Below are 288,358 nucleotides of genomic sequence, written 5' to 3'. Positions count from 1 at the left end.
TGAGTACTGGTTGGTTAGAGGACACTGGATTATTGTCAGAGGACTAGTTTGTTCAAGACTTGTTGTAAGTCTAGTGGTAAATTTTGTAATGTGATTGTGAATGGTGCTAGTACTGATAACCTTGTTGTTGAAGAGATGGTTTAGAAACTTGGTTCGAAGAGAGTGAGACATCCTTATCCTTATTGGATTGGCTGGTTGCAAGGTAAGCATTCTTTGGAAGTGACAGAGCAATGCCTTGTTGATTTCTAGATTGGGTAGTATAAGGATCAAGTGTTGTGTGATATTGTGGACATGAACAATTGTCATGTGTTGCTCGGTAGACCTTGGCAATATGATTGTAGGGCTTTGCATGATTATGTCAAGAATGTGTTTACAATTGCGAAAGGTGGTAGGAAGCATTCGTTGATTCCTTTGCAAAATGAAGAGGTCGGTAGAAGGAACCTGAGTATTGGTAGTTGAGTTAAGATGGTAGATTCTGAAAGGGTTAGAGATCAACATGAAAAGCATACTTGTGGAACATCAAGGATGGATGTGAAGAAGCATAAGTGGAACAAGGGAAAGAATGTAAAAGTTGAGGACTTGGACGAATTGTATGTGAAGAATCAATTTGGGATTTATGTGTTGAATCTCGAAAGATGTTCTTCTAGCTATTGAGAATATCTTTTTGAACTTGGGGTGTCTAATGTAGGAGCATCCTAGGCTTGCTTGCAATCCTGCATGATTGGAGGTATTTTGGCTTGGAGTTGTGGACTTGGTCAAAGAAGGAAGTGTAACTCGGTCATTGAAGGGAGCTTGACAGATACTGGGAGCTCAACATTATCTGTGGTGCTCGACATTCACTAGGAGCTCGGCATACACTTGGAGCTTGACATTCACTAGGATCTCGATGCACACTGTGGTGCTCAACATGCATTGGGAGCTCGACAATGCTTGGGAATTTACTCATTCTCGGCTTGGTCTTTTTGACACTCAGCTTGGTCTTGGTTCTTGTTGATGCTGAGTTATCTATGAGCCAAATTTGGGTATTTAATTTGTGTTCTACCCAACTTGTGGCTCAACATATATTTAATGTAAGCGATTTAATTTAATTTGTGATGAACTGGGCTGAATTGTGGCTTAGTTGGGTATAAGTAGGGGGGGTTTTGTGGAGTCCTTAGGCATTATTATCCAACTTGGAGAAGAGGATGAAGGCTAGATGCAAACTTTGAAGAGCTAGTAGATGTGTCTTGAGAACTAGAGGATTGCTTGGTGGACCTAAGGGTATAAGTGTGGATTCTTCTTGGTGTTCTTATCCAATTGTGGTTCTAGACTAGTTGGGATTGGGTTTGTAAGTTGGATGTTGGATCTTGCAAAACTGTTATTGTAATTGCTGTCGTATTTGGCCCTAACATGGAAGGCCTTATAGCCGGGCATATTGCATGTAAACAGTTATAGCTATGAATAAAGAGTTGTGATTTGGTAACAAATCTTGCATTTGTGTTGCATTGTTGTTGTGTTTCCACTGTGTGGTTATTTACTGGGGGCTAGGACATCTCCACTGGGGATTTTTTTGCCTTGCACTACATCATATTATGAATTTATTTATTGAATTAATATATTAGCATATATTATTTATGTACTATACTAGTGTATTGAGTGAATGTATTATGTATTATAATGAAATATATTTTATACTAATATTTTATTTAAATATATTTATTAAAGAAGATAAATGAATTAAATTGAATATATCTATTATTAAATGACCTTATAGTCATTATCTATTATCTTTGATTTGGGCTCATAACATTCAGGCTTAGCTCTAGCTTGACTATTCTTGTGACAACGACGTGCATGTTGGTTAGAAATGGTTTTGTGAGATAAACTAGAAGGATTAGGATCAATTACCATAGGTTTCAAAGAAGGAACAACAACATGGTCATGTATAGTATCTCAAGGAATAGATGAAGAAGGTAAAATAGGTTCATAAGTGGAAGGGACAGACAAAGTAGGCAAGATAGGCATAGAAGCATGACCCTTAGGAAGGCTAATCTCAAGAATATTGTCTACCTTATAACACAAATAGTTGCGATAAAGATGACTAAGATGAGTAGGTGGTTTTTTAGGAACAGATGGCCAATAGAAACCAATCTTAGCACAATCTCGAGGACGTGAAGGATTATAAAGGGAATGATTAATTGTGATAATTTCTCCATTATAGGGAAATTTAATGCGCTAATGAATAGGAGAATGTACAAGTTGCATGAAAGATATCCATGGAATACCAAGCTTGACTTAAAATTGATCGAAAGTAGGAATAACAACAAAGGTAGGATAAACAACTTTTTCTACAAGAATGATAGGGAGAGTGATAAAACCTTGAGGATGATAAAGAAAACCATTACAAGTTTGAATCCATATAGGAGTTGCATCATAAGTATCTTTATGTAGTCATTTGTTACAAATGTGCTCTTTAGTGATTACATTCACAATAGAAGAGGATCAATCAAAACACCAGAAGAAGAAATAAGAGAAACTCTAGAAGTAATTTAAAGAGGACCATATATGCCTTAATTATGTCACATTGATTAAAGGTGTTTGTTTAGGTTCAAGTGGGGAAAAAATCAGAGGTTGAGGTTAACAATCAACATGATTAACCACATGATTAGATTCTTCACTTTTAGATCATCATAACTAATGTTAGATGAAGAAGGTTTATTAATTAAATTTGTTGAATGTGAAGGAAAAGGATTAGTATAAATTTACAAATTTGGATTAGGAGGTGAAATGGGTTTCTTCATACTATTAACTTGAGCATCAATAAATATAGCATTAGAATTAATAAGGTCCTAAATAACATTCTTCAAAGCATAACATCTTTGAGTATCATGACTAGGTTGACCATGGTATTGACAAAAAACATTTAAGTCAAATGACTTAGGCATTGGTTTGCTAGTGTCAATAAGATAGAAAGGAGGAATTTTAATAATTTCACCATGAATCAATTTAGTCATCACCTTAGGTAAAGGTTCAAATAATTGACTGTACATGCAATTAGGATGATACACATAAGAAAAAGTTGCCATACCTTTAGATGTGGTAGTCACTTGATCAACAACTGTGTTTGTTGACTTGATTTTGATGAAATTTTTAGGTTTAGAGATCTTGTTTAAATTACTAGTGGCATCACTCTTATCATTAGAAACAAGAGCCATCAGAGTAGATCTCTCTAGTTGAATCACTTGTAAATGGTATTGGTGAAGGACTACACACAGATGAGAAAAGGAGGTATACTTAGTAAAGAGAACCTTATCTCTAATGTCTTCCTATAAATTAAAAATAAAGATACATTGAATATCATGATTAGGTACATGATAAGACATCTAAGCATACAAATATTTAAATCTATCAATAAAATTAGTTACTTTTTCTGGAAAAAATTGTTTACAATGCATCAAATTAGTTAAAGAGACTTGTGCACCAATATTATTATGAAATTGTTGAATGAAAGAATTAGAAAGAGTTTGAAAAGAATCAATATAATAAGGAGCTAGAGAGTAATTCAATTGCAAGGCTTTATCCCTAAAGGTACATGAAAACAACTTAACCATAAGCCTATAGCCATGAGAAAAATCACTACATATCGTCTGGAAAGTTTTAACATGAATTATGAGATCTCCCTTACCATTATTAGTCTCAAGACGAGGTACCTCAACATGTTGGAAGGTATAACAACACAAAGGATATATAAGGAAAGGGGATTGATAATGTCACATGTAGGAATGATATACTTAGATTGAGTGAATTGAGCTAGTTATTATTGCAGTGCAATGATGGTTTGAACCAAGCTACTAATAGTAGGATCAGAAGACATGATAATAGGAATACATATATTAGATGTGTTAGGGAGATTATAAGAAGTGGAAGGAAAATGCAAAGATTTCAGCAGAGAATTAGAAGGGATTGAAGTAAAACGAACTGCATTATTTGAAGGTAAAGAAGAAGGTGTGGAAGTAGGAGGAACATTCACAAGAAGTCAAAAGTTAGAAGACCAACACTTAAAGGAGTGGACACTTGTGTGTAGAAGTTGTCATAAGAGGTGGAGCATATGTAGGAATCCTAAAAAGAGTGGTGGAATCAGAATAGAAGGTTCAACTTTCGTGGGAGGAGGAGGGTATCCTAACTCTCAAGCACACTCCATCAAAGACTTAACATGAGTATTAATAAGGTGAGATATACCACACAAGATAGAAATATTGTTATCATTATTAATAATTTTCTTAATAGCCTCAACAACAACACTATGAAGATTTTGATGTTATTGCACAAGCCAATTTTCTAATTTATCAAATTCACAAGTAAGATTATCTACTGTGAAGAATGAACTCTTAGGGCTTCATCTTCATTATGAGAAGAGTGAGAAGAGTTATGCTTCATTATAGGATTAAGATCGTGAGACAAGATGTTAGTGTCATCATGAGTCCTAAGGAGAAAAGAGGAATCATGATCAAAGGAGCCCACGAGTCTACACCTTTGCCTAATGGGAATGCTATAGGTTGGACTTAGTGTAATTAACTCATAAAAGGGGATATCAAAAAATAAAAAAACAAATGATATCTAGCCACACAAAAGTAACAAAGAGCAAAAAAAGAGAGATCTAACCACACTCTAAATATAGTTAAATCCAACTCCAAAATCAAAAAGAAGAAAAGGGTTTACCAAAAGAAGAGAAAATCTAACTCTGAAAAGGAAGGGGCACAAGTCAAGTTCACCAAAATGTTTAGTGAAGTTGACGCCAAATAAGATAGATTGCAAGAAAGAAAGATTTAATTCCAAGAAAGAGAGTAAGAGGCCAATTTCACCAAAATGTTTAGGGGAAAAAGGGGATGCTTTAATAGGACATAGACCTTCGCTTTTCGCCACTAAGCCATTCAACAGATATGTGGAGGCAAAGAGATAAACCCCAAATATGATTCCTCTTTATAACCCCTAAAGGAAAGGTATGCCAATAATCAATTTGGATTGTAAAGGGGTATGCAATATAAGGAAATACACTCTTTGGCCCCTATGTGATAATGCGTATGTAGAACTGAACTAATTGATTAAATAATGTAGATCTAGGTGCAAAGTGTATACAATCAACCCAACTAATATATTGATCTAAGCTCAAATTATGAAGAAAAATAAGATATGATAAACTCACCTTGAAATGCGTAGTGGAAGACATATTTTAGCTTTGAAAAGTGTGGATCTAGATTTGTAAATAAATTTGATTGCAGATCTTTGAATAGAATGAAAAACCTAGAAACTAATTTTCTGAAGAAGCAACAAAGAACATAACAAACTGGTTGTAGCTATGTGAAACAATTCTCATGACATCATCATGTTCTAGGGGCCTTGCAATGAAGTTAGACTAAGATCCCCAGAAAGCTATTAGAATGTTATCTATAGATATATGATCACAATTTTTCTATCTTGCTCTTGCACACAAAATAAAAATAAAAATAAATTGTTGTTTGATGGATGAGGGCTTGCCTTGGTCAAGCCCTAGATTGAATAAGCAACCTTGAAATGTAAATGTAAATGCATACAAAGGAAACAAGATAAATGTAAATATTCACCTTACTTGTGAAAAGCCTTGTAAGGGTTTTGCCTTATTGTATGTTGTAGATGTTGATTTTGATATGTAAATGTAGACTATCTCCACAAGTTGCTATGGATCTACCATAACCACATAATGGAGCAATGGATGCAACTGTGCATCAATAAAGAAGATTATGAATGTCTCAATGTAGATCTCCTCCTCTGATGGAAAATAATATGGTAGATCTTGAAGAGAAATTGCTCACAAAGAATCTTTGATACTTATGAAATCTCCCTTGCTTGAATGCTTGAACTTCTTGAACGCAAAGTTTGGGTATAGATATCATGGAACTATTAGGTGTAAAATGAAGCCTCCAAGTATCCTTATATACTAGTTTTTTCAGGACAAAACAATACAAGTTGATTGGAGAGGAGTTAAAAATTTAAAACCTCGAGGCTTTTTGGGCTTCGAACCCCACATTCCCTAGGGAACAGGTCAACCAAGCATTGATCCTGATGCAACCAAAATTCTTCAAATAATTAATAGAAACATAAGAGAGAAAGAAAACAAAAATAAATATTAGAACTCCAAATTATTCTTTATTCATCTTCCCAATTCTCTCCCCGCTATAATGAGAGGAAATACAAATATGAAATTACCCTTTTTGGTAGTTTTTTTGTAAAACTATTTTTTGCCATTTTTGGTAATTTTTAAAAACAACTAAAAAAAGATGGATTTTTACACGAAGCTTCCTAAAACTAAGATAAGATGAACTACCGACTAACATTCGAAATTGGAAGTAATATTTTGACGTTATTAATAAAAATCAACTTTTTGAAAACTAAGAAAAACATTAAAAGCTTTAAAAATCTACTAAATGATCATGCATCAAAATGCCACTAAAAGCTCTTGCATCATTCTCCTCTGGTTGAAAGAACACAACTCTTGCAAGTTTTTTTTTGAATGTGTATAGTTTCTTTTCTAGAACTTTTACTTCCATTATATCAAACATTGATTTTATTGACTCAAAGGAATGCAAGTTTATTCCTTCTTCCTGGTCTTCCAATTTTTTTACATTATATCATTCATCTTTGCATCTGTCACTAGATCCCTCTTCCTCTTATTTTGGATTAACTCAAAATCTGCTTAGCCTTTAAAATCCAAAATTCTATTTCTTCTGTATAAACGTTTGTACCATAATCATTTATGTCTTCAACATATAATATATCAGCATATCCACCATTGCCACAATTAATATAATACCTTTGGGAACATTCATATAGCTCATTATAAAAATCTGAAACATCTTCATTATAAATCTCATTATAAACAACCATTTTTGTTTGCTCATTCTGAACATAAGGCTGAAAATGACAAAAAGACTCTTCCGTGGCTATGTTAATCTTGGCTTCTTCAATTCTTGATATCAAAACAGTCATTGGTATACTCAACATTTAATTTTTTGGATCTTCCTTTATTTTTTGTGTCTCTTCTTTCCTTTTCTTCTTTTGAATAGGCCATGTGATCTTCTTCTTGACAGGTAGGTACCATTTTTATATTTCTAATTCCATCAGCTTTCTTAATTGTTGAAAACTTTGTTGTGATTCTCTTAAAATTTCTTTCAACTCTAATCATCTCATCTCTTCCTCCTTCCTCTTCCTCTCTTTCTCTTTTATTTTATTTTCTTCTTTCCTCTTCTGCAAATACTTCATCAATAAATCCAACTCTTCAAACAAGTTCATCCTTTGCCACAACTGAATCTTTCTCTTTTCTACCTTGATTTTTGGAAACTAGTTCCTCTTCTCAACCTACATAAACATAAACTCATAACCACATAAATATAAAAATATTATTTTCCCAGACCTTTTGAGCTATAATACCAGATGATGCAACCAAAATTCCTCAAATAATTAATAGAAACATAAGAGAGAGAACAAAAAAGTAAATATTAGAACTCCGAATTATTCTTTATTCATCTTCCCAAATTCTCTTCCCCCTACAATGAGAGGAAATACAAATTTAAATACAAATCCTAAATTACCCTTTTTGGCAATTTTTTTATAAAACTATTTTTTCCATTTTTGGTAATTTTTAAAAACAACTCAAAAAAAGATGAATGTTTTCAAGAAGCTTCCTAAAACTGAGATAAGATCAATTGCCAACTAACATTCAAAATTGGAAGTAATATTTAGAGGTTATTAATAAAAATCAACTTTCTAAAAACTAAGAAAAACATTAAAAGCTTTAAAAAAAACTACTAAAAGATCATGCATCAGATCCATCTGTGGTCTAGGAAGTCACTATGAGATGCGTGCTAAAAGCTCTTAAAAGAGAAGTGCGTCCATTTTAAGATGGTGTAAAATCTGCAAGTAAAAGATGGCAAGAATCAATTACAAAATGCAGGAGGGTTGTACCAAAGCATGAAATAAAAATTGGACTAATTAAGTTAAACTTGCCTCCAAAACACAAAGTAACAATGACTTGTTGACAAAATCATGGTTAATAGGGAGGGTCACACATACAATTTTATTGAGGTTGCTAGATGTATGAGCCATGCTCTAGTATATAGGAAACCCACTAATGATTTTGTAGTGAATGTTCCTAGTACCCAAGGTGTCGACGATTGGAGAAAACATGAGAGACAAAAGAGTGAAGATGAGTTTGATCAACGAGAATACAAATGAAATTAATGTGTTTGTGCTAAAAAATTGGGAGACTTGAGAGGAAAGTAAGGTAAATTGAGGCATAGTTAATGCAATTACAAGGAAGAGTGAAGGGAGACAACAACTCAAAAATATGGGCAAGTTGGTTTGAATGGTGGTCACATGATTGAATGTCACACAACCGCCATTGCAATTTTTCATGCTATTGCATCAAATTCACAAGGTGGGCTAGTACACATCTTGATCAATGCACCAAAATGCCCAAATTTGGACACCTTCAATGTCAACGTGTCATACATGTGGAAAACATTTTCCAAATTTCAAATTTTTATGTTTTTATTGAACAATGTGATGGTCTACATGTACGAGGCAATGTTTTTATTTTTAGGTTCACATGGCACTACAAAGTTAGGGTATGCATGTGCAACTTAAGTTGGCACAATGGTGGAGAACTTGTATCCTTGAAAGAAAGGTCACAAGTTCATATCCTACTGGGGAGTAGGGTATGTATGCCTCATTTCTAGTAAAGTTACATGCCTCCCACACAGAGTTTAAGGCAGTCCCATATTGTTGTCACCATATATAAACCCAAAGACACGTGACTGATATCATAGACTATATAATTACTTTTACTTTCAAGAGTATCTAGTTAGCAATGAAGAAATAAATAAGTTTGTATGGGAGAACTTATGGAGTATCATATGATCAAAGAAAAATGAAAGGAAACAATATACTATCTCAAATAATTTAACCCCATGGCTCATCATGGAGAAAATACATATATAAGAGCAAATATTAAATGGAAAGCAACCATGCTTATAACCCATCATAGAACCAATTCTCACCATTTGAGGTTGGATATGGTTAGATGGTTGATGCCAAAAGAAGAGTGAGAAAACATGGCATGCCTATTCTACAGTATGGAGATCGTCAAGACTGAACACCATTTTATCGTGGAATGCCCAACTTACAATGACATCAAATTTGATTATGTAGATATATTAGAGACATATGACTTAAACTACTTTTTTGAAGAAAATTAGTTAGGCAAATGTGCAAACCTAATGATCAAAATCTACTGCCGAAGAGAAAATTTACATAAATGGTTACAACTGGCTTTAGTGATGTAGTACAAGATAGGAGAATCCCCAACAAATAACCACATAGTAAAATATACACAATAACATAGAGATTTAGATCCAAATAATGCCAATTCTCATAATAGAATCATCATATTTTCATGCAACATGCCCAACTGTAAGGCCTTTCGAGTTACGACCAAATACATAAGTAATTACAATAGTAATTCTGCAAGACCTCACAAGATCCAACTACTAGCTAGTCCAAATCCACACTTTGGTAGAGAACTACAAGAAGAATCTAAACTTGTGTTCACAAGCCACCAATCAACCTCCTTGTTTTCCAAGTTGTAGCTACTAGCTCTGCTCAAACTTCACTCTCTCAAATACTCCTTGCTTCCTCTATATTAGATGATGATTATGATTCCTAATCCACAAGACCCTCTACTTATACCCAACTAAGCCACAAGTCAGCCTAGCAACCCTTACATTAAATAAATACTCATATTAAATACACCCTCAAGCCACAAGTCGGCTTGGCTACAAACATTAAATACATAACATAAATTAAATAATTAGGAATGACCCCAAGTTTAAAATGCATAACTAGCTCATATGACAACATAAGAGTACACACACTTAGACATAGGTTTAGGTGCCAACCAATGATCCAAATCCAAGAGTGCACATGCCAACTCCCATGGATCGAAGCTCACAAATATAATCTCTAAAGTTTGCCAATAAATTAGGACCAATAGTCACCAAAATAGCTTTAACTCTAAGATGATAACTCCAAACTCTATGTGCACTTAGGACAAGGTTGCCCAATATGCCTTGAACACATCACAAATCATGCAAACCATAAGGTCCAAAAAAATCCAAGCTCAATGCTCCTGCACCAAACTCCCTAGGTAGGTAGATACTCCTCAGGAAGCTAGAAAAGTATGTCCCATACTTTGATGTCCAAAGAAATATCCACAACCAACTTCATCTTCACCAGAGGTTTTCAATCCATCAAGGATAAGAGAACAAATCTAAAACTCAACCATTTATGCTTCATCCACTCAAACACCATAATTGAATGAATCTCAACAACCCAATCAACACACTCACTCCCAAGAACAAACTAAACATAATGCTTCACCGACAATCTTTGTAATTGATCACAAGCAACAATAGAAATATCCTCAAACGTGAAATTCATGTCATCATGAAACTCCAAAACCAAGTTAGCAATATGTAAATCCTCAGCCATGTCAACCAAAGGGAAATCAAGAACATACAAATCCATAGTATCATGTAGATCCTTGGCCACAACAACAACATCTAACTCCACATCAATAGCAACATCTATATCAAACATATCCATAAAAATTGGTACATCCTTAATCATTTCAGCAACAACATATGAATGCAAGTCCTCATCCATATGTAAATCCTCATAACCAACATTCTCATCATCCACAATAAGATGCTCTACAATTTTCATGTCAAATCCATCTAACTTATCATGAAAACAAATATCATTTCCAACATCAGCAAGATTAGGAACCTCTTCAACAACAACCACAAGTTGCTTTGCAGGTTTTGCATCACACTCCTCAAACTGATCAACAAAACCATCTTCTACCTCAACCTTGTCATGCCCTCTTTTCTCTTGAAAAAGTCTTCTAACTAGCCAAACAACTCGCTTCCAAATCGATAGACTCCAACTACATAAATTCTATGAAACTCAACTATCCCTTCCTTCACTTGATCAACCAAACTAACTTCCAACTGAGCAACCATCTCTAAAATCTTCTTTTCCACCACATCACAAAGATTTGCAATCATCCCAAGGTCCAATCTTCTCGAAGGTATCTTCTGAGGTCTTTGTAAACCCAAAGCAACGAATCAACTAAATCCAAGCTTCACTCAAAAAGATCAACCATTCATCTTCACAACCATCTCTCCATATCAAGATCCATCTATGAGTCCTTTGTAATTATAAGTCAGAACAACGATCTGCCACCTCACAACAAAGACATCTAGGACTTCAAAAGGAACAATCCACCACAAGATCGATCAGATCCAATCACAATCCAATAATCTTCACCCTAGGTCCTACTGCAAATTGCCTCAACTTTGGCGACTTGTCTACACGCTCAAGAAAACCTTTGCTCTAATACCACCTAACACAATACAAGGCAGGAGAATCTCCAAAGGAGATGTCCTAACCCCCAAAAAATAACCATACAGTGGAATATACACAATAACATAGAGATTTAGATCCAAATAATGCCAATTCTCATAATAGAATCATCAAATTATCATACAACATGCCCGATTGTAAGGCCTTCCAGGTTACAACCAAATACATAAGTAATTATAATAGTAATTCTGCAAGACCTCACAAGATCCAACTCCTAGCTAGTCTAGATCCACACTTTAGTAGAGAACTCCAAGAAGAATCTAAACTTATGCTTGCAAGCCACCAAGTAACCTCCTTGTTTCCCAAGCCGCAGCTACTAGCTCTGCTCAAACTTTGCTCTCTCAGCTATTCCTTGCTTCCTCTATGTTGGATGATGTTAATGATTCCTAATCCACAACACCCTCTACTTATACCCAACTAAGCCACAAGTCGGCCTAGCAACCCTTACATTAAATAAACATTCATATTAAATACATCCTTAAGCCACAAGTTGATTTGGCTACAAAAAATAAATACATGACATAAATTAAATACTTAGGACATGCCCCAAGTTTACAATGCATGACTAACTCATATGACAACATTAGAGTACACACACTTAAACATAGGTCCAAGTGCCAACCAATGATCCAAATCCAAGAGCACACATGCCAACTCCCAGCTCATGAATACAATCTCCAAAGTCCACCAGTAAATCAGGATTCATCAAAATAGCTCTAACTCCAAGATGATAACTCCAAACTCTACGCACACTTAGGAAAAGGTTGCCCAATATGCCTCAAACACATCCCAAATCATGCAAACCATAAGGTCCACAATAATCCAAGCTCGATGCTCTTGCATCATTTAGATTCTTAACATCCTATTCAGAAGTGTGTACTAGTTTACAAGTCCCATAGGGAGACGAATCAATAGACTGTTGACAAATAATCAGGGCTAGGCTTCCAAGCTTGCCCCTAGCCCTCCCTATCTCCCATCATAGGAGTTGCTCGGTAAACCTATAGACTTGGTTTCCAATTGCTAGGTCTTGATCTCTAGAACAAGTATTATTGCACGAGAATGAACTTTTTATCTAAACAACTTTGTTTAAATTCTAGAATCTATAGATCCAATAATATTCTCATATAACCAAAATATTGATCTTTTACAAATAGAAGTGAGGGGCTAAGTCCATTCTAGGGCTTTAATTCTATAGGACCTAATAGACATTATTAAAATCTTTCCTTTGGGTTTTTACCCTATTCCCTTCCCAATTAAAAAATTATAATCCCACGAAGACTAAACAAACGAAGCGTGTCATTCACGCCATTTCCCAAAGGCGGCTGCCCTCTTTAGTAGAACTATTATTTAAGTAGCCCCGCATTCCATCTGCAGTCCTCCGTGAAAGCCTCGACGCAGAGAAAGAAATCAGATTTCTTCTTCACTTTATTAGCAGAGCTGCTTGTTTTCGTTCATACAGGATGTTGGAAGTGGTGTTGAATGACCGGCTGGGGAAGAAGGTGAGGGTGAAATGCAATGAGGATGACACCATCGGCGATCTGAAGAAGCTCGTGGCCGCTCAGACTGGAACCCGCCCTGACAAGATTCGCATCCAGAAATGGTACAACGTTTACAAAGACCACATCACCCTCAGGGATTATGAAATTCACGATGGGATGGGCCTCGAGCTCTATTACAATTGATCTTGCATTTCTTTCTGTTGCCCTAAAATAGTTGGGTATGTATTACCTTCGTGTGTGCTGAAACCCTGATTTCGTATTTTCTTGTATAATTATGCAAGGTGTGCTTAAATCCCTAATTTCATATGTATTTATGCTTGTTCCATTTCATGTCATGTAATCTGTGCATTTAATAAACCCTACTTTTATATTTGTCACGCTTCGTGATGTGGATGTTGTACTTGAAGGAACCCTAATATTAGATTTGCTTGTTTCGTTTTGCAGTACGTGATTTCTGCTTTTGAATAAAGCCCTGATTTTGTTTTGATTGGCTTCGCAATATATATTTTGTGCCTGAAGATATCGTAAATTTTTTCCTCAGTTTTTTTTGGTTTCGTTTTATGCAACAAAGAAGTCCCAATGTCACATTTTTTTGGTTTCATGATGTGCGTTTAGTGCTTTAAATCCTAAGATATTATCTTTTTTAAGAAGATATTATCTACAACAGTCAGATACTTCTCTGTTTCAGAAGATATTATGTACACCATATGAACTTCACAACCTGGTTGCACCAAAATATCACTTGCTCTTTTATCACAGTCAGCAATTCTGTTCAACGTTCTATCCAACTAGGCTCTGATACCAATCTGATGGAAGGGCAGAGGCACAGGAAAATACAAAACACCAAACACAACAAAACACCAAACACAATGTGCTGCGGCACAATAAAAATATATTATATTTCATTCATCGTGATTTCAAATGAATACACAGTGACTTTTTATAGGTAAGTGTACAATATTCTAGAGAAATCTAGCATTAGCCGACAAGACAAAATATCTACATTTTTCTGGAAAATACTACAGCCAACTCAAACTTCTCGAAAATACCTCAGCCGACACAACCTAAACCTAAACCTAATAATCTAGAAACATCTAATGACGGACGATTAATTCTTAGTAGAAATTACTATTTCTAACAGTCCCAGTGTCACATTTTTTTGGTTTCATGATGTGTGTTTAGTGCTTTAAATCTTAATTTCGTATTTGTGTGTTTGTAAAATATGTAATATGATATCTGGGAGTGTTAAATTGTATCTGGTACCGTCAAGGTGTATGTATGGGCAGGAGAGAAAAAGTTGGTTTGAAAGTATTGGACAACTCTATGTAATTTCGTTTTTCTAGCAATGTGTATGTAAGTTGTGCTCAAAACCTTTCATATTTCTTCAATATGTATTTTGTGATGAAATTCCTAGTGTAATTATTTCTCATTTAGTTTGCCGAAAACACTAGTTCCGCTTTTGCTTGACTTAACATGTATGAATTTTGCAATTTGGTTGGAGTATATGGTTTTGGTTGTTTGAAACTGGATTATTTGCAGCTTATTTTAATTTCTTTTGTATATTTTTAATTATGATATTGCTATCAGGATTTTAACTGTGTGATTTTGAGTCAAACTCATTGATCCATGTTTCATGAGTAGTGATTCAACATGAATCCATCTCTCATGAGAATAAATGGAACACTTAGCACTCATTGGATCTAGGTGATGCTCACAGGGGTGAAGCACCGGGAAGTCCCAGGAGGTCACCCATCCCAGTACTACTCCAACCTGAGCGCCCTTAACTACGGAGTTTCCTCCATAGTTAAACCCAAAGCTTGCAAACCCCATTTGCAAAACCTTCACCAATTGTTGTGCCTTATGAACTATTCATTTGACTTGCTGTGGAAATTATTGCCTACTTATCTATTTTTTATTAGTTTTTTTCCTGGATAGGTAATAAGTTTTATATTATTAATAATAAATTTAACCAAGAGACACTTGGCCTGCCCAAAGTGTAGTGACAACTGGAGTATTACAATCGCTGAAAGAAACAGTGAAATTTATAAGAAAAAACAAAAACATCCACCCACAAAATGGGGAAAAATGCTTGGCCATGTCTTGCGCTTTAGCATGGGATGGAAGTATCCTATTAGAAGCCACATCGTTTGTCTTCCTCATCTTTTTCCTTTGAACTGTTTGCCACCCATCTTCGATCCAATTAGCACAGATGTCCCAGTCACCAGATTTATTTTCTAAAGAACGCTCCATCTCTTCTACCTCTATTACCCTATGTTGGCTCTGATTCTCCATCAGACATGCAGGGAAGCCTGTGCTCCCACTGGCTTTCGTTTTTCTTTTCCTTCAGGAGTACCAACACTTGTGCTTGGTTGCAACTCATTAACTCCACCTTCCAACATAGATGGCTTACTGTGTGTATCTCGCCACACCTCCTGCATAGCTCCCCTGCCGGCTGTACCTGCTCCCCCATCACAATCTCAGAGAAACTCTTTTGTTTCTTCCTTCTCAACAGTATAATGCGGCTCCTCAACATTTTTCCACCGGAAAGCTTCCATTTGTGTTTTCACTTTATCATATTTTGAAGCCAAATGACCAGTTTGGATGCAATTTGTACATTTAAAGGAGTTTCCTTCATATTTTAATGACTGTATCCAACAGCCTTTAGAGTTTTTGATTTTGATATCTGCTTGAAGACCATCTGCTGTAATCCATTTCCACTAAATCCTGAGTGAAAGTATAATGTTATAGGTTTGAAGATTTCTCATCAACCATTAAAAAATAATCTCCAATAGGAAAGTTTCTGAGCCTTACCCATATGGGAATTTGGTCAAACACTTTGGAAACAGGATTGAAATAAGGGTGCCAAGGCTTAAGCATTAACACAAAATTCTCTTTCCAACACCAAATATGGTCACTCAGAATCATATTCCTATCTTGGATCTTTTCAAAGATGAGTAAAAAACCCTTTTACTGCACGATAAATCTGAACCCTACCAGAAAGAATTGACTCCCAGTTGACAGAAATCCAAGAATGTAATTGCTGCAAGCTTGGCCAAAAGCCTCTAAAATGACCTATTAATCCCATTTTCGGAAAACACTTCAAGATAATGAGCAATCTGTTCATCCGTCACATCGTTCGGATCCACTGAAAACTCCTTCAAGGATATAGGCAAAGGCATTTTGTCTGATGAAACCAGCTGTTGTTGAAATCCCAAATGTTTATTTGTTGGTCGGGGTGGGGACCTAGCCGTAGACGCTTACATCTGCATCCTGTTGCTGCTGGACTGGGGAACTCAACTCTCATTTTGCACAGTTTCAGTGCCCTTGTTGCTGATAGCTGTCCAAGAGTTCCCAACCGCTGCATCATCCACCTGGGGAGACACCTCCAACCCAACATACAGGCTCAGTGTGTTGCCGAGCCCTCTCTCTGTCTGTACGTCCAAGGGAGGACCCATCACACACTCCAACAAGCCACTCACAGGCAAGGAAACTGCGTGGCCCCGCTGCACATAATGCTCCACCATCATCACTCCCTCCTTTGCAACAACATTTTGACCAGACAAGAGTCCCCCTTTTAATAAATGACGGTATTCTGCTTCAGCTGATGCTTATACAGCTCTCATCCAGAGCTGTATCACTGCCTCTAAATGGAATCACAGGCATTTCCAAACGACCAAGACAAGAGAAACGGACATTTCTGGGCTGGGGAAGGGAAATCCTAGCCCCTGGACGCACCATCCTTCTGCAGCTCGAAAGCTGGAAACTCACCATTTAATTATTAAAGGGTTTGGGGTAACCAGCACGAAGGATGAAGTTCTTTTTGATTGGGTTTTTAATCCGGAAAGATTTGATAATTTGTTTTGATCATGATTTTCTGTCGTTTTAAAAACTAGTATTTCTGCGGCCTGTTTAAGTTTCTTAAATTTGTGAGGATTTTTCAAATTTTCTTCGGAACTTACGGTTTTAGGTTTTTCAAGCTGAACTTTGTCACTTGTTTAAGATTCTTGTATCTGTTTCATTAGTTATGTAATATGTAAGGATTATGTAATTAATATGCTCTCAACATAAGCTTTTGAGTGTTTCACACTAGGTCTTTTCTCAGATTCTTAGATCTGTAATTTGGATAGCTTGAAGCAAATCAATGATTTTCCAATTTTAAGATTCTTGGATTTGTAACTTGGGTGCCCTCAAGCAATTCAAAATTTGAGTTGATTTCCTTGGTTATAGGGATTATATTCTTACAATCCTGGAACTCAGAGATGCTACTCTGAGTGTGTGTTTGCAGTTAAGGTTTCATATGTTCTTGGGATTGTGGTGGATGTGTAATTTTCACAACTGAAACTGTATAAGCCTTCAATATATATTGTCACAGGAAAATATTGGTATTCGGAATTAGGGTTTGACATGGTCATAGGATTGTGGATTTGTGATTTTGAGGAATTGATGAACGTGAAAGTAAGATTGGAATATAGATTACTAGTTGAGAATTTTGTGATTCACTGGCTAGCTGAATTCTTCTGCTTTACTGTTTTCATTGCACGTTTGAATGATGAAGGTTATAAGCCTTCAATATATATTGTCACAGGAAAATATTGGTATTCGGAATTAGGGTTTGAGATGGTCATAGGATTGTGGATTTGTGATTTTGAGGAATTGATGAACTTGAAAGTAAGATTGGAATATAGATTACTAGTTGAGAATTTTGTGATTCACTCACTAGCTGTATTCTTCTGCTTTACTGTTTTCATCGCACGTTTGAATGATGAAGGTCTGGGTTGATGACTTGATTGTCTATTGGGAATCTGGGTTTCATAAAATATTTTCAGTTTTAATTAAACATTATGGCTCTTTAATTTATTTTCCTGCGTTAATGAGTGTAAGGATCGTGGGCAACATTCATAATATTTGTAAATCTGTGCCCCACCTGTATCAATCAGTTAGATTAATCAGTTATTTCTCCACTGCAGCTTTTTATTGGAAATAATACATTGGCTCTATTGAAATATTAAATTGATAGTATTTTTATGGACAGTTTTCGAGTCAGTTTTCCATGTTCACAGCAAGGGGACTTTGTAAAACATAATAATTCTGAACCTGTTAGGTTAGTTTTGCCTGATGTCTCTCTCTAAATAAACTGACTTTATGGATTTGCACTTCTATTATACTTATACAATTTTGCAATCGCATTTTCTGCTCAATGTTTCCCTAGATTTGCTTTTAAAAACACTTTTGAACGAGTTTGAAAAGGTATGTTATTTTTTTGTTAGAGAAATTGAGAGTCACGATGTCTGTTAATTATTTTGTGAGAGAAATTTATAGTCATGGTCTCTGTTATGTTTTTTGGCGAGAGAAATGCGTACGGTCACGGTCCCACTGTAGTATTTTTCAATGTTATGGAAATGCTTCGCCCATTACATTGGGCATATCCTTGCATTTGTCGGCAGTTCTAAAATCTTGAGAACAATTGACTGCCTCTAAACTGGTTTTTAGGATCTTTAGAGCAGCTTCTAATTTTATAGTTAATAGTTTTTAGGAAAGTTATGTTTGGATAGGTTTTCAAATCTTCAAAGATATTTCTCTAATGAGCAATTTTTTACTGTTTTAAAACACTTTAGTTTGTGATCTTTGAACCTTTGTTGTCTGATAGATGATCCTACCATTGTGCCTTATCACTGCCTGTTGGGGGATGTTTCCGGGCTTTTCGGACATCCACCTGTTTTAGATTGGGTTTGTGTCTTGCGGTTTGGCTCTAGGTTTAGGCTACATTATGCTATCTAGTCCTATGTTCTTAGTAAGAATATTAATTAAGAATACCAATTAAGATGACAAGTTTTTCTCTAGTGGATTCACAGATTTGAGCTTTGTTACTTCTTTTATGTATATCTCTATAGAAATGAGTTCAAGTTCTAGTAGTTCATCGCTCGCAATAAATGTTACTAAAAGTAATCCTAGAAACGAGATTTTCAGTGACATATATTAGATAACCTTGGCAATCGATTTGTATTTAGTACTTGGAATTTTTAACTAATATGAAGGAGCTCATCATTTTCTGAAAGTTTGTGGCGAATTATTCTCAAGCCAGTTAAACATCACGGCAGCATTAGTCTCTAAACAAATTAGTTGCTAAACACATTAATCAGAGGACAATCCACAGATTTTATAGTTTTCTGATTTGGCTTCACCGAATGTCTGCAACCCAAGCAGACGTGTTGAACTCTACCCATGGGGCTTTGCCTGTCGACTCTGACAGAAGTTTATGAAACTGTTTTAAATTACCTATGCTAAAAGTGATGGCGAAGAGTAAAAAGAAAGGATGGTCCGGTGCTTGTATCGACTACTGATTTGAGGCAGATACTATCTAAAAGCCCTACATCCTCTCATCTATCTGTGCTAAATAAGCGTGCAGCATATCCACGGACGTAGGGTTTTCCAAATGAGCCCACCCGACAATCTGAACATTTTTTATATTGCTTATGGTAAAAGTGATATTACGAACATTGTGAATTTGCCTTGTTGAAAGTGTTAAATTTTTTATATCTCTGATACTATGTTAATTTTTCATAGCTTTGATAACATGTTAATTTTTCCAGATACCATGGTAATTTCTCATAACTCAGTGTCAGATTAATTGCACAATAAATTCACAAAAAGAAACACTTATCTCATTTATAACAATTAATACTGTAGGTTATCTAATTGAAATTCAATAGCAAAGCAAAATTATAGAAAAGCCAAAAAAACAGATAGATAACAATACAGATATACTCTGGAAATCCTAGTTTGAAGAAAAACCTGCAACTGTTGGATCTAACAGCAAACTTTCTCTTCCATTTTACAATAGAATCTAATTGCAAGTTTGTTACCGTAATTTTACATATATAGAGCCCAGCACTTAGCTTGCAAGAATTTTTTTTTTTCTTGCTCTCTTTGGCTTTAAATCACATAAAATCACTTAATTTTTTTCCCCAAATTTAGCAATATTCTTTTAAAGAATAAAAAATAAAGTTGCAAAAAATTCAACTCAAGTTGCCTTATAACAACTTCTCTCCACCTTTTGAGCTAAATAACAAAAAACTAACACTCAACTTCTCTTTGAAGAATACAAATTTATCCTCCACCAAAGCCTTGTCAGTATATCTGCTATTTGTTTGTTAATAGGAAAGTATTGGAGTTCCACTATTTAATTCTCCACTCAATCTTTGATGAAGAAAATTGCAACACCTTCTATCCAGTGTCAAGAGCAAGAACAAACTATAAGATTGTCACAATAGTTATATAGAAATAACTTCAGCTCCACGATCCCCTCTTTGCTAAGAAAATCACTCTCACTAAATGTGCACACTAAAACTTGTGCTAATAACTGTCTTTAGAAGAATCTAAAACATCACAACAAAAAATATAGCAATTTCCATCTATAAGAATAATTGCCTTTGCTTCCCTTGATGAGATTTTCTCTCTTCTTCTTCCCCAATTTCTCTTGTAAATCTCTTCCATCGAATATATCTAGGAAATCTCTTCCTCATAATATGTTGATGTAATCTCTTCCTCTCAACATACGTACTTGGAAAATCTCATTCCAATCTCTTCCACTCCATATATCTAGGAAATCTCTTAGGGCCCGTTTGGTTGCAAGCGTAGGAATTGAGAATTAGAATAGAAAATTTGAATGAGAATGGAGAATGAAGAATAGGAATGGAAAAATGCAATCCAATCTTGTTTATCCCTTGTTTGGTTATGCAAGCTTAAATTGGAATAGGGTTAACTTGCAATCGGTGCCATTTGAAAATATTTCTGAAAATGCAATCGGCGCCATTGGAAAATCGCTAAAATATTTGAAAATATTGAAAACAAAGTTCCAGTGCTCACCCCAGGTTAAAGCGGATTTGAAAATATTTCTGAAAATGCAATCGGCGCCATTGGAAAATCGCTAAAATATTTGAAAATATTTCTGAAAATGCAATTGACGACATTGGAAAATTGCTAAAATATTTGAAAATATTGAAAACAAAGTTCCAGTGCTCACCCCAGGTTAAAGCGGATTTGAAAATTTAATCAAATTTGAAAAAGTTAAAACGAATGCAAGAATAGCAATTCCAATTACAAGTATTTTTTGGAATGGACAAAAGCTCATTTTGGGGCTAAAATGAGAATACGTATTCCTATTCCCTATTCCTATTCCACGCACCAAACAAAGAATACGAATCATATTCTAATTTCCTATTCCTATTCCGGTTGTATTCCAGCAACCAAACGGGCCCTTACCGCCTCATTATATATGTGGGAAATCTCTTTATTTCAATACCTAGGGAGCTCTCTCTTCCCTTAACATTGGTTCTCCACTACCAATATACCACCCATGATTGAGAACTGAACCTAAGAGAAGTAATGCATGAAAACTCATTTTCAAATTATGTTGCAAACTTGGCCACTTTTGCAATAGCGACAACTTGGGTATTGCCCTTGTTCTTCGTACTCGAGCAATGGCTAGTATATTAATTCAACTGATCATAGCGAAAACACTTTACTTTTTTCAGATCTTTTTTTGTCTCACTTTGAGAAGAAGGCCCTTCACTTAGCCCTTTCTTGGCCTTTTGCTTTCCTTTGCTTACAAGAGTCTTCAACCTTCTTGGTATGATTTCCTTATTGAGAAACTTCACAAATCTCCTCTTGGACAAAATCATCCCAAAGCCTTACCCAATTAGGTAGTCGATCTTTGTTGACAACACATTCAACGAAACTTCCCAAAGCTTTGAAAAACCATTGAAGGCTATATGCACTAACTCATCTTCAATAATTATATTTAACAACTAACTCATCCTTGACCTGAGACAACTTGGATAAGTAAGATGTCACTTGCTCTCCCTCATACATCTTGGTACTATGCAATTTGTAGCATCATTTAACGACTCTGATAGTTGCTCTAATAGTGTTTTGTATGCATATCCAACATCTCCTTGGCAATGTCTTTCTCGGATAGATGAGGAATTAAATGATCTCTTATTCTATCAAGAATGATTCTTTGAGCTTTAGCCTTATTGACTTAATGCAAATCCAAAGCAATAGGATCATTTGCGGGTAGTGTCGTTGTACTAACATAGATCCACAACTTGTTCTCCTTGAGAACATATGTAATTCAAACCATCCACTTCAAGAAGATAGACACACCCTTAGGCATGTCCTTGTATTGAACACTGGTTGCCATAGCACAAGAAAACTTGGAGGCAAAAATTTGATTTTTTTCTTCTAAAATCTCTGTCAGAAATCTTGGCTCTGTATTCAGAGTTTATAGCTCAAAGTCTTTAGGTAAATTGGACAATAAATTCACAGAAAGAAATTCTTATTGAAATTAAATAGTGGAAGCAAAATAACAGAAGCCAAAAAACACATGAAAACATGAAAATACTAACATAGATTTTTTTTTTTTTTTTTTCCAAATCCTCTAGTGACAAAACAATTTGCCACTATAAGTTTTTAAATAATGTTTTTAGGAAATAAAACCCAAGTGGTACAAGTCCTTAAGTCTCTTTTCTACAAGTACATCCTTATGTATATATAATATAAAAATCTCTCTTCATGTATATATAATATAAACACATTAAAGCACCACAATGGCCTAAAAGGCAATAAACTAAAATTTCCACTCCATGGCATCCAAATAATCTACAATAGAACCTTGTGATACACAAGACTATCAACAACCCAAGGATCCCCACATGTTTTACACAGAAGTATGTAGATATATGAGATCCACAAAATATGACATCCAAAAGTGATAGAGCATGATTAGTTATTCCACTAAACCAACATTATATATGAAAAACCTCCATCCAAAACATCAATGTGGAATACCTGAACTTAATACCTCAACATAAACTATAATGATTTTGCATTGAGAAAGATACAACCAACCTTTTCTATGATGCATGTAACAACTATCTCCATTTAGAAAACCCCTTGGGAATTATAATTATGAATATAATCCTCCCATAGATTTATAGAGCTGCAGATTTATTTAAATGTAAAACCTATAAATATGCATCCAAATTTGAATTTGTTAATACATATAATAAATTGGAAATATGACAACATTTCTTATGCTAATAATATGAGTACAAACATACAATATATTAATTATTCAACAATTTCTATTGTATATTGTAGACACTTGAATTTGGCTATTGCATTGTTATCATGTCATTCATAACATTATCCCTTTTATTATAGTTTATTTGTTCAACCTCACAAGCACATAAAAGTACTTCTCACAAATGAAGATCACACAATATATTTTCTCAACAACATGAGCATTGTATTGACAAATAAAAGATTAATAATATAAGTAGATATAACATATCCTTATAGAAAGGATGATGAAGCCCTAGATACAAACCTTACAAAAATATTAAAAGAGAGATTGTCAAGCCTCTACATGATAATGGATGAAACAACATATGTTAAATAAAATTCAATATAATAAAAGGAAAATATGCTAAGTTTAGTTTTGGTGAATAAAAATATAATTGGTTTAAGAATATAATTAATTAGATAATATTTTTGATTAAGTGATAAATACGATTTGAAGGTACCCAAAACCCTTTACAAGGTAGGATTTGGAAGGGCCTTAAACTCAAATTAAAAGATATTCAATACTACTCTCAAGGTGAAACAAAGAAAAAAAAAGACAAGATAGGGAAGAATAAAAAAAAAAATTCGACACCAAAGACAAGGAAAAAAAATCATAAACATCTAGCCAACAACTCTATCTAATCAGGATTAATGATGATTTTCCTCACTCTTTCCCTTATGGTAACAAATAGTTATATCAAAACAGAATTGGGGAAAGTTAATCTTTTTTGCCTTTGACTGTGATCCAAGCCTCTTCTACCCTAGCAACTACATTCTGCCAAGAGATTGAATCAAGCACATAAGATCCCCCACCCTCATAAGGAAGACCAACAAAAGGAACCAAAGGAGAGTCAACAAAATCATGAAGATATTGTTAGCATGAATGTTGATGGTATTCATTTGAGGGAGTATCCTAAGCATTGGAGACTATTGACATGTTGCATTCATGATTGTGTTTGTCATTGATGTCAACATAGCAGTAAGTCTGTGAAGACTGATAGAGTAGTAGACAAAGATCATATTTGTATGGACACAATTTTGATGTACAAGTGAAGTGCATTTAAGGACATGTTGTACTTTGTGTCCTGATGACGAGGTTAAATGTGCAGAGTCTAAGTCGAAGATGTATGGAAGCTACAAGTGATTTGTAGAGAGCCGTGTAGAGACACAATGCATAGAAATTAGTTTATGATGATCCTATTATATCTTCTAGTAGAGATATAATCTGGTGATGTACAGTCAGCCAGTGATAGAGGACAGTCTGATGGTGACATCAGTGAGTGTACAAGGCCTAGTATCGCACATGTGAAGTTTTGTATAGACTGTGAGCCGACGATGCTATTGTAATTACGAATTAATTAATTATCTTATTATAATTAATTAGGAAAGCCTCAAGGTCAACTGAAGGAATTATTTTGAAGATACAATATAAAGGAAAGATGTTTTCCATTTTTTGTAAAATGTGATAGAGTATACATTTGATGCGAACTACGAAAAGGAGCAAAGTGTTTGCTGAATGCGAGTAAGCAATCCAAGAGATTATTGGATGCGAGATTTATGATCTGGTTACAAGATCAGAAGGAGCAGAAGTCCGATTGACAAGACAAAGCAAGAGGAAGGAAGTACAATTCAATTCTATTATTCTACAAGGAATAATACAAATATGATTTGGACAGTGGGTTCATTGGTCTTGCCCTTGACGCTATTTGGATAGTGGGTTCATTTGCCTTCCACAGCTCCTAACAGGGTTGAAATCTCCTAATAGGGACTTATACCTAATGAATGTTGTTATAGACTCCTAATAGGGTCCATCCTCTAATAAGGAATAATTAATATTAGTACATCATCTTGTGGGTATCATCTCCACTGGAGTTTTCCCTCCGATCAAGGGTTTCCCTAGTTAACATATATGGTGTTATTGTGCATGAGTATGTTTTTGTGGTTTCTGATTATATTGCTCACATGGTTAAGTTTGATTAAGGTTGATAATTGTGATAATAGTTGGATAATTGATTCGGTTATATTGGTGGACCATAAATTCTAACATATATGGAGCAATAGAGACCTGAGTATGAGAAGTACCCTTGATAGGTCCAACATAATCCTAAGGAGTAGAACCAAAAACATTGAAAGCGAGGCAACCCCCAACTAGCAATGAACATAAGAAGCATGTTCAATCCAGAAGATGTGGGAGAGGAAGCCAAATAAATGTCACCAACACAACCATCAACCCAAGCCTCATTGGATGTAGAAGAATGAACAACAACAATATTGACACTGACATAATCCTACATAACTACTAAAGAAAAAGTTTTCTTCCAAACATAGTAATGTTTAGAAGAAGCACCCTTCTACCAAGTAATGAGTCTTTTTGTTTTCTCTAATTCACACTAAGAAGAAACATAACCAGTTTTAAGACATATTCATCATATGAAGGGGATGCCTTCATAGTCAAATTGTTGAATCTAGGAATATGTGGAAGAGTCAATCTTGATTAGAGTAGGGACCCCACTAGAAACATCCATGTCAAGCAAACTCTGGCCAAAAGTAGAAATAAAAATATCAAATGAACCATTATCTATTATAAAAAAATTCCTCTAAAGCCTTACCCACTTCCTCTAAGGAGTTAGTCCATTGATGAAAGGGTGAGGTTGGAGAGCTTAACCCAAATATGGATTTTGTCAAACTTCTCAGAAGAGGAGTTGAAATTTGGATGTAGAGGTTTAACCATCAACTAAAGAAATCATTACATAAAATATTAGTTATATTCTTAGCATTATCGAATTTAGAAATGAAATAAACCTTATCCATGAGATAAATTCAAATGAAACTTGTAAGGATAGGTTCTCAATATTGTGAGAGCCAAACATGCAGTTGAGGAAGGCTTGTCCAAAAACCAAAAACCAATAAATCAACAATTCAAACCATGAGACAAGAAAAAAAAGGTCTTGTGAACAATCTCCTCCTTTATATCTAAATAAAATCCAAAAGCAATTGGTTTACACACAGGAACAAGGGCCTTGTGATGTAAATCCAAAACCCTAGATGCACACGCAGTTAGAGTTGAACACTTAATAGCCGTCTATAAGACTAATATTGAACCCAAAGTGCATTGATATATTTTTCAAGACTTGATTTCTCAAATTTTGAACAAGAACTTAATAGATCTAATGCTTTGATAACACATTGGAGCTTATAAGTTTAGCACCACAAGCTCATGAATCACATGTAGGAAAAATGGTCGACAGAAATGAAAACCAAATACTAAACGACCTGAGGATTCTATTGATGCCCAAAAAAATAATAATGCATATGGATACAATGAGTCCTTATAAAAAGGATAAATAAAGTTTTGGTACAAACTCTAAAGGAAGATAGAAAGAGATTTTGACAAGTGCCCACATCATAATAATTGAAACCACATTTGCTAAATAAAGCTCAATCTAAAAAGAAAAGATAAAACCACCTAAGTTTATTGTAACACAATAAATGACCTAGTTGTATTATTACTTATATAATATCTATAACCATTGCATAACTTGTATCATTTGTAATTTACATAATTTATAATTATTTGGTTAATATTTTCCCTACTAATTAAATAATTTTATATCCAATTATTTCATTGTCCTTTTCCTCTATTAATTAATTAAGTATAAATTAGTTTACTATTTCACTAGCCTCTTCTATCCATATTATTTAATATTTTTTATTTGATTAATTTAACCATTTTTATCTCATTATTAATTAAATAATTTTATTATTTAACTAATTTTCATCCTATAATTAACCGATTTTTGAATCCATTCAATAAGTTAACACTTTCTCAAATTGAATAAATTCAAAAATAATTTCTCATCTTAAATAAATAAAATTAATAATTTTACATTTCTTTATCCACTTACACCTTACCTGATCAATTGATGTGCATTATATAACATTTTCACTCTATTTTTTTCTTTCTAAATCGATCTTTATAATTAATCTCCACCATTGATCAAATATAACGTGAGACATAAATAAGACCCTTAGTTGGTCATTTTCCTCTAAGCACCTTGAATCACACTGTAATCACTTATCACATTTATGAATAGTCTCAATTTAGAGAAAGCAACTATCAAGCATTTATCAAGTATCAAACCTCCATTATCATATCATTGTGCTATCATTGTTGTGTTATTTTGAAGAGAAACCTACATACAAATCATTCAAGCAATTCTCTAGTAACAATGAAGTCTCCTAAGGTCTTTGTGTTGGTATTAGTGTTTATCTTTTATTTTGTGCATAAAAATTATGCTTCATTTTGTGACTCCATAAATTGTGAGTTTGGAAGATGTCTTGCATTGTTCCTTATTTAGGATCATGTTTTCATACATTTGCATTTTTAACATTCTTGGTGGGATTTACATTCTCAAGTTATATAAAAATTTGTAAGAAGTGTGGCAACTCCAAAGTTGTAAATCAAATCCATGCATTTGAATATACATATTGTGTATTTGCATTGGTATGTTAGACATTTGGTATGCATACATTGCAACTATTTTTCTTTACACCTAATTTTATTATGTGTATAGGTCAAAATTATGCTTTTAGTGATTATTTTGTATACCCACATATCTTGTTATACTTCTACGGTTCTAGGAATACTTCTACTAAGGATCTAATAGTCATTTTAGCATTTGGTTGTACTTTTATGCATGTATTTAAAATTTTGTGTTATTTATTATTTTTTTTCTATTTTAGCATTTGGTTTCACAAGTGTGGTGAGTTTTGTCTATCTTTTGGTGAAATATACCATAATTTTATCAATTCTAGTACACTTTTTGTTAATACTTTCATGCATTTAGCCTTTCCTTGGGTCATTTATTCAAGAATTGGATTGACTAATTTTGAGACTATTAGTTAAAATTAGTGATCACAATTTTTCTTTTCAAGGGGCCTACCTAGATAAGTGATCACATAGAGAATGATCTTTATTGGGATTGCTCAAATTTGCTAGGTTTTTTCCCTAGTTAATTCAATGTCTAGATATGGCTTCTGGGAAAACATAAATTTCTTAGTCCTAAGTCTAAAACCTCAAATCCTAGGTTATAAGCCTTGCTTCTTTCTTCTTTTTGAGCTTCATGTTCTATTTCTCTCTTGATTTATTTCAATTGGTTTTCAATCACTCAAGTCAATTCTTAATCCCTTTTTAATGTTTCATTGTTTGAGCCCTTAGTTCTTATTATCTCGATATGCTTAATCACCCTTGATTTAATCAAAATCTCTTTATCCTTAAGCTCTTATATTCAGGATATACACCTTGAGCTCAAGTTCAACCATTTACCTACTATTCCTAGTTGGTGATGCTTTAAGTTACATCATGTCATATCGTATGTCTATTGACCCCTTGTCTTAGTCTCCTTTTTTCCTTGGTAAGCATGGTCATGTTATCATTTGTTATCACACTTTTATCTCTTCTGAGTTGAGTGGTCAACATTTGTTATGACCACAAGTGAAAGATATGCAAACTTACACATACCTTCGATATTGACATATTTTCTTGCAAATCATTCATGATTGAGGGTGAAGATGCACTACATAATAGTGCATATTCAAGATCATCATCAAAGTTGATTTGTGTGTAAGTCTACAAATTGACATGTCAAAGGCTTGCTAAATAATAAGTCCTTGAGATATCCACATTAACATGTGGATATCTCAAATACATTGTGTTCTTGTGCTCTCTATCTCTCTTTCACTGTGTGAGAATGTATATATCTATATACATGTATATATCCATATACATGTATATATAACACACACACATATTGTAGTCTGATATGGTTAGGGACTTATTGTCTATTCCTTTTTAACCATGGGGTTTCAGGTGCCCAGTCAAAACCTATTTTTGTGGCTGTAGTGTACCGTGTTATCTGTGATGCCACCCTGGTCACCTTGTCTTGGTTGGTGACATGTTTCACTTTTGGGCTGTAGTTTTATTTGGTTTGGGCTTCATTGAAAATTTTATGATTTGTAAAGGGTTTTAGGAACCCTTCAAAACTTGTTTTCCTTAATAAAACACACACACACACACACACACACACACACATATTACACATACATACATACAGACACACACACACATACACATACGCATACGCATACACATACACATACACATACATATACATATACATATACATATGCTTACGTACATACATATAAAGAAAAGAGTGCAAGCTCACATATCAAGTTGTGAAGACCTTAACCATCAACATCTTTAGGGCAGTTTGATGATCAATGACTTTTTGCGTAATTGTCCAAGACATAGCTACTTTGAAAATTGCAAACTATGCAAGTGCATAGTTGAAAAAGTCAATAGATGTTAGGGGAGACGAACCAGTAGTCATGTAGGATAACTTCATCAACATGTAGCCTTTGCATAGAATATCATAACACCTCCATTAATTTTATTAATATAAATTGGATACTTAACTACCTAAAACTAAGGTTTGAAGGGGTGACTCAATATGCAACTCAATAAAATAACATGTCTAGTATGAAATGTTCTAAAAACGTTTTTAAAGATTCAACCAGAGCTTAATCTAAGAACCCCTAGTAGTTGAGTCAAAACACACACACACACACACATGCACATATGCAACTTAAATGGACCAAATACCAATTATTAATCATAAATATTTATTATTTGTAACATTTAATATCCAACAAAAAATGGTCGATAGGTGAACACAAAAATATATTTGTTGTTATAAAAACATCACATTATATTAGAAAAAAACTTATATTACTACACAAATGGACCAATAGTTGAACACTAAGACCAAATATTATTATGAAATTCTCCAATAGATATGCATTGCTACCCCAACAGTTGTACACATAAGAATAGTAATTTTAAGTAAGATAAACATATTTGTTTAAATATAATGTCGTGATCAGATTCTTGATCTCTTGAAAATAATGTCATGGGTTTTGGATTCCCCCTTTGCAAGTTCTATTGAGGCATGCACTGCAAGTTCAAATTGTTAAAAAGTGAAGTCCACCCACACAATTGAGAGGGTGGGGGTGAATTAGTTGTGTGCCAATCACACTTGAATTAAACTTATTAAATCCAATTTCAAATACCAAAATAGTGAGAAATTCCAAGAGATAAAATATGTACATTGACACAGTGATCTGTCAACAAGGGGAACCCTTGATTAAAGGAAAAACTCCACTACTGATGGTGCCCAAAAGATGATGTACTAATATACTAATACACAATTTTTTTGTGAAAGGATGTGATCCTAAAAAGAGCCAAATACAATACAATCAGTACAACAATCCTTGTTAGAGGAAAAATCATTGTTAGGAGACCATGAACCCTTGTTAGATGGTTCTAGCCTTGTTAGGATTTTGAGGGAAGTCAAATGAACCTTCTATTAAAATTACTTCAACAAATCTATACAACAGATCTTCAGGATAACAAATCCAAAAGAGTGAACTGACAAAAACTGCAACTCAATTGCCAATATAGTTCCTTTGGACTTCTATACCATCAACCAACTCTAACTTTGGTCTGTTCTGTTATGATGATTTTGCCTTTAAGTTTGCATCAATTGATCACATACATAACACACATAACAATGACATTTTACCCAACCAAAACATTTGTTGGCAATTTGTCTAGGATAGATATTTTGATGTTGTCATTTAGCAACTAGATCGAGCAATCCCTTCTTATAGGCCCTACAATTTTATGGGGCCCATGACAACATATCAGTCATGTAAAGTCAACAGATTACATAGATGAAGTTTTGGAATGCATACTTAGAAAATTGTCTAAGTATTATGTAGTTCACCTATCAAAACAGTTAGAGCCTTGATCAACATGGTTCACAAAAGTCATATTGGCACATACGAAACTTGAGGATGTATAGTATAGAGTATGAGGACTCTACATCTGACACCGTAGACTTGTACGATCATAATGGAAAAGTTATGATACATTTTACTAGTTATAATAACGTATAGGCATCCTAGATGTTAACCCTAAGTCAACAATAGTTAATATTGTATTTTGATAAATGTATAAAGGCATAAAGATAGATATTTATTAACTAACAAGGTATAAAGGAAGATTTCTAAATGCGAAGTTGTGAGTGAGTGAATGTGATATTGATGTAAAGTTTTTATGATGCAAATTCTAATGTATGATCAGAGGAATGTGAATTGTGATAAAATTTTGTGAAGAGCAGCAAGGCAATATAAGATATTGAAGATATTAACAATTCTACAGAGGTTTTTGTATCTATCTCTTTGTATTGAAGAAATTTATTGTATATTGCATGTTTGGGTAGTGGGTTCATCTTGCATACATTTGTAATTGTATTTAACAACTCCTAAGAGGTTTGAGGCTTCTAACAAGGCCTAAGTCCTCTAACAAGGATCGAGACACTATACGATGTAACATACTCCTAATAGGATCAATATCTTTAACCAGATACTTTTGATTAGTTGATCATTTTGTGGGTACCATCCCTACCAGGGTTTTCTCTTAGACTGAGTTTCCCTAGTTAAACAAATATGATGTTATGAGTTGTCTTATTGCATGATAATGTTTATTGCTCAACACAATTAGTTTGCTTTCTTATGCAAGTTATAAATTTATTAAAGATATCCAGTTTTGGGAAAAGTTTGTGAAATACAGATTCACTCCCACCACCCCTCTCAGTATTTCCCATTTCTAACAATTGGTATCAAAGCACAGTTACCCAGAGAAGGCTTAACAACTTGAGTAAGATCCATATGGATATGAAACCGTTATAGAAGAACCTAGAAGAAGTTCTTGAGCAGATTGATATTCTTATTGAAGAAAGAGATACTATGAAGGAAAGATATGAAGATGCTAAAGATTACATTAGAAAATTAAAAGATAAGCTAGATCATATTAAGTCCAAGAAAGAGCCTTAAGATCAGATCAAGGACAATGATGAAGTTTCAAAAGAAAATGAGATCCTGAAACATGAGCTAAAGATTAGAGATCTAAAATTGAGGTTGAAGGATGATACCAGTAAAATTGAGTCAAATTTGAAGTTCGAGAATGCAGATCTGAGATCCAACCATACCAAAGTGACATTAGAGCTTGAGTCTACCAAGTTGCAGTATGTGGAACTTTAACAATACAACACCATTTTGAAAGGAGAGTTAACATAGTTTAAGAAACAACTTGGTAAATTCTATTCTAGCAATGAGAAGATTGATGAGAAGATCTTTATTTAGAGACCTTCTTATGCTAAGATTGGTCTTGGATATTTTATTGAAGAAAATTCAGCCAAGAAGTCTAAAGCAAGAAAGGAACCAAATTATGATAATCATCAGCCTATGCAAGAAAAAGTAGATTTGAATAAGATTGAGTCAAATCAATCTGATAATGTATCTAAGGAGGTTGAGAAAGCTAAACAACTTGAGCAAGTCGATGAACCTAAACAACCTGAGCAAACTCAATCACCTAAAGAAGTGAGATATGAATTTAAACATGTTAGTGATTTTTATTGTTATTATTGTCATGGTTTTGGTCATAGAGCAATTAACTGTAAGAAGCCTAAATTTGATAATAGTAATAGCAATAGTAGAATGTATAGAGGTACTAACCCTGCAGGAAGAATATTTCATGAAGGAATCAATCGAATGAGATGCAACATTGTGTGTTATACGTGAAATAACTTTGGACATGTTTCTAGAGATTGCAAAGCACCTATTAACTAGCCTAGACCTAGATTTGGAAATAATGCACTAGTATGCTAGTTATGTAGAAATTTTGGTCACATAGAAAGATTATATAGAATGGACATGAAGAACAACATGAGGAATCCAAATTATTAATTCAGAAGGAACACGAACAAGAATGCCAAAAGGAATGATAATAACAGTTATAGTCAGAAAGATAACATGAAAGAACTTGGAGAAGAATTTAAATAATTATTCATCAAAGCCAAAGATCCATCAAGTTCACATGTGGTGTTGGAAGAACAATCAAGTGAAGCACCTAAAGGCAGATTGAAGTTAGTTATAGTGATTGATTCATCCTACTTGAATTGAGCACTTTTATAAATAAAATAGCATAAAAAAGGTAAAGGAAATGTCAGAGGAAGAATTAAGGTATGCACAGTTAATATGAGGTAGGACATGGTGATTTGAAGCTATGGTTAAGTGCATATAAAATTTGAAGTTCACATGTAAGTGCACAAAATAAAAGAAGTCTTTTAGTAATCAGAAATGACTTTTGTTGATTGCGTACTTGCACAATTAATGCAAAATTGAATTGTATGTGACTTGAGGGTCCAAATTGAGTTACTAAATGCCCTTTGATTGTGCAAGAGTTGAAGGAGAGTTTTGGAGTGAATTTAAGGTGAATTCAAAGTGTTTGGAAAGGCAAAATTGAAGCAAGCCCTAGTTTCACAAAATCAAGGTATTTATTGTTTGCACAATCAAAATTTGAGGTTTTACTTTGAAGAAATATAAAATCGTACAATATTTGATGTGAGTGAGAGGCCTAGGTATAAGTTTAAGAAGCACCCATATATTTCTATGGAGGATGATCCCCTAGGAGCATTTTCATGAGTTCACCATAACATTTTACACGCCGAGGATGTTAGGGCGTACATTCACTATAAATTTGAAAGAATCGGTGATAATGATATTCATAAAAACTTATATTTAGTATGAAATAATGAACTGTCACTAAAGAAGGGGTTTGAGAACTTGAATGAGTTAAATATTATTAGGCACATGTTTTGCACTAAGTTTGATAACCATGAATGGACCAAAATTATACTGCAAAGAATTCACGAAGACATGTTTTGTGTTGGTGATATACATGTTATGATAGATAATGAATTGATCCACAAGCTTAATAGACTAATTAATGAGGGTAGCAATCTAGTAAATGAGAAAAATGTGAAGAAACTAGTTGAGACAAACCTGAAAATGAAGTCTAATGGGAGAAATGTGAGATTGGACATGATAGCTGAGATTGAAGTGAAATTGATAAGTAAGATCATTGGTTAAAAAATGAACTATAGTTCTAGGTTGAACTTATAACCTACTAGATTTATCCATGCAACCTACCTGCTCACTTACCATTACAGAAAGAAATTAAAGGATAGAACAAAAAAGGACATTTCTAGAATGACGAAGAGTTTCCAAGAAGCAATAAAGAAAAGATATAGAATCCCTCCATCTTTGGCAGAGAAGTATAAATATGACATCTATTTCATGGTTAAAACTAATGTAACATGCATGGAAGAAGTGGAACCAAGGGTAAAATTCATTGATCCTATGGGATATGAGATGACTGAAGAGTTAATAGAGGGTTATGGAAAGATAATACTTGGGTCAAAAAGAGATACAGAGTGTCCAAGATGGGGCACATATGAGGAAAAAATACAAGAAGTTCACAGTGATCTTTATAGAAAAGACATTAAGAAGAGAGTAGAAAAGAATATTGAGACCATATTGAAAGAAAGAGATAAGAAGAGAAGAGAATAAGGAAGTTATGGAAATTTTTCTAGCAATGAGAGTAAGCAAACAATTTGAAATCTTAATAGAAAAACCTTTGTAAATGAATATTGGATCAATAGGAGTAACATTAGCTGGACCCTCAGTAAGTGCACCTTATTCAATAGTTTCACAAGTTTAGCCACAAGTTGTGCTACCAATTTAGAGGCAAAGGGAGGAAGAATATGCAAGCATTGTCAGAGAACAAAAAGTTACCCCTCCCAGCACCAAAAGGCCTATGAGGTTAACTAAATTAAAAAAAGAGAAAATGGGATCTCCTACATACAAGAGAACTAGGAAAATGGCAAGTGGGTCTGGAAAGAAGAGAAAAACCATCCATGACACATAGAGAAGAACGGTTAAGATAATTGAGTCTGAATCTGAAGAATAAAATGAGGAGGAGATAGAGGTAAAACATGCAGAAGAAGTGAAGATAGAAGTGAAGGCACCTACTGGAAGGAAGCCCTAGAAGCCTAAAATAGAGACACTCACTACAACATTTGGTGTCAAATTGTGACAAAAAATTGCGATGGCGGTGTAATTTGTGGTCATTTTCATGTTTTTTTTGCAATTATCTTTAGCAATGTTGCAATACCAATGTTGGTGTCATAATTGCAATGCTCTCGCGAGGATAAAACAAAAAAGGAAACACAACAATCATTTTTCATTTGTTTTGATTTTGGAGAGAGCTACACGCGAAAGAGGTGGAGAGGTATGAACATTGTCCTGGCACCCTTGTGATCGATGCATTTGGTTGTTGTGCCCTCATGATCTTTGCATTTCATTGCCATGCCCTTGCTCTATGATTTCATTGTTGTGTCATGCCCTTGCTTTGCAATTTCATTGTTGTGTTGTGCCCTTGCTCTATGATTTCATTATTGTGCCATGCCCTTGTGATCTATGTGCCCTAGCTTTGTGATTTTCTTCAAGGGTGAGAAGGGGTACGTATGTAAACTTTTTTCTTTTCCTTGTAAACATGCATGCCTTTATATTTCCTTGTAAACATGTATCTCTTTATATATTCAGAGAGATCTTTATCAAGGTGCTTATTACATATATGATCCAACTGCATAAATATTCCAGAATCCAAATAATAAAACAATAAAACTCACTCAACTTGTGCTAAGTGACTTACCTCAAGATCCTACACAAAAATAATGTAGACCATGAAAAATGGGCCGAAACAAGCCATAACTAGTTAAATGGGTCTAGTTGTTGATTAGTTGGGCTAATATATACATATATTTAATTGGGTTATGGAATCTACAAGGGAATGAGCCTCATGATTATGCATATGTGTTTGATGCATTTATTTCCTGTGATATATCTCTGCATTTGTGCCCTTACTTTGCGATTTGGTTTCCATGCCCTTATTATCTCTGCATTTTTTTGTCGTGCCCTTGCTTTGTGATTTCAATGCCATGCCCTTGCTCAACGATTTAGTTGCTATATCGTGCCCTTTCTCTGTGATTTTGTTGTCGTGTTGTGCCCTTGATCTACAATTTTATTTCCATGCTCTAGCTCTGCAATTTTCTTCAAGGGTATGTAAATGTTGGTTTCTTTTCTTTCTAAATAGGTATCTCTTTATATCTCCTTTTGAACATGTATATCTAGAGATTCTTTTTAAGGTGCTTATTACATATTAGCTACACAATAGAAAATTGATCCAGCTACATACATATTCCAGAATCCAAATAATAAAACAATAAACCTCACTCAACTCGTGCTAAGTGACTTACCTCAAGATCCTCCACAAAAATAATGCAGACCAGGAAAAATGGGCAGAGTCCACAAGAAATTTTACAACAACATATCATAGTAGATATTTTTAGAAAGAAACTAGCATAACCAGTTAAATTGATCCAGTTGCTGATTTGCTAGGTTGATTACAAATTCTTGTATAGCTGTCATCAGATTAGGTACAATAAAATGAACAATCAACTATTCCTAGCTAGGAGGATCAAATATAGTTTTCCAAGGTGATAAAATTGCATATGCAAGGAATTGAAGAATAATTTCAATGAAGAGTTGAGTGTGAGGAGTTGAAGAAGCAAGTTCTGTTTCTATATAAATTCCATAATCACGAGGCTCATTCCCTTGCAAAAGCCTTTGGCACAATGACATTACCTCTAAACCATGCAAAGGATGTTGAAGTGGTTCCCAACCTTGAAACACTCTTATAAGTATTTGATATTTGGACTGTAAATTCTCAAAGACACTTGCAAGTGATTCCAATGTCATAGTACCTACCACAACACTTTCCTGGATTCTATCCAATGGCTCCCATAATATCCTCTATGTTGTCTACCTATTTTCTACCATGCAGTCTCTTTCTAAAGCCGCTCCTTCTCCTTCTCTTTCTAAAGCTACTTCTTCTCCTTCGCTCCCATGCCTTAAATTTTGATTATCAAACTTCTAAACATTTGCCTCTACCTTATCTAAAATTAACTTTACATTGTGTTGTAACTCTAGCATATGTGTTTGATCATTGATAGAGCTTTCATTTCAGGATTCAAGTTTTCAAGATTGGTCAACACCCTCACTTGCAGACCTCTCATGTCAAGCACTTTCTGTACTATTTCAACACCATGCTCTTTCTTCTGAGCTAACAGTTCTTCAGGTGCATTTTCTTGTAAAATATTAATTTTGTTGAACAATTCTAAAATCTTAGAAAGTGCATTATTGTTTTCATGTATGTATGTATGCATATATAATAATGAATAATAATAATGTTTTCATGTATGTCAAAATAATAACTAACATTACCGTTGGATCATCTAATAATGAAGCAATCAATCCAGTTAATCAACAAATATACCAATTTAACTGTTGTTTCAAATGTCATAGTACCTTTAGATGCATTTTCTTGTAGAACATTAATTTTGTTGAACAATTGTAAACTCTTAGAAAGTGCATTGTTGTTTTCATGTATGTATGTATGTATGTATATATATGTATGTATGTATGTATGTATGTATGTATATAGAAAGATCTTGTGGATTGTGGATTATGGATTATAAACAAAAAAGAAAACAAAACATGACATTAATCATTCCCCATTTGTTTTGATTGATTGTGGAGAGTTGTGAAAAGAGGGTGGAAAGCTCCGAACAAGGGTGGAGAGCTCTGAACATTGGTGGAGATCAGTGGAGATCTAGGATTTTGTTGCAGTTCCCTTGTGATCTTTATGCCCTTGCTCTATGATTTTATTCAAGGGGAGAAGAGGTACCTATGTAAATGTTCTTTTCTTTTCCTTCTAAACATGTATCTCTTCTTCATATTTAATAGCTTTGGTTAGATTCAAGGATAATTGATTATAATGATTGTATGCATATGTGCATGTACGTATATAAACTAGTTCACTATGTGAACTGCTTTACATGCGCACACGCACACACACACACACACACACACTTGCATAGTACTTATGATAAATTAAATTAATCATTCATGTTTTCAATTTACACAAGCAGTTATCCTTGCATTCAATCAAATTTATTCATACCAAATTAAGTATGCAAAAATCTATACTTACAGATTATATTGTCTCTTGGTGATTGAGTAGAGATCTCGTGCATAATATCGTCCAGGTAAAGATTGAATGCATTCACATTAAGTCATAATAGGATTAAGAAAATGATCTATTTATGTTACTTCATACTTGTTTTATTGAACATTTTGTTTAACATACTCAGTAATACTAGAATTATATAGCTACATCTAGTGCTCTTGTTTATTTTATTTTATCATATACATTTAAGACTATTATTTTTCTTAAAATTAGACTTTATATTTGTTATCACTAAAACACAAATATAGATCTTTGATAGTTATCCTTTTTAATTTCAAGATCTTCATATTTAACATGAAGAGTTTCTACTACTGGACAGTGGAATAGCCATAATGAGTAGCCACATAGCTCATGGATTTTTCCACCAAATTATATTTTTATTCTATTTTAGTCCTTCAAAAATATTATCAATGAATGTTCTTATAATTTTCCATATATTTAATAATTTGTTGCTTGTCATTTGAGGTAATTTTCTATTATGAGATAGAGACATCTATCATAATGATGGACATGCCAATTTTGATCATCCCACTTTGAAATCCGATTCCCTTCTCAAATTAATGAAATTACTTGCAATTGACACACTGATTTTCTACAACTTGCCCGATCATCCATTCACACAACCATCTTCCTCCTACCCCACCATCTAATCTTCTGTAAGTCTCTCTCCTCTAAAGACCCAATACATGAAGCCATTATCATCATGAGTAGACTCACTCTCCTTAGACGAATTTTCAATCAAAACTATTCATACCAAACTAAGTATGCAAAAATCTATAAATACACATTATATTATCTCATGGTGAATGAATAAAGATCAAATATAGTTTTCCAAGATGATAAAATTGCATATGCAGATGTATGTATGTATGTGTATAAGTATGTATGCCTGGTTGTATCTATGTATGTATCTCTGCATCTTGTTGCCATGCCCTTGTGATCAACTGTTGGGGTAAATATAAAGAGATACATGTTTAGAGGGAAAAGAAAAGAACATTTACATAAGTTCCTCTTCTCCCCTTGAAGAAAATCACAAAGAAAGCACTACTACATTTGGGCCCGAACACCACAAATTACACAGCCATCTCAAATCATCGTCACAATTTGACCCCAAACGTTGTAGTCAGCTGCAAAGGGAACAAAGATCACAAGAGCACGACACAACACCGAAATCATAGAGCAAGGGCAAGGAGATCACAAGAGCATGACAACGAAATGCAAAAGATCACAAGAGCATGCCAACGAAATCCTAGATCTCCATTGATCTCCACCAAGGGCACGAAAATGAAATGCATAGATCATAAGTGCACAAAAACCAAATGCAGCGATCACAAGGGCACACCGATGAAATATCCACCAACATTCAGAGCTTTCCACCCTCTTTTGCACACAACTCTCCATAATCAAGACAAATGGGGAATGATTTATGTCGTGTTTTATTTATTTTTGTTTATATCTAAAATCAACTTTACATTGTGTTGTAACTCTGCCATAGGTGTTTGATCCTTGATAGCTTTCATTTCAACATTTCAACATTCAAGTTTTCAAGTTTCCTCTTCATTATATAGTCCTTTCCACCCTGAAAACCACTTTGTTACTTCATTAAAATCAGGACTTGAACAAAGCAAATGATAAAACAAAGCTCATATTCCAAAATCAAAATAATAAAACAATAAAACTCACTCAACCCGTGCTAAGTGACTTGGCTCAAGATCCTACGCAAGAATAATGTAGACTAGGAAAAATGGGCAGAGTTCGCAAGAAATTTTAGAAAAAGATATCATAGTAGATATTTTTAGAAAGAAACAAGCCATAACCTAGTTAAATTGGTCTAGTTGCTGATTAGCTGGGTTGATTAAAAATTCCTATAAACTATCATCCGATTAGGTACAATAAAAAGAACAATCAGCCATTAGGATCAAATATAGTTTTCCAAGGTGATAAAATTGCATATGTAGATGTATGTATGTATGTGTATATGATGTAACCCTTAACTCTTCAAAGAATAAATTAGAAAATCACAACATAGAAGTTTCAGAATGGCATAATCTTTCATTAAACTTTCACAACTTTGCTTTGCCTATCTATGAAATAAAACACCTACTTATTACAATTCTGAAAATTACCATATTTGGCAGTTTTTTGGGAACAACAAATTTTTTCCATTTTTGGTAATTTTTAAAACCCGTCCTATGAATCCCTTTTTTCCCAAGAAAATCCCCCAACTAAGGCAAGATGAATTGCCAACTAATGAATGAAATCAAAAAAATTGATTTCAAATTCATTACAAATACAACTTTCTAAAAAAATTGGAAAAAATAGGAAAAACCAATTTCGGAGGTCAAGACGATATTTTAGGCTCCCAAAAAAATGTCAAAATGGCCACCTATCAAGTTGAGCTCATCGACAATCCAAATAACTCCTTCTCACACAACTACCTGTAAAATTTTAGCCAAAACCCACATTCAAGTCAAAAGTTATGACCCCCAAAAGTAAATTTTGACCAAAACTCACATCTGAGTCAACAACCTTGACCCTTGGATGCCCCTGCATCAATATATATATGTATATATGTATGTATGTATATATGTATTTATGTATGTATGTATATGTATGTATGTATATATATAGAGAGATCTTGTGTATTCTGGAGATTAGTGGAGATCTAAGATTTTGTTGACGTGCCCTTGTGATTGCTTCATTTCATTGTCATGCCCTTGTGATCTCTACATCTCATTGCCGTGCCCTTATGATCATGTGTATGTATGTATGCAAGTATGTATATACACACATATAAATATTTATATGTATATATATGTGTATATGTATGTACATATGTATATAAATAGAGAGATCTTGGCACAATAGAAAAACAATAAAACTCACTTGATAGGTAGCATAGCCACGAGTATTGTCACCAATGGTTTGAGTAAAGTCCCTTAGCTCCCAGGAATTTGTAGCATAGGTTCAATGTAGTAACTCCTTACACTCAACTCTTCATTGAATTTATTATCACTGCCACAATGACATTACACTCTAAACCATACAAATTACCTCTAAACCACAATGAAATTATCTCTAAACATGAAAAATTACCTCTAAACCACAATGATATTACCTAGTGTACCTGGCTATTGAAAATAGAAGGCTACACTTTGCGTTTCAGCATTAACTTGACTGGTCTATTTAGACCCATTGATTATTCTCACAAGCTTTTAAACATAACTATATAAGGAGTGAGTTAGGACGTATTCATTAACTATAAACTACAACACAAAGGTTGCACTAGGGTATTACAATATTTTAATTATAGAAAACTGCCTGATTCGCTCGAGTGGGTGTATGATGGCAAAGAGCTATATTAGGTGAGTAAAGTTCACTAGTGGTTATATGAATACAACCACATCAAAACAATTAGAAACTAGAACTACATATTTGTTAGAGTGAGCAGTTCAAGGGTCTTAATCCTGTGGCTACGGTTATGTAGGTAGCCTAGTAGGCGGAGTATGCCTCCAGTATGTAGATGCCTTGGACATAGTTAGGTAGTTGAGCTTGCATCTTCTGTAATACTTCATTCGACATGTAACTAATCTTGATAATAGACCAAATTCTTAGATTGACCACTTTGAAAAAGGTATATATGAAAGAGATTAATAGGATATTCTTCGATGTTTGAGGGGATTATTTTTGATTTCGTTATTATACATATATGATTATTCATGAATCATGTGTGATTTTGATTATAATTTTTTGTAATTAATGACATCTATTTTTATTCAATACTCTTTTCATTCATTTTGTTCACTGATGTTTGTATATCCTCACTAATTGGCTAAGTAGATATAGTTTTACTGATAGGAATTCATTATTTGGTGACTACATTCTCTTTGTATCAGATTGGCTTTAAAAATCAAGTTCACTATATATAAAATTCCAATGGCCGTGTGTCCCAATCCCTAGGAGTCTATTCCCTATTTTCTCTTACGAATAAATTTTGAGATGTCTTCAATACTCTATGCTCTTCTTTTTATTGTTTTCAACTCTCCTAATATCTTCCTTGTAGATGTCTCATTTTAGTTGAGATTTAACCTTCACTTGTTAATTCTTACAAACTCTTTGACTGGAGACTTTGTGTGTGGTGAGTTGGAATTGATATGTCTTTTATTTAATATTTGAATTTAATTATAATACTTATTTATTATTATTGTTATTTATTAAATTCAATCTTAGAAATAGATATTATTATTTATTTAACAATTGCTTGTCCTCAAGCAATTCAATACTATCTCATTATGAATTGGTCGACAATCCTGCAACAACAATTTTAGTTTGGGATTAGATAGTTGAAAAATATAAATTTAGATATCACAAGATTAGATTTTAAATTACTAAGATACATTTTAAAAGAGGAACTTATCTTTATATACTTTCCAATCCCTCCTTTGCCTTTCTTTGACCCATGACAAGTCTTGATTAGTAATCCTCATAAGTATTGGTATAGACTTTATCTCGAATCACCTTCGGTCTTTTGACAATGTCCAGCTCCAACATATTTTTCAAGAGGGTAACTGGGTTGCTAACTTCCTAGCAAATGTGAGGTTTGATTGAAATGATGAGATGTATTTGATGAGTGGAGATCGGATTCCACAGAGTTTGCTAGATATTCTATCAGAAGATATGCGGGCGTTTGTTAGTAAAGACATTGGTTAAAATCTGAAAGAATCCCCTTGTATATAATCAATGGTGTTCTCGTGAATTTTTGGTGCTATTGTTTCCATCCTTAGATTTGAAGAATCTTTCTCTTAGATCTTCTATAGTATTCTATCAATACTGCTCAAACTGACAGGAGATTGTCATGGTTTTTTCTATTTATTTGGGCCTCTATTTTTTTAATATCTCAAATCAAATGGCATTCTTGGGAATTTAGTGTAGGTGCACATAGGTTGCGGTGGTGGAGGAGGCGCTAGAAGCTCAAGTGGCCAAGATCTTCAAGAAAGCTAATGAGTAGGAGAAGGATACAATCATTATGTTGCTAGGAGTAGATTATTGGTCTGATGGTCATGCTCACGACGATAGAGTGGTCTTTGACTTATTCCAGCCTATAATAAAAATTTTGGGCCATCCTATTTCTACATATGGTGTGGCTAGGAGGGTGAATTTTGAAAATCTCTATTTGGAAGTAATGAATGCTCTAGATCTGATAGATACAAACTTGGCTAGAGGGGTTCTTATGAGTGTTTTCTTTCTTGAAGTTGAGGGAAAGAAGAAAAAGATGAAGAAAGCTTGGTCACTTTTCAAATCTGGGGTTGCAAAAGAATACAATTTGAGTAAGTTTGAAACAGTTTTCCAAGAAAATGATGATCTTTTCCCTGCTTAAGTCTCTGGTAGGTTGATTTCAATTGGCAATGGGATTGGATACCTAGTTCATTAATTCGACATGTTTGGTTTGTTGGGATGATATGTAATGGAGTGTTAGCTCCTTGATATTATGTATTTTCTTTCTTAAGCAATTAATCATTATTTTTCTTATGATATTATTGTACAAGTGATTAATGTGGAAAGAAATGATGGCATTTGGGTTAAAAAACTACGGCTTCAAACTAGATACTTCAAGTTCACATACATTCTTAAGTAGACATTTGTGAGCACTAGGTTTGTGAAGGCTCCATGCAAAAACATGTAGACGAAAAAAAGGTCATGATGAACCTTTTCAATGACATGTTTGCCAAGAGCATACACAAGTTCCTCAAGGTGACTTGGTATTACTAAATTTTCATGTTTTCCAACACCACTGCTCTTCCTCCATATCCTACACAAATAAAAAATGTTGCCTCCAACATTGCAACCATATGATAAATAGGAATAACACATGCCTGAGCCATAACGTAGTTAAATTGGTCTAGTTGCTGATTAACTAGGTTGATTACAAATTTTTGTAGAACTATCATCAGATTAGGTACAATAAAATGAACAATCAACTGTTTTCAACTAGTAGGATCAAATACAATTTTCCAAGGGGATAAAATTGCATATGCAAATGCATCACTTGAATGCCAGGCATGAAGCACATTCCCCAATTTATAATGAATGGTTGGATATAAAGGCTCCATATGTTGGCCCAACAATGGAAGCCAAGGATGTAACCATGCATGTATTGGTAGACCTAATGTCATTGTTAATGGGCATTATATTTCCCCTATATATATATATTGCCTATTAACTCTACATTATTTTTGTGTAGGATCTTGAGCTAAGTCACTTAGCATGGGTTGAGTGAGTTTTATTGTTTCATTATTTGGATTATGGAATATGTATGCAACTTGATCAATTTTTTTGTTGTGCTAAGATTTAGTAAGCAGCTTAAAAAAGATCTCTCTGTAGACATACACACATACATACATGTATATGTATGTATGTATGTATGTATAGATATGTATGTATGTATGTATGTATGTATGTATAGATATGTATGTATGTATGTATGTAGGATGTGAAGATCTAGGATTTCATTGCCGTGCCCTTGTGATCACTGCATTTCATTTTCGTGCCCTTATGATCTTTGCATCTCATTTTTTTTATTGTACCTAATATGATGAGAGTTCTATAGAAATTTGTTGTTGTTCCCTTGTGATCTTTGCATCTCAAGTATCTACTACTGCTATTAATTTGGGCATCACTATATGATCTAGAATGTTATGAAGTATTGAAGCTGGTATTAACTTCTCCCATGTCTCCAAAAAATGTAGCATCGGTTTAGGGTCCCTTGGCTCCCAAGAATTTGTAGTAGCTATTCTCATTGTTGGAATGACTTGTTTCTTTCTAAAAATATTTGCTATGATATGTTTTTATAATATTTCTTGCGAACTCTGCCCATTTTTCCTAGTCTACATTATTTTTGTGGAGGATCTTGAGGTAAGTCATCACTTAGCACCTTAAAAAAGATCTCTTTGTATATACATGTATGTATGTATGTATTTATATGTATGTATATATGTATCATGTGGAGATCTAGGATTTCATTTCCGTGCCCTTGTGATCACTGCATTTCATTGTCGTGCCCTTGTGATCTCTACATCTCATTCATTCTCGTGCCCTTGTGATCTATTTATATGTATGTATGTATGTGTGTGTGTATATGTATGTATGTATGTATGTATGTAAACAAAGAGATCTTGGCACAACAAGAAAACAATAAAACTCACTCAATAGGTAGCATGGCCATAGATGCGGTGGCAACACCTATTGGTAAGTAGATTCCTCTTTTTCTCTCTCATTTTTCATGTTTTTATTTCACTTGAACTATTATTTTTTAGGGGGCATTTTCTAATATTGGATTCATTTTATGCAAGAGGTGATGAGGACATTCCTAGATGTACCCATGTGATGAATTTCTCATGAGCAATGAAGAGGTTCAAATGCATGGACAACAGGTGGAGTTGAAAAACACAACAGGTTTTTATTTTTGTTTGAGGTCTTTAATTAGGTATTAAATAAATGTAAATGTGTTATATTTTATTAGCTCCGGTTGTTGTCCATGTATTTGAATACAACATGCATTCTCGATTTAGAGCGGCAAAATCTTATTTTGGATGCAATGGAAAAATGACATGCACGTGAAGATGGGAAAATGATGTCACTTTTGCAAGTATGGAATCTTTTTTTGTACTTTAAACATTGATCCTTTCTTAAATATTTTTGATGTTAACGAGGAATTTAGATGTTGTCGAGGGGGGGGGGGGGGGGGTGGCGGGGTGGGGCCAAATGAGCTTCCACCTTCATGTGGTTGGCCTTGATTAGTACAGAATATTAAACTATTCTCGAAACGAAGTGAAGCTCAATATTAACTTATTTTACAATTGTGATAGAAAAAAAATATGGAATGTGTGATGTCGGATAGAGTTCTTTTCTAACAAATCTATTTCTAAAATTCAACTGGTTATGAACATTATCAGGAGATTGCAACACTCTTACCCTATAGCTGGTTTTCCTTTATTTTTATCTTTTGGGAGAGACTGGATGATTCTTGTGACAAGAATCATCCAGTCTCTACCAAAAGATAAAAATAATAGGAAAACCAGTGACAAGAATCATCCGGTCTCTCCCAAAAGATAAAAATAACAGGAAAACCAGTTATAGGGGTAAGAGCGTTGCAGTCTCCTGATAATATTCATAATCAAAGTTGAATTTTAGAAATAGATTTTTTAGGAAAGCGCACTCTCCAATGTCACACATTTTATATTTTTTCCTAAAATGTAGTCATCACAACTTCGATGGCTAACCGTTGGTTCCACAACATTGTTGCCACATATCCATCACTATTGCGATAGATAGGTACGATGACTAGTCGTTAGATCCACAATATTTTCGTTGCCTAGACATCACACATGAGATAGGGCCTCCAACGGTGTATTACCCCTTGTGGATTCAATTTATGATTGCTTGGGGCATCATAATTGTGACGAGAGACCTTTCTATTGCAACTCCTGATAGAAAAAGTCCGATGGGAGCCAATTCCTATCAGAGTCACTTGGGTGACGAGTGGCCGTCGCCATTGTGACGTCCTACTGTTGCAATTCAGGCCTAAATGTAGTAGTGACTGTACAACACAATCATCAATGATAGTAATTTTTTATAGTTAAATAAATTTTATGATTGATATGGTAATATGGACATATTATAGTTAGAAAATTTTGTAGTGAGACAATTTGCCAAATAAAAGATTTGAAGACATACAAAAGAAAATACCCAAAAATCTGTATGATAGACTGATAATTATAAAAAGGAGAGTAGTTGACGAGGATAAGAAAATACGAGAAAATCAAATAAGGAAACTACGTAAAACTAGGAATGATGAACAACTTGAGAACATCATTAAGGGTATTTTCCCCTTATTGAAGCTTCAAAGAAGAATAATTTTAATAATGGGAGGAAACTATGAAGAGATTAATGAGGAAACCAAAGAGGCAATTATGAAATACATGACCTTAGTACCCAACCAAGAAGAAGAAATAAAAGACTTAGGGGGAGAAATCCTTATATTCACAACATAAACAGAGAAAAAAGTTGAAATGACACCATCTGCAACATTGGTATCAGCACCAGCATAAGTGGAAAAAGTTGCTAAAGACATAGTTATGACAGAGGCTATTCTACAGGTAACTATTGTTACTAATACCATGCAAGTTGATAGTACAAGAATTGTCTTAGATATAGTAGAGGATCCATTCAAGGATTACAAACCATCATTGTTGACAATTTGGTAGGTTATACTAGTTCTGAGGATGAGGAAGATGAAAATAGGAAGGAAGAAGAGGAAGAAAGAAAGAAAGAAATAGAGAAGAAGAAGAGGTTAAAAGAAAGAAAAATAGAGAAGAAGAAAAGAAAAGAAAAGAAGAAGAGAAGAGGAGAATAGGAGAAAAAAAGTGAAGAGTAGAAGAAGAAAATAGAAGAGAGGAAGAAGAAAAGAGGAAGGAAGAAGAGATGAAGAAGAAAGAAGAACAAGAAAAGGAAGAAGAGGAGAAAGAAGAAGAGGAGGGAACATAGGAGAAAAGACAAGAAAAGAGGATTATAAATAACTGGATAATAGTGATGCAAGAATCAACATTCTTTCCACAACTGAAGCATATTGAAACAAAGTTTGACAAAGTTAAATTCCAACATGAAGCAGATGTTCTATTATAGACCCCTGAAAAGGCCAAATCTCCATTGGAATCAACATTTGAGAATTTTTTTGGAAATGACGATGATCAGTTAGGTTTGGTATCATCTTTGAGTAAATTGTTTGAAAGAAACAAAAAGGTGAAAAGTCTAGAAAAAACTTTGGAGGAAATTTCAAAGAAATTGCAAGATATCATATCAGTCAAGGCGACATAGGTTGATCCCCAACTAAAAGATAAGGAATTGGTAAAAGATTTTCATAATGAGTTTACTCATTTATCAGAGGTGGTAGTGACACAAGCACATATCAAACATGATGCACAATTATTTGCTACAGTATGCACCAATATTAGAAATGACTTGTTAACACTTGATGCTTGCATCAAGGAACTAAGAAGATGCTTGAAAGAAGGAAGGAAATTGTATGGATAGCGCACTATGTCATACAATTATGTTAATGATATGAATGATGAGCTAAATGGAAAGGTGAGTGAGCTGCAAAATCTAGTGAACAAGCTTTAGCAACTAGATGCAAAGATTGAGGAACTAGAAGCAATCATTACACAAGTTCATGATGACATAAGGATCATTGAGCTAAAGGAGAGAATTATAAAGAGGTTCTCATTATTAAGAGAACACCTTACCTTGAAAATTAATAATGTATAGAAGCGGTTGGATGAATGTCTTACAACCAAGACATCATATGAGAATTTTTTTTTTTTTTTGACTTAATGCAGTAGAAGTAGCATCCTATGGACTGTGCATTCTAATCAGTGTATCAGAAGAAGTCAATGACACATGGCAGACAAAGTTTAAAATCTGGAAGTCAAATGTTACAGATTCTATCTCAAGGATAACAAACTCAACGTGAAGAAAGAGGCAATATAATTTTGACATGTAAATAAGTTTTGATACCTTTGTCGTTGATGTCAAAGGGGGGGAGATAAGGAAAATTATATGTATATATATGTAAGGGGAAGTAGTGTAGAAATTGTAATTAAAGGGAGAAATATAATTAGGAGATATAAGGAAAATATGGTATATGTGATGATCCACAATTTTGAAGTTTTGAAATTTTCTAAAGGCCACAGTTTTGTAAATTTTGAAGTTGGACTTAGCCAATTTTCTCATATGTTGCCATCAATGCCAAAGGGGGAGATTTTTGGAAATTTTGCTAGGTTAGATATTTTGATGTTGTCATTTATGGAAACATACAAGTCATGTAAAGTCAATAGATTACAAGGATGAGGTTTTGGAATGCAACTTAGAAAATCATATAAGTGTTATGTAGTTCACCCATTAGAATAGTTAGAGTCTTGATCAACACAGTTCACATAAGTCATTGGAATGTGCACAGTTGAGGATGGATAATACATATTTTGAGGAATCTACATTTGAGAGCAGAAACTTGTATGGTCAGAACAAATAGAGTTATGATGAATTTACCAGTTGCATCAATGTACATGCAGAACAAAGCATGATAAGGAAATGGGTATTTTGAGTTAAAGAATTATTTTGTTTATGAAATAATCACTTAACTAATTAGGGACAATATCCTAGATGTTAACCCTAAGCCAACACAATTTAATATTATATTTTGATAAATGTATAAAGACATGAAGGCCGACAAAAAATATATTTATTAATTAGCAAGGTATAAAGGAAGATTGCTAAATGCAAAGTTGTGATTGAGTGAATGCGATATTGATCTAAATTTTTTGTGATGCAAATTCTGATGTATGATCAGAGGAATGTGAATTGTGATAAATTTTTATGAAGAGCAACAAGGCAATATCAAATATTGAAGATATCAACAACAATACATAGGTTTTTGTATCTATCTCTTTGTATTGAAAAACTTTATTGTATATTGCATGTTTGGGCAATGAGCTCATCTTGCATACATTTGTAATTGTATATAAAAAATCCTAATAGGGTTGAGGCTTCTAACAAGGCTTAAGTCCTCTAACAAGGACTTAGATAATATACATATATAATAAACTCCTAACAGGTTCAAAATCTTTAACTAGATACTTTTGATTAATGGATCATTTTGTGGGTACCATCCCCACCAAGGTTTCCCTTGGTCAAGTTTTCCCTAGTTAAAAAAATATGGTGTTATGAGTTGTCTTATTGCATGGTTATGTTTACTATTCACCATAATTAGTTTACTTTCTGATGCAAGTTATAAATTTATTAATGATATTCAGTTTTGGGCAAAAGTTTGTGAAATACTGATTCACCCCCCTCTCAATATTTCCTATTTCTAACAACATCTTTATAAATACCCTACTCAAAAGATTAATTAAGTCACTTTTTTGAGCTTCTCGAATGTATAATTAGTTACACATGATCTTATTAAGATATTATATTAAGGTTCCCACATGTTACAATGCAATTTACAACTTCCAAAATAATTCCCAAAATAAAGTCGGGTGCCAGTGAACATATCACATGTTACAATTCAACAACCTTTCTAGAATGACTTTTAAGATGTGTTAACATTATATCAAAATCATGTCTTCAAAAATGACCCAATCTCACTAACCTTCATTCTATGATCCCTGATAAGATACACCCAAATATTTACCACATGTTTTCCTACACACTGGCCTACTACAAGTCTTCACAAAATGATATGTAACTTATGCAATACTAAATCAAAACATACATGAACATAGATGTAGTATATGAACACAATCTTAAACATGATTCTAAGCTCGCATAACTTAACACATTGAATCCCAACTTAGTTGACAATTCCAACCTTTGTGATGTACAAAATCCCTATCTGACATGAAATCACACACACACACACATATTGACATCAATGAAAACCTATCATCAATACAACACATAACCAAAATATCCAAGTGCCAACCATCCCAGTAATTGTAAAAATATTCCCCTTTCGAATTGATGGCAACATATGATGAAAAACCATTAGTGCAAAAACATTTTTTTAGCATCTATGCCTTCCTAAATAATATCCCCAAGTGTAAATAATTTCAATATAATTTTCTAAATGTACTCAACAATATACAACCTATACATGCTCTAATATATCTAGTATTTTCCCTATAACATACTCTCCTCCATGAACATACATTCTTTGCTTTGAGTTTTTCATGTATTACTCTGCCCCATTGACATAAATGACAAAGGTGTACAAATCTCATTATTGTACCTACTTGATCCAATCTGAAAATGATACCAAGTGCCAACATATATTGGTATAACAAAAAATTTACAAGAGTTCTTGAATTAACTCTGCCCAAATTGACCACTCCCCTAGAGGAGTAACATCAAGCATCTAGTCCAGATGTATAAGGAGAGCTCTGATTGCCCTGGATTGATGCAATTATGTATCAATTACTTTGAATTAGGTGGGGGCACCACCCCAAGCATACATCTAAGGTACTTATATTTATTCTTAGCCAATAGTTTAGTAAAGATATATGCTATTTGTTCTTTCGTACTGACATATTCCAATCTAATCTCATTTTTTGCAACCTTTTTCTCTCAAAAAATGACACTTTATAGAAATAATTTTTTTCTTTGAGTGTAAAACTTGATCCTTTGACATGCTTATTGTACTTGTGTTATCACAATGTATACTAATAGGTTTTGAAAAATCAACACACACACACACACACACACACACACACACACACACACACACACATCCTTCAACATTTGTTTCATCCATATGATCTAATTACAATTGATTTTGACCACATATTTTACTTTTGTTGTAGATTGTAAAATGCAATCTTGTTTCTTGCATAGCCAAGAAACCAATCTTCCTCCTAGAAAGAATACACCACCACTTTTTCTCTTCATATTAACAACATTAATGTATGCACATAAAGTAAAATCATTTGATCTATCAAAGCATAGCCCAAAATTTGAAGTCCTTTCAAATATCTAAGTATCATTTTAAGACTACTAAATGTGTCTCTTTAGGGTTTTCCTAAAATCTCACAACAATTCCAATTACATTTTCTATGTATCACCTTGTGTGTGTTAGATATTGCAATCCTCCTATCATTGATCTGTACCTTGCTTGCATAGCACTTGGAGATTTATTCTTTCTTGATAATTTACATCCTATAACCATAGGTGTCCAGCTAGCTTATGATTCTCCAATCCAAATCTTGTTAAAAGATTCTTGAGATACTTAGTATGAGATATAAAAATTTCATCCTTACTCTTAGTTATTTGAAATCCCAAGAAGTATTTTATTTCACCATTCATAGACATTTCAAACTCATTCTTCATTTCTTTAGAAATTTTTTCACTAGCATCATCATTGCCTCCAAAAATAATATCATCAACAAATACAAAAATGATGAGTAATTCATATGAATTTGTCTTTACGCACATGTTACTATCTGCATTAACTTTCTTGAATCCCAAGCTTAGTATATTTTTTTCTAACCTCGCTTACCAAGCTCTAAGTGCTTGCTTTGTCCCATTTAATGCATTCTTCAATTTGCAAACCATGCCTTTGCCATCTGTGAGTGGAAAACTATCATTTTTTTCAATGTAAACCTCTTCCTCAAGTTTTCCATTCAAGAATGTTGACTTTACATCCATTTGATATACCTTGAAATTTTTGTTAGATGCATATGCTAAGAATATTCCTAGTGCTTCCAATATTGCAATAGGAGCAAATATTTCTTCAAGTTCAATTCCTTCTTGTTGTGAGTATCCTTTGCATACCAATATTTCTTTGTTTCATACTACTTCACCTTTCTCATTCATCTTATTTTTAACGAATCATTTAGTACCAGTAACATTCTTATCTTTAGTCATAGGGACTAATTTCCAAGTCATGTTCTTCTCTATTTGATCAAGTTCTTCTCTCATATATTTTATCCAATATTCATCTTCACATTCTTCATCTGTATTCTTTGTTTCAACTTGTGATATCAAACATATTTCCTCTCTTACCTTATTTCTTGTTAATACTCCTTCATTTGCACTGCCAATTATCTATTCCTTGAGATCATTCCTTGCAACATATTTAGGCGTTCTTTGTTGTTCTCTGCATTCTTGTCTAGGTTCCACTCTAGGTTCCTCAATTTGTACTTGTATATCATTATCCATCTCAAAGAATTATTCCTATTTTGTGTTCAGATTATTTGGTCTTTGATTTATGCTATTTTGTGATAGCAAAAAATCCTATCTCATCTTCATTATCACTATCTAAGAAGTTTATATCTTTAAAATCAAATTCATCACCACTAGCATAAAAACAATCTTTTAGAATTTTTGGCTTGTAAGGATTTCCAGGTTTCACTTTTCTTTCTCTCTTAAGACATTGATACGAAAAAAGACTAAATTATTTACAAATCAACAAGCTCATCAATCTTCTTTCTTCTTCCTACATTTCTATCCATTCTCTAGCATAATCACCACTACTGCTCACACTTTTGGTTAGTACTATTTTATCCTTATGCACACTAACTTTAAAATAAGTCTTAGAGCTAGGTAGATTAGGCTTCAATCTAGATTCAAACGCTTGCAACTTTTTAATGTAATTCCCCTCTCCAAGAAGCAAATTTATAAAATAAATAATAATAATAATAGTAAAATAAAATAAAATAAATAGATTAATAATAATTTCTATTATTAATATAAGAATACGATATATAATTATAATAATATATAATATTAACGATAAAAAATATACTAGTGATAAGATAATAGAATAGTAACATTATATTTATATTAATAAATAACCATCGATAATGAATTTTAATATAATTTATTATTAAAATAATTATTATATAATTATATATATAAAATAAATAATAATCATAAATAAATAAATGAATTTATGACACAATATTGCATATTATATATATATATATATATATATGTTTCATTTCATTTGAGGACGAGAGAGCACAAAGGAATGACCCCACTAAATCAAATACTAGCAACAATGAAGCCGTGAACAAATTTAAGGGTCTGTTTGGCAATGGGAATACGAGTGGAATAGGTATATGTAAATTCTTAAAATTTTGAATTCTCCATTTGGGTGCACCAAATCAGAATTGCGAATTGGAATAAAATAGGAATACATATTCCAACTTTGGCCCAAAAATGAGCATTTGCAATTCCACCTAAATAGGTGAAATTGGAATACATATTCCTATTCTAGTTTTATTTATTTTAGAAAACATAAATTTTTGGGTTTGTAAATTTCCATCAAATTTTGGCTGAACCAAATAGAGAATAGGAATATTTATCCCTATTTTCTATTCCAGAATAACAATTACTATTCCCATATTTGTATTCCTGCAGCCAAATGGCCCTAAGAGTCGTGACTTCCATATTTCCATCCTGAGCAGATACGTATGAATGTATTACTGTTATTAATTATTGAGAGGAATTAGTGATTATAGGAATGTTCAAACAACAATAGATTGATTCCATCATTCCAGGCGATGATTTTTTGACACAAAAAGAAATCTTACTCCAACTTATTTGCTCATGGAAGTAGCTAGTTCATATATATCTCTCACAACAATATGAAATCACAACAATGCATTTTACTATACACCATTAATCACTAAATATATTGATAGAAAATCTATGCCTACTATTTATCCATTTTGGGGACTGCAGAAATAAGCATTTTCCATTTGATAGAAAAGGCACCATAGTTCCAGGATAAACAATTTAGATTGGAAATGTCATACATATGTATTATCACTTCATATCTGAAACAACACCAAATCAAACATTCAAATAAAAAATCTAATAAGAAATAAATACATAATTTGAGCACCATCTAAAACATAGAATAACTATTTTCTATGAGCACATATCAAAAGAATAACGACAATCATTACTAACAAAGGAAAATTATCTCGAAGGAAAAGAATATGAGAATGGAATCCAGGGGAAGATGGTGGTTGTAAACATAAAAGTTGACTACCACATTCTTATTGTTATCTTTTGTTAATATTAATAATAGTCATATCCAAATGTTCATAAATAAGTAATTAGATATGTCATAACACAGATATGATCTTTAATTTCATAAGAAGTCAATGAGAAAATTATTAGGAAGAAATTAGAAAGCATACATGTACAATACATATAAGGGGAACTACTAAAGGGAGAAAAAGGAAGAGGATCTAAATTTCATAAAGATTGTCATTGATCAGTTGAAAGGTTCATCATCAATAATAGTTAATAAATGGACGAATATATATATACACTTGGTAAATAAATGGAGAATGGATCACAAAGACAACAATCTCTAATTATTGGACTCTCAGACTACAACTTGACATTTAATATATATCTTTTAGCACAACAATCTCTTCATTAATAGCCATAGCCAAATCCACGAGGCTATTACCGTCACACTTTTCTTCCTTTGTTACCTTGATAAGTCTATGAGGCACAACACAAATTCAAAATCATCACGAGTAAAGATAATTTGAGGATGTCCCTAGTAGGGGACATTACAACCAATTAAAGTTTCTCTATTAAAAATTGGCACAATTGGAATGACTTCTTCTATTGCAATCACCTTAATATCATAAGAAGGGGTATAATCTCACAATTTTGTAACATACCTCATCTTTTGATATAGTTCCTCTACAACCTTTTATGCCTGCAACAATATCAATAATCCTTTGAACTTATGACCTAACTAATTCATCTTCTTGAGTTCTTGCATTTTCAAGCCTAGTTTTCCAATTTTGTAGCCTAGACTTCTTTCCATATTTATCTCCTTCATAAAGTGCTTCTAACCTTGTCCAAATATCAAAGGAAAGTTTTAGACCTTTTGCCTCAACAATTTATGTTTCTGGAAGTTCAATGATCAGGTGCTTCTAATAGCATACATGTTGTACATAAAGATCTCCTTCAAGTAGGTAGATACTTTTCTTCCTTGACATCCTTTCAAGTTTTTGTAATCATATAGTAATCAATCTCCATGAAGATCAAGTGCTTTTTCACCTTATCCTTTTTATTGTCATAGTTTTCTCCATCAAAATTCAAACTTTTTTTCCTGAATGTAATAAATCTCCTCAAGCTACTAAGCTTCCTTATAAATAAGGACTTGATGCTCTGATACCAATTGTTAGAAAGTGAAGTCATGTACCCATATTTATAAGATTTAATAATAAAATTAAAGTAAATTAATAATAGAATAAATAATAATATATTATTATTTTCTATTATAAATATAATATTTAAATAACAATTAGAAGAATAAGATATTTGAATACATAAATAATTTACGCTAAGAAATAATGAACCTATTAAGAATCAATATAATCGTTTATATAAATTAAAATAATTAATGATAATAATAATTAATGATCATTGTAATTGTAATATAGTTGTATATATAAATTAAAATAATGGTAAATTAATATATATATTTAAACATATATTATTAAATATATATAACATTAAACTTTATAAAATTAAGTCGATACTGATGACCTCTACATGACAAATATAATCAACCTCATATTATTAAACGACGCCATTCAAATCTTGACTGATTAGGTTTTGGGTAAGTCGTATCTCTTCACAACATATAACTATGAACACTTATCGAAGACAGAGGGACACATAAGGAACAGTGATGAAATACCCAACTAATCTAGGGAAAAGTCACCAAAGAACTGTTTGATAGTAAGGAGATCAAGCATTTCTAGTATTGTTATATTGAATACAACACAAGATTGCACAAGTGCAAAGAATTCTTTAGAGACATCAACATCCCAAGAATATCACATATGCATGAAGATTGATCATTAAAGAGTGATGATTGATATCTAAATATAAATCAACCTTCATATCAAATTATCAATTAATTCAAAATTTTCATTACTATTTGATTTGAATGCTGCAACCATATGTTTGTTTAAGACAAGACAGATTTATTTGCAACATTCACATATAGTGCTGAGCAAGAAATTGAGGCAGAGTCTATTGAGGACATTACACCTACATAAAGTTAGAGATCAGACCAAAGATAACTATTCATATCAGTGTAGTTATTTTCCTACCTAAGTTTTCAAATATCATCGATTGAAGTATTTAGACAACAAGCACTTCTTATTTCAACTTCTCATCTATACTCCAAGCACTCTAGTAGAGTTGCATTTCTCTTAGCATTAAAATGTATACATTCAAAGATAATAATTCAGGAAACTATATCTACTTAACAAACCGTCTTCAAACTTAGAAATTTATCAATTAAAGAAGTCACGCTTATTCTTAAAATAAAATCAGGAAAATAGACTTGTCAACTCATTGGATCTTAGCCACAACTGGACACATAATTATCCATCAAAAAAATAACATCATCAGTTATATTGGCAAGGATGGATTATTATTTTGAATGATACTAAGTGCAGATCTACATCTCAGATCACTAGACATATATCAAATTACCAAATCAAATTGTGACTCATTGGAACACTAAAAAAGTCAAGGGAGGAACTCTAATAACATTAGTTTAAAGGGAAATCATCGTATGTTCTCAAGTCTTTGTAGCAAGGGCTATTATAGTGGTATCAGAGCATAATCTTGTCATCTTGTGAGTGAAGGCTTATGGAAACTTATGAGAGAAGGACCAATAAAACTACAATGAATGACTTGGCTAATGAAGTGAGAACATATATGGAGCAAACCCACTAGATCAACCAAACTATATTGAATCAAATGGAGAAGTCAAATCAAGCCCTCCTGCAAGCATTACAGAACATGGGAAACTTGATCAATAATTTGAGAAGTCAACGTAACATAGAAAGAGAAACTAATTTAGTCCATTTTGAAAATAACAATGTAACTTCAAACTCTAGCCTGCCCCAACCTACATTCCTACCTAGAAGAGTAAATCTAAGAGAGGAGGAAGAGGTCGAGCAACCCTTGACTAGTACAAAAGATATTGCAAGGGCATATGCTTCTCTAGAGCCTAACATTAGAGAAGTGATATCATTCAGAGAATTTTGTGAAGATAAACGAAGGGAGATGTCTAGAAGGATGGTAAATGAACAACTCAAACATAAAATTAACAAAATTAAGCTTCCACACTTTGATGGTTCAGAAAAGATTACACTACGTCAATGGTTAGAAAAATTAAACACATTTTTTATTCTAAATCCCATGACGAAAGAAGATGCCTTCCAATTTTCTATAGTGCATCTAGAGGAGCAACACATGATTGGTGGACCCATGGGTGTATCTCATTGGGACATAAAGATATAAAATCTTATGAAGAATTCTCCCAAAAGCTCATGAATAGATTTGATGATAAGGACATTGAATGGTATTTCCAAGAACTAACTCAACTCAAACAAACTAGAATAGTGGAAGACTATGCTCACAAATTTCAAGAGTTGTTAGTTATGTTTCTAGACCTTTCCCAAAAGAGACGTACTCATATATTTATAGAAGGATTAAAAGACTCAACCAAGCACTCTGTTAAACTGCATGAACCTAAAAAATTGGAAGAAGCCATGAGAAAAGAGAAAATGGTAGAATCAAATTCATCAAAAGAAAGATCTAAGAATTTCTTGACAAAAACAAAGCAAAAAAATGAAGACTTGCACAAAGACCAAAGAGAGAAAGAATGTTATTTCTGCAAAGCGAAATGGAGCAGAGGACACCAATGCTTGAGTAAGGAAGCCCAAAAGAAAAAAGATGATAGGTTGAAGAAAGACATATGTTTCAGAAGAAAAGGCCCTTGGGAACCTGCACATAAGCGTGACAAGAAAAGTCAACTCCATAGAATTGAAGCAACACATGAAATAGTTAATGAAGAGACTTTAAACAAAAGTGTGAACAGTGATCAAGAGAGGATATGGGAATACAGAATCATTGAAGCTTTGAAGAAGTTCGACTTAAGAAATCTAAATATCAAACAATACATATATGTACATTTTTTCATGATTATTAATAGAACTTTAATATTTAATTTAAGGAAAGAGTGGCAATTAAGGGAGAACTGCTCATGGCACCCTATTGTTAGTACCTTCCTAAGAGGGCAATTAAGGGAGACTAGCTAGGGCACCCTATTGCAACAGTATGTAGGGAGAACTACGATAAGGACACTCTATTGCTCTATAATTAAGGGAGAACTGCTAGAGCACCCTATTGCAGAATTAATTAAGGGAGAATAGCTAGGGCACCCTATTGTAGCCGTATGTTGGGAGAACCATGGTCAGGACACCCTATTGCTATGCAATTAAGGGAGAATCGCTAGAGCACCCTATTATAGGAATAGTTGAGGGAGAACCGCTGAGGGCACCCTATCATAGTGATAGTAAAGGGAGAATTGCTAGTGAGGCACCCTACTACACAATGGAGAACTGCTAAGGCACCCCACTATAGAGAAAATATTATAGATCTTGGGATGAGATAAAGTCTCTCCCAAGGATTATAAGATGGATACATCCTAAAGGGTGTGTTCATAGAGGGCAAGGAAGAAATAAAGTCTCTCCTATGGATTCAAGAGATAAATGAGACCTTAAAGAGCATCCATAAGGTCTTGGACAAGATAAGGTCACCCCGTGGAGTTATAGGGTGTATTGATTAGGACTCATCATGGGAGGAGACAATGCATAACAAGGAGCATAGAAGTACTATAATATATCAAGATAAGTTCTACCCTTTGAATCATTTATAAAATTTTACGTTTAATATTATATTTTAGATTTGACATTTCTGAACTCAAATTAAATTGTTGTTGTAGGATATAAGAGTAATTCATATTGCTTGAGGACAAACAATTTGAGGAAGGGTGGATTGTCATGTACCCATATTTATAAGATTTAATAATAAAATTAAAGTAAATTTAGAATAAATAATAATAATATATTATTTTCTATTATAAATATAATATTTAAATAACAATTAGAAGAATAAGATATTTGAATACATAAATAATTTACACTAAGAAATAATGAACCTATTAAGAATCAATATAATCGTATATATAAATTAAAATAATTAATGATCATTGTAATTATAATATAGTTGTATATATAAATTAAAATAATGGTAAATTAATATATATATTTAAACATATATTATTAAATATATATAACATTAGATTTTATAAAATTAAGTCGATACTAATTACCTCTACATGAAAAATATAATCAACCTCATATTATTAAACAACGCCATTCAAATCTTGACTGATCAAGTTTTGGGTAAGTCTTATCTCTTCACGACATATAACTGTAAAGACTTATCGAAGACAGAGGGACACATAAGGAACAATGATGAGATACCCGACTAATCTAGGGATTAGTCACCAAAGAACTGTTTCATAATAAGGAGATCAAGCATTTCTAGTATTGTTATATTGAATACAACACAAGATTGCACAAGCGCAAAGAATTCTTCAAAGACATCAACATCCCAAGAATATCACATACGCATGAAGATTGATCATTATAGAGTGATGACTGATATCTAAATATAAATCAACCTTCATATCAAATTATCAATTAAATCAAAAATTTCCATTACTACTTGATTTGAACACTGCAACCATATGTTTGTTTAAGACAAGACACAGATTTATTTGCAACATTCACATACAGTGCTGAGTAAGAAATTGAGGTAGAGTCTGTTGAGGACATTACACCTACATAAAGTTAGAGATCAAATCCAAGATAACTACTCATATCAGTGTAGTTATTTTTCCTACCTAAGTTTTCAGATATCATCGATTGAAGTATTCAGCAACAAGCACTTATTTCAACTTCTCACCTATACTCCAAGCACTCTAATAGAGCTTCATTTCCCTTAGCATTAAAATGTATACATTCAAAGATAATAATTTAGGAAACTATATCTGCTTAATAGACCATCTACAAACTCAAAAATTTATCAATTAAAGAAGTCATTCTTAACATAAAATCAGGAGGAAGTTATTTTTCTTTGTTATTATTTTGTCTGGGATTGGATAGTAACAAACTTTGAGAGATGGGTGGGATGGGAGCGAATGTTCAAAATTCAAATCTAGAGACAGGCGGGAAGTCACAAGGAAGCGGATTTCAGACACCAGGCATGTAGGAGGGGATCCAGGCGGGCAACGGAGAGGAGTCAGGTGATGGGGACCCACGTGAGGACATACCAGGGAATCTCCCAATGAAATGGGCTTCACTCTTTGGTGTCAAGCCATCTGGTAAGTCCTCTTTCCCTCCGGTTAAGGTTGTGTCAGGTCTGGAAAAGGGTTCTTGCATGATTGCTATTTCAGACAAGATTGTTGACCATAGTATTGCCTCCATGGCCTCTACGCTCGTTGGGAAGTTTATTGGCTCGAGACCAAATATTGATGTGGTTCAGGCCTACACTTTGAAAAAATGGAGCTTAAAAGGTCAGGTCAGTGTCACTGTAATGGCTAAGGGTTTTCTCTCTTTTGAGTTCACCTGTCAAGAGGACATGGCTGACATTCTGTGTGAAGGCCCCTGGAGCTTTGGGAGGGCCACCCTGGTGCTACAAAAGTGGTCATCTAAACTAGACTTAAACAAATCCTTCTTACAACAAGCTCCAGTCTGGGTCAGACTCCTTGAGCTGCCATTGGAGTTCTGGAATGAGGATGTCTTTAAGGGTGTGGCTTGCTCTTTCGGAGAGCTCCTCTCCATCGACCCTATTACAACTTCTAAGAGTAGGCTGACCTATGCAAGGATTTGCGTAGTTGTTAGGGAAGGGGATGATATGCCTGAAGTGGTTTGTTTTCAGTCAAAACTTGGCATTCATATCTAGCAGCTAGACTATGAGAGTGTCCCTTTTGGGTGTTTTCATTGTCTTAAGATAGGTCATAAGGCTTATCAGTGCCTGAAAGCTAAGACTGCTAAGAAGAAGAATCCTCCTTCTTCTCAATCGAGGGTGAAGAAAGTTTGGAAAAAGAAGCCCACTAATCAGGGCTAGAAGGGCCCTTCTTCAGTGTCCCTAAAGGCAACAGATGCCCCAAAGATGATCAACCAAGAGTCTCAGGGCATGGCAAGAATAGAAGGGGCGTTAGTCAAGTCAGGACCGAGTTCCTCTTTACCTTTAGATGCCTCCCAATAGGTTGACAAGGGCCAGGTTGAGGAAAGACTCCTCATGCCTGGAGAAGCGGAAGGTAAGGCTGCCTTGCAGATAGGTTTGCAAGAGTCTGGGATGGACAATTTCCCCAGTGAGGAAGAGCCAGTTCTGGGTTCCATAGAGGAGGAAAAGGAAACAAAAAATATGGATATTATCATCTTTCAGGATCCAAAGGAAAACCTGGTCTCCACCAGAGAAGGAGTGATCAGAACAGGTAATAATGAGGACTTGGTGAAAGATCTGGACCAAAGAGTGGTCACGAGGTGTCTAGATCCTTGAAGTTTGAAAAGATGGGAAGGACACCCAGCAAGAAACAAAACAAAGTTCCATCTAAGGCTTCTCTTGCGGTGACCAGGAGTAGCTGCAAACTTGATGTGGGCTCTACTACCAAAGTAGGCAGAAAATCAAAGAGTGAGTCCAGAGAGGAGGAGACCAGAAGAAGCTTGGCGAATGGGCACCAAAGTACTTTGAAGGATTTTCCTAAGAATAAATAATGAAGATCATCTCTTGGAACATAAGGGGCCTAAATGGTGCCCATAAACATGGAATTATTAGGAATCTGATTAGAGGCCAGAGACCTGAAATTTTGATGATCCAAGAAACAAAAATGAAAAAGGATTCTTTGAGAAATGTTAAGTTCAGTACCTTGATGAGTGGGGAGGCATCAGACTCTGATGGAGCCTCTGGGGGTCTACTAACATTATTCAAGACAAAAATGTTCAGGGTGGAATCAATCTTCAATTAAGGTAACATTCTTTTTTGTAAAGTGTTCCATATTCATTCCAATGAATTTTGGTTTTTGCTCAATATTTATGCTCCCAATAACAAGAGAGATAGAAAGTCCTACTGGTCTAGAGCAAAAGGGCTGGTACAGAATAGTAACATGAAGAAAGGAATCATTATGGGAGACTTCAATATCCCTCTTCTGGACAAAGAGAAGAAGGGTGGTCTGCCTCAGGACTGGGATAGCAAGCATGACCTTTCTAACTTCATCAATGGATTGGCTTTTTTGGATCTGGATCTAATGGGAGGTGACTTCACTTGGTCCAATAAACACATAGGCAAGGATTGTATTCAGGTTAGATTGGATAGAGCTCTCACTTCTCCTGATTGACTGCAGACTTCCTCTTGCAAATTAGCTCTTTTGCCTAGAGTTGGGTCTGACCACTCCCCCATATCCCTCTTGATAGTTCCTTTTGATCCCTTTAGACCTCCTCCCTTCCGTTTTGAGAAAATGTGGACTTCCCACCCTAACCTTTTAGAAAGAATTAAGGTCTGGTAGAGCATAGATATGGAAGGCACTGCAATGTTTAGGGTGGCTAGAAAATTCAACAATGTTAAAAGGATGTTAAAGCTTGGAATAAGTCAGATTTCGGTCATTTATTCTCTCTTAAAGAGGATATCTCTGCAAATCTCTCTTCTATCCAAGCCTCCATTCAGGAAAATGGGTATGATGCCTTGAATAGGGAAGAAGAGCTGTCCATCCTGTCTGATTTACATGACATCATTAGCAAAGAGGAAAAGTTCTGGAGGCAAAGATCTAGAATCAACTAGCTCAAGGAAGGAGACCAGAACACAAAGTTCTTCCAATTATCCACTCTTAAACATAGAGCTAATAACAAGATTTCAGGCTTGAAGAAAGACCAGAGTGTGCTGACAAAGGAAGAAGATATATCAAATGAAGTTGTTTCTTTTTTCTCCTCCCTGCTGTCTTGGGATCCTTTGCTCTCTAAAGTGGACCAGGATGACATTGTTTCTTGTATCCCTCAGATCCTCCAACCGCACCATAATTATCTGCTTCGAGCCATTCCTTCTGATTCTGAAGTTAGAGAAGCTCTTTTTTCTCTTCCTGTGGATAAATCTCCTAGACCCGATGGTTTTCCCACCTTCTTTTTCCAAATGTACTGGCTCGTCATTATGAAGGATGTTGTAAAAGTGGTTCAGGAATTCTCTGGAGCCAGAAGCATTCTGAAGGAAATTAACTCTACATTCTTAGTTCTTATTCCCAAAGTGCCAGGAGCTAACACTCTGGATAAGTTCAAACCCATCAGTTTATGCAACTCATTTTATAAGATCATCTCAAAGGTGCTCACTTCAAGGTTTCTCAAGCTTCTCCCCTTGATTATCTCTTAGCAACAATCTAGTTTTGTCCTAGGCAGACAAATTTTAGATTCGATTATTATGGTGCATGAAGTGATTCACTCTATGGAAGTTGGAAAGAGAGAAGGGATGTTACTCAAACTAGACATGTCCAAAGCTTACGATCGGGTGGATTGGTATTTTTTGGAGTTGGTGTTGAAGGCTTTTGATTTTGATGTCAAATCGTGTAAGCTAATCTCCCAGCTGGTTACCACCCCCTCTCTAGCTATTTTAGTGAATGGAACCCCCTCTGATTTCTTCAAACCTACCAGAGGCCTACATAAGGGGGATCCTCTTTCACCTATTCTTTTTATTATCCTGGCAGAATGCATTGGCAGACTCATGGAGAAGAAAAAGAAAGAAGGGAGGATCAAAGGTTTTAAACCTTCTTCCAAATGCACTCCCTTTACACATCAGCAATTTGTTGATGACACTATTATGGGTGGAGAGGCCTCGGTCAAGGAGGCAAAGGCTATGAAAGACACTTTGGACACCTATTCTAGAGGGTTAGGGCAGTTCATCAATTGGGACAAAAGCTCTGTTTTCTTTATCAATACCCCAAAGGAAAGACAAAAGAGAATCTCCAAAATCCTGGGATTTCAGGTGGGGAAGCTTCCTTCTACCTACCTTGGACTCCCCTTGGGAACGTCCCCATCTGACTCCTTCTGGAATGGCATCATGGAAAGGTTCAATAAGAAGTTGGCAAGCTGGAAAGGAGCCATTCTTAGCCAAGCTGGAAAATGTCAACTAGTTAAATCCATCCTCCAAAACTTGTCGATATATGCTCTGAGCCTTTTTACTATACCGGTGAAATATGCCGAGAGGATGGAGAAAATCCAGAGGGATTTTTTATGGACAGGAGCTGAAAGGAATAAAAGGTACCCCCTTGTTGCATGGGACAAAGTTTGCCTCCCTAAGAAGAAAGGAGGTTTGGGAATTAGGAAGCTCATTCACCTCAATAAGGCCCTCTTGGCAAAACAAATTTGGCGCATCTTTAGTAGCACGAGGGAATGGAGAGACACTGTGGTAAATAAGTATATAAAAAGGCCCTCTATTTAGTTCACCCTATTCAATGAGGATATCCCAAGAGGCTCTGTTGTTTGGAATGGTTTCTTAAAAGCCAGGGACTTGGCTAACTCAAAAGTCTCCTAGAAGCTGGGTAATGGGGAGAACATTCTGTTCTGGTCTGACTATTGGCTTTCTCAGGGGCCCCTTATGAACAACCCCAAGTATGGTTTATGGGCTAATGATTGCATCAACCTTTATGGGCACAAAGTCAGCAATTACATGACCGAACTGGGGTGGAGGGACCTTTTCATTATCTCAAAGGACGTCAAACCAATCATGATCATGCTCAATTCCTTATCCCTTAGCAATAATAAGGATGAACTGGTTTGGAGGGATAATGCCAATGGGCTCTATTCGGTTGCCTCTAGGTACTCTACTTTATGGAGCTTAAAAGAGTCTTCCCCTTGGTCGAGGGCTTGGTTCCGTGGCCTCACGCCAAAAGTCAACATGTTTTTTTGGTTGGCTCTTCAGGATAAAACTCTCACCCAGGAAAGTCTCATCAAAAGAGGTCACATCATGCCCAACAGATGTGTTTTGTGTAAAGAAGAGTCGGAGACAGGTAACCATATGTTCATTCACTGTTCTTACTCTAGGAAGTTTGGGGCTTCCTCACCCAGGACTTAGGCCATAGCTGGTGCTTTTCTTCTAACCTTCTGGACTTTTTCTGTCAATGGCATGGCATGTTCAATGGTTCTGCCTTGCAAGAAATTAGCTCCTGGTGTAGAACCAGAATCAGTATGCAAAGAACATTAACAAATGAAGTAAACATTCACAAACCAAAAACTAAATTCACAAATATGCTTAGACTAAGAAAGAAAATAAGAAGTGCAAACCTCACAAGAGAAAACACTCCATGCTTTCTTGGTTCTGTAGATGTGTCCTTTTGTTGTGGATGTATGCTCAAGATGCTCAAAAGCTGCTTCAATGGAGATGGGTAATGGCAAATTGGTAGCTTTGTGAGCTCTCAATTTGGCATTATAAGGGTATGGTTGATGGCTTTGGTTCTCAAAATAGCATGGTAACTTTAGCTCAAAGATTGTTGATGAAATGGCTTGGGATGGGATTCAATTTATAGGCTAAGGGGTAGAGGGATGGAGGGCTTAGATGCAAGGATGGATGAAGGCTTAAGGAGGGCTAAGATGCACTCAAAGGGGAGCACATGGATTGTGCTTGTTTAGCACCAATGGGAAGGTGACACTTGTCACAAGGAGGAGGAGTGTGAGAGGGTAGGGTTAAGGGTTGGTTAAAGTCATGATGAGTGGGGTTGAGTATGTAAGAGGGATGTAAGAGGAATGAGTGTGGAAGAGGGAAGAGTGTGTAAGATGGATGTAAGAGTCATGAGTGGGCTTGTAAGAGTATTTATGTTTTGTAAGAGCACTCATGACTTAGTGGTTGGGTTTTTTTGAGGGGAGACTTTGGTTTGGATTAGGAAAGTCTTAAACTTGTTTAAGGAATGTGACAACATTAGGGGGTGGATTAGGCTTGGGTTTAGGATTAGATTAGGGATGTTAGAGATGTGCAAGTGGATGGCATTAATGAGGGTGGGTGAGTTAGTGGCTAAGCTTGGTTAGTATGGGTGGATGGGGTGGATTAGGCTAAATGGAGGATTAGAAATAGGTTAGGGGTTTTTGAATTTGAGGATTTCATTTATCAAATAGATTTATTTAATAAATGGGGATTTTTGGAATTAGATAGAAGAATAGGATTTAATTGATAAATAATAGATTATTTGATTTATCAATTAGGACTATAGATGATTAATTAAATTAATCAACTAGGGGATGACAAAGGATTAATTAAATAGAAATTTAATTAATAATGCCTTTTTAGATAACTAAATAGGATTACCAAAATAGTGTAATCAAATTTAGGTGTCTACACCTGGATCCTGCCCCATTTTTGTTGGAGCATATGGAAGGAGAGAAACAATCAGATTTTCAGAGATAGGGAGGAGCTGACTTTAGTTGTTGGGAGAAAGATCTTCAGTAACTTAAAGGAAAAAATTTCTGTGAGGAAGGGGGGTGATTTTGAGATTGGAGGTAGGAAAAAGGAGAAGGTAAAAGACAGAGCGAGGAAAAGATAGGAAGCCAAGTGGCTCCTCCCCCCTGAAGGCTGGCATAAAGCCAACTTCGATGGAGCCTCCAAGGGCAACCCTGGATCCTCGGGTAGTGGAGGTGTGATAAGGAATGAAAATGGAGATTATATTGTGGCTTTTTCTCTCTCGCTTGGATTCCAAACAAATCATTTTGCAGAAGCCAACGCCGCGTGCAATGTAGTTGATTTGGCTTTTGAAATTGGGGTTACCAATTTATGGCTCGAAGGGGGCTCGAATAACATTATGAAGTGCATCAATGGAAACTCACATCCATCATGGACGATTGCAAATCTTATTGATGAGACTCGTGTGACCTTCACCAAATTTAATAGAATCCACGTCACTCATACTTTTCGAGAAGCAAACCTAGTTGCTGACAGATTTGCAAATATAGGGGTCGACATAGACCAAAAAATGACTTGGCTTCTCGAAACTTGTTTGCCGGCGGACGTTAAAAGTCTGATAGACTTGGATAAAATCCAAGGAAGTACGAAGAAAATCAACCTATAATTATGAATATGAAGGTTGTAAGAAATAAGGGTACTTTTCAAGATGGAAGCATGGGAAATCGTAAATGCAGTTTTTCGTTATTGATTAATTGGCACACTTTGTGGGTTATTTTTTGCAATCGCTTTTGGGGCAATAGCAGGGTTATTTTTCTCTGTTCATTGCTAACTCTCAGAGGTCCATTTTAGACACACAGTGAAGAGCACATGAGTAAAGAGGGTGTGCAGTGTGCGAAAATGGTAGGCAAGAGATGCAGAAAGGAGCCGGTGGGAGATTTTGAGAAATGGAGAAGTAGGTCGAAAGTGTGGAAAAAGCTTGAAGAGGGTGGGGTTACCAATTATATTATGAAGCTACATGGATTCGATTAGGAGGTGACCAAAAGTATGATGGGGTCCTGGAAGGATGGCAGGGTGAAGGTGAATGGTGTCTACTTCCGGATTACGAAGGAGGTGATTGTGACTGTCATTGAAATTCCTATCGAGGGTTTTAAATTCTTCAGGGATAAGAAGCTCTCAGCCAATGCGGTTAAGGACTTTGTAAAGAATGAGAATGAATTGAAGGCGCTGAAAAAGATTGACACCTACTATATCTCCGACTCCATGAAGAAGTGGTGGAGGTATGTTCTGAAAGCTGTTATCGAGTACATTACTTTGGACCCTAGGTTCGATAGAGTTTGTACCCACCACTTTGTTATATTGAATCATTTTCAGAAAAATATCAAAATCTCCTTTCCTTATTATCTATTAACCTCTATGAGCAAGGCGGTGGACAGCTTCAAAAAGAAGCCCACTGCAAACCCGGCTTTGCACGAGGGGCTGGTACTGCTTATTCATGAGCACTTCAAGGCTCAGACTATAAGTATCACTCCCTCTCAGGTAGAGAATGTGGAGTCTGGTAGTTCTAGTTACTCCTCTGACTCGGATGAAATACAGAGCCTCAGCTCTGAGAAAGGTGGGATCTCTTCTTCAGGGAAAGTAACAACTTACCAAGCTAAAAAATTGCCCTCCCCGATTACCCCTAGCATAAAAATCCCTAGGGATCTCGGGTAGAAGCCTCCTGAGAAGGATGAGGGAGATAGTGATGATGAGGAGGAGCCAGAGTCTGAGGAGGTGGTCAAGGAGACGCAGGAGGAAATTAAGGAGGAAAGTGGAAGGAAGAAACGCAAGAGGGAGAGTTTGGAGGATGTGCGATCTCAGTTTGAGGAAGCGTCCGTACTGCCCCTACCTGGGTATGCGGAAGGGGAAGTGCAGACCAATGATAGGAGGAAAGCTTGGATAAACTTCAATGTCAAGACTTCGAAGATGGGCATCTTCAGGGAGGCCATGAATCCCCAAATCCTCGTGGAAAATCAAGAAGAATAGCGGCTGGAAGAACTCATTGACCCGACGATTGTGTCTATTTTGGATAGAGCTAAGGAGACAGGGATGAACCTCCTGAATAATGCTCGTAATAGTATGATTGACAATTTTAGATCAATCAAATGGCTTTTCCACGAGCTGGAGGAGGTCAAAGATCAGGTGAAACATTTTGAGGCTATAAGGAAAGGGATGGATGCTAACAAGAGGACGGATTCGACTGACAGGCTCAGTCTGGCAGAAAAAAGGATACATAACCTGGAGAACTACAATCACAACCTAGCGAATCAGATGTTCTCTTTGTTATGCTCCACTAACAACAACATCATCTCTCTTATGGGCTGGATCAAAGACAGAGAAATGCAGGATGATGAGGAAGGAAAAGACAGGGATGAAGCCAGAACGAAGGATGACTTTGCAAAGGATAACTTGATTCCTGATCAGGACCAGGAGAACCAAAGGGCACAACAGCTGGAAGCGGAGGAGAATCAACTGGCCTTCGAGGCTGCTTAGGTTATGCAAGAGTTGGAGCGAAAGAACGAGGAATAAATCTCGCCTATTCTTTTGTTTCTCATTGTCTTTTGGCTTTTTGTTCTAGCTTTAGGCCGTGGTTTAGCTTGTTTTTTTTTCCTCGTCTTTTCTCAGAACTCTACTTTTTGGCTGGGCTTTATGCTTATTATCAACCTTTGAACTTATCCTTTTTTGGCTGGGCTTTCATGCTTATTATCAGCCTTTTATGTTCTAACTTATGGGTTTCAGGATCCCTGTAAAACCTGTTTATCTAATCAAAAACATAAAATCAGGAAAATAGACTTATCAACTCATTGGATCTCAACCTCAACTAGAAACATAATTATCCATCAAAAAAATAACATCATCAGTTACACTGGCAAGGATGGATTATCATTATGAATGATACTAAGTGCAGATCTACATCTTAGATCACTAGACATATATCAAATTGCCGAATCAAATTGTGACTCATTGGAATACTAAAAAAATCAAGGAACTCTAATATCATTAGTTTAAAGGGAAATCATTGTATGTTCTCAAATCTTTGTAGCAAGGGACATTACAGTGCGTCGTATGAAGGAGCAATTAAAAAAAAAAAAAATGAAGCGGCCATATGAAGATATTTCGTACGATCGTACGACTCATGGAAAGAAAAAATCAAGCATCGTACATTATCAACATACATAAAAGTGAAAAGTGCAAAAGTCGTACAACCAAGAAAGAGAAGTTTGGATCGTACACCTAGGAGTTGAAAGAAGAGGTGGTTGTACAACCCTTACAGGATTAGTGGGAGAATGGAGGCATTGCCATACGATCAATCAAAGGGTTGCAAAAGATAGAATGCCCATTATTAAAACGGGGGTAGAGGTGACTAATAAAAGAAAGAAAGAAAAAGATGACTAATAAAAAATGTTCAGAATGAATAACACATAATGCCCAAGGGAAGGGAAAGACATAAACAGGTAGTAAAACATAAGCAGTGGCTAGAAAGAGTGTGGGATCGGAAGAAAATCACAAAAATGGTGTATTCCATGGAATGTTGTGTGGCTTTGAGAGTGCTAATTTGGTCTTGGCGGTAGGGGTGCTACCCCTCGACCCCACCCTGTATCACGACATGGAGCATGACCCCGTGGGGGCATTACTCCTCGACCCCGCTGGGGGTGTTGCCTCCTAGACCCCTAGTAGCTTCAGTTATCAGTCATGGGAAGTATGACCAATTGATGAGACTTGGAGTTGCTGTAGGCATGGAGTGTCTGTGTACCAAAGGTGGAGGGAACAATAGAGCAAGTCTTTTGAGAGGGGTGATACGCTTTGAGGCACTCAGAGTAGGTGTTGGACTTGAGGCTATTTTGGTGGATGCATAGAGAGCTCGGAAGGAGTTGATCATCCAGTTGAAGACAGTACAATGACACTTGGCTCAGTGTACCGAAGAGTTGGAAGTAGAGAAAGTGGCACATGTAGATATTTTGTAATTATCGTCTGGAGACGACTTTTCTTTTTGAGGGGGATGATGTTGTCGGTAAAGTTATAAAATAGTCGACGGGTAGATTAGCATTTGAAAGGACGCATGACGGTTGAGCCACCCCTTCGGAATGGTATATGTACATCGTCCAAAATGGACTTTAGAGCATTGTTGTAATCATCATTGGAAGCACTATGTAATCTCTTCGGCATATATGTGAATAATAAAAGGAGTACTGCTATGTTACATGTTCTTGTCTATTGTTTGTATGCATTAAAATAATTACCCCATATAGTAAATAGATTCTTAGAGACAACTGATACAATATGTGTCCAATGTCAATAACCAAGATGCAAATCAATACACTGGATAAAGACATGATTGAAACTTCAAAGAGAAGCATCCATAGATAAAAATACTTGGTGGAAAGATGGAAAAAGCAAGGAGCAAATAAAGACTATAAATATGGAAAATACAAAACTTGGAAATTCTTGAAGATGGTTATGACTGTATAGAAAGAAAAAGATGTCTATTAAATGCAAGTGGCATACACTTCCTTGAAAGTCAAACTTGGTGATGGAAGGGTAACCCATGGGTCGAGAAAATACAAATAGGTCATCTCAATCACTAACACCTTGGTTTTGTTTTGAAACTATGAGATTATTAATTGCCTCCTAAAAAAAATGACTTATGTCACTTAATTGTAACTAGAATTTGGGATAAATGTTTGTAAAAGTTAGGTAAATCCTAACTTGGTTGTAAAAAGGTAGTTACTCTAAGTGATTACTTGGGTAGTTATCCTAAGTGATTATTTGGGTAGTTATCCTAAGTGGTTACTCTCGGTAGTTATCCTAAGTAGTTAAGAAAGTGGGTAGGAAGTTATCATAAGTAGTTTCTAATAGAGTCTGTAAATGCAATCTAATTTACAATGTAAAAGAGGGGCGGCGGGGGACTTTTTGCAAAAAGGGATATTATGGAGAAATTACAAAATAAATTTGTGGTTTTCTATCATGTATAAAGTTGTCTTTGGATTAGGAAAGAGTCTACTGTACAACAGTAAGTTGTGAGCCTCTCATGTGAGAGGTCTTGGGTTTGAGTCTACTCAAGCTTAACGCATAAAAATAATTAATTACAACAAATAACAATAACTAATCTAGGCTTCGACCCATTACCAATCGAAAAAAAGAAGTTGTCTTTGAATTTGTATATCTTCAAAGAAATAATCAAGAGTGCATACTATTTGTATGGCTCAAATGTGTTCATGAGTTATTACTAGTTTCTTATATGTCAAATTGGTGATCTCTTTACGTATTGATGGAATTCAATAGTCTCTAATTGACAAAATGCATTCATTTCCTGGTATCTTGATGTGGATGTATTTGAATAACTTACCTTTTCATATGTCAATGTTAAAATTGTTCTTATTTTTCCATTGTTGCATTCATAATGAAACCTCTTTGTAATCATCACCATTTGTAAATCTGAACTAGTATTCTTATGTCTACAGTTGGGGTTTACAATCTCTCTTTCTTTAGTTTTGCCTTGTCTCCTTATGTAATTTTCGTAAAGTACACAAAACTACAAATACTCCTAACATACGAGGGAGCTGCCCCTCTCAAACATAGAGAAAGGTTGAAGTTTGATAGTGATCGGGCTCCAATCTATCCAACTATTGGCACAATTTTCACTACTTCATGGGTGAATAGGGTCATTTTTGAAGAAGCATTCATAATGACAAATCTGTTTACCAAAAAAATTAAAAATACATCGAGTTTCAAAATTATGAAGTATTCAAAGTTCTACAATATTAATTGGAAGACAACAAGGCTTTTACCGAGACCCACTACTAACTTTGGCTAATCAAATATTTTATTTTTATGTCAAATCCTAACTATTGTATCATTTGATGCATACATTCAAACTGAAAGATTTGTAAAGTTCAAAATATACTAATTTTATTTCCAAACTAGAAATATATCTCTTTATTTCCTAAAAAAATTTGAAATCTCATTGGCCTCAAGGAGGGCACCATGTTTTTGAAATTAAAGGAGCTAAAAACCATGGGGTTGACCCTTATTACAAAACAAAGTTTAATCCATTCACGACAAAAAAAACTTGCTCAAGACCTAAGAGAACATGGAAAGGGCTAGGCTTTTCCAACACATCCATTCTTCTAGGATTACAACATCATATCAAATTGAGGAGGGTTCCTTTTATGACGCTATCCAATAACAGGGGTCCATCCCTCCTCCACCATAAAGGCCTTTTTCTGCCAAACTTGGGAGCCCAAGTCTTGAGATCCCAAGGTAACAGAAGAAGAACCAACGAACATGACAAAGACATTAAAGAACCACCAACAACATCCAAACTAATAATAGAGTCAGCAACATCAACTGCATGGTAAGTAGTAGGAACAACAATTTCCACAGAGGCGTTAGTAACCACAAAACTAGTAGGACTACTAACAAAAAGATCCTCCTAAATGGGGCTAACAACATCACCATCACGCTGGTCAAGAACATCACTCTTAGATTTATCCACCTCTACTTCCTTATGCACTGGGCCAACATGAATAACAGAGCTAACTACCCTCATCTCTGAACCAACAATAACCTCTATCTTGTTCAAGATAGAAACACCAGTAGGCAGAATAACCCCATTTTGGATAGCCTGACTTTGAGCCAATCCAGAATAAACCTCTAACACTTTAGTGGTATTTACATCCTCTCTAGAGGACTTTTTGTAGATTGTATAGTGCTCTAACAAAGATCCCTTCCACCAAGAAGAGGATCCCTTAGATTTAACTATGACAGTATCATAGCTAGCTACCACATGACACATTTTGAAACATTTTCTACATCTAAAAGGAAAGCCTTCATAATCTAAAGCCTAGGTCCAGGGTCCCTTTGCAAAAAAAGTTTCATCTCTATAGGTAAACTCTTGGAAGCATCAATTTCTACTAGAATCCGAGCATAGGCAGACTGCAAAATATTTGAAGATGCAAAATCTAAAATTAATTAATCTCCTAAAGCTTCCCCCAAAACTTCAAGAATAGAATCCAACCTAAGATGTACAGAAAGGTTTGGAAGATGAACCCATATAGGAATCTTACAAAACAATTCAAAGTAAGGATCAAAGCCATGGTGCCAAGGTTTAATCATCAAGGGGAAACACTCTTCCCAAGTAAAGAAATGGTCATAAAGAATGACCCTTCTATCCTCAGGATTATTAAATCTAGCAATAAAAAAACCATTTTCTAGAGGGAAAATCTATACTGCATTTGAAATATGAGGTTCCCAATTCTTATAAATCTAGGCATGGAGCCGTGGGAGAATAGGCCAAAATCCCATAAATCGACAGATAGCAACATCCTCAATAAGAGCCTTTGTTAGTTGATCTATCTCCAAAAAAAATTTGTCATCCAGGTTCACCAAAATAGAGTTGCGGATAGGGAAAGGCTTAGAAACAACCCTGACAATAGCTTTCAAGCCCCCATCAACAACCCCAACAATGATTTGGGCATAAGAAGGACCCAAGGAAACAATTGCAAGGTCCTTTTCAATAGTAGAACCCTTCAAAACATAAGCCACTTGAAAAATGGAGACCATAGAATCAACAGGGGGAACCAAAGAAGGGCCCAACTTAGCACAAGCAAGCATAGAGCACACAGGGCCTTTCATGTCCATCCAATACCTATGACACTCCAACCAAAGATGAGCTATTTATGCCAGTAGGGGGCATGGAGCTATTAACATCATTGACCAGGCCAACTGTAGAGATACTCACTAGATGTGAAGCCTTTTCAACAGAAACCCACATGCACATGGTCAACATTTTAAAATCTCTAGAGAGATGACACCATGTGAAGGATCTCATTGTATGTATATTTTAAATTATTGCGTAACTTGTATTAACACTTATTTGATTTTTGTGTGTTTTAAGTTACTCCCACAAGTTACTCTCAATGAGTATATATGATATAAATAGACACGTCTCTTATTAATTTCTTAACTTATATTGGTTATTGGTTCAACATATATTACAAATAATATTTGCACAATGTATTATCATGATTTTTATAATAACTCTATATATATCAATAATAATGCTCCATGATAATAATAGTGAAGGATAGATATCAAAATTTTAAGGCCAATAATCAATTCAAACATTTGATTTAATCGACTGAAATCATCCGACCAAAGCTACAATCATTAACAGGTGGATCATTTGTTGTTTGGCTAAGGGTGCAGGCTTGGGGCCTATAGTTGTTGTGCCTTTACTTGTATGTCATCATCATTGTCAAATTGGACAAGAAGATGATTGTTGAGATTGACCAATGTACTTCTGATCTCTCTTCTAATGCAATGATTTCCAAGTTTAGGGGGTTTGGGCCTAGTATTCTTCAACTCCATGCTTTGATTTCTAAGCATTGGGACCCTATTAAGGTCGATAATCAATTCAAACATTTTATTTCATTGATTGGAATTACCCAATCAAAGCTACAATCATTGACAGGTGCATCATTTGCAGTTTTAATGTACCCACTATTAGAATTAGTTTGGGACGAGTAATTTTTGCAAAATAATGCTTAGAATCACAACAATAACAAAACTAACTATATTATTCTACCCTCTAAGTTAACCCCAATCTTAAGGACGTCTCCAATTTGGGCTTCCTGGCTCATAGCTACCTCGCCGTCTTCCCGAGAGTGCACCTGTTAAGATTTTTCTTGGATGAGCATCCTCTATTCAAGGCTACTCACATATGCATATGTTGACAACATCAGAATATTCTAGCACATCAATTATCGACCATGGCGGACAATGGAGATTTTAATATCTCCATGCTCCATGCTCCATGTTCCATGCTTCAATATCAATTCTTGGTCATGGCAAACAATATAGATATTAATATCTCAAATGCTGCATCCTTCGAGTTCACATTGATTCTCGGTTATGACATACAATGGAGATCTTACTATCTCACATACTCCATGCTTCGAGTGTCATTACCATGGTGTTAAACCCATGAGCTAACACAATATTATCCACAAGTATGGTTCATTAATATAAATAAATTCATAAACATAATTAAACAAATATAATTCATAAACATACCTTTCTTACATTCTTCTTTTGCAAGAGTCATACCCTTTCATAATACAAATCTTTTGAAAAGCCACAACACTTCATAGTTATAATCCTTTCGAAAAGTCACAACATTTCATAATTAAAATTCTTTGGAAAAGTCCCACTACTTTATAATCACAATATTTTTGAAGAGTCGCAACTATTCATAATTATGACCCTTTCAAAGGTTCACATCCTTTCAATATCATTGACACCTTTTCAAAAAATCACTTCCTTACTTGATATTACTTTCTTCTTCCATTTTTCCTTTTTGAACTCCTTTATCCTCCTCTTTTTCTCCTCCCTTTTAAATCTTAATTTTAAGGAGTCATGTCTATTTGTTAAACATCTCTTGACTTTTCATTAGATTTAGTTAATTTATATTATTCTGTGTTATATTATTTATTTACTTATTTTTTTTTTAAATTAGACTATAGGAATTGGGTGCAACACAGTCCCCCCTATAAACTACAGTGCGCTGGGTAAACTTTTTAATGTGACCGGTAGTGCTAGTGCGACATGCCCACCGGTACCACGGGGATGGGGGAGACTAGAACCCGTGACCAACCCCCTGCAACATGAAAGATTTAGCCAACCGAGCTAGGGCCCCCGCCCATATTTATTTACTTATTTGTGTTTATTATTATTAAATTTTATTTAGAAAGTTAACATACCTTCTACATATTGTCTCTTGTATTTAATTTTATTTCTTGGAAAAGTCCCACTACTTTATAATCACAATATTTTTGAAGAGTCGCAACTATTCATAATTATGACCCTTTCAAAGGTTCACATCCTTTCAATATCATTGACACCTTTTCAAAAAATCACTTCCTTACTTGATATTACTTTCTTCTTCCATTTTCCCTTTTTGAACTCCTTTATCCTCCTCTTTTTCTCCTCCCTTTTAAATCTTAATTTTAAGGAGTCATGTCTATTTGTTAAACATCTCTTGACTTTTCATTAGATTTAGTTAATTTATATTATTCTGTGTTATATTATTTATTTACTTATTTTTTTTTAAAATTAGACTATAGGAATTGGGTGCAGCACAGTCCCCGCTATAAACTGCAGTGCGCTGGGTAAACTTTTTAATGTGATCGGTAGTGCTGGTGCGACATGCCCACCGGTACCACGGGGATGGGGGAGACTAGAACCCGTGACCAACCCCCTGCAACATGAAAGATTTAGCCAACCGAGCTAGGGCCCCCGCCCATATTTATTTACTTATTTGTGTTTATTATTATTAAATTTTATTTAGAAAGTTAACATACCTTCTACATATTGTCTCTTGTATTTAATTTTATTTTTTTATTTACTCATTGAAATTTTATTATTTTTTAATTATTTAAAATATCATACTAAATATTATTTCATTAATAATATAGATTAAATAATTATTATTTCTTAATTTTATATTTTAGTATTAGTTTTAATTTAACTTTATTATCATTATTTATTTGATAACATTGTATTATCTAATTTATTATTAAAATTCTATTTTAAAATGGGGATATGACAATCTGCCCTTCCTCAAATTGTTTATCCTCAAGCAATTAGATAATTTCTTTTGTTGAGTTGAAATATATATTTCTTTTAGTCCAAATTATTAGGTTGCTATCATGGATATATTTGAATCATTTCTAATAGTCATTAACTTTCTACATTAGTCTTTCATTAAATTATTTTTCTAGATCCTCTTTAACTCTATAAGATGGCAAGATCATGCTCTGATACCACTTTAATGTCCCAAACTAACCCTATTAGTGGGGACATTACAATAGTCTTAGGGGTTTTTCGTGACTCCTATGTTGACCATCTGGCTAATGTGTGAGCTTGGGGCTTGAGGTTGTTGTGACTTTACCTGTATATCATTATCATTGTCAATCTAGACAAGGAGATGATTGTTGAGATTGACCAATGTACTTTTGATTTTTCTTCTAATACAATGATTTGCAAGTTTAGGGGTTTTCGGCCCATGTTAAAGTTTGATTAGATTTCTAAATTTAGATTTTTGTATGAACTAAAACCTTACACTTAGAACCCCACTTTGTAATAGCACTTTGATATTATGTGTATTTCAAAGGCGAGTTCTTACTCCTATAAATATATTTGAAGGGGGATATGAACATAGCCTTTACCAAGGGGCACATCTCATTAAATACAACCTATCAACATGAAACCAATAATTAATACTACCCATTAACAATAGTTTACATCTGAACATAAACATATCTTGATATGTTAAGATGACTACTTAAGAAGGATGAAGGCATAGACGTAGGCCTGACAAGATCACATGCAATGAAATTATGTAAGCTAACAATGGTCATCCTTAACATGATAATGACGAAGACTTTAGTTTAAATGCATTGAAGGATCTTGCTAAAGTAAGGATGGGGTTAACATGCCCAATAACATTAAACTATCAATACATAGTAAGGAGGAGTCCATGAAGAGAACTTGTCACAGTCATGTGGAATAAGACTTGCACACATGCCAATAGTGGTTAGTGAATTTTAGAGAGATGATAAGGACATCCGCCAAATCAAAGGGAAGGGCCCACACAATGATAAACCAACATAGAAGTCATATATTTGTTTGTGCTTACATATCAATATATTTAATATATGTATCTATGCAATCTATATATATTAATATATATTTCATAGATCTATACTGTTATATCTGTGAAAACATTTAATCAAGGAGATGTCCTTTAGGTTAACACTATAACTTTTATCTGACAGATGCTATAAAACATTAACACTCCCTCTTACCTAGGGAGGATGAACACAATTCATACACAATATGAATAACATATGACCTTAATGTCAAAATGGTTTCTGGGATGTCAACTCATTTGACTTCCTAGTTTATTGAATGCCAACTCATTTGACATTTTAAAATCAACTCATTTGACTTCGAATATCAACTCATTTGATATTTAAATGTTGACTCATTCGACATTTGAATGTCAACTCATTTGACATTCACTAGGTGTCTTTGAGTAATGGCCTCCTGAATGTCAATTTTGACATTCACCAAGTACTATGAGTAATGGCCTCCTAAACATCAATTTGCATAACATTCGCCAAGTACTAAAAAATGTTTATAAGGTATGTGCATACACATTTTCATAATGCGTACCATATAAACATTCACCATAATCTATCATGATCTGCATAGACATCGTAAGACATCCATCATAATAGAAAATTAAGTTATTGTAAGATCGTCACCTTTCAATAACTCCTACAAACACAAGTGATAATCATTTGAAGTCATCACTTCCTCATGATGTACATAGGGCCCATACGAAATAACTTTTATTAATAAGTTATTCAATAATACAATAATTATACTAAGACTCTTCTCATTAATTTCAGCATACCAAGTTTACTTCAGACACAATCCAATTTTATTTTGCTAGAGGCTTGGTGTAGATAATAAAGAACTCCCCTCTTAATCTACAATTTTACAAAATTTTTGAAGTTCTTTTAGAATGCAAGATTCTCTGAAATCCAAGTTTGACTTTCCGATTTTAGCGAAAGAAGCTTGTGTTTGATTTTGTCAAGACATCTTGCTGCAGTGTGACCATATTTGTCGCATCTAAAACATTGTACATGAGAAAAATCTTTTTATTTCTTGAATGGTTGTTTATCATTCTTTCCCTTTTTACTTTTTAAGTTTGTGGTGAGAGCCTGAATGTCTTCATTTGTGGACTTTGTGTCAATTCCTCTAGTTTTTCAATTACACTTTTCTTGAATGCAATTAGCTTTTAGTCGATCAAATTTTGGGGGTTCAGGACGCGCACCTATTCCTTGTCTAAAGTTTTCCCATGAAAAAGGCAGCCCATTTAATGATACCATAATTAACTCTTTGCTATCATAGTTGTGACCAATTGTTAATAGTTGGTTTCTTAACTCTGTTATCCTCATAAAGTATGATGTGATGGACTCTCCTTTCTTCATTTTTATATTATTGAGTTGATTTTTCAAAGTGAGAATCTTGCTAGTGTTGTTGATCTCGAACATGTCTTCTAGAGCTTTGAACATATCATATGAAGAGTCTAATTTTGTGATAATAGGTAGTAGATGATCTTTTACTCCATCTACTAATAATTCCATTGCTTTGGTGTTGTTAGTTTCCCATTCATCAATCTTCTTATTTTTCAAAGGATTTTCCACAATCATTGTTAACTTTTTTCTTAATATCATCATTATACGCAATTTCCATGCTTCAAAATTTGAAGCACCTTCGAGTCTATCTTCAATCCTCATTCAGCTTATCATTTTGATAAGTAGGGTTTAATAATGTTTGAGTGCATTGATTAAATAAATCTAATCTGAATCGTCTCTTAGACCGGCTCTGATACCATGTTAAAGTTTGATTAGATTTATAAACTTAGATTTTTGTATGAACTAAAACCTTACACTTAGAACCCCACTTTGTAATAGCACTTTGATATTATGTGTGTTTCAAAGGCAAGTTCTTACTCCTATAAATATATTTGAAGGGGGATATGAACATAACCTTTACCAAGGGGCACATCTCATTAAATACAACCTATCGGCATGAAACCCATAGTTAATATTGCCCATTAACAATAGTTTACATCCAAACATAAAAATATCTTGATATGTTAAGATGACTACTTAAGAAGGATAAAGGCATAGATGTAGGCTTGACAAGATCACATGCAATGCAATTATGTAATTCGACAATGTTCAACCTTAACATGATAATGACAAAGACTTTAGTTTAAATGCATTGAAGGATCTCGCTAAAGTAAGGACGGGTTTAACATGTCCAATAACATTAAACTATCAATACATAGTAAGGAGGAGCCTGTGAAGACAACTTGTCACAATCACGTGGAATAAGACTTGCACACATGCCAATGGTGGTTAGTGAATTTTAGAGAGATGATAAGGACATCCGCCAAATCAAGGGAAGGGTCCACACAATGATAAACCAACATAGAAGTCATATATTTGTTTGTGATTACATATCAATATATTTAATATATGTATCTATGCAATCTATATATATTAATATATATTTCTTAGATCTATATTGTTATATCTATGATAACATTTAATCAAGGAGATGTCCTTTAGGTTAACACTATATCTTTTATCCGACTGATGCTATAAAACATTAACAACCCAGTCTCCTTCGACTCCATGCTTGGGATTTCTAATCATTGGGACCCTATTATTTCAGACTCAGTTCATATTTTCCCCATGGCCAAGGGTTTCTTCATTGTTAAATTTAAGAGTGAAGATGATAGAAAGGTCATCCTTTGTGGGCATTGTTTACTTGGGAAAATTATTTTCCCTTGATGATTAAACCCTGGCATAAGGATTTTGACCTTGGTTTTGGATCATTCTATAAACTGCCTATTTGCGTTAGATTCCCCTACTCGCCACTTCATCTTTGGCTATGCTTGATCCTTGAGGTAATGGGTGATGTGCTTGAAGACTTACTTATGGTGGATGTTGAGTCTTCTGATATTCTCCACTCCACCTGTGCTCACATTTTGGGTACATATAAATGGTTCCAAGGGGTTACTGAGGCAATTAAGCTCATGACACCTAAGGGTTGTTGGATCCAACCTTTGAGCTATGAAGGGATCCCTTTTAGATTTAGAAAATGCTTCGAAAGTGGCTATGTTCTGGCGAAGTCGGAGCTATAGAAAGTGAAATCAAAGAAGCCCTTATCATAGTGGTTACACAATTGTTAAGGTATCTTACCAGATTTAGATTATGCTAGTTTAGATCCTATGGATCCTAGGGTGGATTCTCAAGTAGATGTAGCATCTACAGCTTCCTCTGCTATTGGTCTTGATGTTTTTTTTCTCTTAGGTTTGTTGCAGTTCTACTCTAACTTCTGGGGATCTTGCTAGATATGTTCCTCTAGCTCCTTTAAAGGGTGTTAGGATTGTTGTTGGTATGTTTGCTGACACAACTTTGGTATCCACAAATTCAATTGATCTTGATGCTGCTATTCCTCATTTGGAAGATGTTTTCCCCCCTGCTGATTTGTCAATTGAGTTTGTTTAGAATCTACTCTCTCTAGGCCTCATTTTGGTCCTAGTTCAGTTGGGACTTCTCAAAGTGTCAGTCTCTTGAGGATTGTTGGGCTCTCGATGGGGGATTCACTAGCTTAGCAAGAGGTGGTTGCGAAGGTGGAAGATAACTAGATTGCAGTCAAAGGAAGACATTCAAATCATATTTTGCCTTCTTTTTAATATGACAATTTTTTTTATTAGAAGGGTGCCAAAGGGAATCTTTATGTTTCCCTTTGATCGTTGTTTTTTAGATTGCATGAGCTTGCTTTCAAAACCCACAAGGACAATTTGGGATTTTTTTGTCTTATTTCTTACTTGTCACTTGTAGTTGTTTGATGTAGATGGAGCTCTATTATTGCATCCCCTCATTGCTATTCTTTGTAAATTGGTTTTGGGTTTCTAGACAATAAGAGCTTATTCTATGGTGGGATTTTGTTTTTGTGGGGATTGTTCTTCCCCTCCTTCAATGTTAAGGGTTTCAAGGCCCTTTCAAAACTTTCTTTTGCCTAATTTAAAATATTTGTTTAAGTGAGCATCCTATTTTATTAAATGAACATATTTTTTTCAATGACACATTTAAAGTGGATTTATACAATGTCTATTTTAAACAAACAAAGAGGAAATTGGTAGAGGATATAATTACACAAATACCTAGCTCCACTTATACGAAAAAAATAATAATAGGGTAATAATACATTTCAATATTTCCTTGAAGAGTATGTGTCAAATTTTTTACCTAGTCTTTCTACTATTTGTTATCACAATTTGCGGAAGCATGTTCCAAATGTATTTGTATTTGTGGAAATTATTAGGTCATTGAATAGAATTTTAACCTAGAAAAAGATCAATATTGAGTATATATATATATTATAATTCAAATATAATAATAACTTATAAGACATAAATTTTATTACTAATATGGATATAATATGATAGTAAATATGGAAACTATTTTTCTATATGAAATATATTTTTTACATTTCCCAACCATATTTGAAATATATTCATTTAGATAAGGCTACAAAGTTTGGCCACATTGAGAGAAAAAAAAACTGAAAGCTCACCAATCCAATGAGTGAAAATAAAGGTTGCTATTTCATAAATGAATAGGTCCATCTTTGAGCAGTAATTATTCAACCATCTGGAAATTATTTCTCTACACCATCGATCAACCTCATGAATTCAGAGGATATATATCAAAGCACTTCCGGACTATACATAACATTAATACAATATGGTGGGAATTGAAGTACTATAAGATTAGACTATACAGATATTGCCAAGCAAGCTATATTATGAGAGGAGTGATACAACATCATATATGGTTGATTGAATTGGCGTCTCATGATTGAGTATGTGGCAATATTTTTACAAACCGTCTTACATATAAGAAATTCTATCCAAAGAATTATACATCGATGATTGGTTTAGACATAAATTTCCAGAAGGTTGGCATGAACTGCCAAACAATCATTATCGTGTCGGGTGAAAGCAAATATGGAGCCAACAAATATTATCAAGTATGTCGGTAGTTCAAGTATCTATGGTAGCTGTATTATTAAATTAATAATAAAGATTATCATAATGATCATAAAATGGTAGTTATCTTATGGGGGTTGAATCTGCTAGCACCGCAGAGGGATGTAGAAGGCAACAATATGTTAATAGTGCAATGTTGAATATAGTCAAACTGATAATACTATTTGGTTTTGATGAAAAACAAAACACAATAATCAAGATTTAATATGAATCAATTATCAACCCAAGTAGAAGTAAGTGATTAGGATATATAGCAAATCAATTAGTTGGTAAATGAAGTGGTACAATTCATTATGAAGAGATATAATTATTAAAAGACACTCTGTATGTCTTTCCCAATACATCCTCTCGTACTTCTCATAAGATATAAGGAAATAATACCATCTCCATTCGGTGGGGGAGGAAAAATCATCAATCAAAATATAAGTTTCATCCACCAATCAGGAACTAATGAGCAATACAGATAAAATGCAAAACAAACAAGAGCTCCAAATACATATCGAAAAGGAGTAAGATACAAGAACACATTTGCGACAAAGAAGTGAGATACAAGAACACATTTGCCAGAATCAACATGGAAGACAATTGAGCAGGTTAAAGGCAGGACCGAATTTAATCCAAACAAAATTACAATTCCTTAAAGTTGCAGATTCAATAAGCCACTACAGACAAATCAAAGGATACATGAGCCATGTCAAATCCATTTCACACTAAAGGCAAGCAAAAAGGAAGATGGAAATATAATACCACAGCATGCACCATTGACTGAAGTCAGAAGGAGATAATAACGATTCTAGAAAACAAGAGATAAAGCATGAGCCCGATAGGAGAAGATAAATTTATATCAACAGACAAGAGGAATATACATAAATAAACAACGATAAGGGTAAACTACAAGAGACACTACAAATCACAGGGATAATAATAATACCAATATGAGTGGGACTTAATAAAAAGATATTAAATTGATAAACTAAGAGATAAAGCATCCAACAGGAGGATAATTACAGAGTAGATGTACGAACACTGGATGTCAGAATTAAGTGAATTCTTATAAAATTGAGGGAAAAATGGTTGCTTCAGAGATAACATCATTTGGTATATTGTGACTTCGTAGTATAGAGACCAAGTTAATCTTGATAGAGGATATCCATTTATGGGTATCTAGTTCTTAGAGAACTCAAAGATACACAACAATACATGCGTAAAATAGAATTACAATAAGAGCAATCATTGATTACAACAATAGATGACTAACAATATTGTTCACCCCAAACTTTGCTTGAATTTGAATAAGCTCAAATTTTGAAGAAATTGGAATCGTAATCATTGAATTGTGAAATCTAAATTCTATATGAAAAATTAGCTATTGTAGAATTCCAACCAATCCATGCCAACAATATCGATGATGACATTGATGGTGATGATCATAGACTCTTTGGGGACTGCAATGGTGACATTGACGTGATTAAGTGACTTTGAGAGACTTGCGACACTTCTAGAGTATATCTCTTCATCAAATAGCTAAATGTCCACATCTAATTTTTTGTAACTTTATGTTTAGTTTGCAAACTGAATTTGTACAAGTAGATTGTAACTCAGAATTTGATGTTTGTAACCAACAATAAGAACATAAATAAGAAAAATGTACTTCGCACAAATTCATAGGTTAAAGTCCCGTTTTCATTTGTTTTCTATATCTATAATTATTGAAATGCCTCTAGATTTGAAAGGATTTTCTTGTTTAAGTTTTTACATTTTATTTTCCCAATATCATTTTTAAAGAGAAAAAATATCTTTTGGTCGGCCAATGTTTTCCCCTAAATTTTTTTTTTGGGGTTATGCATATTACTCTCGTTAAAATGCTCCAACAGTCTTCTAAAAAAATACTTTGGAAGTGATGCCGCAACAAAAGAAACGAACTTTCATATACTTCAACAACAGGAATTATTTTCAGTTCCTACATTCAAGTGTGGTAGCAAATGCCTAAAATATTTTAGACGGTGAAGGAATAAAAAGAAAACAAATATACTTAAACGAATAAGGCACTGCTTAGGTTTCACACTGGCTTCTTCCATGTGAAGTACAAAACCTTCACCTTCCGACGATTACAAAATTCATTTTGCAGTACAAAAAATTAGCTATTAACTTAAGGAAAGATTCTTGTGATATTACAAAGGTCGCACTTCTGCTGGCAGGAAATAAGAGAAGTGGAGAATTAAGAAAGAAAAAAAGTAGTGATTTGCTTTGGTTTGGATACTTGGCTATCAGGCTCTCATACTCAGAAAATAATCTCCGACAGAAAGATACAAATGTTCATGAAGAATGACCTCAACAGGTGGTTCGCCTTCAATGCACGCTACTTGGATCTGCAAATTTCAATAGAGTATCAGATCCAGCTATGTTGAATGTGTGTATGAAAAACTAATGCCTGCAATCTGAAACCTGCAAAGAATTCTAAAAACTCTTTTGACTGATTGTTGGTAAATCTGTGCCAGTAACCACATTTACATCCCTTAACAACATTTCCTATCAAAACATTTAGGAACATAGCCCTATGTTATGATGTTCAATATTATAAAATTTAAATGGTTTCCTCTTGCACCCTGAGAAGGATAATCCGATATAACTTTACAGGGTTGTTCCATTTTTCATGGTACTCGTAAGCGTGACAAATCCTTTTTAAAATTCCAGAAGGTTTAAGCAGATATATTTCCCAATATCAATTAAAACTAGCAAATAAGTATGTCACAGCAAAAGAAAATAACATTTCTGAAGAAATAGCAGCAAGGATAAGGGAAAACAAGACCTAGTCTGTTATATTTCGCTCCTGTTTAAAAAGTGTAAAACAGATTGGAGCATAAGTAAGTAACATTTCTGAAGAGATAGCAGCAACGATAAGGAAAACCAACTCCCAATTTGTTATGTTTGCTCCTGTTCAAAAAGATGTAAATAGTTGGCAAGGACCTTGGATGAATTCTGTGAAGGATTTCTTTGTTTGCTGGCCTAGGCCTACTTCAAAATCTATCTTCTGAAACATTTGGATGGTTACACCTTCAATTGTGGTCTGGGAAATCTGGAAGGAAAGGAATAGGTGAATTTTTCATAAGTCTCTTGAGCATTTGTTTTGGAGGATTAATCATTCGGTGGAAGAGGTCATAAGTGCAACCACCTTTAGATGTAATCAGACAAAAACGATGTTTACTAAGGCCGACAGTTTGATTCAGAGACTGTGGCCAGGAATAAAGATTAGTAAGGAAGGATGTTTCAAGCAGAAAAATCAGAAAGAAGCTCAAGATGAGGTGAAATTGGAGGCCCCTGAGGAGGGATGGATGAATGTAAATTTTGACGGAGCAGCTAGTGGGAATCCAGGCCCTTCGGGGGCAGTGGTTATTGTTAGTGACTGGAAGGGCGAAGCTATTGCATTGGCAGCAAAAAACTTGAACAAGGAACTAATAATCTGGTAGAGATAAAGGCAGCTTTGCTGGCTGTTCAATGTGCGAGAGTCCTTGGGGTAAGGATGTAATGTCCCCATTTTAGCAGTTGACCAAATGTGTGTGCGTTAGCCTTGTTCTACATGGTCCCGAGGGCTAACGAAGGGTTTAATGGGATCTTGGAGTGTTTTGGCCTAGTCATTTCCAATTTGGGCCAAAACGAAGTTGATTTACTCAGTTTCAGGCATACTTACTATTTTTAGTAAGTCGGCAGGACACAGTGCAGGTCAATTTTGGTGATTGGATTCAATACTCCTCGGTAAGAGCTTTCCGATGAGCTATCACTCGCATTATTTGGAGTCCGATTGCTAATACATTTTAATGCCTGAAGTTTTATTAAAGTAACGTCTAATTTAATTATAAAATATTAAAGTGTTACTTTAATATTTATTTTATGGTGATGTGTACCCAAGGGAGACATAAGGGGTATTTTAATATATGTTTTATATTACACATCTTTATCCCACATTGCCCATATGAGTTGAGCGGACCCGTGGGAATAGAATAAAAAGGAAGCATTTGTAGCTTCATTAGACAGGTTGAATATGAGAAGAAATTGGTGTGTGAGTTGCAGCTTTGTTCTTGGCATTTGAGGACGTCTATCCTCTCTTGTAACATTCTAGACGTCATTCCCTTGGGGTTTGGCCTTTGGAATTCTTTCTTATTGGCTTCATTATCAGGCAGTTTAGTTGCATTTCCGGCTACAGGCAGATTTGATATTTTGCTCATATCTTCTTCACTACCTGTCCGACGCTTATGCCGCTTGGAGGGAATGGTATTATGAAGGTAGTGGACTGATTGGAGGACAAAGTATTGTAGCAGCAAGTTCGTAAGCATGGGCTGGAGTATTATGACAATATTGCTGAAGTAATTAGTGAGTTGATAAATCTGCCATGTATTTGGTTTTATGAATTCTGAAAATAACATTTTATTAGCAGCAGTTCATTTCCACTTTGCATATTATTGTAGTTTCTTTCTTGTTTATGTTGTATGATACCAATTCCATGCACGAAACACAACAAACAAATAAATGTTTGATTTCCAAAGTTATAAGGGGTTTTAAGAAGTTGAATGCAAACTGTTTGACATAATTCCTTTCAGCAATCTGGTTTAGTTTTTGGGACATTCAGGGGTGCCCATTACAAAGGAAGCTCGACTTGGAAGGGAACTCTATGATAGTGATTGAAGCAATACGACTAAATCAGATACATGCTTGACATATTTGTCTAATTTATTGCAGAGGATCAAAGATTTTTTAGATAGTTTTGAAGATTTTAAAATAAGCCACATTAGAAGGGAAGTAATAAGGAGATGGATGTTTTGTCTAAATGGGCGACAAAATTTGGAACTGTAGGCAGAGGGGAATTTGAAAGATTTGACCTTTGGGAGAATGGTGTGGTGGGTATGTTTCTATAAGGTTTTTTGCATTTAATAATGTTCTCTATTAACATGGACGTGTTAAGAAGTTAAATTTTTTAAAAGAATTATTTAAAAGCAAAGGTGCATATGTAGTTTTAATTAAGGGATGAGTGACGGCGATCTTTCTTTTTGAAAAGAGATATGCATTAAATGCAGCCTGGACGGACAGCTTGAAGTGTGTGAGCTGTCATTATAATGAGGGAATGGAATAAAGATTGCAAGTTGTCTTTTCTACTTTTTGTTGGGTAGATTCAAGCTGCAAGTTTCGGCTAGATAGGGAAGCAATTCATGGAGCCAACGTTTACTTTCCATGCCAAGAAGCAACAGAAGGCTTTGTTCGGACCGGTGACAGATCACCGTTTGAAGCTCCTATTGAAATGTCCGTCATTTGGTGTCATTCAGGTGGTTAAGGCGACTTTGGGGTTGTTTTTCTAGGATTCCAAACATCACTAGAAAGTAAATGCGGACATTGCAGCGATGATCATGGCCTGGGGATTCAAATCAAATGAAAAGGAGGAGATCATGAATTGGGTGTTGGAGTTGCTCTTCCCTAGTGATTTGATTGTGGGATTGGAATCTCTTTTGGAATGGGTTGCGCCTAGGTTCAAGTTCGGGTTCGGGTTCAATTATAGTGAATGTTTTGCAGATTGGAATGAAGGGTTGGAGGTGGGACACTACTCCTTTCTATGGTGGCCAGAGTGCTATGACCAGAGAGCTTATAAAGCTTGAATTGCTGTGGAGTGGGAGAATTTAAAAAAGGAAATTCAGAGTTTTCAAAAAGCAAAGGGCAGACATGTGCTTGGGTTTCCTATGGCTCACCCTCATCGTCGTTGGTCAGTGACCCCCCGACGTCAAAGAGTGATGGTGAGGGTGGTTTTCCAAAAAGAGTGATGGTGAGGGAAAGGAGTGAATCTTGTTTTTAGGGTGGTGCCGATGGTGTTAAAATGCTGGAGTTAGACAGGTTTTTCGTGCGAATTAAGAAAGATAAAGCAGAAGATTAATTTTTTTCTTATAAGAATGAGAAGTTTGAATCTTTTGAAGGAAATGAGCAGGGCATTTTGAAAACCTTACCTGCAACAGTGATGCTGGAGAAATTGTAAGGGGGTTTTGAGCCTGTCAAGCGCCTAGCGTGATGAAGCCGTGGCTAATGGAGGAACTTGATGTTTGAATTGTAGTGGTTTATGATGGCCAGCGGTTTCGAACCTTGGTGTGGTGCCAAAGGGTAGTGACATCAGAGTCCTGGGTGGCTTGTCAAGAAAGCCAATTCTAATGGTTTTTTGATGCCCGTGATGTAATGGCTGTTTAGTCTAATGTAAATTTGCTGATGTGGCTTATTAGGGGTGGGTTTAGAATGGATATTATAGTGTTAATGGTTTAGGAAGGTGGCTGTTATAAGCATGTAATGGGTGTAAGGATGTTTAGCTCTCTTATGTAATTATTTAAATGCTCTATTATATTAATCAAATCATAAATTACCGAACGAAAAAAAATGTAAATAGAAAACTCCGAGAAAAACAGATTGGTCATCCAACTTGAAACAATTAGCATTTATTTTCAGATTTCTTATGCCATTGCCAATCAGATATGACCAGGGTACTTTTCCGTTTAAAAGGCGATTGATCACATTCAAATATGTGTAGCCATTTTCATTACAACTTTTTTGAAAGGCTAGCATATATAGCAATCATATAAACTATAGAAGACTTGAAAGATAATTTGTGGTCACATTTCCTTAAAGAGAAGCTGAAAGCAAGCACATTTCAAACCTTAACGGGGACCTTGTTCACTTCTTTGACTCTCAATACTGTTAGAAAAAAATACCTAGTACTATCAGTACAAAAATGGCATGTCAGGAGTTTATAGGGTAGATCTATTGGCATTTAGGCCATATAAATTGAGCAGGTAAGAGGGGCAATTTGCACCTGCATGCTGCCCTCCTATCATGAAAAGTTGTTTGAAATATGTTTAAGATTGTAGCTGCAATAGAGATCTTTATCTCTGATTTTGCTATATGTTGAAATTGGGACAATGCTTCTATATTGCAACAACAGCTAGAGAAGATATTTATGATGATATTTCTGTCATATTAAGTGAGCACAGCGTGGCATTCAATGTGTGCTAGGTGTCTCATTATATGAAGAGACATTGACATACAAAGAGTTGTGCGTTTGGAAATATGAAGAGACATGCTTTTGAAAATTAAGAGACCTTTGGTTGTAATATGCAGAATCTCTCAATTCAATATATATATGTGTGTGTGTGTGTGTGTGTGATTGCTTTGTGTGATAGTGTACTGTATCAAGTGGAAAGTGGATTAAAAACTACAAAAAAAAACGTGTTGAGATTTTGTTGTCTTAAGCACCACAGTTTGCTATGCAATGCAAAAGCAAATTGGAAAATGATCTAAAGACTATAAGGATAATAGAATCACCTAGTAACCGAAAACAAAGAGAAACGGATATATATCCTTAATTAATTATATAGCTGTTCTTTAAGAAATCCTCTATGAGCTGCACAAACTTTGGAGATTTGAATGCCACAGTGATTTTATGAGACAAAATCTGTAAAAAACTACGACAACTCTAATACACCTTGTGAAAGGTGGATGGACAAAATAAACTAAAAACTGAAAGATACTCAATGTGTTGTGGCATTAACCATTTTGTCCATATCAATAACATTACAAGACACATCTATTTATAGAGGTCTTTGACTATTTCTAGAAACATCTAAATTAGCCGACATAAGACAAATAGACTTTTTAGAATTATCTAAACACAAATGACTTCTAGAATTTTATCTAACCCTATTCGTCAATCCAGGAATTTCTAGAATCCTCTATTATGATTGTACAATTCATTTGAGGGGGAAATTACACATTCCAACAAAATCTTGCCCCCAATTTCATGAGCTAGACTTAAACAGCAGCATGAGGTGGGAAGGGAGTGGAAAATACAACCAGATGAGTGGAGGGAATGCTCACAAGTAGTAATATTCCATTAAACCAAGTTTATACAATTCAGCACAAAACATAACATATGCATCACTTAAATAATGTTCAAATGGAAAACAGAAACAAAGGAGGGCAATGGCTCTGATAGCAAATTGAAAAATAAAGTAAAAACTTAACAACAAACTATTTGATCGATTTATTCATCAATAGAATACAAATTTATAATTGCTGAAAACTCAAAGAGCTTCCAATAAAATAGCTAATTCATTTCACAACACACTAAAACAATTGACAACAAACCGAAAACTAGTTACATCTAACTAGAGTTACTGACAGCTAACTAAAGATGTCAACAACAAACAGGATTATGACAGCTGTTTATGGAGCATATACTCCACCAAAAATAAATCTTTTGAGGGCCCATTTGGTTGCAAGAATTGCCGAATGCAGCATTCATCTATGCTGGCATAAGCTCTCTTCTGGTATTCACGCATTCTTAAAATAAGTTCTAGAATATTATTTGGACCTGTTTGGTTGACATGGAAGAGGAGTCCGAAGATGCATATTTTGTGTTTGGTTGCAACAATTGAAATAGAAATAGAAATAAGTTTTTTTTAACTTTAATAAAAAAAAAAAATTATAGTTTGGTAATGTTTTAAATAAACAAATTTTATAATTCATTTATAAAAAATGGCTTTTTATTAAAAGTCAAATTATTTTAAGTAGCCTGTATTTTATTTTTTAAATTGACTTTATCAATGAAAGGTATACCACAACCTTTGAAATTCAAAGGACATATTATATAGTAAAATATATTTTTAATTCTAAATTAAATCAAATTATTTTAAAATCATATTCAATATTGTTTATAGCTACTTAAATCCTAAGTGAGATTTTTAAATATTTAGGTTAGTTATTAAAAAAATCAAAAGTTAATATTTTAAATTATAAATATTTGATAGCATTTTCTAAAAATTTAAACGTTAAATATAAGTATAAATTTGAGCATAAGATCAAAACTAAAAGCACTTTATTTTTAAATATATTAAAGAAAATAAAAAATACAAACAAGTCGGGATTATTAATATGATATTTAAATGATCTTTCAATATAGTTTTAATTATAAGACTAAACACAAAATTTATTTGTAAATATAATTTTATGAAAGTTTATAAAAGATATCAAATTTGATATTAGTCTTTTTTGTCATATAAAAAGAATTCACATATTAGACTTTAAATAAGATTGACCTAGTTTATATCTTATGGTGACTAGAGGAAATAGTCCAAAAATGCATTTGAGCGGCAAAGTCACAGACTTGACAACCCATCAAATTGGGTCTATTAAAAAAAGGTATAAGAATAAGCTATTCTTATTCCACCTTTTTATAGGAATACCACTATGCTCATTTTGGGGTAAAATTATGATAGACAAATTCTAATTCTTATTTTGTATTTTGCAAACAAACGTCAAATTGGCAAATGTGGGTATTTAGATTTTCTTATTCCAGCCCAATTCCTGCAACCAAACAGGCCTGAAGATTGATATCTAAGGTACAACTGTATTCTCATGATGGGCTCTTCTTATTAAATGCCTTTCGACTATTGTGGGATTGATCTTTTGATCATGTGTGCAAGTTTGAATTATTTTGATATTTTGCTGCCATCTGTAGGTCATGGACCACAGACCCAGCAGGTCATGGCATGAGCTGCTGACACAGCGAGTCACGTGGGTCATGGACCATGACTCACCGGGTTAACATAACCGGCCCAAGTCAGCTTGACTCACTGAATCAGCTACCCGCATGACCCAAGGCAAGTCTTGGGACACTGATAATAATCCATTCTAAATGTACAAGCAATAGTTTTTTCAATGAGGCTAAAAATCTTAGCACTAATAGCAATAAAACTGTAATATAGAAAAACATGCATTTATAAATATCTATTTTCTCAATGAACTAACCTTGGCTTTTCACAAAATACTAGAAAATATCTACAACCATGTACACATACAGAGAAAAATTAATGCAGCATGAATAAAGGAAGTACATACCTTTCCATTTGCTGAATGAAGCTCGGCCTTTAGATTTGAGTAATCTCTAGATAGCAAATATATTTGGACATCTTCTGCATGCTTCTCATTCGCTGGATTTAAATCATAAAAAGAAGACAAAAAAACAACAACAGTTAGTAACCAATGAAATCTTGCTCTCTGCTTCGTATCATAGAATGGGTTTGAATGCATACCTGAGCACAATGCTTCATTTATGAATCTCAAAGCTGGCCTTGATAGATTGATTGTAAATGACATCCCACTAATACCAGTAAATTTCTCTGATGCTAGGATTACCTGCAATTGGATTAACAAATGAATTTAACAACTCGATTTTGAAAATAAACATTGGCCATGTAAATATATTGCATGGAAATGAACAATAAGCACCAGCTACAAATGAGAAATAAACTCCCACTAGAGGACTAGTGCTTACCACTAGAGAATGAAAATTAGATACAACCTGGAGTTTATTAGCGATGCTAGGGCTAATTAGTTCATCAACACTACAAGGAAAAGTTTAATACCACAAATGTTTGAGGTTCCACTTTGGTGCATTTTTACTAAAGCAGGCCAATAACAAAAGATTGATTTAAATCTTTTAATTCTTAGGGTTCATTTTTACTCTAGTTATTTTATAGTGCAACTGGTTGTACATGTGAGTTCAATTAACTTACTTAGGCCGAAAGTTCCTGTAGCAACTTATGTGGGTTGAAGATTCCTTTCAAAACAAAGGTTTGTGGGTCCAAAGAAGACATCATAACAAGCCATAGAGGCAGAGTTCATTAAGGATAGGGGTTGCCTCTGATCCCTCCTAAAGATAGAGAGATGCAGAAGACACCATATGTCAAAAAACAGATAAGTGGGAATGTCGGCTATAACTTTTGTCTGTCACTGTGACCACAACTTACAACACTGACTTCTGACAACAATAAATGAGGTTACTCTCTCTCAGCAATAGGGGACGTTCTCTTCTTACCATAGGTGGCTCCAACAAGGACTCTACTAATAATTATAAAAGGGATCGTTCTCACAATCTATTCCTCTTTTCCCAAGAACGGTTTCAAAATATTTTCCGAACAGCACTAGAACTTAAACAAAAAAGACTTGTTGCTACGATAATATCGATAGTTTCTAAGTTGACATAAGAACAAAAAAGATACCAATCTACTTCCTAGTGTGGAAGAGTTACAAAAAACCCAAGTCTTGTACACTTATCCCAAATGATAAATTAACAACTTGAATCAAAAGATTGAAAGTAAGCAACTCAGTGAATCAACTATTGAAATAACCTATGTTAAACAAGAATACATAATTTACTCATGAGCCTCACGACACAAAGTTTGGTTAAACTTGTTCTTTATTATCCACTCTGAAACTTTGTACAATGAAATGTGAAGTTTTCACGACACGAAAATTTCAGCATGGTCTACTTACAGAAAACAATTGACAAATTACAACGATCACCCTCCTTTATTTATAGGTGAGGGGCTAAGAGAAAAAGGTGGAAGAAACCCAACAAACTTTGACCTATTTCCTAACTAACTTTGACTTACTCAAACTGCAAGTCCCAATGCACTTGTCTTGAAATTTGATTACATGCAAATGACTTTACAAGTGGAAAAAAGTCACTTGCAATTACAACTTGTTTCCCAATTACGTGTAACTTGTCAATAACAAAATTACTAAATCCATGATAAATATAAACTATGAAGAGGTCTTCTTGTCACTAGATTGCCAGGTGTCGGAGATCTTCAAATCTATACATGGGTGGGAACATTTTGCAAAAAATAACACTTTGACTTGTGCATTTGGTGTTATCAACAAATCAATGATTTTCACTCTCACCTAAGACTAGAAAAATGTTCACAATCCCTCTTATTGATTCACTATCACCCACTTGGAATTAGTCTTGAAAGCATTATGCGCTCTCAAACATTTTTCCTTTTTCACCTCCTTGTAGGCTCCAACATGTGGTTGTTCCTACTTCATGTACTTCTGCAAAATAGGACCAATGAAAATTTTTGGGATTTTTGGTGGGCATTGCAAGTAGATAAACAATATGCACTTGGGTGTCAAAATGATAGGCTTTTATGCACAAATGCATATATATGCAAGGGAAGGTCTTCCTACTTGTAATTAAATTGCAATTGCATTCGGGAAGGTATTTTACTTGTAATTAGGTCTTTAACTCCAACTATAAGTAGGAAAGCTTTGAAGAGCACACGATTATACTGAGAGGGGGGTGAATCTGTATAATAACAATTTTGGCAATTTAAAAACTTTAATCCAAACAGTAACTTCAAATACTGTAATAAACAATTATACACATGGACACAATAACACAATGTTTTACGTGGAAACCCAATACAGGAGAAAACCACATCAAATAAATGTTTTCTTACATAAATTGATCTTTTACAAATTGGTTTGTAGGCTCCCACATACTAGAGGCTACGGCCTCTATGTTTATGAGTGCTGACGCACTAGAAGCTCGGACTCTCACACTTCGCAGGATCCAACCTACTGGAAGCACCAACCCCCGCTACTTGTCTTTGTGAGCACCAATCGACTACGAACAAACGTTTTTCCACCTTGACAATGTTGCTTGCTCAATTGATGATGGACAATCAAATCTCTACTTCAAGTCTGCACATCATTTCTATAACTTGCATTCATTTCTTCTAAATTTGCATATATGTCTCATAAATATATCTTTTATGTATGTCCCCAAACTACATGATATTATACTTCTTTTTATGTTGGTAGGAATATCAGGGCCAAAACTACTAGAGGGGCGAACCTTCGAAGGCTCGACAGAACAAGAAGGCTCCTGAGGAGGGTTAGCAACAACAGACTATAAAGAGGGGGTTCTGGAACACCAAGAGCAGAATTAAGGTTGGGATAGTTGTTCTTACTATGACCATTTTTATTGCAAAAGAAATAGGTATTTTGATTTCCAAGATTCAAAGCCACTTTCTTGGGAACATCAACTTCAAGGGAAAGGACAATGAGGACCTTGGCATTGAGGTGAGGCAATGAGGTGAGGACAAACCCTAATTTCTTCAGCATGTGAGGAAGGAATGGCGAAAACTCTAGTTGGAGATTGATGATTTCTAGCAAGTGGGGCGGGGATCTGGCCAAAACCTGCTCAAACTTACCATCCAAAGACCAAGAAAAAGCCCTAAAAGTAGTCTTGACAACATTCCAAAATGATCTTTTACAAAAAAAATCCTGCATAGCATGATTTTTAATGAAAATAACAAAGAATCCTTTTTGAAGCACTCTACAAAAACTAATTTGAATGCTAACTTAGTCCTGAAATTTGTTCATTTTGAATAACTGAATCCTTAGTAATAGTGTTATTAATGGCATTTTTCTCTGTATTAATCATGAGTGTCTCATCACATGTACTATCCCTTATACCTCTAGGATTGTCCGATGCCATCTACTCAAAAACACATAAATACAACCTATCTAAACAAGCTAGAATCCAATGGCAAGGCAAGAAAAAAATGTACACGAGCAAGCGGGAAAAAACACACAAAACTAGGGGAAAAAAGAACAAAAGAGGGGCACACGAGCAAAAGAGTCATACTCACAAAAGAAGAAATAAATCAACTAAACGAAGGACATAAGCGAGACAATGGTGCAGATCCACAAACAAGGTTATTTGGGGATTACACCCAAAGCCTCCACGCCTTTGCTTCAGTGCCAAGGGACGATATCCTACGCCAAGTTGCATATAGTTGATCCTCTTCTCCGTCCCTTCTATACTATTGTAATTACATATCACCTAATATATAGAATATATACTAATTACATAGTATTTAATAAGTGCAAAGTAATGTTCTTACCCTACAAGATATTCCAATTGTAGAGTACTTAATATACAAAACACACTCTAACGTATTTTAATTATATTGTATGGGTTCCAGCTTCGTACCTTACATGTTTACATGGATTGCACCTTCCAATGCTTGATTTGATTATAAACAATAACTTATCATAATGATGAGATGATGACCTGTTTCTTATATTAATTCTTGTGATTTCTTATCTTTAATTTTTCTTATGATTGCAATTATGTGCCGACACTAAACATTCAACCCATCTTGTTTCTTGGACGATTTTCCATGGTGGCAGCTATGTCTTGCTTTATTTTGTTGTTCAAGGGATATTGGTTCCTTGCAACCTATCTTGGTTTCACCTATTTTCCAATATTGTTCCTTTCGTCCTTTCCAATTGGCCTTCCATTTAACTTTATTCATGTATAATACTTTGGGGTTGTATGGGTACGATGTAAATGCCACATGTGCAATTACTCTTCATCCCTGTGTTTTGTCTAAGATCAATGCAATTTTACCACTCCTTTTAATATGTTTGTTTGATACATTTGTTTTCCAATTCTTTTCCCATCGATGGGTAATACAAATCGTATTTATATTAGATTTCTTTCACTTCAAGATCTACTTCCTTTGCAATGCCGTGGAGAATTCCCAAAGACTAACCTCATTTTATTTTAATTTTTAGACTACGGCATACCTTAAAACTTGTTGTCTTTTACTTTTCCTTGAAATAGATATCTTAGGGAATTTATTCCAATACGAATCTTTCACCATCATTCATCTAAAGAATTCCTCTATTTCGTGAAGATTATATATCTGAACAAGAGGTGGCATATAGGCGCGAGTCTTCCCAAGTGTAGGAGCCCAAAATGATGCTATGTCCTTTTAGTATTGTGGATATTCCCAGGCACTGCACTTCTATGTGGGAACTAATATATTCAATTTCTCAACACTCATTATCTCCTCTAAAAGCCCCCTCTTCCGAAAGGATGAAACTGAGGGAGTGGGAGCCTTTTTGCTTTCCTTTATAGAAGCACCATTTGTTTTGTTCTTCCTTTTGGACTTAGCATTCTGAAGTTGAAAATATTTGAGTGGCCTCAACCTCAGCTTCTCAAAAAGAGAATTTGCACAAGCTTGATGAGTATTATCGTCACCATCAATTTCTTCATTGGAATTATTTGCAAGTGCGACGCCTGAGAAGGACAAGTACAAAGCACTACTTACTCTCAATCCCTCTTATGCAAATTTGATGATTGAGATAAGTGATTATCGACCTCCTAATATGGAACCCACACTATTATCTCTTGTTTTCTTACATTTGCACATTGGCTCTGATACCATGTTGCACTGCCATGTTTTGGTATGTGGGTTCCAAGGGCAACTCTCTCTCTCTCTCTCCCTTTATATTGAGGATGAGATATGTAGAGACATGTCCCCTGGACATGTCTATTCATGTTAATTAATATAACAATTTATTATTTAACTACACACAAATATATATAAGCTACCAAACATTTAGTCTCGTGAGTTTATCCAATTGAAGCTACCAAACATTAACAACCCAACCTAACTTTTAGACTTTTGATTTCATATCTCAAGTTTGCAATAAAGAATGATGACTTGCGATCGGACTTTAAAACCTCACTTGTAAGTAGCTTTATTCTTTATTTTCCCTTGGAATATAGCATCTATAATTAAGCTTGTGGTAGCTCAAAATGAGTGATTATTCAAAAAACAAGACCTAGGATGAAAACAAAAACAAAAACAATCTAAACAAGAAAAATCAAATGACTTAAGATTTCCAAAAATCAAATACTTGCACTCAAAAAAGAAAACTCAATTTTGTAAAGACATACAAAGAAGACTTGACAAAATTTGTAAGATGATAAACTAAGGCTTTTTCAAGGTAAAATTGATTGTCGCCAGAAAACATCACAAAAGTGCTCATCTTAGAGAATTTAAATGACGAATTCATGAACAATTGTGTAGGGTTGACCAGTTTTGTTATAACAAAATAGTAGACAACAGGGAATAACCTCATTTTCATATATAATTCAATGTTTACAGTTTATTATACCTTTTCAAACTTGTCCTATGTCTCCTATGATAGAATATAGAACATTGAAAATAAATATTTGGGTTTAGATGAAAGTATAGTGCACAAGGGTGTCTATTTTGAGGCATGCTGCATGTGCCATGTAAATATGGTCCATATGATCACAAGCGGTTTAATTACAAGGACTCAAGAAAGGTTTTATACATATAATACAAACCTACATCTTGGACACAGGAAATGATTCCGCTTTATTTGCTAATGTTCCTTAAATGCTACAATCATAGTTAGAAGACTAGGACTTGAAGGTAGGCTCGACAATTTTTAAAACTTGGGGAAAAACTAGACAACTCCACAATTTCATTGTATATAAAATGCATATCATGACTTAAGTTATTGTAAGATCCTCACCCTCCAATAACTTCTACAAATACAAGTGATAATCATTTGGAAGTCGTCACTTCCTCATTTGGATCAAGCTTTAGAATCTTCCTCTAGTAATGTGGGGTCCAAAATTCATTAATAATTTGATCAACCAGGTGGGGACCTTCATCAAGCTCATTTCAAATGAGGTAATTTCTTCGCATAGGTACACTATTGTTGGTGCCTTTGTAGACATTTCCAAACCTATCCTTGACCCCATTCAGATTTAATGATCTTTTGGCACTTGATTGACATTTGTTAAAGTAATAAGGTGTTTTCTTATTAACTCTATTTTATTTAAGCTAAACTTTAGACATATAATAATTAATTCTTTTATCAATTATTATCATGCAACCTAGGTTATTTTCCTATTAGGGTTTTGATCTCTTTTATAAGGATTGATCTCTCTTTGTAATAAACACTTTTTGATTGAATAGTGATTTCTGTTTTGCACATCAAGGATGTCTTCTCAGTCATGGATCTCTAAATTTGGGCATGTTCACACCCTTTGGACTCCATTTTTTTATCCAACTGAAACCAAAACATATGAAATCCGTATTTAGATCAAGCTTTAGAATCTTCCTCTAGTAATGTGGGGTCCAAAACTCATTGGTAATTTGATCAACCAAGTGGGGACCTTCATCAAGCTCACTTCAAATGAGGAAATTTCTTTGCATAGGTACACTATTGTTGGTGCCTTTGTAGATGTTTCCAAACCTGTCCCCGACTCCACTCAGATTCAATCATCTTTTGGCACTTGATTGCCATTTGTTAGAGTAATAAGGTGTTATCTTATTAACTCTATTTTATTTAAGCTAAACTTTAGGCATATAATAATTAATTCTTTTATCAATTATAATCATGCAACCTAGGTTATTTTTCTATTAGGGTTTTTATCTCTTTTATAAGGATTGATTTCTCTTTGTAATAAACACTTTTTGATTGAATAGTGATTTATGTTTTGCACATCAAGGATGTCTTCTCTTTCATGGACCTCTGAATTCGAGGCTCCATAACTTTCCTCCTCTCTTTATGTGACAAATGTTTGCATGCAAGGGATTCTTGGGAGTTGTTGGTTGAGCTTTCTTCAACTTCAACACGATATCAAAGCTCCATGCCCCTGATCTCTTCATGAGAGTTTTTTGACTTGGTTTCTGTAGAGGATTTTGTATTGGATCTGGTGGGGCCATCATTTTGCGTCACTTTGAACCAGACAAACATCATTGTTGAGCTCAGAGCACCCAAAAAACCCCATTTCCATTTTATGACATTGGGCCCCACACTCCCTCGTTCGCACACTACCGTACTTGTAGGCTCTCCATTTGATGGTTGATGTCTCCTTTCACAGCACTAGTCTCCAAATGCTACTAGTCTCACTGGCAATTTTTTCTAATGTGACACTTGTCAGCCGCCAATTGTACCTACGGCTTGTTTGTGTTTGTGCATGGTTCAAGGTACAAACTAAGAAACAAACTGTACTAGTCTACATCAGCGCATTCAAAGCCTGCAAGGGCACTTTCTTGATAGTCAGCAGGCTTTGGAGAATGTGCCTACTCTTTGGAAGCAATGACTCCTCATGCTTCTCAACGCACGAACCCACCTCCCGAGCACATGCCTCTAGTTACTCGCATACCCCACTTTTCTAGGTCTAATCTATGCACACTTCTTCATGCACTTCTTTTAGGTGGTCTCTTTTTGATGGGACAAAATTGATGCCTCGACCAATGCATGGGATTGGTCTGATTGCTAGACCCCACACATTTTTTGCACACATGGTAGGTTTGGCCCTTTTATGGGCGATTTTTTTGCCTTTGACTATGATTTAGGCTTTTGTCACAATTAATGGCGATTTTGGGGTATGGTCTATGCTCTTTCTCAACATGACAACCATGCACGACCACTGCATTATTTTGCCAACCATCGGCCTACAATTTTCTGACCGATGATGACTTTTCAGACACAGGTATTATTTTGGGCCCGAAATTTTTTTCTCTGTCAACTGGTCTTTTTCCAGCATGTTTAGCTTTTTTTGGGAGTTCTTTATAATGTTGGAAAGGTCTTTCTGTGCTCTTTTTAGTGATGCTAGTTGTTTCTCCAAATTTCGCTCCAAGTACATCCCATTTAGTTTTTTGCTTTTTTTTGCATTCTAGTATATATCTTGGTTGTTTTAGGTTCAAGGATCATTTTTGTTGCATCACATGATTTGTCTTGGGTTGTACTATCTAATGTATCAACCTAACATCTCTTCTGGGCTTTGCAGACATTTATTCTATGCATTTTTGCAAATGTACTAAGATAAAGTGTCATATTCCATTTGTATTTTTGTTTTAGTTGTTTTGCCTTGTTTTGCCTTCTAATTCGATTAGTGTCGTCTGAGGACACTCATACAAATTAATGTATTCTTAGCATTAACCATATCTTGTGCCTTAATGTACATGCACTACTTTGATTAAGTGTCATGTGGGGTTGATGTTTTGCCTTTGTTTGCCATCTACTGGACCCAACAAATTTCCCTTTTGTGGCATTAGCCTCATGACGAGTATGAGATTGATCACCTTGGTAAACTATTATGTATTTTTCTGTGCATCTTGATTGTGGTTCGTTGACATGCTGTTCTATTGGCCTACTTTTCCAGTCGCCTGTCACCTCACCCTTGTCTGCACTGGGGTGTGTTCTCTTATTGGTTCTTATGCTTCCTTAGTTCAATGGATTGAGCTATGTATTTAGTATTCTTTCTATGAAGGAGGCGGATGCAGTGGCTGAGTACTTCTGCATTTTGATGAGATGGATCATTTACCATATAGACACTATTCTTTTCATTCCTACTTTGGATGCAGCCTTCCATGTTTGATTGCGCAACTCTTCAAGCTTTAGTGTTTCATCTAATCTGTATCTTTGAGTTTAGTTTTTTTCCTTTGTGTGCCTCCTGATTCGAGTAGTGTCGTCTGAGGGCACTCATGCAGAGTACACTCTTCTCTACCTAGTGAGGTTCTACTTTAGTGGAGGTTCTTCAGATCAGGAAGTAAATTTCGAGAGAGATTTGCAGCTTCTTCATGCTTCGGTGGTGTTCTTCATGATCATCCTTTTATTCCTATCTTCTGGTGCATTCTCCAGTTTGGAGGCTTCTACAGTCCTTCACTAGTTCTTTCAGCATTATTTCCATCTCTTCTTGGAGTACCGTTTTTCCCATTTGGTTTTCTTTATTTCTCGTCTTTACAGAGCTTTGGTTGTGCTTGGGTACCTCATTAGGCCTTGAGACCCAAATTTACTTTTAGTAGTAGTTTCTAGGTTTTTAGCTACCCCCTAAGTTTTTAAGGGAGGTGTTAGAGTAATAAGGTGTTTTCTTATTAACTTTATTTTACTTAAGCTAAACTTTAAGCATATAATAATTAATTCTTTTATTAATTATTATCATGCAACCTAGGGTAGTTTCCTACTAGGGTTTTGATCTTCTTTATAAGGATTGATCTCTCTTTGTAATAAACACTTTTTGATTGAATAGCAATTTATGTTTTGCACATCAAGGATGTATCCTCTTTCATGGATCTTTGAATTCGAGCCTCCATAGCTTTGCTCCTCTCTTTTTATGACAAGTGTTTCCATGCAAGGGATTCTTGGGAGCTTTGGGTTGATCTTTCCTCAACTTAACACCATTTTTAAACTATGAAGACCATAGTTTAAAAACTCGATATCAGCAATATCTCGACTGGCCCAAAATTTTTGAAAAATTTGGAATCGGCAAAAACTTGATAAAAAATTCAGCAATATATCGACACTTTTATCGAACATTTGAAAATACGAAATTTCTTAAAATATTCTTTAAAATGCATACATACCAGTGTAACGTGACTCGCTGCGAGTCACGTGAGTCAAGCGAGTCAGCGAGCCGTGCTGACCTCGCCTCGTGACTCGCGAGCGGCAAGTCACTCGGTGACTCGTGTGACCCGGCCTTCTTGACTCGGCCGCGACGGGCAAGAAACCGGGCCATAAAAATATTTTTTTTTGCATTTTTTTTTATGTTTTTTTTTTACATATCTCACTCATATAACCCTAAAAGGGCTCCCATAACAATCTATAGTGAAAAGAAGAAAGAGAGAGAGAGGTAGAAGAGAAATAGAGGTTTCTTGTTTTGCAACCAGCTGAAAGGAGGAGAAAAGCTTGCATTTGTGACATTGGAGCTTGCATTTAGATCATCAAGGAGTTTATAGGAGCTCTTCTCAACACTTCCCAAAGCATTTGAAAGAGGTAAGACTTGATTGTTTAGATTTTGATGATTTTTTTGTCTATGCTTATGGGTTTTTTGCATGAATTTTTTTTGTTTGTTTATGAGTTTTTTTTTTACTTTAGATCTTCATAAAATGCAATGCTGAAATGGTAATATTTGGTCTAAAATGTCTTATTGCAGCAACCTTTACATTGTTCCTTAATTAAGTCATAATGGCTTCTGGAGGTAAAAAACCCAAGCTCTCTAAAGGTAACAAAAAAGATGAGTGTTGGAAGTTCACCATAGATTTTTCGGGTAGAAAGAGAACTCAAACAAAATGCCTATTTTGCAAAGCCATTAATAGTGGGGGGATAAATAGATTAAAATACCATATTGCTGGCTTACGTGGTCATGATATTGAACCTTGTGGAGTTGCATCTGTTGAGGCTCAACGTTTTTGTTATGTAGCCTTGAAAAAATATGAACAAGAAAAAGAATTAAAAAAAAAAAAATTAGAAGAGTTAGCTTTGATTGGTTCTAGTTCCCTTCCACGCTCATCTACAAATGTTTCTGAGTCAGTAGGCTGTGTTGGAGAAGGTTCTTCCCGTCCCCCCTATCGTCCTAGTGCTTCTGTTGCTCGTGCTTCTTCTACATCTATTCCTTGCACTTCTAGTGATGCTACTGCTGCTGCCCCTTCTAGTAGTGTTGCTCTTCTTCGTCCTAGAGTCAGAAAATCTAGTAAGTTGGACAACTTTTTTGTACCGCGTACTACTCCTGGTACGCAACCCTCACTTGAGAGCATGGGCTGGAATAGGGAGATACATGAAGCTGGAGTAAGAGCAATTTGCAAGTTTTGATTTTTTTGCGACATTCCATTTATAGCAGCCAGGTACTTCAAGTTTTCAACTTCATTTATATTTGATTGTTTTAAGTTTTAAGTTTTAAAATTTATATTCAATTTTATACTTTTAACTTGATGTTGAAAATTTGAAATATGCTAATTAAAATGTTTTTATAAATGTAATAGGACTCCTTATTGGCAAGGGATGATTGATGCAGTTTCCATCTGTGGTGCGGGGTTCAAAGCCCCCACTGAAGATGAGTTGAGTGGCCCCCTCTTGCTAGATATGGTTGAGGAGATGAAACTTGAGTTGGAGGACCACAAAAAGATTTGGAGCCAAAAAGGGTGTACCATCATGACAGATGGATAGACAGATAGGAGGTCTAGAACCCTCCTAAATTTTCTTGTTTCTAGCGGAGGTAATTCATCATGCTCTACTTCTTGAAGTCTAAAATTTAATGTATACTATTATTAAATAACGAAAATTTTGTTTTATTGAGTATTGATTCTTGATTCTTGAATGATAATTATTTTGTTTAATTTTCACTTTCAGGATCCACCATGTTTTTGAGATCCATAGATGCTTCCTCATGTGTGAAAAATGCAAAATTCTTATGTGAGACTATTGAGGAGGTCATAAGGGAGGTGGGGGAAGACAATGTTGTCCAAGTGGTGACAGATAATGCAGCTAATTATGTTGCTGCAGGTAAAATTTGAACTTCTAACTTTCTAAGTTCTACTTCTAAAAAATTTGTTTTAGTTTTTCATTAAATTTTGAAAATTAAAAGTTTTTTAATACATCAAAAATTTTCATTGTTTACTAACTAATTTAAAATTGTTGCAGGAAAACTATTGATGGAGAGACACCCAAAAATCTTTTGGACTCCATGTGTGGCCCATTGCATCGACCTCATGTTAGAGGATATTGGCAAGCTTGTATGGGTGAAATCATGTGTTACCAAGGCCAAAAATCTTTGTAAGTTGATCTATAATCATGCCTTGGTCCTCAGCGCTATGAGGAAATACACGAAGGGAAAGGAGTTGGCTCATCCTGGTATCACAAGATTTGCCTCTAACTTTATCACACTAAAATCCTTGCTGAGTTCAAGGTTAGAGTTGAGGTGCATGTTTGTTGGTCCAGAATGGAGTTCCTCCTCTGCGAGCAGCCCTGTAGGGATAGATGCAACAAAATGCATTTATGATGATGATGATTTTTGGGAGCCATGTTCGAAGATTGTGGAGGTAATTTAAAATTTAAATTTTAAATTTTAAAAGCTTAAGTCTTAAAATTTTATAAATTAATTTGTCTCATACATATTTTTGATTTATATTCATTGTGCAACTTTGCAAAGTTTCATCATTCGCTAAATTGTTTTTTTGTTTAATTGTTTTGTAGATTACCGAGCCCCTTGTAGCCCTCCTATGAGTTGCTGATGGCGAGAAGCCCTTTATGGGCTACATTTATGAGGGCATGGATAGGGTCAAGGAGACTATTAAGGCCAAATATGTAGGAGTTGAGGAAAACTATGGCCCTATTTGGGACATAATTGATAGGAGATGGCAAAATCAGCTTCATAAGCCCATCCACGCAGCAGCCTATTACCTCAATCCGGCATACCGTTTCCTTGATGATTTCAAGGCAGATGAGGAGGTTCTTAGTGGCCTATACACAGTGGTATCGAAGATGTCTCCTAATCCCACAGATATATTGCTTGAGATGGATGCCTATAATAATGCATCAGGGCCCATTTTTTCAAGTCAAATTTGCAAAGAAGGTCGTACAAAATTGCAGCCAGGTAAAGATTGCAGCCTAAGCCTTATACAATCTAGTTTATAAATTTCTAGCTTTAAACTTATAGCTCAAATTTTGAAATGAGACTAATATTCTTTTGTTTTTCTTTTTTCAAAATTCAGATAGATGGTGGCAAATGTTTGGGCCTTCAACCAAAAACCTTCAGCAAATCGCCATCCGCATTTTGAGCCAGCCAAGTAGCGCTTCTGGATGTGAGCGCAACTGGAGCATGTTCGAGCACATCCACTCGAAGAGGCGTAACAGGTTGTCTGTGCAGAAAATGAATAGTCTAGTCTCTGTGCACTACAACCTGCGCATTAGGATCAGGGAGATTTTGGATAGTGACACCTCTCCGATTACTCTAGAGGAGGTTGATCCAGAGTCTGATTGGATCACTGAGGCTACTGATCCTGTCTTTGATGATGAGGACCTATAGTGGCTTGACCAGGCAAATAGAGAGGGCCAGGCTGAGGCTGTGGCTATGGCAGCAGAGGACCAGAGAGCTCCAGTTGTTCCTAGTGGCAGCTCACAGAGATTGGCAGAGCCAGAGGCAGAGAGTACAGTTGATCCTAGAGGCACCTCACGAGCTGATGCTATGGCTATTGAGACATCCAGGACCTACCTTAGACGCCTTACTAAGAGGCATTTTGTAGATTATACTGAGCTTGAGGTTGAGGTTGGGGATGAGAATGAGGATGACGATGATGATGAGGATGATGATGAGGATGAGGATGATGATGAGGACTCCGACTAGGAGCCATAGCTGTAGACTTATAGTCTTGTTTTAACTTTTTGTTTAACAGTTTAACAGTAACTAAATATATGATCAGCATTTGGAACATTTGAATTTGATGATGACTATTGAATCTTGATGTGTTGGATTTCATAATGCATAAATGATAGTACATATACATTTTGATGGTTTGCATGGATTTATCTTAGTTTGACTTTAATTACTAGTAATATAGTATTTACTTTTACCTTTGTAAGTTTGTAACTTTGTAGTTTGTAGCATTGTACATATGTAATCGATGTTTGACTTTTAAGTTTTAAGTTTTTAACTTTAAGTATGTGGCATGTGCATTATAATTTATGATCAAATTATCTTCTATTTAATGATGTTATTGTGTCTTTATGCTTTATTCAATAATGGGTGCATGGAATGTTCTTTAAATCCTAAAAAATCTCAAAATTTCGAGGTTTTTTCACTTTGCCGAGTCACCGTCGAGTCACCACCGAGCCGGGTCACGAGTCAGAGCCGGGTCACGAGTCAAGTTACCCTTGCCGAGTCCGAGTCTCGTTACACTGATACATACACACCAAATTTGTAGAATATATAACAATTTGAGATATCCACCATATATCATTCAAAGTTCAAGTACAACATCTGAATACATATTAAGTTCAAGTTTCAGTAAAGGGTCCTTTAACTCTACCACAACCAGTCATCTTGTAGACTTAGAGAACCTAATAAAAAATAGACGATGTATAGTTAGAAAGCATACATTATCAATTTAAAATTCAAATACTAAATTATAAATCTTTTTAAAGTACACTTAAAGTTAATAATGTTATATATAAATTATAAAATAACATTATTGTAAATACTAAATTTACTAAAAGTAAATACTGTTACATGAATTCCAATAAAACAATAAATTTAATTACAGTTTCTAGACTCCAGTAAGTTCATATTTAATAGTTAAATTATATTTAATTTGTTAAATACTAATGGATAACAGTAACACAAATTATAAAATATAAATTGAGAAAAAAGCAATAATACAGTATTACAGTCAATTAATTTTACTATATTTTATTTTAATAATTTTTTTTAGTATTTAGTTTTTACAAAATAAGTTTTAAATAGTTTAAAACTTTTTAATATTTATCAATGAATCTTATATCAAATCGATATGCTGGACAACTGGGGAATGTCATCTGGTCGCCATCGCCTATAGTCTAAAACTTCTATTATTCCCCCGTTTCATGACAAAACAAAAAAATTACCCTAAAACTGCAAATGACAACTTCTACTGCGGACACATCCACATTTTAAAACAATAAAACTACAGAGGTAAAGGTTGTCAACGGTGTTTGACCCTTTTTTTGTCATTTTTGTGCGATATTTACTTAAAAAAATTGCTGCCATTTATTTAACATACCGTTGCCGGTATATGCAGTGAAATAATCACTGTAGGGATTGATTTGTGATATTTCGCAATTTTGGTGATATTTCGCCGAGCTTTGAAACTATGATGATGACCATTCCTTTAGATGCTTTTGAAACACCAAGACGAAGCATGGATTTGAAACTTGTGCTTCTCAAAGATCATCTATCTCAAGAAATGTATCAAGAAGCACCTATGTTCCACTAAGTCTCCGGAACAGGTTTGTTGATTTTGGGGACAAGGGGGAACAACAAATGGGGACGGCTATATAACAATAGAGAAAATTAAAATATATAAAGAAATTTAAAATATTTATATGAAAACATAGATAAAGCATGTACTTATACATAATAAAACCTTAATATATAAGAATCAATTGGGTTCATATGCCAAATTTGTGTTAATTTGAGTCAAAATCTAATTTGTTCTAGAAGTCAAAATGAAAGTCTCCAAGACATTTTTAGGATGGGCACAATTGAAAATGTATCGAGGATGCGTCCCCGGGTAACACTGAGAACCATAGGTCTCTAAACATAAGGCACAATCATGGCAAGTTAATGGATTCTCGAACAAATTCTAGGCACCACCTTATGGTACCCTCAGACTCCATGCCTTCCCCCATAATCACTCTTGAAGAAAACATATTTGAGACTCTCCCTCAAACAAAGAACAAAGGTTTTGATTTAGAAGGCACCTTTCCCTTTATGGAGGATCTTGATGATGTAACATCTAATTTCTTTGGTCATGATATTATGTTGGCACCCTCCCCCAAGTAGATGTTTAATTGTGGAACAGTGAGCATCAAAACTAAACCTGACTATGGCTCCACAAAGAGCAAATAAGGAATTAAGTCAAAAGTAAAAAGAACTTTGTAATAAAGGGATGTGGTGGATTAGAAGTCCCGAAGGACAATGGAAGCTCTCTTATTGTGTAATAGGGAAAGCATTTAGAATATTGGCCTTTGGCTAAGCTTTAGTAAGATTTTTTACAATTTTCAAAATCTCATCATGGGCTTGAGTCTCCATCTCTCTTCTCTTTAGTTTTGTTTAGGCCTTTGTCCTTCTTCATGTATTGCCTTTAGCTGTCTTCTCTTTTGTCAGTGCTCCTTGTGTGGCAAATTCAAGGCTCCATGAATTTTGATATGATTCAATAAAAGGAAGTGGGCCCTTCCCCAACAGCATATGGATCAAAAAAAAAGGATAATAAATTTTACATTGATACTGACAATTTTTTTGCAAACTATGGATCTGAGGCATCTAAAGATTCTATTCAGTGGCAATTAGGAATATCACTATCTTATAGTTTATGATTTTGAACATATATAGTTTATGAAGAGCATCTTAGGCTCATTGCGACGTGACGGTGGAACACTATAAACACACCACTTCGACCACCAAAAAATAGACCAAATATGCAAAATATCGACCATCAAAAGATTTATTTAACTTATACCATCATAAGATTTAGACTTAGACTTTAACTATGTACCAAACCTTTTTCTAGTGAAATAGGAGTTTTTGGAATCATCCAGTTTGGACTTAATGAACATTCAAAATGACATGGAGCCTCTTTCCCTATATTTTATGTCAGTAGAGTAACATAGGTTTATTATTGTTGTATTTTTATGTAACTAAACTGGCAAAACACCCTTAGGTGTAACAAATTGATAATCATACTGCTTAAGATATGTTTTCTTAGTTGAGCAATGACTACTACACTCTATTAGATGTATATTTATTTTTGTGGAAGAAAATGCTTTTATCACTTCACATTTCATTTCTATGCCCTTTCTGCATTCATGTTTGGTGACTTTTCAGAGCTTTACCCTTAACATAAGTGCAAGATGTAGTGCTTAAGATTATATAGAAATCCTGATCAAAGGCAGAAGAAGGGAACGATGATGAATGACCTAGAAGGAAGGCACAAAAATGTAACTTAGGACTAAAAGTTGTTTATCCAGATGTATCTATGTACGTTACAATGTATCAAAAGGCCTAGACTATTTATCTATCAAAAAAAAACTACTGGTCTCTACATGATATGAAGGGTGGATAAATTTTCCCCTCATTATAAAGTAGAGAGCACCTTGATACAAAAATCCAAGTGGAAAGTGATCATTATGGTGGCTATGGGGTGCCCTACTTAGGTTTATAAGAAGTAAACTTACAATGTGTACAAAATAAACATAAACACATTGATAACATGTCGTGTTAAGAAAAAAATAAAACTCTAAAACAAGATAACATTTTCCAGAAAAGAATGATCAAGTAAATCATAATATACAAGCCCTCATATAAGTAAGAAGTCCAAAAATTGAGAGTGTATTGGACATTAGAGTATCATCCGTTTACTTTTATGTTTAAACTTTCCAAGATATTAGTTGTGATTTTTCAGCTCGTAATTTAATAAAAAATGCTCCTTAACATCTTACATCGTGCATATAGTTGGCAGTGTTGTTGTGCTCAGAGATAAATGTCAGTTAATTATGGGTAAGTTGGCAATGTAAAGCCATTTGTTCCCAATGGGTAGTAGTTCACAATTGCTGGTGGTTAGCATTCTTAACCAACTGCAAGGTAGTATTTATGGTACACATTTTGTGTAATAAAAACCAGTTCTGATTTTGTAAACATTGCATATGGTAATAAACGACAAATCATCCTGAAACTATATTGTGTTGGCATTATTATGCTCTATTACTTTTTGTTATGTTCTGAAAATGATCTCTGTTTGCTCTGCTAAGTAATTTATGCCGTTCCCTACAAGAGTAAACAATGCAAACAACAAAGCATTGGATGACATATAGGCCACTAAAATTATGACTTAAATTCACTAATTAAGGTTTAATGTTTTTTCCTTTGTACTTTCGATACACCAGCAAAAGCAATATGAAGAAGCAATTAACTGGCCGAGTAAGCCAACGAGAAATATTGAGTCGAAGTACAGCTTAAAATAATAATAAAATGCATTAACTATAACAATAAACTGAAAAAAATCAATCTACCTTTCCTCTGTAGTTTTCTGACAAGAAGTGTAGAAATGAGCCCATATTACAATATAAATCTTTGGACAATTTTGGGCAACTTCAATAAAATGTGGAATGTTGCAATTACTTGTGATATATCATGAGATTTGAAGTAATGATACCATTCTTTTAGCTTGTAAAGGAAAGGATAGCTGAGTAACAATTTCAAGGCAAACAATTTACTAACCGCATATGTTGGGCAAAGATGAGATGGAAGCAATGGTGAACCGACAGCATCCCAAATGTAGTCAGCCTGCCAGACAAATTTGTGAATTTTCAGCTCTTGCAAACCAACTTCAGTACAAAAAAGTGTTGCACAGATCATAAGAACTAGTCACTAGATCAGACATGCCTGTGACTCAACCACTTGCATCAATACAGTCTCGTTCTCTTCAGATGGCTTAAAGTAAACTTCCACAGTATCAGTTGGTCCTAAACCAGCTTTCTTTCGAAGCTTTTGAATGCGATTGACAATCTGCCAGAAACAAATAAATAAATTATTAAGCTAGACTTTTTAATTTGAGAGGCACAAAGATTATCACACAGATTGCAAGAAAAAAATGTACACCTACAATCAAATGATCAAAAACCAATAATAGGCTCTTATAATGGAGCCCTCAACTGGTAAGAAAATTCACTGATGAACATGTCAACAGAAAAGATACATCGACCCAAATATGAATTGCATGAACAGCTAACTATTAACTAAAATATCGATCTACATTAGTATATACACATTTATAATGCAAGAAATCATATATTGTCATCTCAAAAACTGAAATATAAGAGTTTTAAAAATACAACCTTTACAAATTTCATTAACTATTATTCCTCCAGCAGAATAACTGATTTACATATCCACTAAAATTAAAAACAATTATTTACATATCCACTAAAATTTTCCATTTTTCAGTTCTGATCACTGTTAATAAACTCCAGAATTTCACAATAAATTCTAAGAAAACGCACATTAACTGCTTAACTACAAGAAGTGAAATGCAACATTGTGAATTGATATTTCCTGGAAAACCCTCAAAATCGAATGCTAAAATCATCAAGAATCCCTAATTTTAGGGGAACCAATTTAAACCAGGTAAATATGAGAATATATATAGCAAATTGTTAAAAGCTATTTAATTTAATGTCCCTTGTGGAATAGAAACAATTTACAAATAAAAGAGATAAAATATCATACTCAAGGAGCAATCAAGAAGAAAATTAATTATTTATAAACTAGTGACAATGGTGTTCCGTAGATTTCAAACATAAAATATCATACTCAAGGAGCAATCAAGAAGATAATTAATTATTTATAAACTAGTGACAATGGTGTTCCGTAGGTTTCAAACATTTTTAAGAATACGTGTCTTCTCATCAAAATGTTTGGGCTCTACTACATTTTAGATCTTGTAGAATATTCCACAGGATTGAATGGAAGCCATATGAGTGGGACGGTCCATCATTGGAAGTGATAGAAATTGCATAATCACAGTGAAGGTCAAAACTCTCTGTCCGGTTGCAAACTCATTAAAGAGAAGAATTTGAGTAATCCATTAATCCAAACCCAACATTCAATATAAATACAATATGCAATTTAGGTTATGGCCAGGCTGTATCATTCTAATCAGCAATATACATGTATTATAGTCATTACACTAGAAGACATTTCATACTAACAAATATAAAACTATCCAACTGATTATCAAAATATATATCCATATGGATTTTAGAGTATAAAAGAGATTTATAAATAAATCTTGTAAATAAAGCACAAAATACCTCACGAGCAACACCTGCTTCAAACAATGTCTCATCAGGGCGCAAATCCAAGACTACCAAAACATCACCTGTATCATGGGAAAATTCTCAAACCCTCTTGCATGTATATCACACTTAAATAAAGCCAATCAGCAATTGAATCATCTCTTATTACCATCACCAGCCGCATCCATATCCTCTTTCTCTACACCATTAGGCAGTTTAAATTGCCGGAAAACCTGAAAGTTGAGGAAAGAAGCCATGAAAGACATTTTTAAAAAATTAAGAACTAATCATAAATAACACAAATTCCATCACTATGTAAGAGAGAAATAAAATGTACATTAATAATGTCTACAAATGACAAAACTGACCCCAGAATTACAGAAAATTACATTACCAAACAGAGCTAAAAGAACCCTAAAAAAATGTTTGAAATGTTTTTTTATTAAGATGGTATTTTATGAATAGATTTAGTGCACAACCAGAGGATGGTCAGTTGTCCCTAAAAAGGGAAATTTGAGGCATCCCTAGCTATCTCAAGAACATCTGATGATCGTTTCCTATCTATCCCCATTCCTCAAAAACAACTAGGGTGAAAATTAAACATTAAGGATGGCTATGGGACAAACCCAGGCCATCCAGCATCCCAAAAATGTCCCCAAGATGGGTACACTTGAAAAACCCCTAGCAACATGAACACTGGATAAGCGTGTTTTAAGCACCCAAGTTTAGTAGTGGCTGTTTCAAAATTACTATCAAACTTAGTTTGATTTGAGTATTGAGTTTTGTACATGAATATAGGCATCTAGATTGGCCAATGATTTGTGGTGCATGTTTAAGAAACTGTTGATGGTTTGTGGTTTGGTTCTTGTCTACTTATTGAATGATTGAGTTGGAAGTATTGCCAAAGCATATTATAGCTATTTTTTGTTAAAATAAGGTGATATTGACCTTAAATTCTATGTCTAACATTGCATATTTAACATCTAGAGAACAAATACTTGGATACCCATGTAGGTTGCTCCAAGGCGCTAGGAGAGGGAGTGGGGAATCTATTTATTGTTGGATGGGACCCTCAAATATAGTGCTATCTATTCTACAGTCCCATTTCTGGGGAAGTGTGCCATTGATTGTAATAAACAAAGATGCTTGTATGAGTGGTGTTATAAACAGAGTATTGAATATATGTTACATAGGGGCATTGAACTTTTTCTTTACAATGGTATTATGGTAGTTGACTTTGATGAATCTGCTCATGATTTCATCTCTCTTTTAAATGCATAAACTTGTACTTCCACAAGTCTTTTGCTGCTGAAGCATTGTTATATTGTCAAATTAAAAGGAGAAAGTTGAATATTTTGACATAAAATACACAAGTTATTTCTTTGATTGTAGAGTTTTACCACAAAAATATTTCTCTACATACATTGCATGTTGCATGTTTAATTACTTGTGCTTTTTGATTTGAATCCCTCAAGACTCCCCATGGACAAGTCCCTTTCCCTAATAACCCCATACCTAGAGGGAATGTTTCAGGTTCATGAGGACACCCAAAAACATCCCCTCTCGATCCACTTCCCTAAAAAATAGGGCCTGGTCTAAACCATCCCTTTTTGTGCAGGGTATATAGAGGGACAACTAACCATCCTTAAGATGGTCAAGTCTCCCCCAACAGTCCCGGGGGCGACTAGCCATCCCATACAGCCCAACAATATAAGAAAACTTGAGTTTTTTAAAAATAGATTTTTTAATTTGAAAAAAAAAAGGATAGATGGGCCAATAGAGGTCCCCAACCCATTTAAATAACAAATAAACATTCACATCCCAAAACAACTAAAAAGAAAAGACCTTGAAGAATAGCAAGAGAAGAGTAACAATGAGAAGAGAAGAGAACGACAATGCAAAGAAATGCTCAAGCATCAAATCTAGCACATTAGAGGTAAGTTATTTATATTACATGGGTATGGCATTTCGATTTTAGATTTTCATTTAACTCAACTTGCAGCTCTCTTTAAAATTATTTTTTGAGAAAAAAACATTAGCAACAATAAGAGTAGTGATAGAGAAACAATTGAGTTCAAATAGAAGAAAGTAGAGCTAGGACTCAGAGAAATATGGTAACCCCTAAAGGCTCTTCAAGGAGTGTGAATGTAATAGGCCCAGCAAGTACAAACCTTTTTTAATGTCCTTTTGAACTCCTAGAAACCTATGTCCAAGGCCAATTTAACCCTACGAAACCTGGTTTAACTAGCGAAGGTAAGATGTGATCTATCAAAATGATGGGAGAGTGGATGAGAAGGTAATCAAGATTCAGTTTACAGGATGAGACAAGCAAAACCAACATTCGATATTGACAAGGAGGTATTGTAGTTGATCCTACCTAGCAAGAATATAACTCAAGTTCAGTGTCATGACCCTTGCAATATTTATATGGAAAGAAATATTGTCAAATATTGCAATATATCTCTTATTCACTCTCATGTATTTAGTCCTATAGATGTTCCTTCTATATCAAAATGCATGTATCATGTGTCGTTTATTAATGATCTTCCCTAGAAATCTTGGGTTTATTTTCTTAGGAACAAAGCTTACATTGGGATCATCCCAATATGTGATGGTTAAGTATTGGTGGTGGTGTTGTGACCACCAAGGTTGGTGGGCAATTGTGATCACATGCTTGTGCCTTTATTGATCCAATGTGCTTGTGAGTTTGAGCCTTAACGTTGATGTTGTTTCTAGCACTCATGCCAAAAGATTCGTAGGAGTTCATGCCTATGTTCCATGTACTCACTAGGCTGGTGTGCTCGCCAACCCTCATGCCCTAGCTAGACTACCATGCTCACTAGGTTGTTGGGCATTCATGCCAAGAGAAGATCACAATTGTTGCATTAATGCCAAAGATGAGGTCCACCATTTATGGGCTCACCTAATAATGGGCTAGGCTGAAAATTCCAAGACAAGAAAGTTTCTATACAATAAAATGTGATCTTCAAGGAGATCTGACCTTCGCTTATAGTTGAGAGACAAGTGGAAGTCTAGAATCAATTACAATTTGAGGCTGAATTAGAAGTTCTAATTAGACTTGATGAAGAGAGCTCAAAGTTTTTGGAAGAATTAGAACATAGCTTGTGAGAAGGTCCACTGGGAAAAAAAACGCAAGTGGAACAATAGAGCCAACCTTGTATTTTTTTCTTTAATTCTTAACAACAATGAACCTCAAACTATGAAAGAAGCATTGGCAATGGATAGCGATGAGTCCCACATATTGGCTATGTAGGACATTGAGAAAGAATGAGATTTAGGACATTTTAAGACTTTGTTCAATTGCCATATGCAAAGTAGTGTGCTTGTCTGAAATGGGTCTTCAAAAAAGTTTAATTAGAAGGCAATCATAGCAAATGGGTCTTCAAGAAGAAGTTTGATTCAAAAGGCAATATTGAAAAGTGCAAGGCAGAATTGGTTGCAAAAGGATATTCCCAAGCTGAAGGTGTAATCTTTTCTTACAATTTTTTCTCCGTTTCCAAAACTTAAGCATCTATTAGGTTCTTATTATCTATTGCAGTAGAATTGTAATTGCGATAGAGAAAATGGATATGAAAGCTACTTTCTAGCATTCTAAGTTGGAGAAACAAAACCACATTACACAAACATAGCACTTAACTTTTTTATGATCTAAAACAATCACTTAATGGAGTTCCAAATATTTGATTCTTTTGTATTGAGACTATAAAGTTGTGGTAACAACTTTTTTTCATTACAAGCAAGATAGTGATCAATTCCTTGTTGGCACTTTGTATGTCAATTTTTAGTTCTTTGGCAAAAATAAGAAAGAAATTAGAGACCTTAAATCGCAACTTTGAACACACTTTGGCATGAAGAACTTGAGGGGCAAAGCTCATCTCAGTTATTGAAAACAAAATAGATAGAACAGATATAAAGCTTTGGTTAGGCCAAAGCAACTTGTGATCTCTTCATTACAATGTTTTAGCATGACAAATTGTAGACCTAAGTACATTCCTATTTTAATTTGTGTTAAGTTATTAATTGGATAATTGATGAAGGGCACTGCCCTTATACACTCAACACATGCCTAGATTCCACTTGTTAAAAGGTAATCCTCTCACACACTCAACAAATCCTCTAATACAATTCATGAAGGGTACTCCCCTTAAATACTCAACATATCCTTTGATACCACTTGATGAAGGGCCATGTCACCCTTAAAAACTCATAACCAAATACAAAATAACATAGAGACAAGAAACAATAAATATTAAAAATGCTCCACAAAGGATGGATTAATAATACTTGAAGATGACTAATATGCTTAGAAATGTTTAAGGGTGAGATCCTTACAACTTCTTACAAAATGAGATCACTAAAACCTCTTTCAAGAACAAATCATTAGAACCTCTAAACGATGAAATTCTTACAGCCTCTACAAGATGAGATCATTACTTTAACTTCTTGAAGAGAGGGTTCATTACAAATGTTCATATGTCCTGCTTATATAGGTACTTACCACCCAAGAGATTACAAACACAACCAATGTGGGAAAAAGTTTGGAAAGAGTATATATAACTGCCCTGCTATAAATATTAAATGCATAAGGTAATTTAATAAATACTTAATGCAAATTATTAAAATGGAACTTTCTTCAATCTTCTAAAATGTCATCTAATATTATCCTATGCACTTTACCACAGAATAAGTTACAAAAAGTAACTTTATGATAACAAACTCTTGCCAACTAAGCCTAAGTAAGCTCCATGTGTAAATGATTTTTTTTTTTTTTGTTATCTATTTTATTTAATTAAATTATTTGTTCTCTCTCCCTCTTTTTTATTAATTTTCTTTTATTTTCTAAATTTTCTTTGATCCTCCCTTTTTTCTCCTTTTTACTGTTCTCTTTTTTTCCTTCTCTCATTATTTTCATCTTTTATTTTTTCTTCTTTTCTCTTCTACCTCTCTTTCATTTTTTGGATGAATGATGCAAGATTGCTCTTACACCCTAGATGCTCCTGCATTAGTAATGTCTATCAACATTAGTGAGGTGGAGAACATGTCATATGTTTCTTACACTAGTGTCATCGGTAGTTGTGTCTATGCTAAGGTTTGCACAAACTAGACATTAACCAAATAGTGAGATTCTTGAGGCTTTTCATAGCTGATCCTAGTTGAGATGAATGGGTAGCAGTTGACAAAGTCTTCCTCTACTAGTGGCACAGCACAAACTACAAAGTATTCTATTTGTTGTCATGTTGGTATGATATGTCACTTATACCACATGTGATCTGGAGCGTGCCTGTATTAGTGGTTGTTATGCTTGTAAAGATTCTCTAGGTTGCCTACAATCAACCTATAAAAGCTCTACTGTACAACAACTCTAAATCAATGTTTGGGCATATGTAAATTTTGATTGGGTCAGAGATGTTAATAGCAACAGATCTATAAACGCTTATATCTTTAAATTAATTAATTGTGCTATCAGTTGGATGAGCAGGGGAGAAATTGTGTTTTCTTTGTCCACAACAAAAGAAAAGTGTATGATGGCTGCTCATGTTTTGTAAACAGGTCTTAAGACTAGAGATTATGTACAGATGTTAGGTTCATTCTTAAAGCAGGTCAGATTGGATTGTATGGAGGCATCAAGTACAAAGATAGCCCAAAAATCAAAGCATGCATTCTAGACAATGAGTGGTGATTGGTAGGCTCATTTGGAATGTGGTTTTAGAAACTAGGTATGTTAGATGATGAGTGGTAAGCTCACTATCAGCATTATTAGGCATGTTGATAGAAGTTGCCCATGTTTGGGTGAAAAATATATGATGCCATGTTGATACAAGATGACCATGCCCTTTCATCTCCTATCATTTGCTTTGTCCTAAAAATAATCTTGCAAAGATATACTTTGTTTTCTAAAAATGGTGGCACCCTATTGCGTTGTAAGAGGTAGTTGTTGGCTACAAGATTGCATTCAGAAGAATATTTCCAGTTGCATATAAACGTAGTGCTGCCTTGAGCGACTATGGCCACATCATATATTCAAAGGAACATACTATTTGCACTCTTTAGGACAACTACAAAACATATGCTATTGAATGGAGGTCCATACATGGGCAAGGCTCTATTTACATGCAATCTGCTGTTCAAGTATGCATTTTTTATTTTTTAACTTTCTCATTTTTCATTTGCTGCTATTGTTATAGCTTTAAAAGTAGTGTTTTGTAATTGTGAATGTTGTATGCAAATTCAAGAGGTTGTACGTTCTTCTACAATTAAATGGAATTGGAGTACATAACGATTAGGTGCAAAAAAAGACAAGGATTTGGTCTGTGCACTCCAAATTGCATCTCTTGTCACATAAGAAATCTAATTACATAGATAAAGGAGTATGTGCTCCAATTCCTTCTAGTTGAATAAGAACTCACAAAACTATAGAAATGTTTTAATTGTGGGAAAATTGAACTATATTCTGCAATCTCTCAAGATGAGGAGTATGAGGATGTGGGGACCAAGCCCCTAGATTCAATGATGACAACTAGTGGGGATCTAGGAGTGGAGAACCTAATGGATTTGCTAGAGTCTGAACACAACTATAACTTAAAAACAAGAATCTTCAAACATGACTTAATATGAAATTTATTGAATTGGTACAACAAGAAGCCACAATGTAAGAAACCCTCAACTTGTATGGATCAAGTTCAAGGCGAGGTCCAAGATGGCCTAACGTTTACCCAAAGTCTACCTTGAGCTCTCCATGGATCCTTTGTAAAAACAAACTAGTGGTAGATAGAAGTAGATGCTACCATTGCTAAAAAGGTTAGGAAATGTAGAGAAGATGCAAAATCTTGCTAGCTCTTAATGGCCTCTACATTTTAAATAGTGTCTTCCTTGTCTTCCTCATATACAATTCTAAATTCAGAGTCGTTGGTTGTAGAAAGGCTAGAGAAGAAGTAAGAAAATTCCTAAGGTGATGTTGGTTGTTGGAAGCACAAAATCTCTAGCTTGCGTTTACCTAAATCTAAGACCTTAAATGATGCAACTTGTTGTGTTTTGCCCATAATAAGGATAAACAACAATAAATTAGAGAAGAATAAGTACAAGAGACACAAGACATTTACCCTAGGAAAACCCTTCGACTGGAAGGGCTGCAAATGCTCCTATAGCTAAAAAAGTTAGAAAATTTAAAGAGGAAGCAAAATCTCGCTAAGTCTTCATGGCCTCTATATTTAAAATAGTGTCTTCCTCATCTTCTTCAAATACAATTCTAAATTCGAAGTTTTTGGCTGTAGCAAGTGTAGAGAAGAGCTACAAGTGTTCCAAATGAAGTAAGAAAATTCCTAAGGCGATGTCAGTTGTTGGAAGCACAAGATTTCCACCTTGCCTTAAGCTAAATCTAAGGCCTTACATGTTGCTACTTCTTGATGTTTTTCCCATTATAAGAATAAACAACAATAAATAAAAGAAAAATAAGTACAAGAGACACCAGATATTTATCCTACGAAAACCCTTCCACTTGAAGGGAAAAAACCCAACCACGCCAAAAAATTATCTCTTTTATTGATAATAGACATGTTATAGAAGCACAATGCTTTTCGCTTGGTACAACTATCCTACTAACAAAGAAAACTCGTGTAAATAAAGAATTGTGAGACTCTATATATCAGAACTGAAAGTCCCTTCGGTTTCCAAAAACAAGTATCTTAATATTTCCAAACACACGCCTCTTTGCATGACATCTCTCTTCATATAATATTATCTAAAATATTATCATAAATATCTTCACCAATTGTAAACACAATACATAGGTATTATCTCAATTTCAACATATATCAAAATCAAAGATAAAGATCATAGTTACAATCTTCAGCACTCCCTCTTGAAAGGGAGAGATCTTTAAGTGTGGCAGTCACACACAACTGCAACCAAAAGATGTCAATGATAAATTCTCGTCATGTGGATTCATAAAAACATGTTATCTCAGCATAACATAATTCATTATAGTAGCAAAAAATCAATGTCATGGAGTCACACACGACTTCCACCACGCCTCAAGGCAAAGGGTGGAATGAGGGCTTTCACCTTGGACTTCTCCCTCAAAAGAATGCATTTCCACCATGCCTCATCAAAGAGAGTGGAACGGGGGCTTCCACCTCAGATTTCTCCCTATGAAGAATACATTTCCACCATGCCTCATCACAGAGAGTGGATTCACCATACCTACTCGCAAAGGGTACACCCTCATAGAGAACTTCCCTCATAGAGAACTCATTAACAAGGGATTGCTCCTTGAACTCCTCTCACAGAGAACTCATTAACAAGGGATTGCACCTCAAACTTCTCTCACAGAGAAGAACTCATTAACAAGGGATTACACCTCAAAAATTTCTCACTAAGAAGAGCTCATTACAAGCATAAAAGAATGGTTGAAATACTCTCTCAACAGAGACTCCGTCTTAGTAGATCACCACAATATAATTGATTCCAATTTGAGAAAACCGTGACCTTTAGCAATTACACTACCACATTAGCTTGCAAAGAATTAGATATCTCCCTCTATCACATAACCTCCCTTTGAAGCTAAAAATCATTTTATGTATCATCAGTCTTTCTCTTTTAAAATATGTATCATCCTCGTGTTCATAATCTTACATCATCTCATTGCATCTTGTTGCACTCACTAATCTCAGTACACACACAAATATGAATTAATACATAAGAATAATTTATATCAACCAAACAAGCCTCATCCCTTGGGTTTATCATCTATTAAGCACCTTAGCAATTTATCTAGACTTTTATTCACTACTTCAGTCTGCACATCAGCTTGTGGATGATGTGCAGAACAAAACTTCTACTTTGTCTTCAATTTCTTCCACAAGGTTCTCCAAAAACACCCAACAAACTTTGTATCATGATCTGAAACTATACACTTTGGAAGACCATGTACCCTCACCACATCCCTAAAGAATAAATCAACATGCATTTTGTGGGTCAAATTGCCCTATTTTTGGTTGAGCTTTTGTTTAGTTGAAGCCATTAAAAAGTGCAAATGGTTTAATTTCTCAATCTCTTCCTTGGATGTTAATCACTAACACCTTCCTTCTCACTTACGTTGGGTAGAACATCCTTGTGGCAACATCAACCGTAACATGTACCATGTATGCTTGTTGATTTTATTTAATATTTTATCACTAACTAACTAAAAGATGGAAAATTGCAATGGCTTTTCCATCCAACTTGTGTTCTAGCAGGAAACTTATGTAGCAATGCCACCTAAGGTGCACACTTGGTCCATCTTGATGAGGGCACAACTTGAGACACAAATGAACACAACAATAAATGAAATTTCTATTGTCCGAGATGAGAAGCTCTTACATTCATTATAATCTAAAAAAACCTCAACTATATGCCCTATGGGCTACAATGTTGTCAGATTCTAGAGAGAAAAAACATTCTGACAGTACCTTCACCTCAAAACTGACTTTCTACCCCCAAGATGGGCCTTAAACAACCTATTTTATGTTTGGAGCTAGGAACGAAATTTACATTTTAAAATAAGGTGGTTGAGCTCCAAAACAGAGGATCTGAAATTTGAATTATTAGTAGGTGTGAAATAGGCAATTCTCAAAATGTGGTCCATCTTCTGAGAAGCATAACTTTTGATCCAAGACTCCAATTGGCGATTCATTTACACGATCGGAAAGCTCTTTAAGTTCTCTACAACACTATGGACAGCCTACTATACTCCCAATTTTTCAGGGTTGTATGAGGTGGTTTAGTGCCTCAAATCTGACTCTGAAGGTTTCTAGAAAGGTCTTCAAAAACTTAAAACTGCATAACTTTCAAACCATCGAACATTTTGATCTAGTTCTTTTTCCAAAGTGCTTAAAATTCCAATTACCACCCTACCCTAAACTCGCACCCTCCAATGCTTTGTAATCATGGTGCTCCTACAAAATAGTTCATTTTTCCTACATTTTTTAATGTCGATCTCAAATTTTGAAAACTAAACCAAAAATGTAGTAGTGGAAATTTGAGAGTTGAAATCTCTAATGTGCCCAAATGGGTATCCAAAAATGGGAAAATATCAAACAAACACTATTACTAGAATTATTTTTGGGTGATACAGGATTGCTCTAACACTGTTGGATGCTCTTGCATCAGACACTTAGGGTAATTTGAGAAGTAACCCCGCCATGTCTCAATTGGTTGAGCAAAACCCAAACAGTCAACCTCCACCTTGGATAACCAGGTTCAGTCTTCCAAGGGTCATCTTTCCCACCTTACTAGGTACTCCTTACACTGCTTATTTCTAGTCCTCCTTCTCACATAGCTATCTAGGATTGCTTCAATCTCCTCCTTCTCAGAGCTAGGAATTGGAATTAGACATTGCTCAAGTTGAGGTTCCTCCCCTAAGCCACCTTCTTGATAATTTGTTAAATGTGCAATGTTGAAAACATGGGAAATGTGGATTCCATCTAGCAACTCCACCTAATATACATTCTCTAAATCAGGCTTCTTCAAAATCTTATAGGGACCAAATTTCTTTGTCATTAATTTGTTATAGGTGCCTAACAGACACCATTCTTTCCTCAAATACACCATAACAATCAACCTCCACCTTGGATAACTAGTTTGAGTCTTCCACAAGTCGTCTTTCCCACCTTACTAGGTACTCCTTCCCATGCGGCTAACCAAGATTTGCTTCAATCTCCTCCTCCTCAGAGGTAGGAATTGGAATTATATATTGGTCAAGTACAAGTTCCTCCTCTATGCCACCTTCCTGATACTTTGTTAAATGTGCAATGTTGAAAACAGGGGAAATGTGGATTCCATCTAGCAACTCCACTTGATATTCATTCCCCGAATCATGCCTCTTCAAAATCTATTTGTGGATGATGTGCAAAGCTAAACTTCAACTTTGTCTTCAATTTCTTCCACAAGGTTCTTCAGAAATACCAAACAAACTTGGTATCATGGTCTGAAACTATGCTCTTTGGAAGACCATGAGGCCTCACCACTTCTCTGAAGAATAAATAAGCAGTGTATACTACATCATGGGTATTGTGTCAAGGAATGAAATGAGTCATCTTTGAAAACCTATCAACTACCACAAATACTAAATCATTGCCCTTTTGTGTCCTTAGAAAGCCAAGTACAAAATCCATACTTATATCTTCCCAAGGCCTTGATGGAACTAGTAGTGGCTAATAGTGTTGTATTATGATTGATTCCTTTAGTTATCTAACACACTCAACAACTCTACACAAAGTTCGATACATCTTGTGACAAGTGAGGCCAAAAATAATGTTCACAAACAATGGCAATGGTCTCATCTCGACCAAAGTGCCATGCCATTTCTCCACTATATTTCCCTTTGATCAAATTCTTCCTCGTGGAACTCCTCGAAATGCACAATCGACTACCTCTGAATAACATACCATCTTAGATCGTGTAGCCTAGCCACCTTTTCCTATCTAGAGTAATGGGTTCCTTGCAAGCCTTCCAAGCCTCTGCAAAATCTGAATCCTAAGGGTACAAAGTCTTGAGTTCATTAAAGACAACAACTTCATCTGCATTTTTGTCAGCTATATTAGATCGTTCACTTTTGTGCTTCAAAACAAATGTATAGCTCACAAAAACTCTACCCATTACAAGTGCCTTTGATTCAATTCACCTTGGCTATTTAGGTATTGTAATGCTTGATGATCAGTTACAAAAAAATTCCTTTGACAACAGATAATACCTCCATTTCTTTCATGCTTTAACTATTGCATAGAATTCCTAGTCATTAACAAAATATTTCTTTAATGAGTTATTTAATTTCTTGCTAAAATATACAATAGGCTTACCTTGTTGGCTCAAAATAGCTCCAATGGCATTACAATCCACCTAGAACACCTTGTTGAAATCAAGAAGCACTAACACGGGTTGCTCTCTCACCTTCTTCCTTACCAATTCAAAACTCCTTACAGCTACTACAGTCCATTTCAACTATTTTCTATCCCCCCTCATTGTGTCAATTAGGGGTGCACAAATACTACTAGAGTTTCTAATGAACTTCTCAACTTTCTCTAGGTCCATTTTGAGACCCTCGAGTGAGACAACAAACCCCATATAGACTAGTTCCCTTTTTAAAAAACTACAATTGTCCAAATCAATCAAAAACTTTTTCCTCAACTTCTCAAAGACTCTATGGATATGCATTAAATGCTCATCTAGTGCCTTGTTAAAAAACAAAATATCATCTAAATACACAATAACAAATTTTCCCATTAATTTCTTTAGTACCTCATTCATGAGCCGCATGAAGGTGCTCAGTGCATTGGTTTCACTATAGGTGTACATAGAGATAAGGTTTTATGTGATATCATCCCTATGTTAGGTGAGCACATTATTTTAGAAAGACCTTCGCAACACTTGAGAAAAACAATCCATGATGATTATACAAACCAATACTTAGTACACAAAGGTGGTAACAGGTTTACGTTGACACCTTTGTCCTCAAAAACTAAGAAAGAGTACAATGTTATTTGTTTTGGGGATAAGATCAAAGCAAGATTGCAGGAAGATATTGGTTGGAAGGAAGACTATATGAAGTAGCAAAGATCAAATTCAAACAGCATGGAGGTTAGGATTATTGAATGTCATATTCAAATGCAGGAAAGAAATAGGGGTAATCCTCTGAGATTAAAGGTTGGCGGGAATCAGAGACAAGTTATAAGAAAGGATCATGCAACCCTGTCCTAGAAAAGGGCATATGCATGAAGTTTTTATTTATAACTCTCTTTGTCAAGTGAATGCACGTAAGAAAAACATTGGAAGAGCAGGGTACAAAGCACCATCTAGGAAGATAAATGGGACAAGGAGCAAACCCCTAGTCTCTTGGGACAAGAGATTTTTCAAAGGGGGGGGGGAGCATGGTATAGGAGCACCTCATAATCAAAGCAAAGGCATGAAGACATATGATGGCAAAGATGGAATTGGGAAGTCACCTCGAGTCAATTATGACATATGAAGCCTATCATGGCATTTAATGTAAGCGATCGGGATATGATAACAAATTTTCCTAACAGTCCTAAAACGACCATAGGACCAAAATCTTGTAGATATGACAAAATAGGGCCAAGTAAGTCAAGATGGTCTTACGAGGTCACAAATTATGTAAAATGATCCTAGAAGGATCAAATCCAATGTTTTTGGGGGTTTAGGAGTTTTTAGAAGTTAAACTAAATAAGGTTTTAAATTTAAAAATCTGAAAGTGACAGGTAGTGAAGCCTTGGGCAAGGTACAGAGCACCTTCTTAAACTAAATAAGGTTTTAGATTAAAAATCTGAAAGTGACAGGGAGTGAAGCCTTGGGCAAGGTACAGAGCACCTTCTAGGAAGATAAATGGGATGAGATTTTTCAAAGAGGGGGAGTATGGTGTAGGAGCACCTCATAATCAAAGCAAAGGGGTGAAGACATATGATGGCAAGAATGGCATTGGGAAGTCACCTGGAGTCAATTATGACATATGAAGCCTATCATGGCATTTAATGTAAGTGATTGGGATATAATGGCAAATCTTCCTAAGGGTCCTGAAATGACCATAGGACCAAAACCTTGTAAATATGACAAAATAAGGCCAAGTAAGTCAAGATGGGCTTACGAGGTCACAAATTATGTAAAATGGTCCTGAAAGGATCAAATCCAATGTTTTTGGGGGTTTAGGAGCTTTTAGAAGTTAAACTAAATAAGGTTTTAAATTAAAAAATTTGAAAGTGACAGTTAGTGAAGCCTTGCGCAGGAAGGTTGTTCAAGAGTTTTGATCCACTGAAATCACCTCAGATCAGTTTGAACAGTTAGTAAATCATTGTATAAAGCCTGTGAGAGGCATTTGATGGGGGCATGGTGATTAGACATTCAATTTGTATAGATTGATAGCAAAGAAACAATAAAAGGTCAATTTTCTTGCAATTTTTTGTGATTTTGAAAGTTCCTTTGATATCTCGGTATTAGTTGATTATTGTGAATCTGTAAGGAATAACATTTAAGTGTTCTTAGACAACTTGCATGATTTTGTAACTCTAAACAATCAGATTAACCCCAACTGAGCTGACAAACCCAAGGATTTGCATCATTTATCACTGTTTTGAGGGATTTTATGGATAAAGGAGCAATTCTATGAATGACTACATCTAACTCTCATAGAATGGGCTATGTTTTAGCATGTCTAATATAAACCTAACAAGATTTGATATAGGGAAAACTGGTAAATGGGTGATCATCGTAATTGATTGTCAAAAGGGTACGAAAAGCTACCATAAGTATAGCAGTAAGCATTTTGCCTTAAGGAGACCCTAATTTTATGTTCGATTGAGTTAGGACATGTCCTATGCAAGGTGTTGACACTTGGTTTGGGTCAAGCAAGTGATTGAAAGTGGGAGAACCAAAAAGCCCTAGTTTTAGGGCTTAATTAGGAGGGGTTTGTGAATTGGCCATAAGGAGAGGTCATTTTGAGAAAAAAGGTTGCAAAATCCTTAGTTTAGTTTGGGGTGAAAAGAATAAGTATTTCAAATAGTTGCTTTGAAAAAGAGCGCTAATTAGGCCTAATTTGGGAGGAGGTTGGTCCATTCCATACAGTTGAGCCAAAACATAACAGTACTTGACTTTGAGGTATGTTATAGAATGTAATGTCCCCTTCTCTGCGCTAGGCCTTATGCCGCCTTATTAGTCTATCTTTCCATCTAGATAGGCTAATGGCATTAATATTGAGGATGCCAGCCAGCCACAGGAATTTATTTGGTTTCATTGGCGAAATATTAAGTGGAGGAGCTTTTTAATAGTTAAGTCACTTTATTTTATAAAGTTACTTTATGACTTAAAGTCATTTTATAACAAAAGTAACTTAAGTGACTAGAAGATGAAAATGGCCTTTATCCCACATTGACTAGCTGTTTGTACTTCCCCTCATATTGAGGTTATAAAATGCAATGAGCTTCCTTGGGATTGGGACCGTGAAAATATACCAATATATTGAAAGATAAACTTAGGTGCTTAAATGTGGCTGGTCGTTCTTGAGGACAAAACCCCTTGAGGCAAGGGAGAAGCTGGATGTAGCCCCAACATCTCATTGAAGACTTCATTCATAACCCAATGTGGAGTTTGATTAGTGATTCATTGTAGCTGTGGAATGACACCCAAAAGCAAGTGATCTATCGAGCTTATACAGGGAGAGGATATTCTGAATATTAGTTAAGGCCACTGTGTAAGTCGGCAGGGTGAGAGTTGAAAGTCGTTACTGGTATTAGCACAGCAAAGAGGACTGTATTGGACACAGGGATAGACAGATATAGAAGCTGGGTTAACAACGAGGAGCTTGGAGGAGCACGTTACCTCACATTACTACAGCAGGGAAGGAGAGAGGAAGAAGTTTGTTCTTCACCTGGGGAGGCTTGGACAGTCTGCAGGTAGCATACTGGAGTTGCAGACCAGAGTTGCACTATCTACAATTGCAGGAGCATCAGTGGTCTCTACCACAGGCCGCCACGAGTACGAACTAACCAGGTTAGCAAACAAGACTCAATCCCGAATGGGATCGCGTGAAGAGGTAGGTTATCCTCGGCAACACCAGGTGTATTGTTATTTTGTCTTACATTTGAGCATGTAAAACGCCAACACTGTAAGTTCTTACCAGCATTAGTCATTTCTGCATGCTGCTGCTAAATGCCCATTGTGAAATGAAACTCGGGTAACTAAATATTTTGAAAGCATACTGCAATTTCTGAGTTCCTTTTGTGTATTCACATTATTGCATCATTGTTTCAACATATTGTGGGAAAGTCTAAATGCTAAGGTAAATCCGTTGGTCACCACTTGTAAAAATAAATGAAGTCAGTTCAGTATTTGCTACTGTTGTATAGGTTTGGTTTCTTACATAGAACAGCCAAAAGGGTATCAAGATTAGTGTTTTGTTTATTTGGCATTTTGGAGCAAATTGGGGAAAAGGGCTTCTTTTTTTTTTAAAAGACCTAATTGGGAACTAGGTTTCAATTGGATAGGTGCAACTTGAGTTTGATAAAGAAATCTGTTTGGGGGATTGAGAAGCCTGTTAACATACATTCCAACAACATTCTTAATGTGTCTTGAGGAATCAAACCATTAGTGCTTAGTGAGTGTGGGGGTGGGTTAACCAAAGATGTAGGATGCATTTGAGGAAAATGTGAAGAGAAAATTACATCGAACCTTATTGAATTTGGAATTAGAACATCCCACTTGCCTCTGCATCACCTTCCTCCTTGGACTTCCTCTTTGCTTTTCCTTTAAACCTCTTGTCTAGCTTCTCCAAGAACCTCAAGACAAATTGGTATGCCTATTTAATACTGGTCATTCTAACCAGACTAAGCTGCTCCTTTTTAATTGGTCCACCATCCTATCTCATCTTGTTATGTTCTCCTTTCCTCTCTGATTCCTCTCGAACTGGACCTCTTGCCATTAAATTTTGGCATGACCTTTCAATTTGGCCTTCGCAAACTTGACCCTCTCAAGATCTTCTACACCTCCATACTCGAAATACTCCTTCATATCATTGATCCAATCGATTACCTCTTCAAGATTAAGGTTTCCAAAAAATGTGGACACTTCAAATTTGGGTCTCTTTCCAATTTTGGAAATAACCCTCTAAAATCTATTAGCCTTTGGATCCCTATCTCCTTCTTGTGCTTCTTCAACCTGCCCTTCTTCAAGCTCTTCCTCACTTTCATCTCTTGCCCCAATATTGGTTCCTCCTAATTGTTCTTGCAATGCTTCCACTTGTCTCTATAGAGCTCTAAAAACCCTCTTCTGTAACACCTACAACTCGTCCACCATGATTTCTTCGTGGAGGCAGTTTCATTCTTATCTCACAACCCACGACCACAATCATAGTGCAAATTGCCTCACGATTGGCAATCTATCTATGCACTCATGAACTCCTGCATTGATACCACTTGATGACGGCACAACTCAAGACACAAATAAACACAAAATTGTAACAAAATTTCTGTTATCTAAAATTAGAAGTTATTACATTCATTACAATCTAAATAGGCCCAATTATAAGCCCTATGAGCTACAATATTATCAAATTCTGGAGGAAAATCCTTCACAGTACCTTCTCCCAAAATTGACTTTTCACAACCAAGATGGGCCTTAAATAGCCTATTTTAGGTTTTCAGCCAAATAAAATTTGGTCGTCGGTCGCCAAAATAAAGGTTCTGAAAACCAAATTAGAAGTAGGTGCAAAAATAGGTAGTTCTTAAAAAAGTAGTCCAATTTTCAGGAAGCATAACTTTTGATCCGGGACTTTGATTGACAAACCCTTTACACTGTTGGAAGGTTTTCTGAAATGCTCTACAACATAATGGACATTCTATGAGCATCCTCAATTTTTCAAGGTCATATGAGACCGTTTAGTTCCTCAAATTTGGCTCCAAAGGTTTTTCAAGAGGTTTTAGCTTCGAAAACTTAAAACTGCAATAACTTTCAAGCGATGAAACAATTTGACCTGATTCTTTTTTTCAAGCGTGCTTAAAATTCTAATTGCCACCTTCCCCTAAACTCACATCTCCAATTCTTTATAATTATGGCTCTCCTACTAAATAGCTCATTTTTCCAACATTTTCAAACTGAAACTATCACTACACATATTTTTGGGTGATGCTAGATTACCCTAACATCATTCAATGCTCCTACATTAGAATTATATGTTTGCATGACTTATTTTTTGTTACATCGAGTATGGGTCAGCTATTTTACACTGGGTTTTCAAAGGGCCTATATATTGAGAGCCTATAAATTTTACTAGAATCATGTTTTGGTATTTACGATTATAAATTTAGATTTGACAACAAAATTGCATTATGTGCTTTGCCTTTTCTGAAAGCAAACTATTTTTGGGATAGGTACTGCAGTTTACTTATTATTTATCTTTAAATTTTTATCAGAATTTCGTGCTAATCTAATCTTATGAGTTGAATATTGCGCATAGGCAATTGTAGGCCTTTTATTGCATAGTTGATAGTTGTCAACTTGAGTTTTGTGGCTTTTTAAAGGTACCTCTTTATAACTTATGTATGGGTTGAGAATCCAATTCCACCTTTCTGTTGTATTTATGCTTTCAGTTGAAAGGAATCGATGATCATTAATCGTAAAGTTTTCCATTTAGATGAAACTCACAAATCACAAATTGTAAACCTTGTGCCTAGCTTGAGAGTAAAAAGTAGGTTCAAGTTCATTAGTGTTGCATATTCCCAATTATCCTGCTGCTCTACGTTTGTTTTGGTTTTCTATGTAAGGGAATATAACAATGTCCTTCACACTTCAAAGGGAGCTTCCCCTTCAAATCCAAAGAAGGATTTCACATATTTTCATTTTGTGGTGTCCTGAAAGGGAGAAACTAAAAGGCTAACTCATTTGAGTGAGATTTGAGTGTAGTATACTAACTTAGCTGCCTTAAACACGATGCTTGTTAGGTTGCTGTTTTATATTTGGTCTTGAATTATCAATCATCAACTGTATTCTATATTTAGTTAGTGTATATTTTGGGCAGATGAACAAAATACTTGCATCTACTTGATATGTGATAATATGTATATCAAGGTATATCAAGGTATCAACTGGTGCTGAACCAGTAGTGGTATGATTCTTTCACATACTACAGCTGATCAACCAAAAACGCAAAGCCTTGTGTCACGGAAAATAACAAATATAGTTCAGTATATGATAAACAATGCCTCACAAACAGCTATAAATTCTTCCTGCCAACAACAAAAGTTAGTACAAGAGCATACTAAAAATAACCAGACTCTTCCAATTATGGGGAACACCCAGGCCAAGTGAGAGCTTTGAGACAAATCCATCCAATGTTCTCCTGTCCTAGAGCCATCACTGTTTGAAAAGCTTGAAACAAATCCATCCAAAGTTGGGTATATCCAGTTCTATGATAACCATTTGTGTACAAAATACTAGATTTCAAAGTTTCAGTCTTAAAGCACAAAAATAAACCAGAAGCCAAAATAAGGCAATAATATATGGGTCATAACCTTCTAGCTATTTCCAGGAGGTCGTAACACAAAACTCACTAATAATTTGTATGCTAACTCAATTTTACTATTCACTCTACCTTTATTTCACTCAGCTGTAGAGTGTGTCCAGCAAATGTTACTTCTCCTGACTTCTCAAATGCTAGAATGTTGGGCTGTCCCATAGATTTCACTTCCTTGGCAACAGCTCCCATTGCCTTTCCCAGTCGTTTACCTAATACACTGCACATATGCGGCACTTGACATTGTAATCTTTTGTCAAAATACTCATAAACTGGCCCAGGAGGACCAGCTTTAAATCAAGGAAGAATTGACAAAGAGCAACGGAAACTGCACCTAAAATCTGGTTCTGCTCGCAAAGTTGCATACTTTAAAGGATCATTACAGGGTATCACAGATCGCACATTAAGTTCTTCTCTGACATACTGGGCAAATGACAAAACAAATAATAAGTTCCAGAAAACTTCTTTTAAATAAAAAGACAAGACGATGTTAAGTTGCACAAAGCAATAATAGATGAACACATCACTAATCACACAAGAAACAATTGTGCAACACTAAACAACAATGAGTTGGTCCTTTGCAGAAATAGTATCCAGTTATTGACATGTTTAGCTAAAACATTAATGTAAGTACCGTACACATGTTTCACTTAAAGATTCACTGAATGTTTTTAGATTAACAATTTCTGTGGACAAAGCTTCTCAAAATTTGAGAACAACTTTGTTGATCTTAACATTCTATACTACAACTTTTGAAGATAAGAAAAAAGTTTGCTTAAGACAAATGCATATTCTTGTGAATAAGATTACTTTCTTTATATTTAATATAAAACATTAGCATTGCTATGCACCCAGAGATATGATATTTTAATTTATATAGGGGCTTGGAGATTACAACATGTGGGATACATCCCATAAGTTAGTTATATTCGGTCAAGAATTATAATTTATACCAAGTAGTCAGGAAGTCTACATGGGTTTAGTGGTTTACCCCTCCATAAGTTATTAGGAGGCCTTTATATAGAAGGTGAGTATCATCGTCCACATCTGGGAAAAATAAGATACGATTTTGGGATATGTTGGAAATATGGCATGGAGTGGCTTATCCATAAGCGCATTAGGGCATCTTGGTCCACAAACATCTCATGTTACATGTGACCTATCTTCTACATTATCTTATTGTAATTATTATTTGTATGGAATTTATTGATTGGTATCAAAGCTAAAGACTAGGACAAAGGTGAAGATAAAAACCTATTTTTGAAAACTCCACCTAGGTTCTTCAAAAGGCTCTACAAAAAAATTAGTTTAGTTGGTGGATCAGATGAAGAATCCCCAATACAAAAATTAGCCTTTCTTCAATACGGAGTTCTTACAATTTGAGGTTATTCAAAATTCACTCTCTACTTGTAATGTCCCCCACTTAGCCAATTTGGAGGTATGTTGTTGTTAGCCCATTCTTGTATGGTCCCGAGGGCTAACTAGGACTTCAAAAGGGATCCTGAGGTTATTTGGCCTAGTCAAATTTAATCACAGGCCAAATGGAGTTCATTTGTTGGCTTTTTAGAAAGACTTACTATTTTTAGTAAACCAATAGGGGGATGCAGTGCCTTCAATTTTCAGTGACAGGATGAGATGCGTTTTGTTGGGCTCTTTTTGATGAGCTATTATATGTGGAATTTCGAGTTTATTTGGTATATTATTTTAATGTTTGAAGTTACAACGGTAAAGTGACTATTTAAATTAAATATTATAATGTTTCATAAAGTCACTTTATAAAAAATCAAGAGTCCCCCTTTGAGTACATACATGGACTTTGTAAAAAGAAAAAAAAGAAGTAATATTAAAACTCATGTATTATCCCACATTGGCAAGACGGAAATATTAAAAGAAAGAGGATAGCTCTCATTTATTCATGCTTGGAAATATCAAAGAAATTGGAAAATTTTCTGGAGATTATGTCTCTATAGTTTGGAGGACGAAATCCCTTCAAGCTGGAAATCTTGACGCCATTGAAAGATATAGTCTTGAGATTCAACATAGCAGCAATCTGAAAAAGCAGTCCGAAAAAACAGAACCAAAAAAGCAAGCTTTAAAAGCGGGTACGAAAAAAGTAGCCCGAAAAAGCAGAACCGAAAAAAGCAGGCTGAAAAAGCAGTTCGAAAAAAGCAAAGCAGAAGGGGCAGCATTGAAGGAAATTATTACAGCCATCTACAACCAGGTTCTTTGTTCGTATTGCTTTTTAGGGTGTTATAAGCTTTCAGCTGTAAGTGTGCATTAGACCAACATTATCATTTTATAATCCATGTAAATGCCAAAGTCTTGGTCATATTTCATGAGCATTGTAATTTTCATTGCAATTAAGAAGATAATAGTTGCTGGTGTCATTTAAGCAATTTAATATCATTATTTATCAGCTAGTTAGTTTGCATACCAACTGTTTGTAAAAATGTCAGTTGGCTGTAGGTGTTCATTTCTCATGCTTAGATCATATATATGCACTGAATATTGTCAAAATTAGTAGCACACTCATGTTAGGTCATTGTGTAGTCCATTGTAGTCTTCTAGCACAAGATTCTCATTGATGCAAATTGAAGAGAAAGTCATTTGAAGCTAGCTGAAAATACTATATCAGTCATACGTCCCTTGCATGTGAATTGTTTGATGAAATTCCTTGAGCTTTCATCAATTTTTTTTTGAGGGCAGATTTGAGGAGGGTTATTACAGTGGTATCAGAGCTATAAGTCCTGCCATCCCGTGGAGGTCTTATAGGGAAGTTGGAACAGCTAGATAGAGCGGAAAGTGTTTGACAAAATGTCAAAACACTAAAATCAGAGCATTTATGTTTGAGCATGCGACAGGGGCCTTATAATTTCCGCAATACCAGAGCAAGACAAAATAGGATTTCAAACCTACAGAGCAAACAATCTAGTTCATCCGTGCAGGTGGACATAGAATCCAGTCATACAGACACAGAGGAGGTATTCTTTGATCAAGACGGCAATATTGTTGACAGGAATGCTCGAGATCCTGGAGAGGAAAGATTCTTACAGTTATTAGAGACCTTGGCACAGGGACAACGATTAGCAGAACAGAGGGCACAGGAACAAAATCAGAGAATGGAGCGTATGATGCAGATGATGGCTCATCAAATGGGGTTGAATGCTAACATGGGTGGAGGAAATAATCAGAATGGTAATAATCAAAATGGTAACAATTAGAATGGGAATAATCAAGATGGAACACATAATGGAGGTGAACAAGTTGGGAACAATTTCGGTCATGCACCCCAGCAAGCTAGGACAGTGAGTTCAAGGCCCATGATTCCCACATTTCCTCCTAGAGCCCCAGAGCAGTCCGTACCAGAGCCCCAAATCACTGATATACAGGACCAGTTGAGAAGAGATTGGGAAGCCGGAGGTCCAGATTTTACTACTACAATTACCTTTAGGGAGTATATGGATGTGCGGATGAAACATATGCCACGTGGACATGACAGGAACCAGAGCTATGAGCTACGGAAGAAAGTAGGGAAACTTCAGTTACCATATTATGATGGCTCGGGGAAGTCTACAGCAAGAGCTTGGGTTCAAAAGCTTGATACATACTTTCAATTGAACCCTATGCCTGAGGAAGAAGCTATTAAATATGCAGCAATTCATCTGGATGGGTTAGCACACGAGTGGTGGCATCATGGTATGGTCACTATGGGTCATGCACACATTACCTCATATGTGGAGTTTATGGAGAGATTGACTGAACGTTTTGATAGGAAGGATCTAGAACTACATTTCAAGGAGTTAGCTCAGCTTAAACAATGGGGATCATTGGAAACATACATTTCAGAATTTCAGAAACTTGCAGTGTTAGTAACAGATGTATCTGAACGGAGGATACTGGTTCTATTTATGGATGGGTTAGCTGATCCGTTGAGAGGGTGGATTAAAGCTCTCAACCCTCCCACTTTGCAGGAAGCCATTAAGAAAGCTCGTGACATGGATTCCTCTTCAGCTTCTAAAAATAAATTCTAGGCAAAGAGTTTCCCTTTGAGGAAAGATAAGGACAGTAAACCTTTTCGTAGAGAGGGTCAGCCACCTAAGGAGGAAAGTAAGAAGTTGGACAATGAGACACTTAATGATCTCAAGAAGAAGAAGCTTTGTTTTCATTGCAGGGAGCCTTGGGATTTGTCACATAAGTGTCCATTGAAAGCAAAAGCCAGGCAGATGGAGTACTTTTCAGCCAAAGAGTTAGTGGATGGAGATTCAGAGCAGTCATCAGAATCAGATGGAGATGATAATTCTTCACATGAGGAAGCACATAGTGATAGCACGATAGCTCAATTGTCCAGTATACAAGAGGCCGTCACTTTCGGAGTTAGGGAACTTTGGATGGACAAAGATTTGTGGCACTCATTGATACAGGGCCAACACATAACTTCATTGATGAAAAGTTTGTGACACGCAGAGGGCTACATACAGAAGAGCATAGGGGATTTAAGTTGATGGTTGCCGACGGCTTCAAAATTGACCGTACCAAGAAAATCTCCACCTTGCAACTTCATTTGGGAGATTATAACATGGTGGGAGATTTCTTTGTTGTCAACATTGGTGATCAGGATATGGTGCTTGGGATGAATTGGATGAAATCTCTAGAAGAGTTTACATTTAACCTCCACAAAATGGAAAGCAGGTTTGAGGCAAATGGTAAGAAGATAGTACTCAGAGGCTTGTCAGATGGGAGACTACGAGTGGTGTCACTCAAGCGGATGCAGAGTTTCTTCAGACACGACCAGGTGCAGTGGACAACAGAGTTCAGAGTAATGCCTGAGGTGACAAAGCAACATAAACATGAGTATCCCCTTGATGTACAAAAAATAATAACCAAACATACTAAGGTGTTTGGTGAGATACCTCCAGGGAGACCCCCAGATAGGGGAATTGAGCATGATATTGAGTTAGAGGAAGGGGCTAAGCCAGTCATCATCACACCCTACCGCCATCCAAAGAGATATAAAGATGAAATAGAAAAGGCAATCAAGGAGTTTATTGACATGGGGCACATACAACCAAGCAAGAGTCCTTTCGCTTCTTCAGTAGTATTGGTGAAGAAGGATGGTACAATGAGGATGTGCATTGATTATAGGGAACTAAACAAGAAGACAATCAAGAACCGATACCCTATTCCGCGCATCGATGAGCTTATTGATGAATTGCACGGTGCTTGCTACTTCTCTAAGATTGATTTGAGATCCGGCTACCACCAAATACGGGTTAGAGAGGTGGATGTGGAGAAGACAGCTTTTAGATGCCACTATGGACATTTTGAGTTTTTAGTCATGCCCTTTGGGTCGACTAATGCCCCCGCCACTTTCCAGTCTTGTATGAATAGAGTTTTCAGAGATCAGTTGAGGAAGTTTGTGTTGATTTTTTTTGATGATATACTGATATACAACCGTACTTGGGAGGAACATTTGAAGCATATTGATGTAGTGCTCAGCATTCTAGAGAGGGAGTCATTATATGCCAAGATGAGTAAATGCGAGTTCGGGATGACAGAGTTGCTCTATCTAGGGCATATTATTAGTGCAGGAAGTGTTCGGGTTGACCCAAACAAGATCAGGGCCATTCTGGATTGGCCACCGCTGAGGAACACTTTGCAACTCAAGGGATTTCTTGGGCTTTGCGGGTTCTACTATAGATTTGTGAAGGGATTTTCACGAATAGCAGCACCACTTATAGATTTGACACGGAGAGAGTTTCAAGTGGTCAGAGAAGGCTCAAGATTGCTTTAACAGGTTCAAGGAGCTGATGAGTACATGCCCTGTTTTAGCCATTCCAGATTTCACCAGACCTTTTGAGCTGCAGTGTGATGCCTCAGGAGAGGGCGTAGGAGCTGTCCTCATGCAGGACAAACATCCCATCGCATATGAGAGCAGGAAATTACAAGGTGTTGAGAGAACTTACAGCATCTATGACAAAGAAATGCTAGCAATCATGCACGCGCTAGCTAAGTTCAGGCAATACTTAGCAGGGAGCCAATTCACAGTAAAAATAGATCATAACAGCTTAAAACATTTCCTTGGACAGAAGGATCTCAATGACAGGCAACATAAATGGGTGAGTAAGTTACAGGCTTATGATTTTAACATAGTCTATGTCAAAGGGAAGAAAAATATCGTCGCAGATGCTTTATCCAGAAGGCCTCATTTGCTTGCTATTAGGATAGTCATGGACGATTGGAGAGAGTTGATCTTGGCAGAGTATGCCAAGGATAGTTGGGCATCTAGTGTTATTGAAGGAACTATTCAGGATAGTCGATACACTATTGTAAATGATTTGATCATCTACAAGGAAAGGATTTATTTAGTACCCGAGTCTGCTATGAAGCAGAAGATTTTGAGGGAATTTCATGATTCACCATTGGCAGGACATCCCGAATTCTTTAGGACATATCGGCAGGTGAGAGAGCGCTTCACTTGGAAAGGACTCAAAACAGAGGTGCTTCAGTTTGTTAGGGAGTGCCCAGTATGTCAGCAGAACAAACAAGAACATTCCTTTCCAGGTGGTTTACTACAGCCCCTACCCATCCTAGAGAAGAAGTGGGATAGCATTTCCATGGATTTCATTACAGGCCTCCCCAAGGTACAGGGTTGGGATTGTATTTTTGTTGTGGTAGACAGACTGACAAAATTTGCACATTTCTTTGCGATTTCGTCCACATATTCAACAGTACAGACAGAAGAGCTATTCTTTCGAGAGGTATTTAGATTACATGGGATGCCACGGAACATAGTCAACGACAGGGATAATAGGTTTATGAGCCACTTTTGGCAGGAGTTGTTCAGGTTGTGTGGAACAGAGCTAACTCCAAGTACCAGTTACCACCCCCAAACTGATGGGCAGACAGAGATAGTGAATAAATGGGTTGAGAGGTACCTTCGAAACTACATTGCAGGAGAGCAGAAGGCTTGGGTGAAGTGGCTGCATCTAGGGGAGTACTGCTATAATACCTCTTTCCATATGTCTATTCAAATGTCCCCTTTCATGGCATTGTACGGGTATGATGCTCCTAATTTTCTGGATTTGTTATTTGGGGATAGTAGGGTGCCTAAGGCCAATGATATATTGCAAGAGTGTCAGGACATTATGCGATCCTTGAAGGAAAATTTGCAAAGGGCACAAAATCAACAGAAGCAATATGCTGATCAGCACAGGGTTGAGAGATCTTTCGAGGTAGGAGAAATGGTGTACCTCATGTTACAGCCGTATAGACAGTCCTCTCTCAAGAGGAGTGGAGCAGAGAAATTGAAACCATGCTACTATGGACCATTCAAAGTAATCAGGAAAGTGGGTGAGGTAGCTTATGAGTTGGAGCTGTCAGCAGACAGTAAAGTGCATAACGTGTTCCATGTGTCACGCCTTAAGAAGGCATTGGGGCATAATGTGGTGCCTTCAGTAGTATTGCCACCTCTCGATGATGAGGGAAAGCTTATCTTGATTCCCGAGGCTATACTTGACTCCAGGGAGAGGGTGCTTCGCAGGCGGACTATCAGGGAGTACCTAGTAGAGTGGAGGAACCTACCAGTTGAGGATGCGACATGGGAGGCAGAGGAGATTATTCAGCATCCTGAGTTGAGATTGCTTGGGGACAAGCAATTTCAAGAGGGGCGGACTGTAATGTTGTCGTTAGCCCATTCTTGTATGGTCCCGAGGGCTAAATAGGACTTCAAAAGGGATCCTGAGGTTATTTGGCCTAGTCAAATTTAATCATAGGCCAAACGGAGTTCATTTGTTGGGTTTTCAGAAAGACTTACTATTTTTAGTAAACCAATAGGGGGATGCAGTGTCTTCAATTTTCAGTGACAGGATGAGATGCATTTTGTTGGGCTCTTTTTGATGAGCTATTATATGTGGAATTTCAAGTTTATTTGGTATATTATTTTAATGTTTGAAGTTACAACAATAAAGTGACTATTTAAATTAAATATTATAATGATTCATAAAGTCACTTTATAAAAAATCAAGAGTCCCCCTTTGAGTACATACTGTAGACACTTAAATTTGATTACATTGCTTTGGTAATCCTATTTAGTTATCTCTAAAAGGCATCATTAATTAAATTCCTATTTAATTAATCCTTTGCAATCCCCTGGCTGATTAATTTAATTAAATCATCTATAGTCCTAATTGATAAATCAAATAACCTATTATTTATCAATTAAATCCTATTCTTCTATCTAAATCCAAAATCCCCATTTATTAAATAAACCTATTTGATAAATAAAACCCTCAAATCTAATAACCCTTAACTTATTCCTAAACCCTCTTTTTGGCCTAATCCACCCCATCCACTCATACTAACCAAGCTTAGCCACTAACTCACCCACCTTCATGAATGCCATCCACTTGCAAATCTCTAACAAGCCTAATCTAATCCTAAACCCAAGCCTAATCCACCCCCTAATGCTGTCACATTCCCTAAGCAAGCTTAAGACTTTCTTAAGCCAAGGAAAGTCAACAATCTCAACTCCCTCCAAAATATCCCAACCACCCAACAATGAATGCTCTTACAAAACCCATAAAGACTCTTACAAGCTCTTACAAGCCATAATGAAGGGTCTTTATGAAGATATTATCCTTTGAGCCTCCTTTGTTGACTCATCCTTCCCCTTTCCTCCATCCACTCACCTTGTGACATGTGTCACTCCCTGACTGGTGCTAAACAAGCACAATCCATGTGCTCCCTTTTGAGTGCATCCTAGCCCTCCTTAAACTTTCATCTTTCCTTCCATCTTAGCCCTCCATCTCTCAAGCCCTTAGCCTATAAATTGAATCCCCTCCCAAGCCATTTCATCACAATCTTGGAGCTAAAGTTATAATGCCCTTTTGAGAGCCAAAAAGCCATCAACCATACCCTTATGATGCCAAATTGAGAGCTCACAAAGCTACCAATTTGCCATTTTTCATCTCCATTGAAGCTAGTTTTTGGGAACCTTGAGCATACATCCAAATCTTTAGACCCATCTACCAAGCAAGGAGCTAAATCCCATTGGGAGAGTCCATTCATTTGGCTCACATTTCCAATTGGGGTTTCCTCTTTAGTCTCTCATTTATGTTATGGTTTATATGCTAGTTAATGCTTTTGTTTTTTAATAGATTAGTATTACTTGCTAACATATTTCTCATATACACATACATGGACTTTGTAAAAAAAAAAAAAGAAGTAATATTAAAACTCATGTATTATCCCACATTGGCAAGACGGAAGCGTGGAGCAAGGAAGGGATTAAAAGAAAGAGGATAGCTCTCATTTATTCATGCTTGGAAATATCAAAGAAATTGAGAAATTTTCTGGAGATTATGTCTCTATAGTTTGAAGGACGAAATCCCTTCAAGCTGGAAATCTTGACGCCATTGAAAGATATGGTCTTGAGATTCAACATAGCAGCAATCCGAAAAAGCAGATACGAAAAAAGCAGTCCGAAAAAACAAAACCGAAAAAGCAGACTGAAAAAGCGGGTACGAAAAAAGCAGCCCGAAAAGGCAGAACCGAAAAAGCAGGCCGAAAAAGCAATTCGAAAAAAGCAAAGCAAAAGGGGCAGCATTGAAGGAAATTATTACAGCCATCTACAACTAGGTTCTTTGTTCGTATTGCTTTTTACGGTGTTATAAGCTTTCAGCTGTAAGTGTGCATTATACCAGCATTATCATTTTATAATCCATGTAAATGCCAAAGTCTTGGCCATATTTCATGAGCATTGTAATTTTCATTGCAATTAAGAAGATAATAGTTGCTGGTGTCATTTAAGCAATTTAATATCATTATTTATCAGCTAGTTAGTTTGCATACCAACTGTTTGTAAAAATGTCAGTTGGCTGTAGGTGTTCATTTCTCATGCTTAGATCATATATATGCACTGAATATTGTCAAAATTAGTAGCACACTCATGTTAGGTCATTGTGTAGCCCATTGTAATCTTCTAGCACAAGATTCTCATTGATGCAAATTGAAGAAAAAGTCATTTGAAGCTAGCTGAAAATACTATCAGTCATACATCCCTTGCATGTGAATTGTTTGATGAAATTCCTTGAGCTTTCATCAGTTTTTTTTTGAGGGCAGATTTGAGGAGGGTTATTACACTACTCTGCAAAGCATGATATTTTCTAATTTGTTTACATATCAAGATAGAGAATTGCCTGATTTTTTTATCTATAGAACAAAATTATGAATAACCTATTTTAAGTTTTTGAGGCTAACAAAATTATGAAAAAAATTATTTTTAGTTTTTGAGGTCAACAAAATTATGAAACAGTCCAAAGCCAAAGGTGATCTATTTTTTCCTTAAAACCATAGTTCAATGAAGCTTTCTGCTTTTGATGGAAGCACATATGCATTAGAGTGTTGGCATAACATAAAAGAGCTTGTCATCGAAATATAGTATGCAAAGAATACTTTTCTTTATACTTCGAATGTAAAGCCAAATATTAAATTGTGCAATTGCAGATTGACAGGTGATAAGTTGTTTTGAACATTTTATTACGAAAAAGCCTACTAGCAAAAAATAGCCCAGAAAGGTACCCTGGTCTTGATAATCCAGCTTTATCGACAAATATCAAATGCTTGTGTAAACAACAAATTGAAAAATGATTAGACTTCTGTGCAACAGAATAACATATAAATTCAAGAGCTAAACATTTGAGAATTGGCTAAATGAATTCTTATGACCAAAATTAATGGCAGTAATAGTTTTCTAATTTAGAATTAGGTCAGTAGTATTACAAAGAAAGGTAAAATTACCTTGGTCTTGATAATTCACATATCTTGAAACTTCTAAATCACTAATGCCTACTATAAAAGATTATTCATCTTGATTGACAAAAACCGAACACTTGTGAACAAAAAATTGACAAATGATTAAAACATTGAGAAACAGAATACCAATCAAAATTCAGCAACTGGACTTTGGAGCAGTCCATTCAATTCTTACAATCAGAATGTTGGCTAAATTGAGGATAGATGCCAGTTTTACAAAGTGTCTTTAAAAAATCTAAGTTGCATGGGTACCTTCCCCCGCCCCCCCTCCGGACCAAGATAAGTTTGAACTAGTTCGAACTTGGTTCGACTAGGGTCCTCTTTTTTCAGACCTGGTTTGAACCCAGGCGAACCACGTTAAAAAAATCAAACCCAGTTCAAACCCGCTGCCACGGGCGGCATTTAAAGTGTTTTATTTGCAATTTTTTTATAACTTTTTGGCGTCCATGAAACCTAAAAAGCTAAGTTACTGGTACTTCCTCTTTTGCCTTCAGATGCTGGTACGGTACGTATCAAATTCAGATACGTCCATAAAACCCAGTGGAATCGAACAGGATTCAGATTTTTGAAGGCTGAAACACATTTACAATTTTCAACCCATATCCGAACGTTTTTGTGATGACACGGCAACTTGACTACGATTTGAGTTCGATTCTAGGTACTTCTGAACATGATGTGCTTGTTTTTAACCCTTCTTTTCACTTGCAAAAACCCTAAATTCGAATCTGGAAAGTGTTTTACATTTGCTTCTCAATCATTCTTTCGGCTGCAAAACAAAACCCTTTCGTCGGACGGTAGAAGCAGCTGTGAGGACGGGAATCCACTACAATTGTGATGACAACCTGCATTAATCTGTGTCCAAGTCGAGAATTTAGACAGGTATCAAGCTGTGGAAAATCCGCATTTAAAATCTGCGACACGTCCAAGTTCATTCTGCAGCCAGCGTTTAAGTTCATTCGGTATCGGGGTGTGTATTAAAATTATTTATGTTTTGTTTTAAAATTTATTTGATGTTTTAAACTTCAAAACATTATATATAATATGAATTGTATATAATTATTAATATAGTAAGTTTTTAATTTTTTTAATAAATTAAATATAATATTTAAATTTAGATAAGTTTTTTTAATATTCAGGTAGTATAGTGTTACGTAATATTATAATGACTAAAATATTATAATATGTTTTAATATTTATATAATAACATTTGTTATAAATTGTAATGTTATAATCTTAATATAGTTTTAAAATTTATTTGATGTTTTAAACTTCAAAACATTATATATAATATAAATCGTATATAATTATTAATATAGTAAGTTTTTAATTTTTTTAATAAATTAAATATAATATTTAAATTTAGATTGTAAGTTTTTTTAATATTCAGGTAGTATAGTGTTATGTAATATTATAATGACTAAAATATTTTAATATATTTTAATATTTATATAATAACATTTATTATAAATTGTAACGTTATAATCTTAATATATATTCAATATATATTATTTAATATTTAAAATATAATTTATAAATGTTCCAGCGCAATATTTATGGTAGTTAGTTTTGTTTCTACTTTTCAGGCTATATATATATATATATAAATTTTATATGTTTTTTTTATGGACGTACGCAGACGTACCCAAACCCCCCTCCCAAAAAATTGCCGTACCCACGTATCGTACCCATGTATGCGTACCCGTGCCCGTACCCGTACCGGCAACTTAGCTAAAAAGGTGTTATTAATTGGTTTTGTGCCCTCTCATTGTCACTTTATGTTTCTAAATAGGTTATTTTGTCTTGAATAGGTTTGTAAATACCATTGTTGATTTTGCTGCTGATCCCACTGGCCTTAGTACAAGTAATACTGGAGGCGGAGAAGAAGAAGATGAAGATTGAAGAACTTAGAACTAAGAATTCTGAATATTAATAGATTTTCATTCCATTAGTTAAACAATGAACATGAAACTGATACTTGAACTTGATATTTTAAGTGTTTTGAATCTTTGATGTTGAAGTTAATTGAACTATGTTACTATATGATGGTATGATCACTATGATGTGTTACTGTTTATGGTGTTTTAAAGTTTTTGTTGTTTAAATGTGTTTATGCTACTATGCTACATTCTAATTTTAACTCATGCTTCATAAAAATGTGTGTGTGTATATATATATATATATATATTTACATGTTTTTGTACTAACGAACCCAAACCCCTTTCCAAAATTTTGTCGAACTTGCAAACCGGTTCTCAAACTTCGAACTTGGAACTGAACCCGAAGCGGCAACTTAGTAAAAAATTGTGTATCACAACAATATTACACAAAAAAATGTAAATGACATACAAGAAATCACCAATCTGACAGTCTCACAGTCCAGAATGTACAATTTCAGGAATAAACAACATTTTCCAATACAATAATAAGGCACACAACCAAATAAATATAATATTCACTATCCTCAAGAGTAAGCATGGAAAAGTTATTTCGGTCATTTCACTCACCTCTCCTAATTTCCCAGTTATATCCTCAAGGAATCCCTCATCAGGATGGACTACGACCATCTCCCTGCAAAGCAGAGTACAATGAATTGGAGAAAACTACAGAAAATTAAAATAAAAACTTTATCACAGTAACTGTGTCCTCTTTGCCTACTAAGTAGATCACCTGAGAGGTGTTTTCAAAGGCTTATTGTGTCGTTCCCGTATATTTCGAGCCAAATCAATGACAGTTGTCATTCTTGTAACACTTTGTTCAATGTGTTGCTCTCTCTGCAATCACAAAAACAATTTTGAGAATTAAGAGGACCACCATTTGGTGGCGAATTGGCTTAAATGCAGGTTATAATATGCTAACCTAAACAAAACAAAATTATATCTAAGAGCTGTCCAAAAGAAAGTGTAGTAATGAATGTGATACACTCGTATAGAGGAGACCATTATTCATATAACCACACTCATCAAAGCAGCCTAGAACCCAGTGGGAACCTTCAACGTGTGTACATTCTGTACTAATAAGGACTTTACCTGGGCTATTGAGGCCCTCATTTCTATCCGACAATCAATCTGGGACCAGTAATGTCCCAATTTTAATAAAAATGAGTTAGAAAAAGAAGCTTTACCTTTCCTCCAACTTCTGGAAAACTGCAATAATGTATACTTTCCTCTGCTCCAGAATCAAGAACTTTAACCAGATTTTGATACATGGATTCAGTAAAAAATGGAGTGAATGGTGACATAGCTTTACATGTAGTCAGAAGGACCTGCACATCAGACAAAAAAGGTAAGTTAGCTATATAATCCCTCGTTTTTACCTTCAACCATAGGAACTAATTTCACAAGTGACAGAGATTTAATAAATTAATTTAGCCCCATTAGAACTTCAAAATATTCTTTCATTAGACAACAATATTTTTAATCACAATGTAGATAAGATAAATTTATTAATGTCCAACAAGAGACCACAAAAAGGGTCTAAGGGACTGAAAGCTACAAACAGGGAGACTACTAGCAACAAGAACAACGCACGGTGACCAAGGAAAGCAAAACAAGAAGAAACGAGGGGAGGACTACAAGTCCTTCCTCGGCTGAAAGAAATCCGTGATCGAAGGGTATATACAGGTGCAACCAATCCCAAGCCATCTCTGAGTACTGCTGGAGGTAGAGTACTGCAGTCTGGTGAGTATGACCCAGGGTCTCACAGAGTGGACATTTCATGCCTCTGGGGGACACATATGAGTAGAAGTTGTTGATACACTGACCAAAACCTGGCTCTGGGGAAAGAGCAGCTGCAAAGTGTGATCACAGAGCTGAGTAGTCTGATGGAGGTAAAGTGCCAAGCAATGCTGATCGATGTATCTGAAACATACACCTTTTACAACCTTGCAACAAAAGTTAATACCTACAACACAAGAATGTCTCAACATTTTGCATCGACTTGATATTGCTGCATTCAACACAACTGCATCAAATATCATCTTTACAATTTAACCTGTCCAACTGACACAGTTTTAACCATTTTGCTCGTGTAGCTTTTATCATGAACCCTACAATGGGAGAATACTTGGCGGAATTGACTATTAAAGATGATCTTCCAGTATCCCTAACATCCTACTTTTCACAAAAGCATATTCTGCTCCCACACAAACTTTTGCCATCTAAACCCACTTTGATCTCAACAAAATCTATATCCATCCACTTGAAAGACTAATTCACTAAGAAACAAGAACTTAGTTTTTAAATTTTAATAGTCTATGAGACCCTGTTTAAAAGAAAAAAAAATGCATTCATGTCACATGAACAATCTAATCTTCTATAAAAGATCGTTGCTCCTCTCAAATCTGCTAGTCTGATTTTACACAACAAAACCTCGATACTTTATAACCTTGTTCATTAATTTTGCAGATGTGACTATTTGGTAAGGTTTGGAATTTTAGTGATATGATGAGACAACTCCGTATAGGAATTGGTTTGCTCTTCACCTCTGAGGATGCCAAATGCATGTGCCTGATATATATTAATCAGATAGTTCTCCCAACAAGATTAGCTTCTTTCTCAGTTGTTGATATAGAATCATTTTTATGGTTGTAATTTTCTCGTAGTATTGAGGTAGTAGATTTTGGCAACATAGATCATCTTGTACACAAAAGGACAAAAGAAAATATATGAATGTACACATACACATGGTTCATTAAGAATGATCTTTCATTAATAGTAGGATGGCACATATGCTATCCTTTTGAAATAAACTTCGGCAATTTCCATTAAGATCCATCCACTAGGAAAAACACTTCTTCTTTGAAGGAAAGGTTGATTGTGAGAGATTTTTCAATAATAAAAAAATTTCAGCGAAGGTTGTGTAGTTTGACCATGTGCTTTTTGTTGTAATTCAACACTGATTGTTTGAGTTTAAAATTCATTCTACAGATGTTCTTCTCATGTCAATGTTTTCATCTCCTTATTCGACCGTGTGCCTTTTGTTGTAATTCAACATTGATTGTTTGAATTTAAAATTCATTCTACAGATGTTCTTCTCATGTCAATGTTTTCATCTCCTTACCAATAAATGACTACCAATCTCCAGATTGCAAAAAATATGGGAACAGGCCCACTTCACAACTGGATCCAATAAAAAAAAATTGGTTCCTCTCCCGTGTCTGACATCTTTTGCTATGGGTTTCATCCTTCATATAGCATATCTACATAGCCTTTAGGTATGGCACGAGTCATATCCTTCTTTCACCATATTCTTTGTCCTATTTGACTTTCTTAGTTCTTGTAGCTATGGTATATACTCTATATAGCCCACTTCATGCAAAACCTTCACTTATGGCACAATATTGCAAAAAGCATACAGATTATATATTGCTCTATACTCTCTATATAGCCCGCTTCATGCAAAGCCTTCACATATGGCACAATATTGCAAAAAGCATACAGATTATATATTGCTAGGATGCCAGGCATTTTAGAAGTCACTAAAATTCTGTACTTTTCAACTTTCCTATTTAAAAAACACTATAGAGAACTTTCGAATTCTATCAAAATTCACCTCAGAACTCAACAGATCACATAAACAGAAAAATTATAATTTGGGATTTTATATCAAGCTGAGAAAACTGAAAAGCATTACAAAAAGTTTTCAGTTCTATGTTCTCTATGTTTCATAGAAAATGGAATCAACTCCAAAAATGTAAAACCATAGTCACTCGACTGGTACGGCTATTTTTTCAGTAATAGAAAATGGGATTACTTGGAACTGTCATTTATTTATATAATTTAATAATTTCCAAGAAATATCATAGCATAGAGCTTTGAAAACAAGAACAATGGAAAGTTTTAAGTATGAACATTAAAACCATTGAATCAAAATATCAAATTTGAAATTTGAAATACTAATAAGTTGTTGAAGTTTGCCGCTGCGATAGAGATCTTCATCTCTGATTTTAAGAGATAGAAATATGTTTGTTATGACCATTATGGTCATCTACAGCTGAAAGAGATAGTTGTGATTATATTTAAGTTAATTTTATGCAAAAAGACACGTGCCATACGTCATGCAAAGAGGTATGTGTATGGAAATATTAAGGGTCTTAATTTTGGGACTCAATGAGACCTTTGTGTGAAAGATGAAGAGTCTTATGTTATCTATTTATACGATTGCTTGATCTTTTGTAAATCAATCAAGTGAAAGCCTTGTACTATGAACATTTCTTGATCAGTAAAAGAGATATTTCGCTGGTGTGGCTGGGCTTTTCCCTTAAGTGAAAGGGTTTTCGCAAGATAAAAGTACCGAGTCTTTTGCATTTTGTTTATGCTCTTTTATTGTGGTTTATCTGTCTAGGCTAAAAACTTAACAATAGTAATATTGTGTCATATACAATCAAATAATTCAAAACTCACACTGCAAACAAATAAAAAATAAAATGTTTTATTCATAGTTACACCACCCTGGGGAACGGGGAGATGCCGGGATGAAGGGACAAGTTGCTGAGCAGGGGGACCACAGGGGCCTCAATTTTGGGATAGCGGTGGGTGATGGGATGGGAGGTTTGTGTATCTACTATATACCACAAGCTAGTTCTGAAAAGATGTATAACACTGACAATATAAGACATAAAGATGTAAAATTAAAAATAGTAATTTTCTAAAATTTAAATGCTTGAACATTGCATTGTGATTTAACATTGAAGTATAAATATTAGAACTTTAAATACTTGAATTAGAAAAGCCAAATAATAATAGTTATAGATATCAAAATTTCAAAAGTATCTCGTCAATCATCATAAAGATGATTACATTGAGCAAATGCCAACTTAATTTCAATATGATATTCAATGTTCATAGAAAAGCCAAATAATAACAGTCATAGAAATCAAATTTTCAAAAGTATCTCGTGAATCATTGTAAAGATGATTACATTGAGCAAATGCCAACTTAATTTCAATATGATATTCAATGTTCATATATCAAAACAAGTATAAACTACAAAATCAAAATGCCAAGGGCCAAAGCTTAAAATGTAGTGAAGGAGGAATCTAATCATCCCTTGAGAGGTCAGCAAGTTCGTCATCATCAAAACTATCAGACTCTCCAAGGTTAAAAAACAACCACTATAATTTAAGTGAAATGTTTTATTTTATTTTTAAAATTGCATTTTCTTTTTTGTTGAGAAGTTAGATGTTTGACCGTCCCCGTTTGAGGGGTTGAGGGACACATCCCCATCCCCATGTCCCCTTAGGAGAGGTCGAGATGTCTCCCTGTCTCCTCTGCGATGACAACCATTTGGTGGGGTCATTGGAGACATCGAAACGTCTCCCTACCCTCGATGCCTCCTCATCTCTAGGACGTGGGACTTTTTTCGGGGATAAGTGTCCCAATGTTACTCTAGTTTTATTTTTATTACTTTTTAATACGCTTTCTCCTCCACAAATGCGCGGGAGACGTCAAAATTCATGGTGAGAGACTTTAATATGAAGTCTCCACCCAAATTTGAAGTATCTAGCAACAAGCAAGGTCTCAGAGACGCATCTCCATCTTTGAGACGTGTCTTGGAGGGGGAGATACGTCTTTAAGTGTAATGTCCCCATTTGTTGCCAGCATCAAAATTTCAGGGATTAGCCTAATATTGGATCCTCGTAGGCTAATGACAATGGTTAAAGGGTCTTCTGAGGACTGATTCATCTCCAACATTCAGGAATTTATGGATTTGGCCTCCATTTGATATCATTTGGACTCCATTTGCCATACTTACTATGTATAGAAAGTCAGGAGTAATAAAGATGGACCCTTTCTATTTTTTAAAAGTGTATTTGGTCACATGGGGAATTATGAGGAGAGATTCCTATTTCAGACGACATGGCAATCAAACAAGTATTTCAAGAGATATTAAAGTTCAAGTGACTTAAGTGATTTATTTAAATATTTTAATGTTATTATAAAGTTATAAAGTAACTTATAATAATAAAGTCACTTTAATATCTAGGATACTGATTCGTCCCCTGCAGGCTAGGCTTCCGCACCCGATGTGGATGAATGCCAGATGCATTTGGAAGACCTGTGGATGCTGGCCGGAAGCCAACCGCAGCGCTTCCAGACGCATCTTTGAGCATCCGCGGGCCATAATTGTTATAAGGAGGATGGTGATATTGCAAATGGTCATCGATTAATGTAGAGGAAGAACAATTATTGTTAGTTCAGAAGAGGTACCAAGCAAGAATGCACGCCTGATCCAAGGTAAGCCTTCATTGGTGAATGGGGTATTTAAATCGAATTGAAGAGTAAGGGAGGGAAAGTAACACTCAGAACCACCAACAAGGACTTCACATATCGGTACAAGAGCATGTTTAACCATCAGACAATAAGGTGGTTTGAATGTATTTATTCTTAATTGACACGAGTTGATTGACATATGGAAAAACAAAAATATTCTTTCTGAACATTTAACGTGTTTGGGTCTTTGGTTACGAAAACAGTAAAAGGACGACTTTGGTTGTCTTTTTATAATATTTCCTCTTCCTTTCCCTCCAATCGCAGCACTCATGGGTAATTTTTCATGCCTGAGAACATCAACCACAATAGTGATTCTGCCTTGAAGCTGCTAAGAGGAAATGTCCTTTGGAATTGGACTTAACATATCGATACAAGAGCATGTTTAAACATCAGACAATAAGGTGGTTTGAATGTATTTATTCTTAGTTGACACAAGTTGATTGACATATGGATAAACAGAAATATTCTTTCCGAACATTTAACGTGTTGGGGTCTCCGGTTACGGAAACAGTTGTGGGGAGAATTCCAAAGGACATTTCCTCTTAGCAGCTTCAAGGCAGAATCACTATTGTGGTTGATGCTCTCAGACATGAAAAATTACCCACGAGTGCTGCGATTGGAGGGAAAGGAAGAGGAAATATTATAAAAAAGACAACCAAAGTCGTCTTTTTACTGTAATGGAAGATATTCAGCAGTCAATTAAGATATTCAAGCAGATATATATATATATATATATATATATATACGTTTCCTTCCGCATCCCGTATCCGCTTCCGGAATCCACATCCGAATCAGTAACTTAGTTTAATATTATTAAGTGCAAATATAAAGTTACTTTATGATTTAAAGTCACTTTATGACAAAAGTAACTTAAGTGACTAAAAGACGAAATTGGCTTTTTATCCCAAATTGCCTAGTTGTTTGTGTCTTCCCTCATATTGAGGTTATAAAAGCGTGGAGCTACATTGGGATTGACACCATGAAAATATGATATTGACCAAATACAAATGGTTGCTTAAATGTGATTGGTTATCTTAAGGACGAAAACCCTTAAGAAGATTGTGGAGACTGGATGTAGCCCCAGTTTCGCTTTGAATATTACCAGAATCAGGTACGCATATACAGATTTGATATACTGTCTCGGTCAAGTCTGTTCCAGTAGGAAAAAGGTTATTGGTGAAACCTCTTGCTGGCCGTAGGGACAATCCTCGATTCAGTATCGAGTGTGGGGACTGCTGTGACAGTCTTAGAAACAGATAATGTTATAGTCTCCTCCAACGTACAGAGTTATTAGCAGATGATTACAGTATAACTGAAAAAATAGCAGGACAGTCAACTGCGAGGGAACTAAGAACAGAAGTTATTCAGGTCAGGGTTAGTCCACGTTCAGGTGACAGTAAAGGAGTGTGGCATTGATATCCAACATGTTATTACTGATCTGAAGTCTTCAACGCGATCAAGCAATCAATAGCTGCGGGATAGTGGAAGTCAGGGGTTCTTGAGGACGTTCATTCTCAGGAATTACATCCCTTCCTCACTGTTGAGACTACACACAACCAGAAAGATTTGGTTTGGTTCAAACTTTAAAGGCAAAATCTGCTTGTGATTCATTTTGAGTGTCATTGTGCAATGAGGACTCAAATCTTAAATTGGTGTTAGGATTAGAAAGGCAATGGCTGTGATAGTATTTTAACGAGTCGACCAACTTCTGGAAGTGTATGCTTGCATATTAGCTGTGATACATGATACTATGAATGTCGTACAAGCTGGAGTTGTCACCTAGATGTTGTACAGGTTTCAGAAGAGTTACAGCAGTACCATTATAGCCATAAATAGGACATGAGGAAGTTGTTGTAAGGCAACCATCAACAACAGTGGCAATGTTGGACCTGCAATCTGTTTGAGAGTCATTTACAGCCATCATATTGCTGCCATTACGCTGTTCTAGAGCCATGATGTGTAGTGCAAGTTCCAACCAGTCCTTGGAGTAGCTAAATCAGGGTTCAGAGGCTCTACACATGTTAGAGAAGTTCTGAAGCTGTTCTAATGTTGCAACATCAATCATTGTTTTTGGTATGTAAGAAATAAGCACCAACATTCATTTGAAAGGCATTACTATGACTGCTTAATCTGAAAAGTTATTACTGTTGTTTACCAGTAAATAAATTACAGTAAACTTCTACGAATTTGTATTGAATGTCGTATCTATTTTGTAAAAATATTGTTACATGACACTTCCCTTGATTCTTGAACTAAACTACTTAGTAAACACCAACATCATCACTCTCTCCTACTTCAGCCTACAAAATCAGTCTGTAACTAAGTTTCCAGATTGCTCACAAACTGTTTGACAAAATTCAGAACTGCTGAAAGATAAACTTTTTAAGAGCAATAAAGGGGGCAGGTCATTACACTAAGTGACTTTGTGTAAAATATAACATTTTGCTAGGTGGCACTTGCTGATTCTCGTGCCTCGCACTTTTGTTAGTTTCTCTGACTCCAAGATAGAACTCATTTCTGCTATTCTATGCTCCTTATCTCTTTATTTTGGGAATTGTCTATATTGACTAATCCTTATTAACAACAATTTTCACAAGCAGACATTTCTTTCGTGATTATATCATGCACATTAGTAACAGTCACATAAAAGGTAACACAAAGCACAGAAGTATCTCCAAGCTTTGCTAATACTAGACCAACAAGATGCTAAGACATCAATTTTCGCTCATGCCTGTTTAACTTTGGAACTTTCTTTTACTTCTCAAAATACAGATCCAAATCAAATTTTGTCTTCTCTGCATGTTTCCATTTCAAAATCAATGAAACATTATTGTTGAAAGGATAAACATGATAACATTTTTTACTTCAAGAAAAATAAATCCTAAATTAAATGATGCACAATTGTTAACTTGGTTTATGAAAAAAATTGCTAACTCAGTTGATAAAATTTCAAGCATTGATAAAATCTATCACAGAATGGTTCATAGTACAAAAAGTGATGTTCTCACATGGTAAAGAGTTGAAAGTGCCATTCTGCAATCCTCTTCTCCTGTTCGTCCTTTCAATCGCTTACGGTTAAATCGTACATAGATATTAGTTAAGTTGTCAATGAACTTCAGAAGGTAAGGTACAACCTGTGTAAATGTTCATAAATAAAGTGAATAAACTCATAACTAATCTTTAACTCCACTAACATCAAAAAGTTTCCTAATTTAGACCTTAAACCACTAACTAAACTAGCATGCAAATATATTAAAAGAGCTCAAATAATATGGTGCTAGCTTCAATGGATCAACATCCAAAAATTAAAAAGAGAAATCTCACTGTGTACAGACGATAGCTATCCATCTCCTGCCGCACAAATTGAACAAGGCTCTCACTGGCCGAATTGATCCACTGATCAAGCACATTAAGTGATGCTTGCAATTTACTATGCTCGACGGGCCTAAAAACATTCAGACCTTCAACCTCAAGCCTACGTGCATTCTGAACTAAGAATCTATAAGACTTCAATATTTCTAATGTTCCAAAAGGGAACATTACAGATTTGACTAAAACATATGCACTGTATTGCACTGCTCGTAACTGGATTAGTGTGCTACATCCACGAGATACTGGGGCTACGTTCAGCCTCTCGAATCTTCTCAAGGAATCTCACCCTTGAGAAAACCAATCACATTTAAGCAACCTGCTTATATTTTGAATAATATCACATTTCATGGTGTAAATCCCAATGTAGCTCTTTGTTTTGATTACCTTGATATGAGGGGAGATACCCACAACTAGACAATGTGGGATAAAAGTCATTTTCGTCTTTTAGTCACTTAAGTTACATCTATTATAAAATGACTCTAAAGTCATAAGGTAACTTTATAAATCAACTTTACAAAATAAAGTGACTTAACTATAGGAAGCTCCCCACTTAAATATCTCCCTAACGAAATGAAATAGGATCCTATGATTGGCTGGCATTCTCAGAATAAATGTCGTTAGCCTATCCGGATGGAAAGATAGACCAACAAGGCGCCAGAAAGCCTAGCACGGAGAAGGGGACATTACAGGGAGTCAACAAAAGACATGGATGTGGTCCCGTGTAGAAATTTGTTTGCCAATAGAAAACTTATTGTTGGACCTAGGGCACACAAGACAAAGGAATGATGTTGTGAGTGATACCCTCTTCCCTCTATAACATAATTGTAGATCAAAATACCTTGGGACTGAGCTCCCTCATAATTCAATATTGCAGTTGCTTGCTATAGCCAAACAAAATAGTCGCAGATAGTAATTATACATTCATGAATATAACATATGATCTTTAACAGCAAACAAGACTTCAGAACTTATGTTGAATGAAACTGAAATACAGTTTGACCTTAAGCACCAGCAATAAAAGATTGCCCAGAATTTATACTAGGCTCCAAGGTACAATCAATTTATTAATACCCAGTGTTGTGAGTCAGTGATATTAATCAATCAGTATTCAAGCATATCAGGAGAGTGCAGTGCACAGACACTATCAAAAAACCACCCTTTTGGAAGAACCAGGTTTTCGTCCAGCTTCTGTCAATTCCTAAAGGTTTTCATCTTCACAAAGCACAAAACATTTATAAAATACAAACCATGCTGACTTCCTTTCACCAACTTCCTTATAAATGATTCCAAGAAGAATCTAGAGCATTACGAAGACCTGACCCATTTTTTGTACAACTTTATTTAGTTAGGTGGCATTTTATTGTATTTTAGTATTATTTAATTAATAGTAAGTCATCATTTAAATATTTCATTTATTGAAAACTTAATAAAAATCAATTTAATAAATGTTACCTTGGAAAATTGGGGACATTACAATTCTTCTAGCCTAAACATTGCTTATCATCAAGCAATTCTTCTGAGCCGCTAGAATCTCAAATCAGTCATACGAGAAGCACTATATCACACTGTTGTTCCACTCTAATGTAATCAACATTATTGAAATTTACAACTCTATCATGCAAAAGTATTCCTATCATTATGCTTATCAACTCTCCTTCCAACAATGTCTCATCATAATGCCACCACTCCATACTCATGTTGTAGGATGATGGTGTATACTCATGTTTGTATAACCATCTGTTCTACATACTCCAATCTGCTCATCATGGACGCATAATAGGTTGTAAGGTCGTGATAAAAAACATACCTAAGAAATCACTTCCATCTACATTCTCTTAGCACCTTGGGGAATCAACTGGTAAGATTGTTCCTTTATTCACCTCATGATACAATGTTGTGATCATCCTTGCTGCTGGTGCTTGCAATGAATCATTCGCCTAGGCCTTGAGATTTATTTTTTTCTCTTCTACCATGAACTCCAACACCATCTATGAAATGTATCACCCAAGAGAATGCAACCATTGAATTCCTAATATGACATTGTAATCAACAATATCTGTCATATAGAAACCGTTGACATAGTCATCAAACCCAATTTTCCTGTGGTCTAAATGCCTAACACCTTAGAAGCTCTTGAAAATAAAGTTGTGATACCAAGCAATAAGGCTATGGTATCTTTCTCCTCGTTGTCACTTTTTCAAGTATCATCAACAGCATCATCAATATCAAAATTAACTTCAAAATAATGCAATTGACCTTTACCATGAAATCTATGAACATGCACCTATGGCTCCTTACAAGTGAAGCACAACTTCTGCCTACACAAAATCCCTGCACACAAAATCCATCTTATTATCTTCCTTACTTGGCTTGGGTGGAACTTTGGGCTTCTCATTAATTTCTTTTACTTGTACTCATGATTAAAGTTGTTCTTAGTCATTGAGTCCTCAGAATCAAAGGCTATTGTTATGGCATGTTGTAAGGAATTTGAATTAAATGACCTTACAAATGCCTTGAGTGGTTCAGCTAAGCCTTGAACAACTAGAACAATTAGTTTTCTATCTATTACATCCAAAACCATTAATGCTAGCCTTTGAAATTTTGCTAGAGAATCCTTCACCTTGCCCTCTTCTATCAATCATGCTAGGCCTTTCAAGTGAATTTTTGGATCTGTCCTATCAAACCCCTCAATCAACCTTTAACTGAATTCTTCTACAGTGAAAATAAGATCATGCCCTCCAGTTACCATTTACCACCATTTTTGAGCTATGCCCTCCAAATGCAAGGTAAAAAACTTAATAGCCTCCTCTTTATGCATGGGAATCAAAGAGAAGTATGCACTAATTTATCAGCCATGACCTTCGTAGTACCACTTGACCCATCAAAAATATTTCGGACCGTGATCTTTCCCAAACAAGGTTGAACAACCTTCCTCTCATACCATTTCCTCATATGCCCTCCTCCAGCTTTTTGTCCACAATATTCGATGAAAGTTGTCATTGTTAAATGCTACTCAGAGCATGGTATTTAGCATGAAGGTGATCCATCTCGCTCATTTGATGAAGTTGGCTTCTTGCAACATCTTCATCTATTAGAAATTTCACGCTAAACGATTTAACTGAAATTATTTCTCCTTTTGCAACTAACAATCCTTCACTAAAATTGCTCCCTTCGCTGCTCTCATTCAAGCGCCTATCACCATTTTGTTTCACTTCTCTTAATGTTTCAAACATGTTAACATGTAGCTCTTTAGATCTCTTGAAGAATGTATTAGCGAAATCCTCATCTCCATCCTCCGTGTTGTTGCCTTTCTTCCATAGTAACACGGGGACGCATCCCCCCCCTTTTTGCCTGATGTTTCAAAGACTTCAACGCACCAGAGACTTGGGGACTCTGTCTCCCCGTCCCCAGTGGTGCCACTAGATTCCGCCACCTCCACCAAGGATGGGGGACATCCTGATATTCACTATTTGCAGATTCAACTATTTATGTTTAATGTTCGATGTTCCAATTCAATGCAATGTTCAATTATTCACTCTTTTACATCTTTATATCCTATATTGCAATACATATTTTCATAACTAGCATTTTTAAGTACCATATGCATAGATATATTCACCCCTCTTGTCCCCCACCGCGGTCCCCCCACCATCCCCCCGCCATCCCCAAATTAAGGCCCCTCTGGCCCCCCGTCCCAAAAACTTGTCCCCTCGTTTCGCCGTTCCCCCGTCCCCCAGGGCAATGTAACTATGTTTCTTCTTTCTTCTTTCCTTGTTGTAGCTACCTTTGACTTCTTTCACTCATCAAATGACCCCCAATCTAACCACTTAAAGATACTCTTCCTTATATGCCAAATTTACACATAAAAATACCGTGTGACTCAACTCCTCAAAATTCAATACTATAGTTACATGTTTTAACCAAAAAAACAAAATATTTGCATGCAATAATCAAACATTTGTAAATATAACATATGACCCTTAATAGCAAACACAACTTTGGAACTTATGTTGCATGAAACCACAATATAGTCTCACCTTGAGCACCAACAATAAAAGATTGCCAAGAATTTATAATAGGCTCTATTACGATAATAGATAGTTTCAATTCCTATTTAATGGCTATCATAGTTTCAATTTCTATTTAATGGCTATCTATTGTAATCTATTGTAAATATTAGAATCTTTCTAATATTTAGTTAGCTCTTAAGTAATTGGTAGTTAATTGTTAGGTAAAATAGAATGTTTCTATTCTTGACGATCATTTCCTAAAACAAGATCCTTTATTCTTTCTTATATATTGATCTATTGATCACTATTAAGAACAAACAAGTATTTATCCAATTACTTACGGTATCCTAAGTTGTTGGTTCGTATTCTGCTTCGTATGCGGGTTTGCCATTTGCTTGATATTTTTTGGGCTGGGTTTGGTTCATTTTGGGTTCATTCATACAAGATTTTTTATTTTAAAAGAAAAATTATATATATGCAAACATATGCTGCAGCAAATAAGTTTATACACCACAATGCTAATATTAAAGCAATTTAGCAACATATACCACCATATATATTCAAGATTTAGTTCGAATAGCATGAAAAAATGTTAAAATACACCACTATATCAATGTTTCCGTTCAAAAATAGTAATGCCAACATTACTAATCAGTAATCAGTAATCACTATCAGTAATGTGATATTAAAGCAATTTAGCAACATATACCACCATATATATTCAGGATTTAGTTCGAATAGCATGACAAAATGTCAAAATACACCACTATATCAATGTTTCAGTTCAAAAACAATAATGCCAACATTACTAATCAGTAATCACTATCAATAATGTGATCAAAAATCATCAAAGAATTCCTCATCATTAAAAACTTGTAGATTAGAAACACAATTAGTGCCACTAACATCAATAGTCTCAATAGTAGCCTCAAGATCAGCTTTAACATCACTATGTATCTCATCATAATGTTCACCATCATCAATTGCTAGTGCATCAAAGTGGGATTCCATAGACTCTGGTTCAACATCCTATTGTTTTGCCTCCCCTTTTTTGTAGGTATTTTCTCTGAGTTGTGAGCCTTCTTATGCTTGAGTTTAGTCAATTGTGTTTTAATGAGTGGATAAAGGAGTATGTGCTCCAATTCCTCTCAAATGATGATCTAGCAACCTATCAAGATTTACAAATTTGAAATTAGAGTTTTGAATATTTATGAACAAGAAATTACAGACAAGAATCTTAAGATTAAAGAACTTACCTATTATAAAATTTTGATGGCAACGAACTGCAAGAGTTGGTACATTTGTCCATGAAAATACCACCATTTATGAGCATTAGCATTGTTCGTGTCTTCAAGAGCATCAAGACGAGAATCATCAGTGCTCGCAAAACTCATAAATTCAGACCTCACTACAGGTCGTAGGTGCTCTAGAAAGAGTCTTCGAAGGGCTGCCTTGTACCCTTCAGAAACTTTAGGATCTCTGTATAGAGCAACTCTAGTGGTGCTCCCCTTGAGGACAGCTTGACTATAGAACCTGAAGGTCGATGCAAAGGCAAGTAGATGCAAAGGGGTAGTCATTTTATTCCATCTCCCTATCATGATTACATTTAGCCCCTTGAAGAACTTTTCATCAGGGTCTTTCTCTTTCTCATATATGATGGCTCTAATATCTTCAATCATGGAATCGATACCATCATATACCTCACCCAAGCAAGGCCTATCCATGTCGGTGTATCAGATCGTGCTCAATATAGGCTCAATGAACTTTAGAAGGTAATAAGCACAATCCCACCAAGAGCTTTGTAATATCCTTTCCTTAATGACAGTTGCCCTTTTACTATTAGATTGCCTCCATACGCTCCAATTAGCATTGGTTACCATTCTAGACAATGCCTCTTTCACTTTGACAAGGCATCTGAAAACAATATTGTTGGAGGCAAAACGGGTCTCAACAACCTATTTTAAGATCAAAGCAATAGTAGATTAAAAATTTAAAATCAAGTAATCTATTTAAATTTAAAGACAAAAAGTTTACTAAACTAAGATGACTAGATTTCTAAACATATTTAAATTCTAAACAATTGAACTTACCTTCAAGATATCCAATTTCGAGAATTGTCTAAATATGGCTTATGTCATATGGTGGTTTGTGACAAACATTTGGATATCTTGTGCCTTTTCATACATTTGTTTTATCCACTCAACCTTAGTGCCAAATTTTTGCAGCATTAGGCTCAGTAAGTGCTAAGCACAAGGTGTCCAAAAAATGTGTTTGTACCGCTCAACCAATAAGCCGGCAGCCTTACAATTCTTGGCATTGTTGGTTACTACTTGAACAACATTTTGAGGCCCAACTTGCTCAATGCCTTGGATGAGAATGTTTGCAATGAAAGGACCGTCCTTTACCTGACCTTCACAATCAACAGCTCTGAAGAACATTTCACCTCTTATAGACTCTACAATAACATTCACCAAAGGACAGTTCCTTGCATTTTTCCAAACATCCGATACTATTGTGACACCTATTTTGGTCCATGAATCCTTGATGGGCAGCATGGCAGCCTCTACACAGGTCATCTCATCATCAAGTAAAGGGGTGCGTATCTTCTCATAACCACGGCCCTTGAACCTTGTCAAAGCCTCATTAATAGCTCTCACCATGTTGGTGAGCGAACAACATTAAATGACAATCCATTTGCATATACACACCTCCCTATGGCTTCATCGACAATGCCTCTACCTTCATTTTGAAACGATGCTTCCAATGGTCTCACGGCTTTCTTATTTACAACCTATTGTTGAGGAGAATGTAAGAATGGATGACCCTCAGCCAGTGGTTCATTGGTAACGGAAGTTGAAGACATAGATGACATTTTCCTTTTCTTTGAAGGCCTACCAATTTGCAACGAATGAGCAGCACTTGCCCTCCTAGCAGCTTCATCTGCTTGCTTTTGTTCTTGAATGTATTAGTTCACAATGTGGTTTGGAAGGAGTGTTTTTTAGTAGCCTTTCGTTTACTCTCGGTTTCACTGTACAAAATTTAATGTCTTTCTAAGGACTAAAGCACGGATGTGCTTTCACTCTACCATAGGAACTACTTGATTCCTTTTTGCAATGGCTGCAAATCCATACACAACCTCCTCCACCTGGCATTGGTTGAAGTATTTCCACATATTTCCATAATGGGGAGCATCTATCGATTTTGAAGTGGGTGTTTTCGATGCCAAAACCACTTGCAGCTATTATGTAAATCTACAAAGAACACACAGCCATTATGAGTATGAAGAAATAGTTTTTTAGCAACAAAGAAGAGTTTCACTGTGTGAAAATTTAAAATTTTAATACTTGACATTGTGTTATTTGCAATGTTACTATAATTTTAACCTTATACAAAACTAGAAATGGTTTCCATTTGCATTCAAAGCATACTTTTAATCCTGTCTTACAAAAGCTTTGTTCTAGTGATGGTGCTTTAAATAATTTAAAATGGTTATTCTTTGCTATGCTCTAAAATAGAAGTATTAACTTTTGTTATGTAACAATAAAATCTGCAAAAATATTTAAAATGTGTTGTTAATTGTATTTACATATAGGTATATCTGCGACTATGTATATGCTCCAAGTCTACGTTTCTATCTCTATCTGTAGCGCTAACTCCTTCCTTGTATCTGCGGCTGTGTATTGCTAACTCATTCCTTGTATCTGCATCTATAGCCTAAATGCCCTTCAATCTTCCCATCATGAAAGAGGAATGTCTTAGTCGTCACATATGTCTCAGTTGTCGCATAACAGGAATGGCTACATTTTACTATTTTAACTTAGTTGATTCAATGTCAGTCATCACTTTAGGGCTAAGTCGACTGACATGGCAATCAAAATAAATTAAAAAACTCAGAAACAATCCCGCTAAAGTCAAAATTCGTCTTGAATTCGCTCGACCGTGGTCAAAGTCGTTCCAAGTGCAAAAATAAACAACGAATTTCGTTGGCACATGTGGCAAATTCATCCAAGGTCCCATGGATCAAATTTTCAGCGAATGCATCAAACTGTGAGCAAATTTATAGTAAATTTGAATTGCATACGACTTGGAATCAAATCGACTAGCGATTTTCCTTGGGAAACAACGAATATAGCAACTTAGCTGGTATCATAGCAAATACTTCTAAAAAATCTTTTTTTTTTGTTTTTTGAAGAACGATTTATTGCTGCTGGTTGGACATCATTTTGTTGTGTTTGGCACCATCTAGGGTTTCTAAAACCCTTAGTATCAAATCCACAACCAAAATCTGCACTTTTTCCTAGCTCTTTTGAAGACTTGTACGATTTTTTCCAAAACCCTAAATTTTTGTACCTATAGAAGAAAAAAAAACTATAGATTCTTGATGGGTTTTTCAAGAGCTCAACTGGGTTGTGGTTTGTTATTCTAGGTGTCTTGATTTTCATGCCACAATTTTTGAGCCAACAAATCCAAAATTCTGGGTTTTTCAAGCTCTCTTATAGGCACCTCTTCATTTTTTTTGGGTCTTCCGATTTGTTCCCTCGAAGTACTTACCTTTACAGTAATTTTGAATTGCATACGACTTGGAATCAAATCGACTAGCGATTTTCCCTGGGAAACAACGAATATAGCAACTTAGCCGGTATCATAGCAAATACTTCTAAAAAATCTTTTTTTTTTGTTTTTTGAAGAACGATTTATTGCTGCTGGTTGGACATCATTTTGTTGTGTTTGGCACCATCTAGGGTTTCTAAAACCCTTAGTATCAAATCCACAACCAAAATCTGCACTTTTTCCTAGCTCTTTTGAAGACTTGTACAGTTTTTTCCGAAACCCTAAATTTTTGTACCTATAGAAGAAAAAAAAAACTATAGATTCTTGATGGGTTTTTCAAGAGCTCAACTGGGTTGTCGATTTTCATGCCACAATTTTTGAGCCAACAAATCCAAAATTCTGGGTTTTTCAAGCTCTCTTATAGGCACCTCTTCATTTTTTTTGGGTCTTCTGATTTGTTCCCTCGAAGTACTTACCTTTACAAATTTTCATGTTTTTTCCCTAAAAACGGGCTATGACATCTTTGATTAATATTCTGCTCGAGGGAGATCAGAAATTTAATGGTTAAAATTATGGCACATGGAAGCAACGAATGCCAACAATCTTTGAATATAGGAATACTAATCAAATTGTTCTAGGTGTTACACAATATCCGACTGTAGCTGGTATTGATCAAGATAAATGAGATCAAAATAATTGAGAGGCAGACAACTTCGTCTTTTCCTGCACGATCACCCAAATTTATAGATGCTTCTTCTGATCTAGATTCTTCTGATTAAGAACTTGATCATAGAGCACTTGCTGATGCTAATGTCAGTACTTCTCTCCAGCCTAAGTGGTGGGCTAAGACACTTGCTGATCTTCAAGATGATGAGCTCATCAATGGGAGAACTACTCAAAAAAGAGCAAACCTATAGAGACAATTATGCTCTCATGGCCAACATTCACAGTCTGTTTGAACCTTAGACATACTCCAAGGCTAAAGGTATTCCAGAGTGGGAGCAAGCCATGACATCTGAACACCAGATTCTGTTGAAGAATCACACCTATGTCCTTTCTGATCTTCCACCAAGAAAGAAAACCATTGGCTGCAAATGGGTCTACAAAATAAAATACAAGTACTATGGATAAGTACAAAGCTTGTTTAGTTGCGAAGGGCTTTTCTCAACTTCAAGGCATTGATTATAAGACCTTTGCTACTACAACAAAGATAAGCACTACCAAATTAGTCCTAGCCATGGTAGCACAGTTTAGTTGGAAGGTACATCATATGGACGTCGAGAGTGTTTTCCTAAATGGTGACTTACAAGAAGAGGTCTACATAATGCAGCCTCCTGGTTTCAAGGTTGTTGGTAAAGAACACTAGGTTCTTAGACTAGTGAAAGCTCTGAGCAAGAGCTTAGAACATGGTACATCAAAATTGATAAGTACCTGGCTTCTAGAGGAGTTCTTCTAACTCAAATTTGTACATTAAGACTATTGACAGTGACATCATCCTTCTGGTCATTTATGTGTATGATTCGTTCATCACTGACAGTTCGGCATCTTTGATTAAGGGAATCAAATAGAGTTCATGCTAATCTTTTGATATGACTGACCTTGGGCTCAAGGCGTTGAGGTTTGGCAATAGTCTTCTAGTATATTATTTCTCAGTCCAACTATGTCAAGGCTATGTTAAACAAGTTTCGTATGCAGGGTTGCAGGCCCGCATCTACACCCATGGAGAAAGGTATGAAGTTACCAGCCAAGTCTAAGTCTTCTCCAATTGATGATACTACATACATTTAACTAGTAGGCAGCCTCATCTACCTCTTTGTTACTAGACCTTGATATCAGCCTCGTCGTCAGCTACATCTCATGTTTTATGACAACTCCCAAGGCTAATCATTAGATGGCAACAAAGTGTGTGCTTGGTTATGTTAAGGGCACTTTAGATTATGGACTTCTTTACTCTCGAAGTTCTAATCCTACACTTAGCGGGCTTACAGATTCAGATTCAGCAAGTTCTATTGAGGATAAAAAGCCAACTTTTGGATAAGTGTTCAGTTTGGGATCCGGTGTCGTTACATGGACCAATAAGAAGCAGCATGCAGTTTCTCTCTCCTCTACATAGGTTGAATACAAAGGGACGAGTAAAGCAGGTTGTGAAGTTGTTTGGCTTCATCGGATGCTCGAGGATATGCAGATGTCACCATTAGGTTCAACAACTTTGTTTGTTGATAACAAAGGCATTATCAAGTTAGCATGAAATTCAATCTATCATTAACAAACCAAGCATGTGGATGTTCACTATGACTACATACAGCAGCTGGTTAAAGATGGGACAATAGACTTGTAGTATGTTCCTACAACGGATAAGACTACAGACATTATCACCAAGCCTCTTGGTCCGGAGAAGTTTGTAGTTAAATGTTAGGTAGAATAGAATGTTTCTATTCTTAACGATTGTTTCCTAAGGAAACATCATTTATTCTTTTGTATATATTGATCTATTGATCACGGCTAATTACAAGTAGGTATTTCACCAATTACTTCCTGTAATAGGCTCCAAGTACAATCGTTTTATAAATACCTAGCATTATAACTAGTATCAATTAATTAGCATTCAAGTAAAACAAGAGTATGCAATGTTAATCACAAGCCCTTCTATGAACGGACTTTTGATCTTGGTTGTAGGAGTCAACTTGCATCAACACCAACTATACAAGGCACTACGAAACCTACATAATACATTCACTATTCTCCAACCTTCTTGCACTATGAACTGAGCATCATTAACAAATTGTAGACACGCCCACACTAGAATTGGAATGGTTTGTACCGAGGTATATAAATGCCACTCTAAACTCTCACCCTTTCGCACAAATATCCCTAATCTTTGGTTTCCTACGCAAGCAAAATAAGTGTTGATAAAAGATTTGGCACTATAATAATGCCTTGAAAATTGGCCATGTTAGCCCTTGAACAGTGACAACCATGCCAACAACTAGATAGACTACAACTCAATCACTATAAGATTGCAATCTTCCTCTGCGTTTGAAGGGGGCAGCTCCCTCATATGATATGAGTATTTGATATTTTTGTGTACTTTTCACCTAAAAGTACAAAATAATACAAAAGAAAACTAAAGGAAATAGATGAACGGAACTCCAACACTAGACATACGAATAGCATATGAGATTCCTTAAGGGATAACATTTTACAAGGAAGCTTCAACACATAATGAGTTTAAATATGCAACAATGAAATAAAGATGTCTCAACATACAAGGAGACAAGTTACTATCATCTCCAAGCCAAAGTACCAGGGCATGATTGTGCTTCATCAATTACATATGTCATTAGGATCATAAACTAAAGGATTCTATGTATACACAAAGATATCATTAACTTGACATATGACAAATTAGCAATAATAATTCAGTAAGACATCTTGATATACGAACAAAATGCATCATTCATTATCTCTCTGAAAATATACAAGTTCAAAAAGCTTTGAGTACAATATTTTAAACCAAAAGTTTCTCTAAAAATCTCCATAGTTTCCCCTTAGCAAAAAGTCTCTCCCCTTCTAGATTACAAAATATCTCATATTTATAGGCTTCATAGGATAACTAGTTTTTTTCCAAGTTAGAACAAACTTATTTTTGCGTGAATTGAACAAGATTATGAGCTTCACAAATTTTGCACAAAAATGGTCAACTTCTTAACTTTGACTAGAATGTGACAACGAGCATACTTACCAAAAATGATAGTAATAACCATAACCAGTGACTTATTGCATCTAATAACAATAAGAAAAGATATCTGATCTGCAATCTTCTGAAAGAGCATTCCAACTCTGACTTGTAGTTTTCCTTTGCTGCATATTCTATTTCAATTCTTCATTTTAGTGCATATATAGATGATGTTGTTCCATGTTGTGGAATTTGAATTTACTGGCAGCTGCACTAACTTGAAAGTTTCTACAGTGATTTTAACAAAACCAATTTTGTTTATATCCCCATGACCATTTCATCCCAAAAGGCGACATCACTTTGAAGTGTGGAAAACAATTTATGTACCTTTTCTATTTCTCTGCATTCAACAGAAATGTTTGCTAGAGCATTTCCATGTTAAATTCTAGAGGACTGCAGCAAATTGTAATAGTACTGCCATGTATTAGGTATGTGTTTTTCAAATGCAACAATCACTTATATTTATATTAAGTATAAGCCATGAATAGACATGTCTCTTCATGGGATATGTCTATTCGTTAATCAGATAATTAATATAATAATAAATTTAATCATATATATATATATCATAATTTATTAAATGTAAGTTTATCCGACAGAAGCTATCAAACATCAACACTCCCTCTTAGCTAGGGAGGATAAACACAAGACATATATTACACCATGGGTAATATTAGGAATGACAAATTTTAAGAATGTCTTTAATCAGAAGATATCCACCATTTTGATATCAAACTTGTATCAAGATCATTGGTCTCCTAGAATATCAATGACATTCACCAAGTACTCAAAATAAGGTTTGATATCACATCTGATATCAAGAGTATTGGCCTCCCAGTATATCAATGATATTCACCAAGTACTCAAAATAAGATTTGATATCACATCTAATATCAAGAGTAATGGCCTCACAGAATATCAATGATATTCACCAAATACTCAAAATAAAGTTTGATATCACATCTGATATCAAGAGTATTGGCCTTCCAGAATATCAATGATATTCACCAAATACTCTTTGAGTAAAGGCCTTCCAGATAGTTGAGATGCAAAACATTCACCATATACTTAATTTGTTTGATCTCATAATACAAGTTATTGTAAGATCGTCACCTTAGAGTAACTTCTGCAAATACAAGTGACATCATTTGGAAGTCGTCACTTCCTCATGATGTCCACAAGGGGTAAACCCATTAAAATCACAGTCACGAGGAATATTCATGAATCACAATCCTCTTGTCTGATACAATTTATTGATCAGAGGAGAACCCATCTCAACATGGTTTACTCCCTCTAAATCAATATGATCGAGATCACAAAAGGTTGATTGAATCATAGCCTCTATATGCTCCCTTTCTTTCAAAGTTGCCTCTAATGAAATATTAGTCTCCCTTTGAATCTCAATCTCCCTCTTCCCGCAATAACATTCTCGGAGGGAAAGATCAAAGCAAATAACTCTTATAGTACGTATTGAAAATACAAATAAGAGAGACTAATATAATACTCAATATAAGATCTTTCCAATAAGATAAAGATAATTATAAAAATGTCGTACTTGGAAAATGATCCCCATTATTCCAATATAATTTATCATTTTTATAATTATTAATCCCCATTATAATCTCATTATTAATGATCTTATCCTAATCAAAATATTATAATACATTCATAACAAAAGAAACACTATTATAATATATTGACTCATACTTGCCTTATTGTGGAGCCCACCACTCATAAATATTATAATAACAATCTCTTTCCTTGGTGATGGGTTAGCATTTTACATTGTACACCAAGCAATTAAACCCTGACCCCCTCCAGATTTCATCACACTCCATGCCAACAACATTCAGAGCTTGATTCTTCCACTTCAAGTCCCGAGATCCGATCCTAAGCCACTTAGGTACTTCCAGTACTCTAACTCCTTCACGCACATTACTCCACACCTGCATTCACTGTGCTAAATACTTGGCTAAGCGGACCTTGTTCTCTTCATCATTGTTGAGCATAATTTTTGTCACAGCATTTCTGCCATCATATTCCTTCCATAACACATTCAAAGTGCTCGCCAATTAATTCTTATCCACATACTCTGTAATGCCTACCCCTAGTTTAGTTTCATCTTTCTTGTAGGCTTCCAGGAGTAAGCCTAAGTCTAGGGGCAGTGGATGTAATGCCTACCCCTAGTTGACTTTTCTTGATATATTGTCGGATTCTTGTAAGGCCAATTTTCTGATTTTGTTTTATGATTAGTGGTACTTTGTTACCGGATTTGATTAGATGTATTTCATACTCAGTTTATATATGTGATGAGTTACTAAGTTATTTCATGTGTTCAGGATTATTTCTATGATGATATATGTATGTTCATTTAGTGACTTTTAGTTATTTCATGATGTTAGTTAGATGAATGATTTATATACTATTTATATAGTTACTTACCCCATACTTGCATGTGTATGGTGTACTTGTCTATTTTACTTTATGATTGACGTTCCTAATGTGGTTGAGGGAGGGAGTCGTAATCCCCTGCTAGTCAAGATCTACATGATGAGCAACTCCCCGTTATTTCTTGTTTAGTTTAGAATATATGAGTATGTACATGCGTGGATTTTATGCAGATTGCAGGTACTGGGTATCGACTTCCCTGAATTGCCAAGATGAGCGTACCCTATCGCAATATCTCAATGGTATAAGTGGGGAGATAATTTTTGAGTCTGAATCCTAACCTAAGCTAATTGTCCTAGAAAGTAGGACAAGTATCTGAGTTGGTTACCCATCTGAATTCGTCAAGTGACATATATTTGTGATTCTAACCCTTGAGTTTGATCTTGTATTTTGTGCTTCTTAATGGGTTTCCATATTCAGTCTTGTGGGTCTGTGAAGATTTTTTGTTTTAATTAAATCATATTAAAAGATAATTTAATAATTTAATTTAATGAAAATTTTATAAAGAGAATTCAATATTTAATTAATTAAATTAAAGAATTAAATTTAAATATTTTATTAAAGTTCTAATTTTGGCGTGTTTATATTTATTTAGTTTAATAATTATTATTTAGGAGTTTCATTTTAAATAATAAACTCTAAATAATATTATTAGTTGAATTAATAAATATATTATTTAAAAAATCATCTCATGATTTAATAAGAGAGAGAAAACATTAATTTAATAAAGTTTATTTTAATTAAATGGCACAAAGATTGTGCATGAATATTAAAATATAATAAAATAATAAAAGATAAAGATCAACGAGTCTTCTAGTGTGATTGCACAATCAAAGCCCTAAATTTAGGGGAGAACTCTTTATCAGAGATCTAGAGCTCATTTTACAATAACCAGATTTTGGAGGAGCAATTTTGGAGGAAAAGGGTTTTCAAAAGGAAAAAGGGTTTGGTTTGCGAGTTTTGAGTATCCGTCGTTTAAGCATCAGATCCAAGTAGGATCTTGTGGGATTTTGTGCAGTAATTTTCTGTTCTTCAAATTCCTGTCTTCTCCGTGTCTATAAATTTGTTTTCGAAATGAATTTGGTTTTGAAACCATTGTATGCGAACTATCGTTCTTTGATTGAGAAAAATCTGTGTATTGTTTGTTAATTTGAAACCCTCGTTTTGTAAAGTTTAGAATTTCATATTTTGATTTAGGATGAGGTTTTGAGGAAGAATACCAGAAATTGGAATCAATAAATTTGACTATTTTAATTTCGTTTCCCTACTAGATCTATGGTAACTTTTTGAACAAAAAATATATATAAAATAATATAATTACACAATAATTGGTAATTACCATATATAAAATAATATAATTACACAGTAATTGGTAATTACTATATATAAAATAATATAATTACACAATAATTGGTAATTACATTATTAAATATATAATAAAAGAAATTCAAAAAAAAATGAAACAGCATATTATGGGAGGGGACGTTTTGTTGTTTTATTTAATTTAAAAATATATATAAATTAAGTGGGCGGGGGCCACCACCTTCCCCCCCACCCCCCTTACTCCTCCCTGTGGTTTTCTTGCCCAATGGCGGTCTTATTACTGCGGCAGCAGCTGTACACTACTGCGGCAGCTTTACTGCCGGTCGCACGGGCCTAAACCATTTTTTCTTAATATGGTTTGTTAATTATTAAAGTTTAAATAATTTAATAAATATTTTTAAATATATTAAATTTTTATTATTTAGTAAATATTACATGTAATTTCATAATTATTATTATTATTAATTATTAATTTAATAGTCTTTTATTAATAATTTAATACAGGTTATTTTATTAATAAATAAAAATAACTATCATCTTTAAGAATTTAATGGTTAATGATTTTAATTTTAATAATATTTAACTGAAGTCTTTAATTAATTTATTATTAAAATGTAATTGTACAATAAAGTGTGATTTGAGAAGTTGGAAAAATTGGTTGAATCAAATTTTGTTTGTCGGTGCAATTTTTTATATAAGAATAATTTATAATGCTAGGGAAAGTTTTATAAATCGAAAAACCTAAGTCATTATAATATTTTGAAACGGAAAATGAAAACTGAAACCCTAGTTTTGAACATCGAATCTTGTGCTTGAAAATGAAAATGAGAATATGAGAACCTTTAGTAAATATTGAACTTTAGGGCTTTCAAAACCTAATGAATTATGAAATTCACTTTTGTTTGTACTTTATGTAACGTGTGAATTACTAGTGTTGGGATTTCGGGATTGACTTAGATTTGGCCAATCAGGATGTTTACCAGAGGCTTGGGAGTTTTGTTTTGTAATGATATTATGTATACGATCTTTTATACCTGACCATGGTAATGTGTCATGTGTGTTCTATGATGAATTTAATCAGATATTTTGATGTGCTTTCCAATTTCTTGTGTGGGACTAAGGTGAATGGCGTGACTTTCCTGATATAACCCTTGAGTCTTCAAACAGTTATCCTTGATTGCCTCTCAATTGCTTGTATAGGACTAAGGTGATTAAATGATTTGTTTTTGGTGATGTCATGTTATGACATGGATTTGGTTTATGTGTACTTGATTTTGGATCAGTCCTATTAGGATGATCGTATTGGTGGAATCTGTGATTGTGATCAATAATATTTCAATACTTTCCAATTGTTTGTTTAAGCACTGATGTGTAGTTTATGGTCATTTGAGATCTTTTGCTTTTGCTGAGCTTAGGGTAGGTTATTTGTATCTCATGGTGGGAAGTGGCTTGCAATGGAGGCCGAGGCCCTAAAGAGGCTGGCAGGTAACCCATTGTAGGTTATTTTAATAAGTGATAACATTTCATTAAATGGGTTTAAAATGAATTAATAAGGTATTAGTACCACATAAAGTCACTAGGGGGTCTGGAGTCTATAGTGGCTGCCAGGGTAACCTTAGAGTTGGCTCATGCAATGACACTTGCCCACTTGCATAGTAGATTTGCTACGTGTTATTGTTGCCTCTGGGATTAGTTGATACTTGTGTCTTAGTACCCTTTGAGATAGTTTGCTTTCAGGTGATTCCTTGAACCTAGATATTGGTTTTTACTTTTGAGTTTGTTATCCTGTTTGGGACTTGAAACTATCTCCTCAGCGCGGTGGGAGTGGACCCTTTTCGGGTTACCACGAGGTTGGATGGTAGTGCTTTTTACTTTTACCATTGAGATCCGATAGTTCAATGTCGTGGCTAGAGTTCCCTGTTTTGCATTTCCTTTCATTCTATTCTTGTGTACTATGATGGATGGTTATACCTATTATATTGTATTTTTTTCATGGATCTTAAAAGATGATGTAATCTATTTTATGATGTATATTCTTTCAGCGTCTCATGTCTGTGACCTATACAATGGATGATTGTGCATTCTAATTATTGCCAAGTGGCATTCAGGATAATTGTATATTATTTAAATGGATCCATACTTGTAGTTATTCTTTAATGTGGATGTGTTATATTTTGTTTTTAGTATTAATTAAACTTAAATGTGATATTTTGGTTTTAATATTAATTAAACTTAAATGTGATTCAACGTCATGGGACCCTTAAGAATTATAATATGTTTTATAGTATGTGCTTATGTGTATGTTATTGCTACATTTATATCTGTTGTTGTTAAGTTATTATCTTTCGAAAAAAAAATGTTTGACAAACTTAGTGAAACTTTAGGTTAATTTCTTTTGGTTTTCCCTAGCGGGGCGTTACATAATCATCATAAATGTGCAAGGGACCATTCATTTCTCCACCAAATTCTCCCACTCTTCTACAACAAATCTCATTATAATAGGCCTCTGAAGAATCTACAACCTAAGTGAGGCTCAAATCCAAACAAAAAACACCATAGCAAGTCATGCATATGAACGACATGGGCCTCGCCTAAAGCACCCAATGTTAGAGCTTTCTTCCACTACTACGGACCAAAGCAATGCTGCAAATACATTTTTGCTTCTTCGATAACACAATACACTTCTCTCCAAGCTCGTTGCAAGATGATTTTAGCATTCTCCTTATATTCCTCGCGCCCTACAGTATGTGGGTCTTCTCTGCCTAGAGAAACTTGTTTGATCTTCCCACCTACGTCGCTTATTGGCAGTGAGCCAAATACACTTAACTTAGAGAGCTTTGCCAGAAATGCTATGTAGAGATTGTCGCATTGACACTCATTCAATTTGGGTTTCTTTTGTTGATTTCCCATTCAAAGAGAGATGATGTTGAACTACATTCCTTCTTTACTCTACGGTAGTTATAAGAGTCACAAAATTCAATTTAATAATTCTGTCAGACCTTTGTATTCACATTATTCCCAATAATCGGCCTACTCTAATACCATGTTAAATTGTAGAGGACTGCTGCAAATTTTAATAGCACTACTATGTATTAGGTATGTGTTTTTCAAATGCAACAATCACTTATATTTATATTAAGTATAAGCCATGAATAGACATGTCCCTTCATGGGACATGTCTATTTGTTAATCAGATAATTAATATAATAATAAATTTAATCATTATTATATTAATTTGTCTCATATACTTATATCTCATATAATTTATTATATATAAGATTATCCGGCATAAGCTATCAAACATCAACATTCCAAAACCGTGATATTTGGCCCAATTTACATTTGTAATGCATCCATGCACCATTTAAGAGTTCTATTATACTAGATAAGGGAGAACATTTGTGAAGCATGCGCAAGTTGCCTTAAAACTGGAGAGTACATTTGCCCAAAATTCTTTCGTTCATTTTATGCAATGCTCAATTTTATGGTGCAAGTTGTAATGTCCCCTTCTCTGCGCTAGACCTAAGGGTGCCTTGTTGGTCTATCTTTCCATCTAGATAGGCTAACAGCATTTATTTTGAGGATGTCAGCCAGTCACAGGGGTCTATTTGGTTTCATTGGGGGAGATATTTAAGTGGGAACTCCTAAGGTTAAGTCACTTTATTTTATTAAGTACTTTATCATTTAAAGTCACTTTACGACAAAAATGACTTAAGTGACTAAAAGACGAAATAGGCTTTTATCCCACATTGCTTAGTTGTTCACATCGAGGTTATAAAAGCATGTATCTGCATTAGGATTAGGAGCATGAATATAATATTGTTTTGAAAACAACGAAAGGTTGCTTAAATGTGACTGGTCACTCTTGAGGACAAAACCCCTTTGAGAGAGTGGAGAAGCTAGACATAGCCCCAGAAACTCATTAGAGATTTTATTCAGAATCAAGTATACAGATTGGGAGACTCTATCATAGCTAAGAGACGGCATTCAAAAGAGTAAGTATCCTACATAGGAGACTGTTGTTGTTTTACTAGGGGCCGCAGGCTGAGATATCAGACTATACATAGGACAAGATAATTCTGGATAACCCTTATGGTCTGCATCTAGGGACATGAAAGGGAGGCGTAATCACTAGCAGGCACAGGAAAGTGGAAGTGAAAACGTACAAGGCCTAACTGTGAAGTTCGGACCACTTCCAGCAAGAGCAGCAACAGCAGATCAATCGGCCACGTATCAGAATCAAACAGTGGTTATAGGGAGTGGCAGAGTTAATATCCATTGGACGGACACGGCTGCTATAATGATGCAAGAGCTTCTTGCATGGGAAAATTATTGAAAATATATATATATATATATATATATTTGACAAAAAAAAAAAAAAATTAGAGGAGAGAGAAAGTGACGAAAATTAGAGGAGAAATAATAAAAAAATAAAAAAGGGAAAAAGGAGAAAAGAAAGGAAAAGGGGATTTCTATTTTCGAGGTGCATAGGTGGCATAATGAAAAAAATAAAAAATAAATGGTTTTCATTCAATTTATCGAGGTGTGGGTAGAATTCTACAAAGTTATGAATATTGTAGAAAGTTATGGAAGTTGTAGAAGGTTGTGGAGGAATTCTAGAAGGTTGTGGATAAGTCATGCATGGGGTGGTAAGTGCTTATTTAAGCAAGGCATATGAGCATTTCTAATCAAGCTCGAGAAGAAGGTGAAAGCTTGGAGAAGCTCGAGGAGTATAAGCTTGAGGAGGAGAAGCTTGAGAAGTGGAAGCTCGAGAAGGAGAAGCTCGAGAAGGAGAAGCTCGGGAAGTAGAAGCTTTGGAAGTTGAAGCTTGGAAAGCTTGGAAGGCTTCAAGGTAAGAAAGAGAAAGAAGGAAGTGAAGAGTGAGTTTTCCTGAGTCTGTGGATAGAGCGCCGAATGTGAGGCAGTTTACAGCAGGATTATGGTGGAGTTGTGAGTGTAGACAGAGCGCCGAATGTGAGGCAGTTTACGCTTGGATCTTGAATAAAGTTGGAGAAGAGCTAGTAGCTGTGGTTTAGAAATAAGGAGGTTGCTTGGTGGCTTGCGAGCACAAGTTGAGATCTCAGAGGTTTCTACTAGAGTGTGGATCTAGACTAGCTTGGGTTTGGATTGGATCTTGAGAGATCTTGTAGAAATGTTATTGTAATTGCTAAGGATTTTCAAATTTAATAAAATTTCTTGGGAAGCATTTTATCTCTCTTTGTCTTCATATTGTTGCATTCTTGGTTATGAGTTGGTAGGGTGGTGTGGCCCTTCATCAGTGGTATCAGAGCGTACCATCATCATATAAGGGCATGACTGTATTTCCTCCAGACCATCTCTGCAATGGGCTTCATGACAGTCACTACCTACAGACCCATCAATCAGAGATCAGGGACGTGGGTGTAATAACAGACATTAATCACCATTGCTGCAAGTAGCATCCATTCGGAATATGTGTACACAGTGGGGAGTTCTGAAGATCACGTGAGTTGTGTAGCTACAGGTGCCACTTCTTATCTACAATCAGGTGGCTGTAAGTTAAATGTGCTAACTATGTACGTTCTTTTCCTATACGGATGAAGTGAAAGTTATGTGAATGAGCCAAGGATTAATGAGATGCAATTAGTTGTTCTATGTATTGTCTTCCCACTTCTTTATGTTAGCTGTCTGTCATCACCATAACAGAAGAGCCCAAATTCTTAGCACGCCATAATAGTGTACTTCACTTGTATTGGTTTCTTGGTTGTGTACCCATACATTACGATTTGGATCAGAGCTTTCATTTCGGGGTTGCACGCAAACTGTTCGTAAAAATGCCACTAGACAAATTCTGATTTCTTTAACAAAACCAAGGGGGAGGACTATTACACAAGTCTACATTCAAATTGCTCAATTTGACATTAAGACTAATCTCCATGAATAAAACTATTTCCATCTAGAAAAAACAAACACCATTCCCAACATTCACTATGGTGGCAGCTAGAATAGTTATGATTTATTCTCTAAACATATTACATTTGGAAATATCTTGTTGTCTTCATATGTCGCATTGAAAGAAACATGCCCACACAACCAAAGACAACTCTAAATGCTGATATTAATAATAGATTTGGCATTTCCTTAAGATAGCTTCAGCAAGCATGGAAGTTGACCACTGTAAATAAGTTGATCAAACTACATGTAACTTTTTCCCATTAAATGCAATATAGGAAAGGTTACAATATTAGCATTCACCACAAACTACTACATTATTTCAAAGGCTTCGAAAGATCCTTTAGGTAATCCACATAGTTACACCACCCTGCAGAACGCGAGGGCAAGTTTCTGGGACGGGGGGATAGAGGGGCATTAATTTGGAGACAGCAGGAGGACGGCGGGGGACCGGGGGGGTTGTATATACTATACATATGGTACTTAAAATGCTAGTTATGAAAAGATGTATTGCAATATATGATATAAAGATGGAAAAGAGTAAATACTTAAACATTGCATTGAATTAGAACATTGAACATTGAACATAAATAGTCAAATCAGCAAATAGTTAACACCGGGACATCCCCCCATCCTCGGCAGAGGTGGTGGAATTTGGTGGCAATGCTGGGGATGGGGGAACGGAGTCCCCAAGTCCCTGATGCGTCCCCGTCCCCAGTGCGTGGAGCAAAAAGAGGGGGACATGTCCCCATGTTACTATGATATTCCATTTTTACGCACGTTAAAAAAAATATTTCGTCTCGTTCATTGGGATCACACAACTCAGAGGTATTCAACCAGAAAGCTCATGTGCTTTGTTTGCAGCATTCAATCAAATGATACCCATGCTTGGTATATGGTTCCACGGTTAAAATGTACATTAACCAACATGTCCATGTACATTAACCTTGCATTACAAACATTGTCCCTCATGTTCGGTCAAACAAAAAACTATTATAGAGGAAATCAATATCATTTACTGATACTGTTTATGATGGTCTGCTGTTGTACACAACTTTCGAGCATAGTGTGAGAAGATCAAGAACGAACTAAATTATATCAGTAAAACCTACAGAATCCTCAAGGCTATCAATGGTGCTCAGAGGAGGAGAATTGGTGAATTGCAAGCTGAATTGCTAATTCAGAAAAGGTGGAGAGAAGACCTGATCAAGACTTTCTGGCTTCTGAAGGACATGATTGAAGTTAGGATGGAACATGTTGTTGATCTTATAATTGAAGCTACGAGCTTTCTGCAAAAGTTTCCTGTCTGCAATTGGACAGGATCTCATGAGAAGCTGGTGAAGAGTAACAGTCGGAGTGCTCAATTGCGAGCAATTATTACCAACTGGAAGAAAAGTTTTCCAATGCTGAAGGAAAGGTACAAGAAATTTTTTGTAGTTAAATCTGTTGGTTTTTTGTAAACTTGGCTTGGTAGTTTTGTTCTACAATTTCGGTAGTGTTTGGCCCTTTGCCAGTATGGCAAAAATGGAGAGATTGTTTGGTGTGAAAAATAAAAAGATATCATCTACTCAAACGGAGCTCTTTAGATTTCAGTTTCTGGTATTTTCAAATTTCAGTTTCCAGATATTCTTTTCTGTTTCTGGAAGTTTCCCCATCAATGCCAAAGGGGGAGATTGTTAGACATAGCATCCCGGTGCACACATTGATTGTCATTTATATCAAAACATCCATACTGACACTTTGTTGATATTGGTTGTTCTGAGACATGTTTTGATGTATGTCACTCAGATTGGTGACAGTATGGTCAGTCGGGCAAAAGCATTGCTCAGAATGAAGACATCACACATCTTCGGTTCAGATTGGTTTTTGTGTATTCAGTTTCCTATATCGGTTCCCTAGGTACAGATTCTAGAAACAATTCAGTTGGTCATCAGCAGGGGCATACATAACAAGAATATCCTGTATTTCCTGTTGTTAGTGGACTCGTGTACTTGGTTGTTCTGGTTCTGCTTATCAGTACACTTGTTGCCTCTTGATTCATTGATTGGGCACTCATGTTCAGATTAGTGTTGATCAACAGTTTTGTTATATTTGGTTGACCACAGTTGTTCTTAGTTCCTAGTTTCATCAGCATATTACCTGGAGTCGTCAATTCATCTAATGATCTTTAGGTTTCCATCTTTGGAACTTGGTTGTAGGGTTCCTGCGGCATCAGCAACTATGTTATTTTATGTGTGACCTTATTTTGGAATATCATAATGTGGTGATGAGCTTCCAGATTTAGGTCTGATGCTTATAATCAAATGTATCCACAAAATCAATATATTGGAGGTTTCGCGCATTTTATTATTGGTGGCCGACATAGGTAATCTTGAATACAAATATATATATATATATATAGAAGATAGTGTGAAATAAGTGCAATGCGTTGGGATGCATTGTGCCTAGCAATGGTATGCATATCTGGGTGCATGTGTTGTTCTTGGTAATGAAAGCGTGAACAACTTGGTCGAGTTGATTGGGGAACTGTAGACAGTTCACAACTGGATTTTGCAAAGGCTGACGCTAAAGTCTGGTTCAGTCCATTTTCCATTCTGGCAGTAAGCCTTCATTTCAACAGTGAGCCTTTCTGTATTTCAGGGTGTAGCTACTCAAGCAGTTTGCCTACTGGCAGTACTGCTTCTTCTTTCTGGCAGTTAGCCTTGTTGTATCAAATAACCTAATTGGAGCCTTGTTGTATCAAATAACCTAATTGGTGGCATTGTTTATTTCATGAGAATTAGTTTCTTCGTGGTTTTTCCCAATTTGGGTTTCCACGTCATATTTGGTGCTCATTGTGTCAGTGTACTTGTGCTCTTAATGCTTATCTTTTGATGGTGTATTGTTGTGCATTAACCGAAATATCTTTCGTTACACTGGATGTATGTTTTGCTATAACTGACAGCTGGAAAAAAAAAATTATGAGAGCGTAGACTAATTCACCCCCCTCTCAGTTATTCAACCTGTTCAACAATATGTTCTATTGAAATGAGCCACAAGGAGAATGCGAAAAAAAGGATGTCCTTAGGCTGAGATTGAATAAGCAATAATGAGCATGAGGCAGACGAATGAAGTAGAACATCTCCCTTGCATAACCTTGAAAGTGCAACTATCTGTACCGAACAAGAGCAGATGTCTCTCTGAATGCCTAGATACTGCTAGCAGCTAAAGTGAATTTGCAGCAGGTACTTTTGCTCCACGAAATAGCTAGCACATAAGATGGAAAGAGATGGTAGCAGAGCTCAAAATTGAAATGGATGTGAGGCTGTATAAAGCTGACTGAAATGAAGATAGGAAAAATAAAGAATGAATTGAATGCTGGATAAAAACTGCACGTCCATTATTTTTCAGCAATTCTTCTTCAATTTCTTATAGGATCAATTTTAGTCAACCCAAAGGCGCAGATAAATCAGAAATTTAATGAATTATTAGCATTAAGCCAAAAAAAAAAAAGTTAAGTTCTGCACTACAGATTACTATGCTTGTTGCTATTTACAATTTCCATCCTGCATTGCAAGAGAATCCCCTTTAGTTCAGCATTGAATTTGGGATAAGCTCCACAGGCTTCAAATTAAGTAGGATAAACAAATTGAAAGAGGCTAACTAATTTCAATCATTTAGAAATGTCAAATTACCACTGTTACACAGGGACGCGTCCCAGCCCCTGGACCCCACATTCCCGGGACGGGGATGTCTCCGGAATAAGGGGACAAGAATGATGGCATCCCCCCACCACTTCCTAAGAACCACCCAGCCGCCACTGCCACCCAACTACCACACGTCAATGAAGAATCCAAAAGCAACGCAAGAGAGAAAATCAGAACCCCTCTTTCGAATTTAAAAACAAAAGAATAAATTGATGGGAAAATCATGTCAAATCAAGTTGATACTTTTATACCTACTTTACTGAGTTCCAATAACGAGGAGAAGTTTACCTTGAGGAATGATTAGAGGGCTCCGTTCACTACATTTTCACATTTTGCACTTGTTTTGATAACATGCTACTCAAGGTAATCATCTTTATGATATTCTCGATATAATAAAAGTATTCCAATCACTGATTCAACAATTTCATTTGTCAAAGTGAGATTTTATTTAGTATTCTAATATTCTATTAATATTCAATGTTAAAGTATCTCTATTTAGTATTTGCAACTTTAGTCCTCATACATCTTTTCATAACTAGCATTTTAGGTACTACATGTATAGTATATACTATATAGTATATACAGCGCACACACTCACACACCACCCCTTCGCCGCCATCCCCAAACTTAATTCTTTTGTCCCCCACCCATGTCCCCAACAGGCAGTGAAACACTGCCAATTACTGGAATAGTTTAATTTTATACATCTTGTTCATTACAACATATGTGACATTTATCTCAGTGGATCTCTCAAAGGCCAATATGAACACACGGAATAATTATTTAGGTTTCTCACACTAATAAAAATCATGTTCATGAAAAAGTACCAACAATGATCGTGCATGCTAAATTAACACTTCACTTGACATCAGCCGGACCTTGTGCAAAAAGTTTTATAAATTCCAAAAAAGAACTTTTCTATTTCTCAAGCTGCTGAGTTTGTGTAACTCACTTAACAAGACAATTAATTTTTTTCATTATATAACTATTTTTAATTTCAAGACAGATAAAAATTTCTACAAATTATAAAATCTTGAGGTACTTGCAAGACTCACCTTTTACCAACCAGAACAGAGCCTTTAAATGTCTCCAGCAATTCATATGAATTAGTATCCAATGCAAGTCCTCCTGGTTTTTCCTCCTGATTACCTTTTGTCTTGCCTTCTGCTTTTGATCTTGAATCTTTTGATTTTGAAACAGGGCCATTAGAAACATCTGCTTTTACCTTCTTCACTGGCAGCTGAGATAAGCGAGACACCGCAAGGATGTATACTGCCCCTGTTGTCTTGCTTCTGACCTGCCCATTGCTTTCAACATTAGAAATATCTAATACCCCCAAGTTTAATATAATACACCAAAGCCTGAGAACAAAGTTAATTGTATGCTTGCTGATCTTTTATATTTATCATCACTGCCTTATGTTGAGTTATTATTGCTATTTGTTATATAATATTTACAGATATCATTAAAAGGAATAAATTCACCTTCTAATATTCACTTTATGAAAGAAAATAGCTTCACACTAAACAATAAGACTTGTTCAGGTAAATAGACAAATCTGAAGAAAACAATACTAAGAAAACTATCACAGGAGAACAAATGCTATCAAAATCTTAAATGCAGTAGAAAGAAATAATGGCACACTCATTGTATAACATAAAGATTTTACCCTGGGAAACCTTTTCATGAAAAAGCCCAGCAAAAACAGCACTCACTCGCTATTATAATTCATTGTTCACTGACAACAAGATAGTTTGCAGTTGTTCTTAACCATAATCTGTGTTCAAATATTTAGAGGCACAAAAATAGAGGAAACAGCTAAGGGTTATTAGGCAAGTTTTGAGAGGACAGCAAACTAGTGGAGAATTGTATTATTGCTGCAAAAAGTCCTATATTGTGCTTGGAGGCTCCATTGGAAAAACTGGGTTATAAATCTTGCTCAAGTGGTGAAATTCGCTCTTTTGGATATCCCTTTCGTTAGGTTTGTATGGGAAAATTCTTATGTTATCCCTGCATGTGTTGTTTCAAATCTTAACTTGATGAAATACTATTTTATGCACCTACACAAGAATTTCTATCACTAGCAACATCATACTTCTAGAGATAAATGTGATTTTCTTGCGTAGATCTTAGAGGATAGTTAGTATAATTTTTCATGTCAAATTTCACCAATTTTAAGATTTGTGTTGGCAAGTTAGGAATCGAACACGTATAATTTTTCATGCCAATTTTCAGCTGCATCCATTCTTCCTTATAAACAACAAGTGCCTCCTCTTAAAATTTAGCAATTCATTCAAATGCCCATCTTTCTTTTGATAAGTTGAAAGTTCAATCAGGCTCTTAAAATTTACCAATATCTGGAAAAAAAAAATCAATATAAAATATTTTTAAGGTTTAGAATTTATCCCAAAATTTTGAAAGCTTCTATAACCAAAAAATGTGCACAAAAAAACAAGGAGAAACAAGATCAGCTATGCAACAAGTTATTTTGTAGTGCTTCTCGAGGGCTACAAAAGCTTTTTTCCAATTTTGAGGACTTCTTGAGGACTGGACTGCAAAAGCTTTTTCAATTTTGAGGATGGCTATAAAAGTGCTATACATAAATTAATTAGTTTTATAATAAACATAAATTTAAAATAACAAAAACAAAATGAACAATCCACTAGAAGCTTAACTTCAAATGTTTAAAAAAAGTTCATACAATAACAAACTGCCAATTCCATAATCCATTTGATACAATGATACTATGATAATGATCATAGAAGAAAATATCTTTTTCTCAAAAATATCCCCACAAACCAAAAGACAAAAATGTTTTCAATTTCTAAAGATATTACTTGGAACCCAAATATATTAAAAATTTTGAACTTAAAGAAAAGATAATTGATGTTATTCATATTTGAAGCCATCCAAATTGTTGGAGAGTGAGAGTGAAAGTTAAAAAAAAAGTGTACATTGAAATATGGTTTGTTTGATGTCATGTCCCTTCTTGGAATAGGATTACATAATAAACAATAATATTTCAATTAAAAAAATATAGAAATAAAACTAAAAAATAACTCAAGTTTAGTTAAGTTAAACAAATGGTCAAAAGGCACGAATTGAAAAGTTTTGTCTCACTCAAAAATGAGGCATAAAAGAAAGTGAAGAGAGCTTCACTTGAGGGGGAAACGAAGGAAAGAAGAAGAGGGAACATGAGAATTAAGGATGGATTAAGGGAAGAAAATAAGGAACTGACTCTTGTAAAAGATGGGTTGTGACTCTTTCAAAAAGTGGTGATTGTGAAAGGGTGTGTTCAAAAAGTGGTGTTGTGAAAGGGTGTGATGATTGAAAAAGGCAAAAATGGTGAAGAGGTGTAACCCTTCCTCACAAAAGATATAAAGGTAAAGTGTTACATCCCAATTTTTGACCTTATTTGAAATATAGCCGTTGAGGTTCACATGAAGTCAATTGACAGTTAAATTGGTTATAATCCTGTGAATTGATGAGATGGTTAGTCGTTATAATTTAAAGTGAAGATAACATGCTAGTTGATTATTTATCACAAATTCATGGGATTGAAAAGGCAGCTAGCCGTTATGATTATTTATAACTTGTTATGATAATATGATTTAATTGCGGAGAATTTCCTTGCAAGACTTACGTCAAAGGGGTGGAAGCATTGTCAAAAAAAAATTAGGCACAGGTGCATCACCATCACTAGGCAAATGGGTTGAGGACCTAGCGACTTGAAACAAGATTCATCTATGGGACCCGCATGAGCTATTTAAATAAATAATTTGAGAAACGTAAATAATTGGGTTAAAATATAAAATGTACCTCAAAAGATTTTAATTGATCTTTCATTATAATAAATATTTATATACGTGCATATAAATATAAAAATGAAATGGCACCATTATATTGTAATAACTTAATATAATGATGACATCCCATTGATATACTTACATGGATGTATGCAAGTATATATTATAATAATAATATTCAAGATATAATAACATTCGAATTATAATAATATTCCAACTATAATCTTCCAACTCTATTCTTTCCATTTTAATATTCTTTGCTTTTAATCGATTAACTCTTGGCATGATAAATTGACAATAATCAAATTATAATCTTTCCAACCTTTTATTTGTCTTTTCCTCTTTTTGTTTTAATCGAATTTAACAATTGGAATTTGAATCAGCTTATAATCTTTTTAAACCAATGGGAGCCAAGAAGTCATGACTTGTTCTCTTTTATAGAAGCCGTATTAGAAGTCGAGGAACACAACTCCCAACTTTACCATGCGTCTGCTGCCTTTTCCGTATTCATGCTTTACAACAAACCGAGCCCCAAGACGTCTTAGTAAACTATCTAAATCCACCCGTACCTTGCAATTGTCATATCTAGCTCTGATCAAATTTGTGTGTTCAAACTAAAGCCATGCAAGAGTTCCAGCTAGAAGACGTGAGGGTGCCGAATCCAAGTCCGGCACCATTCATTTATTTATTTGCCTGCCTTGCCGTGATAAGACATTCAAATTTTGCATTTGCGTTACCATCATCCTTTCTTTACTAATACAAACTTTGCTCTATTAATCCCTCTAGCATCCAAATTCCAAAACAGTCGTGAGCCAAGGTTTCCATTTTATACTTCCAAGCTGAGCATCCAATACAATAGCAACTCTGCTATAAGAACCCAACCTTGGAAAAATCCGCATTGGGACGTCTGCAACTAAAGGAGAGTAGATTCTAATTTTGGATTGCAAGGATTCAAGCATATCCAGTGATTACATCAGGCCCTGTTATGACATTACCATATTATTTTATTACTTTCCAGAGCAACCAATTAGGCATCTAAGATATTCATCTTTTCAGATTTATTTTCAAGAATCAATATGAGATGCTACTTATTCAATGACCTTATTATCAGTCATTTTTCCTTAAACTTTCGTAATAAATTAGATACAACCCTTATGGAAGCGTATTGCCAATACATTAAGGTTTGGAATGAAATATACTATCCAATGATATTTTACAAATACTCTCAAGAACATAATCTTCTGGTCACAGTTGTGATAAGCATACTAAGCAGTGAATCTATGCATAAAGCGGATGCAAGTTTCAATATTTATCATGATGATATCTTGTTTGAATTTATAGATTGAACTCCTTTAAATTAGCCTTGTTCATGGCAGGAGATAACCAAGAACCATAGTATGTATCCTTATGCCAATGGATATTAAAATTAGACAATCAATTCTGAAATCTTCAAAAAATATAATCTGTCAAATCACAAATTGTGATAAGCTAGAATATATGTTAATTATGAAACAGTTGAGAATCAACAGAAAGAATCGGTTGTTCTGAGAATTCCGAACACCTAGGACACCAAGGAAATGGATGATGGGGTGAGAGAAGGGATCTACAATAACATGAACAATATCAATTATGACATAACAATGTTTATCATTTTTAAAAAAGAATCATTTAAAAGCTCATCCATGATCCTGTTAATTGTTTCCTCCTACTGTCAAGTCAAATGGTGTATTTTAAATACCAGGATGCTCAGTAGATGGCAGATTGTTCCAAGTCCAATTCTAAGTAGGGAGGGTCTTTCTCGTTAGAGATTGTGTAGGAATAAGTTAAGGTTCGAGGTTGGGTGGTTAATCCCTTGACAATGTTTCAACCCTCCCCAAGTAGTCAGATGTACAATAGACAAAGATAAGCCATGCATTATTTTTACTTTTATGATATAAATGCAAGACTAAAGTAAGATTAACTGAGTTTTATCATTGATACAGTTACTTTACATTTAGTTATAAGTTAAAAAGATTTATCTGATGGATCATTATACCAATCTTTCATTTATAATAAATATGAGCATATCTTCTAATCTTGGGTTATTGCTATAGTTAAGCAATCGGAAGGAAAGGAATGATACAGTGGTATCTAAAGCCCTAAATGATACAGTGGTATCTAAAACCCTAATTGAATCAGTGGCATCTGAAGCCCTAATTGATACAGTGGTATCTGATGCCCTAGATGATCCAGTGGTAATTGAAGCCCTAATTGATACAGTGGTATCTGAAGCCCTAAATGATCCAATGGTAATCAATGTCCTAATTAATACAGTGGTATGTGATGCCCTAATTTCATATAGTGGTATTTAATGGTAGTCGTCATTTGATTTTTGATATAGCGGTATTGGATGGAAGTCGTTATATGATATTGTTATAGTAGTATTTGTGGACTAATCTGGGTGATTGCAGAAGCATCCCTACAATGATTTCTTGGTTCAAATTCCATGGTATGTGGATTTTATTTTCTATAGTAAATTCCTTGATGGTGTTTTAAGTTCTTCATTAAGAAATTTTGTTTAACTCTTTTTAACCTTCAATCCATTTCATATGAACGAAACTGATTTAATTGTCTTCCTATGAAAATGAAGTAATAACTATATTTCTTTGAGTATGTTAGTTGTAATTTAAGACCAGGAAAACTGGTTGTTACATATGGTATCAGAGCGCTGGGTTCAACCCTGAAACCTTGGGCCCAGTATTGTTTTTAAGAAGCTGAAAATGTAAATGTTGAAAAAGATTTATTTTGCATAACTAGATATTACAATCAGCCTAGAAAATCACACCAAGAAATCATCCAAAATAGTCAAGAAGGGTTGAGATGATATAAAATGGACAATTGTATAAATTGCAAAATCATAAAGATGAAACAGAATTAAGAAGATGAAATGATTGACAAGTTGAGTGGTGGTGATCAGGTCGTTGAACCCAAACGAAAATCCTTGGCCAAGGTAGTATAGGCATATGTGCCATCTAATGATCACTTGATATCCGTAACGTCAGTTATATAGGTATAACTAAGTGGGCACTCAAACCACCCGAGAGCTCGAATGGCTGGACTGAAGAATATCCCAAGCCCGAACCCGAGGTAGAGAGGGCCATTCTAATATGTTAGAATGTGTGGGGATAAGTGTGGTCCAAGGTTGGGAGGTTAAGCCCATGTCAATGCTTCTCCTCTCACCAATGCCAATGCTTGCGCAATCCAAAACAGCTTCTATAATCTTGATAAAATGTTATCGAAATCCATGATAATGGCTAAATAATTCTTTTCAGTTGAATGTTCCCAGCATTTACTTTATGCAATTAAATTCTTGTTCTTATGCAAATCTTAAATGGGATGTGTAGATCTGAAAAGCAGTAAAGACAAATTTGAGAAGTATAAGATAGATGAAGATTAAATAAGGAGTGGAAGGGGCAGTGCACAGATCTTGACATACGTAGACTTGAAAAGCAATTTAAGAAGTGAAAGGGCAGTGCTTGTTCTCAAACAGATGTATCTTTTCATAACAAAAGGGTGTGGGCCTTTCATAAAGGCATTAACAAATAAAGGGTGTGACTCCCTACAATTGAAGGAAATATTAAAGAGGAGAAAGTTCCATTTAAAAAAGACATCAAACAGGGAAATTGATTGGGAGAATAATATATTCTTATCTAAGGCAACATTGACAAGTGCTGACTTGAATCTTATGAAAGATAGTGACCCTTTCACTTGTAAATTACAAAGGGGAGATAATTCAATGCAAACATCAATACATCGTCACTCATCAGTGCATTGTGCAATCAAGCAATATATGAATCAGCAAAAGTTGAATCAAACAATCTATCAATTAGCAAAGATTATTCAACAAAGTGAATAAACAAGCAATCAAATCATCATCAATCAATTCACATCTTGGAATCAGAAAAAATTTAAGTGTCACCCTATCAAACCCCCATTCATTTAATCATTCAATCATCAAAAGGAGAGGACATATCATTAAAGATAAGAGCAGATTATAGATTCAGACCTGTGATCTGGGTATGAATATTTTGTGGCCCATATATACATTAAAAATCTCTTTGTGACTATCTTTCTTGAATTGTATGAACAGTTCAGAACCTCAGAATGTATGATAATAAGTGATTGTTCATATATAGATACATAGACAGACATGTACAGATAACATGCATAATTCTGATATAATCCATTGCATTGTCAGTTCAGAAATATTTTATCGTAAGATTTGTAATATGAAATACTGCATGTACTTTCTGACTGCTGTAATCAGTCATGGTAGAAAAAATGAGGGGATCACAGACTGGGGGAAACGGTGATGAAATCACCATCTAAGCATGCCATCTCATGATGTGTGACTAAGTAGTCCTATGGAACCAAAGGGGGACAAGGAACTGCTTTCGGGCTTAGGAAGGAGGGACTGAGTACCCTGTTGTGAATGTCCCTCATTATCTCCATCATGGTAATTAAATGCATAGAGATGCTTAATCATTAGAGATAAGATAGAAATAACAAGACTGAGGGAAACAATGATAGGACACTACACTAGGTATGCCACCACATATGGATGGCATAGGCCACATGAGGCCAAGGGGGATGGTATATCCAAAATCTTGTGTCTAGGGTGGAGGTTCACTAGGACACCTTATCAAGTCATCCTACCTTATCGCTTCTATGACTGAGACATCTTAAATCTGACTCAAGCAATCTATTGATTTGATCTGCATGTTCAATATATGTTTATTTCTAACTCAAGAATATCTCATTATGAATTATGTTTATAAATTATTCCTAACTTGCTTGCAGGATCTCAATTAGTGCAAAACAGAAAGGAAAAAAAAAATCTAAACCCTACTTGCGTTAAATAAAATATTATAATCTAGGCAAAATTTGGGTACTCATAATTGGGGTCATTAAATTTCAAGCCTCAAAACCGACTACATGGTACAGACTACAAATTTGAAATTTCAAGTTAAAAAGTAGCACAAAGCAGGCAGAGCAAAAGAGGCCAGCAGATATGAAGTACAATCAACTATTTGTTGTAGTTCCTGATGTTTCTCTGATGGGTTTTAAACTTTTAAATAATTAAGTGATGCTAGAACATTGGGCCTTCGGGCCTTCTGATATGAACAAGGTAAATAGAATGTGATTGTATGCAATATAAAATGCAGAACAAGTTCAAGAAATAAAATCATTGTCCAATGGATATGTCTGAAACTGGTCCTCATCATTAATTCTTTTCAGACTTAAAGTCAAATTGATAGATATGTATATTAGAGTTTGTGTTTTAAGTATTTTTTGTAACCGTTAAAAGAGACAGCACCATCACCGTGATTCAAATCCCCAAGACATCCCAGAAAGTGACAAAAAAAGGGATGTCACCTTTACTTTCCAAAAAAAGGTAAGTTGAAGGATATGTTTCTGCTGTCCCTGTTGGTATAAGGAAGCACTGAGAGGGGGGTGAATCAATGCAAACAGGTAAACCACTAATTCAAACCACCAATCTGATTATCTTGAAGTAAACACATCATATAACTGCTAAAATGAAAGCGAAGTAAATAACATCAATCAACGACACATGCAACACACATAACACAGTGATTTTTGTACAAAGAAACCCTCAACCAGAGGGAGAAAACCATGGTGGGGATAACACCCACGAGCCCTTTACTGCAGTAAAAAGGCCCTGTTAGGAGCTACAAACACCCTTTCTAGGGGTTCACCCTGTTAGGATAGATTTGTACATTGTTAGGAGTACTACAGAGATCTATTAGGATCTACCTCACTAGAGGATTTGGAACTCCTTCTGAGAATCCGCCCTGTTCAAGGATTTGCACAAAGAGACCTGTTAGATTCCACCCGATTAAGGGATTTCCCTCACTGCTACTGTTAGGAAACAACACGTTGAGCGATCTATAAGTAGCATTGCTTGCCTTTCGGATCCAATCTACTCTCCACTCTGATACTGTTCATTGCTCAATCTATGCTTTATACCTTGATTGCAACTTTTTATAATCATGGGGTTCTCCTACCGCAATATCCACATTCCACATACTTTCTCTTAGAACAGAAACATACAAATGCTTAGTCCTAATGTCGCTTAATCTTTGCCATCCATTCAAATTTCAAACTTGTCGTGTACATACAATTTGCATATCCCGATGCACGTAACATGTTTTTGATCACTAACTTGATCAACATTAGGGTTTCCTTGTGTTATTCCTTACAACAGTCAAAACGTGTTTGAAAGTCTCCAACTTCTTCTTGACTCTTCTCTTCATCCTTGTTTTGATCACAGAAATGCTAGCTCATCACATCCTCAATTTATTGGGTTGCATCATCATACCTTCTATTCTCACCTCATCAATCATACCAATCACCAATCACTAATTTGTCATCAGTAGCTCAAGAACATAACATATGTGTCCTAACATCTTCTAACACTTAAAACCTTGCTCGCCTATCATCATTGTGCATTGCGATTGCACACATAGTTTGTATAAATGTCATACAAGTTTCACCTATAACCACTCCACTTGATTCGTACTGCATAGTAATCGCCAACAAAATATCTAACTTATTGTTGCTCCTCCTGCATCTGATCACTTGCCTTGTCTTACCGATTAATCCATCTTTGTGTTGTGACTATGTTGCCATCAATGACAACCAAATACTTCACTATTTCTGACTGCACCTCACAACCAATCAATCTCCACCAATTCTCATGTCAATGCCAACAGTCCCTACATCCCTAAGATATTGATCAAGAGACGTCATCATATTCCCAAGGCATCCTAAAGAGTGACAAAAAAGGGGATGCCCCCTTAAATTTGTAAAAAGGAAAGTTGGTGGATATGTTTCTCCTGTCCCTACATCCCTAAGACATCCCAAACCTCCCAGAGAGATTGCAACATTGAATAGTCTGTGAAAATTTAGAGGCTAGGTTATTAATATTGGGTCTCGTGTATAAAAATGACAAATGTGCAGACTACTTACATAGACTTCAAAGCATTTAAATGAGTTGCATAAAACTAAATTCAACAATGAGAGAAAGAGAAAGGTGGACATTGTATACAAAGAGTAAGAAGAAGAGAGAAATTCAAGAAATGTGCCATACACACCTTTGCATAGTCAAAATTTGCATTGACACATAGCGCAAGATTACTAGGAAGAGTCCACGGTGTAGTAGTCCATGCCAAAAGAGCCCCGCCATCCATGTCATCTTTTAGCAGGAAAGAAACTATCACTGCTGGATCTGACACATCCTACCAAAAAATATGCATACATTCTTTCACAGAATAAGAAACATGTGGTACCATAGAATGTATTACAAACTCTTATCTGATATTAGCAGAAACCAAAAGACTGCAAAAGAAAGTAAACAAATTAAAAGATGCTAGCAAACCTTGTAATTCAGTCCAGCTTCAAAATTCGATAGAGGGGTCTTGCAGCCTGTGGTGTATGGCATAACCTGTCAAGAGATATACTGTCAGCTGCTTAAAAAAGTAAAAGCAAAATATTGACTGCATCACATAGAACAAATCGTCAGATTGATGATGTTTATTTGCAAAGATAGATTAAAACCAATTTATGGATAGTGTGCATTTATGACATGACTCCCATGTAAGTACTTCATCTAACCAGGCTGAGGTGAGTTTCTGACTGTGTATGCTAGATTTAAAGGAGCCATTCATGTAAGAAACCGTCTGGCACATACCAAGGTGCTTTTGGGATTGTGTATTCTTAATCTGCTAAAAAACTTAAAAAGAACAATCTGCATAAGACATTTGGGATTATGCATGTCTAGTCTGCTAAAAACTTTAAAAAGAAACCTGTGTATTCTTAATCTGCTAAAAAACTTAAAAAGAACAATCTGCGTAAGACATTTGGGATTATGCATGTCAAGTCTGCTAAAAACTTTAAAAAGAAACCTGTGTAAGACACCAACCTTGCACACAACTTTGATCACAATTTGGTCAATTATTCTGAAGACTTCGTGAACTATTTGAAATCTAAATTATAGTAACAGTTGACACTAACGTGACAACACTAAAAAAAAATAGGGATTGTCCTTGCTATTACCCTAAATCTAAATCATCCGAGAACTAGAAAAAATAATGTTTGCCTTTGATGTACCTCAGTCATCCAACGTGTGTGCAAACAATAATTCACTAGCAAACAAGATAACCTAAAGACTAGAAATACCCAACTTCATCCTCATTTAACATTATTTAACACAAAAACTGACAAGCTTAGATTGCATTTATTTTAGACAAAGAAAGAGTCCACAAGCAAAGATTCTATTAAAAATTAATAATCAGCTGATTTTGGACAATTTACAAAATAGTCTAATGTTCAGATAATTGCTTAATAGCAAGCCACAGCCCACCATTAGGTGTAACAGACCAAGGACTAATCTTAAGCCATGATGATCACCTAGATTTTATCCCTAAGGCATCCTTGCCATTTCATGCTGCCGTGGTAATGACGAAGATAATCTGGACAAAGCAGGTTACAAGCTCCATAATATACGGATAATATGGTCCAAGAAATAGATGTCCTCGGACTGAGGTTTATAATCCATATGGTATTGTAACTTAGCAGCAAATTCTGCTGGAAATTACTTGCAATGAATGTGTCAGTATTTACAGAATTACCAATCTAGAAGATACAACCAACAGCCAAGCCCAATATTAAAAAACTTGAACAATGCTTACAAGACAAACAGCATAGAGTGAAGTAAGTCGGCATTACAAAACAACCACCCTGGTTGCTTTAGGCTATAAGACCTAATGTCGGTAGGTGAATCAACTACTAACATCACTGAAACTTACCGAAATCAGCAATCTACCTATACAATAAGAACAAAAAGATATACCATATTCGGAATGTACCCAAGTACATTGCTGTTTGGAATTAAGATTCAATAATATACGCTTCTGGATGTATAAACTGTAGGAGTGCCTCATTTTAAAACGAAAGTATCTCTGTGTGTGGGTGTGTGTGTAAGATGGGGAGAGACACACAGAGAGAGAGAGAGAGAGAGAGAGAGAGAGAGAGAGAGAGAGAGAACCTTGAACCCTTGGTAAATCAAATCTTTCTCCCAGAGCTGCTCAAAAACCCACCAAACGCTCTCCATAAACTGAGGATCAAGAGTCTTATAATCATTCTCGAAATCAATCCATCGCCCAACTCTAGTAACAACTTTCTCCCATTCCTTACTATACCTCATAACAATACTCCGGCATTCTTCATTGTAATTATCGATGCCCATCGCCAAAACATCATCTCTGTTCTTAATCCCCAATTTTGTATCAATCTCGTACTCCACGGGCAAACCGTGGCAATCCCAACCAAACCTCCTGGTCACATGATGCCCAGTAGCTGTTTGATAGCGAGTAACTATGTCCTTGATAGTGCCAGTGAGAATATGACCGTAATGCGGAAGACCGGTGGCAAATGGAGGACCATCATAGAATACATATTCGGGTTTTCCTTCCGTCCTCTTCAGCTGTGTATGAAAGGCATCCATTGCCTCCCACATCTCCAATATTTTCTCTTCCTGCTTTGCAAAGTTAAAATCCTTGCCCTCGCAGACATCCTCCATGCCTCTGGTTGTAGAATTTCAACCTTTTACGGTTTCGGGTTTTTCAAATTTCAATCTGAAAACCAGAGCAAATTAAAAATAAGCATTGAAAGGATAACATGAAACGGTACAGAACTTGTAGTCTGGGTTTAAGGTTTCAGAACTTCGCAATAACAAACACAAAACCAGAAAACATTAAACCAAGCATTGATCAATAATATTCGGCAAGAAGCGCCTATACTTTACAGAAGGCTACTAAAACATCCATGACACAACTTGCGACGTTTGAAAAGCGATTTTAACACGATTTAAGCAGAGGCTATTAACTGAAGAGTTAAAAGATAGATTGCGAAAACATATATATTATGAGAGCATTGAAAAAGCGTACCTTGGGGATCAAGTAACCGTTGGGAGGAAAGAAAAATCGCTGTTGTCGTTGCGGTAAGGCCTAAAGAGGCAGGAGAGAAGAAAAAAGCGTACCTTGGGTATCAAGCAACCGTTGGGAGGAAAGAGAAATCGCTCTTGTCGTTGCGGTAAGGCCCAAAGAGGCAAGAGAGAACTTATGCTCCAAGAAAAGTCTGGTGTAATTTTTTATTAATATATTGAACATATTGGTTTTTGTGATATTGCTATCAAAATTGAACTTTGTAGTTTTTGAGTAAAACTCGTTGACCTATGTTTCATGAGTAGTGATTCACACGAATCCATTTCTCATGAGAATAAATGGAACACTTGACACTCATTAGATCTAGGTGATGCTCACAAGTGAATCATCGAGACTACCTGGGAGGTCACCCATCCAAGTAGTACTCCAACTCGAGCGCACTTAACTACAAAGTTTCCTCCACGGTTAAACCCACTTTGCGTGCAACCCCATTTGCAAAACCTTCACCAAGTGTTGTGCCTTATAAACCATTCATTAGAAATCCCCTTAAGCTTATCAAGTGATAAGTAGGAGATATTTCCACAACAAGTCAAATTGTGATATTGCTATCATGATTTAATTGTGTAATTTTTTAGTCAAACTCATTGATCCATGTTTCATGCGTAGTGATTCACACATGAATCCATCTATCATGAGAATAAATGGAACACTTAGCACTCATTGGATCTAGGTGATGCTCACAGAGGCGAAGCATTGGGACTTCCCGGGAGGTCACCCATCAAAGTACTACTCCAGCTCGAGCGTGCTTAACTTCGGGGTTTCCTCCATGGTTAAACCCACTCTACTTGCAACCCCATTTGCAAAACCTTCACCAAGTGTTGTGTCTTATGGGTTCATGTGTGAATCATTACTCATGAAACATGGGTCAATGAGTTGGTCAATGTGGATTCATGTGTGGATCACTACTCACGAAACATGGGTCATTGAGGGGCTTTCTAATAAATGGTTCATGTGTAAATCACTACTCATGAAACATGGTTGAATGAATTGGTTCATGTGGATTCATGTGCGAATCACTACTCATGAAACATGGGTCATTGAGGGGCTTTTAATGAATGGTTCATAAGGCACAACACTTGGTGAATGCTTTGCAAATGGGGTTGCAAGCAAAGTGGGTTTAACCATGGAGGAAACTCTGTAGTTACGCGCGCTCAAGTTGGAGTAGTACTAGGATGGGCGACCTCTCGAAAAGTCTCGGTGCTTCACCTCTATGAGCATCACCTAGATCCAATGAGTACTAAGTGTTCCATTTATTCTCATGAGAGATGGATTCATGTGTGAATCACTACGCATGAAACATGGATCAATGAGTTTGACTAAAAAATTACACAATTAAATCATGATAGCAATATCACAATTTGACTTGTTGTGGAAATATCTCCTACTTATCACTTGATAAGCTTAAGGGGATTTCTAATGAATGGTTTATAAGGCACAACACTTGGTGAAGGTTTTGCAAATGGGGTTGCAAGCAAAGTGGGTTTAACCGTGGAGGAAACTTTGTAGTTAAGTGCGCTCGAGTTGGAGTACTACTTGGATGGGTGACCTCCCAGGAATTCTTGGTGCTTCACCTTTGTGAGCATCATCGAGATCCAATGAGTGCTAAGTGTTCCATTTATTCTCATGAGAGATGGATTCATGTGTGAATCACTACTCATGAAACATGGGTCAATGAGTTTGACTCAAAAACTACACAGTTAAATCTTGATAGCAATATTAGAATTTGACTTATGGAAATATCTCTTGCAAGTATCATATTGGTTTTTATTATGTAGATATTGAACCGTATAATTTTATTTCTCACAGAGTTAAAAAGGTTATTTTGATCTTGGGTTTTTTGAGCTCTATATGGGTACAATAGAGTTTTCAGTTAATTGTGGGGTGCTATGGTATTTTTATTATTATTTGAATCAAGTAATAGGGAAATTTGATGAGGATAATTACGTAGTTGTCAATTCAAAAAATTATTGTACGAAATATACAACCATTGTGTTATGGTCATTTTGTTAATTGATTTAAGTAACAAGGAAAAATGATGATAATAGTTACATAGTTGTCAATATAAATTTTATATTATAGAAAATTAAAATAATTATATTGAAGCATACAACCACGCTAAAGCTTGATAGATGTAATTTCAAGCCTAGTTAAAAAGCTAATGAAGTATGAAACATTATAATCTAAATCTTGACATTTATTGGAGTTGTTTAGATACAAAAAACAATACTTTGGTGTACTTAGAGTAGTAGGAACGTAATTATATATGGTTGGTTGATGATCTTCTTCTTCTTTTGGGACCTCCCTACAATTAAGAGCATTGGAAAATGGGAACTTAATTATATCTAGTTGGTTGATGATCTTCTATTGTTTTTTGGAAATTCCCTACAATTAAGAGCATTGAAATGACATCTAGGTGTAACCTTACAATCTCTCTTTCTCGGTGGTCCTTGTGGCTAGAAAGAGTAGTCATGCAATTTTGGAGGGACTTTAGTCAATATAGACAAATTATAATAGTGAAAAATGCATAATATACCTTGACTTAATGTTTTAATTGGTAAATGAACTTGTAAATTTAAAAGTGTGATTATTGAAAAATAAATATTGGAAATGTTTTTTTATTGAGCTGAATATAGGGATTTGGAAATGGTTTTTAGTATTTTGGAAAGACATGGATTTAAAGAATTAAGTCTAAAAAATATGGATCAAAGCCTTCAAAATAATAAAATCAAATGTAGAGAAAAGTTAGCAAAGTTCATTCAAAAGTCAAATAAAGTATAGCAAAGGAGATGTATGATGTAGTAGCATCTTGGGTCTTTGAGCAATCTTGCATCAACCAAAAATATTTACAATTTTTTGCACCAATCTTTTGTTCGTGAAGTAGTCATTGTTGCTTTTGTTTTCATGTTATGTGCAATTGTCATCATATTGAGGACCTTTCCTCGATCCTTGTCCTAAGCGCGTGAACTCTTATGTTATATTTTTCTTGAGTTTTCTGATGTTCTTTATGGTCATGTTTTCTTGTCGTTTATACCTTGTGTAGCATGTTGCTCTGATTGGCATAGTTTCAATTGATTACATGGCATCTTGAGCAGTTAGGAGATGACTCCTAAAATACATGTGGAACTACCTTCCAATGTGCGTCACTTCATATGACCATTTGCACAAGTTTTTGTTTACTCTTCCAAGTATGGACCTAAATTATAAATAAATGCTTGACTAGTGGACTTGTGGCTTAGTTGGTTATAAAAGAAGCTTGGTTAGATGTAGGAAAGTAGTATTCTTAGAGAATAAAAGATAGAAGATGGAGCTAAGGCTCTAAGATTGAAAAATTCTTATTTTGTATAAGGTCGCAACCCGGAAGGCCTCATAGCCGGGCATGTTGTGGTTCCTCTATATGTATAGTTAAATAATTACACCTACACATATGTTGCATTTGGCCTTATGTTCTCTGTGGTTTTCTTTAATCAATGTGTTACTTTCGTGTGTAACTCTAAGCAGGGAGTGTAATGTTTTAAATGAGTTTATTCCACATGTTGTTATAGTTTTCCATGTTACCACATGCATCAAGTAGTATCAGAGTGAGTTATTTCTTGAGGCTTGTGGTGTGGAGAACCTTGTAAGTTTGGTTGTGGGGTGGCAAATCTAAGATCTGACATATAACTTGCAAAAGGTTACGACCTTACAAGAGTTATTGTCAAGATGGTTCATGGTACATGAAATGTTGATAATGTTATTATGGACATGTTGAAGTAGATTGTGGTGAGACTTGAAGTTGTGGAGACAATGCAAAGAAAAGGTGTACATCTTGAAGATGTTAGTGATGATGAAGAGGCAACTCTGAATCCTAATCCTAAATCTAAGATTTAACAAGATGAGGAAAGGCTTCTAAGAGTTTTGTCTAGGGCGAATGTTAGACGTGTTCTTGAAGTTACTTGCTATGATGGAAAACTTGAGACTAATGTTGTGTTAGATTGGGTTGCTGAGATGGATAAATACTTTGAGTATAAAGGTACTCTTGATAATAAGAAGGTTAAGGTAGCAATCACAAAGTTGAAGGGACAGTCTTCACTTTGGCGAGATCATTTGCAAATTGAGAGACAGAAAAGGGAAAAATAAAAGATCAAGACATGGGAAAAGATGATTGGAAAGATGAAGAAGAAGTTTCTCCCTGCTAATTATCAAGTTAATTTGTTGAGAAATATGCAAAATCTGAGACAAAAGGACAAGAGCGTGAAGGAATATTTTGAGAAATTCTACAAATTGGATATCAGATATGGGTATGTAGACGATGAAGTTGAGAAGGTAGCAAGATACCTAAATGGTTCAAGGACATCAATTCAAGATGAGATTAACTATGTTAAGATGGACAATGTGGAAGAAGCACGTCATTATGCTTTGAAGGCTAAAGAAAGATTGGCAAAGAAACATGATTAGAGATAAAGAGAAAGAGGTGGAAGATTTCAGAGAAGCAGAGGCAAAACATGTGGAGAAGGTAGAAGATCTGACAATGCAATACAATACAAGGGAAAATCATAATGGAAGGAAGAACTTGTTAGTAGAAGAGGTAACCACACTAGAGGTAGTTATATTGGTTACACTAGGAATACTAATTGTGGAAAAAGAAAAGAAAGATCGTGGTTTAAAGGTGCTTGTTACAAATGTAGAGAAGGACATTAGGCTTTTGAAAGTACTAACTTTGGGAAGAAGATTGGAGATAATAGCAGGAGCACTTTAGCTTGTGAAGAAGTTGTTGAAATGCCTAATGAACTTGAAAATGGTGAGAACCTAATGTTAAGAAGAATCTTTTGGAATGAGGAAATTGATAGTGGAAATTCTGACAATTTGGTGTTTGGGGAGCTAGTTAACAAGTTACAATTGCAAAGACTAAGGCATCCTAAGGCTTATCAAGTTGCTTGGATCCAGAAGGAGCATAAATCTCTTGCAAGTGAACAATGCATTGTTAAATTTAAAGTTGGGAATTATCATGATGAAGCCTTCTATGATATTATGCCTATGGATTGTTGTCATATTCTTTTGGGTAAACCTTGGTAGTATGATAGACAAGCTTTGCATGATGGTAGATTGAATCACTATACTATTTGGGTAGATGGAAAGAAACAAATATTGTTACCCTTGGTAGAGAAACCTGAGGAGAATTACTATATCGCAATCAAAGTATGTTTGGTTTAAGGTAATCAATTTGTTAGAGATACAAAGGAACAAAATGTATATTTTTCTTTGATTCCTAGAAAGACTGAGAAATGAGATGAGTTAGGGCATGCACCTGAGATTGAATCTTTATTAGCAAAATTCTAAGACATAACTTTTTATAATGTAACCGGTGATTTACCACCTGTAAGAAGTATAAGTCATTATATGGATTTGATGCCCAGAGCTAGTTTTCCTAATAAAACACCACATAGATTGACACCTAGTGAAAAGGTTGAATTGAATAGGCAAGTGCAAGAATTGCTTGAGAAGGGTCTAATTAGAGAAATTCTAAGTCCTTTTGAAGTACATGTTGTGTTTGCACCTAAAAAGAATGGGGAATGGAGAATGTGCATTGGTTCTAGAACTATAAACAAGATAAGAGTAAAATAAAGTTTTCCTTTGCCTAGGATGGATGACATAATGGATAGTTTGAGTAGAGTGAAGTATTTTACCAAGATTGATTTGAAAAAGTGGCTATCATCATATTAGAATTAGAGAAGGGGGTGAATGGAAAACTACTTTTAAGACTACTAAAGGTTTGTATGAATGGTCGGTTATGCCTTTTGGTTTAACTAATGCACCTAGTACTTTTATGAGATTGATGAATGAGGTTTTGAAGAGATTCTTGGGTAGATTTGTGATTGTATATATGGATGACATTTTGATATTCAGTAAGATTGAGGAAGAGAATCTTGAACATGTAGACAAGTATTGCAGAGATTAAAAGAGGAAAATTGTTGATTAACGTGAAGAAATGTTCATTTATGAAGGAAGAGATTGTGTATCTAGGTTTTGTTATCTCACTTGATTGTTTCACAATGGATCTTAAAAAGGTAAAATTTATTCTTGATTGGCCTACACCTGAGAAAAGTTGGAGAGATAAGATCATTTCATGAACTGGCAAGTTTTTTTAGAAATTTGATCAAAAATTTCAGTTATATTTGTAATGTTATGACTAAGACCACGAGAGGAGATAAAAGGGATTTCCAATGGACATATGAAGCACAAAAGTGTTTTGAAACATTGAAACAAAAGATTGCACAATTCCTTACACTTGCTTTGTCTAATTTCAATAAAGTTTTTCAAGTTGAATGTGATGCTAGTAGAAGTACTATTGGAGCTAATCTGAGTCAAGAAGGAAGACCTGTAGCTTTCTTTAGTGAGAAATTGAATGATGCTAAGAGAAAATATTTAGTTTACGATCAAGAATTCTATGCTATTGTTTAAGCTCTGAAGAAATGGAGACATTATTTAATGCCTAAAGACTTTGTGTTGTATACTGACCATAGAGATTTGTAGTATTTGGGAAGTCAAAATAAGTTGAATCAAAGATAAATGAAGTGGGTTGAGTTTTTGCATAAATTTTCCTTTAATTTGAAACATAAGAGTGGACAGTAAAACAAGGTTGTTGATGCTTTGAGCCAGAGAAGGAATTTGTTGACATAAATGAGAATTGAGGTAGTTTATTTTAACGATTTTAAGTATTTGTATGTAATTGGTCTTGATATTGCAGAACCTTGGAAAGCTTGTAAGGAACTTATGGTGAGGGACAAGTGGACTGATTATTTCATTTAGGAAGAAATGTTGTTTGACGAAATTCAGTTGTGCATACCTAGAAGATCTATGAGAGAGAAGATCATAAAAGAAAAACATAATAGTGGACTTGCTAGACATTTCGGGATTGATAAGACAATGAAGTTGATTTCAGACATGTACTTTTGGCCATAGATATATAAAGATGTGCAAAAATTAGTAAGAAGTTGTAGAAATTTGTCAAACAACAAAGGGAACTAGCCAAAATTTGGGATTATATTCACCATTGCCTATACCTGATAAGCCTTGGGAAGATATCATTATGGACTTTGTTCTTGGTTTGCTTAGAACCTAGAGAGGGAATGATTCAATTTTGGTGGTAGTTGACAGATTTTCAAAGATGGCTCATTTCACACCTTGTAAGAAGACATCTGATGTTGTACATGTAGCTAAATTATTCTTTAAGGAAGTGGTGAGATTGCATGGATTGCCTAAAACTTTTGTTTTAGATAGAGATACTAAATTCACTAGTTATTTCTAGAGGACACTTTGGAGGAAGCTTAATATAGAGTTGAAGTTTATTCCTACATTTCATTTGCAAATAGATGGACAACTGAAGTTGTGAACAAAAGTTTGGATAACCTGTTGAGATGCTTGGTTGGAGATAAGCCTACTAATTGGGACTTGATTTTGGCACAAGGAGAGTTCGCATACAATAATTTGGTGAATAGGACCACTAAGAAGACACGTTTTGATATTGTTACTTGAATGAGTCCCAAAGGAACTACTATATTGAGAAATCTAAACCTTGAAACAAAGAGAAGGGTTGAAGTTGAAGAATTTGAAATTTCATGAAGGCTTTATACAAGGAAGTTAAAAAGAACTTGGAAGATGATAATTTAGAATACAAATAGAGAGGAGATGAGAGGAGGATACCTAAATCTTTTGAAGTTGGTGATAAGGCAATGATTCACTTGAAATGAGGCAATGATTTGCTTGAAGAAAAATAGATTTCCAGTTGGTACCTACAGTAAGCTAAAGATGAAAAAGTTTGGTCCTTGCAAGATTATAAGGAAGTTTGATAGTGGAAATACCTTTGAAGTTGAATTACCAGAAGACATGGATATTTTCCCTATATTCAACATTGCAAATATCTCTGAGTATTTTGAATCAGATGAAAAGCTGAAAGGTAACTTGGATTACCCTTAGAAGAAAACTGATAGCATTGAGAAGATCTTGAGTACTCGAATAAGTAAAAGCACCAGAGGAAAAGACTACATGGAATACCTAGTTCAGTGGAAAAACTGTTGAAGTTGATGAAAAATCAACCTTATGACTCCCAAGAATCACTTGCACGCAAACATCTGTCACAGAAATAGAGAAGCAAAAGTTATGGAGTCTGGAATTCCCAAATCCATAGATGAAACATTCTTGATGAGCAAAAAGATAAATTTCTATTATAAAAAGTGAATTATTTTTTATAATGAGAGATCATCCTTATAAAAGAGATTGAAACCCTAAAAAGGGATAACCTAGGTTGCAGCATAATAATTAATAAAAGAATTAATTATTAGATGCCTAAAGTTTAGCTTAAGCAAACAAGAGTTAATTAGGAAATATCTAATTACTCTAACACCCCCCTTAAGATAAACTTAGGGAGAAGCTAAAAACCTAAAAACTACTACAGAAAATAGATTTGGGTCTCAACAAACAAAGCCTAATACCCAAGCACAACCAAATCTCTGAAAAGAAGAGAAATGGAGAAAATCATGTGGGAAAAACCCTACTCCAAAAAAAGATGGAAATAATGCTGAAAGAAACTAGTGAAAGACTAAAGAAGTCTCAAAACTAGGGAATGCCCCAGAAGATAGGAACAAAAGATGATCACAGAGAAGACCACTGAAGCATGTAGAAGCTACAAAGCTTTGTCAAAAGTAACTACTGATCTAAGGAACCTCCACTGGAATAGAACCTGACCAGGTAGAGAAGACTATAATATGCATCAAATTAGGAGACACACAAAGGCACACAATTGAACTCAAAGATATAGATGGCATGAAACACCAAAGCCTAAAGAGCTGATCAATCAAACCAAGGAAGCATGAGAAACAACAAAAGAACCCCCTAATGTAGACAAGGGTGAGGTGACAGGCAACTGGAAAACTGGGCCAAAAGAACTGCATGTCAAGGAACCATGATCAAGATGCACAAAAGGGTACATATGTGTGTACTAGGTTGATCATTCTCAGATGTGTCACAAGGCTAATGTTACGAAAGGGACACTCACTGGATAAATAAGATGGTAAAAAAAGGCAACACATCAACCCTCCATGACAATTTAATCAGATTAGTACACGTACAATAAGACACAAGATATGGTGAATCCCGAGAATACAATAATTTGCATGAGTATCCTCAAATGACACTGCTCGAATCAAAAGGCAAAATAAGGCAAAACAACTAAAATGATAATATAGATGCAGTATGACACTTTATCTTAGTGTGTTTACAAGAATGCATACAATGATGTCTAAATAGACTAGAAGAGACATAAGACTAATACAATAGATAGTTCAAGTCATGACAAATCATTTGAAGCAACAAAATCGATCCTCAAACCTGAAACAACCAAGATATCCACCAGAATGCAAAAATGTAGAAGACTGAATGTCTAAATAGACCATAAGAGACATAAGACTAATACAATAGATAGTTCAAGTCATGAAAAATCATTTGAAGCAACAAAATCGATCCTCAAACTTGAAACAACCAAGATATCCACCAGAATGCAAAAATGTAGAAGATTGAATAGAATGTTCCTGGAGTAGAATCTAGAAAAATAACTAGGATCACTAAAAAGATCTTGGAAAGACCTTTCCAATGACATAAAGAATTCCCAAATCAAAGATCAGATGCTCAAGATATGTCTCCTGGAGTGCAAAATTGTACCCTTGACTTTGATAGTAGAAAAAGCCATTAAAAAGCATGAAAAATGAAAATCACCTATACCATTGTGATGGGCTCTGAACCAACTTTCTTACAATATCTCTTTTGTAAAAACAGAGTCTGTATGCCCGAGATATGAGCAAAAATGTGAATGTAGGTCCAAATAGAGCCTGAAGAGGTGACATGATATGTTGATGTAGTATTGACATGACACTGATGTCAATAAGTAACGAGCTCAAATTTGACAGTCAAACGACTGTCGAGGCAAAAAATGCCTCAAAAAAGACCCCTACTAGAAAATAATATCCAGCCACTAGGAACAAGCCAAAAAACCAAGGGCCGGTGTTGAAGTAAAAATTCGATGGCCAAAAAAGACAGTAGCCAAGAAAAACAAGATCGCCGAAAAAAATCACATTAGTAGCAAAGAGCTAGAGCTAGTAAAAAATAACTAGTAGCCATGATGATGCCACATGTTTAAAGCCAAATTGCCTCAAGAGGGAGGGAAGAAAACTCAAGGCTTGTGCTCATGATATCCAAAAAAACCAAAGTCATTGGCAGTTGCTTAAAAAATTGGCCACAAACTGCCGAATAAGTTTGAAACCACCAAGAAGCAAGCAATACCAAATCACAAAATATGGGCTTTGATGCCAAATTGTAAAAAAAAACTGTTCTACTCCAAAAAAGCTCAAATATCTCCAACCGCATATTCCAAAAAACACAAAGCCTATCCAATAAACCAAGTGATTGACTTCAAAAAAGGTAGGTGAATAGGGGTCTTGAGAGGTCTTATGAATCACAGAAGCTAAGCTAGGAGGAGCATTGTGTCAAAATTGGGAGTTTGGGCACCAAACAAATATGCAAAAAATCGTTGATCATTGCCATAAACAATGCAATCATTGGCAAACAAAATGCAATCAATGTCACGTAGAAGGAGCAAAGGCCAAGAATCTACAAATAGTACTGAGATCACATGTACAGAGGGGCTGCAACAGACCTCCACAAATGCAAGATGAATCCAAACTGCCAAAAGCATGGAGAAGCTATGGAAAACAACTATAGAAAGCCCTAGAATTGCCAAAGAAAATACCGCTCCAAATTGCATTAAAAACTATGAGAAAGGCTGTCGAATGTGGTTTGGTTGACCATAGATTACATGCATGACTGCCAAAGAAAAGGTCCACTTCCAAGATGCTCATGAGGCTATCAGACAAAGCTCCCAAACACCCAAAATCTCATCATAAAACTACAATTGCATGCATGGGCACATAAAAAACTCCAAAAAAGGTGCAATTTCTAAGGGGCCACTAAAGAAATAGTGAAGGGTGTGTTTGAACAAAAAACTTTCATTCATGTGGTCATTGAAGGGCCGCCAACCTCACACTCTAAAAAGAAATTGTAGAGAGGGCAAATACCAAGGCCCGCGCCCAAGGTAAGTGGTAATTGGGAAGAGCCACAACAACAAAAAACAAGGCGGGTATGTGTATGGGTGACACACAACCACCAAAAAGTTGTAGGAAAATTGAAACATGCCCAAAATAAGTAAAAGTCGAGTAGAGGAGGCATGTGGGCATGGTAAGTCTAAGTGCTACCACATAGGCATAGGGCCTATTATGGCACAGGAAGAAACAAAAAACAAAGCGCTCCAATAAAGTTATTTCAAGCCAAAAACAACCCCTAAAACTAAATAATCCAAAGTGATTTTGCATAGATCTTGAGAAGGACAACCCGCTGATAAGGATGAAATTTGTTCCCAAGAATAATCTCACCTACTCTTCCAATAGAAACCACAGAGACTGGTGGAGACAGTGCACGAAGAAAGATGAAATGCTCATCATCAAATCAGATTGCATTTTGACTAAACTCTCAACGCATTGAGAAGAGACCAAGATAGAGACAAATGCATTGAAAAAAAATAAGCGTGCCGCCAAATCTCACCCCAATTTGCATGCCCAGGCCAAAATGACATGGGTACAAAAATAATTTGCCTCATATTTTAACAACATCCAAATTGGATGTATTTTATATGGAAATGAGGGTTTTTGAGTGCTTTGATCTCAATGGTGAGGTCTATTTTTGCTCAAAGTACTTCGAAAAATAGGTCCCCCTCAGTTCCAATAAAAAGCACTTCTGAAAACTGAAACCCTTTGAAAGAGAAAACTCATATCTAAAAATCGATGCCAAATCTCTCATGAACATAATAGGGGCATGAAGATCTAAAGCTCAGATACAATGTTGAAGTTGATGAAAGATCAATCCCACAGCTCCCAAGAATCACCTACATGTAAACACCTATCATAGAAATAGAGAAGCATATGCTATGGAGGCTAGAATTCCTAGATCCATAGATGAGACATTCTTGATGAGCAAAAAGAGAAATTGTTATTATCAAAAGTGAATTAGTTTTTACAATGAGAGATCATCCTTATAAAGGAGATCAAAACCCTAAAAAGGGCCAACCTAGGTTGCATCGTAATAGTTAATATAATTAATTAATTATTAGATGCCTAAAGTTTAGCTTAAGAAAACTAGAGTTAATTAGGAAATATCTAATTACTCTAAAAAAAAAAAAACCAATTGAAGATAGTTTATGGACTACACAAGCTGAGTTGGATCTCTATGAATCAGGTCAGAATATCAGTCATTCTTGATATGGACATCAATTCTTTATTAATCCCAAGTGTCTAATGTAGGAGCATCTTGGGTCATTGAGCAATCTTGCATCAACCCAATTTTTGGTACCGATTTGTTGTTCGTGAAGTAGTTGTTGTTTTTGTTTTCATGTCATGTGAAGTTGCCATCATATAGAGGACCTTTCCTTGATCCTTTTCCTAAGCACATGAATTCTTATGTTCTATTTTTCTTGATTTTTGTGTCATTCTCTATAGTCATATTTTCCTATTGTTTCCACCTTACGTAGCATGGTGCTCCAATTTGTGTGGTTTTGGTTGATTACATGGTGTCTTGCATAGTTAGGATCCAACTCTTAACACACATGTGGACCTATCTTCAAGTGCACATCCCTTCATATGACCGTTTGCACAAGTTTTTGTTTATTCTTCCAAGTATGGACCTAAATTGTAAATAAATGCTTTACTAGATGATTTGTGGCTTAGTTGGCTATAAAAGAAGCTTTGTTAGATGTAGGAAAGTAGTATTCTTAGAGAATAGAAAATAGAAGATGTGAGAATTATTATTTTGTATAAGGCTGCAACGTGGAAGGCCTCACAGTCGGGCATGTTGTGGTTTCTTTATATGTGAAGTTAAATAGTTACACCTACAAATATGTTTCATATGGCCTTATGTTCTCTGTTGTTTTCTTTAATCAATGTGTTGCTTCAGTGTGTAACTCTGAGCAAGGAGTGTTGAATGTTTAAAATGAGTTTATTCCACACATTGTTATAGTTTTCCCTATTACTTCCTACATCAATGTAGAAAAATAAAGAATTAATATTTTGTTTGGCCATTGAGTTGTTTAGTAACTTCACATACCTCACATTCAACTTAAATCTTGAAGGCAAGAAAATTTATTTTTTTGTCATTCAAACATTGAGTTTATTTTTTAATTAATTTATAGTTCATAGTTATTTTGGAGGTCCCTCATAAGGTTCTAAATCTACAACCTTCTTATATCGAACATGGTCTCCTTGATGCAAAATAATATCATAATTATTAGACCTATGCAAATCCTCCTAGATATTGCCTAGAGTCTTAATAAAATGATTCAATTTCTCTATTCTAAAATTTGGGCTTGCAATATACTTCATGATGCATTGGAGAAGGGTGGTGATGTTCTAGCTACATGCTTCATTATCACTACTAACTTCATAAATTTGTGCTTGCACATTGAAGCGGTCATTATTCATTTGTTTATTCCTAGGAAAAGTCTTTTAATAAATAATATAAGAAGAGAGGAGGTCTTATTTGAAAGGGTCTAAATTCTTGGAGGAGAAGCTAGTTAGGGGACAAAGATGGAAAATAAGAACCCTAACAGAAGTCAAGGTGGGGAAAACTAGAACTTAGATTGAGAATAAAGCATAAATTAAAACTTTCACTTGCATTTGATCTTCAAGCTACTAAGGAACAATTCTAACTAGTTTATAAGATCCTTTGAGGTAGGGGTCATGACATTGGTTAAGAGTTTAGAGTTACTCAATGATTTAGACATCCCATTGTAATAATTCAAGAAGGAAAACAAAGAGTATAAAACCTTGGTAAATAAAGATGTTAAGTGTTAAATGTCTTGCAATGGATTCATAGGAGATTAATTAAATAAATCAAAATATATGTAATTATGTTCTAGTAAAGATAATTGATAAAGGAAAAGTGTATGAGAATAACTTTGTGTATCTATATCTAAGGATGATGTGCTTCACGGCAAGAAAACAAACCACATCCTACGGAGGAAGGGAGGTGTGTAAGGTGTGTAGACAAAATTGTCCTAAACACTGTATTAATTGATTTAATATTTCCCTTGACACTATAGTTGATTATCTATTAATTAATTATATTTGTCATATTCTTCTACTTATTTAATCAAATAGGTTCACTTCCCTAATGTATTTAAATTTAATTTAAATACTTCCCCCTAGTGTGTTAAATTTATTTAATGCACAACACTCCATAAAATCCCCTTTTAAATTAATATCAATTTATTTAATTCCCTTCACTTTATTAAATTCTATGATCCTATGATTAAATTAAATCGTAATCTCACCTAAAGCCCAGTCTACCACCCATCACTCTCATCCTTTTGAGTCTACCCACTAGTTAATCTCTCTTAATTATCCTAAACACCTTCCTAAGCATCTTTTAGTCCCTAAGTATTTGCACACATGTGTGAGCAACTCAAAATCCAAGAAAACTTCCATTTTATTATTCTATCCAAAAAGTCTGACAATTTTACACACTTGTCCCACTTTCCTTTCTCCAAGGTTTCTCACACATGTGTAAGAAAACCTCGAGCCATCCCTTTCACCAAAAAGGCTTATGTTGACCTTTGCATGGCTTGTGGCACCTATGTGGATTCCACATAAATGCCACTTCCCCAAGGCCTTTCTCAAACCTATAAATAGAGCCCTTTTCTAAAGCATTTCTCATCTCCCCCACTTGCATTGTTATCATGCTAGTATAGAGTTAGAGCTTTCTTAGAGATTCGCATGTTTATTACCAACCCTTTGGTAGATGTTAGATTTCTTGCATTTATGCTTGCATGTTTCATGATAGCTTATTATTGATAGTTTACTTCATTGCATACCATTTCCATATTCACATCTTTAGAATAATTTGAGGTTGGCTTACTCGTAGCCATTTCTTGAAGCTATTCTACACAATTTTAGTATAGATTCATGTTCATACTCTTGCATTCATTCAATCAATTTTGAAGGGATTCATCATAGTTGTGTTTGGGGAGAGAACTTCCACATCCCTCATCTTGAGCACACCAACAAGGCCTCTTATGGGCGCCCTTGTGTTAGGATAAACCACAGACAGAAATAAAAAATGCATGCAAATATAACCAATAACAAAAAATAATAGATCACATAGAAATGAACACAAGGCACTAAGATTTAACGTGGTTCACCCAATCCCTGGGTTACATCCACCAAACAACAAGTCTGATCTTATTACAATCCAGCGATTACAACCTGATTACAATCCGTAATCCCTTACAGCTCAATACCGCCATTAAGAACCAATTTCGCATCACAACATAATGAAAAATACCCAACCCTAAACCCTTTTATACAAGTATTAAACTACTTTAGGGTTATAACATGTCGGCCATAATTAGCCATAACTTTAGTGGCAAATGTACGAATGGCGAATAGTACCAAAATGATTGGCGAATAGTACCAAAAAAAAATTCTCACTAATTATGAAGTATGTATAGTACTTTCCTGATCAGTCACCACAATCTAACAATCTCCCACTTGGGGACTGATCAGGCTCCACACTAAAAAACAATCTCCCACTTGGAGACTGATCCTGTAGCAATACCACTACCACATGGGGCTCCCACTGGATCAAACCACCCTGGACTCTGTTGTTCTTTTATTCATGTTCAGTCTAAAAGACCAACCAAACTTGAAGAGGAGTTCAGCTTCTCCCTTGTTACAACCTTTGTCAACATATCTGTTGGATTGTCATTGGTATGTATCTTCTCCAGCTTTAACTGTCCATCCTCCAAAACTGACTGAATGAAATGGTACCGCAACTATATGTGTTTGGTCTTAGAATGCAGAGCTGAATTCTTAGCAAGATGAATGGCACGTTGACTATCTGTGAACAAATAATTATCCTTTTGAGGATGTCCCAATTCTTCCAAGAAGAACTAAAGCCATATCATCTCCTTGGTTGCCTCTGTAGCAACAACATACTCTGCCTCTATAGTGGACAGAGCATTAATCTTTTGTAACCTAGAAACCCAGCTCACAGCTGCCCACCAACAGTAAAGACATAACCTGTAGTACTCTGCTTGGTATCAATATCCCCTGCCAAATCTGAGTCAACATAGCCCTGTAAATCAGTAGTAGATCCCCCAAAGTGTAAACACTTATTGGATGTTCCTCTCAAATATCAGAGAATCCACTTGACAGCATTCCAATGCTCAAATCCTGGATGACTCATATACCTGCTAACGACTCCCACTGCATGTGCAATATCTAGCCTAGTGCATACCATAGCATACATCAAGCTTCCTACAGCTGAAGCATAGGGTACCTTGGACATCTTATCCTCCTCTTCCTGTGTCTTGGGACACATCTCCTTAGTCAATTTCAAATGACCAAGTAAAGGTGTGCTGACAACTTTAGCATTCTCCATAGAGAAACGTTGCAACACCTTCTCAACGTAATCAACTTGAGACAGCATTAATGTTCTGTTCTTCCTATCTCTGCAAATCTTCATACCAAGGATTTGTTTTGCTGCCCCCAAATCCTTCATAGCAAATGCATGTGCTAACTGGCATTTTAGCCCCTTAATATGATCCATGTTAGACCCAGCTACAAGCATATCATCAACATATAGACATAAAATAATGTAGCTATCATCATCCAAACTCTTAAAATAAACACAATAATATGAATGACACCTGTTATAGCCATGCTTATGCATAAACCTGTCAAATTTTAGATACCATTGCCAAAGTGCTTGCTTCAAGCCATATAAACTTTTCTTCAATTTGCACACTAAGTTCTCCTTACCTTTGACCTCAAATCCCCATGGCTGGGCCATATATATTTCTTCATCCAAATCACCATGAAGAAAGGTTGTTTTAACATCCACTTGCTCTAAATGCAAATCTTCAGTAGCCACAAGACTTAAAACAATACGGATAGAAGTCATTTTAACAACAGGAGAAAATATCTCATCAAAATCAATTCCCTTTTTTTGTGCAAATCCTTTTACAACTAACCTGGCCTTAAATCTTTTCTTGCCTCCTTCCTCTTCTTTCAACCTGTAAACCCACTTATTCTGTAAAGCCTTTTTACCTGCAGGCAACTTGCATAGATCCCATGTCTTATTTTGTAGCAAAGAGTCCATTCATCTTTCATTGTAGACTCCCACTGAATCTTAGTATCCACCTGCACAGCTTCATCATAACTTTCAAGTTCACCAACATCAGTAAGTAAAATAAAATACAAAGAGGGAGAAAATCTTTGTGGAGGTCTAATTTGCCTTGTTCACTGGTGTGTGTGGTATTTGTTGTTGCAGTTGTTGCACATCATGAGGAATGGATGGAACATCAGCTTTTGGAGTATCATCCAACACTACATAATCATCTTCTTTCTTCTCATGTTGCTGCAATAGACCTTTGTACAACACTTTCTCATTGAATATGACATCCTGACTTCTAACAATTTTAAGATTTTCAAAATCCTGAAGCCTATAACCAAATTCATTAATTCCATATCCAACAAAGACACATTTCTTTGATTTAGCTTCTAGCTTGGTTCTATTTTCAGAGTCTATATGAGCAAAAGCTTCACAATCGAAGGTCTTGAGAAAAGAATAACTCACCTTCTTACCAGTCCATGCTTCCTCTGGAATACCACAGCCCAAAGGAGTAGAGGAACCTCTATTAAGTAAATATACTACAGTATTGACAACCTCCACCCACATGTGTAAGGGCAACCCAACATGCAACCTCATGCTCCTTGCGCGCTCCATTATAGTCCTGTTCATGCATTCAGGCACTCCATTTTCCTGTGGAGTCCTTGGAACAGTTTTCTATCTACGAATATCATTAGTGGAGCAATAATATTAAAATTCATGACTGCAATACTCACCACCATTATCAGATCTGAGACATTTTAATTTCTTACCAGTCTCATTTTCAACGAAGCATTTCTATTTCTTAAAAGTTTGAAATACATCAAATTTCTGTCTAAGGAAATAACCCATACTTTTCTAGTTGCATCATCAATAAATGTAACATAATAATGAGAGCCACCAAGGGAAGATACCTGAGTTGGTCCCCATACATCTGTATGCACAAGCTCTAATTTCTCCTTTTTGTTTTCCTTCCCAGTCTTTACAAAACTCACTCTCTTTTGTTTTCCATACACACAACTTTCACAGAAATCCATATTAACACATTTCAGACCTGGTAAAACTTTCTTTGAATGAAGTACTTTCATACCTTTCTCACTCATGTGCCCAAGTCTATTGTGCCACAGTGTTGTATCAGAATCTACAATAGCTATTTGTTCTCCCTGCTCAACTGCAACAATTGTTCCTAAACATTCATTTTTCTCTGAAACAATCAAAGTAGTAGGAACAATATGACCTGTACACAGATATAAGGTGCCTACTTTCACACCTTTTGCTACTACAAGGGAACATTTTGAAACCTTCCAATTTTTATCATTAAAAGTAACTACACAACCCTCATCACCAAGTTGCCCAGCTGAAATTAAATTTCTACTCAGCCTTGGAACATGTCTTACCTCATGTAGTAGCCAATGATTCTCATTCTGCAACTTAATCTTAATTTTTCCCTTTCCAACAATCTAACAGGGTTCATTATCCCCCAAATAAACAAGCCCAAAATTCCCTTGGACATAATCAATGAAATAACCTCTATGAGGTGTAGCATGAAGTGAAGCACCAGAATCTAAAACCCATGAATCATCAACACTCTCTAAAGACAGAAGCAAAGCATCCTCTTTGGATTTGTTACTTACCACATTTGCCTCCTTGTCTCCATCTGATTTATCTCCTTCATTTTTCTTTTGATTCTAGCAATCTTTCTTTTTGTGCCCTGGTTTCCCACAGTACCAGCAATCATTTGGTCCTCTCGATTGAGACCTCCTCCCCTTTGACTTTCCTCTTGATTTCCCACGATTTCCAGAGTTACTTCCTCTTTTAGTTGTTTGGCCCCTGCTTTGTGCATTCAAAGCACTTCCTGATGTAGATCCACCTAAGGATTTCCTATGAGTTTCCTCACTCAAAACAACACCGATCACATCATCATATTTTAGGGTACTAGATCCAGGAACAGAATTACTCACCGCCATTACCAAGCCATTCCAGCTTTCAGGCAAAGAACACAAAATCAAGAGAGCCCTAATTTCTTCATCAAAATTGATACCCAAAGAAGATAACTGACTAGTAATAGTATTAAACTCATTTAAATGATCTGCAACAGATCCACCTTCTGCCATTTTCATATTAAATAAACGCTTCATGAGAAATACCTTGTTTGAAGCGGAGGGCTTTTCATACAGTGTCGCTAGGGTTTTCATCAAATCTTCTGTCGTCTTTGCTTTTGTAATATTAAATGCCACCAATGGTGCCAAGCATAATCGAATGCTTTCGAGTGCCTTTCTGTCCAAAAGATCCCATTCAACCTCTGACATAGTTCCTGATTATTGGCTTTTCCTTCTAACGACTTCCATAAATCCTTTTGATATAGATAGTCTTCCATTTGCATCTTCCATAACTAGAAGTTCTGCCCATTAAACCTATCAACCCTCAGCTTACCCTCATCTGCCATCGCTCCCACTCAACCGTGAGACTCCCACTTAATCGTGAGACTTTCCTGTAGAGGATAACTAAAAGACAACTTCGCTTTAATACCACTTGTTAGGATAAACCATAGATAGAAATAAAAATTACATGCAAATATAACCAATAATAGAAAATAATAGATCACACAGAAATGAACACAGGCACCAAGATTTAACGTGGTTCACCCAATCCCTGGGCTACGTCCACCAAACAACAAGTTCGATCTTATTACAATCTGTAATCCTTACAACTCAATACTGCCATTAAGAACGAATTTTGTATCACAACATAATGAAAAATACCCAACCCTAAACCCTTTTATACAAGTATTAAACCACTCTAGGGTTATAACATGTCGGCCATAATTAGCCATAACTTTAGTGGCGAATCTACAAATGGCGAATAGTACCAAAACGATTGGCGAATAGCACCAAAAAAAATTTCCCACTAATTATGAAGTATGTATAGTACTTTCTTGATCAGTCACCACAATCTAACACCTTGTTGAGCTGCTTTAAGGTTGTATGAGAATTCTAATATTTTTATTGCATAGTTTTAAAACTCAAGTAGTATTAGTGGTTTTCCAATCTTATTTGAATCTTTGATATACACATATTACTAGTGTTTGCTTGTTCACGCGTGCTGCTGACAGGTTATATTTTCTTGCATACATTTTGGCACGCCTAGTGGGACCTTCGTCCCTTTTTCCATTTACAAAAAACATTCAAAAATTTGTAGTTTGTTGTAAAAACTGCACACTGTCATCTCTATTAGGACACATTGTCATCTGCGCAAACACATCATCATCTCTGCATCTCTGCCTAAGACAGACTTCATAACCAACTCAAATTTGTAAATATTTTTGTTCTATCATCTCCACTTCTTTGCATCTCTACAAGCTTGACCATCATCTCTACATTTTATTCATTCTGTCATCTGCATTGTGGGTAGCCAAAAACTTGTGGTAGTTGTAAACTGTCATCTCTATAGTTTTCCCACTCTGTCATCTGTGTTGTGGGCAACCAAAAGCCTGCGATATTTGTAAACTTTCATCTTTAGAGTTTTCCCAGTCTGTTGTCTTCAAAATTTGGTGTTCTATCATCTACATTATGGGTGGCTAAAAGCTTGTAAATTTAGTTGACTATTGTCTACGAGTATTCTAGTGTATGCATGATTTGTCATCTGCAATCCTATTCGGTCACTTGCGACTGCGATTGTAAGTATTAGGTATATTGTACTTGGTTTTGTTCTATTGTCTTTGTTCTATCATCTCTGAAGTTTTTTTATCTGCACCTGCATTTTGTCATCTATGATTTTTTTTAAAAATTAAAAAAGAGTATAAAACGAAAATTGACTTTTAGTGGTTCTATAGGATAGAGGCTATTCTAAGCCTATTTACATATTTCAAAAATTATAAAAAAAATTAAAATAAAATTTCCCATAGTAAAGACTTCATTTTAGAGATTTTTTTGTGAGGTTAATCAAGTTGTTTATTGTAACATTTGTAGATTGGAGCTTTGTATAAACAACTAACCATGTTTCTTGCATGTTTTCTTTATAGTTTTGTTACTTTTGGGAAATAAACTTGAATGCTTAAACACTTGTCTTTGAATGTATGTTGCACTTAATTGGATAAATCAAACACACTCTTGAATATCTTGAAGCTAAAACAATCCAAAACTCAATCTTGAATGTCTTAAGGGAACTTACAATCAATCATTGGAATGAATGCACTAAACTCAATCTTGAATGCCATGGATTAAAACCTACATGCTTTTCATTGGAATGAATGCTAAAATACAATCTTGAATACCCTATAGAGAACACATTTTTCATTAGAATGCATGCTAGTGAACACACTCTTGAGTGATTAAGGATCAAAGAACCATTGTGATGAAACACTCAAGTTTGGTACTTTAAAAAAGCACTCACTCAATCTTGAATGCATAAAGGAATTGAGTCTTGCCTTATCAAATTTCTTACATGAACGATGCCCGATTTACTTATGTTGGTGAACTCTTGATTTTTATTATGTTGACGATGTTATCAAGTTGGAAAGAACATTGTATGCTATAAACACAAGTGTACTCAATAATATATTACAAAACCTAAAGCTTCAATTGGGAAAGAACAAGTGTCTTTTAAATCCAAGACCACTTATGTATTCACTCCTCTTGCACCTTTGGGTGAACTTGAGTGCACAAGAAATAAGTTGTCTTGTTTTACACTTTGTAGGAGGCTTGCTTGGGGATTTCATCACCCCTTGGGACGAACTCAACTCTATCATTTTGGTGGAGTATAAATATCGGGAGGTGAATTGAAAGACACCTCTCTTGTCCAAGCATAATCTTGTCACTCTTGGCTAAGCCCCAAAGAACTTTATACCTTTGGGAAGTGAAGTTGGAGATTTGGGTTACCATCTCCTCCTGACTGTGTGACATTATTTTCTTTCATCTACGGATTTGGGCCTCATGTACCTTGCGTATATCAAGGACACCCCTAGTTGAGTTTTATATCCTAGTCAAAACCATCTAGGATTTTTGGTGTATTCGACATGCTAAGTGTTCAAAAACCTCCTCATTTAAAGGGGATACACCATCTAAAATTTTCTTGTATATATTTCATTGTATGCTTTTGCATGTTATCTTTCAAAAAAATCCAAAAACATCATAAAATTCAAAATCCAAAAATATTTTAAAAAAAACAAAAACAAAAAGAAGCTCTTGTTTTCTGCATCACTTCTTTTATTCATCCATTTCATCAGACTCTTCAAAATCTCAACCATCCTAATCATTACCTCATTTTCTTGATCATTCAATCAAATCCCTAATCTTCATCCTAGTCATGGTTCATAATCCACATCAAGATTCAACTCCCTCATCCAATGATTCATCCTTGTGATTCTTAATCCAATCCCTTGTCAAATTCATTCCTTTCTAATCAATTCCTAATTCAATCCATTCACATTTTCATCCAAATTCAATCTTTCTAATTTCATCTATTCAAATCTTCTTCTAATTCATTTTTTTCATAAAATCTTCCACTTTGGACATAGGATCACCATCATGAACCTTGGACTTTAATCATGGCTATCTTGATTGACTCAAATCAATATCATTGATCATCTTTCTCCTTCATCAAGATTCAATCCAATCTTTAGATAGAAATATTTATGCAACGTGTGATACTAAACCTTCATCCTTAGCAATCATTGTCATAGTTACACTCTCTCACTTGGGATCATTTGTCCATCACCAAGTATTGAGTCATCTATTTTATATCCTATTCTAACTTGGGATCATTTGTCCATCTCCAAGTGGAAGAAGATATTATCATCCAAATCTAACATCCAATTGTTTGCAATATCATAAGGTCTTTGTCTTATCAAGGTTATCTCAAACCTTCATCCAATATCAAATCAAATCAAATCAAATTCAATCCAAATCAAATTAAAACAAAGTCCAAAATTGCATCCATACCTAAGGTCATATTTCATACATCATCAAATCTTTCATCACTCTTCATCTAAGCTTCATGGATAAGAATTGGCTTAACCAAATGGTTGAAGATCTTCAAAGGCAAATGGAGTCGCACCTCCAACACAAACACCATATCAAATCAATTCTCAAAATTTCATGTCCAATTTTGATCCATCTCATGTTCATTATTCTTCTACCTTTGGCAAGGGAAATCCACCTCGTTATCCTTCAACCACATATGATTTCATTCATAGCCCACACAATTCCTCAAATAGAAATGTCATTGCCAAAGAAATTAAGGAACTCAAGAATCCTATCTTAAGCCTAGCAAATTGAAAGGAAAAATCTACCTCCCAAGACATATTTCCTCTTCCCCCATGTTTTGAAGACCATAATCCTCATGTCCCATCCAACCCAAATCCTCCATGTAATTCCCTATACATTGAGCTTATTGTCCAAAAGCATCATCCCAATCACCTACTTGTACCACCACCTTCACACAATCCTAATCCTCCAAAGTCAACATCATCTCCACCTTGTAATAGGTTTATCTCACTAGAAAACTTTTCTAATTATAAAAAAAAAAATAAAGTGATCCAATCACCCAAAGTCATACACCCAATTCCATCTTGAGACCTTCCTCCAAAGCATGCCATTGTGGATTCCTTTTCTCCTCTAGATCTGAGCATTTCTCCATTCCATTATCCCATTATCCCTCAAGATCCATTAATCCCTCTTAGTCCATCTCATTATCCCATTCCTAACCAAGATCAAGAAATTCCATGTACCACGCACATTACTAATTCCATTCTGTCTCAAGAGTTAAAATCCATAGATTCTCCACCTCATGAAGATGTTCCTTTTGTAGAATCCACTAGCTCTCCCCATGTTAGTATCAAAATGTTCCATCTCATAATCCCATTCCATCCACTCCATTCTATGATTCTATTCTATCTCATGATCCAATCATTCCTTCCATTCCACCAAATGATGCTCTTATAAGTCAATATCAAGTACCCCTTCATGTGCATCTCATGAGCCCAATCCATTTCATGATCCTATTATCTCTCTCATGATACCAATCCTCCAAAAGACCTTGCCACACCTATCCAATCCACTCATGAACCCCCTACACATGGACTCGCATCTTGTATTGAAAATTATAAGTATCCCATTAAAGAAATAATGTCTCAAGATGTTGGTACACCTTTACCTTCTTCCAAATCCAAAATTCCTTCATCCAAACCTAAATGTTCCCACCATCCATATTCCAAGTCCATTTTGGGACCTTATATCCATAATTTGCTTCCTTCCTTATTTCCATTTGTTCCGGGTCCTTATGTTTCAAAGCCAAACCCTTCATCCCTTCCATCCATGTTGGGTCCTTACATACATCCATCCACAATATCCAATTCTTCTACTTCATCCCCTCATTCACCAATTAAAGATCAACAAAGGCACACATCCTTGAATTCCTTCCTGTTCTCACCATCCATAATTTCATCCATAAGCTCTCCATCCCATTTTTCCTCAGTTGTCGTACCATGGCCAATGGAAGAAAATTGGATGCCAAAGATAAAGTAAATTGAGCTAAAAATCTAAAAAATCCAAGCATCAACATGTCCCCTCTAAAAGACATGTCCAAGAAAAGAAAAGTATGATCGAAAACAAAATTAGAAGGCCACAAAGGCTGAAAATAAAAAGTGCAAAAATCATGTGTATTTGAAAGCTACTTAATGAAGCAATGAATTTGAAAAAATAATTCAAAATGGCATCCAATTTTGCTAATCCAAAAACTTCCTTCATCCATACATCCTCAAAAATTCCAATTACCAACTCTATTTTGGGTCCTTATATACCCAAATCCACTATCCTAAGTCCATCATCTCCTTCATCCATTTCGGTTCCCTATATCCAAAAATTCAAACTTTCTCCTACATATCCTCCAAACTTTTCTCCTTTCCATCACCCTTTAAGGTGTGTATCAATGACAATCTTTCCACCTCCTTCATCCACTCATTCGCAAGTCTTCCAACCTAGCATCCATCAACAATGTCTTCCTCCCAACCATTCCACCCCCTTAATCCAAACTTTTTTCATAAGTCATTTTCCTCAATTTCCTAAACCATTTCATCCTTCTTTTCACTATCCTACCAACATCTATGAGAAAATAACAAAGTTCCCTTGAAAATAACAAAGAAAGAGAAATAAATATCAAGGGATACCATCCATGTACCTAGATTCTTGAGTCCTCCCTTTGTATCCAATATCTTCCAATTCCACTTATCCATCCATTCACTTTTCCTCTTCCACTTGAACTCTACATTGGGGGCAAGCTCGATCCATATTGCATTGCCTTATATGTCTTCCATATTTCCATCTATTTTCCATCATCCTTTCCATATTTGAACTTGAGTATCCTATTCATTTTATCCATGCATGCTCATTTTTTTATATCCATCCATTATGCTACATATTTCCATCCACTTTCACGTATTTGATCTTGACATTCCATACATATCTTGCATCTCATAGTCCTTGTCATTTTCCTTTCCTCTATCCTCCATCCATAGTCCTACATACTTCCATCCTTCTTTCATATGTCCTTGATCTTGATTATCCCATACATTTCATCCATTTCATGTCCCACATTTCATCCATACTCTTCATATCATTATCCCTATCATATTTGTACCCTGCCTCCCATATCCTTATTCTGTCCACTTTCATGCCTATGATCATGATCAAAACTAAGGCACAACAACAAAATGCTGATCCATGCTTTGGACATCCACTTCTGTTCCTCCATATAATAGCCTTTGTACCATCTTTCCATTTCCATGCATCCTTTCCCACCACATTTCCTTCCATTTTCCTATCCTTGGTATGGGGCATTTTAACTCCTTTGAAACATGGTCCTTGGCTCCCCATTGTCTGATACCATATCCTTTTGTCCCCCATATTCTTTCACCTTTCACGTTGCATCCATTTACCATTCCTTGGATCTCCCTTTTCAGTGGTCCCAATCTAGTCATTTTCATCAATTTAATCAACTCATTTATCCTCTAATCTAATCAAATTCCCTTCTTCTAATCATTTCATACAAATCAATTTCCACACTATCTAACTATATTTTTTCTACTAAACCAAGCTTATTATAATCATTCTTCTAATCCAATCAAGTTCTTCCTTCATCTATCATCTTGTCTAAATTCTTTTATTCATCATCTAATCTCATGACACTGAGTTTCACCCCATCAAACTGAGCTTATAAAAATAGTGATTGCAAACAAAACTTACACAAATTCACACTAAGACTAAATGATTTGAGAACCTTTTTCCTTTCACATAATTGTTGATGAAAAATCACAAAAATTTCAATACAATCCAATCAAACAATCAATTTTTGCCTTACAGGATGAATCTTTCCTTCACAAGCATTATAGATTCACCATCCAAATAATATTCATGGCAAGAATTATGGGCTGAATGACTACTTGGTCATAAGGTATTTTGTTGATTTTATCTTTGTGTGTCAGCGATAGTCTCCCCAAGTGTGCCTTGATCCTCAATATCTTGGTATCTTTGAATGGATTAAATTGATTACATGGGTCATTTTACAATATGATCTATTTTCATAATACTTTAGTACATCTATGTTATTTTTGGAGTTATGGTTTTGCATTTTTCACTGGGGGCAACAGGTTAGCACAATTTCCACCAAGATCCCTAACAAGAATTTGGGTGTGCCTAGACCTTTCTAGTGCGTATATATCATTTGTTCCCTTGTGACTATGAAACCTACATCTATGTTCCTAAAGTCTCTTTTGTGTTTGAGTGTAGGCCACACAAAGGAACCTTGTCATCTATGATAATATAACATTTGATGCATAATTCCTCTTGCAATATCAAACTAGGGTGTGCTCTCCCATATGAACACAATTGAAGCCCATGCATTCATGTAGTTAGGATGCATTTAGATTAATCATTATCCAATTCACCTTGATTCATTTTGATCTTACCAACAAGTCATGCAAGGCCTTCTTTTAAGCCTTTTTCCTTTGCCTTTGTCTCATGTGTCTATTTTCGAGAAAATGGGGCAAAATATATTCCTTTTTCACCCCATTTCCTCAAGGGGGCACCCCCCCTCCCCTATCGTCACTACGACATGACTGCTAGGAATCCTATGACTCCTCTTGTCTTTGGGACAACATATATATTTTTTCTCTGATATAATGTCGTCCCGACATCACATCAAAGAGGGGCAAAATGTAGACACTTAAAATTTCCCTAAACATTATATTAATTGATTTAATATTTCCCTTGACACTATAGTTGATATTAATTAATTAATTATATTTGTCATATTCTTCTACTTATTTAATTAAATAGGTTCACTTCCCTAATATATTTAAATTTAATTTAAATACTTCTCCCAAATGTGTTATATTTATTCAATGCACAATGCTCCATAAAATCTCCTTTTAAATAAAGCTCAATTTATTTAATTCCCTCCACTTTATTAAATTTTATGATCCTATGATTAAGTTGTTTTTATCAATATCCTATGATTAAGTTAAATCCTATTTAATTTAATCCTAATCCCACCTAGAACCTAGTCTACCACCCATCACTCTCATCCTTCTAAGTCAACCCACTAGTTAATCCCATAAATTATCCTAAACACCTTCATGAGCATCTTTTAGTCCCTAAGTATTTGCTCACACATGTGTGAGCAACTCAAAATCCAAGAAAGCTTCCATTTTATTATTTTATCCAAAAAGTCTTATACTCTTACACACTTTTCCCCCTTTCCTTTCTCCAAGGTTTCTCACACATGTGTGAGCAAACCTTGAGCCATCCCTTTCACTAGAAAGGCTTATGTTGACTTTTGCATGGCTTGTCCCCTTAGCCCATGTGTCTCCCTTGTGGCACCTATGTGGATGTCACATAGATGCCACCTCCCCAAGGCCTCTCTCAAACGTATAAATAGAGCCCTTTTCTCAACCATTTCTTATCTCCCTCATTTACATTGTTATCATGCTAGTATAGAGTTAGAGCTTTCTCAAAGATTTGCATGTTTATTACTAACCCTTTGGTAGATGTTAGATTTCTTGCATTTATGCTTGCATGTTTCATGATAGCTTACTATTGATAGTTTACTTCATTGCATATCATTTCCATATTCACATCTTTAGAATCCTTTGAGGTTGGCTTACTCATATCCATTTCTTGAAGGTATTCTACACACTTTTAGTATAGATTCATGTTCATTCTCTTTCATTCATTCGATTGATTTTGAAGGGATTCATCATAGTTGTGTTTGGGGAGAGCGCTTCGACATTCTTCATCTTGAGCACACCAACAAGGCCTCTTATGGGTGCCCTTGTTGAGTTGCTTTGAGGTTGCATGAGGATTCTAATATTTTGGTTGCATTGTTTTAAAACTCAAGTAGTATTAGTGGTTTTCCAATCTTATTTGAATCTTTGATATGCACATGCTACTAATGTTTTCTTGTTTACGCGTGCTCTCGACAGGTTAGATTTTCTTTCATACAAGGTGTCATCTTGATGCTTATATATTTTTACATTTGTCTTGTAGAAGTCATGATTATTTTCCTTATTTATGATGAGATTATTGAAGATATTGAGGTTATTGGTGAGATTTCTAGAGATACTAATAATGATTTTTTCGAAACTTTGAGGAAAGGAGGTAATTTTATCTTGAAGATTATAAATTTTCTCATTTCCCTTGCAGAAGTCATCAAGATCTTCTTTCTTTCTCATTAGATTCTTGAAGAGATTGAGGTTGTTAGTGAGATTTCTTGAGATACTAACAAACTTTTTTTTTCAATTTTTTGTTGTAAATCCTCTCATAAAAATTAGTGTATCCTTCCACACGTTGGTGAAATTTATTAAGAAGTTATGGTCAATATATTTTCTCTGTTTAATGTAATAACATGAACCTTATGAATTGAGGATTTTTATAAATAGTACCACTTTTATTTAGCATGTCAAAGGAGAATGATTTAAAGTGAAGACTTAGCCAAAATGATAGCACGATAATTGAGGTTGATAAGGATAAATAGAACTTGGTCATATTGGAAAAAGCCATAATTTAGTGAAAATGAAAGAGACACATGCAAAAAGGGGACATGGTCACATGAAAATGCAAAACAACACATGTGAGAGAGATTGGGTGTATAAAGAGGATTATGTAAAGACTAGATGCCTAGAAGATGAGAGTGGGGGTTACATCACTTTTTAAAGGGATAGAAAATACACATACGATGATGAAGCCATTATTATAAATTCATTGACAAAATAGACATTTAATTATGTGTAATGGAGGCATCAATTTTATAGAGAGCATAGATGGGAAAGGTGAGTCCAATTGGAATGGTCCACATTGCAAAGATAATATGAGTCACACCCATGTTATAAAATCCATTAGCACAATGGTTACCATCCCAATAAGGGCAAGTAATTTTTTATTATTTGAAAAATTCAACAAGCCGTTTGGTACCATCCATAATAGTTTTCATGGTCATATTAAGTGTTGATAAATCCTTAAGGTAAATGCTTAGATAAGCCCTTTCAATCACAGTGAGATTGATGTTTTAACTAAATGCCAAATAAATTCTCCAAATGTAGTATAATATTTTATTTCCTATACCATATTGGTATGAGCATGGATATTTCCTATTTTCTTTCTCCATTGGTGGTGTGAAAAAGGCACATTATCTAATTAGTTATGGGTTGGATCCTGTTCACACATGTTCACATATGAACTTTACTTAGGGATTTAGAAATATTTCTAGAATCTCTAGGGGAAACAACCCAGTTGTCACCCATGTTCGCATTGCCACAACATTAAAAAGCCCACTTACCACTCATAAGAAGCTCCAAAAAATGATAGCACATGTACGAATAATCAATCACATTGTACTAATAGTTAATCATTTTTTAGCTTTCTTGGTTGTAGATTGGTTTATTTGTGCAAAAAGTATTAATTTTTTGGTGAGTAACTATTGTGGGTGGGCATAATGAGTTTTAGTCAAACATTTTAAAAATGACACTCTTAGACTACCTCACACTCTATGAGTTCTATAGAGAGCTTTGTAAATTTAGGAAACCCAAAATATTAGCTTTAAGCTCTCCACTCATGTACAAAGGTTCACTAAAAAAATTAGCAAATTTTGACATACAAATTAGGAATTATAGGTGCACGAAGTTAACCTGGGCAGCTACTGGGTTGTCTTCCATGTTGCTATGTGGTGATTGATCAAGGAAGTAATGTACACTTTTCATAAATTCTTTGAGGTTCAAGGCATCGCCTTTAAAAGTAATTTTAGGCTGACTCATCAAGGATTTTTGAGTTGATTCGTGAACCATTTCCCAAGGTTGACTTGTCTAGGGTTTTTTAGGTTAACTTCTCAAAATCATTTAGCCCTAACTTTGTAAGTGACAAAAGCTTGTATAAAATGGTGTAGGGTTAGGGATTTCGTTATATGTGTGAGGTGATAATAGATTCTTATGGTAGTGTTGAGCTGTAAGGGACTATAGATTGTAATTAGTTTGTAATCACTAAATAATAAGAATATTGGACTTGTTGTTTGGTGGATGTAGCCCAGGGATTGGGTGAACCATGTTAAATCTTTGTCTTGTGTTCTCTTTTGTATTTTTTTCTAATATTGGTTATATTTGCATGTAATTGTTATTTATGTTTTGTTAAGTCCTAACAAGTGGCATTAGAGAAAAGTAGTTTTCAGTTATGCTCAACAAGAAAATCTCACAGTTTAGTGGGAGAGATGGCAGATGAGGGTAAGCTAAAGGTTGAGAAGTTTAAAGGGTAGAACTTTCAGGTATTGAAAATACAAATGGATGATCATCTTTATTAGAAGGATTTATGGTGGCCATTGCAAGGAAAATCCAAGAAACTAACAGATTTGATAGATGAGGACTAGGATATTTTGGATAGAAAGGTACTTGGAAGTATTCATTGGTATCTGACACAATCAATGGCATTTAATATTACATAAGTAAAGATGATTGAAGAGTTGATGCAAACCCTAGAAAAGTTGTATGAAAAACCCTTCACTTCAAACATAGTATTTCTCATGAAGTATTTATTTAATATGAAGATGGAAGAAGGTGGATTAGTTGTTGATCATTTAAATGAGTTTAATACGGTGAATAGTCAATTATCTTATGTAAATGTCAATTTTGATAAAGAAATCAAGGCTCTCTTAATTTTGTGTTCTTTTTTTGAAAGATGGAATGACTTGGTAATGACTATGACTTATTATATTTATGGTTCTAATACTCTAAAACTTGACAATATTATTGGTGTTATTCTAAGTGAGGAAACTCGTAGGAAAAGCTCACTTGGATCTACATCAGGAAGTGTATTGAATGCACAAGCAGAGGTAGAATGAATGAGAGAGGAAACAATTTTATAAACCATGGGAAATCAAGAGGAAAATAAAAGGGAAAGAGGTCTCAATCCAAAGGACCAAAAAATTGTTGGTATTATGGGAAACTAGGGCATAGGAAGAAATATTGTTGGACTTGAAGGAACAATGAAGGAGAAAAACAAGAAGGAAATAAGGAGGTAAATGTGGTGAGTAATAAATTTGAAGATGATGCTTTTCTTCTTTCCTTAGAAAATGTTGATGATTCATGGGTTTTAGATTTAGGGACGTCATTTCATGCTTCTCCCCATAGAAGTTATTTTCTTGATTATGTCCAAGGAGATTTTGTGCTTGTTTATTTGGGAGATAGTGAACTGTGTCAGATTCTTGGAAAGGGGGAAATTAAGATTAAGATACAAAATGGGAATCATTGGCTAATACAAGAGGTAAGACATGTTCCAAGGATGAGTAGGAATTTAATTCAGCAAGGCAACTAGGTGATGAGGGTTGCATAGTTACTTTTAATGATAAAAATTGGAAGGTTTTAAAAGGTTCCTTAGTAGTAGAAAAATGTGTGAAGTTAGACACCTTATATGTTTGTACATGTCATATTTTTTCTTCTACTTTAAATGTTTCAGAGAAAAATGAATGACGAGGAACAATTGTTGCAGTTGAGCAGGGAGAACAAATAGTTGTTGTGGATTTCGAAACAACAATATGAGACAACAAACTTAGGCACATGAGTGAGAAATGTATGAAATTACTTCATTCAAAGAAATTGTTATTGGGTCAAAAATGTGTCAATATGGGTTTCTATGAAAGCTGTGTTTATGGAAAACAAAAGAGAGTGAGTTTTGTGAAGAGCGGTGTTAGTTGCCCAATTTTTAAGCTTAGAAATCCACCTTCCCAATATGATCCTCCCTCAGAATCTCAATTTTCTTCTATGATTTATGTTGAAAATGTTGTGTGAAGGAATTTTGTGTAAAGCAAGTTCCAGATGAAGTTTCATGATAATGGATCCAAATGCTCAAAATGAACACATTCAAGACTTTCCATTATAAATTTGGAACTAATTGAACAAAGTCCAAAAAGTGCAAATGGTTCAAATGGTATGAAGGGAACAAAGGGTACAAAGATTCAATATGCTTTTCAAATGGATTCATTATTTCAATGTGGCGCAGCAGTTGTGTCCAGGTGATTGTTTCTAGAGCGTGCATGGTTGGATCCTTATGTGAAGTAATTTAGAAGTTCGAGTTTAATGTTTTTCCAAAGGTGCTAGTTCATAGGCCCAAGCTATGTAATGTCCACACATACATAGGTAGAGGAGAATATGTGCACTAAGAGGGCATGTCCAATCAGATATCTCTCATTTCCATCTTTTATCTTCATGAAATGGGCTAAGATTACTGTCACCCAAAATATGGAACTCCACATCAATTTACAATTTAAAGAACTTCAATCCATGCAACACTTGCAATCAATGTTGTTGAGAAAATATCCTATTTGAAGTTGTTGTGAGGAAGGATTGAGATAAGGATTTTAAAAAATGCTAATCTCTGATTCACAATTTGCGGGAAAATTGAAGAAAGGTTTCAGTTTCCCATCCCCTAAGTTTCAAATTTCACTTGAAGAGATCCTCATTCCAATTGGGAGATTGATATTTTCAATAGCTCCAAGTAATAAACTGAGCACATGAAAACATTTCACAGGCCCGACATGTGACCATTGATGCAAAGGCACTCACCAACACAAGCGGTTGGAATGTCTAGGAGTTGAGCTTAGAGGGTCTTAGTGAATGAAGGGAAAAGACACAAATTGTGTTAGTGCCATGGCATGCTGAGAGTGCAGAGTGAATGACATGGATGTTGGAGGTGTCACATGAGGGACGTATCACTACATCATCACTACGTTGACACAGTGCCAAGTGCAAAATAGACAATGTTCACCAAATGTTTGACCAAATGCCCATTCAAAAAGCATTGCTAAAAATGACTCCAACCTTTGATATTAGGGAAGTGCCACATCAAATTTTCAATAATTTAGATACCATTGGAGAAGGAGTTAAGTGGTGGGAGGTTGTAGTCATTGATATTGTTAACTACCATTGGTTAGAGTCATACCAATTTCTATCCAAAATGATTATAAAAATGACACACATGAGCGACTACCTGTTGTATATGAGAAATATGTTAGCAAGTAATACTAATCTATTAAAAAACAAAAGCATTAACTAGCATAAAAACCATAACATATGAGATAGACAAAGTGAAACCCTCAAATGAGAATATGAGCCATGGAATGGCTCTCCTGATGAGGATGGTCACTTGATTTAGGGATGAGTCTATTATGTAGATTTGGAATACATGCTCAAGTTTCAAAATAGCTTCAATGGATTTGGGATTTTTGGTGTGGATGGTGGCTTTGATATAGATTTGGCTTCTCAAACTAGCATTATAACTTTAGCTCAAGGATTGTGATGAAATGGCTTGGGAGGGGATCTAATTTATAGGCCAAGGGCTTGAGGGATAGAGGGTTAAGATGCAAGGAGAGATGAAAGCTTATGGAGGGCTCAGATTGCATGAGAGGAGAACACATGGATTGTGCTTCCTTACAACCAATCAGGGAGTGACACATGTCACAGGGTGAGTGGATGGAGGAAAGGGTAAGGATGAGTCAACAAAGGAGGCTGAAGGCCTTAAATGGCCCTCATAATGGCTTGTAAGAGCTTTTAAGAGCATGCAAGAGCATTGAAGGCTTTGTGGTTGGGATAAAGTTTTATGGTTGGGATATTTTGAGGGAGGAGACTTTGATTTGGCTTAGGAAAGTCTTAAGCTCACTTAGGGAATGTGACAAGGTTAGGGGGGGGGATTAGGCTTGGTTTAGGATTAGATTAAGGATGTTAGAGATGTGCAAGTGGATGGCATTCATGAGGGTGGGTGAGTTAGTGGCTAAGCTAGGTTGGTATGGGTGGATGGGGTGGATTAGGCTAAATGGAGGATTAGGGATAAGTTAGGGGCTATTAGATTTGAGGGTTTTATTTATTAAAGTGATTTTAATAAATTTGGGATTTTGGAATTAGATAGGAGAATAGGATTTAATTGATAAATGATAGTTTGATTTATCAATTAGGACTATAGATGATTAATTAAATTAATCAGCTAGGGGATGGCAAAGGATTAATTAAATAGGAATTTAATTAATGATGCCTTTAGAGATAGCTAAATAAGATTACTAAAGTGGTGTAATCAGATTTAGGTGTCTACATTTTGCCCCTCTTTGACATAGTGTTGAGACAACACTATTTCAAAGAAGTTTGAATGAAGACGACATGAGGAAGATGTTTTAGCAACAAGGTTGCCCCAATCTCAGAAAAAGAAGAGGAGAGACTAGACTTAGAGATGCCCCCTCAAGAAGGCGGCGGGGAGTGAAAATGAGGCTCGATGGCTTCTTGAAAAATACAAGAATTCGAGATAAGCAAGGAGACTCATATTGGCAAAGAGAAGGGGCTAAATTAGCTCAAAATCTCACTATAGGAGAATGATAAAGGAGAATCATATGCTCAAAAGGAAGCAAGCTTAAGACGTTCCAGGATTGGGGGGAGGATGAAGGAGTAGAGCACTATAAAAAGGAATCTAGGAGGAGGGGAGGGATGAGGGGATTATAAAGCTGATGCAACAGGATTTCAAAGAGTCAAATTGGCAAAAGATGGGTTTCGAAGATCCCTAGGACTAGGATTGTGGATCTCGAAAGATGAGGCTTAGTGGATTGATTGGATTGATGGATCCCTAAGACTAGGATTGTGGATCCCTAAAGCTAAAAGTGAAGAGTGATTCAAAGAGATACTGATGCACAAGCTAGGGTAGGAGAGATGAATGCTAGATATGGATGGGGGATAATGGAGATGAAGGGATTCCATTGAAGCTTTTTGAGCAGGGGGATACTTCAAAGAGAAGTACCACCATGTAGTTGAGCACTAGATTTTCTATAGGACTATTGGTTAATTGCCAAGGTTACCAAGAACATCAAGGGCATGTCACCAACTATCCAGAGGACTGACAAACTGACTCAAAACAAACACGCAAAGATTGCCCTAGCATCACACATGAATCAGAGTGGAACCGATACTGGGTAACCCACAAGCAAAAAAGAAAAACAAACGAAAGACTTGATCAAAACCGTATGCTCAAAGTGCCCCATTCACAGCATACCATGATATGAAAGATCGTGGCAACCTTGAGGAGGGAACAAAAAGATTGCTTGGAAAAGATACTTCAAGACCCAAAAGGGAAGATTCCAAATCAAAAGAAAGTGAAAATCCAAAAGAGAACCGTTTGCCAATGAGATGGGTGGGACGAGGTACTAACGGACCAAGATCATACATGAGGAAAGCTATATCCTGCAAGGATCTATTAGAGAGCATCTAAGCTGATGGATCTAGATGAGTGATGAGTCTGGCAAGTTGAACTAAGAAGGATAACACTTTGGTGATAGGAGATCTAGCTAAAGGATGCATTGGAATAGCTAACCAAGGGTTGTGCAATGTGTGCAAGATGCTGATCAAGGATGAACTGACATGAAAGTTGGATAGATACAATGGTACTACGCTAAAGAGGATGTACAAGCTGACAGACCAAGATATGTTACAAATGTACAAGGTTGTTGATGTTTTGATTTTTATGAGATGGAAATGTTCGTGATGGGTGGGATGTCTGTAATAGTTGATAGGCAGATAGGTAGATGGTTTGTGAAAAGCTTAAGTGAAAATGGGGTTCTTTGTGTGCATGTGATAGGATACAAACTAGGATACAAGCTTTGGTATATAATACAAGCTGGAATATGGTACAAGATTTACAAGCTGTACAAGAAGTATTTACAAGTTTCATCAGATTTTGGATATTTGGTTGGAACACCAAAGGAACAAGCAGGTGTGTTATGGAATGGTGGGTGAATGGATGAGGGATAGGATAGTGATAGATAATGGATTAGTCTTAGTACACAAGGTGCCTAAATTACCAGGTTTTCACCAAGGTACCTATCCAAGGTGCTTGAATTTGCCAAGTTTTCACCATTGGACTCTTATTTCTCTTTACTATTTTTTTGTATTTTTCAAAAGTTGGGTATACCAAGGATATTCAAGCATAGAACTTCTTGAGATAAATGATGTTAGTAGGATCATTCAAGAGTTCTCCTTCTAGTGTAGATAGCTGATAGGCTCCGGAGCCAAAGGAGGCAGTGACAACATAAGGACCAAGCCAGGTAGGTTCAAACTTGCCTTTCTTTTCTTGATCAGCCTGGACTTTCATATTTTTTTTGAGGACCATGTTGCCCGGCTGAAAGTGTCGTGGAAGCACCTTCTTGTTGAAATTCTTTTTGAGACGAGTTTGATAGACTGTGAGTTGATCATAGGCTTGTTGTCACTTCTCATCTAAGAGATCTAGTTGGGTGAGTCTAGCTACTTTGTATTCTTTATCTGATATTTGCCCTCACAAAGATATGTGCAAGGAGGGAAGTTCAACCTCTATGGGTAGTACTGATTTGGCATCATAGACTAAGGAATATGGAGTTGTTCCTGTGGATGTATAGAAGGAAGTTCGATAGGCCCATAGGGCTAGATTTATTTGTAGGTGCCAATCACGGCCGGAATCATTGACAACTTTCTTTAGGATTTTGAGGAGGGTTTTGTTAGTTGCCTCTACCTGGGCGTTACCTTGTGGGAAATATGGGCTAGAAAAGCAGTGATGGATGCGAAGGGAAGTGCATAATTCTTCCATGTTGAGATTTTCAAAGTTACCTCTGTGTTCAGTGAAGATGGTGGATGGGATGCCGAAGCGACAAACAATGTGGTACAAGATGAACTTGGAGACCTGAACTCCTATAGCTGAGACTAGGGGGACTGCTTCCACCCACTTAGTGAAATAGTCTGTAGCGATTATTATCCATTTATGTCCATCAAATGAGAGAGCTGTGATAGTTCCAACTAGATCAAGGCCCCAACAAGCGAAAGGCCAAGGTGGTGCAATAGGCTATAGATCTTGTGCTGGAGCATGCACAAGATTTGCATGCTGCTGACATGGGAGACACTTTTTGACAAAGTCATAGGAGTCTTCTTCAATGGTAGGCCAATAGTAGCCTGCTCTAAGGATTTGTTGTGCTAGGACAATACCACTCATGTGGGCACCACAAAATCCAGAGTGTACTTCTTTTAATGCCATCGCAGCCTCATTTTCATCCAAGCATCGAGAGAGAGTATCGTGATAACCCTGACGATATAGGGTATTGGCTATGATAACATAGCGGGATGATTTTTGGATGAGGTTCTAGCATTGGGTACGTGTGAGGTGAGGGGATATGATACCATCGTTAAGGTAAGCGTAAATCTCATGGTACCAAGGGGATTGGGGACCAACCAAGATACAAACATGGTTTGAGTCATCATTCGCATGGGCAGGTGTGAGGAGCTGCTCGACTAAAAACTCATACTGTGTAGCTGCTTGGGGAATTTCCAAGAGTGAGTCAATAGTAGCCATAGCGTCTGCTGCTTTGTTCTACATTCGAGGCACTTGTGTAAACTGAAGCTTTGTAAAATGCTAGGTTAGCTGATCAACTAGCTCTTTGTAGGGTAATAGCTTTTCATCTTTGGTTTGATATTCATTTAGGGCTTGCTTGATGATGAGCTGAGAATCGCCAAAGATTTGTAACTCAGTGATGTTCCATTTTGTAGCTATCTTTAATCTTGCTATGAGAGCCTCATATTCAGCTATATTGTTGGTGCTAGGGAATTGTAGCTTGAAGGCTTTTGGAATGTAATCTCCTTGAGGTGTGACCAACAATATTCCTGCCCCTAATCCATGAGATGTGTATGAGCCATCAAAATAGAGTTTCCATGGGGGCTGTTCTTCAATTAGACAAATATGCTCATTTGGAAATTCTGTGATCAAAGGATATGTATCTACTAGAGGTGCATCAACTAGGTGATCTACTATAGCTTGCCCTTTGATTGCCTTTCTATCCACATACTGGATGTCAAATTCACAAAGGAGCATAACCCATTTGGCCAAATGGCCTGTAAGTGCTATTCTAGATAGCATATACTTGAGAGGGTTGATCTTGGAGACTAGTTGGATGGTATGACTTAGCATGCAATGGCGAAGCTTTTGAGTTGAGAAAAAAACTGCCAAACAAGCATTTTCCATAGGAGTATAATTTAGTTCATAACCAACTAGGGTTCTACTGATGTAGTAGATGGCTCTTTCTCTGCCGTAGTCATCGAGCTGTGCTAGAAGTGCCCCTAGAGCAGTAGGCGATGCTGATATGTACAAGGTCAAGGGATGACCAGGAACTGGTGTAACCAAGATAGGGGGATTGGCGAGATATTGCTTGAGCTAATTGAAGCTGCGTTGACATAAAGGATTCCACTTGAAGTTTTCATCCTTCTTTAGTAAATGTGCAAATGACGTACACTTATCTGCAAGCTGGGAGATGAAGCGTCAAACGGATTGAAGCTTTCCCTGAAGAGAGCAAAGCTATCACAGTGTCTGGGGAGGAGGCATGTCTAAGATAGCCTTGACCTTCTTGGGGTCAATCTCTACACCTTGTTTAGAAACTATAAAGCCTAGAAGCTTGCCAGATGTGACCCCAAAGTCACACTTCTTGGGATTCAACATGAGATGATATTTGGCTAACCTATCAAAGACTTTCTCCAAGGCAACAAGATGATCCATGAAGGTATAAGATTTGACCAAGATATCATCCACATAATCCTCCAAAATGCTATGGATAAGATCATGGAAAATGGCTGTCATAGCTCTTTGATAGGTAGCCCCTGCATTCTTTAGGCCAAAAGGCATCATGTTGTAGCAAAAGGTTCCCCAAGGGGTAGTGAATGCTGTCTTATGCTGATCCTCTTCTGAAATCTTGATTTGATTATACCTAGAAAATCCATCCATGAGGGACAAAATTTCATGTCCAGCTATAAGATCTATAATCATATCTATGTTGGGCAAGGGAAAATCATCTTTTGGACAAGCTTTGTTAAGATCTCTGAAATTAGTGCAGATTCTGATCTCACCGGAAGGTTTAGTGACGGGGACCATGTTGGAGATCCACTCTGAGTAGTCGATAGGTCGGATAACCTTAGCAGCTAACATTCTTTCTAATTCAGCTTTGACCAGTAATGCCACCTTGGGGTGCATTTTTCTAAGCTTTTGTCTGATGGGCTTGATCTTTGGATCGACTGCAAGATGATGAACTACAAGCTTTGGATCAAGTCCTGGCATGTCCTGATATGACCATGCAAATCGGCCAATGTTCTCTCTTAAGACCTCAAAGAGGAGGTTAGCTTGGTCTTGTGATAGGGATGCAGCAATGTGAACAAGTTTGGGGATCTCTAAAGAACCGATGTTGACTTCTTTAGTATCCTCAATTAGAATAGAAGACACCTCTGGTCGATTATCTTGAGGAGGTAATGCTAAATCCTCATGTTCTGCTTGTGACTCTAGATTTTCTTGCTGAGGGGCCCTCTTTGTTGCTTTAACTAGTCTCAGATTCACCTTAGTTCTAGTTTTGGGTGTATCAGAACTTCGTTGGGGATTTTCTCCAAAATACCCCTTCAGATCTAGCTTATAGATATAGGCAAAATCTGGCTTTGTTTTTTTGTGAGGTATTTCAGCTCCCATGAATCTCAGAAGTGCTTCCTCTGATGTGAACTCATCAATGTGTATGATGCTTGGTTGGTCCCAATCTATGAGTTGTGGATGGGTGAGTGGTAGGTCAATGAAATGGATGAATAATTCTTGGAGAACAGAGTCTCCCAAGGAGATTTGGTCTGGGATATCATTGTAGGCTCTCTTTTCAACTTCCTCAGGAATGTCTTCAATTTCGACAAGGTCGCGGTGCATGTTTGAAAAAGCGTGACCGTCCATATTGGTGCCCCTAGTTGTGGGTATGCCAAAGCCAAGACCTGACTTCGATTCCCACTTGTGTGCGTCGATGGGGCACTGCATGCCTCTTTCTTCTAGTCCTAGACCACCACCTTGATAGTTCCATTTGTCAGTGATGAGCTTATGTTCTTGGGGATACTTTTGGCTGAAGTGATCAAGGCGTGCTTGATTTCTTGGAGGTGCATCCTTATGTAACCAATTGTTGATATCTGGGGTGAGCTCCTCATGAAGAGGGATTTTCGAGGATACAAAGGTTGTTGGGCCAAACTATTTGTATCGAGGAGGTGGAATCTCCTTGGCTTTGTGATATGTTGATCGTCCATGGGCATGTGGATCAAGTGGGAGTGCCTCGATAGCAAATGCATCTGACAGACTATACTCTCTACAACCTTTGTTATTGATCTTCACGGTAGATAGGGTGGAGGTGAGGATGGTTTCTGGGTCATTACAAGTGTGGGATGAGCTGGCGATGGCTGTGCTAATATCAATTCAGGGAAATGGTTTGCATATGAAGCTTCAACTACATTACAGTAAGCAAAGGGTTCTGGATCAGCATGGATAGTTACCTCAGTGCCTTGATGCAAAAATTTGACGCACTGATGGTAAGTGGATGGAATGGATTTCATGGCATGAATCCATGGGCGACCGAGGAGGATGTTGAATGGTAGGTTTAGATCAATAACATGGCAGAGTGTTTCTTGGATGACTGGCCCAACCTTGATTGGCAGCAAAATAGTTCCTTCTGTGGTTCTTTCCAAGTTGTCATAAGCTTTGATGGTGATAACCTCACTGATGATATCTGCCTCAGTATACCCAGCTTGTTTTATGAATTTTAGGGGACAAATATTCAAGGATGATCCATTATCTATCATTACTCTTTTTATGGCAAAATTGGATACCATGATGGCTATGCGAAGCGAAAGGGTGTGATCTGGCTCGACCACAGGTATGTCGGTGGGTTTGAATGATAGGGCACATGAGGAAGATAGGTGTCCAACGAGATTTCAAAAATTAGTAGCGTTGATATCTGAAGGGACATGGGATTCTATGAGAGCACTGTCAAGGATGTTCTTATACACAGGACTAGTGCGGAGAAGGTCTAAAATGGAGATTTGGGCTGGCATGTTCCCAAGGTGTTCCAAGATATTGTACTAGCTTTTTGATGGAGCTGATGGTGTGGGTGTAACTGGTGGGCCTACGATGTTAAATCGTGCTCTTCGAGTGGTGACTGCACACTCATTTTTGGTCCTTGGATATTGATAACATTGACAGAAGGCTCTTTTTCAGATATACAACCGATGAGGCTACCATAGTCTATGTAGGATGAACTGTGGTCATTGTTCTTCCCATGTTGTTTGTTTGGTTGGCGGTTGTTGGTGTTGTTGTTGTTGGTTTGGATAGGTGCTTTTCCAAGATTTTGGTTGTTGTGAGGAGGAAAAGAATTTTGATAGATCTGTAAGCCTGCATTGGGAGAGGTTTGGGCACAAATGGTGATTTCTTTCCTATTAATGAGGTCCTACACATAATCCTTCAGTTTCATGCATCTGAGGGTAGTGTGACCTTTTACCCTATTAAATTTGCAATACTCATTATCTTTGTACCATGCAGCTTTGGATTGGCTTGGGTCGATTTGATAGGTAGGAGGAAATTTTATGAGGTTTTCCTTGACTAATTTCTCAAAAATGACATCCAATGGCTCACCAAGGGGTGTATAATTTCTAGGTGCAGGTTGGAATCTGGGCTTTTTCCCTACAGCTACATTGATGGCATTAGCTTGATTGCTAGACCCTTGGAATTTGGGTCTTGGATTGTGGCCTTGATAGCTTTGGTGATTCTAGTGTTGGTAGTTGATAGTTTGTTGATTGTTTGGTTGATACGGTGGGTTGGGCTGATTTTGGAAAGGACCAACAATATTCACATGTCTCGTATTGGTAACCGCATCTGTTGCAACGTGCTTGTTTTTGTTCCAATACCTAGATTTGTCATTGGAATGTGATTGATTTTGTTTGGCCTCCTTGTAAATCTTGACCACACCATCTTTAATGAGTCCTTGCTCAAGGATCATTCCTTTCTCTTTGATATCTTTGTAGGTCTGCAAATAGTTCATGGTCATGTGTTGAGCCAAGCTAGGATGGGCATTATCAATAAACATTTTCACCAAATGGCGCTTTGGCAAGGTGCAAAATATGTGGGTGGTAAGGGTTTTCCATCTTTGTAGATATTCGGGAAGGCTTTCTCCACCTTTTTTCTTAGTGTGGACAAGATCAACTACTAATAGCTCTGTTTCAACAAGATGGGCATATTGAGCTACAAATGCCTCAGATAATTCAGCAAAGTTTTTAATTGTGTCATATGGTATTCTATAGAACCATTCAAGAGCTGGTCCAGCCAAGCTTTTGGGAAAGAGACGCAAGAGGAAGACGTCATCGTATGCCACTTCATGGCAGTGCATGTAAAATTCTTTGATATGTGTGATAGGGTCTCCTTTTCCTCTAAATTTGTGAAATTTGGGTGTCTCAAAATGTTTGGGAAATGGTGTCATGGTAATGGCTCTGTCAAATGAGTAAGGACATACATTCTCAAACTTGAAGGTTTTTGGATCATTTCCCTCCTGGATGTTTTTCAAAGCTGTCTTCATGGCTTCCCATTCTAAATTAATGGGTGATGGTTGGGATGCCCCTAATGTAGGAGTTCCCTGAGGTAGGTATGTGCTAGATGGGGCAATGGAATATGGATGGCTTTGAGGTATGGGCTAGTAGGGATTGTACATGGCTTGGGCAACTGAATGGTGGATGATGGATTGCTGAGGTGGAGGTGGCACATATTGCTACATGTGTTGTGAGGCTTGCTGCTGGTATGGGTTTTGGGATAGGGATTGAGGGATGTAGGCTGGCTGTGGGATAAATGGATTGCTTTGTGGAGGTAAGGTATAAGATGATTGTGAAGCTTGGGGAAAGGATTGGGGAGCTTGTGGAACTTGACTTTGGATTTGAGGAGTTTGACCAATATATGTGGGTTGTGCCCCCATTTGGGAAGGTATCTGCATGGCAAAAGAGGCCAAGTAATTGGTGGTTGGTGGTGGTGGATGTCCTCCTAGAAGTGGCATAGAAAAATAGTTGGTAATAGGAGGTAATGGATTAGTTGGTGGTGGAGGTGGTGGGAATTGAAAGTTTTGAAATGGAATTGATGGGGTTTGATAGCTTGGTGGCTTGATTTGAAAGCTTGGTAGAGTGGTGGCAGGAGCTTGGGTCACTTGAGAGCTTGGCAAAACATTGGTAGTAGCTGGTGGGGTTTGATAGCTTTGTGGAGTGAGGGTAGTAGCTTGTGGATTTATGGCTGATGGCACTAAGCTCTATGGACCTAGTGGAAATAATGGAATTGTTCTCTGAGCTGAGGTAAACAAGCTGGGGGTGATGAAAGGTTGATTACTTGGCCCCATGGGTGGCATCCTGATTGTATAATTCTGAGGTTGGCCAAAGATACTAGTACTAATTTGGTAGATGGGTGGATTTGGAAGGCTGGGTTGGAGAGTAACAACAACAATAGTGAAGGGAGTGAATGATGAGGTGTTTTGGGCAAAGGGGGTTTGGGATGGAGTGGTATGGACCAATGGTAGAGTGGTGGTGGCTGGATTGGCTTATGGAAGGGAGATTTCAACTTGAGTGGAGGCTGGTATGTTTGGGTCTGTTGGATCATATGGGGTGGGTTAAGGCTCTTCTTTTGGCACATATTGAGGATAATTTGAATCATAAGAGCCTATTGGGAGTGGTAGTTATCCAAACAACGGGTGAGATGGATCTGATAAGGGAGGAGGTCTTCCAAAGTCGAAGGCTCCTATGTTGTCCCTTCAAAAGTTAGCCATGATTGTTTCTTTGTTCTTGTCTATAATGGCGTTCACCAATACTGCATTTCCTGGTTGGTTCATTAAAGCTTCAGTGTTAGTGGGTGACGATATAGTGTTCTCTGGGCTGAAGGATGGTTGACTGCTCAAGGGGAGCAAAACTGTTTGATCCAAATGATAGGGCTCCATTGTTTCTTTCTTCTTCTTGGCTAAGCGAGTGACAGGTGGCATGAAAATGTAGAATGTTCCTAGGGATGAGATGCAACAATGCTGATGGATGCAAAAGGGGAAGGCTTTTCTATGCAAATGATTTCCTAAGTTGAGGCAAAGCTATATGAAAAAACCTAAGGAGGATTGGGTTGAGGATTCTAACTTCAAAGATATGTTGCCAAAGCATGAAAGGTCTACTTTCCTATGTGCAAGCTTGGTGGTGATTGTGTCAACTTAAGGATACACTGATGATCCTTTAGGAAGAACACAAGATTGACCACTTGTGGATCCCAACCTTTAGCTCAAGGTGATGAGGAATAACAAGTGACAAAGCTAGATTACCCTAGACAAAGCTCTGTCAAAGGGATAACCTTGGTGAGATTGGTGGATTTGGAAGATGTTAGGAATGGCAAACTTTTGGCAAGGTGACAACAATTTCGAAGGCTTGGATGTGAAATTTTTGGATTGCTGGCTAGATGGTTTGGTTCTAAATGAGATGGATGAGCTAAAATTCTTAAGGGGATGACCAAGGATGGCTGGCTTTCCTACAAAGATGACTCTAAAGTGGAGCTTATGCAAGAAGATGTGGAGAAACAAGGGGGTCTAATCATAGAAATCATGCCTAGTTGGTAATACATAAGCAGGGTTAACTCCTAGATGTTGGTTAAGTTGGATAGTGTGATCTAACTAGGCATCTTGAAGGGCTTTGTCGGCAGTTTTGTCCTCTGCTTTGTGGAGTTTGGAAATTTGAGGGCTTGGTGTTATTTCCTTTCTCTTGGCTGAAAGTTCTTGGTATGCCTGAGATGGCTTTAGTTTGGCTTTGTGAAACTTCTATTTGGGTTTGGGTTGTTCTGACATAAATTCCTGAATCTGCTTGGTTTTGAGAGATCTCAATTTTTTTGCTTTAACTTGTTCAACTTCTGGAACAGGCAGTGACTACGCTAAGTGTGCCCTAAGCTAGGATCAACCAAGTTTGGCAAACATTCTTTCAACAAATAAAAAATCAAGCAATAGATAGGAACAATCAGATAGAAGTTTTTGATTCTCAGAATGTGATACTTGCACCAAGGAGTGTGTATGTTTTGCAAATGTTTCAATCAGTCACTTCAAACACATTAACACCCTAGATGGTTGTTTGCAAGGCTGACAATTGGTTTAGCTAGGGAGTCCTCGATATACCCAAGGTACATGAAGCCCAAATTCGTAGATGAAACCAAAAAAATGTCACACAGCCGAGAGGAGCGGTAACTCACTTCTCCTCTTTCACTTCTCAAGGGTATAAAGTTCCTTGAGGCTTAGCTCGAGTGACAAAATCTTGATTCCAAGAGAGGTGTCTTTGGATTCACCTCCCGATCTTTATACTCCGCCGGAACACTGGAGTTGAGGTCATCCCAAGGGGTGATGAAATCCCCAAGCAGGCCTCCTAAAACTTAAACAAGATTTTGGATCCTAATATTATGCACCCAAGATGGCCTCGAAAGATGACAAGGGGAGAGAAGACTTGGATGATCTTGGGCTAAAAAACACATTTGTTCTCTTACCAACTGACTCTTATGTGTGCTGATCTAGACTTTGCAAGCACTCATGTTTAAGATGCAAATGTTCAATTGCAACTTTGAAATGCGCCAACAAAGAAAAATCGATCGAAGAGTGCGAACAAGAAGAAGAGTTAGGGTCAACAAGAAAGTAAACCCGTGCGCCCGGAGGCCCTCCATGTCAAGTATCAATTAATTTCCTTTAAGGCATTCAAGAGTTGGTGTGATTTTGTTTTAAGCCCAAAACAAAGATGTGTGAAACTCGATTATCAAGCGCGCGCTTGGAGGCCCTCCACATTAAGATTTGTTCAATTTTTTCTATGCCCAAATGAAGTGTTAGCGAGACTAATGCTCATTCAAGAGATTTTCTAACTTAGAAAAACCACTAAAAACCCAAGTGAGTGGAGTTTGATTTGCGTGGAGCACTCAACACCCTCTTAGGTTGACCCATCCCCATAGATGGCGCTGAGATTGCAACCAATGGTTAAATTGATGGGTGATTAAAGAGGGTGAGTCCAACTACAAACTCACTCAAATAATCTTTAATTAGTTTTTGTAACTTAGGAAATTTCTAAAATGTGGATTCTTTTTATGCCCAAAATTGAAGTGTGAGATATTGCAATGGTTAATTGATCCTTTGCATTCAAGATTGAGTTTGTTTGTTTTAAGCATGCATTCCAAGAAAGGTTGATTTTAATCCATGGCATTCAAGATTATGTTTGAGCAACATTCATTCAAAGGAAAAATGTTTAAACATTCAAGTTCGTTTTAAGAAAAATCTGTAAAAAACATGATTAGTTTTGTTGCTCCAACCTGCAATGCGACAAAAAGCAATTTGATTAGTCACCCAAAATCTTTCAAAATGAAAGCTTAACTATGGAAATTTTTTTAAAACTTTTTTTGTTCTTTTTGATATGCGTAAAAATGCTTAGAATGGTCTATATCCTACGGAACCATTAAAAGTCCTATTTATTGTAATTTTAGGGGTTAAAGAAAGGGTTCTTCTTTTTGGAAGGAGGCTAAGAGTATTCTTCTTCTTTTCTAGGAGTGGAGAGTCATAAGGTTTTCACTCTTGAGCAGATTTTGTGCTGCATTTTGGGGGAAACATAGATTGTTTTAGGAGGTAAGTTCTTTGATTTACATTAGATTGTGATCTTTTACTAAGGAGGGATCTACAGATTTTAGGAGCTTTTCAGTAGTTATGTTTGTTTAAAATTACTTTTAAATGAATGAAAGACTTCATATTGTGCTCAAAGATTGTGTTTTATGAATCATGTATATGATCTATATTTGAATCTGGACCAAATCATGGGTTTAACTATTGTTATTGAATTCACACCTCATGTGGATTTCTTGGTTATCCAAAAAAATTATGTGATCTTTGCTCATTCCTATATTATTATAGGATTTGATTGTTCGTTTTCTTTACATGCAATATTACTATTGGATTCTTGCTTTTGTATTTATTTAGTTATTTGCCCACTATTCAAGAATAGTGAGGGTTGCTTTCACTTTCAAGTTAAAAGCATTGTAAATATCATTCCTTACATATTTAATTAAGGAGTTTTACCCTATAAAATTTAGAGGGCACTTGCTCAATACAATGGCCAAGCGACCCAACTATTAGTAGATTATTCTGTCTTCCTTTTGGGCATTCTTGAGTCATTTTTGTAATAATTTTTGTGTGAAGACAAAAATGTTCACCAACAAGTGGGAAGGATAAGAAAATGTGAAATTAGATATTATGCATGTAGATATATGGTGATCAAATTAGGTATCTTCCCTTGGGGGCTCTCGTTATCATGTTACATCCATTGATGACGCAACTAGAAAAGTATGGGTTTATTTCCTTAGACATAAATCTAATGCATTTCAAACTTTTAAGAAACAAAAATGCTTGGTTGTAAATGAAACTAGTAAAAAGATAAAATGTATCAGATCTAATAATGGTGGTGAGTATTACAACAAATAACTTTAAGATTATTGTTCCACTAATGGTATTTGTAGACAACAGATTGTTCCAAGGACTCCACAAGAAAATGGAGTGGTTGGACACATGCACAGGACAATAATGGAGCATGTAAGGAGTATGAGGTTGCATGTTGGACTTCCCTTGAACATGTGGGAAGAGCTTATCAATAGTTTTTTTTATTTGATCAATAGAGTTCCATCTACTCCTTTGGGTTGTGGTATTCCATATGAAGCATGGATAGGTAAGAAGATGAGTTATTCTTTTCTCAAAACCTTTGACTGTGAATCATTTGCACACATAAACTCTGAAAATAGAACCAAGATGGAAGATAAATCTAAGAAGTGTATATTTGTTGGATATGGAATTGATGATTTTGGTTATAGGCTTTTGGATTTTGAAAATCATAAAATGTAAGAAGTGGGGATGTCATATTCAATGAGAAAGTGTTGTACAAAGATCTGTTGCAGCAACATGAGAATAAATAAAATAATTATGTAGTGCTAGATAATACTCAAAAGGATGATGTTCTAGTAGTCCCTTATGCTTTGCAACAATAGCAAAAACCAATACCATAAACCCCAATAAATGTTAGATGGTCAACAAGGCTAAATAGACCTCCAAAAATATTTTCTCCCTCTTTGTATTCTATTTAATTAACAAATGCTGGTGAACCTAAATGTTATGATGAAGTTGTGTCCCTCTTCACTTGTTACCAATTTAATGTATACACTACAATGATCATAGATTCCCACCTTTCTGGATCATTAATGTTGTAATGACCTGGCCGAAGATCCTTGGAACACAAGGATAAAACATGCATTGAATAATTTTTTTTTTAAAAGATAAATTACTGAACAATAATATTAAGTAACCAAGTGCAAGAGTGAAGCATCAACACAAGGTGATGAGAATAGGGAACATGATAAGAATCACATGTTAACCTACACCAGCAGAAGTCTTACAAACACTTCCAAAGATCTCCAAGCTCTAAACCTCAACTCATAAACCAAGACCACACGAATTGTGAGAATGTACTAAGGGGACATTCTCTTTCAATCCCAAAGTAAAAGCTCCTAGCATGGTTAGACATACAAGTCCATATCCACTAAACATATCATAATCATGAATCACAACCAGAGACCAACAATGGTCATACTAAAGACGAGGGCTCAAAGTTACATCCACTCATCTAGTAGATACCATGGTGAAAGTTAAATGCTGAATCCTAAAATTTGGCTAAGTCTAAATTTTTGAAGCCCTAAAATTTCTTAGAATCTTTACCTTAAATCAGAGAGGTCTGGAATCTATCTCAAATGAATCATCACATATATTAAAATATATATCAAATGAATTGTCAACTTAAATGATATATTTTAAACCCCACAAAAGACTATTTTGAACATGAAAGGTGTGAACTCCAACAAGGTGTCCAAAACCAACTTTCAAACTTTCCTTGACCAAGCCTATATGCCCCCTATTTCTTGTGCAAGGAAGTACACTGGTGTCCACTCTCGCGTGAGGAACAACATTGTTACGTGTGAAACAACACAATACTTCATGCAAGGATTTGCATTGCTTTGTGTGAGGCTTTGTTTCTCCGCATGAGGAAGTACATGCTTGCATGAGGAAGTACATTCTCATGTGAGGAACTATCCTTCCTATGTGAGAAAATAACTGAAAACAAGACCAAAAAGTTCAGAAAAAAGAATAAAAACAAGAAACCTCCACACCAGGGAGTACCGGATCTATGTAAATCAAGTAGTGATCACTCGAGAGCATAAAAGATAAGATATCATACAAAAAGAAGGAGAAAAAATCTATCCATCTAACCCATAACAGAATATGAAAGAACATGTAGAAAGCAACATCAAAATGTACATACATGGTTCATAAACCAAACATCATATAAAGAAAAGCATAAGCGTCTAAGCACCAACACAACTAAAACTTGTGCATGGTTTCTCCCAACCATAATAGCATCATGAGGCCTCAAAGGACCTAGCCATCCCCCATATGTAACATCCCAAACTGCCAACTAGATGGTTAAAGCTATCTTGTGAGGGTGTTACTACTACAAATGTAACCAACATCATAAGAACAAGAAGATCTAACATGCCAATCCAACAAAGCATAGTACTCCAACTAGTAGTGAATCAAATCATCTAACCATAAACCATAACATCATAATGAAGGAATGCATTAAATGAAAGCTAACATCATCTTAACATGATATCCATACATTCTAATGAAAGCATAAATCACAAGGAAACATACTTCAGAAAAACTTGAAATACCAAGTGAACATCAAGCATTAGTCTTAGCTAAAAATAGACCATCTTTCTACACTGGTCCCTAATAGTGGTGTAGGTAGCTATGCCTCCCAACCACATGGAACCCATAGGTTCACTCCCATCATGATGATGGAGATAATGATCCAACCATAAACACACGTAAAGCAAACATCCATGGCTAACACTCACACCAAGTAGTAAAGAGGACTGCAACCAAAATCACAAGACAATGCAAGTACAACAAGTCTTGATTAGACACTCTATGGGTCAACTATGTAGGGAGTTGCTGGATGGTAAGTTGCTTGGCATTGTATAGCCCAAGCTAGTATTAGTAGCATCAACTTCCTTGGGGAGGCACACATCCTGTGTCTTCAGACTTAATTGGGTGCTCATATATCCTTTTATTATCTTGAAGTTATTACCTAGTAATTTATTTAGTTATCACTTAATTAAGCCTTCTTTATGCTAGCCTAGGAAATAGTCACCAAGGTTGGGATAGAAGCCCCTCCATGGTGCTACCCTACCCTACCCATGCTCATCAAATGATGAGTGTCCATAGGCAATGCACATTCCCAACCCAACCCCAATGAACATATCTCCACCGAATACAACTGGGAGTTTGGGTCTTGCAAGTCACCTGAAAAATGCATGTGCTCATGTGTGGGTGCACCACCATCATGAAGATCATAAAACAAGGGCTTGATGAGAACACAAGCAAAATAACACTCAATTGAATACAAGCTTGGGAGTACAAATTCTACATGAATCACAAAGGACAATAAAACCATACATTATGAACTCACTCCAATAGCCTCAATCTGGAAGTATGGATTCTACATGAATCCCAATGATGCAACCAAACCATACACCATGAACTCACCCAACTAGCCTCAATATGAGAGTATGGATTCTACATGAATCCCAATGTCTATGAAATAGTAACAAGGGTTTGATCAGAACAATAACACTAGATACAAAATTACTCAACCAAACACAAAGTCAGGAGTATGGATGCAACACACATCCCAAAGAAAACATAAAGATGAAACAATGGTCAGATTGACATCCTATGGATAATCTAAATCCATGATCAACACCATGCCAAGAAAACCTAAGAAAACTGGGTGACACACAAATCGAGGTGAAAACCTCAAAACTCAAAAAATTCAAAATTAAAACCCATTTGGTCTTAGGGCACAAAAGCCATGAATATCAAATAAAATTTGGGTTTGGAGTATGTATGCAAAAATGACCAGCATAATGGTACAAAACCCCAAACCCCCATCCTAGAAAATAGAGAAATGTTCATACCTGCTCAACCGAGTAGAAATAACATACAAAATGGAGGGGAACACTAGTTCTCAACCTCCTAACAAATAAATACCAAAGACATAAGTAGAAATGGAGTTAAAACAATAAAACTAGATAGTCCTACCTCACAACCAAAAGGGAAAATATGAAATTACGAGCAATAAACTAAAAACCTCGTAGAAAATGCTAAAGGTCATAGCAATCCAGGGTCTCCTCAAGCTAGATCCAACGAGACCAGTTTTGCAACAATCCCACACCCGTAGATCCCACAAAAAATAGAGCAATTTTTCCTCATGAATAGGATTTGGAATTTGCTCTCAAATTTCTATTTCAAAAAGTGAGAAGTGAGGAATAAAATTCCTTTTTGGAGACTTATTCACTTTTTGAGTGAATAATGGATTAGGGCAATTGACCAGGTCACATAGTTAAACCCTAAATCAGCCCAAACAAAAAAAAGCTATTCTAAGTAATTAGAATTGCACTATGGTAAAGCTGTCGAGAATTAAATTAAATAAGATAAAGCCCAAAATTCTCTTAAACCAAAATCACAAAATTCTTTAACAACTTTTGCAATAATTATGAACCTCTAAATGCATAGACACACTCACGGGTCTAATCACATAATGCAAATGAGTCTAGATTTATTAAGTCATTGGAGGGTTTAATTTAAATAATTAAATAGGATACATAGACCATACAAGGATGACATTGGTTAAATTTGAAAAGCTGAATCATTAACTCCATGTGCCATTGCGAGGGACATAAATCTTGCACACTAAACAACACTATCAGGTGCAATTGCATATAATAATATAGCTGAAGCGATAAATGCATTAGATTACACTAAATAACCATTTTGCATAAATTACCAAAATGAACAAGGTAAATATTTGAAGCACATAACCAATGAATCCAACATGGACAATTCATTTCTAATTATTTAAGCATTTAATAATGGTTGTTAAACAACATAAAAAGGCACTTAAAACACATAAGTGAACATGGTCAAATACATGACTAATCATTGCTACAGGAACCTAGTCCAATGTAGCAAGATAATAATACACAGTGAAATCTCTACACACATCTCAGGGTAATCATGAAACAACATCATGATAGCACATCAATCCTGGTAACCACTAGCACAAACCTTAGTGAAACCATCTAACAATCATAGTCTCATAGTCAACCATAAATTGTCGATATTTGATTGAAAAGATCATTTGATTAGAAAGTTTATTGAAGAAGACTATGTGTTTCAATCATTGTTTTGTCACTGATGTCAAACCTGCTATTTGTTGGTAAGACAATTGCTTATATGTTTCAAGTACTATCACTTAGTTGATTGATGAGGAGGATTTGATCAACAAAATGTAACAAAAGTACCTAGAGGAAAGGTTGAGTTATGATTATGTAATGAAGTACAAGAATTAGTTAAGATAGTGATAGCATAATATATTGATGATCTACTTGAGGTTACAAAATGACTGGCTACACTTAGAAAGTTCAAAAGAATAAAGTTAAACAAAATTAATTTGCCAAGCTTAAACAAGTGGATAGTAGGTGTCGAGCAAAGTTAGTTCAAGCCAAGCAAAAAGTTAGTTGGAGCCGAGTGAAAGCAAATTCTAGTTGATGCCGAACATTAATAAAATCCAGTTGATGCTGAGTGATTTTACAGTTGATGTCGAGTAACGTAGTATGTGCCAAGCATCAAAAAATTGATAATGTCGAGCTCTTGCATTATGACAAAGATCAAAGATTCACCAAATAAAAGCTGACAAGTTTGTTTTCTTGGAACTTGTGAATTAGGAGGAAGATAAGATTGATGAGATGGTGGCATAGAATCTTATGTAAATCATTTTGGAGGTGAATTCAAATGGATTCAAAGAGAAGTTTCTAGAGAAAACAAGATATGGGGTAAATGCATTGTATCCTACCTAATCCATCAAAAACCCTAATTTTGATGATGAATAATGAGCAGGAAAATGTTCCAATTTCCTATATATAGGAATGTATAGTCATGAAGCAAAAGAGTTAGAGAGTTTGATTCAAAAATCTAATAAGGAGAAAGAAAGGGGTTTTGCTTCATCAAGTGACCCAAGTGAAGAAGTCTACAATGGTGTACTGAGCAAGAAGGCTTAAGAATAACTAAGAGGAGGGGGGGGGGGGGTGAATTAGTTATTCATGTGACAATGCTTATTATGTTGAAGAATTGAATTATAACTTGTTAAGTATGTCACAATTGAACAATTTGGGATGCAAAGTTGAGTTTGAAAATAAATCTGCCAAGATATACGACACAAATGGAAACTTGATTGGAAAAGGTGATCAAACTAGAAGTAATATGTTCTATCTAGATATAGAATATGCTACTTGTCTTATTGCAAAATTTGATGATGTATGACTTTGGCACAAGAGATTATGTCGTGTTAATTTTGATAATATGATTAGTGTTAGTAACATGAAAAGAGTTAGAGGTTTGGCTAAGTTGAAGAAACCAGATAATATAATATGCAAACAATGTCAGCTAGGCAAGATGACAAAGTCAAACTTTAAAAGTAAAGCTTATACCTCTAAGGAAATACTTGAAATTGTTCATACTGACTTGTGTGGATCTATTGAAGTGCAAAGATACAAAGGAGATAAGTACATAATGCTATTTGTTGATGATTATTCTAGGATGATGATAGTCATGTTTCTAAAAGAAAAATTTGATGCCTTTCAAATGTTTAAGTGGTACTTGGCAAGAGTTGAAAAATAAACATTTAAAAGTCTGAAATGCTCGAGATTAGACAGAGGAGGAGAATTCACTTCAAATGAGTTTGAAATGTTCTATAATGATAGAGGAATCTAAAGATAGACATATGCACCTAGGACCTCTCCACAAAATGGAATTGGTGAAAGAAGAAATAGGTCTATAATGGACTATTCCAAAACACTCATGATGGAGAAGAATGTTGCTCTGAAATACTGGAGAGAAGCTGTAAGTACTGTTGTATATACCTTGAACCATGTGCAAGTCAAGAAAGGTACTCATTCAACACCTTTTGAACTATGGAATGGATATTCACCTAATGTGAAATACTTTAAGGTATTTGGAAGCAAATTTTATATTCTTAAAGATGTTAGGAGTAGAAAGTTTGATGCAAAAAGTGAAGAAGGTATATTCCTTGGTTACTTCACAATAAGTAAAGCTTACAAGTGTTTAAATACTAACACTAACAAAATTGTGGAAAATGAAAATGTGAATTTTGATGAGTTTACAAAAGTGCATGAAGTTGAATCTACAGAGGAACCAGAAGAATACAAATCATTTGTATACTACTATGAAGGAATGCCTACTGAAGAAGATGCTACAAATCATGCTGCAAACCAACAACAAGTCTCAATAACTGCTGAGTCACAACCTGTGAATGCCGAGTTGCAAAATGAAGAAAATGCACGTTATGACTCTAAGATTAGCACACATGAAAGAGATCCTGAAACACCTGATAGATATGTACATAGTGACATTGAAGCTGAGAGACAAAATGTAGTTACAAGAACTGAGCCTAGACTATCCAAATATGTCAAAAGACATCATCCTGTAGATCAAATCATTGGAGACAAAGATGCAAGGCCAATGACAAGAAATAAATTAAGAAGTGAATCATGTTTTTTAAGCATGAAGGAACCTAAGGTAGTGAAATATGCATTGGAAGATGATGACAAGTACAAGGCTATGGAAGAAAAAATTCAACAGATAGAGAAGAACAAGACATGGAGTCTAGTTCCTAGACTAGAAGACAAGAATGTGATTGGCACCAAATGGGTATTCAGAAACAAGTTAGATGAGAATGGTGAAGTAACAAGAAACAAAGCAAGACTAGTTTGCAAAGGGTATGCACAAGAAGAAGGAATTAACTATGGTGAAACATTTGCTTCTATTGTAAGAATGGAAAGAGTGAGAATTTCGCTTGCTCATGCTGCATACAAAGGTTTCAAAGTTTATCAAATGAATGTCAAGTCTACATTTTTGAATGGCATATTAGAAGAAGTCTACATAGAACAACCTAAAGGTTTTGTTGATAAAAATAATAAGAACAAGGTATGTAGACTGCACAAAGCCCTATATGGATTGAAACAAGCACCAAGAGCATGGTATAAGAGACTTCATACTTATCTTGTGAAGATTGGATTTGAAAGGAAAAATGATAACAACAATTTGTACATGAAGAAAAATAAGGACAAAGGTATACTATTATTTGAAATATTTGTTGATGATATAATATTTGGAGGACAAGATGCTTTGTGTAAGGATTTTGCAAATCAGATGAAGCAAGAATTTGAAATGTAAATGTTTGGTGAGATCAAATTCTTTGTGGGATTACAAGTATATCAGATGAAATATGGTGTGTATATCACTTCAGTCAAAATATGTCAAAGAAATATTAAAGACATTTGGACTAGAAGATTCCAAACTAGTAAGTACACCTATGGTGACAACACTCAAGCTATCAAAGAATGATGGTTCAGTTGAGGTAAATCAAACATTATATAGATCCATGATTGGCAAATTGCAATATGTAGTACACAAGAGACTTGATATTGCATTAGCTATTGGGATAGTTGCAAGATTCTCTACTAATCCTAGAGAGAATCACTTGATGGCTGTGAAAAGGATAATGATATACTTGAAAGGAACATAAGAGTTTGGTTTATACTATAAGAAGAATGAAAAGTTTGAACTGAGAGCCTACACCGATGCTGATTGGGCTAGAAATATTGATGACTGAAAGATCACTAGTGGAGGAGCATTCTTCTTAGGAAAAAGACTTGTTACATGGACTAGCAAGAAACATAGTTGTACTTCCCAATCTACTGCTAAGCAGAGTGGGTTGCTACTGCTATTAATTGCACAAACATTGTATGGATCAAATAGCTACTTAAGGGAATGAAGTAAGAAATCACAGAATTGGTGACACTTTATTGTGATAATACAAGTGCTATCAATATATCAAAGAATCCTATGATGCATACAAAGACAAAGCACATTGCAATCAAGTATCATTATGTAAGGGAATTGGTTCAAGATAAAGAGGTGAAGATGGAATATATTAACACAAAGGAGAAAATTGTTGATATCTTCACAAAATCATTACCTAAGGATGCTTCTGAATATATAAGAGGTAAACTAGGGGTGATACCCCTATCAAAGGCTATGTAAAAGAGACAGGGAGTGCCCTACATCAAACAAGCTAACACTCATTTAATAAAAATTGATGCAGTGGATCTTACTTTAGGAATTGCCCAAAGTAATCATAGAACTGAAACTACAAATCAGTCACAAGCAAGGTGACTGAGGGAGAACATTAAAGAACCTACAAAAGCCTATATCTGCATATATTAAAGATGCCAAGTGTTGAGTATATGTCTTTGGCATTGTTGTCAAAGAGGGAGAAAGTACATTAAACTGATCAAGTGCAAGAGGAACAATGGAGAGTATACATCATCAGAAGACCAGAAGATCAAAGAAAGAAAGAGGGAGAAAGCAAAAAACAATCAGAGGAAGGATCAAAACAAAAGAGGGAGATACTTTGCTGATCAATTCAGTATGAAAGAGAAAAGATATAGAAGGAACTCAAAGGGAGTTATATTTTGCAACCTAATCAAAAGATGGAAGTTGTTGATAGAAGGAGAAATTTTGAATACAAGTTTTCTTTTTGGTATTGTCTTACTGTTTTAACCTAGTTAGTTTGATGGAATAATATGTTCATCATTTTTTTGACTTGGTTGATTATTTTGGTTTGCCATCAATGCCAAAGATGGAGATTGTTGATATCTGATTGAAAAGATCATTTGATTAGAAATGTTGTTGAAGAAGACTATGTGTTTCAATAATTGTTTTGTCACTAATGTCAAACCTGCTATTTGCTGGTAAGACAATTCCTTATATGTTTCAAGTACTATCACTTAGTTGATTGATGAGGAGGATTTGATCAACAAGATGTAACAAAAGTACCTAGAGGAAAGGCTGAGTTATGATTATGTAATGAAGTACAAGAATTAGTTAAGATAGTGATAGTGTAATGTATTGATAATCTACTTAAGGTTACAAAATGACTGGCTACACTTATAAAGTTTAGAAGAATTAAGTTAAACAAAATTCATTTGCCAAGCTTGACCAAGTGGATAGTAGGTGCCAAGCAAAGTTAGTTCAAGCTGACCAAAAATTTAGTTGGAGCCAAGTGAAAGAAAATTCTAGTTGATGCTAAGCACTAGTAAAATCTAGTTGATGCTGATTGATTTTACAGTTGATGCTAAGTAACGCAGTATATGCCGAGCATCAAAAGATTGACAATGTTGAGCTGTTGCATTATGAAAAAGAGCGGAGATTCACCAAATATAAGCCGACAAGTTTGTTCTCTTGGAACTTGTGAATTAGGAGGAAGATAAGATTGATGAGTTGGTGGTACAAAATCTTATGTAAACCATTTTGGAGGTGAATTCAAATGGATTTAAAGAGAAGTTTCTAGAGAAGACAAGATATGGGGTAGATACATTGTATCCTACCTAATCCATAAAAAACCCTAATTTTTATGATGGATAATGAGTGGGAAAATGTTCTAATTTCCTATATATAGGAATGTCTAGTCATGAAGAAAAAGAGTTAGAGAGTTTGATGCAAAAATTCGATAAGGAGAAAGAAAGGGGTTTTGCTTCATCAAGTGACCCAAGTGAAGAAGTTTACAATGGCATACTGAGAAAGAAGGCTTAAGAGGATGAATGCCTAAAGGGTGAACAAGCTATCAGAGCTGCAAAGAGTGGAAGCCAAGTAGAGTTGAGAACTGAACAGAGATTTGTAATTTGCAAATAAGGTTGTAAGTTTTATCAGATCAAAGCTCTACTATTATTTTCTAACAATTGTATTAGCCTAAGGTAAATCCTTTGGAGTAAGGTTGACTTAATAGTCATTGGAAAATTCTTTAATAGGGTGGCATTCCAAGTGAATGGCCTAAAGTCCTCTAACAAGGATCACTTTCAATAGGGTGACTGAAATCCCTTAACCGAGTCATATTTAATAGTGTGTATTGTAACCTTTAATAGGGCATCACTTCAGAAGAGTGAAAAAGGAGTAGCATGTTACTGGTGGTTTTTCCAAAATTAGGTTTCAATGTTAAATCATTGTGTCAAATGTGAAGATGGATGTGATGTGTTTCATGCTTTACATTTCTTCAAGTTGATTTGACAGTAACATATAAGTTTTAGTTGATACACAATGAATGCATGCATGGATACAAATATTTTATGGGTTCATTGAGGAGTGAAAAGTTTTATTTGTACATTTGGACCTTGAAAAATTGATTCACCTCCCCCCCCCCCCCCATCTCAGTTATTCTAAAACAATTCCAACATAAACATAATCAAAGCAACTAATACAATAACATAAATCTAATCACCTCAAGGGTATAGACCACTCATGGTCCCAATCACAATCACTTCACAAAGAAAGATCAACAAGGTTGCATCCATCAGGATGACTAACAAAAATCAAATGGGAGACGTACTACAAATGTCCTTGCACATTGAACAATCAATTTTTTTGTTCTCTCAATAATACAATTCCATTGAGGGGTTCTAGGTGTTGACATTTTCCTTTTGATTCCATGTTGCTTACAATATGTAACAAACTCATGTGAAATGAATTCACCTCTTTCATCCAATCTCAAGTATTTTAGTTTCTTACTGATCTCCTTTTCCACTCTAGCTTTATATATCTTGAACATATGAAAACCTTCTAAATGATCCATTAGAAATACTATCAAAAAGTTAAGTTTACTAATATAACTTGGGGGTGGGTGGTAAATTAGTTATGCAATTAAGACAACTCTCAATATCTTTATTAATTTTGAAATATGTAAACAATAGATGCAACAACAATATAAATATAACCATGCACAATAACACCAAATATATTAACTAGGGAAACCCTTGATTAAAGGGAAAACCTCGGTGGGAACTATGCCCACAAGATGATACACTACTATAAAAGTTCCCCATGAAAGGATAGACCTTGTTAGGAGTTAATGAAATACAATTAGTACATAGAGCCCATTTTAGGAGACTTTGAATCCCTGCTAGGAGATTCTAACCTCATTAAGAGTTATGCCAACCCTATTAGGAGTTGAAAGGAGGACAACCGAACTCATTGTCCAAATAGCCTTAAAATAGTCTTCACTAGACAATCTTCCAGATAAGCATATCTAAGATTTTTGAACTGACTAAATAATAACTCATTTTTAATACATTTCCTTTGACATTCAAAATATATCAATCCTCATCAATCTTTGATCTAATAAAAATATATTCGCATTCAAGTTTGCACAATGATCTCACTAATAAAAAACACTTCGTTCTCATAATTCACACTTTACCACTAAGAAATGACCTTTCCTTTATACCAAGTCCTAATAACAAGTATTGAGTTAGCTCTTAGTCTTTCTCAAATTATAATAATAATATAGGACATATTTAAGATATTCCAATACATGTTATATCACAAAAAACTCCTTTCTTATTGATATTAGCAATAGTCAGCTCACAAAAAATATAATACTCTGAACAATCTTCAATAAGTCATCTCAAACTGCATATCTGATTTATCTATCTCAATGAAAACATCTTCAACATATCTTTGACCTTTCTCCAAGCTCTCTTAACCATGCTCCATCTCTATCAAAAGATATTGTTGATTTACTAGCAACTACTTTCTAGAAACTATCTTTGAAAGTTACCTTCAAAAAACATAGTATAACTCTACCATGTCTTCATATTTCATTACACAAAATTAAATTTATCATCCTTACACATCAGTGAACATATATCTATGAGCGTATAACATAAGTCATTTACCATTGACCATACCGAATAAATATTCCTCTCTGCACATAATAATACCTATGTTGACATCAATGAAAAACTCTGTCATGATTGCAACACATAACCATTTAATCATGTCTCTACTAATGCTAATATACTCCCCCATAGGAATACCATTAAAATTAATGCTAAAAAATACAACCCACATCATTCTAGAAAAATAATCAATAAACAACATGAAGAATTTATCACCATAATAACTTTGAGTTCTCATAGGACTACACAAATTAGGATGCACCAGATCCAAAATATTTTTAGAAGAATATTATTTACCAATAAACTAGAGCTAGTTAACTTTTCCAACTGAAAATCCTTACATATCCCATTTTATGGCTTAATTAGATATGAAAATCCTCATACAACCTTCATCTTACATATTTTAACTATGTTATCAAAATTAACATGTAATTATCATTTGTACCATAGACAACTATTCTTGTCCTTAGCACTCAAACAACTGTTAATAGTAGTATTTATATGTAATGAGTTACCTTTTTTATTTTCACCGGTAGCAATTAGATCACCTGGTTTACCAAGAACTTTGCACACACCTCTAGTGAACTCCAACACATAACCTTTATTCAACTATGCAACACTCAAAAAAATATACTTTAGACCTTGAACCCAATAGACATCATAATAATTTGTATTATTCTTTAGTGCAATAGACCCTTTATCTTTTACTACATAAGGAGCATCATTATCAAACCTTATCGGTCCTCCATCACATTCATCTATTTTGATAAAATTGCTTCTATTATTGGTCATGTGATGAGAGAAGCTACTGTCAATCATTTAATTTCCATTGTGATTCATGCTACAAACTAATGCTTTCTCACCATCTTTGTGGACTCTCCTTAATAGTGATAAATAAAATTTCATCTTCATCATTACCCTTAGATTCTTCATTGGTAACACCTTCTTTAGCTAGATAAGATGCCTTATTTCTCTCATACAACCTTCATCTTACATATTTTAACTATGTTATCAAAATTAACATGTAATTATCATTTGTGCCATAGACAACTATTCTTGTCCTTAACATTCAAACAACTGTTAATAGTAGTATTTATATGGAATGAGTTACCTTTTTTATTTTCACCGGTAGCAATCATATCTCCTGGTTTACCAAGAACTTTGCACACACCTCTATGAACTCCAACACATAACCTTTATTCAACTATGCAACACTCAAAAAAATATACTTTAGACCTTGAACCCAATAGACATCATAATAATTTGTATTATTCTTTAGTGCAATAGACCCTTTACCTTTTACTACATAAGGAGCATCATTATCAAACCTTATCGGTCCTCCATCACATTCATCTATTTTGATAAAATTGCTTCTATAATTGGTCATGCGATGAGAGAAGCCACTGTCAATCATTTAATTTCCATTGTGATTCATGCTACAAACTAATGCTTTCTCACCATCTTTGTGGACTGTCCTTAATAGTGATAAATAAAATTTCATCTTCATCATTACCCTTAGATTCTTCATTGGTAACACCTTCTTTAGCTAGATAAGATGCCTTATTTCTCTTCACCTTATATCTTCTTGGCTTTTCTTTCTTGTCGCTATAAGAACATATAGAAGCACTGTATCCAATCTTCTTGAATGAAAAACATTTTTAGAGGAAACCTACCCTTTTACTTACCTTTTCCTCTAAGAAAACTCCTAGGAAGTAATGATTCCAACTCTTCTCATTCCTTTCTTTAAAAAAATGGATTAATAATCATTAGATTAATATGCCATGGAATAATAATTATTAGCTCAACCTCCCTTCTTTTCCTTGATGATGCAAGAGTCAAGGATGACTTAAATGCAACTTCAATCTTAGGCATAGTATTATCAAAGTTACTCATCTTAAATGTTGTCAACTTTCCCATCAATACATCAAGATTAAAAATACTAGTTCCTAAAGATCCGACTTCATGAATAGATGAAAACCTAATAGCTTAACGAGGCAACAAAGTTCCTAGTGTTTTTCCTATCACTATTTGTGAATTTATTTGTAACTTAAAAAATAATAAAAACACTTCTATAGAACATTATATTGTTAGTAAATCAAAATATATCAAGAATAACATGAAAACACTATCAAAATTATTTTATTTCTCTCTAATAGTAAAGAGTATGAGAATTATCTTAAGTTCTCTCACAATAAATATCCTAATAAATGGAAATGCAATTCTATAATGAGAGATTCAAAGCTGAATGATAAAATGCAATGATAGAGGTTGTTATTGGAATTATTCAATTGAAATGTGATGTGATTACTAAGAATTCACACAATTGAATAGAAAATAATAACATAACAATGCAAACTAGAATGAAGGGCCATTTTAACAACATAATAATGAAATATAAATGAGAAGGTCATTTGAGCTTCAAAATAATCTTATTTATAGAAATGGAGGTCAAATGTGTGGTTTAGATTCAATTGTTTAGAATGATTGAGATTCGATATTGAGTGATCCATGTGATGTACTCTCATTGGTCATGATGCAAGAACATCCTAGGTTTCCTTGCTATCCTACTCATAATTGTGCATTCTATTAGTTATTGTTGAGTTGTAGTTGTTCTCGAGTTCTAGTGTTGGTCGAGCCCAGTTATTGTCAAGTGCAATAGTGACCAAGTTTTCTGTGATGGTCAAGTTCCTATTTTGGTTGAAACCTATGGTTGTTGAGTTCCTTCAGGTATCAAGTGAGCTTGCTAGTTTGTTGATGCTTAGTTCCTTCTTGACCAAGTTTGTTTATGTTGGTTCTTAGTGAGAGCCAACTTGTTCATTTATGTCGCGTTGTGAATTTAATGTAAGGATTATGAATTGGGTTGCATGCAAACCATTTTGAGGTTGGCCTTCTCTTATGTAAAGATCTAGAATCTTTTGTAAGATTTTTTGGCAAGTATAAGTAGCGAGTCTAGTTTAGGTTTAGAGAAGGAGGATAGAGAATCAAGTAGAAGAATTATAGAAGTTAACAAGCAAGAGTTTAGATATATAATCATAGATGTATCATGTTGGATGCATTTTGATGTATATCTAATCTTATATTGTCTGTAACCTGGAAGGCCTCATAGTTAGGCATGTTTGCTGATATTATGATGAATCAATAAAGATATTGTTGTTTCTTCTCTCCTTGGTGTTGTTCTCTGTTATTTTCTTTTGTTGTATTTTCTCAACAAGGTGTTTGGATAGTTAGGTGTGCCTTTGGCCCTAATTCTCCAACCATTCCTATGTTAAGTGGTATTAGAGCTTGAGGTTCATCCTTAAGGAGACTGGATCATGTATAACCCTAATTGGTTTTGGTTGTATGGTGGTAGATCTATGGAATTGACCTATAATTGGAAAAGGGTTACAATCTTGCATAAACTTGTTTGTCAAAATGGTTCAAGGTAGAGGAAATGTTGGTAATGCCATATTGGGCATGTTGAGACAAATCACAACCAATGTAGATGTCATGGAGCAACCCAAAGGAGAGGAGTACATCTTCATGATGTGAGTGATGATGAATCAATGGTACCAAACCCTTATCTAGAACCTAATGAAGATCAAGATGATGAAATATTGTTGAGAGTGTTGTCTATGACACATTCAAAGCCTATTGTGGAAGTTGTTCCTTATGTTGGAAAGTTGGATACCAATGTTGTATTGGATTGGATCTCTAATATGAAAAATTTCTTTGAGTTTGAAAGCACTTAGGATAATAGGAAGGTGAACATTACAATCACTAGGTTGAAAGGTCATGCCTCATGGTGGTGGGAGAGTTTGCAAATTGAGACATAGAAGAGGAAAATAAAAGATCAGAACTTGGATGAAAATGGTGAACAAAGTAAAAAAGTTCCTTCCTATTGATTACCAAGTTAGTTTTTGAGGAAGATGCAAAATCTAAGACAAGAGGACATGATTGTGAAGGAGTGCACTAAGGAATTCTATAGATTGGACATCCGATATGGACATGTGGATGATGAGATTGAGAAAGTTGCAAGGCACCTGAATGGATTAAGATCTAGAATTCAAGATGAAATAAGTCTTGTAAAATTGTGTAGTGTGGAAGAAGCATATCAATATTCCTTGAAAGATGAGAAGATCTTGCAAAGAAGCATGAACAAAGAGGAAAAGGTGATAGATTTCGTAGAGGCAGAGGTTGATCTTATGAAGAAGTGATAAATATGACAATATAGTACCAGATAAAGTCAAATTTGAATGGAAAAGTGATGAGAAAGGCAAGACCAAGTGAAAAGGTGGTAGTTATTATTGAGGAAGAGGTAATTATTACTAAGGTGGTTATGGAAGAGGAGGATTTAGTGGTAAATTATTTAAATGTGGCAAAGAAGGACATTGAGTCTTTGAATGTAAGCATTCTTGAAGGATGAGTGAAGGTAATAATGGCTAAAATAGAATGATTCAAGGGGATCTTGAGGGTTCACCAAGTGGACCTAAGGCTGAAGAAAACTTGATGGTAAGAATAACTTTGTGTAGTGGAAGGGTTGATGAAGAACTTATCCTGATAAGAAGTATTTTCAAAACTAGATGGAAGTGTTGGAAATATAAGGTGGGCTAGGTTACTGAGAAGGGAGGGGTGAATCAGGAACCAATAAAACTTTAACTCACTTCACTAATTAATCCTTCATATATTATTCTAATCTAATTTCATGCATGAAATAATGAAAGCAATAAAACATTCATAACACTTTGACACAAGATATGTTGACCCAGAAACCTTCCAATTAGAAAGGAAAACTGGGATGGGGATGATACCCACAAGATTTAGTACTATAGTATCAAGTTGGCCTATTATGACTTACAATTGACCACTTCTGGTGATCTGCCTTATTAGGAGTAATAAGGACTATTAGGTCCACCTTGTTAAAGGATTTACAAATATATAGTGAAGTATGCACTCTATTAGAAGATTTAGCAAAAGATTGTTAAGTCCACCTGGTTAAAGGATTTGACTAATGCACCTGTTAGAATGAATCAATGGCTGATCTCTGATCTACAACTATGATCTATTGAATGAGATTCCTTGAATTTCAATGATCACCTAACTATGATACATAAGTCTCTGTTGTACCATATACTCCTTGTAGCCTTCTTCAACTCACACTCGTCTACTTATTTCTTCACATTCTCACACTCAATTACTCATTTAGATACAATATAATACATTACATATATATCAACCCAATAAAATACTTACTAGAGTCAGCTACAATACCAAATTCATCATAACTCACAAAGTTGGCCCATTGTTGTAACTTAGATTCAAAAGACAAACTCAGTGATTTTTTGACTCTCGACAAACACTATCAATGCTCAAAAAACTCTGGCACTTAGTTGGAGTTGAATCTCAGTCCATACTGATCACTTTGAGTAGCATGAACTCAGTCAACACTGTATGACTCGATGAACACTGAGAAACTCAGTAGATACAAAATCACTCAATTGACACTACATGACTCAGTCAACATTGGATTCACTTCGTTAACACTGCAAGCTTGGTAGACACTAAAGAACTTGGTTAACACTACATAGTTTGGTTAACACTAAGCAATTCATCACTTCTACTAGATAGCTTGATAGACTCTATTATGCTCAGGCTATACTGTAAACTATCTCAGATGCTCGATAGACACTATGAGGCTCGATATGAACTGCACTTTGATTACTTAGCTTGGTAGCAAATGATACACTTGGTTAACACTACTAGATGAATGATAAGCTTGGTAGCAACTATAAACTTGGTAGCAATGTAACCAATTGACTAAGTGTTAAGTCACTAGTAGACAAATTGACCTTAATCTCAACAATCTCCCCCTTTGGTATTAGTGACAAAAACACTTATCATACCAAAAATCTAAATGCTCAAAATTACAAATCAAAAACTTCCTTTATCAACATTCTGCATCTTCAACTTAGTTTTGATTTACCATTGCTATAGCTTGGTAAATTACTCTATTTTTTTGATTATTCAAAATTGCTTTTGTAAACATTTTTATACTTATCTATATCTTATATGTATATTACCACTCCCCCATACATATATCTCTCCTCTATACATATATCTGGAGTATGATAATCTTCTGTATACAAATAATCTTCTCCTCTTTCTTTATCAATAATATTCTCCTCCTTATTATTAATAAACATGTCTTCTCCCATACTCTATACAAATAATCTTCTTCTCCCCCCTTTTTGACATAAATGCCAAAGGTGTATAATATCTACAAGTTAATACCAAAATGTGACAAGAAATCAGTGTGTACCTTCAAAATGATTGGCATAGTCTTGTCCCAATTCTCTTGCAATACCTTACTTTCATGTAAGGCTCTTTGTACTTGTACTAATAGTTCCATCATGTGGTCATCTATGGATAAGTTATTGTCATGGATGAGTATCTTTGCATGTGCAATATGATTTTGTAATGCATCCATGTTTGGAAGAATCATGCCCTAAATTTTTGCAAGTGTGGCCCTAATTCTGGCTTCTTCGCTCAATAATTATGCTTCTAGATTTGTTAAGTATTTGATCTTATAAAGTGTGCAAAACTACAACTAGGATCAAGTAACAGTTGGTGTGTACTTGCCTTCATATCCTCTTCTATCTTGGATAATTTATCCTTAATATCCTTTCTAAAGATAGACATGTCACTCAACTTGACAAATAATGAAACAACATTATTGATACATGTTTCCAAAGTAGTAAGAATAGTAGACAACTATACTTGATCAATAGCAATTTTTAGTGCTACTTGCTCCAAAACTTTATTTTCAAATTTTCTCTTAGCTCTCTATAACACTTTTTCTTGTCCATTCAATTCTTCATTGTACTTATGGACAATTTCAACTAATTGATCCAAAATAGGTCATTTTCTATTAACTTCAATATTCAAAGCATCAACAAATATACCCTTTATGTCCTCAAGGACTTGACTAATCTTTTTCCTCTCTTCTCTGAGCTTCTTTTGCTTAGCCCTTTTCTTCCAAAGTTCTCTAATGGTATCCATCTCTTTCAGAGTGAGGTTAGAGGTATCCTAATTTGGAATAACAATGTCCCCATCTAGATCAATTTATTCTTCTTCTTTACCCTTAATCAAAATTTTAATGCTTGGTTGAGTTTGATTCTCAATTGTTATTGCACTAGCCGTGGTGGAAATAATAGTTGAAAAAGTAGGAATAGCACCAATAGTATTAACATGAGAAATAGCATTAACAAAAGGAATACCTTGTTGTTGCTTGATCGAACTTGATGCTAGGAAGACTCGCTACTCAATAGATGAAGTGCTAGGCCTTTCAGTTATTGAAATACTCGATAGAGCAATTCCAGAGATTGGCTGTGTGTTTGGTGTTGTAAATTTCACCTCAACCAACTCAGTAGAAGCTTTTTGTAATGCCCCACTTGGAGATCCTTGGAAACAAGGATGAAATGCAAGCAAGATAATTTTTTTTTAAAAAGTGTAAGTGTACAAGATAACAACAGACATAGATCACAAGATCGCAATGGAAGATTGACAATCATCCAAACACCAACAAATCTCCAAATGCCACTACTAACCAAAAACACAAACAAGAAAACATCAGAGATCAACCAAGCTAAAAGACCAAAGTTGACTCCAGAAAATTGGCTATGTCTAAAATCCTGAAGCTCTGAAATTTGGCTAGGTCTGGATTTCTGAAGCCCTGAAATTTCCTAGAAACTTTATCTTAGCTCATAGAGGTCTGGAGCCTATCTCAAATGAATCATCACATATATTAAAATATATCTTAAGTATAAGGAATTAAATATACCTAAACTTAAATGATATATTTTAAACCCAAAAGATAGATTACAAAAAAACACACAACCAAAATCAAAATGCAATACCATAGGGTTGAAGAACACCGAAGAGGGTATCTGAATCAACTCCCAAAGAGTTTGGATCAAACCAAAAAGTGCCCGTTGCCTATCCATAGAGGTTTTTACAAAACCCAGGTGATACTTTAATACAACACTAAAAAGTATCACATGACATTCCTAAAGAAGGAGGGCGACACTTTTAGGGACCGGGCGATACTTCTCTCGAAGGCATGCAATATTTTAAGGGTATTGTATGAAATTTATTACAAGGAGGTGCGATACTAGAAAGTATCACACGATATTTCTCCAAGAGGAGTGCGATAGATTTAGGGGACACACAATACAATTCCTAAGGGTGTGCAAAACAATTTTGTGTCACACCATGCTGATAAATGGTCGCCGAAGAAACTTAAGAAAAACACTCAAGGACAAACAATAGACTAAAATAGAGTTCAAAACCTCCACACCGAGGAGTACTGGATCCACATTTTGAGGCAAGAACACTCAAACCAAATAAGGGAATATGGAAAGAACAACATCTAACCATCTAACATATAATAGAAAAATTACATAAGGAACATTGTAGTGAACTAAAGCAATATCGCAATAATTGAAATAACATCGCAATGTAAAAATAAGCAAACTAAGTACGTGGTTCCTCCTAACCATCAATGGTGTCATAAGGCCATTGTGGGCCCTAGCCATCCCCTGCACGTAACATCCCAAGCCACCAATCAAATCATTGGTACTGTCATAATAGGGACGTCACCACTAAAATATGCTAAAATCAAAAGCATAAGAAAATCTAACATGCTAGTAGTAAAGCAGAAGATAATTCTATGAAGTACTAGATAACATCACCTACCACATGCTAATCATCATAATAAGGAATGTGTTAAAACTAACATCATCAAAACATGATAAACAACATCCCAATGAAAGCATAAATCACAAGGAAGCAGACTCCATAAACCAAAGTACCAAGTGAACACATCTAGCAATGGTCACACTAGGATACAAGACTATCTCTGTACATCGGTCCCTAGCAGTGGTGAAGGTAACTACACCTCCCAACCACATGGTACCCGTAGGTCCACACCCACCATATTGATGGAGCTAATGATCCAACCACAAATACACATAAAGCAAACATCCATGGCTAACACACATGCCAGATAGTATGATGACTAAATCCAAGACAAAGACAGTGCATAAACTATAGGTCCTTATTAGACATCTCAAAGGGCTACTAAGTAGGGGCTGACATCATGGAGAGTCACTTGGAATCGACAAGCCCAAGTTGGTTTAGCCGCTGCACTCCCCAACGGAAGGCGCATATCCAGTTTGGCCGCTGCTCTTCCCAACGGAAGGCGCATATCCAGTTTTAATTATCTTTTATTTATTACCACCTAGTATTTTAATTTAGTTATTACTTCTATACAACTTCCTCTGCCAACTGGGAAATGGACACCAAGCTGTGAGATAGAAGTCCCCTCCATATGCTACCCTACCCTACCCATGCTCATCCAATGATGAGTGCCCGTAGGCATGCAAATTTCCAACCCAACCCCAATGATCATAATTTCAAAAATACCACGAAAGATTGGGCCCTGCAGGTTACCCGACAAATATATGTGCATGTACTCATATGTGGCACACCACCATCACGAAGATCAAAGTACAAGGACTGGATGAGAACACAAAACAAAGAGTCCCTCAACTGAAAATAGAATTGAGAGGACGGATGCAACACACATCCCAATGCAACATAAAAATGCAATAAAGGTCTAACTGACATCCAAATGGATCATCCAAGTCCACGACCAAACTCATGCCAAAGAAACTTGAGAAAATAAGGTGACACGCAAAACAAGATAAAAACTTGAATTTTTGAAAAAAATTTGAAATTAAAACCCATTTGGCCTTTGGGTGCAAAAACCCTAAAAATCCAAAAATAATTGAAATTGGACACCGTATAAAAAAACAACCAACATAACAGCTCAAAAACCCAAACCCTCATCCCAAAAATAGAGGAAATGTTTATACCTGACCAACCAGGTAGAACCAACAAACATAAACAGAGGGGAACACTAGTTCTCAGCCTCCTATCAAATAGCTATAAAAAAACATAAGCTGAAATGGAGCAAAGACCATAAAATGGAAAGGCCCTACCTGACAGCAAAAGGGGTAGATTCTGAAAATGGCCTAATAAAATAACGAGCCCACTGAAACTACCAAAAGTGGCAGCAAAGCAAGGTCTCATTGAGCCAGATCCAACAAGACTAATCTCACGCAAAACCCACACTCATAGCTCCCAAAACGAACAAAAACCCAATCCTTCAGAAAAGGATTTCCAAAATAGCTCTCAAATTTCTATTTCTGAAAAGTGAGAAGTGAATAATGAATTCACTTTTCTAATACTTATTCACTTTTTCAGTGAATAGTCAATTATGGAAAATAGCCAGTTGGGGTAGCTAAAATTTGTATCAACCCAAATGAAAATAGGTTATTATCCATAACAAAAATTCACCTAAGGCAAAGCTGCCATAAATTAAATCCAAAAAGATTCAATCCCCAAAAACCCAAAATCACAGAAAATCACTTAACACTTTCGTGATAGAGCGAACCTCTAAATGCATAGAAATGCTCATTGGTCTAATTACATAATGCAAATGAGTTTGGATTTACTAATCACCGAAAGGTTTAGATTTAAACAACTTAAAATAAGGATACGTTGACCATATAGGGATGACATTGGTAAAATATGAATGGTTGAATCACTAACTCCATGTGCCACTGCCAGGGATATAATTCCTGCACACTAAAACACATGATCAAGTGCAATTTCATATAATATAATAGCCGAAGCAATTAATGCATTAAATAACTAATAAATCCATTTACACCACTCACGTTCGTAGAAAGCGTAAAGATACATGAATGAAGTAAATCACCATAGCATAAAATCCATCACATAACATAATCAAAAAATATGTCCACTAAACCATGAAACCAGATATCATCATAGATCTACTGTCATCTCAAATTAGCATCAACATGCAAATATGATAAACTAAACAACATAGCAGTATAGCATCTATGGTACTGAACCAAAGTATAACATTCGACACTCAGGTCATCGTAAGGTACAAAATAAAAGTATCAAGTATCTCTTGAATCAAAATAAACAAGGTATAGACTACAAACACGAGAGGTACTACATCTTCTATGAGCCTAATTGCACTAAGGCTTTGCTCAGAGAGTAAGGAAAGGAAGTCATAACTTCAGTTGCAATCTTTTTTGCACTAGTTTCCTCAATACTCTGAATTTCTAGAAGAATTCCTCCAATGGATTCTTGCTCTTGTTTTTCAATATCGAGATCAACATTTTCTATCTCATCATTTCTGATTTCTACTTAGATTCTTTTGCATCATCTTCTTCACCATCTTTGTCATCAACATGCACAACAAAGTCACTAGGCTTGTGCAACCCATAGTTGTTTTTCCATATGGTAGTAGTAGACTTCACCATAGATTCAATGTCCTTGAACAATATCAGACATGTATTGAATTTGGGTGTGGGCCTCTTCTCATTTGCTTTCAATGTTTCCTTCACCTCTTTTTCACTGAGACTTAGCATAAATTGTCTCAAGGTTTGTTCATTGATTTCTTTAGCAACTTTGATTTCATTATCCCATTGAGGTTTGACTGCTTTCAAAAGTTCATTAGGAACTTGTTGTGTTAGCTCATCAGGTGAATACTTCCACTTACCCAATTTTGTCACAAGGTTATCCTCAATTTGTTTTCTCTCTTTTTTGCTCTTAGTCTCATACTTAAGAGACTTAAAACATGTCATAAATGTTCCTTGTTCCATCTTCTTCAATATTTCTTGAAGGGTTGGGGTAGACCTCTAAAAGATAATTTGTTTAGCTTTATCCTTTTCGCCCAACATCAACTTCCTTTTGGACTTGGTATATCTTCTTATAAATACAATAGGTGAAGACTTGGTAGGTTTGGTTATTATAACCTTCCCCTTCTTATTTGAAGGCTTCTCTTCCTTAGGTTTTGCTTTCTTTGCATCCTCCCCTTCCTCTTCATCTTCTATATCATCTCCTTTTCCCTCGTTAAGCATGAGAGGAGAGCTTGATTGCTTAGTATTCTTCATTATTTTCTCAATCCTTTTCCTTCCTCAGCTCACTGCTTGCGATAACTTGATCGCAAGCTCAATTCTAGCCTTACCCTTTTCATAAGTGCCAAAATATGTTGCCTTAGGATTCAAAGGCTCATTTAGTAGAGTGTCAATGATATCTTTAGTGTCATCAATGTTAACCTCATGTTCCAGAGGCTTAACCCATGCCACTCTAGGCTTTACTGCTTGAATGTAAACCTTGTCACAATCAACCATGAAACATATATCTTGCTCATAATCCTCTACTAGTTTCCTAGGTATCCTAAATCTACTTTGCATCTTCTCCTTGAATGTCTCAAAGTAATTATCCATAATACTGTCAAAGTATTCTCCCATCTCTACTATAAATTTATTGATTTGGTACAATACTAGAGTATCTTTCTTCCATACTACAGTTCCTTTAGAAGGGAAAAAATTCTAACCATATAAGAATAAACATGTCAAGAGAGAAAAAAAATTACACGAATTGTTCTTTGATACTTGGATGATGTCCATGTTCTTGCTTAATTGATTTAGCAACAACTTGGCAAGGTCAAAGGACAAATTATTCTTTACCACCTTGTATGCTAGGTCAACTACTTCACCTGACACATTGTTCAACCAGTTTGAGTTGTAGATTTTGTGAGCTATCACATGGATGCAAAACTTCAATTCCATGCCAGTTACACCATTGTGTTTCATGCCTCTTCCATCCTATTTGACAAGAGTCCTTTTCGCCAATTCAACCCAACCTAAGGTTTTTCTGGTCTTCACTTTATTCAATATGGGCAATCTAGTAATCGTATGTATCATCTTATTGGTTATCAAAATAGGATGATCTAGCCATAATTGCATGTTATGAACATGACTAAAGATGAGTATAATCCACTTCACTTGAAAATCCCTCGACAAATGTAAAATGTGCATCAAACCCTTTTTCTCCAAATTTTTATGCTCAAGTTTTAGAATACCATCCATACATATTTCATTGAATGCCCCATTCATATCTAGGGTTCCAAGATCTTGAATAGAACAATGATAAAATGATCGAATGTCATGAATAAGAAGTACCTTAGGTGGATTTTGGGATTGTGGTCCAGTAGGATCAAGTGCCTCTGTAATTGTCAGACTCAATTTGAATGCAAGATCCTTGCAATCAACTCCATGAACAAACATTTCAAAACTTTTCTTAATTTTGTTGTTAGAAGATGCCATTGCTCAGTAGGGTTTTGAATATAGGAGAAATCTTCAACAACAACTACTTAAATCACTTAGAGGCTCTAAATTTTCTCTTTTCTCTATGCTCTAAAAATTTGTGGTGAAATAATACATTCAATTTCCTCCTTTTAATGAATTTCAGTCTTTACGATTGCCATTAATGCTTCATACACATATCCACTCAGTTTGGTCTTTAATGCTTGAAAGACTCCTTCAACTTGGTAAGGTCTGACTTAGTAGGAACTACCAACTCGACATCTACATCTTGAAAAATATATGCAACCTGACTTTGCTCAGTAAGGTCTTGCAACTTGACCTTGCTTGGTAAGCCCTTGAACTTCCATCGTCACTTGGTGATCCTTGTGCATCTAAAATGTTGATATAGATCTTTTTGATTGCTAGTTGGAACTGATGTTAGATGAATTTTTTGGAATTACAGTTCCATTGATCCCCATAGGGAACTAAGTCGAGGTGATTGTCCCACCCAACTCATTGACCTGGGTGTCAACAACTTTAGGACTATGGCTTGCATTCTCTAGATTTTTGCACCCATTGCTGCCTAATTTTTTTTTTGATATTTTCAACTTTGGCTTTCTTTTCATCCTCAATTCTACCTATGTTCATATAGTTCTTGGCAAGATGTCCAAATTCTATACAAACAAAACATCTCTTTGTAGTGTCTCTCTTCCTCATGTGATGTTTTACACAATTTTCTCCAATGTGCCCAAATTCACCACAATAGTGACATCTACACCATGTTTTGTAATCCCAACCAAATATTGCTTTCACAATTTGCTTTGCTGGGTTCCACTTCTTGGTTTTGCACTCTGAAGATTTGTGTCCTTTTTTGTTGCAATTGTGACACTTTCCTTCAAACTTAGGTTTCTTTGTGCATTCACTTGCTTTATGACCATGCTTATTGTAATTGTAACATTTTCCATTGAATTTTGTTTTTCCATTGCTCCAACATTTATTTGATGTATGGCCTATCTTACCATAATGATTGCAAGTAGGTCTTTTATTATTTTGAGATCCTTGTTGAGATGATTCACCTTCATCTATATATCCTAATCCAACTTTTTCTTTGTATCTATATTGAGTTTTCTCATTCAATTGATTCATGCTTTGTTTAGATTTCATCATTCTCTCATTGGTTTTCTTTTCAATGCTGAGATCATTTTGTAGTCTTTCATTCTTTATCCTTAGATTGATAAGCTCTTGATTTGAATCATTGAGTTGATTAATAAAGTCCGTTTGTTGAAGGGATAGTTGTTGAATTTCATTGTCCTTTTCTTCTATGTCTTCTTTAGCTTTGCATTTTTCTTCTATGACTTCACATAATCTAACTGATTGGATTTCTTGCTCTCTTTTCAACTTTTTGACTTCTTCTTGAAGATTGGAATTCTTCTCAAGTAGGTATTTGATTGCTGCATTAGCTTCATTTGAATTTATTTTTAGGCATAAGTCTTCAATTCTTTATTCAATGTAGAGATTCTCATCCATTTGTGCTACAAATCTTTACTTCTTTGTAATGATTGAGAGAGTTGTTCCTTTGCTTTCTTGAGTTGACCAATAGCTAATTCAAGATCCATCTTTTCATTCTCAATAGCCTTTTCTAGCCTGTATACCTCCATTGCCTCTGATCTTGTCTCAAGTTGTTAAACTTTTGATGTGAGAACCAATATCTTTGATACCAATTCTTGGAAATATAAGGTAGGCTAGGTTACTGAGAGGGGAGGGGTGAATCAAGAACCAAAAAAACTTTAACTCACTTCACCAATTAATCCTTCATATATTATTCTAATCTAATTGCATGCATGAAAGAATGAAAGCAATAGAATATTCATAACACTTTGACACAAGATATGGTGACCTAGAAACCTTCCAATAAGAAAGTAAAACTGGGGTGGGAATAATACTGACAAGCTTTAGTACTATAATATAAAGTTGGCCTATTAAGGTTTATAATTGACCACTTTTGGTGATCTACCTTGTTAGGAGCAATAAGGACTCCTTTACAAACATACAATGAAGTATGCACTCTGTTAGGAGATTTAGCAAAAGACTGTTAAGTCCACCCAGTTAAAAGATTTGACTAATGCACCTATTATAATGAATTAGTGGCTGATCTTTGATCTATAACTATGATTTTCTAAATGAGATTCTTTGAATTTCAATGATCACCCAACTGTGATAGATAAGTCTCTATTCTACCATATACTACTTGTAGCCTTCTTCAACTCACACTCTTCTATTTATACTTCTTCACATTCTTACACTCAATTAATCATTTGTATATGATACAATACATTACATATATATCAATCTAATTAACTACTTACTAGAGTCAACTACAATACCAAATTCATCATAATTCACAAAGTCAGCCCATTACTATAACTTGGGTTCAAAAGACTAACTCAGTGATGTTCTAACACTCGCCAAACACTATCAACACTCGAAAAACTTTGGCACATGGTTGAAGTTGAAGTTTAGTCCATACTGATCACTTTGAGTAGCACAAACTTAGTCAACATTGTATGACTCAGTGAACACTAAGAAACTCAGTAGATACAGAATCACTCAATTGACACTACATGACTCGGTCAATATTGGATATGTTAACATTGCAAGCTCTATAGACACTGTAGAACTTGGTTAACACTACAGAGCTCAGTTAACACTAAGAACTTCATCACTTCTACTGGATAGCTTGGTAGACTCTACTATGCTCGGGCTATACTGTAAACTATCTCAGATGCTTGATAGACATTGTGAAGCTTGATATGAACTACACTGTAATTACTTAGCTCAATAGCCACTGAAACACTTGGTTAATACTATTAGATGAATGATAAGCTCGGTAGAAACTATAAAGTTGGTAGCAATGTAACCAATTGACTAAGTGTTACGTCACTTTAATAGAAAAATTGACCTTAATGTCAATAGTAAGATGGGTAGGAAAATATTGCAAAGTGATTGTTGATAGTGACAATTCAACAAATTTGGCATCAGAGGAGCTGGTTACAAAGTTGTAGTTGCAGAGGTTGAGACACCCTAAACCCTATCATGTTTAATGAATCAAGGATGAGCATAAGTTGCTGGTAAGTGAGCAACGTGTTATGAAATTCAAGACTAGAAACTACTTTGATGAAGTTATGTATGATAGTATGCCTATGGATTTTTGTCATATTATTTTGGGTAGACCTTGGTAGTATGATAGACATTTTGTACATGATGATAGATTGAATAAATATTCTCTTTTGATGAATGGGGTGAAGAAAAAATTGTTTTCTTTGATTAAAGTTCCAGATAAAATAAATTATACTACTATTAGAAGAACAAAGTTTGTTTTGATATAATTCCTAGAAGGTCGAGTTGTGATAATAATTATTGAGTGATAAAAAATAGTAATGGTTGAGTGACAAAAAATAGAAATGGCCAAGAAACATAAGATAGTAGAGCCCTATTAACAATAGAAGCTGATTGTGTTAGTTAAGTTCCAGAAAAAATTTAAAAATTATTGAATGAGTACAAGGACATTGTTGCAGAAAAATCCCTAATTGTTTATTGCTAGTAAGAAGTATAAGCCAATGTATGGATCTGATTCATGGAGCTATTTTGACAAATAAAGCACTATATGGATTGACACTTATAGAGAATGAAGACCTTAATAGACAAGTGCAAGAGTTGTTGCAAAAAGATTTGGTTAGAGAAAGCTTGAGTCCATGTGCTATACCTATTGTACTGGCACATCCTAAGAAGAATGGATAATGGGGAATGTGTATAGATTGTGAATCTATTAACAAGATAATAGTAAACTATAGGTTTCCTATGCCAAGGATGGATGACATAATGAATTATTTGGGTGGAGCAAAACATTTTACCAAGATTGATTTGAAGAGTGGTTATCATCAAATTAGAATCAGAGAAGGTGATGAGTGGAAGATTGCTTTCAAGACAAAAGATGATTTATATGAATGGTTGGTAATGCCTTTTGGTTTGACTAATGCACCCAAGTACTTTCACGAGATTGATAATGAGGTCATAAAGAGATTTTTGGGTAAGTTTATGCTTGTCTATTTAGATGATATTCTAATATTTAGTAAGACTATGTAATAACATCTTGAGAATATTAGTCAAGTACTACAAAGATTGAAAGAGGAGAAGCTGCTGATGAATTTGAAGAAATGTTCATTCATGCAAGAAGAAATTTTTTATTCAGGATTTATAATTTTCGCTGATGGTTTGAGAATGGATCCTGAGAAGGTTAAAGAAATTTTGGAATGGCCTAAACCTGAGAATGTGGGTAAGGTAAGATCATTTCCTGGTTTGGCTAGTTTCTATAGAAAGTTTATAAGGAACTTAAGTTTTGTTTATAATTTTATGATTGAGACTATGAGAGGAGATAAAAAGGATTTCAAATGGACACATGGAGCTGATAAGAGTTTTGAGACTTTGAAACAAAAGGTTTCTCAGTTACCTGTATTGTCTTTACCTAATTTTAATAAGGTATTTCAAGTTGAATGTGATGCAAGTGGTAGTGCAATAGGAGCTATGTTGAGTCAAGAAGGTAAACATGTTGCTTTCTTTAGTGAGAATTTGAATGATTCTAAAAAGAATTATTTCGTGTGTGATCAAGAGTTCTATGCTATTGTTCAAGCCTTGAAGAAGTAGAGACATTATTTGATCTGTAAAGATTTTGTGTTGTATTGATCATAAGGCTTTACCATATTTGAGAAGTCAACACAAATTGAATCAGAGACATATGAACTGGGATGGGTACTTGCAGAGTTTCGCATTGGTGATAAAGCATAAAAGTGGAGTTACTAATCATGTTACAGATGCATTGAGCAGAAGACATTTCTTTTTTGACTGAGATGAAGGTTGAAGTTCTTGGTTTTGATGAGATAAAGGAGTTGTATGATACTAACTCTAATTTTTTTGAGGCATGGAAAGAGTGTAGAGCACCAAATATATCAGATAAACTAAGTAAGTATGATGAGAATTTCATTCTAGAAGATATGCTATTCAAAGGGATTTAGTTGTGTATACCAAGAAGTTCTATCCGAGTTAATTTGATCAAGGAAAAGCATTATGGTGGATTGGCTAGACATTTTGGAATTGATAAGACACTTAGTTTTCTTAAAGATAAGTATTATTAGCCACATATGTACAAGGATGTTCAAAAGTTTGTTAGGAGTTGTGGAATTTGTCAAGTTGCAAAAGGAGTAAGTCAGAATATTGGATTGTATAAACCTATTTCTATTCCTGAGAAACCTTGGAGTAATATTAGTATGGGTTTTGTTCTTGGATTACCTAAGAGAACAAGAGGGTATGATTCCATATTTATTGTTGTGGATAGAGTTTCTAAGATAGCACATTTCATACCATGTAGGAAGACATATGATGTAGTGCATGTTGCAAATAACTTCTTCAAAGAGGTTGTTAGATTGCATGGATTTTCGAGGAACATTATCTCTAACTGAGAGAACAAGTTTGTTGTATATTTTTGGAGGACTTAATGGAAAAAAGATGGTTACTGAGTTGAAGTTTAGTTATACATGCCATCCATACATAGATGAATAGATAGAGGTTGTACTTAGAAGCTTGGATAATTTGTTGAGATATTTAGTTGGAGATAAGTTGAGTAATTGGGATATGGTATTGCCCCAAGATGAGTTTGCATATAATAATTCTATGAATAGGAGTATTGGAAAACACCTTTTTAGATTGTTACTTGAATGCATCCTAGAGGTATATCATATTTGAGGGATATTATTGGTGAAGAGAAGAGAAGTGTTGAAGGAGAAGTATTTGCTGAGTTTATGAAATCTTTGCACTAGGAAGTAAAGTTGAGGTTGGAACAAAGTAATCAAAAGTATAAGGAGAATACAAATAAGTTTAGAAGACATCATGTTTTTTAAGTTGGTGATGTGGTGATGGTTCATTTGAAGAAAGGTAGATTTCTTGTTGGAACATATAGTAAGCTAAAAATGAAGAAGTTTGGACCTTGTAAGAACTTGAGAATGTTTGACAGTGGTAGTGCATATTAAGTTGAGTTATCCAATGACATGGATATATCTTTTTTTTTAAATATTTCTGATTTGTATGAGTATCATGAGTTAGATGATGAAGTTTTTGTACCGATTGATTATCCCAAGAAGAACATTGAAGAGATTGAACAAGTATTGGATGAGAGAGTTTGGAACAATAGGATAATATTACTATGAATATTTGGTGAAGTGCAATAACAAACTAGTGGAAGATGTTATATGGATTTCTCAATCTGTGTTAGATTTAGCTCAGGTTGCCACACTTTCATGATTTAGGAGAATCATTTCTTTCACCTCAATTTTCTAATGCGAGAGCATCCTGGGTTGCCTTGCTATCCTACTCATCTTTGTACATTTTGTCAGTTATTGTTGACTTGCAGTTATTGCCAAGTTCTAGTTTTGGCCAAGCTCAGTGATTGTTGAGTGTAGTAGTGACCAAATTCCTTGTGATGGCCGAGTTCCTATTTTGGCCAAGTCTTGTGATTTCCAAGTTCTTTCAAGTGTCAAGTGAGCTCATTGATTTGTTGATGCCCGGTTCCTTCTTTGACCTTTTTTTTGTGTTGGTTCTTAGTGAGAGCCTACTTGTTCATTTATTTCAAGCTATGAATTTAATGTAAGAATTTTGTATTGGGATGCATGCAAACCATTATGAGGTCATCCTTCCCTTAGGTGAAGATCTAGAATCTTTTGCAAGCCATTATGGCAAGTATAATAAGTGAGTCTAGTTTAGGTTTAGAGAAAGAGGATAGATGATCAAGTAGAAGAATCATATAAGTTAGCAAGAGAGAGTTGGGATATCTAATCACAACTATATCATGTTGGATGCATTTTGATGTATATTTGATCTTAAATTGGTTGTAACTTGGAAGGCCTCATATTATGATGAATCAATAAAGATATTGTTGTTTCTTCTCTCCTTGGTGTTGTTCTCTATTATTTTCTTTCATTGTGTTTACTCAACAAGATGTTTAGATACTTAGGTGTGCATCTTGCCCTTATTCTCCAACCATTCCTATGATAGGTCCATGGAACAATCTTTTGTCTACTTGTCCCCTTTGAGATGACATGTCTTTTAAAGAGATTTATTAATTAACTTGGCCAAGTACATTTAATTATTTTGATTTAATTAAATATGCTATGTAATTAGTGCTTTATTTGTTGGAAATCTGATTGAAAAGATCATTATAAGAAGAAAATTGTTGCAAAAAGGGAGATTGTTGATAAATAATGTTTTTCAATCATTGTTTTGTCATTGATGTCAAACCTGCTATTTGTTGGAATGACAATTGCTTATAAGATCCAAGTACTATCACTTAGTTGATTGATGAAGATGATTTAATCAACAAGATGTAACAAGAATACCTAAGGGAAAGGTTGAGTTATGGTTTTGTAATGAAGTACAAGGATCAGTTAAGACAATAGTAAAGTGATGTATCGATAATATACTTGAAGATACAAAGGCTGGTCACACTTAGAAACATTGGAGGAATAAGTTGAAATAAGGTTGATTGCAAAGCTTAACTAAGTTCATTAGTGAGTGCTGAGAAAGCTAGTTTGAGCCGAGAAAATTTTTAGTTACTGCCGAGCAAATGTAAAACTTAGTGTGTGTTGAGTGAATTCACAGTAGGTGCTGAGCATTAGTAAAATGTAGTTGATGCCGAGTAGCATAGTATGTGCCGAGCACTAGAATTTAAATAGTGCCGAGCTGCTATATTATTTGAAAAGTCAAAGATTCACTAAATTTGAGCTGACAAATTTGTTATCTTGAATTTTGTGAACTAGTTAGAGGATAAGGATGATGAGCTGGTGGTACAAAATTTTATGTAAACCATTTTTGAGTGAATTCAAGAAGATTCTTCATGATGTTTCTAGAAGGAACAAGATATGGGTTAGATTCAATGAATCCTACCTAATCCATTTGAACTGAAATTAAAGGAGGGAAGAATCGAGCAGGAAAAGCAATTCCAGACTTTTATTCAAGGAGTCATAGGCCAAGAAGTAAGAGTTGCTGGCGTACCAAATTGTGAAGTGGTTGAAGGGTGTCAAAGAGAAGATATCAAAGAGAAGGAAGAACATAGCATAGAGACTCTGCTTCAATAAGTGGTCATAGAGAAGATTGCACTGGTACATTGAGAATGAAGACTCAAGGAGACAAAGCTTGAAAGGAGGACAAGTTGCCAGAGCTACAAAGACTAAAAGCCAAGCAATGAGAAGAGTTGAATTATGATATGAAATCTACAAGTTAAGTTGTGAGTTGTATCAGGTCAAAAGCCCTTGTTGTTACTCTCTAACAATTGTGTAAGCTAGGGTAAAAATCTTATGGAATTAGGTTGGTTTAACATCCATTTGTAAATCTTTTAATAGGGTGACATTCCAAGTGAATGTTCTAAAGTCCTCTAACCAGACCCACTTCTAATAGGGTGGATAAATCATTTAACTAGGTCACATTTAATAATGTGTTGTAGCCTTTAATATGGCAGGCCTTTCACAGGGCATCACTTCAGAAGAGTGAGAATTGGGTAGCATGTTACTGGTGGTTTTTCCCAAATTGGGTTTCCACGTAAATCACTGTGTTATGTGTTGATCCTTCATGTGTTATGCTTGCATGTTGGTTTATAGTAACTTTCTAAGTAGGAAAGTTTAAGCTTGGATGAATGAACAATTTTAAAGGCTCATTTTACTTGATGAAAAAGTTTTAATTAGATATTTGGACCTTGAATAACTAATTCACCCCCCCCCCCCCCCCCCCCCCCTATTTATTCTAAAGCATTTCTAACAATTGGTATCAGAGCCATATGTTGATTTAGTTTAAAGTTACTAGAAGCACGAAAGATCAAGATGTCCAAGAGAGAAGTTCCCAAGCTCAACAAAGATAACTTTGCTGCATGGCAAAGCCTAATGAAATTGCACCTTGGATCAATAGGTAATTATGAAAAAAAATCAATTAGAGTGGAACATGTAGACCCAGCTAAACCCCTTTCTACAGATGATTTGAACAAAAGGAAGGAGCACAATCAGACAATGCTGGAAATTGCCTCTGCACTCAACTATGGTAAATTTGATGACATCAAAGGATGTGATTCTGCATTCAAAATGTGGAAAGCCTTGTTAGATATCTATGGAGGAGATCAGAATGTTCAAAGAGAAAAAAGAGAAAGCCTCAAAGGAAATTTTGATGACATGAAAATGGAGGAAGGTGAGAATGCTGCTCAATATGCCTCCAGAATGAAAGAAGTGGTAAGTGTAATAAAGATTCTAGGTGTTCATTTGGAAGATGATATTGCCAATAGAAAATACTTAAGAAATTTTCTTCCCATCTATGCTATTAGAGTTTTAGCCATCCAAGAGCTAAGGTGTGTGCCAAGAAATCAACTAACTTTTGAAGGAATAGTAGGGAGACCTACTGCTTTTGAATTGTCCAATTTTGATAACTACAGACTTGAGAATCTTGAATCTACTTTCAAGGCTAAGCTATCATTGAAAGATGTTGAGGAGGTGAAATCAAAGAAGAAGAGTAGAAAAGGAAAACAAGCATCTAGTGACAATAGCATAGATGAAGAGGATGTGGAACAATTGGAAGCATTATTGGCTAGATGATTCCATAGAGGCAAAGGAAAATTCAAAGGTAAGCTACCTATCATTTGTTTTAATTGCAATGAAGTAGGACATATTGCTGCAAGGTGTACACAGAAGAAGAACTACAAAGAAGGAAGCAAGTACAAGAACAAAAGAGAAGATGATAACAAAGATTACAAGGACAAAGGCAAAAGATGCTACATTGTTGAAGAAGATTATGATGAGAATGATGATGAGGTAGTCTATGTAGTCATGAAGGATGAATGAAATGAAGATGAGGCAACAACACTTGTAACCTGTGTGAACAAGAATGACAAGTGAATCATAGATAGTGGATGTTCACATCACATGACTGGAGACAAAAGTAAGTTTACTACCTTTACCTAGTATGATGGAAATATTGTTAGATTTGGAAATGATGCTCCATGCCAAATCAAAGGAAAAGGTTCTATTAAAATTACAGAGAAAATTTCATGTGACAATGCATACTATGTTGAAGGATTGAATTACAATTTGTTGAGTGTATCACAGTTGGACAATGTAGGTTGCAAGGTAGAATTTGGAAACAAAACTGCCAAAATCTATGACACTGATGGAAATCTGATAGGAAAAGGTGAACAAACTAGGAGTAATTTGTTTTACCTAGATATGGAAGATGCAACTTGTCTTATTGTTAGACTTGATGATGTATGGTCATGGCATAAAAGGCTATGTCATGTTAACTTTGACAATTTGATTAGTATTAGCAAAACAAAGAAAGTAAGAGGTTTGCCTAAGCTAAAGAAGCCTGAAAATACAATGTGCAAACAATGTCAACTAGGAAAGATGACCAAGTCAAGTTTCAATAGCAAAACCTACACTTCCAAAGAAGTACTAGAGTTGGTGCATACCAACTCATGTGGCTCAATAGAAGCACAAAGCTACCAAGGAGATAGATATATAATGCTATTTGTGGATGACTAATCCAAGATGATGATTGACATGTTCTTAAAGCAAAAATTTGATGCATTTTAAATGTTTAAGTGGTATTTGGCCAAGGTTGAGAAGGAAACAGGTAAAAGTTTGAAGTGCCTAAGATCAGACAGAGGAGGAGAGTCTACATCGAAAGAATTTGAGATATTTTGTAATGATAAAGGAATCAAGAGACAAACATCAACACCTAGAACTCCCCCACAAAATGGGATTGCAATGAGAAGGAATAGATCAGTAATAGACTGTGCAAGAACCTTGATGATGGAGAAAAATGTTGCTCTGAAGTACTAGAGAGAAGCTGTAAGTACTGCTATTTACACCCTGAATCGAGTACAAGTCAAGAAAGGAACAAATGCAACACCTTTTGAATTATGGTATGGTCACTCACCTAATTTAAAACATTTCAAAGTATTTGGTTGTAAATGCTATATTCTTAAAGATATTAGAAATGGAAAATTTGATGCAAAGAGTGATGAAGGCATATTCCTTGGATACTCCACTAGAAGTAAGGCATATAAGTGTTTGAATACTAACACTAATAAGATTGTGGAGAGTGCAAATATAAATTTTGATGAGCATGCAGAAGTCCAAGTTGATGAATCCAAGAACCAGAAGATTATAGACCTTTTGTATACTTCTATGAAGGAATACTAATTGAAGATGAAGCTACCAATCAAGTTGGGAATCAACAACAAATTTCAGTATCACTCGAGTCACAACCAGTGAATGCCGAGATGCATTCAGAAGTAGAGTGAAGAAAATGCACATTCTAATTCTGAAATCAGTACACATGGAAGACATAACAAAATGCCAGATAGTGATGTGCAAAGTGACTCTAAATCTAAAGGACCAAACATGGAAAGAAGGAAAGAACCAAGACTATCCAGGTATGTGAGAAGACATCACCCTACAAAAAAATTTATTGGAGATAAGGAAGCTAGACCAATGACAAGGAATAGACTAAGGAATGAATCATGTTTGCTGAGCAAGATTGACCCCAAAATAGTGAAAGATTCACTACAAGATGATAATTGGCACAAAGCTATGGAAGAGGAGATAGATCAGATTGTGAAGAACAAAACTTGGACCCTAGTTCCTAAACCAGCTGATAAAAATGTAATTGGTACCAAATGGGTCTTTAGGAACAAACTTGATGAGAATGGTGAGATAACAAGGAACAAGGCTAGACTAGTCTGCAAAGGTTATGCACAAGAAGAAGGATTAGACTATGGGGAAACATTTGCCCCTATTGCAAGAATGGAAGGAGTAAGAACACTACTTGCATATGCTACATATAAAGGTTTCAAATTTTACCAAATAGATGTAAAGTCTGCTCTTCTGAATGGTATACTAGAAGAGGAAGTCTACATAGAACAACCAAAGGGATTGTTGATGACAACAACAAAGATATGGCTTGCAAAATGCATAAAGCACTCTATGGTTTGAAGCAAACACCTAGAGCATGGTATGAGAGACTGCATAAATACCTTTTGAAGATAGGATTTGAGAGAATAGATGACAACATCAACCTGTACATCAAGGCATAAAAAGGTAAAGACATTTTGATATCTGAAATCTTTGTTGATGATATAATATTTGGAGGAAAAGATGCTCTATGCAAAGATTTTGTGGATCAAATGAAACATGAGTTTGAGATGTCAATGTTTGGAGAAATCAAATTCTTTGTTGGATTGCAAGTACATCAACTGAAACATGGCATATTTGTAACCCAATCAAAATATATCAAGGAGATACTCAAGACATTTGGATTAGAAGATTCAAAACTAGTCAGTATACTAATGGTAATAGGACATAAGTTATCCAAGAATGATGAGTCAGCTGAAGTAAATCAGGCAATGTATAGATCAATGATTGGAAAGTTGCAATATGTTATACATAGTAGACCAGACATCACATTGGTTGTTTGAATAGTGGCAAGATTTTCTACTAACCCAAGAGAAAATCATCTGATGGTAGTAAAGAGAATACTGAGGTACCTAAAAGGAACTGATGACTTTGGTTTATACTAGAAGAGAAGTGAAAAGTTTGAGTTGAGAGCCTACACTAATGCAGATTGGGGAGGTAATATTGATGGCAGAAAAAGCACCAATGAAGGAGCACTTTTCTTAGGAAAAATATTGATTACTTGGACCAACAAAAAGCAAAGTTGTACCTCACAATCTACAGTAGAAGCTGAATATGTTGCTGCTACTATCAATTGCACTAATATTGTATGTATCAAACATTTGCTGCAAGGTATGAAGGAAGAGGTAACTAAACCTATGATTCTCTATTGTGATAACACAAGTGCCATCAACATTTCAAAGAATCTTGTGATGCATGCCAAAACAAAGCATATTGTAATTAAGTATCACTATGTAAGAGAATTGGTGGAAGACAAGCATATAAGGATGGAATATGTCAGTTCAAAAGAATAGATTGCTGAAATCTTTACAAAAGCTCTACCTAAAGATGCTTTTAAGTATCTTAGAGATAAGTTAGGGGTGATACCCCTAGCCAAGGCTACTTAAGATAAAGCAAGACTACCTTGCATCAAATGAGTTGATTGTTGGGATATTACAAATTGATGTATAGGATGTTTTACTTTAGGATCATGCTTGAAGTAATCAAAGTGCTAAAGTTTCAAATTAGTCACAAGCAAGGTGATAGAGGGAGAAATTGGAGTACCTGCAAATGCTACACATGCATGTTAAGATGCTGAGATAGTAAGTCTTTGTCATTTTTGTCAAAGAGGGAGAAGTAGCAAGAAATTGATCATAGTATTTGATCAACAACATTCAATTGGATAGAAGGAGAAGTAGAAAGAACTAATCAAATCTACAAGATCAAATGTACAAAGGGAGTAGTTAGATACCAAAATAATAGAAGATGATCAATGTATACAGAAGGAGAAATAATGTAAGAAGAAGTCAGGAGCAGTACAAGATCAAAGTGAACTGTGGTAAGCCACATAAAAGAGGGAGAAAAAGAATGTTTAGGAAGATATAGCTGAAAGGAAAGAAATAGGATACAACAGCTAAGAGGGAGAAGCAGAAACAAAGAAATTAGGATAACAGATCAGAGAGGGAGTTGTGAAAACTGATGGTAACACATTTTTTTTTTTGGGCATTTGATTTACTATTTAAACCTAGTTAGCATTTTGATAACTTGGTTGATCAGTTTGGTTTTCCATCAATGCCAAAGAGGGAGATTGCTGGAAATCTGATTGAAAAGATCATTGTAAGAAGAAAATTGTTGCAAAGAGGGAGATTGTTGATAAAGAATGTTTTTCAATCATTGTTTTGTCATTGATGTCGAACCTACTATTTGCCAGAATGCCAATTGCTTATAAGATCCAAATACTATCACTTAGTTGATTGATGAAGAGGATTTAATCAACAAGACGTAATAAGAGTACCTAAGGGAAAGGTTGAGTTATGGTTTTGTAATGAAGTGCAAGGATTAGTTAAGACAATGGTAAAGTGATGTATTGATAATATACTTGAAGATACAAAGGCTAGTCACACTTAGAAACATTGGAGGAATAAGTTGAAACAAGGTTGACTGCAAAGCTTAACTAAGTTCATTAGTGAGTTCCGAACAAGCTAGTTCGAGCCAAGCAAATTTTTAGTTGGTGCCGAACAAATATAAAACTTAGTGGGTGCTAAGTGAATTCATAGTAGGTGTCGAGCATTAGTAAAACGTAGTTGATGCCTAGTAACATAGTATGTGTTGAGCACCAGAATTTCAATAGTGTCGAGCTGCTGCATTATTTGAAAAATTAAAGATTCACCAAATTTGAGCCAACAAGTTTGTTATCTTGAATTTTGTGAACCAGTTGGACGACAAGGATGATGAGCTTGTGGCACAAAATTTTATGTAAACTATTTTTGAGAAAATTCAAGAGGATTCTTCATGATGTTTCTCAAAGGAACAAGATATGGGTTAGATTCAATGAATCCTACCTAATCCATTCGAACTAAAATTAAAGGAGGGAAGAATCAAGTAGGAAAAGCAATTCTAGACTTTGATTTAAGGAGTCATAGGCCAAGAAATAAGAGTTGTTGGTGTGCCATATTGCGAAGTGGTTGAAGGGTGTCAAGGAGAAGATATCAAGGAGAAGGAAGAATAGAGCACAGAGATTTTGCTTTGATAAGTGGTCATAGAGAAGATTGCACTGGTACATTGAGCATGAAGACTCAAGGAGACAAAGCTTGAAAGGAGGACAAGATGTCAGAGCTATAGAGACTTAAAGCCAGACAATGAGAAGAGCTGAATTATGATATGAAATCTGCAAGTTAAGTTGTGAGTTGTATCAGGTCAAAAGCCCTGGTTGTTACTCTCTAACAATTTTTTAAGCTATTGTAAAAATCCTATGGACTTAGGTTGGTTTAACAACCATTTTTAAATCCTTTAACAGGGTGGCATTCCAAGTGAATGTTCTAAAGTTCTCTAACTAGGCCCACTTCTAACAGGGTGGATAAATCCTTTAACCAGGTCACATTTAATAGTGTGTTGTAGCCTTTAACAGGGCATCACTTCAGAAGAGTGAGAATTGAGTAGCATGTTACTGGTGGTTTTTCCCAAATTGGGTTTCCATGTAAATCACTGTGTTATGTGTTGATTCTTCATGTGTTATGCTTGCATGTTGGTTTATAGTAACTTGCTAAGTAGGAAAGTTTAAGCTTGGATGAATGAACAATTATAAAGGCTCACTTTACTTGATGAAAAAGTTTTAATTGGATATTTGGACCTTGAATAACTAATTCACCCCCCTTCTCAGTTATTCTAAAGAATTTCTAACATTATTTAGGATTAATTAATGAGAATTGAATATCTGATTGAGAATTTGATGAATTTTGATGAATTATGTTAGTAATTGAGTCAACAAAATTAAGACTAATTTTGATAGATATTGCTGGTAACATGGTTGCCATAATTGAGATTGATTTGAAGAAATTATGTGAGTAATAGGGTCAACATAATTAAGAGTGATTTGATTTAGAGAAAATAGGGATTCTAGTTCATCAACCTATTTTAGGGTGATCTCATTTGCCCCTCTTTGAATCTATATTCAAGAAACATGTTGATTCAAATAAATGATGATGTTGCCAAAAACAATAGTTTGATACACAATAACTAAAATGTTCTTGACTCACAAATTATGAATTCTGAGTTTGATCAAATAAAATTGAATTGATTGAAAAGTTTTAAGTCATTGATTATGAACTTGATAGAACAAGAACTAACTACACTAACTCTGAAATTGATGGAACAAAGGTCAAGAAGAGCTCAACTAGAATATCCATTGCGAGTCATAGTATTGAAGCTAAATATTTTGAGATCATGATTTGCTGAAAAATAACCAATTTAGGTCACAATGTTAAAATAAATCAATGTCAAAGGTATCCAAAGCAATTATGCTTTATTAAACATGGTAACTCATTTGATACGATGTAATAAAACTGATCAACTGTAAGAATGATTTGATTTAGACATAGATGATTAACTTGATATGATGCAATGAAGTTAATTACCTGGTAGTCTCATCCTTATCAAAGAAAACTACCATTCCCCTAGTGTCTATTTTATGATTTGATTCAATGTTGATAGATATGATAATTCCCCCTTGGGCTTGAAATCAAAATGAATCTTAATGAAATCCTAATTTCAAGCATATTTGATGACATTTGATTTATAGAAATGTGATTGTGACCAATTTACTTATGATGAGAATCATCTAAAAGTTTCTTTGAGGCATGAGAAGATATTTTTAATCCATAATAGATCTTTTGGATCAATTAGAACCTAATTTGCATTGATATAGTGTTGATAAAACACTATTTAACCAAGTTTGACATCTTGAAAAGGGTGATTTGACCAAGTTTGACTAAATTTGACCATTTTTACCATGGTGGCCAATAATTTTGTGAATTTATTGGAGTCATTCCATTAGATATACCATTTGACAACTTTTTGTAAGTTTTCATAGCCATTTGATGCCATTTTGACTGAGTTTGACCAAATTTGACTAGCTTGAACAATAGTTTAACCATATTTTGAGTGAATATTATGTGTCCCCAAAATTTTGGTAACCTTCCTCTAATATTCTGATATTTTTTTATATGACTCTAAGCCAAAATTGTATTTCTACTTCTTTATTTTCCATTAGTAAACTCCTATTTGGCCATGGTTGAGTTTGCTTATTAGAATTTGAAAATTGTCACCCTATGAGCATTTCTTACATCTTTCTAGTTTGATTTGGGTCCTACTAAGTTATTTAAGTTGAATTTTTAATTGAGTCAATTTTCATTTTTAGGATTTTAGAACCCTAACTGTATAAGTCCTAAAAAGATTATTCCCTTGTCATTTGAAATTATTCTCTTTTGCATTTCAAAGCTAAAGACGGCATTTTTAGTGCAGAAGCACAAATTCAATCTTGGTTAAAGGTATTAGAGTCCCATAGAATATCTTCCCCAAGTGAGTACCCAATAACACCTCCTTTTTTGCTTTCCATCTTTTAGTTTCATGCATTTTAGATCATTTTCAGTAGTTTTTAGTAGGAAGTCATATTTGGTAGCTAAAAAGTCATTTTTGGCTAGAAATTCATCTCTAGGAGCCAATTTTTTTGTCTAGTTAGAAGGTCACTTTTGGCTAGAAGGTTACCTTTGGGGCCAGATATAAGTTGCTTGTGGCTAGGTCACTTCTAGGAAGCCAAGAAGTTGCCTTTGGGGTCGGAGTCGCCTTTGCACAAGAGACACTTGATTTCAAAAGCAATATGTTTCTAGTTTGTCAAACTCTCGAGTGACTTTAATGTTTAAGGTAGTTTAAGCTCAGTATCCTTGGTTAGAACCCCTGATTTACTGTAAAGTGCTATTTTACAAAAATAGTTTGGTGTTCTAGCCTTTAAAGGAGTCTATCCTACACATGTTCTAGCATTTTTTTGTGAGCTTTTAGATGACAAGAGCCATTATTTTTCCAACTTTGGGTTATATTACATCTTAGATATGTTTGATACTTGGGTTAGTCAAGGTTTGCTCACCACATTAGCGAGTACTGCATTTAGAGCACAACACCATCCATTTGCCTATTAGAGAGATGACTATCAAGCTAGAGGATATATGACATATTACTTGGATTCCTAATATGGGTTATTTGGTCTACTTTGAGTAGTAGGCCTATGTATCCATTGCATATGCATAAGGTATATTTGGAGATCCGAGTATTACTTGGAAGTGTATCTGATGAGACTACTTGATGAGTCACTATGACAAGCTTCTTGTTCTTCTTGCATGATTGATAGGAAATATCATGATGCCAAATTGGGGACTTAATGGATTCCACTATGACTTGACATATATGATCAGAAAGGTGATGAGTAATCCTCTTTAATATGCACATGGTGCTTGTATTTTAACCCATATTTATTAAGAGTTTCACGAGATAGTATATCATCATAATCATTTCATGACCATCAATATCATTATCCTTAAAAGTATGGGTATGAGAGCATCATCCTATTACTAGACCTGTAGTGCATGTTGGTTGAGAGCCCAAGTTTCCCTATATGTAGAGTTATGTTGACCTTGTGTAACAACCCTATGTAGGCCAGGTGGAGTATTGGAGGCATATCATTGATGATATTACTAATGTATTTTTGAGACCTTTGTGAACTATGAGGAGTGGGATACTAATCGGAGGCATATGTCATTCTTCTTTAAGACCTATTATCTAGTTAGGTATACTAGATATGTCATTAAGAGATTCATTATAATACATGATTTTAAATAGTATGATAGAGTGCAGGGATTACCATAGGGGACTAAGAATTATGATTATACCTATGAGGAGGAGATACTTGGGGGGTGGGGGGTGGGCGGGGGGGGCGGGGGGGAGGTCAGCTTGATTAACAGACCTTTTAAAGAGTTATCATACAAATAGTTGGAAAGGAGTGGGATCCTCTTTTAGAGGTTGGGGATGTCAGAGTCACAATTACATATCATGATTATTTTATAGAGCATCCATTTCCTAGGTTCACTACCCTAGATGAGACTTCACCACACATTAAGGATGAGGCAAAGGATACTGGCCATAGGGTCTTTCTCTTGGAAGTGGTACGTGAGCTCATGGAGGTTGAGTGAGATATGATGATGATGATCACAAAGCTATAGGTGGTGATGATGACAATAATGAGGATGATGGGGGAAAATATGTTGCTGATGATGGAGGTGATGATGGGATGGTGATAGTAGGGATAGTGATGATGGTGGTGATAGTGGTCATTGTAGGCTTTGGGTTTGATTTATTCTACCTTGTATAGTTTCTCTAGTTATACCACTTGGACCTACCTAGAGAGATTGACCACCAGGACTACAAAGAGAGACTTAGAGATCCCAACTAGAGCCACAAAGATCTCAACCACATAGATAGGATGTACAGAGATCAAAGCCTCATAGGAAGTCATAGTGACATAGGGTGAGAGAAGTATATTTTCTTCTAGTCATGAATCAAAGGATCCTTCTAGGGATAGAGTCAAAACAGAGACTTTTAGAAGTTTGTGTGGAATCGTAATGATTTATTAGTCTATTTTGCATCTTTAAAGGCCATTCTTGAGGAGAGAAACATACATCATTCTTGCGAGTCAACATCCTTGAGATTAAATAATTCACAAGAGATAGCTTTACTTAGAGAAAATCATGCATGAGAGTTGGATGCTATGAGAGTAGACAGATATCAACATATCTAAAACTATACTTATCACATTCAACATGCAATGTATCATGTTTCTCTATATAATGGAGTAATACCTCTTGAGCACAAAGAACATACATATACAATAGTAAGACAATAGTCAGATGGGACCATGCCACCACTTGCACCTTGTAGAGTAGATATTCCTCCTTCTCCTACTTTCCCTAATGAGGGAGGAAGTTAGTC

General features: G+C 35.4%; 3 protein-coding genes across 3 annotated transcripts; 2 read left to right on the top strand and 1 right to left on the bottom strand.

Moving 5' to 3' along the window:
- The first annotated feature begins 12,824 nt into the window (after nt 1–12,824).
- Nucleotides 12,825–13,480, top strand: LOC149564135 (ubiquitin-like protein 5). The gene has a single exon (XM_089827210.1). The coding sequence runs from the start codon at nt 12,957–12,959 to the stop codon at nt 13,176–13,178; it is 222 nt and encodes a 73-aa protein (XP_089683336.1). The 5' UTR covers nt 12,825–12,956; the 3' UTR covers nt 13,179–13,480.
- Nucleotides 13,481–85,767: 72,287 nt separating this feature from the next.
- LOC149564133 (isoleucine--tRNA ligase, cytoplasmic-like) lies at nt 85,768–194,700 on the bottom strand. The gene is made up of 20 exons (XM_089828297.1): nt 194,023–194,700; nt 192,355–192,420; nt 192,071–192,214; nt 182,166–182,407; nt 161,713–162,063; nt 160,735–160,968; nt 155,378–155,693; nt 155,062–155,187; nt 146,905–147,045; nt 146,451–146,554; nt 146,288–146,351; nt 133,306–133,394; nt 133,050–133,191; nt 114,072–114,135; nt 113,918–113,985; nt 112,491–112,613; nt 112,326–112,391; nt 93,979–94,081; nt 93,785–93,876; nt 85,768–86,235 (listed from the first exon to the last, which is right to left on the bottom strand). The coding sequence occupies exons 1-20, from the start codon at nt 194,554–194,556 to the stop codon at nt 86,134–86,136; spliced, it is 3,171 nt and encodes a 1,056-aa protein (XP_089684423.1). The 5' UTR covers nt 194,557–194,700; the 3' UTR covers nt 85,768–86,133.
- On the top strand, nt 106,575–107,635 carry LOC149564134 (uncharacterized). Its single transcript, XM_089824111.1, has 2 exons — nt 106,575–106,949; nt 107,068–107,635. Exons 1-2 carry the CDS (start codon nt 106,604–106,606, stop codon nt 107,379–107,381), a joined length of 660 nt encoding a protein of 219 aa, XP_089680237.1. The 5' UTR covers nt 106,575–106,603; the 3' UTR covers nt 107,382–107,635.
- Nucleotides 194,701–288,358: the final 93,658 nt, after the last annotated feature.

The sequence above is a fragment of the Cupressus sempervirens genome, chromosome 4 (assembly GCF_028749045.1).
Source record: "Cupressus sempervirens isolate cs-2001-9-10 chromosome 4, ASM2874904v1, whole genome shotgun sequence".
NCBI lineage: Eukaryota > Viridiplantae > Streptophyta > Pinopsida > Cupressales > Cupressaceae > Cupressus > Cupressus sempervirens.
The sequence above is the reverse complement of the archived record's forward strand: the minus strand, read 5'-3'. Positions and strand labels throughout refer to the sequence as shown.

Bases quoted from the DNA above. Each gene is read 5' to 3' on its own strand.
- LOC149564133 (XM_089828297.1), bottom strand. From the start codon at position 194,556: ATGGAGGATGTCTGCGAGGGCAAGGATTTTAACTTTGCAAAGCAGGAA. The intron at 162,064-182,165 runs GTGAGTCTTGCA...GGCTTTGACAAG, and splicing joins TCTGTTCTGGTTGGTAAAAG to GTTCAAGGGCCGTGGTTATG. The intron at 155,188-155,377 runs GTGAGATTTCTC...ACATTTACACAG, and splicing joins ATAGCTATCGTCTGTACACA to GTTGTACCTTACCTTCTGAA.
- LOC149564135 (XM_089827210.1), top strand. From the start codon at position 12,957: ATGTTGGAAGTGGTGTTGAATGACCGGCTGGGGAAGAAGGTGAGGGTG.
- LOC149564134 (XM_089824111.1), top strand. From the start codon at position 106,604: ATGGGCTACATTTATGAGGGCATGGATAGGGTCAAGGAGACTATTAAG. The intron at 106,950-107,067 runs GTAAAGATTGCA...TTCAAAATTCAG, and splicing joins TCGTACAAAATTGCAGCCAG to ATAGATGGTGGCAAATGTTT.